Source organism: Coturnix japonica, chromosome 1 (genome assembly GCF_054131305.1).
Source record: "Coturnix japonica strain WE chromosome 1, WE-NBRP24, whole genome shotgun sequence".
Taxonomy (NCBI): domain Eukaryota; kingdom Metazoa; phylum Chordata; class Aves; order Galliformes; family Phasianidae; genus Coturnix; species Coturnix japonica.
The window spans coordinates 116,198,920-116,487,277 of NC_140663.1; the positions used below are offsets into that span (position 1 = coordinate 116,198,920).

The window sequence follows — 288,358 nt, forward strand, 5'->3', positions numbered from 1 at the left end:
AAGGGAAGCATTACTGGACATGGTGCACGCCAGGGGTTAAGACTTGAGGTGGTCAGGGCTGTAGTGACCACGCCCTTCTAGAGTTCCTCATCTCAAGGAATGTGGGCCTGGCAAAAAGCAAAGTCAGGACCCTGAGCTTCAGGAGAGTCAGTCAGCTGCAGGCTGTTCAAAGAATTATTGGACGAGAGCCACTGGAAAACTGTTTTTAGGGGCAAAGGAATGGAAAAGAGATGGTAACTTTCTCAGAAAAACTCAGATCTGGAGCTCTGAGCTCCATCCTGACCACATGGAATCCAGCAGAGGAGGCAGGAAAGCAGCATGGCTGAACCTGCTGGTTACAGGGAGCAACAAGAAGGAAATGGAGAAACAGTGGAAATGGAGAGATGCAGCTTGGTCGCTTTGGTTTCCTTCTCCAGTGGAGTGATAGCATCAGTGGGGAAAGGAAAAGCAACTGACATCACTCAGCCAGACTTTTGCAAGGCCTTCAGTGTTGAGCGAGTTTCCTGATAGCACTCAACATGAACAAATCTACCACTGAGCAATAGTGTGAGCCCCCACTCACAGAATCACAGAATCACAGAATCACAGAATCACAGAATCACAGAATGACTTCTGATGGAGCCCAGGATACCGTTTGCCTTCCGAGCCGCAAGAGCACACTGCTGGCTCATGTTAAGTTTCTCATCCATTAGGACCCCCAGATCCTTCTCTGCTAAGCTGCTCTCAAGGATCATTCCTCCCAGTCTGTACAGATGCCTGGGGTTCTTCCAGTCCAAGTGCAAAACCTTGCACGTTGCCATGTTGAAACTCATTAGGTTCACCCGGGCCCACCTTTCAAGTCTGTCAAGGTCCCTCTTTGATATCTGTAATTGTTGATACAAATAAAATATTAATTAATATCATAATTGTATTAATAATATGAGATCACAAATGACAGGTAAATACAAATTAAGCTTGTTATTATGGATGACATTTTCCCACAAGTCATTTTTAATGGGATAATATAATGCATATTTTTTATAGTCATGTAGAGCACACTGTATGTGTTGTCACTTAATACAGAATTTAGGTACTTTTTATATTGTTAATTTTACATGCCCCCACCTCCCACTTCCAGGCTGTCAAACATGTATGTCACATAGAAGCCAAACAGACTACACAAGCTTGGCTTTCCATTACTTCACATGGATTTAATATAGCTGTAAATCCAGGCAACAGATCCATAAAAATAAAATAAAATATGGTTAAATAAGTGTGCTTAGTTTCATTTATTGTGTATAGCTGTATTAATTTTAAATGCATGTACCGTGACAATGTTCAAAGACTCCTGTGAAAGACAGGACCTTCTCCAGAGAGTTTACGTTCTAAATGTCACAGAAGTAGATGAAAGGTGAGAAAGATGTGACCTATAAATAAATGAAGATGATGATGACTGACACAGTATTATTTATTCAATGTTTGTTGTTGCTACTTTTCCCTAGATAATGTATCATTACAAACTAACTGTAAATAATTAGCAAAAAAAAAAAAAAAACAAACAAAAAAACACCCTGACAGATGAGACTTTAAATGCTGTAATAGATCCTGTCTAGGTCAGTGGAATATTTTGGCAATAAGGACTTTGATAGCACTAATGGAAGTCCACCTGAGCCTCTACTGATGATAATACTACCAGCAGACACACTGATAAATTATAATGGGCACAGCAGCAGCCACTCCAGAAACATCCTTAAAGTGAATTTCCTCTAATGGTTTGGAAGACAAATGGCTCACATTTTATCATTGGATTCCTCCTCTTTCAGAAAATTGCCAATAAACTTCCTGTCCTTAGCTGAAGATTTGGCAGCAGCTTGGACATAACAAATTTAACCCATTCAGTCTGTTTATTTATGTCAGTTATTTCTTCAAGCTCTTCTTAAACCAACTGATCTCATGTGTTTTCATTTCAAAAATTAAGATAATTTGTTTTTAAATGGCTCACTGACTGAAGTGGCATTTCTGAAGAGGTCATACTCCTGTAAAGTTCTTAGTCCGAAATGGTTGTCTGTACAGTATGCACCTAAATTCACAAGGTACTTCTCCTGTTCCCAGTGTGCCTCTGGTTGTGTGTCTGTTCTTCCCAAATGCAAACAGCTGGTACCTAACTGTCTAAACACATCTAGAACACTAGAGGATTAGTCGTGTGCACAAAATGAGTATCACCAAATTTCTGTGGTTTAATGAGCTAACATGCATTGCGTGAGCTTATTGTGTGCTCCATTAGGACTCTGATTTTCTTTCGTATAATCAACAGTTGAAGCTTCCACATTACTCCATCTCTTGTTTGCTCTTGTTCAGCTGCTGACAACCATCCTGACAGCCAGTGTTGCTGAACAAATATTTCTTTTCTCCTGCAGGTTAGTTTAAACTTCTGTTCTCTGTTTATTTAATCTAGTCTGTTGCCTTATATTAAGGGGCTAACAAAATATGCAAACTCTTTTTCTGCTGATTTAATTTCCAAGAATGATGATCTCTGACACGCTAAAGTTGGTTTCGCTGATGTTTGCCTGTAAATGTCTTTAGCTCTTTTAAATAGAAAGTAAAGCACATTATTGGGAATCTATTTGAAAAAGAATGGCCCAACTCTTAGGATGGGCTAACGTTATGCTGATGAATAGATACTTCAGCTGACATGTAGAATTTAACAGTGCCCTCATATGCCGGGATCTGACACCTACATTCTCTAAGTGGCTTCCTGTGCAAATCACTGTCAGAGACATTAATGCTTCCAAAATTGTCCGGTCACTATGTAATTGCTCTTTTTGCTCAAACATTCAGTGAAAGAATTTAAGAAATTCAATCAATGCCCTTGCTAGTCTGAGGAGTATCAAAAACATGTTCTCAAAAGATTGCAGTACAGTAAGGGTTAAATTAGGTAAGATGTACTCTCCACATGCTAAAACTTTACTTTGACAAACAAAAGAAACATAATTATTTTGGCTAGGAAAAGCACAAATTATATAATTCAGTGAGAGAGACATTGAGATATCAGTACCTACTACCAAGGCCATCTTTATGTTGCAAAGAAAAATAATTTCAATATTTCTGATCTTTTAATTGTCTCTTTTTGTAGTCCACAAGCAGGAGATTTTCTAACAATTTCCAAGAATGATTTCAAAAAAATCTTACTTGCCTTTTGAAATTTAGAGATATAGTGTTCTTTTGAAGTTCAGTGGTTTGCAAGAAGTGTCTTGCAGACCACCAATTGTCAAAGGAGTTACCTGCAGAGCTATTATGTTTGGCTTTGAACACTAAGATCCTTAACACTGTGGCTGCAGGTGAAATCTAAGTTGCTGAAGAGAGTTGGCTCTATGAATGAATGAAAGCTGTGTCATTAGCATTAGGTATTTAGGGGCTGCATTTCATTTTTCTTTGCTTTCATTTAATGCTATTTCTATTCTTCCTGTGATGTTCAAGTGAAGTCAAAGACGTACATGTGTACTATTAGGTTGTTTTTTTTTGCTCTATTTCCTGCATGGTGTTAGGCATATTCTTCTCTGTAATCCTTAAGTTATACTATAAATAATTCTTTCTAATATTAAAAAACTTCTCAGTAGTGCTTTAAAACTGGAAAGGTTAGACAGAGACTGTAAAGTCTGACTTCAAGGCACTTAGCGTTTGTATCTAATATAAAATAGAATGGAAGCAGCGATGGATAACTAGCCTCTGGTTAGATCAATCTGTCACATCAATGCAAATTATCAAGGTATCATAGCAAGTCTGTCAAGATCAAATTGAGATTTCCACGGATATGTAGGGCAAACTGAAATTTCAGTGTTCATGTGAACATTACATGGAATTCCTCCAAAAGTATTAAAATGAATAAAAAACAAACCATACAAGTTTTTTTTTGTTGTTTTTTTTGTTTTTTTTTGTTTTTTTTTTAAAATCGATTAATTATACAGCAAAGACTAATTAGACTTACTATTGAAGAAAATACTGTTTTGTTTTTTGCTTGTTCTAGGAGTTTTTTTTTTAATGTTATTAATCCATAGAATACAAGGAACCCATTTGCATTTTATCTGTATACTGTTATACAAGGGTCCATCCTTCAAAGATACAGTTCTAAATGACAACAGGAATGTAGACTATGACTGTGTGACAGTCTAGATTGTCAAGGTTCATCATCATGATAAGTATCATAGAATCATAGAATATCCTGAGTTGGAAGGCTCTCACATGGATCACTGACTCCAGCTCCTGGTTCCACACAGAACTACCCAAAATTCAAACCATATTTCTGAGAGTCTTGTCCAAACTCTTCTTGAAGACTAGTCTTCTAGTATGCTTGGTATTATCACCATTTCCTTGGGGAGAATGTTCCAGTGCCCAGCTACCCTCTGGTGAAGAACCTTTTCCTGACATCCAATTTGACACCTTCCTCGATGCAGCTCCATGCTGTCTTCTTGGGTTCTCTTGCCTCTTGTTGCTACCAAAAAGCAGAGATCAGCACTACCCCATCATGAGGAGCCGTAGGCCACCAAGAGGCCTCCCCTCAGCCTCCTCTGCTCTAGGCTGAAGAAACAAAGGGACCACAATCTTTTCTCACACATCCTCTCAACTCTTCATCATCTTTGTAGACCTCCTTTGGATGTTTTCTAGTAGTCTTATGTTCTAATTTTTTTATATTGTGGTGCCCAAATCTGCACACAGTGCTTGAGTGTGGCCATACCAGTGCACAGCAGAGAAAGCTTCCTTCCTTCGACCAGCTGTCAAGGATGTGACCCCAAGTTATGATTACTCCTTTTGGCTACAATGACCTCAGTTCTTGCACACTTGATAAGATGCTGTGGCTTGCTAGCAAAATTCATAGGTAAAACAAAATTTCAGATGTCCAAATATATTTCAAAGAAATATTTTTCTAATTATGCAAAATGAAACAAACAAACAAAAAAAAAAACTATAAAAAACACATTATTTTCATGATTAACGTATTAATATCTGATGGATATTTTGAAGACTAAAGACACTACACTAAGGGAATGATGCTATTGTGCTGGTGTCAGATATTGATGAGGAGAAAGACTCTTTAGTTAGTTTCAGATCAAAGTACCTCATGAATACAATTAGAGCATATGCAGGAACTGGAATGAGTTTCCAGTTCATTGTCATCAGGGACAACCCTGAAGTTTATTTTGTATGCAATAAAGTTGGGGAAGCACAGATAAGTGAGGTAACTGAAGCAGGGACTTCACACAACAAACAAGGACAAGGGCTGTTTCAAAAGTAATGCCTCCTATTTTATTATGTTGGCCTACAACATATTTCTGCTATGCAATCAATGGCAGCATAGGGGCAGTGTGATAAAACAGCATCTGGAATGGAAGTATATATGAAGCAGAAGTGTGCTGATGAATACCTCCATGTAGGGAAAAAAAAAAAAAGGCACCCATTGATGCAGACATTAATCAACGGTTGCTAAATGTTTATGGAGATCAAACAGTGTATGTGAGCACAGTGAGGCAGTGCGTTTCAGCAGCAGCAGCAGCAGCAGCAGCTCCTCTGGTGCAGATGTTTTATGCGCTCAATAGGCAGGCTCTTGTTCACTGCTGTTGAAAATATATTGCTAACGGTGGTGACTACATTGAAAAACAGGGCTTTGTTAGATGAGAATTTGCTCAATTAGTGTTATTGTGATCTTTGTACCTATTGAAGTTTCTGTGGAAATAAAAGGGAGGCATTACTTTCAGAGCAACCTTTGTAGCTTTCTTTTAAGTGTTCTGTTTTGTGGTTCAAAACAACAAAGGCTAAGCATGTTAGATCTTAGTAGGGATCTCAATAACTGTGATAATGTCAGTTAGAGACCATGACCAAATTTGACTCTTAAATAAATAAAAATGAAACACGCTGTATTAATTTAACTATAACATAAATTTCATATTCCAGTCTAGAGGTTACATTTTAAAGAGCATACTGATAATTGTTGAAGGTTGAGAAAACCTTTGCAAGGATGAATCACAGTCTGTAAAGTATATCTTGTAGGAGACTAAAGAAAAATAATTATTTCAACAGTAAGAAGGTTGGAAGGTTGAGTAATCACGATCTGTAAAGTATATAAGTTGCAAACTGAAGTTAATAACACATGGTTCTTAAATTTAATAGACAAAGCGAAGTCCAGTACTGCAAGATTACGTGTCAAGAGTGTGATTTCAACAGTGACAGTATCTATTTACTGGTAAAATTTATTCAGATGCAGAATCTGAACAGCTTGTTATAGTTCAAGACAGCATTATGTGACATTAAGAAAAGTAGACCTGGTTAAGTACTTAGCCAACATACTGTGAAAGATCTCAGTAGATAATTGTAATGGTCCTTCTATCTTTGACTTTCTGTAAGGAAGTTCAGGGTCCAGAAGCTACTTTCATGCATCCAGATATATTGGGCTTATGGGGTGAAGGGGAAGACATCTAGCCCCTGTGCGCAAAATCCAGCAGTGCCCCATGTCAGAGCATAGCAGCTGCAGCTGCTCCAAAGGGACCCACCACTGCCAGAGCTGTGCCATGAGCAACACTGGGTATACTGTGGGAGAATGTATTTAAGGAAGGGAACACCACTGTGCTACAGCAGTTCTCCCCGTGCAGCCACGAAGGAGCCCATGGGGCAGTGGCGGCTGAGGCCTGCAGGAGGCATGGGCTGTGGGTACCCTGCATAGTGGCCCAGGCTGGAGCTGCAGCCTGTGGACAGGGGCAACGGTGGGGCAGGAGGGCTGGGGGAGCTGCCACTCAGGGGGACTGTGTGGGGCAGTGCCTGAAGGATGGGCCCTGCAGTATGGAGCCATACTAGGGCAGTGCTGGGAGAGTTGCAGCCTGTGGGAAGCCCACAGGAATCAGTTCAGGAAGGACACACGTGTAGCATGGGAAGAGTGTGTCCATAGAGGTGTAGCAAAGATGAAGCATTATGGTGTGGTCACAGCCTCCATTCCCAGTTCCCATGCACCTCTCAGGGGGAGGCAGTAGGAGAGGGTGGAAGGGGAGAGGTCTAGTCTGTTATCAGTAGGCAAAAAACAACAAACCAAACCAAACAAAAACAATCAATCAAACAAACAAACAAACAAATAAACTTTCATAAAACTCCCCATGCTGTCTGTTTTGCCTGTGAAGGTAACTAGTAAATTATCTTTTTGTCCTTATCTCAAGCCACAAGAATTTTCATGGTGTTTTCTCCCCCTCTTCTATTGAGGAGGGAGAGTGCATGAATAGCTGTGTGGTACTTAGTTACCTATAGGTGTGTTTCCCCAGTGGATGGGATCAGCACAAAAGACACAGACACCAAGTTAAAGAAGTGTGTTTATTTTTACTTAAGTTAAAAGCAATGAGACAGTAAGTGAAATGATACAGCAAGAATAAAAGAACAAGGCAATCGACCTAAACATTACTACATGAGGATAGCGATAGTGATTAAGAAAGATACATGACCAATGGCCCTACTTTACCATCATCCATATTTGTAGTCACTGGGGAGTCCTGGTTGCATGAGGATTTGTATCCTGCCAACTGGGAGGTCCCATGCAATGCATTACCTTGTAGTTGAGGTCTGCAAAGGGGTCCAGCTTTTAAATTGTTGAGTAAACAAGTTTACATGACAATTAGGTGGACATATCTGGTTTCATTCTTCCTTTTGGATTCCACCTCAAGTCTGTCCAGGGCTCAAGGAGGAACCAAGGAAGTCTGAGTACTAGTAAGCCTTGATACTATGCTTCTATACAAGAAAAAGTCAGTGCATTCTTATAACGCTTTATCTAAGCTACATGTCTTGCTAATAAGAAGTTTTGACCAAGATACATGTTTTGCTAATGATCAGATACTGATAATATATGTGAAATTCATCTAGAGGTCAACTTTGATTTGAGGCCTATTGTTCAGGTCTTGGTATTTCAAGGCGTTAGACAACAACACTGAGACTGAAGCACTGGCTCTGTTGAAGGGATGTCAGAACCTGTGCCATTATGTTTAAGGTTATGTGTCAGCTGTATTACAAATTTCTGTATTTTGCTATCTAAAAGGAAATATCCAAGTGAAGTGATCTTTATGAATGACTAACCACATTTATAGCTTTTTTTTTTTTTTTTTTTTTTAAAGAGAAAAAACATATTTCGGTTAAAAAACAAACAAAAAAATCCAAGGTAAATGCTATTAGAATGAGCTTGAAGGTCAGGTAGATATCATGATAAATGTCTTATTTTTGGGAAGATATACTAGGTATTAATTGTCATCATACATTACTCTGAAATGATCAAATTGTCCATGCAAGTGGGACTCCTCAGTGTATTCGTGATTTACATGGCATGCAGAACAATCAGCAACACAGTAAGTATTTTATTATGTTAGAAATAAAAACATTTGAATTTGAATTTGAAAATACTGATGTGTTTTTTGTTAATCTGTGGAAATAAAGATCAAATTCTTCCCTTATTACCAAAATACAAGGATGCAATTACCAAAATGTACATAGGAAACATTTATTTTTTGAAATGTAGATAACAGCAGTTTGGAGCTCTTTTCTGTACTCTTGTCCCCTAAACCTTAATGTTTTGCATGTTCGTTTCAAAGTTGTTTTTTTCTTTCTTTTTTTTTCTTTTCTTTTTTTTTTTTTTTTCTCCTCATTTTGCCTAGTGGAATTATTGGATTCATTCTACTTCTGTTTAATTCTGTAGCTATAGTTTGACCTCCAAATTCTTCTGCAATTCTCATTTACTTGAAGTCTTACAAAGAATTATGCTTACTGCCTTTTATCATCTTTATATACATGAAATGAAGTCATCCAGTGACCTGAGTAGAAAATTCTTTGTGGATTTCAATCCACTTAAGGTAAGACTTTGCACTTTGCAGCTAGTGAAAGAATCCATTCCAACCTCATGAAGTGTATTGGGACCATTCGCTTGCTGATTCACCTTTGCATAAGAATGACTGTAGGGAATTGGTATTTTAAATATTTGAGTAAGATATGGAGGGGCTGTTAACCCAATTGTAGAAAGCTCTTCTTTTTCTGTTTCAAGTTTGTGTGCTGAATGTGAATAGTTTGGATTGAGTAGCTATCCAAACAAACAATATTTGAGAGGACTTTTATAAAATGAGTATCCTTACACTTCAAAGCGTCAGGTACACAACACACTATATCTGGTTTTAAAATGTATGTGTAAATTTTACAGTGAGTGGACATGGGAGATCAAATCATGCCTCAGTCTGACTGACACATAGGAGGTTTCTTGGGATGGAACCCAGCAGAGTTTGGCCTCTCTTCAGCCAGACTGTCGTGCACTGTGATTACTTTAGATTTCACATGTTACAAGTAGAATCAAGTTGGATTAACACTAGAATACAATGCCTCCTTGTAAGAAGTGATGATATTACTTAGCAAGTGGTATTCTCTCTGACTGATTGCTCCTGAACTCCTGCTTGGTGTTGGTGTTATACATACGCAGTGGATTGCTGCAGATACCCTCCCAAATAAACCAGAAGTTCCAATTGTACATTTAGCTTTTTGAACAGTTGGTGGAAGAGAAAAGTGCATTCCAGTGTTCTGACCACATGGCTTTTACTCAAAACCTTTGATCATATCCTTGAATAGAATCTAGGAAGAGTTTAGTTTTATTGCTGTGTTTGTGCATATTTAGGACGTAGATGCAAACCTTAGTTTCAAATCTAAAAGATAATCCTTTACTAACTTGTAATAATTGCCTTCTGATATTCTAACACAGGTGGGAGATCATTAGTCAGATTAGCTAGTGCAGACTTCAATATCCTCCAAATTTATCTTGTAAAAAACATCAAAATAAAGACTGTCCTGCAAAATTTGGGACAGATGGCAGTGCAAGATGACATCTTTTCTAAATGTGTCAAAATGTTCACTCAGTCATGCAACATGATTGGTTGCACATTCTGGGTGCGTTATTAAAATAACAAAAGCAGTAAAACTCACTTGCATAAACACCTGCTGCTAGAGTAACTTAAAATAAGTAAGACAAAACATACAATTAATATAAAAACAACTCACTGGCAAAGAACTGTTTAATGTAGCTACTGCAATGCTCAAAATGCTTTAAGTCAGAGAATGACTTAAATTCAAAACATTTAAAAGTTCCCTTTGTAAGCAATGCTGAAGTGATCTTGATATGACACTTCATACAATATAACAAGGAAGTATGTAAGAACAGACACATAACAGGCCCGATGCTACCTATGAAATGGCATCTTTAAATCGGGTAGTATATATTCCTGTACCAGCTGAAACAGGAAAGCATAGAAGTGATGGATAAGTCCACTACCACAGACAGAATTCAAATTTGAGAAAACAAAGCAGTGTCTGCTCTGCTCTGTAAATCTGTTGTGGTGGTGGAAACAAAGCAACTACAACTGATGAACTGCTGATTCTATTTATTATTCCAGCAGCTGAAAATGTCAAAGACAAATCTCGTGAAGTCTAACCTACGTCTTATGACAGGAAGTCCCATTGAGGCATGAGGTAGATTTTTGTTTCTAATGACATGGTATAGATCAGTCACAGCCATGGGATGATGGTTGGACTAGATGATCTTTCCAGTCTTCATGATTCTATGTTTCTATGAAATGATGAAAAAATGTTCAAGACTCCTTTGTTCTGTTCTTTGCCTGGCTGGATAACTCAGCCAGCACTCACCTGGCCTGAGATCAGGGCCTCACACTGAGTAATGTTAACTGCTGTTACTGAACTGATCAAAGGGACATGCTGAGAAGTGAAACAAGGCATATTTGTGGAAGGCCTAAGAACATATTTGATACACCATCCCTAGTCTGAAATTATACACAGGAAACGAACCAGAGATTGTGTTGCAGCGCTGAGCAATAACCACAAGGCCTTTCTCCAGCCCTTACGCTTGACCTTCACAACAACGGTTAGCGAACTCAAATACTGGCATTAAATAAACAATCTCTTTAAGGGGAAATAAATAAATAAATAAATAAATAATGAAAATAAGTGTTTAAAAGGACGGGGTACTGGGCAATGTCTCTGTTGCCTTTTTTTTTTTTAATTATTATTATTATTATTTTATGGGAGGAAGGAAAACAGCAGCAAAAGACTTCAGTGATTGATATGCAATTATACTGTTAGCTCAGTGTAAAATCATACGGGTGAATTCAAGCTAGCATCGGAGACACTGCTGTCTTAAAGGGTTAACCACGGCTGCGCTTGTCGATGGTGAGGCAGTGGAGCGTCGGTCCGCAAGGTGTGACCCCCCCCCCGACATTCTCGCTGCAGCCGCACGGCTCTCGTTCCCCGTCGCCGTGCCCACCTGTTCCGCCCCCGAGCCCGGCCGCCGCCGCTCGGCGCGAGGATGCGATGCTCCTCGCAAGAGGCTGGGGATGGAGATACGGTTTCTGTAGTGATGGGGCTGACTGCGGAGAGCTATTGGCTGCCGGCTTTGTAAATTTCATTCAGTTTGGTCCAATAGCAGGAGGAGTGCGCCTGGTACAGCCTGGACCTCTCTCTCCCGCTCCCTCCCCGCTCGCCTTGCCTTGCAGATCAGCCTCCCCGGCTCGGGCTCTGCATAGGCAATCACAGCCCCTTTTCGCAGACCCAACTCTCCCTCTCGCACCGATTGCAATGAATTTTCGGCCTGAATGTAGGTCGGTGACAGCCAAGAGCACGAGTTTACTGCACATCCAGTGCTGTTTTATTTCCTGTTGATATTTTTAATTTTTCTTCCCCCCCCCACCCCGCCCTCCCTCCCCCAATTCATGGTCACTGCATTCCTTTGGAGAAGCGAATCGCGTTGGATTCCAAAAAGGAGAGCAAGATCCTTGTGTGATAACACCGGCTGCATGACACCCTGAGAGGATTTCCTGAAGGAATCTGGCTGTGTGAAAAAGCCCCTCTGCTTCTGCGGCTCTTCCAGCGTTAAGGTAGGAGTGCTGGGCTTATCTTTTGCGTTTTTATTCTCCTCTCTCTTTTCTTTTTTTTCTGTTGCTTTCCACCCACCCCCCACCCCCCCTCACCCCCCCCCTTATTTTTCCTTTCTTTTTTTTTTTTTTTTTTTTTTTTCAGCGGGGGTGGGGGAGAGGTGTTGCGGTTGGTACTCTGGCAGAGGGCGAGCAGTTTGCTGCAGTCGTTTGTGCTTTTACTTTTCCCATCGTTATAAACCGGTACTTTCTTTCTGCCATCTCCACCATTATGCCGACCGAGATGTCACATATGCACATTTATGCAAATTTTATTTCGTTTTTATCCTCTTCGGTCTCGTCCCCAGTAGTCCCCTTGCACCATCGTTTGTTCGGAGGCATTTTGCTGCAATCAGCTATTTGGAAAGGCTCTGGGGTTCTGTGTGAGATGTTTACAAAGTAGCTCTCTGCCTTACAGCCAAATAAACAGAAGAGTGTGGAGGAGAGAAGGGAAAAAAATATCTGCAGTACAGGGGGAGAGAGAGAGGAAGAGCGAAGCCACAGTTTTCTGCCAGCGCGGAGAGGAGCAAGAGCGGTGCCTCGTGCCCTGTGTGCGCCGTGGTTTGCAGGGGGACACAAAACCAACACGTCGGGTTTTGGTTAACCACTTCCCCCACCGCCGCCACGGCCACAGAAAGAAAAAAGGGGACGGAGGAGGATGGGGGGGAAGAGAGAGGAAGGCGGCCCTTTAGAGATCTTGGCTCGTCTTGGATTAAGCGGTTCACCCGCGGTGGGTTTTTCCTCCTCTTTCTTTAATCTTTTTTTTTTTTTTTTTTTTTTTTTTTTTAAATATATATATTTGTTTCTTTCATCTTCTCTCCCCCCCACCCCCCCTCCATTTCTTTCCTTTTTATACATTTCCCCCCCCCCTCCCCCTTCTTTTTTTTTATTTTCTTCTTTCCTTCTTTCCGGGCTCGGGCAAAATGCCCGCTTTTGTGATGGGCATGAGTTCCCGCACGTGATGGAGCAGGGACTGGCACTGGGAAGAAGCAGTGTGCTCAGCGCGGAGGGGGGGCTGGGGAGAAGGGGGAAGACAAGAAAAAAAAGGGAAAAAAAATAAAAAAAGAGCACGCCCCCCCCATCCCCCGCCCGGCAGTAAATCGGCTTCTCCGCAAAGCCGGGGCGGGGGCGGACGTGGCGGGGGCTGTCGGCGGGAGGCGCCCCCTCCCCGAGGAAAGACCGTCGCCACCCCCAGCGACCCGGGGAGCGGGGGCGGCCCCGCCGCAGCGCCGCTTTTGGCTGCCTGCTCGAGCCACCCGATCCCCCGCACATCCTCTCCCCCACCCCGGGCAGAGTCAGGCGGGTAGGGCGCGGAGGGACCCCTCCGTCCTGCCGTGATTTGTCCAGGGCACGCGTCACGGCGAGCGGGGAGCTCGGCTGGTTGCGGTGCTCGGAGCGGGGAGCGAGAAGTTTGTGGGGACGCGGCGGCGGTGGCGGGGCGCAGCCAGGAGGTGGCGGTGTGGGCCCGCGCCCGCTACCGGGGCCGTCCCGCCGCCCTCGCTGCGGTGCCCGCCGGCTCGTGGGGGCAGAGTGGGAGAGGTGGGGGGAAGAAAGTTCGTCAGGCGGAGCGGGTCGGTGCGGGGCCGCGATCTGATGAAGGTGGGCTGGAGCGTGAGGGAGCGCTTGGGCTCACCTCCAGTGCTGTGAGTGCCTCGGAGGTGGCAGAGAGCAGAGCGGGGAACGATGATGCCGTTTGAGCTGTAGTGTTCGGGTGTTTTGCATCTCTAGGCTGTGTGGGTAGACTGCTGCTGGTCTGGACTGCTGGCATCAGTGCATACGTGTGCTTAGATATTTAATATTTAAAAATAAACCACAAAAATATACAGACATATTTATTATTATTATTATTTTTTGTCATGACTGATAAATGTTGAATACAATGCTTGTAGAATTCCAGACTGACTTCTGGTTTTCAGTGGTTAATAATGTCGACAGCTTATATGCGTATATTTAGAAGCAGGTGACTTAGGGAACAAAGCATAACTGGATGGATTTACAAGCATACCGAAATGGAAATCTCTGGTGTTTTCTTCTCCTAAAACATAAATTTGATGACCCCTTTGTGTATCTCTTATAAATGGAAGAGCTGTAGTCTACATTCCATGGGACAAATAATGTTCATTGATTATTAAATATATAAATTTAACAGTAAAGAAACAAACTAATTTTCTATCACAGCAGGAAAAGAAGTAATTAGTTCAATTAATTTTGATTCCTGCACGAAAACCCAACTTTGCTTTGTAGCAATGAGCTAATTTCATACGTCTTTTTCTTTTGTTTTTCCTTACAAACCATGCTTTTGATATTGCACCAATTAATAGCACCTATAGAGACATCTAAATAAGTGATATGTAGTGAGTATGTGTTTAGGCAGGGCATTTCACGTTTCTTTTGCTAATAGTAATGAGTAGAGGGTAGTATGCACTGCCTTATGAATCATATTCCAATGAATCATTAAAGACAAGAACATGAAAACGTGCCATGCAGTTTCTGGTAACTCAAAACTAGTGAGGCATGTTATTTTCTAAGAACGTTATAAAATAAGACTTAATTTTTGATCTAATTGTTCTTAGCATCTTGAAATTATTACTGTGTCGTGTATCAGTTAAGCTGTTATTTTTCTCTGTTCTTATGCCTGTTTATCATATAAGACACACTTATTGTTAGTATGCTGTCTGCGAGTACAGCCCATTAAGTTACACCAGGTCTTATAACTGAAATTCAGTTTGGCATCCAAAACGCATTGCTCCTCAAGAGGATTCTGATTCATGTCTAGTTTAATTTTTTTTTCCCCCTCTTTGAATTTAGTGGCCTTTAAGCTTGGTCTCTTCTGTAAAGCATACATGCAGAAAGAAAATAAATTTGCTTTCTTCTCCATTTCTGGAGGGAGTGATTACTCACCTGCTGTCTTAAAGTGCAGTGCGGTGCTGTGTCACAGACATCTAGAAATAATACAAATATGTAAATGGAAAAAAAAAATCTGTTGTTTTCTCTTGTTCATGTAAATGTGGTGGTTAGTGATGAAGTTTCAGTTTTTAGAAGGCATAACAATGAAAGCAAATGAAAGCAAGCCTCATAGCTTGAACAATACACACACACTGGATTAAATCGGAAGAGTGGTTAAATTGATAGGCTTACTGAAGATGCTGTGCTATTATCATTTTTTTTTTTCAAAGACCGTCTTTTTAGTTGAACCTATGTTCTTGGGCAGTTTATTCACATAATAAATATTACATTTGATAAAGATCTGGATCTTAATATGCATCCTTTGGCTGAAGATCTTTCATGTGGAGATGAAGGCAAGAGGCAGAAAGAAATGCTGTTTACTGAAGCTTTGTATTACATGTATCATACAGAAACAATGATTTGTTTGACTTATGATTTTTTAACAAAAGACTGATTCAAGGAACATTTACCGACTGCTGCATGGAGGCTTGCACATTTGTTTTTGACAGATTCTCAATACAGCCTCCTCTTGGCCTTTCAAACACGCGTGCTGCTATTTGATGGCTGAATCACACAGTGTAAAGAACAGCTCCACCTGGGTAGGACAGGAATAAGCATCATGCAGTAACCAGCATATAATTTAGTCATTCTGTCACTTGAAGACTTGTCATCAAGGTTCAAGAGCTCTTCAGCATAAGTATAATTGGTTAGTTGTGTGCACTGGGTTATAAATCTGTTGAGTCTTAAAAAACAAACAAACAAACAAGCAAACAAAACCACTAATGAAAACAAAACATAAACATGAGCTGCACAGATCAATGTGAGTCTCATGTCCAACTGCAACCATCCTCTGTCACAGTTCAACTCAGGTGCACTCAAGCAATGTTTGTAAAGCATTTATGCTCTGAGCCATTTCAATCCCCACATCTGACAGGGTTATGTACTCAACTCTGTCACCTTTTAATAGTTCTCTAGTTCTCATTGTATTTGTTATAGTAGTCCCCAGATTGGATTGGGGAAAAAAAAAAGACAAAACACTGAAAACACAGACACACAAGATAAGGCCTTGCTGTCTAGCAGAGGAAAAACAAGCTTTATAGGTAATACGCCTGGAAAATTATTTCAACTGAGATGAGGCACAATGTTAATCAACTTTTCACAACCTGAAATTGATTTAAGGTTAGAGAAGAGAAAATTGAAAAATACAATTTATAGGCAGTTTGTAGTGGTTGGATTCAAAGGGGAGGAAATTATTCTGAAGATATTACATGCCAGCTCATCTCACTTTAAGCCCTGTAAACTAGTGGGGATTTTTTTTTTTCCCTGAATATTTTCATTAAAAATATGATGTATTTGAAGCACGGTTACTTTGTGTTTTGCATGCAAAACTCATTTGAGGATCTGAATAGAAGCAGCCTGTCTTTTCCTGAGATGTGCAGTGAGGCTTTGCCACAAGCATGGCTAATGCAAACCAAATGCATTAGCACATGCTGGAGCGGTCCCCAGCTCGGAATGTTCACATCTGTATGGTAATAATCTAAAAATAAATTGTAGCCTCTGATGTCACAATGTATGATTTGTTCGTTCTGCTGTCTTCTGTGCTGAACCCACACACCACTTAGTGTCATACCATCTATTCTGATAAGTGGGTGCTACTGACTAGCTCCAGTAGAGGGTTAGGACTTTCCATGCTTGTCTTTCTTCTGTTATTTATGGGCTCACTGAGATTCTCAACTTTAATGGAGAAGTTGAGCCTTTCAAGAGAGGTACGCTTCAAAAGTGAATGGCAGTTCTGTTAAGAAAAATATTTGAGACAGTAGCACAGTGGACTGAATGAGATTGCTCCGAAAACAAGAGCAGTATGTAGCTGTCATCGTCCCATTTTTCAAATAATTTCCTTCAAAAGTACTCTTTTCTATTGTTTGCAATGATTGTGACAGACTCATATTAAATTTTGATTCTTTTAATCTAGTAATGAAAGATTTCTGTATAAATTTTTGTTTCTTTTCCTAGATTAACCAAGAGCCAATTATAGTTTCATCTTAATTGGCTGATTTGATTTCATATGTAGACTGAATTAACTCAACTTTATTTACTTTAGATTGAATTTATTTGTATGTATGATGAAAAATAATGTTGATTTTTAATTATACAAATAATTGAGACTAAAGCACTTCCATGTATTCCTGTAACAGATAGCAGATGAAATAGATATGTCTGCAGTTTTGTGTTTTGTTGGTAGTAAACTGCTTTCAAACTGTCTCTCTCAGATTTGCTTTTGTTGAATGTGGTAGGCAAAAATAGTTAACCTGCTGCTTCTCAGTACAAATAAGGTCAGAGAAAAGGCATCTATTTTCTCTTCCAAGGGAAGGAAGTCACTGTCATTTTAATAACTTTACTATAGCCAGATATGGAAGAGGAAATTCATAAACAGGCATTTGTCCCACTGTTGCTTGAAGCTGTCTAATAAATTGATTGCCTTGAAGATACATAATGTTTATTCTCTGGGTCTGTTACAGGTCTAGTAGTGACCTTTAAGGAGCTGAATTTCAAACTTTTGGTACTGTTAATTAGCTCTAAATATTATTTGTTTTGATTTAAATGGAAAAAGATAAAAAGAAAAAAAATGCATTCCGTGAAGGCTGCTCTGAAAGTACTGCCTCCTATGTTATGATGTTGGCCCATGATGTCAGGTATGGCTGTTGGTGGTCCATGTCAGCAGTGGTGATAGCAACAGTGGGTCATCCCCACTGAACATAATACAGCAAAAGTATTTGTGTTTAGAGATATGATTCATGATTTTACCTTTACTGATTTCCTGTAAGAGATTTTCAGATATATTTTTGAATAAACAAAATCAGTACTTTATCTGTATGGGACCATTTAAGACGTAAGCCATGTGCTGTCTAACTTATGATAGATTTTTACTCATTTTCTTTGTGGATATTTCATTTATCATGAACATTAACAGATTTGTGTAGCAGACCTAAGATTAACACAACATTAACAGATTTGTGTTATTAGACCAAGGCTTGTTGGATTTTGTGCAAAGATTTCTGTTGCTTTCAAATGGCTTTTGGACATGTCTTGTGAGTACGTAGCATTTTGTATTTGCATAGAACAGAGGAAGTCATACAGCTTAAAAATTTTCTGTCAACTGTATGTTAAGTTCTGCTCATGAAATTGCCTTATTTAAAGAAAAATAAATAAATAAATAAAAATCAGTATGTTCTGAGAAAGTGTGTAGCTCTGTACCTTATTTGTAATGTTAGTTGCTGGTGCAGATGACTACATGCACAAGAAAAGTATGCTATATAATGCAGGAGTATGTACTACTTCAACTCATGTTCTGTTGGTGATTGCAAAGACAAATGGATGTACAGACTTGTTGTGTTCTGTGATTTCTGCCTGAATTTTGTTTGATTTGTTTTCCAGCAGAAGCTGCGCATTTATTGGTAACAAAACTGATGGAGTACAGAGATCCCATTTGTATACCTTTCCATGGAGAGTTCTCATTAACTGTGTCTGTGAATAAAAGGCAGTTTTTTGCTTTAACTACCTTTGTCATAATATTATATTATTCTGTCTCAATGGATTTTCAGTTGTACTGTTCCTAGATTAAAGATTTCAATGTTATTTTATAGAAAGTTTTGAGGGGAAAAAAACAAACAAACAAAAAAATCCTTCTTGATTTTGGAGGAGGAGTGGTAGAAGAGTTGAAGCTCATGAGAATCATGGATCTATCAACCCGCACTCTCTCAAATTGGTTAATGCTACTGCGTATTAACTATGGACTATTCCTGAATTTCATGGGATGTTTATAAGCAAAAAGATTCAAACAACAATGAAATGCTGTTTGGCAGTCAACAGCCAAGCATCAGCTAGTGAGTTATTCTTGTATGGGATGTTCCCTTCACCCATACTTCAGAGCAGATGGTTCAGTGCAGTACTTGCTTCAAGACAGCATTCATCAAAGCAGAGTATTGCTTCTCAGTCAGACACGTAGCCACTGATTTGCTGGTTGGAGTCTTCCAAGCCAAATATATACTTATCAATAATGTAATTATTGAAATCTCTGACTGCTGCATTTTGTGTCATCTGCATGAAAGCAAAGGTAAGTTCTCAAAGCGCAGTGGAGTGAGGAGAAGTAGAACTGGACAGATGAGCTGTGGTGCCCGAGGCTGTGAACTTGTATTAACACAGCCAGCAGTAGATCTGCTACCTGAGCTAGAATTGTTTGATGTATGTAGTTTCCAGTGTGCAGGTGGAGAACTGGGGCAGCAGATGATGCTGGTCCACTGGCTTTGGCAGATTAAATATTAGCAATTGTTGAAACTGGATGATAATCTTGGATGTGGAGGAGATCTTGTCAGGTAGGAGCTGGCATGTTAATTTCATATTTGTGATAGTACTTTGTTTAGCTGAAGAAGTTATAATGAGCAGACGAATTAGTGGCTTCCATCTAAGCAGATTAACAATTAAGGAAATACTTTCTTTAATTTTACATTTATTATGTCTTGCTTTTTCTCAAGCCCTTGTATCTGAACTGCACTTGAATTTTGGTTTTTGAAGATAAATGTTTAGTGTTTATATCAGTTTGCTGTCATTTTTACTTACAGATGACATTTCAAAAATAGTGCTTTAGGAATCTGATTATGCAGGTCAGCTGGCACACGTTTAATGAACAGAGTGACAGAGTGAATTAGAAGAGCCAGTAAGACTCTTAGCCTACTGAGCTGTGAAAGGCATGCTGCAATGATTTGTCTGCCCTGATCTGGTACAGAGGTGTGATGTTACTGAAATGTAGTGGGTTAATGGTGCAGTCATCTTGTACCAACAAAAGTCTAAAAGGTAAGCAGTGAATGGAGCGGTGACTTCTAAGATGAGGTGATCTTTCTGTCTATGCAAGATGAGGGAGGAATGTTTCCCGTATGATACCTGACCTCCTCTTCTTCTCCTCCCTGCCTCCATCCCTAGCTTGGTTTGTTGTTTATCTTTACCAGAATTATTATGTCCTCAAGATGCCTTTCATAGTTTCATAGAGAGAATAAACATGGAGTATGGTGGGGATAGATTACAAGTTTTAAAGGAAGGATAACATGGACAATTGTCAAAGAAAAAGGAGATAATGGAAGAAGAGGGAATAGCATGAGATAAGAATGGAGTTGCATTTGGAGAAGTCTTGAAACAGGAAACTCACTAAAGGAAGGTTGAAAAGGGAAGACTGATAGGGACAGTAAAGATACTAGAACAGGGAAGGTAGAGTAGTGACAATTCAAATACTGGACTCTGGAGAGCCTTCAGTAGCAGGATATCAGTCAAGACAGGCTTACAAGAGGAACTGATGTTTTTGAAGATGAAAGTTTGGCTTCTATTTGAGGAGGTGCAATATAGCAGAAATAGGTTTACTGTATTGATCAGGGACAAAATTTGATGCTCAGTGTCATCCTACTTTGCATGGATATAGGTTGAACTCTTGAAAGATTTTTTTATTTTTTTTTTACTGAATAAATTGTGAAAATATTTTTGTTCAAACAAAACACATTACATTAAATCTCACTTTTTTTTTTTTTCTTTTTTTCTTTTAATAAAGCAATGTGCAGTGTTATCATCCCCAAGTACATTTCTTTTTAGGAACTTCTTGAGTTTATTACATTTTTATCTACTAATAAATCATATTTGCTGTTTCATTGCAAACATATTTTGCTGTTGTAGGTTTTTGTTTGTTTACTTGCTTGTTTTTCCAGCATGACAAATGTGACTGTTAACCTCCATTTCCTGAGAGAAATTAGTCTTGCAGTGAAGTGCATGTACAATGTGAAGAAATTTACTTTGGATTATATACACACAGGCTTATAAATGTATGTGGGTTTTGATGGTTCTGTCACTGGTATGTGGGGGGAAAATTTTTCTTCATCTTACTCATATAAATCAGTCAAAGATATTAAGGTAATAGTTGATGAAATTTCTGCACATAAGCTGTTGTAGCTTACACTTAAGTTATATTCCGTAGGTACAAATATTCTCTTTGTTCACTTTTTTCAGACAGAACAAATTGGTGTACCTCTTCCAGTCCAAAATGTTCTCTTTTAAAATAGTAGATCTTTGGTGAGACATAAAGCAGCCAGAATATATCAGTTTTCCCTCAGACTGTGCAGAGTACCAACCTTCATTTCATGTCCTTACTAAACAAGCTCACCCTGTGCCCATAATGTGACAAAATGTGTATGAGAGACATTTTTCTTCACTTAATGTCAGCTGTGTATTTGAGCGATCAGAAGTATGACTAAGATCTTATTATCACTGTTTTTACATTGTTTTATACGGTTGCCTTTAGTGGCACCGTGCCTGCTATTTGAGTGTCTGGAAGTACTAATTTAGCGCTTAAAAAAAAAAGTCATACTTCAGGATTGTTTTGTTGTTTTTTTTTTTTTTTTCTTTTACGGCTAACATCTCCTAATTTAATGAATTTGCCAGGTTCCTCTTTTCAACAAAAGATAAATTGTTCTTGGTGGAGCAAATTGTTTACCAGTGAGCCATATACGTTCACCCTACTGAATGTGTGTGAAATGGTCCATCACAAATTCATGTAACTGCAGTAACCTTCATGACAGTGTTACTCTGAAAAGTTAAGACAAGGATAGAAGTGAATGACAGGAGGTGGTGAGATAAAATTCTCTTCTATATTTGTCTCTATTAAATCATTCTTCTTCTTAAGTAGGAGGATTACGTTTTTCAGAATTTAAAGTCAAGTGGGAATGTTTGCAATTCCAAATCCATGTTAACTTTTCTAGTATGCATTCAGATAAGTAGAAGTTTCATTTATAGGAGGATGAAAAATGAAATGGAGGAGGAAAAAAAAATCTCCTACAACCTACTTTATTACCTTATACCAATTTCTTTCTCTGCTTTGACATTCACTAGGATTGATTATTTATAGTACATACTTTCTATGAATAAATAAGCACTGAATTTTGTGTAAGGAGATAGTTTAGAAGTAATTTGCTAGAAAAGACTGATAAAAAGTTAGGCTGAAAAAGAGCTCAGTTTTTGAAGAGCAATATTTTGTCTTTATTTTCAGAAATGAACATTTTTAAGATATAGAAACAGGTTAAAAATGAAAAAAAAAAAGAAAAAAAAAAAAAAAGAAGAAGAATATAGGTTTTGTCTAGACTGTTATGTGCTTTTCAGACTCTTTCATAAATCCTGAGGAATTTTCTTTTATTGAGGGTGAGAGGAGTGGGGAGAGGGAGAGAGATAGGAGCAAATGAATTAATTCCTTGTGTTTTTTTATTTCAACTTGGCTTATATTCTGTAGCAAAGGAAATGGTTTTCAGATATCTAGACTGACAAAAAAAAAAAAAAAGTGAATAAAATAAAAAACAAACAAGCAAACACAAAAATAAACACAGAAACACATACCATTCCTCCCTCAGAAATACTCAATTTTGCAATTCTGTGGTGGGGAGGTGAGGCAGACCAGGAAAACCAGTGGCAGTTGCAAGGAGTCCCTGGAGAGCTTTTTGCCTTGGGCGGATCTTCTCTGTTGCAGCAAGTGGAAAAATGAAAATTAGGAGGATTCTTTTGACATTCACTAATTGCAGCCTTTCAGTACCTACCTAAAGGGGGCCTATAAGTAGGAGGGAAGCCAACTCTTTGAAAGGATATATAACAGCAGGACAAGTGGAAATGATTTTAGGTAGAAGGAGGGAAGATTTAGGTTGGATATCAGGGGAAGTTCTTCACAGAGAAAGTGGTGAGGTGCTGGAACGGGCTGCCCAGAGAGGTTGTGGATGCCCTGGAGGTGTTCAAGGCCAGGTTGGATGGGACTCTGGGCAGCCTGGTCTAGCATTAAATGCCTGTGGTGGTGGGGTTGGAGATTCATAATCCTTGAGTTCCCTTCCAACCCGGGCCATTCTGTGATTCTGTGTTAGTACTCCTTATTCTAAAGCATGTGAAAAATTTAAATAGTTGCTTCCTTTATTTTTTTGATGCTATTAGTACTGATTAGAGTACAATAATCTGTAGGTTCAAGACTTGCAAGATTTATTGCTGGATAATAATAATTAATAAATTAAATGGCCATCAACTACTTTGCAGTGCACTACATTTTCATTTTCTCTATTGTAAGCTGAAATGTACAAAACAAAATACTAGGAAAGATGAAGTTGGGAGGATGGGCAAAAGAGATGCAATTCTGACTCTAGCTATAGAATTTTCCACAGTTACCTACCATAACAAAATTAATAGGATCTGTAACTACAAGATTGTGAGGTGAGCAACATGATACACAGAATGCGGGAAGAGCGAGAGAAAAATAAGTCTGTGCAGTCTCCGGACAGTGCCTCAGTGGCTTAGGGGAAGCTTACAGATCTGCAAATTGGAGGCATTTAAGGTTGTTGAGTGCTAGGGTACATAAGGCCAAATATGCCATAACTTGTATTCAAGAATCAAAACACCCTGTTAGATTACATAAGGCTAAAATCAGAGCTCAGAAAATTAGGATGGTGTAGACATAGCTTTGTTTCCTTTCTCTCCAAAAACAAAACAAACAAACAAACCAAACCAAAACAAAACAAAAAAAGAGGAAAAAAAGTAAAAAAAAAGCAGTGTTAATTCATTTAGTTTACTCCAGACAGTGTCACAGCATAATTATTCGTATAATTAGAACCCATCCTTGTTTTTTCATTGTTCTAAAATACGTAGCAATTTTGTGTTCTGTGACAAGTTGTAGTGTTTCATAATGTATCCTTTGGAAGGAAGGGATTCCTCTCTTCCTAAGACAGTATTTAGCGAGCACTAATTGCCAGAATACATTTGTATTCTGACTTTTTAAATCATCCCAGAATTGCCCAATGCCCACATTACCCAATGCCTCAAGGTATTCCAAAATACAAAATTTAGCCACAGGCAGTAACAACACATGCAGGGATTGCTGTCAGATCTTGGTGCTATTCCCAGAAATGCTCTGTTCCGAAGGCTGTACTTTGAGGAATGATGATGTAGGTTCAAATGGCTAAATTCGTTAGATACTAAGGTAGCACAGCAGGGAGTACAGTTATCCTAGATGCTTTTGGCTTTTGTAATGGCAAAAAAAAAACAAAACAATGCCTACAGAATTTCTGGAGCTGGATACCATCTGAATCAGTCTTCCATACTAAGCCCAATGGTAGCAGAGGTGTTTTTTTGTTTGTTTGTTCAATGTTTTATTTTATTTTATTTTATTTTATTTTATTTTATTTTATTTTATTTTATTTTATTTTATTTTATTTTATTTTATTTTATTTTATTTTATTTTATTTTTCCTTCAGACCTCTGAGCCTGGCTTTTGTTTCTTTTCAAACATAACATAGAAACATAGAAGGAATGTAGATGCTTTTAACAGTCCAAGTAACTACTCTCAGGTCATGAGATCTGTTGTCACATGGCTGGATACATTAGACTTCTTACTCTTAGAGGTTGGCTGTTAGGAACTGAGGAAACTGAGAAATGGCTGTTGTGTGGATTGTGGACTCTTCTGTCATGAAAACAGGAAAAAAAAAAGAAAAAAAAAAAAGAGCAAAAAGCAATCTACTAACCAAATTTATTTTTTTTTTAAAGGGCAGCCTCCGAGTGTCTTAACTTTTATGAAATACATATTAAATATATTGCACAAACTAGGAGAGCTAGGAAGAAATATATTGCTATCACTTGCTATATAAACACTTGCTATCAGTTTTTATAAGTAATGCTTTGATAATGTGAATTCTAGTCCGTGAATATTAATTTGATCTTGGACTGCTAACATATTTTAACAACAGATTATATGTGGTTGTCATTGCTGCTCTAAGGCCTTGCCTGAGATACTCATTTCTAGTGCAATAATTGTGGCAGAGATACCTTACATGCTTTCTTCATCATTGTTTCTGTTTATGTAAAGTTACAGGTCACCTTTTAATATGGTAGACTGCTGTTCTCATGGCAATAGAGTTTTTGGTATTTGACCATCTATGTCTTTTTCAAACACAATTTTCCATGAAGGTGTGGGATTTGTGGATGTTAATATGCTTGAATACCACTGGTAGGCCAGGGTCTTTCCTTAAAAGAAAAGTTCCTTTTTGAACTTTTGATGGCTAGCATGTTTTTCACAATTTTTGATGAGTGTTTTTAGTGGTACCAAGTAGCCCCATTCTTCCATCTATATTTTTCACTCAGTGTTTTTAGTTACATGTGAAAAATATAATCTACATGGTTATGTTGGATATAGTAAAAGAGCTTTTGATGTGTTTGTTATCTACCAGTGCATTCTTTCTGAGACATACTGCTGAAAATATGTGAGGCAGTGTTTCAGTGTCTTCTATTATTCTGAATTTAAAAGATGATTTTATTTATTTATTTATTTATTTATTTATTTTTAATAGTGTCTTTTAGAAATAGTTTCGGTGTTTATGTTTTATGGTGGCTGAGGCTTAGGGGCTTTAACTTTCACCTCTTAGTCATTTGCAGTTTTTGCTAAACAGAAAACAATGAAGGTGACTGTATTTTGGACGTGGCTTAGTGCAATGTTGAACACTTAGAGGACTAAGTTCACAGTGGCGTTGCTGGAAATATCAAAAGGAAAATGCTCATGTAAGTTTCCAGTTTAAATGAATTTCACTTCAGGCACATTAGAAAATTGTTTTTCAAATGAAAACTGTTCAAATTATATACAACTTCGTATGTATGCTTCAGTTCTTCTTTTGTTTAGTGTTTTATTGCCAAACAAAAGATTGAATGTGTCTACTTGATAATTGTCAGTTGCTTTTATGAATGGTGTTGTGGGTTGTTTTGTTTGTTTGTTTGTTTTTGTTTTGTTTTAACAAAAGCAGTGATTAAAAAAAAAAAAGAAGAAAAAAAAAGAAAGAAAGAAATACAAACTCAAATTCTGAAAAAAAAAACCCCCACAACTCTCTGTAGCAGTTCATTTTCTGCAAACATCTGTCACTTGAATGCCAGCTAGGGAGATTTTTTTTTTTTGTGAGGGCATACATTCCAGTTAGATTCTTGAATGAAACAGTAAGCAGAATTTCTTTGTGCGCAGATAATCAGATAGTGACAATTTGTATTTGCATGTTTGAAAGTGGTTACATAACAAGAATCTCATTCAAAGGAAGAGGATCTGTGTTCTCTCTATATACAGTTCTTTCTCAGTGTCTAAACTTCACTTGCAGCTTCAGAGAATATTCACAAAAAAATGTTAGACCTTTCCTAAAATAATGCAAATTTAGGAGTAGTATTGACAAAAACACTACCACGAACAACAACAACAACAACAAACTGAGCAGGTTGGGCTATTGAATTATTATCAGCTAACGATTACAAAGGCATCTGTCACTTTTTCAGATGTGGGTCTCAATTGCACCTTTAGCAGATTGATAGAATAAAAAAGAACTGCAAACTGGAGTGCTTTTCTATGTAACGTAGATAATGTATTAATGGAATACACACTGTATTAAAAAAAAAAAAAAAAGGTTAACTGCATGCAGAGTATCTTTATTGACATACTGAGCTCTGGTCAGAAAGCTTTCTATAAATAGGCAGTTAATTTTGAAATATAACACACAGTATTCATAGTTTGTAGTGCTTGAAAAATATAAGGGTTTTATTGCTGCTGGGTTTGATACCAATACTGTATTTTGAAGTATTAAATTTTCAGAGTTTTGGAAATCAGGCCACTTAGCTGTCTGATGTAAACTCACTTTATTATTAAGCTTCATATTAATATTGATCGTGTGTATATGTTTTTGGAGACTGTGTGTACTCAGAGTAGTGCAACTATAAACAGTGTGTAGGACTGTGCTTCAAGTTACATGCTTAACTAGACTCAATGTACTTACCAGCACTATCTAATTACTACTGTTCAGCCCTGTGGGTTTTGGGCACTTCGATCAAATGAAAAGTTCTCTGACTTTTAGCTTCTGTGACCTGAAGTATTGTCTTTGCACAGTACTACAATATAGTATTTGAAATACCAGCTTGTTCAGAGTCCTCTTGGTTTCTCTATATAACTCTATAGCTAGGGTTTATTGTTAATTCTTACAGCTTCTTGAGGTAAAATTTGCCTTATGTTTTGCATGATGGCAGCAGATTCTCATTTCTGTGAGAGATTTCTAAAGTATGTTTATCTTTAACAATATATTGGAAAATTTGTAATAGTTATTGTCAAAACTATGTTTTTAGATACAAACTGTAATTTTTTTCAGTAGCAACATTTTGTACATTTAGCTATGTCCTGTCAGAATTTCCTCCCAAAATTATTTGGCCAGTACAAGACTGCAGACACATTTGAGACAGCAGTTATGAGATATGGATGCTTAGACTGAATTCTTCAGTTTGCTGATTTCATAAGAAATTTTATTGATTTCAGAAATCTTTAGATCAATCACTTGGCAACTCTGGTCTTTCACTGACTTCTGAAACTGAAGTAGTAACAGGTCAACTTATTTGTAACTTAGTCTTGAATATCTCTGTACTTCCAAGTAACAGTTGGGTAGGGAAAAGCAATGGACTGCTCAGACAGGTAAGTGTAAAGGGGGTGAGGAAACTGGACTCATGACAATCATAAATTTCTTTTGGTTATGACCTGTAATCAACAGCATAAGATATAACTTATTGCTATTCCAGGCACTGACAGCAGTGAGCAAGCAAGTCCTTCTCTGCAATTCCTTACCCATGGAATAGTCCACCCTTCTGACAAGGACTTGAGAAATTTGTAGGGACTATAGTCTCAAAACACATAAGTGACCCAGGCTCTGTGGTGGGGGAGGGGCTCTGATTAGCAGGCATGTCCAACCTGTGGCTCAGGGGCTGCATGCAGTGCTGCCCAGCTTGCTATGCAGCCTGTCTTCTGTCCCTGCCAGCTCTTCCCCACTGAGTGGCCCCAGGCACACATCCATCTCTCAGCAACACTCAGACCATCAGTGCACTATTAATGCTGTGTACAGTGAAACCAGGGCACAATGGGGGCAGTGCTATGCAGTGCTGACTCAGGTGATTGCAAATAATTTGTATGCATTTTGACACATTGGCTGAACACAGTAGTCTGAGCAGTGAAGAATGTGCAGCCATGCTTTTCAGTTTGATAAAGGAGTTTGAGAATATGTCTCATGATTGCAAAAAATATCATCAGTTTATGTTTGTGACACCATTTTCAGTTGATATAAATACATGACCTGTAAGTTTTCAAATGGAATGTAGAGAGTTGCAATCAGATATTCAACTCAAAAATCTGATCATGTTACTTTAACAGACTTTCATAACTCTTCCCTTACCAGAGAAAGATATCCTTCTTCATCACCACAGCTTATTCATGTCATTTCATTTTGGCAGTACATACACTTATGAATAATTGTCAAAGGTGACATACAGACAGAGTAAAATTTCATAAAAAATCTCTGATGAACACCTTGATGAACACATGCTCACTAAGAGCTGCAACCACTGCCATCAAACCAGAGTGATGCATTTGTTTCACAGAAACAGTCACAAATCACATTTGTTTTATGCTCATTTCCTCTTCATTAGTGTATGCATAGGGACAAATGGAAATGTTGAGGCACTCAGAGTCTCCTGAATCTTCTAAAACACAGGCATGAAAAAGTTGCCATCTCAAGGGTGGTCTCTGATCAACTAGACTACATAAAAGTGATTGTGAAGAAACCTAATTTGATGTCACATCCCATCCACAATGACAGTATAGTGTGCTGTCCCACCTGGTGGGTTGTGAGGGAGGTATGTCCTTTCTATTAGTTTTTGAGTGAAAGATTTCCCAGATCTGCAGAGTCATGCAGTTACAGAGCCACTTGGACTTAGCTACTTTAATGACTCAGGGTCTGTAACAAGATTAAACAATCAAACAATTTATTCAGTTTACTTTCCTTGATATTTTACAACAGTGAGAGGTACACAAAATCACAGATCTGACAAATATGATAGCAGTAAAAACCATGCAAAACAGCAAAACTAGGCAAATTCAATAACAGTGAGAATCACACTTAAGACAAGGATTAGTGTGTCTAATTGGTAGTATCCATGGATAAATTAGAGAGAGAGAGAGAGAGAGAGGAAAATGAAGAAAAGAAGGAATCAGACAGATACAAATCTGCCTTAGGATCAAAAGATAGAGTCTTCAGTTCTGTGGTCTGTGGGTAAAGGATCAAATGTAAAATTAATATGCATATTCATCTTTTTATAGAATACTTGATCTGAGGGAGGCTGCACTGCAGGTCAGTTCCCAATCACAGAGAAAGCCTAGTTTATTTTCCTGTCCCCCCAAAAATTCCATCTAATCTGCTCATTCTTTACTTTCTCCTAAGGATAAGCGAATGAGATTTGTCATATTCCTGTCAAGACAGGGTCCCTTTTCTCCTTGTCTACTTGTGCACTTCCACAGGCCTTGTTTCCAGCCACTCAGCATTCAGCATGTGTTAATGTCTGGGGTTTTTCCTCCCCAGATGCAGGACTCTGCACTAACCTTTTAGAATGTAATAAGGTTCCTGATGGATCATTTCTTTAGCCTACTGATGTCCTTCTAGATATCAGCACAATCCTCTGCAGTATTAAATGCCCCTCCCTGCTTTGTGTAATGAAACTTGTTGAGGGTACACACTGCCCCATCATCCAGGTCATTAATGACAACATTGAACAAGATTAGACCCAGTACTGACCCTTGGGGTACAATGCTAGTTACTGTCTTCTAGAATATTGTGTGCCAGCACCAGTCTTACTGATTTAGACATTCATCCAGATTTCCATCCATTTCACTGTCTGCATATCCAGCCCATACTTCATCAGTTTCTCTGCAAGGGTTGTATAGAAGACAGTTCTGGAAACTTTACCAAAGTAGACAATATAACTAGCTCTTCCCTTGAATACCAAACCAGTCTTTTCATCACTGAAGTTTATCAAAATGATCAATTATGACTTCTGCATGAGTTGTCTGATCCTGACTGCCTTCTTGTCCTCCATGTGCTGGAAATGATTTCCAGGATTATCTGCTCCATCAGTTAAATTTTGGATTAAGAAATAATATCTAGATTAATCTATTTAATCAATACTTGAATGCTGTCTGCCACAGTGGCCTCTTTTAAACTCTTCCAAGATGATTGAGTTTGTTGTACTCTTCTCTCCCAGCACTATCCTAAGCTGTCTTTGTGATAACATTGTTCATTCTTTTCATCAATCATTTTGAGAAAAAGAAGGGTGAGAAAGCACATTCCCTATAGTCTAAATGATGTGGATTTTAGTTGCTTCCTCTCAACAAATAGAAAGTCTATTTTAAAAAAGGCAAATGGAACCACTCGCATTACATTTTACAGCATGCTATCAATGCTAAGTCTCAACCAGTCTAAACAGCTTTATGTAACTTACCTGATGGCATTTATGTAGTCTGTGAAGGATGTGTTCATGTCAATCCATATCTTATGATGATAACCCCTACTCCAGTTAAAACTGCTTAGAACTAATAAATTTTTAAATACCTTATGAAGAAGAAGGGGCATGGGATGGAGAAGAAGGGAAAATGTCAACGTAAATGACAGGGGATTATGTATAATGGTCAGAGACTGTGATATAGTGATAACCACCTCTGTATATTTCTTGCAGTTTTGCAAATTCATTTTCATCTGTTTATGTAGATGTTATTATTCTTTCTTCAGTACCTTCACTCCAAGCTGAATTTGTGTAATGAAAAGTGACAGTCTGCTTCAAAATGTCATTAATCTAAACTCTTACTGTAGATGTCCTGAATTAAGGCAGTTGATTTGCAGTGCAATATCTGAGGATGTTTGGGTTTAGAAATATTTAGCAGAAAGTCATTGGTAAATTCTGTTTCTACTCTAAGCCATTATTAAATTTTGAATAGGACTCACCTGCATTTAGCAAGGAACTACTGAAGTAATGTCAATGTTCCTTTACTTCAACAAGCTAATATTAATACTGTATAAATATGTCTCACTTATCTCTATAGCTTGCTTTAGGTTTTATGGCTAAATTCTTGTTCATATTTGCAAGCTATCAGTCTGTGTGCCTATACTTGTAGCTTTCAGGACACCGAGAGGAATGGAATAATAATGCATACATTTTAGGTGGAAGTTTATCTTTGTGCAAAACTGTTAAATAAGATATGAAAATTAATAGTACTTTAAAGCACAAAAGCCTCGATACTCTTCTACATTCAATCTTGGATAGTCCATTATCCCTGTACAGTCTGAACCAAATATGGTTAGAGGACTGTGCTGGATTAGCGTTGGCTGACAACCAAACACCCATTCCAGTTAATTTTCCACAAATTGAATCTGTTTTGTCTGTGATGATAATTGGTAATCAATCTCTCTCTCCTTTATTTCAATCCACAAGTTTTTTCATCCTAATTTCTCCCCCCATCTCTGTGAAGAAGGGGAATGAGCTAGCAGATGGGAGGGAAATTGGCTTCTGGCCAGAGCTAACCCATCACAAAGATTTTCTATTTACTATGTTATATATATCTAAAACAGGAAATAACTTACCAAAATCAGTGGGAACACTTGGACTTGGAAGGCAATTTTTATTCTATTTTATTTTTGATTCCTTGTTTTTAATACTCAACCTTGTGTTATTATTTCACTTAGGTAATCACAAATTTTAGTAAGGTTTGCAAAGAAAATTAACATCACTCATTTCATCAGCTGATGTAATTAAAAATAAATAAATAAAATAAAATAAAAAAATGTTCTGAATGCAGAAAACCGTTCCCTAAGTGACTACATCCAAAGCCACAAATGGATCACTGAACAGAGAGATGGCACCTCTGTCACAGAAAGAGGAGCTAAGTAGGTGGCTCATTCATGTCAAAAGTACTGAAGATATATTATTGCAATAAATAAATATAAACTAAAGACCTTTCTTGGGAAGAGATGGAGACAACAGTAAAATTCATGTTGCTGTGGAATCAGTAATTTTAAGAAGCTGTTGGAGTACTAGCCTAGGCAATCCAGTTTTTAGGTTTATCATGGAGGTTTTACTAAGTTTGAGTAGAGAAACATGGAAAGTTTCAGCAACAGAAGAATGCTATAAAAATGTTGGTGGTGAGTAGTGTTTCCATTCTTGATTGATAGTGTGAATTTATTGTGCTGCATTGTTTGAGATTTTTGTTTTTTAAACTACATAGTTTCCATGGAGTTGGCTGGGGGTAAATGTATCAGAGGTTTAGGATTACGAGAGTTCGACCATTATGCTGTAGGAAATGATGACTATCTTAAAATGGATGTGCTCTGCATTTACTTCACTGCATGGGTCTAGTTAAATTTGATTTTTTTAAAATTTTTTAATTTTTTTTTAATATGTGAGGATTTTACATGCAGTTGTGAATTTGATGTGGTTGTGTCACAGCACCAAAGGGGCTGGTGGCTCTTTGAGGCTCAGGGGCTCAGGAGCTTTAGCATCCCATTCCATCCCATTGGCCCACCAGCAGACTCAGTGAGGAGGGAGCCAGCCTCAGAACCAAGCACCTCTCTGGGGACCAGAGGTGGGCCAGTGGATGAGTCCATGCTGTGGTAGAGCAGGGCTCTTGGGAGGTGTTCACTCTGGAAAGTTATCAGGACTTGGTCTTGGACAGGCAGGTAGGGGCTGAAGATACCCTTGGGGACATGACAGGCCAAAAGATTTTCTCCAAACATTTGCTTCAAACGTGCTGTATAGGTAGGATGGATTCTATAATTTGGTTTAATAACATTTTTATTTCATAGCGTAAATTGAAAGCCCAATTTTAAGATAAGGAAATCTTAGAACTTTTAGAGATATTCTTGCTAGTTGAGACTCTGGTTTATATCAGTTCCAGAAAGCATAGGCTGTGGTATCTCACTTAAAAGTCTGCAGCCAGCTTGTCAAGATTGAATTGGAGTAGCTCCGTTTTCCTTAGTTGGCTTCACTATGCATGCTCTGTCTGCTGAGAAAATGTCTAGATAGTATAGGAATGAAAATTTATGCAGCTACATTTGAAAAAAAATAAGTGCTGGTGTTCAGATTTCAGTCTGTTTGCTGTGTTTAAATTTCTCATACCTTATACTACATTTTTTTTGGAGCAAGAAGGAAAAATAGTTCAGTGGCTTACAACTATACTCTTCAGTGATTGCAAATCATTATTCCTGATACGTAGGAAAAGTTGTGTAAGGTTAAAAAAAATAATCATTTATGAGAAGATTTTAATGTATAAATTTAAATTGAATGAATTTTCATTGCAGTCTTTCAAGCTGTGTACATTTGAAGAGAATTTCTTTGTGAATTACCCATGTTCTTTAAAAAAATCGTATGGGAGAAAGGCAGAGACATTTATCAGAGCTTGCTTATGCACAGAGAGGCATGCATGATTTAATCAAGGGTAATTGCTTTACCAGTAATAACCTGGAATTGACACAAATAGTCAACATTACTTTGAGCATAGCAAGAGCCTTACTGTAATAGCTGTTTAAGCGCCTTTCAGCACATTTCTTGCTGCTACTTTCAGAAACGTAGAAATGATATTAAAAGGCCCAAGGAGACTTAACTATGCTTGAAGTGAGGACTGAATAGATTATCTGAACTCTGTGCCACCGGGTGGATTATTTTGTCTTCTGTTCATCTGGTTCTCTATCCACTACCTCTGAAAGCTGTACCTTGACAGGCTTGAGGGTTATTATGTGGAGCTCTTGCTGTTTCAACTGATCTTTAATTTTCAGTATGTCTCAGCATGATCTTGAAGCTCTGTATGGAATCTATTCCTTCCACCTTGGGCTTGTCCTTAATCTGGGGTTGTTTTTTTCTTTTTTCTTTTTTCTTTTTCTTTTCTTTTCTTTCTTTTTTTTTTTTTTTTTTTTTTCCCTAGATTTTTTCTAGATTTCTCATTTCCCCTCCCTTTCTCCTACCTTATTCCTTTAGCTGTATCTTGTCCTCCTTTTCCTCCTCCTCCTTAATCGCAGGCTTGGCTTTTCTTTTCTCCTTGACATAGGATCAAGCTTTTCTTTTAACACAGGACTGGCACTCTCTCCCTTCTCTTTGACCTTAGACTTAGCCTTTCTTATGTCTTTTATTTTTGTTATATCTTATGCTCTTTCCTGGCATTACCACTTTTTGTCTTGGAGTTCCTCTAAGGGTATTTGTCATTCTGTATACCATTCAGAATTTCTTAACATAGCAAATCACACTCTTCCTCATTATCGGCAATTCTGCTACGTGTATTACTGTCCTGAGCTCAGGCTTCATGAATTTAATTCTTCCTGACTTGCAGTAGCAGTTTGCAGATTCTACAGAAAGCTGATTTTTGTGGGGTTTTTTTGTTTGTTTGTTTTGCTTTGTTTTGTTTTGTTTTTGCTTTAGAAACCAGACCCTGTCTAGCACCATTATTTCAAGCCTGCATTTCATTTATCTATCTAACTATCTATCTATTTATTTATTGGAGCTGTTTTTTGTTCTTTTTTTTTTTTTTTTTGGCTGTTTTTGTTTGTTTGTTTCTTTCTTTTTTGCCCCTAAGCAGTTTTTTTTCCCATATCATTATTCTTTTTAACTGCAGTGTTGATCAATATGTTAATCCAGTGTCAATCAATGGCTGTTTGCAGCCATATTAAAATTATATTTTCATTCTTTAAGCCATAAAATTTTAGTTTATTGATAATGCAAAAATCGTCATATTTCCTAACGAAACATGTATTACACTGTATTCAGATGTTTACCCTTATTCTTCTGGTTAGGATTTTTAAATTTGTTTTATCATACATTATATCTTCATTTTGATCCAGGTAGCTGGCAATTCAAATGCAATGCACGCGAGAAATGAATTTTTATTTTTCCAGTCTTATTAGAAAAGATTAGTACCTAAATACTTTTGAAGGCAAGATTTTTCAAGAAATGTCAGTTCTATTTTGAAAAATATGTACCACTGCAAATTCACGTCACTTGTTCCTAGATGCCATTGTGCTTTACGAAGAGCTTCATTCTTCCTGGAATGCATCCTGTGGCGATGGCCTCATCCTTTCAATTTCTGTGGTATTGCGGTTGGTAGGAGCCTGTTTTCTCTGAGGAGCAGACTCTGATTGCCATTTATGTTAGGCTGTTCTACTGACTTTTGCTGTTCATCTCTGGTCTCTGCTTGGGTTTATCCTGATCTTGCAGACCTTGCACAGATTCATATATTCCTATTCTTTCTTTTTCTTGTAGCTTATCTCTGAAGCCACCCACCTGTTCTGTGGGATATTGTAGTTGCTTGTGGCTGGGGATTCAGTCCTTTCCCTCTGACTTCAGAGGAGTGTCATCCTTTTTCTGCTTTATTTGAGTATACTACCACAAGGAGATCCTTATGGGACAGGCAGAAATCAAGATCAGAGGCACAGGTAGGTTCAAAGGTGTAACTATTTAAAGCTGAAGGAGATAAAGCAGAGGAACGTGAGAAAACTATGATGTTAGGGGGAGAGAGAAAGGGAGAAAGAAGCAACATGAGTTCTATTATATGTTTCTGATCTGCTTGAAGACAAGGAATACAGCTGGAAATATTTAGGGAGACTGTGTAGATGAGACACTTCCACTTTTTCTGATGTGCTACTATTCATTAATGTTGAAAAAACAGCTCCCTGCAGAAGTTTTGTTGTTGTTGTTGTTATTGGCTGATTTCCTCTCTCTGGTCAGAGATAGAATTCCTGCAAAGTCAAAGATCCATTTCTTAGCCTTTTCATTATATGATACTTACATTTGTTTTAAGTGAAGGCAGTAATTTACCACCACTTATTGCTTAGATTGCTTAGTAAGTCAACACTACCTGCATACTATACAAAAGTGGGTGGTTGTGGTTTTTTGTTTTTATTTTTCTTTTGTTGCCGAAAGCCCACAGTCTTTGAATCATGGTCTTCTACCATTTGGGATGCCTATTTTTCCTACTAATATATAAAATAGAATAAAATGTGTAATCATTATAGTGGACACTTTTAAAGATGAATTTAATGTTGCTAAGACTGTGTTTATAATGCTATATTTTGTCACGTTATGAACCTAACTGCCCCTGCCAGAGTTACCGTAGTCCAGCCAGACTAATGAATAGAACTGAACATCAAAGAACAAATAAATAATCCTACTTTGTAACTGGGTATTGTGAAGGCCTGACAGATATCTTGGGGGTGGCTAGATAGAGTTGGTAATCATATAAAACAAACAACAAACAAACAAACAAAAACCACCAAAAAACCAACCCATTTTGTTTGTTTGTTTGTTTGTTTGTTTGTTTGTTTTTGTTTCCCCATGAGATAGAGCTTTTTTTTCTCAGGTATGGACTGAAATAACTGAAAATACACTGACAGAACATCTGCTTTTGTTGTTTTTGAGTTGTGCTTCTTGCATTACTTATAAAATAAATTAATGTTAATATCATTCTAGGAAATGAACCAAATAATTAAACTGAGATAGAGTAAATTTAAAACTAAAATGATTACAGTGCCATCGGATTTAAGATACCTACAGTCTCTGCACTGGAAGTAAGATTAGAAGGACTGCCAAATTCCCTTAAAATTTATATTAGACTTTTTGTAAAAAAAAATCAGTTCTTACAAAACATAGAGAAAAGGTGTCACTTTTTAAAAGGAAGACTTCCATGTTTTATTTTACAACTTTACTACTAGTCTTCTGACATGTACGTATATACTTCCCCAAGAGCATACTAGTAGAAAAGAAGTGCAGTATTTGCAGTTCTCTTTTAAAGAGCAATTGCCTATTATGCAGATAAATTATAAAGGAGAGGAGCAAATGGAAAAGAACAGTAAGAGCAGAATGGTTTAGTGGAAGATACATAGTCTAAACAATAATCTAGTCGTCAGTCTGGCAAGAAGAATGATGTTATCTATAAGCCAGACTGGAGGTGAAAAGGGAAGTACAAAGGTGTAGGGAGTAAACATGGAAAACTTATTTTACAAATACCGTTTTCTTAGTTCTATTTATTCTACAAAGTAGAGACAATAAATGTAATCTCCATCAGCAAAGCTGAGTTGAGCACTGTTCACCTCCTACAGAAAGAAGGAAGCTGTTAAGACTCAAAATAAATAAATAAATAATCCATTTCTGAGATGGGAATCTGTGTGAGCTTTAGTGGATTTTCACTGTCCAGCCATTCTTTAAAGCCTTCCTAATTTCTTATGTCCTAGGTTTATCACCTACTACTCTTGGAGAATTGAAAAGGCTGGCATAATCTACGTGAACAGTAAAATCTCCTATAAAAATGACACTGTCATATGGATAGATTTAAGACATTGCCATAGCTTGGAACAAAGAATGCCCCAAGCTTCAGCATGATTCCTCAAAGGGTGTTTATGAAAATGTACACTGCTGCCAGGTTTTCTGTCCAGCGTCAGTGTCCAGATGGACACTTTCACAGTTTAGTTAGAATGTTTCACACATTTTTTAATCATAAAAAATTGTATTTGATTCACTGTTCCTAAAGTAGTAGTTCCTTTCAGACTGAAAAACATGTATTGACATATCCAACCACAGGTACATACTTCCAGTTTTTAGAGGTAATCACCTTAGTTACATGGGACTGAGAGTTGTGTTTGCAGCTGTATGAAATCAATAGCACTTAATATGAGTATTTTGGCTGTACTAAGTAAAAAAAAAAAAAAAAAATAGAGCAAGAATTATTCTGTGTGATTAAGATTGAAGTGTATGACAGTAGTACTTCATTTACACTTTATTTCGGTCAAAAGTTAAGTACAAAACCTGATATCTTTGAATGATATGAAAACATTCTGATGTGAAAGATGGAATCTTGGTTCTCTGTCCTTAGGATCCTTATTACTAAGAGCTAATAATTGTTTATAGTCACTCTAATTATATTTACATACTAAGAGAGTCTATCTTTGTATTTGTGTATATGTATATATATACTTGTTTATATACTCTGTGAGAATTGTACATCATCAGTTATCTGAAAGTCACGTTTGTCCTACTAACAAATAACAGGTAATTGGACTCTGAAAGCTGTGCAAGTTAGTGAAACATTTGTCATCTTATTGCAGAAGTTTTTGTAATGTGTTAATAAGTACTATACAGTGGAAAAATACATTATGTGAATTTTTCAGAAATGGTAACTTTGTTGGCTTTATTATAAGAATAGTAAGATTACTTGATATTCTCACTCTTTCACCTGTAATTTGTTTTGAAATCATTTAAAGCACTTGTCTGTAGTGATGAAGATAGTGAAAATAAGAATAAATGATATGTATCAACTTGGTGCATTAAGAGAAACAAATAAACAAAAAGCAATCCAAGTAGAATATGTACAGTGGCATAAATGTGGCTATCGTGATTTTTGTGAAGTGAGCTAATGCCGTCTTCAAACAAACACAAATTATTCGCAGTAACTTTTTTTTGCATGTTATGTTTTGAAGTTTAAATTCTAGTGCCTCAGTGTAGTCCTCCCAGAACAGACAATTGGCAAATACTGGTAGATAGTCTGTCTAAATATCTAAATGGATAGATTATTGATAGATAAATTAGCAATTAAAATGTCATTTGCATTATAATCTTCAGTTGTGAATTACCTATTGTTTAAAAAAAAAAAAAAAAAAAAAAAAAAGCCTGATGCATGTATAGTATTTTTCTGGTCTTCATTACTTATGTAGAAAACAAACAAAAAACAATACTTCATTTTTTTTTTCAGATAAGATAGTTAAATCCAGGTAAATTAATAAATTAACTGAAATCCTTGAAGTAAACCATGCTCAAGTGGGAACTAAATATCGAAATCTGATTAAGGATCAGATGAGAAAGTGAATTGTTGCTATTTTTCCATAATACTTTGTACTAAAATCTATAGTATGTAATTTCAGGAAACTGTGACATGATTTAACATTCTCCATTTGAGCATATAAAGCATATGTTTAAATAAATATTTTTATAATAATGATGCAAAAAGTTTTTTGTTTTTTTAATTTATCTTAAGGTTTCCTTAATTTTCTTTCCCTAAAATCCTTCTGTGGTTTAAAGTATTAAAGGACATTTTTCATGAGAGATTCATATGCACAGAAAAATATATATATTTCTAGTAATTGTTATTAAACATTAATAGATTATCATCATAATTTTTTTTCTGATTATTTCTATATATTTAATCTTGAAAATCAATATTGCAGGTTACATCATAAGTGTTGTTTGTTTTTTTTCACTAACTGTAACTAATAAGTCTGTTCTTTTTCCTTCTTTTACTGAAGAGCACTTTATATTTCTTTCTAACAGGGAATGTTTGTGCTGTTACTAAAATGACGACATGCTGCCTCCTTTGGGGGGATTCTGAAGGTTTCTCAAAGATACAACACAGTGGTAAGTACTTAACTTGTAGTCAGAACAATACTGTTCTCTGAAAAATATATTACATAGATGAATAGCAAGTATCCTTTGCTAATGTCCTTAAATTTATTTGAAATATGTGTTAGTAACATATACTTTCAGATAAATTGCTTATGGTTTATCATGTGTTCATACAATAAGATCTGTAATGCAGCCCATTCTAAATTTTAATGCTGTTTGTGTGCTTATTCATGGTAAGCAGGAATTCTGTATATTTTTTCATTTCTGTAAATACAGAACAGTACCAATATTCAGATATTGGATTAAATGTGGCCACTGTGATACTTATAATCAGTCAGGTTTGAGTTAGACAGAGAAGAGATATCTTTTCTCTCACTTTATTTGTAAAATATGAGGTAAGATAATTTAATAGTACACATACACATATATATGCATATGTGTATACATATGTGCACACATATGAACATTCCTACAATATCAAGACGAAATATATAACAAAGATATGGATTAGAAATCTATGCATAGACTTTTTAAAAAAATCAGATTAATCTAACAATCTGTCTTTCATATTAGGTCTGGTTTATTGATTAATAATAAGGAAGGGCATACACAAATGCCTAGAAAAGTTCATCTGATGATCTTCCTTCTCACATTTTATGCTCTGTAGGCTTTGAAGAAGATGAGATGCTTTTCCCTACCATCACCACTGCACCACATGCAGTGGGTCTTAAATTTAGGGAGAAGAAATAAGTGATGTATCTGATATGATAATAGAGCTGTGAATAAGCAATAATTCAGAGTATGACAGGCTGGTTATGAGATGAGGGTACCATTATGCGAATTGTAAAAATCAGACAAAGTGAATAACAGCTTTGTAAACTCTTGTGATTTTTGCATCACTGAACCATGTTTATTCCAATCTGTTGTAATTTAAATGTAATACAATAAAAAAACATTTGATGAATAGGAGCCTGTTTAATAGTTTAGCATCCATGCTGATCATAGTTATAGCTAAACTCTTAGTGGTTATTTTAATAGTGGTACACCTATGCTTGAATACATAGATAAGATTCAATTACCCACTCTCCTTGGAGAACTTGTGATTTAAAAAAAAAAAAAAAAGAAAAAAAAATCAGGAAGAAAGAAAATAATTGATACAGAGAATATAACGCTGATACAAATAAAAGACAGCTGAAGTTAAAGGCAAAATAATCAGTTAATTTATTTGGAACTGACAGTTCATGTTTAAAATTAGCCAGGTCCCAAGAAGGGGCAAAAAGTTTAATAGTCTCAAGATCTATCAGAGTATACTGAGATAAATGACAGAAGGTGGGAAGAGTCTGGAAAGAAATCTGAAGGGTGGTGTGATTGTAGTTTTCAATGTTTTCTCAGCATGTTGTTTGTTTTTGCTAATAATGCAAAGAAGGAAATTTGTGGAGAATCAGAAGAAAGGGAAACAAACAACATTAACACAGTAAGATAAAGCCTACTGATCTCTATATTTTAACCCTCAGACATCAGAAGACATGCCTTTTGAAATTTTCCTTGCTTGTGTGAGGTGATAATTGGACTATGCATAAAATAAACCAAGAGAATAGAAAATAAAGTTTTAAATCTGCTTCAGATTTATTTCAGATCCTCTGATTGCTGGTTTCTTCTAATGTACGTCATCAAAAGCATACATGTTCAATTGCCAGTCCTAAATTACTCATTACAGCCACAACAGAGATATGCTAGTATATGTTAAGGAATTTGATATTTTGTCTTGAAGAAGACTGCATTCTTATGAGATGTTTGTCAGGAAATGAAACAGATCTGAAGTTTTCAGAAGAGAGCACAACCCAAATCAGCTGTAACAGTACATTTGTAGTGGAGAACAGGGAACCAACTGCATAATCAGACAAACTGTAAGAGTGGTGGGAATCATTAACAGTGTTTCAAAAATAATAGTTTTTATGACTTTTGCTTATATGCAAGGAAAATACAGAAAGGAGTCCCCACACCTGGACAACTTTTACTTTTTTCTTGCTATCATTCTTATACAGAACTCCAGCTAAAATTCTTCACCATAATCCTGCAATCAAAATAATCCTCCTCAAGGAGAGAAAAGTGCAGTTAATGTTTAGAATATGCAAGCAAGTGCTTGCTGGCAGTGTCCAATGTAGTAACAAACTCGAAACCAAGCAAATGGTCCTCAGATTTTGATCTTACTTCACAGGTAGAAGCTAGTTTAAATGGCAGAATTTCATTCTAAAATCCTGACCTGACAGCTGACTGTACAGATGGAGCCCTGTGGTAGTCTGTGGGACGCTGTGTAGTTTCTTTGATGTAGCCACATATTGTCAGATTCTTGATCATGTTCTTAGACTCTGATCAAGCCTTTTGCCTTGTATCATTTATGGTAACAAATGTGAAGGAATAATAAAGCCTTCACATTAGAAAGCAGGAATAAATCGCTCCAGCTCTAATCATGAGAGTTTTGGGAAATGGGTCAATTTTTATTTGTCTGAGGAGAGTCAGGGACCAATATAACTCTGTCTCGGATCTCAAGATTCAGTGTTCAAGGTTCATTGAAACCTTTGCTTTTCCTAGTATTGTCACAGTGTATGGCCACAAATGGAAGTACTCAGCTGAACAATATAAACTCTTGTTAAACAGTGCTTTCATTGGATGATTGGTAAATTAAACCTTAGCAAATTATATGTAGCAGTCTCAATAGCTTCATGACATCACTGATGCTGTGGTATAGGAATTTGAAGTGACATATCCATTCTTTCTCTTACTGTGGTATTTATGTGTTTCATTGTGACTGACCTAAGCTATTTAAATGTACACACACTGTAATGATCTCCACTGAAATGTAGATTTCTGAAGAATCCAAGTGATCTAGCTCTATGCAATATGTTGGAACAATCACACATTCCAGAGGATTATATTTATTTCAGATGGCAATACAACCAAATATATTTAACACTTTTGCCTAAAATAATTAGCTCTACATTTTCAATAAATGAATTCACACTTTCCTAGCGATATTTTTTTTTTTAAAGTACAATTTCAACTGTGAAATGTGATTAAAAAATAAAAATCTGACTCAATTACTTTAAAACATTTAAATGTATAAACTTTTCTTATCTAAGTAATGATTCCATAAACACAATTGATTTTTTAGACAATTAATTTGAACTATTTACAACTAATGTGTACTATTTAGAGCACTGTGCAACAGCAATAAAAAAGGACTTAAAATTATGTAATTTCAGTATTATGAAGACTGGATGGCTAACTGTAGTTCATAGAATCATAACAATTTATTTAAGCAAGAGAAAGAAATAGAAAATAATCATACAAAATGCTTTGCATTTGCTGCTCATTTGAGTAATTATAAATGTTTGGTTGTTTTGGTTTTTTTTAAAATTCAGTCATGTTAAATTCAAAGAACTTTAGTATAAATCTTAATATATTTAATTATATATTGATATATTTAAATATATAGTATTTTTATATTTTAATTAATGCTTCAACAGGAAAACGTTTTATCACCGTGACTCATAAAAATTAAATGTACTGTACTGAAGAAGTAGTGATGTTTTGTCAGCTTGTACTGATAATTTTTAACCTACGGAGTAAAAAAATAACCACTTTTTGCTATAAAAGGTAGAATGGTATTTTTTCAAAGTAATGCTCCACTGTAAATAAATCACATACAGTCTTGTCCTTCATGCTGTCTAAGTTCACAACACACTGTGTCTTCATTGTTAACTACACAACTGTCATGTTTTGTTTGGATATCTCAGTATCATGACAAGTGAGACCGTCTTCTACATATTTTGCTAAATACCATTTTAGCTCTAGAACCATCAGCTCTAGTTTCTAGAGTTGAAGGCAATCATACAATGTAATCCTTTTAATACAAGTTTTAATGCAAGTTGTGATAACAAGGGCCACGTTTATTAAACATGTAAAAACCTCAAAGTAAATGGTCTTGTATATACGCGACAGATAATTTTTAACACACATGTAGTACTTTAAGGAACTCAGCATGAGAATTATATCTTTTGGATCTTCCTGGTAGATCAGGCTGCAACTTTAGGAATCCTGCACAAGTCTGTTATACTTCCAGAAGTACTTTAGAAGGCCTCGTTTTTTGTAACTGTTATGTTGTGTCCACCAGACTCATGTAGAAGGGATTCATTCTCAAATACTTCCATTTCCACACAATGGATGTGTCTCTAGACGTTAAGTAAATAGAGTAGATCCCCACTGCATTGCTAGACACATAGCTTGCAGGTAGGCTACCTCATTCAGGCAGCAAAAGAATCTAGAAACAAAACTTACCTAGAACTAAAAGTTTTTCCTACTTTTTAATTCTGAGAACACATGTAAGTGTGAGGCAAACTGCAAGCTAGTCAGTCAAGTTCCTGGACTGCTGGCTGCATGTAGAAGCATATCTTTCTCTCTCTAGGGAAAGCTACTACTCCTCTGGGTTTTTCAGGTATCTAGAATATTAGGTGGGATTTTTGTGGCTCTAAGCCTGACTGTGCTTTATAATACAAAAGAGAGGCCTCTAACATTTTATGTATTTCTAAGGTTAACTAGTAAGAAACATAAAGACCGTTTGGATCCTATTCTGAATATAAATCTTGTGTTAGATAGCCAGGACTTTTTTGGATTTGACCTCGATCATTTTATAGGAAGGAGAGAATTGAAGAAGAATTCTTAAGCCTTCTAGGAGCTGACAAGATGAGATGTAGCTGTTCTGAACTGCTAGGAATGAATTTGAGATTGCTGGTGTCTCAGAAAATTCCGGAGGAGAGGGAAATAGTCTGGGCTTTGTTTTGAGAAACTGACTGGATATTTAATTTAAGTGCCTTTTAAAATGCTAGTATTGTATTGCTAGAGGAAACAATGTGGCATAGTTCTTTAGTGATGAAAAAATACAGAATTATTTCTGTTCTGTGTCAAATGCAAGTAATCCACTACAATTATGTTAATCACTGCCCTGAAAACAAATTGATGCAGCTATTGAGTGGCTAGGGAAGATAATTTATTTCTTTTTCAAATGAAATAAAGAGAATTAAAATGCTTTTGCTATCAGAAAGTCAAACTGCTTGCAGAAATATCTTAGAACCAAAAATCACTGTTTGGTTCTGAAGGTAAATTTGTTTGTTTGTATATGTGAATGTAAAATACATTTAGCCTAAATTGCATGCCAGTTTAGACTCAGTCATGTAGTATTCTTCAGCTGTATACTTTATAGTGGCATTTTGTTTTCATGTTTTGATGACATTCACAAAATGCCTATATGCAGCATTTTTCTGTTGTCTTTAATAGGAAAGCCAAAAATATCTAAAACTTTTTTTTAAAATGATGTTCATTATTAAAAAAAAAAAAAACAAAAAAAAACACCTTTCATGTGCTGTTTTGAATTCCATTATTTGTTCCCAGGGAAAAAAACAAAAAAGAAAACAGAACAGGAGAACAGGAATACAGGATAAATGTTATAGGATAACAGGAATACAGGTTAAATGTTATCTCCTACTTGAAATAAAGTTCAGTATTTCTGAATGTATTTGAAACTACTTGGGTCAAGTCAAATTTAGATTCCATCACTTTTCGGGCACTATATTGTCTGCTTCTGAAGAGATAAAAAACATTCTCTTTTTCACCTGCTTGCAGTTTCACTGATAGTGATGGAGATTCATACATCTGTGCTCAGAACATGAATGTGGATTTGAAGCTTACACAACTGTTTACAGAATGTTAACAAGACCAGTTAGTCTTTAAGGCCATACATTTATATGTATGCAGATGAACTTTTGAAATTCATCTTTAGCATGCAGTGTCATAACAGAAGAGCTCTTGCAAAGAGCATAACTTGGTCTTAATTAGAAAAATTACTGAAGTGTTTCAAGAATTAAAATTCCTTTCTTTCATTGTAGTTATTTCTTATTTAATATTTTCTATCGTAAAATACATTAAACTTTGAACAAAAGCTCTAAAAACAGCCCCTCTTTCTGTATGTCATGTTTCCCTCCAGGAACAGATATATGTGTGCATACACATAAATTAAAATTTAAATTCAAGAAAAAGGTGGAAAGAGCTTATAACATACATATAGAGATATACACATTAGAAAGAGATATAACACAACACTAGGCAAATGAAGTACATCTACTTTGTAATGAATCATCTAAAATGAAATGCCTGTTTTCATAACTAATTTCCAATTAAAGTTACCAGCTATTTTTCACTGCATGCAAAAACACTTGCACTGTATTTATAGATTATTAATTAAAGGACTAAAAAGATGTGGTTTTTTTGTTTATTTAGTTTAGTGTTTCCATGACCAGTTTGATTTTCTGAAACTAATCGGGATGCTGTACAAACTCACTTAATTGCCTTTCTCTCCTTTTACACTGGGGTCCTTTTTGATTGAGTGTATGCATGTTACCAAAATTCTTTGGGGGAATTAAGTTTTCTGTATGTGAAGCTCGTGTTATTCTCATCCAGGTACTTTGTTCTTGCTGATTTTATGGAATTGAATATATAACACTGACAGGAAAAAAAAAGAAGCAAACAAAAAACTGCCAAATTCATTTTGCTTTGGAAATTCAAGCCATTCTTATGAATTATAAGGCCATGATTTTTCATTTGAATTAGTTGATTGGCTTATTTCATTGATAGAGTACAAGTGGCTGATACTCAAGTCTTTTAAGATGGTAATTTACATATTTCAAAAATCAACTGAAATGTTTTGGTTTCCTTACAGAACACATATCTGAGTGTTTTTCTTCATGACTGATAAGCCAGTTGTCAATGAAAAATATAATTTATTGCATATGTCCCAATCTTTTCAGCACATTTGCTTTTAAAGTATGTAAATAGTAGTTTGTCTGGGAAACAGTGTTACATATTTACATCTTTTATTTTGTTTAATTTAATTTTATTTTAATTTTAGTTTTCTGACTGAAAATTTGAGCACTGTCATAGATCACTCAGAGAGACTGAGGAAGATTGAATAACTGTGGTATTCAAAAGCTGGACATGGTCCTAGGGAACCAGCTTTACATGTCACTTGAGCAGAGGGCTTGGACCAGATGGCCTTTAGAAGTTCCTTCCTGCAACAATTCTCTATTTCCATTTAAGAGCAGTTCAGTTCTTCTTCCCATGTGTTTAAAATAACTTTATCTTCCTTCCTTTTTCATTACCTTGAGTATATATAAATATATGGAACAGGTTGGAACAGGTTTGTGGATGCCCCATCCCTGGAGGCGTTCAAGGCCAGGCTGGATGTGGCTCTGGGCAGCCTGGTCTGTTGGTTGTTGACCTTGCACACAGCAAGGGGTTTGAAACCAGATGATGGTTGTTGTCCTTTTCAACCCTGGCCATTCTATGATTCTATGATATATCACCAGCAAAAAAGGTCACAGTATTACAAGTTTGTACAATGGTGATCATTCACTTAAAATGATAGGGGGTGGGTAATTAGAGACCAAGAAACTGTAGTATGCATTTAATTCTAATTAAGGGAATGAAATATAGGTTATTTAACCAAACAAAATAAAAAGTAATTTTTTAAAAAGCTACAGAAATCACTTTATATTTTTAGAATTTTTAGTGAAGTGCTAGTGAACTAGAACTGAGTGCAATGATGTGAGACTACACTACAAAGTTCCACCAATAGCAGAATTGAAACACCTTTTCCCTAAACTCAGAAGCTGTTACAACTGAAAACAAAGGTGTAAGCAAGGAGGTAATGTAGTACACAGAGGCATGAGAAATTCGGATCTGTTGTTCTCAGCATAGATTTTAAATGAATTCAAAAGTAAAATTCATTAAGGTACAGAAAGCTGAAAGACAAAGCTCTGATGAGACTGCAAAAATTTTTAACTTACAAAGCAACAATTTTCAATAGATAAGCTTAATGAGGAAGATGAACATATGAGAAACTCCAGTATGAAAATTGGAGCTGGGGCTGTGCTGTGCAATCAAAGCAGTAATGTTTAGAAAGAAAAAAAGCACACTGTTTTTAAAAGTTTAATTTTTTAATTTATTTTTTTTGCTAACTGTCTTCTCAAGTCATTTCTATTTAAGGTTTGTTTGACACTGAGACTTTTTTATTATTTTTTTTTTTTAAGAGAAAAATTCATTCACCAATTTTGTTTAAATTCTTTCATGCCCAATTTTTACATGCATTTTTTGTAGGTTTTACCTGTAGCTTATTGTTAGTAATGTGCAAGCAGAAAATTAGTAAGTCAGAAAAGATAGAAATAATTCGAGAATGTTTTTGGAAGCGTGAAATGTTTAATTAGTGTGGTCAGAATAGGGCAACAGCACTTCAAACTTTTAGTATTAACAGTGTAGACCTGAAGTGCAGAAATAAAACTATCTTGGTGTCTGAGTTTAAGGGACATAATAGTTACAAACCTGTAATAATTTTAGGATTTCAATATGTCAGGAAATCAGTACCAGAGAAATAATGAATGAAGACTTCTAGATACTCCCATGTATAAGGAAGACAATATTAAATTCCAAAAAAGAAAGTTGTTAGCAAAGTTAGCCTCTCAGCCCTTTGAAAAGCAAACTTCAAGGAGAGTAGCAGCTAAGCAAAAAGAAAAAGTGTATCTGTTTTTCTTTTTCTAAGAATCACTAAAAATACTGCTGACAAATCATATGTGCACTTTCCCACTACTTTAAAAATAAGTCATTATGTAGAGCATTTTGCAAGCTCTTTAGATGACAGATCTCTCCCTCTTGTGCCAAAGAAGGCATTATAGAGGGAATTATTTTGAAGAATAAAAGTGTTAGTCAGATCAGACAGGAATTACTGACATATCTCCAATACGAGGTAGAATAATCTTTTCCTCTGTCAAAGGGATTTAATTGTCTGCCCTGACCTCCATCTGTTCTATTAATTGACTGCATTAGTTTGTGGTAGATATTTTTGGTTGGTATTATGTCTTATTTGTGGGATTTCTTAAGATGATATAATAGTAGCACACAGGAAGCTGTAACTCCTGCCATGTGACAAAGTATGTGTTTTTCAATCCTGACCTAAATCATTTGGCTAAGGGTAGGAAAAATAGATCAGTTCTTCCTAGTTAACTTGACAGCTGCAAATTGTTTTTTATTCTGTACTTTCTGCAATATCATCCAATAGATATAAATAATTAAATTTTAAAAATAAAAATAAAAGAACATCAATTTGCAATTAAAAATCAGTTATACACTGAGTGAACTGTTGAATATACATATTTTATATATATTATATATGTTAAAAGAACATTAGAGAAAAGATAGGCACAAATGAGAGAGAAGAAAAGATCCAGACTCAGAGCAAAGAACAAGCTAGTGCTGTGCTGTGATTTGAGGCTTAAACATGGGACTGAGAATGCTGTGGAGGGAAGAGGACATTTTGCTAAGAGGAAATGTTCAGAAGCATGAGAGACCAGGAATAAGTCCAATCTTGGAAAGACAGTGCAGCATAATATTTTGTCATGAAATTATATTGCCAAGAAAAAGAAGTTCCTCTAATTATGAAATGTACTTGTGTATTTTCTCATCTTCTATTGTCTTTTCTCAGTTGTGATAAGAACTCTATACTGCATATGAACCAACAGTGCAGTTACTGTAAATATTGTATATGCTTCATGGTCAGAAAAATATGACCAATATGAAAAGTCATAAGATTAATCTCTCTGCTGTTTTTTGCAGTAACCATTTAGTTTTGTTTTCATGTAGAAACATGTAGAATATGCTAAAAAGTATGATAATTTGGTATTGAATGGGTCCTCCAGAAAGTCATTCATAGATATCACTCACTGTATGAAAAGGTCACAGGAAACAATTCAGAAAAGAGTTCCTTATGTCTCATTGAGATATAGAAGCGTAATAACCATACATTTTTATTGTAATACTTTTTCCTCAAGACTGTCAGTTTTATGTTATGTTAGTAAAGACTAACATTAGATGTAGATTATGAAAATGAATCTATAACCTTGTTTACTGAAATTTGACTTCAAGGTGAATATCATGCAGTAGGTTGTGTTTGTTTGTTTGTTTGTTTTGTTTCTTTTCTGTTTAAATGGCACACAGTCAGCTTTTGAGAGGAGGATTTGCTTTTGGACGATAAAAAGAATGGAAGATCATGAGAGAAAATAGCTGAAGTTTAGTCTAAATTCTCTATACTGAATTTCTTATCGGTGGATTTTTAATGATATAGAACTATTCAGAGAACAGAAGAAAATCATTAGAAATTCAGAGCAGAATAGCCTCTTCCTGATCTTAGTCATCAGGACTTGGTTCCCATATGAAACCAATAGGAAAATTACAGCTTTTCTCAACATTCTGTGTTATGGTGAAAATTCTGTATATCTTGGTAAGAAGTGGCAGAAGAAATCATCACTCTGTATTTCAGCTGTATTTGAATTTCATAAACTTAACGATAAGGATGTTTTTACCATGGTTGATTTAAACCCATTTTTAATGTTAAATAAATTACAGTAGGAGAGGTTGCTGTCTGAAGTGTATGCTTTTGAATTTGGCTTCTTTTTTGCACCTGAATGAGAAGAACGTGAACTTTGCTGATGAACTTAGTTTAAAGGAAGTATTTTCTCATCATGCTAGGTGAAGCTGGTAACTTTTCAATAATGGGAGTAGCAGTGTGAACAAGGAGAAGAAATAACAATATTTGCTTTCATTGTTGGCTTTCCTTTTCTTCTCTGGTACCAGTTCTACACACTACAAAGCAATAAATATGTTAAAGTTCTGAAATGCCTGTTCTATTCTCTGTTCTATTCACTATGCCTGGAAACTGGCTGAAAGATAATACCACACCTGGAAGTTTACTAACAACAACGCAGTGAATGCTGTGGCAGGGCAGTGCTCTAGCCCCATTTAGCTTATTGCTTACATCTACAGCAGTAGCCTGAGAGTAGACTAAGATCTTCAACAGTAACAGGATTTCTGTATGGTATATCCTGCTTAGCATTTAGGGGTTCAAATTACAGAATAGAAATCCTAACTGTAAGATGTTAAGTCAACTAATGAGAAGATCGTATTTAGTTGTGTATTCAGCATGCACAGGCCATTAAGCACAATGTATAACAGACTCTTCTAGGTGGATTCTTAAGCTCAGTGTTTGCTAGAGAGAGTGGACGGCAAGAGCAGCATGGGAATAGTAGGACCGGTTGTCTTGCTCTGGACTCGGAAGCTTTTTGGTGACCCCATCCTGCATAAAACTTTGTGGAGACATTCAGTATTGAGGTGTGGGCATAGAATTCTTCAGGTTAATGAGTAGTCACTCAACTATCCCATTTCCAGGATGAGTGCATAATTGTGACATTATCATATAAATGAAGGCAGTATCACCACCTAGTAACTGAACTAGGTAATGCAGTGAAAATATAATGCCTGTGTCTTATGCATAATTCAACTCTATGAATGTGTATAATAGAGCAGCAACAGTTTTTCTCCCATGTTTGGGTGAGGGCAAGTTATATGCCCAGATGATTTGAAGTGCTTTTCTCACCGTGTCTTTGGCTATTGCAATGCTTACAATGTTTCTTCTGCTTGTACTGACATGCCAACAGACAGGTATCAAATTCTAATCATTCAATAGTCTCTAGAGATCAAATTGCCTAACAGTCCCTCAGTCACCTTCTCAGTGAGTTCCAGAAAGGGTTTTAGCTTCTTACATCCTTGATAAGAACACACACAGGCTAAATGGAGAAGATGAGCGAGGAATGAGACCTGTGAGTTTCCCTGATTCATTTGTAGACAAAAAATGAGATATTACCTTAAGAATTTTCCTCTTTAGTCATTTGAATGTTCTTAAAAAAGAGAGGTTAGATCTATTCCATTTCAGGAACATGTTTTTATGTGTCATGCAGTGGTAATATGTGATGAACTTTGATATGTAGAAAGGTTTATTTGAACTATAAAGGTCTATTCTGCAATTCTAAGAAAAGCACAATGATTTTTTTTTTTCCTATTTTTATACACTTTTTTTTTTTTTTTTTTTTTTTTACTCCAGATATAACAAATTTTACTCTGCATGAGATTTTGCCTTACAGACATTGAGAGCTGAACATTCTTTTTCAGATCATAATCTTTCTTTTGGAGTAATGCATTTTAATTCCAAAAAACAGAACTTCAGAACTTCAGAAAAGGAATAAGAACAGCCCTTAAAGGTGTGATATTTCTTTTACAAGGTCATATCAGAAGTAAGAACCAATAATTAAGTCAGCAACTATGCTAAGCTGCATTGGTAATATTTTTTTTTTTTATGAGGAGTTCTATTTTCTTATATTCTGCAGCCACAATTAGACAAAGATGGTCAAATAAATACAAATAAATAAATTATATATTGTGATCAATGTCTGTGGTCATATAAAGACTTGGTACTGTCACGATACCTTGCAATCAAAGTTAATTGCTGCTATATATATATATTTTTTTTTCATGACCATATACTTTTTATGACTTCACTTGAACTCTGGTTTATGGCACTTGAATCTGTCAGCTTTAGTTCAGTCATAAGAAACTTAAATTCATATAATGAGTAGTGAAATCTTGATTTGAGTAGAGCACAGCTATAATTTGAAGATAATTAGTAATTTAAAGAGTTGAAACAATTTATGTATTCTTTTTCCTCATTTATTTATGATTTTCATCAATCATCACAAGAAGCAGATAGAATTATGAGAAATGACTAATCATGGATTTTTTTTTTTATTTTTTTTTTTTCCAATTTCCTGCCTGCAGTAGCTGTTAAAAGTACAGTTTTTAATAAGAGACATAAGTGCAACTAACTTAACTGAGCATTTCCTGTTAGTTTTATGTCTTCGTGGGGTTAATGATTTTTTATCATTTTAAGTACAAGGAAAAATAAGGGAAGGCCATATCTGTGATTGTTCAACAACAGCTTTTGGTAGCTACATCCAAGCCCTATTTATTTATTTATTTAAGAATGCTTTAGAAGTGTTTTCCTTCAAAAATTAGTGATGACCATTCTTCTGCTTTCCCTCCACTTGCTTTTCAAGTTGTTTCCATTTCAAAAACAGTATGGAGACTTTCCTCATAATACCATTATTATTTCTGAATGAATATGAGACCTATAAATTCAAAGTAAGACTGTTAGCTGCAGGCAAGAAGCATTAATACAGTATAAATGCATGCCCATTTTCTGAAAAGTAAACAGTGATTGTCTTCTCTAACCTGAGAAGTCTTTTGACATTTTCCAAGCATATCTGAAAGGCTTTCTGGAGAAAGTAAGAGAAATCCGAATGCAGCATGTCCTTTGAAACAATACAAATGTTTTCAAGTTTTTGTACATACACTGTATTGATTTTCAGTCTTTATTTCTATTTTAAAAAGAACATGAATTATCTACTTGTATCCTCAGTTATTGCTAACCATAAGTCTAAGACCAAGATCCATAATAATTTTATATAGCATTTTTTTTAACTCTAAAAAATTGAAATCTTACTTTCATTTAATTTTTAATGTTTTAATCTTCAAGAGAATACTGTGAGTTAATGAGGAATGCATTAGAATATAATATAAAAGTCATTAAAAATCTCTCCAGTTCCTACTACCAGCTGAACTGCTGTGATTGAACAGCTGTTTAATACCACAGAAATAACAGCAATGTACAGCTTGGTTGTACTAACCTCCATTAATAATGTAAATATGTTGTTCAGATGTTGCTTGGTTGAATTCACTTAGGTGAATATCTGTAATATTTTCCAGGTTCTAGGCAACCTACATAAAAAAGATATTGTTGAAATCTATTCTTACTGGGAAAATGTGGTAGAGTATTCAGAAATTGCCTAAAAGATGCATAAATGATCAGAGAATGAAAACTGAGGTACATGGTTAATGTACTAGTTAGTTTAGATAAAACCCTAGAAATTCCAGGAAATCTGTGCAGTCCTCAATCTCCTGTGTCTATATCTATTGTTTGTAATTGTGTTTGTTGTTGTGTTTGTTTGATTTTGTTGCTTGCTTGTTTTTGATACTTACTTTTCATAACCTGCACAATCAGATCACAAAAACTTGCAGTCACTTTAGAATCTGTTGTTTGTCCTTGGAGCAAAGAGGACTTCTAAGCTGCATACTGTAGTTCCCCAGTTACAGATTTAGTTTAGAGCTGCTATAATATTCGTCTGCTCATTGTGGAAAGGTACTAACTGCTCATCCTGGCAACCATCAGGCTAGCTTTGAAGGCCAGAATCATAGACTAATTAAGCATCTCTCAGCATTGCTTGGGCAACAGATTTATGATCAAATTCAAGCAGTGTTTTTAGAGATTGTACAAGTGCATTTCCTTCAAAGGCCATAAGTATTCTATTAGCATCAAAGCACATTTATTTTTTAATAAGACAGTTGTGCACAAATGGATGCAGGTTCAGATGTTTGACTTCTCTGTGTCTGTCAAGTTGCTAGAAGTTGCCATATTGAACTGAAAGTTTTGGTTTGGATTGTTTGAGTAGGTGACACTTCCAACTAGGAGGTGTTTTTTCAAGCAAGTCTGTACATGTTTTTCTAAGTTCCTGAAGATGTTAAAAAAAAAAAAAAAAAAAAAGTGACAGAGCAAATACAATTAACTTCCCTTAATTTAGCTAAAAACTGTTTTATTGATTTATTCCAAATATACATCTAAAATGTCTAGTTTTTTGTTATGCAATCAGATTTTTTTTTTTTTCAGTCCAGAGGTAGGCCCAGAAGTGATATTTACTTCCATAGAGTAATTAAAACGGAAAATATGATTTGAAAAGAAAGTTATCATGCTATTAGTATCAGAATCATAGAATGGCTTGACTTGTATGGGACCTCAGGGATCATCAAGCTTCAACCCTCCTGAAATGAAAGGAAACATGGTTGTTGTTTTTTTACAACTCACCATTTGGTCCAGCAATACTTCGTTAACGAGTGATGTCTCCAAAAGGAATCAGATAATAAATTCAGTTCCATGTCAAAAATATTTACCTTTTCTTATTCTCCTTTCACCCCATTCAGAATAACTGCATATAAACAGAGATTTGATCCAAACACACTTTGTAAATAATAACTATAAAAAGTGTTTATTCATTCATGTTATTTAATAACTGAAGATTTCTACTCTCCTTCATATTGCAATTTTTAACTTTCTCTGTGTTAGTAACATACTCTTGCTAATTTGTCAGTCATTTATTTTCTTTTTCTGGTTCTTGTTTTGGTTTTTCTCTGTCCAGTTTTTATCATTTGTCCCATTGTCTTTCCTTCCACCTTGTCAATTTTCTCAGCACTTAATTCCTTTTTCCTGCAATGGTGCTGCAAGCTTATGCAGTTTAAGCATAAAGAGAACAGTATCTCTTAGTTTAAGGGCTTAGTTGGGTCAAAGGGAGAATCTGCTTTGTGGTGCATGATCAGGAAAGTGTACTAAAGACAGCATCGAAGACAGCATAAGGAAAGCCAGGGAGCACTCCAGGGAATCAGTTGTGGGCACCCGTGGCAGTGGCAGTGGCAGGGCAGTGCCCTGGGCAGCAGGAAACCCTACCACAGCTCACCACCAGGGCTGGGTTGAGGACCTCTTCCCTGCCCAGCAGTCACCAGAGGCAAGGTGAGATATCAGGTCAGAGATTGATCTGAGGACCCAATCCTGGCAGAATCCAGGCTGGGCATGCGACATGGCTTGAGCAGCCCTTGGTTGGACTGAGATGGGGAAGGCCCCAAGCGGGGCTGGGCAGGGCCTGCTTGTGCCAGTGATACCCTTAGGAACGTAAGACATGACGGGGACTGATGACTCCAGAAACAACATTTTTGTTGCCTACTGTCTATCAGTGAAAATATCAATGGAAATGTTTGGTCAACAGAAAAAAATATGTACCTGGTATTTCTCTGGTGTTCAGGTGTTTCACAGGTATTTTATGATATAAAAGCTGAAACAAAGTTGTTAAAGAATGATCAGGGTTTCAAAAGAATGTTTGTTTGGTGCCTTTTTTTTCTGGATGCCTGTCCTTGTCCTAAGGTGCCAAAATAGATAATTCCTAGATATCTCTTGTTAGGTTTTAATTTCAAATAACTGTCAATAACTACTAAACTTGGATTTTTCTGCTTTTGAAAGCTAATTTTTTATCTTCATGACACACGGTCTTGGTACAGAAACTAGTTTTCCAAATATATAATGATTTATATTTTATTTTGTGTTCATCCCATCAAATGTGAAGTACCAGATTTCTATAATAAAGATTTTTCAAGGTGTGAAATTTTTGTCTGTGTTTAAGTTGAAAAAATTAGTTAAAATGAACTCCATTTATGAGCAAAGGGAGAAGAATGTTAATTTATAAATTTCTTCTGTCTAAAGATAAAGGAGCAAACTTACATAGCTATAGTTGTGTAGGTCAAGATTTGATTTCTGAGATTTATCATAATTTTTTCATTTGTTGTTCATTTTTGTTAGATATACATAAAGCAGGTGTGAAAACCAATACTTTAGTGTGTAATTTTAATTAATGGTATTGTCCATTTTCTTTGTATTAAGGTAATTCTGTTACATTCATTGGAAAGTCTGAATTATGTGTAGGTAAGTTGGGTTATGCATTATGCATACTTGCAAAAGATAGCAAATAGAAGTCATGTCATAACAAAGAGACTATTCGGTGCAACAAAACATCTAATGAGCATTTGTTATTTTACTGCAAATCAGATTAAAAAGGAAATGCTTTTATTTAGGGCAGAATATACCATGGAGCTGGCACTTAAATGCAGAATACCCTTCTTAAAAGCATTAACTTTTGAGCTATGGTGTGAAAGCATATAAATAGCCAAAGTGTTTGGTTTGTTTTCTAGCCCTGCTTTCTATTTTCAGTTTTCCTACCTTATATATTTTTGGAAACACGTAGCTAAATGCAGTGGCTAGACTTCATAAAAGATGTATTGGTTTTGTTGGGAAGTATAGTACAAATTTGTTTGTTTATTTTGTACGTACGTGCATTAAAATGTTTGTTGATTTTAGTTGTTTGTTTTCTCTTTACTACAGGCTGAGTGGACTGCACTTAACTGAAAGGAGTCATTTTGCTGGGGAAGTCGAGTAACTGCGGTTCTCTCCTCGCTCTACTGGCTGGGACGTGCTGTGCACTGTCTGGATTAAGTTGACACTCAAGTCTGGGATGGGCCTTGGGGATAAACACTCCCTGGTTTCTTTTGACTTTGGAATTTGTCTATAGCCAATCAACCAAGTCACACATCAGATTTTGTTTTTTCACTGCCTGAGAAAGGTTATGATATTTTCAAATAGTTTTTTTTTTATTAATAATTTTCATTTTCTTTGACTAATTTTTCTACTGGTTGTGGGGAAATAAAAAGAGTAGTCCTGCTGATGTTGATTTAAATAATGTCGAAACCAATGGGACTCCTATGGCTGCCTTTGATCTTCACTCCAGTGTGTGTCATGCTGAATTCCAACTTCCTTCTATGGATAACTGCACTGGCTATAAGATTTACCCTTATTGATGGCCAAGCACAATACCCAGTGGTTACCACAAATTACGGCAAAATACGTGGTTTAAGAACACCTTTGCCCAATGAAATCCTTGGTCCAGTGGAACAGTATCTGGGTGTTCCTTATGCCTCTCCTCCAACTGGGGAAAGGCGATTTCAGCCCCCAGAGCCACCATCATCTTGGACAGGTGTCCGTAATGCCACACAATTTGCTGCCGTCTGCCCACAGTACCTGGATGAGAGGTCACTGCTCAACGACATGCTGCCAGTCTGGTTTACAGCCAATCTGGATACTGTGGTGACATATGTTCAAGATCAGAATGAAGACTGCCTGTATTTGAATATCTACGTGCCCACAGAAGATGGTAAGTACCCTAAGGATGGTGCTCTACCTCACTTACCTACCAATCTGCATGGGATAAGTTGCCAGATCTTTAAAGCATCTTGCTCAGTTTCTTCCAATTAAATCTGTGGAAATGGATCATGTCTTTGAATACTCATCAAAAGGAATAATTTGTAGATTGAACATGTTTGCATGAATTCTCTTTGATTAACCTGTGTAACATCACAATTTCATTTACAGGTAGTAGGCAGGGTGTGTAAGCTTACATCCTAACTAGAGCAGAAAGGGAAAATAAACATTATGCAGGAGTAATATTTTTTCACTGAGTGAATGATACAAATGCTACAGTACATTCATTTTAAAGTATAATATTCCTTTTTTCCCCCTTAGTTTTATTTTAGCACCAGTAAGCCTACAGTTAACTCTTCATGATTTTAGACAATAGAAAAGTGTGTATTTTTTCAGCCTAGGATTTTCACCTTCAAAACTTTTCAATCCAACTTATTTTTCTTCATTCATAAAATGTAAAATTAAGGAAGCATAATTTTATTATACATAGATGAACAGCCTTAAACTTTCATGTTTACTGCATTACTCTCTCAAGAAGATTACTTTAAATCACCTTCATCCACTAAAAGATGAACACAAATAGCAACACAGTCTTTGAATGATTTCATGATCTCAGTCATAAAAATTGAAGTTTTAGCATCCAAATGGTACTGCTTCTTACAAATAAAATAAAATAGATTTTAAAAAAATCAGCTTTCCTCAGGCCTCTAATGAAGTTTATTCTGTATCACAACAAAATTAAAAACATAATCTATTGGCAGTTATATTTAATATTCTGCTAAGAGCCAGTTCTTTCAGTCACTTAAAATGCAGTTACTGGTGCATAACATGGCAGATTTCTCCCAGATATGCAAATCCCCTCACTTTAGCTGAGGGTTTGATTTGCATAACCAATGCATTGTTATTTCTCAGTAACCATACTCTAAATATGCAAATTCTGTACTTTATTTTAATCCTTCTGCCTTGATTGGCTTCTTTGTTCAGAATTTCCAAGCTTTTTGCCAGCAGTAAGTGTACACCTTCTTTTCTTGTTCTCAGAAGCTGAAGAAAAAAAGCTAGAATCTAAAAATAAATGAGTAAGGTTTGGGAATACTGTGAGCTCTGCTACAATACTGCAAAGCTGCTTAAGTGAAAGTTCTCAGAAAGGGAAGGTGTGGTATGTTGCTCTGTCTGCATGAAGGTGTGGGTGTGTACACACTTGTGCATAAATACTTAAAGAGCCACTCAGTTCTTTCACTGTTACATAATCATTTTACTCTTTGAATATTTCCAAAGAGAGGTCCTTCTTAAGTTTCCTTATATTTTGTAGTTTATCCTGCAGCCCTTAGTGGGTTAATGTGATGATTTGTCCTAAGAAAATATTTCAGATAATTTTTTTTTTTATTTGTTTGAAGGAATATCAGCTCAGCTAACACAGTATCATTTTAAAAGCCACTGTAAATAAATTAATGTATTTGTCCAGTCCAGTAATGTGAAATTTCTCCCATTAATTAAGAATGACAGAAAATTGGAAATTGAAAAACATATGCAAATTTATAGGGGAAGAATAATGAGATACTGTGTGTTGAATGACAAACAGCCTATAAAATTCCTTGTATTATGTGTAATAATAAATGAGGTTTGCTATTAGCTTAAATAAAAAGGACTGATAACTGTAATTGTATGCTTTTACAACTTTATGTCCACTTAGCTCCTACTCTCCATTTTAGATTTTTTTTCTGTTTGCATGTAAAACAGGAGGGAAAGGAAATCGGGTTTCCTTTATATAACTTCTCAAAAATTAAATAATAATAATAATAATAAATTTTAAAAAAGCAATAAGAAAATAGAACTGAATAATGGCAGATGAGGTTTGGTGTCGATGATGAGCTGAAGGTAAGATTGTTCCTTTGTAATATGACAAGCATTTTTAACAGGCTCCTACTGAGAACAAGATACTTAAAAATGAATACACAGAAAACACAGTGTTTTAATTGTATGTTGTAAATCTTATCCCTAGTTAAATAAAATACAGTGAAAGTTTTTTGGTGTGGAAAATATGCAACCTTCTCATAAAGATGATTACAAAGAAGTGAAGTATAAATCATGTCTCTCAAGTTAGTGTGTCTCCAATTCACACTAAACATAGCCTTAAGCTGTAGCCCATACAACCTGATTCAACACATTATACTATAAGTTTTAGTTGGCAGAAGTAATTTCTTATGGGTGTAGACCACAGAGTTAGAAGTGAGGTTTCAAAGTGAGTGAGTTACATTCTTTTTTTTTTTTTTTTTTTTTTGTATTCTTTCTCAAATACAGAATTATTATAAAGAAATTTGAAGCAGTCTTGTGTCTACAAGAAAAAGTGGATGAAATCATCCATACATCCACACCTAAGTATTGTTCTGACTATTAATCTGAATTGCTTAAAAATTGTTTTAAAAGCTTCATTAAAAATAATTGATGAACAACTCTAATGAATTAATTGTGGTTACATGCAGTGTTTACTTCAAAGCAGTTCTATGAAATTACTAATCAAAGTGCAACAAACTTTTTTGTTTGCTTGGTTTTGTTTTTTCTGTTTGCCACTATATAGCATGGTCTGGTTCTTATTATTTGTGTTGTCAAAGGGAACCAAATTTTAATCATGTGCTCTGAATGAAGAATTGACGTATAAATGCACTCATTCATTCATGTGATTTCAGAATTGCTTCACTGGAGTTCTGCCAATATAAACTGGTGGAAACAGAAGTTGAATCCAGGCCCTTTAACTGTGTAGATAAGCTTATTTATTTTTAAATAAAATTATTTCAAATAGTAATGATCCAGATTAAAGAAACACACTGATACAAAATTCTGCGGATCCCTAAAATACCTGGAGCATTTAGGTAAATAAATAAAATGTCCACTAAAGATTCTGTATCTTTCTTAATCATGGCCTTTTTTTCCTTTTCATTTTTTTCTTTAAACTATTTTTTTTCTTTTTTTTTACCCATGGAGTCTGGATGTCAAATGTCAGAACTTGAAAATCTTATCAGAATTTCCATATAAAAATGTGTCTGAAAACAACAACAACAAAAAACTTTCCTTTTTAGATTACATATATATTTTTAATTTTAGACAAAAATATAATTTACAGTAGAAATCAAGACATGTACATAACAGACTACTCTGTCAGCATGAACCATGTAGGATTTTCTTTTGTCACAGTTGTTCACTGAGCAAATTGTTTATGCTGACATTTTCTGTAGGGTGACACTTATATTCCAGTGTATTCTGAAAAATTCAATGTGTTTATTTTCCTGTGTAGGAAGGGAAATATTTTATACTGTTGTAATCTATCAAGATATATTTATTTCCTAATAATAAGAATAAATTAAAATACAGTTATTTTAAAGATAATTATAAGCAAAAAACATAAAAAAAATACGTCGTTTGCTTGTCAAATCTATCATCATAAGAAACTGCTCAGAAATGAAACAAAATAACCTCCAGTAAAACTATTATTCTATACAAATAATTTTCCAAACATTTAGTTAGATCTTCTGAATAAATAAAATCACTTTTGTGGAGGTGTGTGTTCTATTCCCTACCTTTTCAGTTACTATCAACAGTAATTTTCCACAAGAATACTTGAATGTCAGTTTAGAGGAGGTCATCTAGGGAAATGATATTGAGGACAGTCTGTTTATTATAACTTCAGTCTGAATATGGGTTTATCTACAGTGGAAATGCTAGATTGAAGAGGACACAGACTGTTAATCGGCTGTGCTTAATCCCTAGCCTTTATCATTTGAATCTGTGGATGCTGAAGGAGATTGCTAACTCCTATCATAACTAGAGAAAATACAGCAAAAAGTAAATAGAAAAGACCTTTAATTTGGATTTCTTTCTTGAAGAATGAAAGACCTGTATTGATGTCAAGATGAAAATAATAATTAAAAAAAAAAACAAAAAAACAAAACAAACATATTTTGTTGCTGTTTTAGTTTTAGTTATTTAAAGAGCTTTTGTTTTCTGTACATGATCAATAGTAAACGTATTTACTGACTTTGATGTATAGGAAGAGGGTTCATTTTATGCAGTGATTTGCTAGTAACCACCATATACGTGTTAGGAATTAATGAATTTATTTAACATCTTCTGAGGTTCTGAGGTATTAAAAATACTCTGTGATCTTCTATCTCATTTACATCACAATAAAAGCAGCTGAAGTGACATCAAAAGGTGGTAGGCAATGATACATACTAAGGCTGAATGAGTAGGGTGCAAATTTTTTATTAGACTGGGAAAATTGGGAAAATTCTTCAGAATTAATGGTATGTCTTGTGTGGGTTTCCAGTAGGAAAACTCTTGAGCAACAGCAAAGAGATCAATAGCATTTATCCTCTGAGCAGTAATGTGAAGGAAGGGCACTTACAACTTTATTTTCTGTTTCTAGTTTCTAGTTAAAGAAGAGGTGTGTTTGGTGGATTTTCTAGCTTGCATGCTGTACCATTTTTTCTCATTAAGCAGACATCTGCTTCACATATAGCTGAGCATTTGCAAACTTCTCTACATCATTTTGGTTGAATTGCATTGTCTGTTTAATTTGATAAGAGTATTTTATGAAAATTATACTGATAAAATTGACTTTCTTTTTGGGAGGAGGGAAAGAGAAAGATAAAGATAGTAAAAAGAAACATGATGAGTCTAATCTTGACATTTACATGATGGTACAAAATTTAAAAAGCCAGCTATTCAGTAGTTTCTTTATTATTATGAGGAATAAGAATCCATGAGTAAAAATATTAAAATAATTTTCAATGCATGTTGTCTTTGTTGATTTATTAGTAGATGATAATAGCAACTTTGGAAACATTCATTTTCCAAATACACTTGAATTTCTGTAATCTTTACCTTCCTAGGTTACATGTAGTCCCCAGTTTCAGTGTATATTTATCTGGTGTTTATCAAATATATATATATATAAATCTTTTTGTGTTTTTTCGCGTATTTCATAAATGTGAGTAGCTACCTAGGAAATTAAATTTAGATTTTATGTAAATATTTTGAAGAAATACAGAATCTGGTGTCTATTGTTTACATGCCTATGGTTTTAATGCTTTCTCAAAATCTTTCTAATGTGCTTTTTAAAATCAGTTATGATGTGTGTAGTTCTTATAGAAAATACAATTTTACCTCTTTTATCTATTTTGGATTCTGTTTAAAGCATAGGAGATTAAATATTTTAAAAAGCATATGTAGGAGATTTTTTTCTTGAACAAATGATAATGTTTGAGCACTTCCATATTACAAATAATATTTTTCTACCAAAACCCAATATAACAACAGTTTATTCTCAGCTTCAAGATTGTCACATTCTGTCAATTTTGATTTATTTTTAAATTCTGCCCTTTCAGACAGTTCTTAATCTTCTTTTGTAAGACACATATTGAGTATCAAAATAACCCTGTTAGTCGAAAAATATTTGAGACATGGTGTCTAAATGTTATAAGGAAAAAGACATATCCTTTTGTAAAATACTGTGTAGCTATCTGAAGTGAGAGGGATTAATGACAGATAAAAATTACAATATGAAATCATATTGCTGGAATTACTATGTATAATCCCGGTTAAATAGAAACATGAACTTTAACAGCAGAGAGAAAGTAGCTCACCATTGTGAAAGATATAGTCCCTGTTGTATCAAAGCACTTCAAGCCAGTTCTTTCACTGCTAGGTTCCAATATGTCCCCTCCTCCTAATCCAGAAATACTGCAGCATCTGTGAGAAAGAAGAAGGCATATGTCTCACTACCCTCTGCCTACTAGGATAAAGCTGTGGGTAATCCAGGCCTTTATTTTACATTCTTGCTTTTAACAGTCACAAATGCCTTCTGACACCAAAGAACAGGACTCTAATCTAGATGAAATAAAGTTCTTAAATCCTTAGAGCTAAACTCAGATTTAGTTGTTGATTTCAGAATGCTGTTCTACCCTCCAAGAGTTGCCCATTCCACAGGCTCTTTACAGGATTGTACCCAAATGGCCTTTTCAGGAACTGATATGCAACAAAGCCTAGAGAGAAAGCTCAGTATTTAGCATGGTGTTCTCCAATCTGAACAGTATTTCTGGCACAGATTCTCAGAGTATCACTACTACTTTGTATTGACAAATGTGCTAGAATGGAGGGAATGTTTTTAAAAATTATATAAATGAATGCTTTTTTCACAAATTGATGTTATCATCATTTTAGTCAAAGAACAAAGCCTTATGGAGTTGCAGAGGCTGTGCCATTTGGCTCAATGACGCAAAAGAAACAGTCTTTAGTCATTTGGGTCATGAGAGATCAGACTTGCAATTTAACTTCATTCTACCCACTTACTCTCACTAGTCTCTGCAGGGTGTTTTCTTTCTCCTTTATTCCTTTCTTTTAAAAAACAAACAAACAAACAAAATGCCCACATTTTCCTTTACATTCCTGCAAAACATTCCTATATATGCTGCTGCTTTTCACTTTTCATCTTCTTGCTTTCTTCCAAAACACAAATCAACCTGACACCGTCTAAAACTGAGGCTCTCTGTTCTAGGCAGTGTAGCGGGTCCCTGGCAGATGTCATGGTAATTAATTGCATTAAAGATGCACTGATTTTAGTAGCATCTAGATTATACTATTTTGATTAGCTTTGGTTTTATTCTGCCTATAGAATGCACTGGAAAAATTAAGGCTTTCTGACGTTATTAATGTTCAGGGTGTTTTTTTGTTTGTTTTTGTTTTTGTTTGTTTTGTTTATTTGTTTTGCATAAGTCTGCTCAGTTTTTGAAAGTTATTTGTATCTTTTTCTTTGGATTTTGATCAGTTTCCCTTATAGCACTGGTTGCAGCTTCAGACAAAACTGGCATTTTCTGAATAGCTCGACTTACTTGCAAGGTTCATGAATCATTCTACATCTATGGAAATGCTAAAAAAAAATTGTCCAATTTCTGACTGGCAGGGATTAGACCTTTTACAGACTTCAGGGATTGTAGAGACTTGGGCTGATTTTCCAGGAGAAGCATGCTTTTACTGAACATTTAAAGGTAGATTGGTAATGTAGAAAGAAAAAAAGAAAACAATGTCATTTTCATAGGTAGTGTGTAAACTAAACTCCTTTTCTGCTCTATAATTATATATCTATAAAATAAGTCAACATCTTTAATTTTATTTTTTTTTCTTTTTAATGCAAATGTCCATCATTGACTTCTCAGAATTCTTGACAAAATTGCTTGCAGCTGAAATACATCTCCTGAACATGATAGCTCATTGCTCAGTCCTTTGGTTTGTCATCCTTTCTAAAGTGAAAGATTATCGCCAGCATTCAAGTCTTCACATCATAACTGCATTTTGCTTATGATTCCAGATAAACTTAATATTCTCAAAATGACAGGCAATTGTAATTAAATATGCTCAGATTTTGTGATGTTTATGTATTAGTTTTTATCCAAATAAGAAAACAAGAATCTTATTTCATTTGTGATATTGTCGTTATCTGAGAGAATACTGCTATAATTATTTACTTAGGAATTATGCCTTTTTTAATACAGAGGTTGCTCCTGGTACGCAAAATGATAAACAATAAGGAATTATAAAACTATGAAAATTAACTGATGCTTACAGTTATCTGTTGGTGCTGATGTGTCAAAAATCCATAATAGAAATGTTTTTATAAAGGAAAAATTGTATTCTAAGGTTCATGCTGTAGGTAAACTTCTTGTAAAGAGTAATTTTGTTTTCAGTGCTAAGCCAACTTTCTACACTGTACGCAGGGAATTTTAGTCACAAACAGAATTTCTGATGCCTTGTTCCAAAATGCTTATTGATGATGGTTTGCTGTTAAATGGATTTTTAATTGATGGGGTGTGACATATTTAATCTAATGGAGAGAAATTACTTTGTGCCAGCTCAAGTAACTATACGATTAATCACTTGTAATGTTTACAAGCCATTATGACTGGAAATCACAGATACATTGTTTGATTTAGTAAAAATAAGGACAAGTTAAATCACAATCCAAATGTATACATCTCGTTCTCTTACAAATAAATTAGAATCAAATTATCTTTTATACGGTGTATTTAGTTTTATTTATATGGCTGCAAATTTTTAGCAATAATTCTGCACTGGTGAGACTGCCCCAATGGTTCTGCTTTGACTAGCTATTCCTGCTTCATTCAGCCAGCAGAGGGAGCACGAGTTAGCAGCAAACTCATTATTTTGAGGGCCTCACAAATGATGCTGGTGAATACAGTACAAAAACATGCAAATAGGTCCTGCTTTATGCCCCTCTAGCAGATAGGAAGGGAGCCTGTCCACATTTGCAGTTCTAAAAATTAGTAACACTTGGACTGTTGGTTCTATTTTTCTGGACTGGAATTCATTTATGGAATAAAACCTTCCCAAACAAAATATACGCTCAGACAAATTTATAACAAACTAATTCATTTTTATTAAATGATAATTTTTAAATGAAAAACATGCTGAGGATGGATGCATGCATTTGTAACCGAACAGCAAAACTATTCTACTTGACTTGAAGTTTTTCCAAGGCCTTGGATGGCAGAAAAAATTGGTTTTGATTAGTCAGCAGAAACATTTTTATTTAAAAAGGAATAATTTTATCTTATTTATCTATACTATTTTATCTGATTTATAGCCACTACAAATTCATTTTTTAATTTTTTTTTTTAGGTTTTTTTTTTTTTTTAATTTCTTTTCACTGAATGCCATTAACTCTCAGTTTTTGGTATTAAATGCAAAATATCAAATGTGCTTTGCATATTTAAATTTCACTGAGGCAAAAATGTTACACAATCTTAAACTTCATCATCACTGTTTAAAGTTTGCACTGTTACTGTGCTTGATTTAATCTATATTAAACCATCCAAAGTGCCAGATTACAAAACTGAGGGTCTCTCCTCCAAAGTAATCTACTTCCAGGCATAATATACTTCCACTGGTAATGTATCTCACTGGTAGCTTTATGTCCCTACTGATTTGAGATGCTTTTCTTATCAGTAATCTTTCTACTTAAATAATGGATCTTTTGCTGTCATTAGAGAATATATGCAGCAGTCTGACTAGTAACTGATAAGTAAGGTGTGCCACTTGAAAGTATGAGTGTATCAGATATTCATCATGATGGCATCTAAAACCATCCATTTTGAGTACTTATTATGCTTTGGCACTAACAATTACCTCAGAATGTATTTAAGTCAAAGGATATGTCACAAGCATCGTGCAGAAGACAGCAGCGTAGTATGGTCTAGTAGTAATATTTTAATAAAAACAGATTGAAGAAACAACTGAATACAAATAAATTCCAGTAATGTGAACTCAAAAAAAAAAAAAAAAAAAAAAAGGAAAATAAGAAAAGCAATTTCTTTTTTACCATGTTCATTTTATTATTTAGTTTCATTATGAGATGATTGTCCATAATACCTTTAGTCCTATTCCCACTATAAAAATGGGTTGAATATGTTGTTTTTTTATTTTTATTTTTATTATTATTTTTTTTTTATGTATGGGTTGAATATGGGTTTTTTTTGTTTTTGTTTGTTTGTTTTTTTTTCCTAAATAGTATTCAGTTTTGTTTGGTTTGGTTTTGGTTTGGTTTGGTTAGTTGATTGGTTGTTTTTACTATTTTCACAGTATGCCACTAAGGAGTTCAAGCCATATTTCTTTTCCTCTAGTCTCACATCTCACCATTCCTTGCAAATGCTTGTTGTTGCCAAGTTCTTTCACAGTCTCTTTGCTCATACTACAAATGAACACCATAAAATAGATGCCACCTCAGTGTCAATTTCCACAGAAGGTGCTATCCAGATATTTTTTATCTGTTGTTTTATTCAAGTTACACCCAGGAAGAAGCAAAAGCTGAGGAAATATCAGCAAAGCTTCTTAAATAATATTTGGAAGGGAGACTGCTCACAAATGTGTAGACCAGAAAGTGAAATAGGAAGTGGGTATGAATGAATCAGATATAAGGGGAAGCCTACTAACTCTTCTCATGTCTTTGTCCCTCTGTACTGGATTACTTCAGTCGGTAACTCCGTCATGCCTAGCTGGCTGCATTTGCTAAGTAGAACACTACATAAGGATCTCACAGTCTATGAAGGTGCATGGGTGCATGGTTTAGTCTTATGTGAGCTTTTTTTTCTTTTGTTTTTCCTTTTTGTCTGAGCATCTGTTGCTAATAACTCTTGTTGACATCAGGAAATGCTTGTCCACTGTTTAAATATACTCAACAAGTATTTGGGATATTGCAAGACTCAAGACAGAGATTATGTTCAGATACTAAAAATATCAGTTACTAAATGAATATAGTGGCCTACAAAAATGCCTACACATCTATAAAGACAGTGAAAGTTCTACATCATTAAATATCCATATTGCTTCAGTTTGAGCAGTCATTTTCTTCTTTCAGCACCTTTGATAATGTGGCCTGTAATTTTAAAGACAATTTTCTCGTATTCTCAAATATTTTAAGATGTTAATAAATGTAAAATATATGGAGCTTTAAAAAATATTTTCTTAAATAAATAGGTTTTACCTCTTTTCAGTGCTGCTTCCACATGGTGTTTCTTAATATTTTATCAGGCTTCTAAATTCATTCTATTTTACCATACATGTTTTTCTAATTATACTAATAATGTTAATAATAGTCAGGATGGCTTAGTATTGTGATTATTTAACAATTTCTTTTTAATCTAATTAAATAGGCTTTGGATTTCCTTCTTTCTCCCTCTTTCTCTGTATGTATAGATTCACTTCATTTTACTTTTTTCTCTTGTGATCTTTTTCTTGGCTTTTCCTCACTACTGCTTTCTTAAATGGTGACAGAATAATTTTTTCTGCATTATAAATAGTCTTACTTTAAAGCACATTGTTCATCCTGAAGCACTTATTGGAAACTTATGTGTTATTTTATTATAAGCAATCTTGTTAGTTTTGTTGTTGTTGTTGTTTGTTCTGTTTTTGTTTGTTTGTTTGTTTGTATTTGTTTTTGTTTTGTTTTCTTGCTAGGCTTTTGTTTTGTTTTGTTTTGCTTTGATACTTTTCTGCAGTACCATATGAACCTGATAGTTTATCTTTTCCATTTTACATACAAGATCATTACAGCTTTCTTTCTGAATACATGGAGGTGAAGCAAAATTTCTTGAATGTTCATTCCAGTATCTATCTATCTGTCTGTCTGTCTATCTATCTATCTAACTATCTATCTATTTATAAATTCCCACTAAATGTCCTGTATTTGTTAAGAGTATGATTGTAATGATTTGATCATCTATTACAGATGCTAATTTTGATATTGTCTTTTTTTTTTTTTTTTTTTTTTTTTTTTTTTTTTTTTTACTTCTTAAGACTTCTTTAATTCAAATAAAAATTTTTATCTTAAGGCCTTTTTTATTTTTTTTTCTAGACCCTATTTTTTTGAAACCATTCCTTTTTGAGAGTAATTGGAACATTATTTTTTCATATTTACATACTTTTGCCCAGAAAAATAAAAAGTAAGAAAGAAAAATAACTAATTTTCTGTTCCTTAGATTTCTGATTTTTTTCTCTATATATATTTCCCTATTGACAAATTCCTGCTTAATTGACTTCTGTAGGAACAAACTTCATTGAAATTGAATTATTTCCTAGGCAAAGAACCAAATATGAATTATCAGCTAGTATAGTGTATTTGAAGTCAGAAGTGGTCAAGTAGCTTAGGAATAAATTAAAGAAGAGATGCTATTAATATGAGTTGTGTAGGTAATAGGTTTTTCTAACAAAGTGTGCCAAGAATGACAGCAAGTCATGTAATAAAATTTAGTAGTTAGAAATTAATTTTGCGGGAAATTATGCTGTTTACACATGTGACATAATGGTTTGGAAAGCTTCTTATCAGACCTCTAATTTTCTTTACTTTCTCTCAAGTCGTAAAGAAATTACTCCAGAGTGCAGTATAAAGTGTTTGCTTTAACATATTTTGCCAGATGGTTATGACCTAGTTTGCATAGCCCTCACAGATTCTTTTGCAATGAGCTATGAACACCCTCCATAGACTAACTAATGGGATACGTACTTGTATGTATGCTTAGCACTTTGAAAACTCCAGAAGCATTTTTTTTTTTTTTTTAAGAACAGAACTTGTTCAGGCCTTTCTCACTGAGGTAAGATAGTGTACACCAGAGGTCAACCTTTCATTTCCTTGTGTCTGTTCAGCAAATGAAAATGGAGCAACTACTTGGTTTATTTACTATTTATATGGTTTATCTCCAATACATAATTCTTCAAAGACATTGTATTCTTTTTGCATGCCTCACATTTTCTTTGTGTAAAATTAAAGATGTCACACATTTCACTGGTTCCCTTTTCTTTAACAATGCATGACGTGATCATGTAGACCCTAACTTGCTTTCTCTGATCATATATCTGTAACCTTGCCTGCAACTTTGATTTGATTTCAAAGCTGATATGTTCCTGTGGTGGATGGGTTTCCTTTTTACTGACAGTCACATTGTTCAATCATCCCCACAGCCAAGAGTGGCAGAAAAGAGCTTAGACGCAAGTGTACTCTTGCAGTATAAGAGTGAGATGAGATTTAAAAAAAAGTGACAATTTTGTTAAAAATAGTGATTATTCTTTTAGTATGTTATTATTGTGAAATTCAGAATAATTGAAGAAAAATTGATTTGGTAGCTGTTTTTAATCTCGGTATCTTTTACGGTACCTATTGTGCTCACATTTTTCAAAATGATGTCAAATTGAAATATAAAGAATAAAGGCTATTTAGAAGCCAGATACAATGCCTCACTGCACCAGATTTAAAGGACTCACTCTGTTTAGTTTACCAGAAAGAAGATTGTGAATAATTTGATTACAGTTCTTAAGTGTGTTCATAGGAAGAAAATAGCAAGCACTAAAGCCCTCTTAAATCCAACAGAAAAGGCATAGCAAGAACCAACGTCTGAGATTTCAAAAGTGAGATGACTTCAAATGGGAAATAATCTCAACTTTGTATGTTTATTTTTAGTTATTTTGTTTTGCTTGGTTGGCTTTATGTTAATCTGAATTAAATTGAAAAATTGTGCTTGGAATGTGTGTCTGTGGTGTGTATTAATATAACGCAAGTCATTGAGCATACAGATTTTCATCAGAGTGAAGTCTTTGAAGAATCTTTGAAGTCCATGAATATATTGAGTTACATATTTACATAATTTTAAAACACATTTAGCATCTTTTTGTTCTATGGTTTAGGAAATACTTGTTAGATGACAAGAATCATCTTCCCATTGTCTGTCCGAATTTATACTTATCAGAATTTTCAGTCAAGCTGCATGTGTGGAACTGACTTTATGAATACAGTTCTGTAGATCCAAGGAGCATTTGTCAGAAAACAGTTGTTGCTCTATGCAGTCACATTCACATTTTGGAAATAACAGAATAATAGACTTACAGAATGGCTTAGTTTGGAAGGGACCTTAAAGTGCAGGTGGTCTGGGGAGTGGATTTTCACTCTCAGCTCTGGACTGGTGCAGCCTCACTTCAAGCACTGTATGCACAGTATGAAAAGGAGACACAACTGTTAGAGAGTGTGCAAAGGAGTCTACAAAGATGGTGAAAGGTGTAAAGGGTGAGATATATGATTAATGACGTTAGAAGAAGCTGCAACAGAGGAATGTCAGTTTGGGTAATAGAAAAACTGACTCATGGGGAACACGATACATGACCAGTCACCAGCCAGATATAACTATTCACTACCATCCTCTGGGTTCGGCCAAACCTAGCAAAACTGTATATCTGTCCAAGCCATGGGCTGCCAGCTTTTCCAGGAGAATACTGTAGGAGATGTCCTGCGTGGTGATTCAAACTGATGACACATGGCATTATTTTGGATTATTTTGGATTATTTTGGGTTATTTTTGATTTAGGTGCTAGTTGGGCTGCACTGACTAACATGGTCATGCTATTTGGGCTGATGGTTGTTACAGTAGAGAAGGTAGAATTCCTGATTTAATTCTCTCTTTCCTCCATTGGTATATTAGTTTGGATCTTTTGTATTCAAACTAGTGATTTGTTGCTGTTTTTTGCCAAATATGTAGCAACATGAAGCACTGCAATTTGTTAGCAGTATAATTACTTGTATGGAGTGATGGAAATAATTCCACGAGGTTTGTTTCTGTATAAAACTAAGCCAAAAATGAAATTGTGAAATAAATCTTACTTGATTTGTACATATATATGCACTTTATGAAAATAATATCAGGAAATGGTCAATATTCATGCAAAACACAGTAAAACTGGCATTGTTAATAAACAGATTGAAGCAAAACTCCTGTAGATGACATTTGTTGTGAGCTAAGCGCAGCAGTATCATACAAGTAGTAACATCACGTATGCAATAGGATTCTCTTGCTTTCTCTTCTAGATCTCCTGTTGAGGCAACAGAGTAAAATATTTAACATAATAATAATAGAATAAAAGTTGTAATTGAAATAGTATAGAAAATCTCACGGAACTGAAATATTTTTCCACACTGAACTCATCAGGCATGTAGTTCCGTTTCAGAAGAAACGGCAAATGATTTGTGGGGATGCATATGGTGTTAGCATATTTTAAATGTTCTGCTTGAATGTTGCAGTTATTTCAAAGGAAACGACTGTTGGTCAAATTTGGATTAAGTGGGGCACTGTTGATTTATAGAAGGCTGCACTGTAGTTGTGTTAGTTCATACTGTGCAGCACCCTTCCCTGTTGAGTTTAAACTCTGGATGTAGAATATGGTATTTCATATATGCCAAAAAGTCTGACATTTCCTTAGAATTCTCAGTATTACAAATGATGAATATTTGAAATCCCATTGCAAGCCCATGCATGAAGATGTAGTTGTAGTAAGCTATAGAGGAAATCTCCATAACAGAAGATGTTATAACTACAAGCATCTGTGTGAAGCTCCAGGCTTGAGCTGGGGATGTCTGTCTCAAGTGTGGGCTTTTCATCACTTTGCAAATCTGTTTCCTAGGTACAGCTCAGTGTAAGAAGTATGTGCGCTTATAATTACAGAGAGAGACTGTGAAGCCAGGATGACTGGCACTGAGAATTATCAAAAGGGCATAGCATCTGGTACTTCAGTTGTCTGAAAATAAAATAGATAAATAAATGGTATATTTCCTCTTGGGGACAGAAAGACAAGCACAAGTTGAACAAAAATTATTTAACTTAAATATTAGAGGTACTTTTCCAGTCACCTTGAATTATTTTAAGTGAGTTCACAATGAAATATATATATATATATTTACATATATTTACATACAGATACATGTGATTCCTTACCTTCCAAAATAATTCTAGGGCAAAGTTGAAACATAGTTTATCAATTTTTGTTCAGAAATCTGAATTATACTGAAAGTTTAGGTTGCTGAACTATGTTTAACTATGTCTAAAAAGTTAATAGTTCTTTTTTTTTTGTTGTTGTTGTTTTTTGGTTTTTCGTGTTTTTTTGTTTGTTTGTTTTGTTTTTGAATGAGGGAAAGAAGGGAACTGATCTACTTTGAGTTTTTCTTGTCCAAATTAACTAGGAAAAAAAATATTTAATGAAATAGTTCAAATGAAAACCTAATTTCTTGTAAATAGCAGTAATTCACTTTAGTGGTTACTGGAAACAGATTTCTTTTCTTTTTTTTTTTTTTTTTTTCCCATTGCTCCTTAAAACTAGTACTACACTTACTTCAGTTGTACATGCATTTTATTATTCAGTTAAATTGTAACAATAATTAAATATTTGTAATGTTGTAATAGAAACAGCTTTTTGTCTACAAACATATTTTTCCCTATGCATACATTATGATTTGATAAAAACAAATTCCTGAATATTCCAAGTAAATGCCAGCAGAAGGATCCAATTATGAGTTGAAGAAATTCAGTTTATTATTATTAATAACCTATTTTAATGATCATAAATATAGGTGTATATCCACAGCCAACTTTGAAATGCTAGATATTTCAGTGAATGAATATAATGCAAATTAGCTCAGTAGAGGAAAAACCTTGGGAAAATGTCTTTAATTAAATTAACTAATGTATCTAAATTGTGCTGTTCTGTATGGGGAAGTGGGGAACACAGTAGATTGCTGCACCCAAACTAAGTGTTGCCTCTGAACGTAGCTAAGTCAGTTAAGAATCTGAAGTAGTTGTTCTGCTTCCAGTTGCAAGTAAGCCTGTTTGATGCTAGTTCATGGCATCCTCATATGTCAGTGACAGTTTCTAAGGGGCTCATTAAAGCTGAAGCCCATGTGTGCTAATGTGATTTTTCGTATTACATTTCAAAGTCTTTTTTCTGTTGGTTTTACCACAGAAATCGGTACTTTCCTAGAATCATAGAATCACCAAGGTTGGAAAAGACCTAAAAGATCATCCAGTCCAATGTTCACCTATTACTAATAGCTCCCACTAAGCCATGTCCCTCAGTACAGCATCCAGTCTTTCCTTGAACACCCCCAGGGTCGGTGACCACCATCTCCCTGGGCAGTCCATTCCAGTTCCTGACCACCCTTTCTGAGAAGTAATACTTCCTAATGTCCAGCTTGAATCTCCCCTACCGTAGCTTGAAACCATTCCCTCTGATCCTATCACTAATGACATGAGAGAAGAGGCTGACCCCCAGCTCACTACAGCCTCCCTTCAGGAAGTTATAGAGAGCGATAAGGTCTCCCCTGAGCCTCCTTTTCTGCAGGCTGAACATTCCCAGCTCCTTCAGCCTCTCCTCATATGGCCTGTGCTCCAGACCCCTCACCAGCTTTGTTGCCCTCCTTTGAACACATTCCAGGGCCTCAATTGCAGTGAGGCACCCAAAAATGGACACAGTAAAGTACTTTGTTGTTGTTGTTGATTTGTTTTTGGTTTTTTTGTTTGTTTGTTTGTTTTTTCTTTCTTTTAGTAATAGATCTTCACTCTGAATTTCTGGATGAATGATAGAAACTGTGTTTATGAGAATTGTAGATGAAAGTTTTATAGCTAAACTGCTGAACTCATAAATCGTGCCCATCACTGGTAGCATAAATTGCTTTCTGAAATAATTTCTTTTCCCCACTGCTCACAGAGGCTCAGTTCTCAGGCCTAAGTTAGGTTTTGAAAGTATAAAGGAATTTTTACAGCTTCTGATATATATGGACTACTGAGGCTTAGTTCTCTTCTTGATTCTCTACTTATTACCTAATACTGTAAAAGTTGACTTCTGTGAATAATTACATTGATTTCTGGCTATTCAAATGGTTTTGTTTTGTTTTGTTTTGTTTTTTTAACATATGAGAATAGAGAAAAAATCCAACTTTTAAGTAGAGAGTAATGGATGTGTGTAGAACACAACAGGGTAATAGAAAAGCTAAAATTGTGAAATCTGGGTCATGGACTAAAGGTTATTCCTACTTGTGACACATAATGAGAATATTGTCCATTTGCTATTTTAATCAGTCTGTTAATTTTCTTTACTAATAGTCATAATTCCTTCTCACAAGATTAATGCTTTGCAGGTTTCCAGTTATTTCTAATAGGTTTTGTAAGGACCTTTGCATAGATTTCTGACTTCTGTTGCTCTCTTTCCACTGCCTCTGAATGTAGTGTAAAGCAAGGAGATGCTTCACTGAACCCTTCTATTCTGAAGTTTACTGGAGGGATTACTTTTATTGTTCCTCTAGAATTTCTTCTGATATCTTATTTGTTTCCTGTTCAGTTCTTGCCTCCAAGGCAATACAACTACTTCACATGATATGACATATTCAGAATATTCAGAATATACAGTTCTGATTTTCATTATTAACCTATCCTGGATTTTCAGAAATAGATCTGATAGCAGTTTTTGGCCCACAACCATTACATTGTTTTCAGTGTGAATTCCTAAGGGAAGATTTAAGGTAATGTTTTACAGTGTGGTTTGAGGCAGCATATCAATGAAGGACAGCAGTTCTGAAGAAGTGGCATTTCACAGAATCACTGAATCTCAGAATCATAGGTGTTGGAATGGACCTCTAGAGATCATTGAGTCCAACCCTCTTACCAACGCAGGTTCCCTACACCAGGTCATTTATGTATTTTTATAACTTTTCAAGGAATAATAATGATCCCATTAGAGATTTCCAATAAACACAGTTCATGTAATTAACTGAGCTATTCATATAGCTCCTATTGGTAGATCTTGCAGTCTGAATACTCTTTCAGTCACATACAGCAACTTTGGAAAGAGACTTTAATTCTGGAACTCTTGAGAGTAAGTTGAATGAACAACATGATGTGATTTGCATGGACTTTTGGGAACATGTTCTCATCTTTAAAAAACTTCTCTGTAATCCAGTGCCTAGAAAATACTTTTTAATGTATATTTATTCGTAGTTTGAATTGAGAAACAGAAGTAAGGAGTTAGAAGCTCAAGATGTACAATTTATTTATCTATTTATTTATTTATTTTTAGGCACTAAGTGTATTCTTTTTTTTCCTCTGAAGCTCCTGAGGTTACAATTTTGTGCTAGCTTCATGCCTTTCATTGTATCATTTCAAGGTTTCCATTTGCTGTATAAGCAGTGGTACTTCCTATGTATGTATGATTTGTCATTCAGAGTTGCTAGAATAAACACTGTAACTGCCCTAACATGTCTTCCAGCAAAGCTCCTCTTATGTATGGGTATGATGGGTGGAAAGTAAAGACTAAGAATCAAATAACGTATTTTCTTCTCTGCTCTCCCTTGATCCTTTTTATGACTTTTGTGGTCTACAAGCAAGGACTCCTTGATACACAATAGAGTCCATCTCAGAAAAGAGAGGATGTTAAATTTTATGAGATGAGGATGAGGGATTTTAATTTAGCAACTTTGTCCTTTTCTAGATCAAGTTCCCAGAGCTGCTGAAGGCCTACTTTCTAGTTAGTGTTGTATTATTACAACAAATTAATACCATAACATAGTATTTATCTTGCTCCATCTGTACAAATAAATAATGATAATTTATGTGGAAAGAGATGTCTGGTAGTCTGTAGCTATTCAGTATTTGTTTTAACCTCATGTATGAAGATGCATTCCTACAAGTGCAATGAACAGTAAGACTCATGTTTAAAACAGGGATTGGAACTTCAGTTTGATACATTGATACTGACAATGTAACAGCTTTTCAGTGTCTATTTTGAGACAGGCATATCTACAGCATACAAAACAATAAATCATATTATGCAAAAAATTTCTGGTGGTGTCAATTCTGCATGAAACTGGAATTTTTAAAGGCCTTATTAAATTCCACATAGCCCTTCTGTTTCTAAACTATTTATATATTTTATTTATTATTTATTTATTATTTAATTTGACATTGGAGATACACGCATGTGACTGTAAACAAGCACGTCTGAAACTGTATATCAGTACAAACAGAACATATTTATGTGACTTCTGCATTGAAAAGTCTACTCTTATACTGTATTTTTAGTCATTATTTCCTTTATTTTTTCCTCCATTACAAATTTGAAATATAATGCCGGAAACTTCATAAGCAAAAACAGCAATGCTTCCTTAGCAGGTCTCATTATTATAACTTAGCCTGCCATGTCCTGAATCTTTTCTGCTTGATGAAGAAAGGACATATTATTTTGAATAAGATGGGAGACAAATCAGGAATAAATTATACCAATTAAAAAGATACACCTGTGCCTTAATATGTGCTTTAGTTCAAGAATTTAATCAGTCAGTGCAGTTTTTCTTTTCTTGAAAGGTCTCATATTATGCAGAAAGGGAGCCTTTTCATCTTACTTAATGTTTGTCAAATTTTGACTTGATTCTGAGTTTCTTTAGAAGAGAGTGAGTATTTACTGGGGTCAGTGACATAAGTAATTTATGCCCAGATTGTGCTTTGAGTGAAAGCTGATGTATAATTAGCATTACCCAAGAAAGAGTCATGAATGCTACAATTCCTTCAAGACAACCTCTAAGCTCAGTCTACTTTTTGCTCCCAACTTGCTACAGGGATTCCGTTATTTTCACAGAGTCACAGAATCACAGAATGACCCGGGTTGGAAGGGACCTCAAGGATCATGTAGTTCCAACCTCCCTGCCTAGCAGGACCATTTTAACACAGTACGAGTGAAAATTGTTTGCTATCCAACTACAGCATCTAAACATTTTATTCTCCATGTAAATCTACCTATATTAATATAATTGCTCAGACTGCATTGCAGTATTTATATTCCTTTATTTTTATTTTTAGCTTTATTTCTTTTTTAGAATGGGTCATTTGAGATGTAACCCTTTGTACTTTTCTTGTTTAGAATAAAACTGATTGTAAATTGCCCTGATTTCAGAAACACCATGTGCCTAACAAACACAAAAAGTTTTCTGAAGTGCCAGAACCATTCCAGAAATGTGTTTGTCTTTTTACTTCAGTCATAGTAAATTACTTGGGCTGTATTGCAAGCGGTTTCCAGACATTTCACTTGTGTTTTTTAAAGATGCACTAAAGAATATGGGTACTTGATCTATGTTGATATAGTATGTCATTAAAGTAGAAGGACTAGGGACAACATGAACAGAAATCAGATATTTTTCTTTTGAAGCTCAGAATCAGAGATTTTGGGAATCAATTGTATTAAGTGCAGAGAGGCATGTCATTCTTTGGCATCTACTCTTATCAGTTGTAGCTTCTGCTTCCTTATAACAAAATGCTTTCTGATTCTGTTCTTAGAGATTGAATTAATGTTTATCTTTCTCCAGCAAAATATTAATCCGTCCTTCTCTGCTAATGACTTCTCACCTGCTTAAATATTTCAAGCAACTGAATAAATTCCCTATTGCAGCTGTGCCAGCAAAGTCACTGTCACACTCCAAGATAGCAATTGCTGCTTCTGCTAGACAAGCTACTCAGATGACTGTCTCTTAGATCTTTTCAATCGCAGTGTTTTAGCTTAATCAATTTCAAGAATTATTCTGTGCTAATCTGACACATTTTTATCTGAGATGAACACTGAAAAAATCCCAAGTACAACTGAATTATCTTCCAACAAGAGGACTGAAATAAATAGGTGAGAGAAGACACAGAAATGACAAGATTCAGTCCCCAAATAGTAAACTTCCTTAACTCATAGAATCTCAGAAAGATTTGAGTTGTGAAGGACCTTAAAGACCATCTAGTTCTAACCCCCCACCATGAACAGGACATGTACCAGTAGACCAGTTTGCTTGAAGCATCAGTCTACATTACACCAGTCAACCTGGCCTTGAACATTTCAAGGGATGGGGGATCCATAGCTTCTCTGGGCATCTTGAAAAATTCCTTCCAAATGTCTTACCTAACTTTACACTCTTTAGTTTAAAATCATTACTCCTTGTCTTATTGCTAAACTTCCTGATAAAGAGGCCTTCTGTGTCTTTTTTCTATATCCCATTTAAGTAGTGGGAGTCTGCTGTAAGCAGACACTGCCTATTCATGTTCAGCTTTTCATCCACAAGTACCCTCAGGTCCTTCTCCATAGGGTTACTCTCAATCCACTCATCGCTCAGCCTGCATTTGTGTTTGGGATTGCTCCAACCAAGATGCAGGACATTGCACTTGGCTTGAGCCCACCTTTCAAGCCTGTCCAGGTCTCTCTGGATGGAATCCCTTACCTCCAATGTGTTGACCTCACCACTCAGCTTGGTATTGACAGCAAATTTGAGGACAGTGTGCTGTTTCTGTCACAAATAGCAGTTAAGATGTTAAACAATATCTACCAAATCCATGTCTCTCCAACTTACAGACAGGGATGTTGAGTGGGACAGTGTCACATGCTTTGCATGAGACCAGGTAGATAATGTCATTTGCTCTTGCCTTACTCACCAACTCTGTAATCCCATTGTGGAAAACATCCAAATTTGTCTGAGATGATTTGCCTTTAGTAAAGCCATAGTGGCTATCACTATTCACCTTTCTGTTCTCTGTGTTTTACCATAGCTGCCAGGAGGATCTGCTGTAAGGCTTATCTGTCCTTACTTATCTGGATCTTTGTTTTTTCCTCGTTTTAAAATGGAGGCTGTTTTCCCCTTTCCAGTCACTGGGATCTGTGAACCGCTGTGACTACTCACATACAATCAGTAGTGGCTTAACAAGTTAATCTGCCATTTCTCTCAGAACCCTACAGCACTGTAGATCCACAGTGTACCACTTTTTTTCAAGGTAGGTGTAATAGGAGAAATATTACCTTGAGCTAAGCCATGGAGAAATGCAGTGTATTCAGTAGACATGACATACTTTGTACTCATATTTAGTGACAGAGGAACATACTAAAAAGGAAGAGTATACTGACACATAGACAGAAACTTCTTTTCAGGTTATTTGAATCCTGTGTTACAGGTGATTTTTCCATCTATACTTATATATTAAGGAGCGTGGAAATTAATAAAGTAGTGGATGCTTTTGTAAATATGCTGTTCATCTCACTCCTGTGTTTAAGGATCTAAAAAACCTGTTTCCCAAATCATAGCCAGGAAAAGAATAGCAGAAAATAAAAAACTGTGGTCAGTGACAGGGAAACACAACAACTACATTAAAATATCTATCACATTTCCTAAGAGAAGATGTCTAGAAAAATTGCTCATAACTAAATAGAGATGCTGCTGCTCAAGCATAATAGGAATAACAGGTTTTGGCATTGGGACTAGACTGAATGGCAGAGTGAAATGAAACAAAGACTTGCTTTTTTTGGTATCCTTATTAATATTTATGCTAATGATTGCTGTGTATGTGCTATATTTGTTCTAATCAGATTTGCTACTTCCAGCTTTGTGATTAACCTGCTGGGCAGCAGGTCTACCCTTAAACTCAATATTACTGCTCCAGATTCCATGGGTACACTAGCACTGAGACTGTTTTGATGCTGTCAGAAGCCTGCTACTGCTTGGAAATAATAGTTTTTTCACCTAAAGCCAAAGCCTGGTGTTGTATTACAAGAGCATTGCACCACTGACACACAGGAAAATACTTTTTTGATAAAACTCACACTAAGGTTCTATTTAACACATAAAATTAAAAACAAAACAAAAAGATAACTACAAAAGTAGTACTTTGTACTTAAAGAGGAAACATTCACAATAAGAGTGAAACATCTGACATTTCCCTCAATTTACTTGCTTCTGCGTTTTCTGCATAATATGTAGATTGCTACAGGATTAGTGCAGCCTTAGTGCAGCCTTGGAAGCTACAAGATACAGATACAAAATAGCACTGTTTGATAGAGCAAATTCTCAGCTACAAAACCCTATTTTTAAGAATAGTCACCATTAAGAATAGTCACCATTTAAGAATAGTCACTATTAGCTATGCATTTTCACCAGCAATGAACAAGAGCCTGCATGACATGCTTTTAAAAATCTGTGCCAGTGGAGGTGACCCACTATTAATGTCACTGCAGAGGAAACACATCACCTCACTTTGCTCACATCCACTGTTTGGTCTCCATAAACATTCAGCAAGCATTGGTTAATGTCAGTGGGTGTCGTTTTTTCCACACTGAGGAATTCAGGACACTCATTCGACTCATCCTTACTTCCATGTCAAATAAGGTTTTGTCAGACTGTCTCTCTGCTGCCATCTGTCACAAAGCAACAACATGTAATGGCATAGAGATTCAAGCTCTGCTGCCATGCAGCTAATATCTGCTGCTTATGTTGTGAGCCAATGTAATGAAACAGGTGACATTACTTTTAGAGCAGCCCTAATATATTAATGTGAATGACTATTCATATTGTAGTCTGATCAGGCTTATCTGCATGCTCTAAACAATTCCTCTTTTATTTAAGAAATATTTTACTTCCATTTTAAAATAGGGAACACCCAGAAATACTATAAAAATAAGAAAAATATAGCTTAACCAAATGCCATCTAGCACAACCTCTCTTGGCCATGGTGATCATGTGGAGAGGTCGAAAAACTGTTGACTGAATGCGATGTGTGCATTGCATTGCGACGGGTTATATCACTAATCGTAACATGATGTAACCCAACGCAGCATGATGTAAGCGTCGTGAAACGTTGGAGATTTAGAGAAACATCAGCATTGCCTTTGTCCCTTTCCAGGAGCTATTCTTCTTCCAGAAATTAATAACTTTTCTCCACTGACAAGTCTGTGAATGCTCTTACCATATCATTATCGTACATATCAACAGTTCTCTTTCTAATTATGGAGAATGCAGTCTTGATCCTTAAGAGGCAGGTGTTTTATTTTTTTATTTTTTTTGTGTCTTTCATGTAGGTACAATGATTCTATCAGACAGCAGAAATTTCTGATGAAAGGAATACTTTTTAAAAAATCATGTTTTGTTTAAAAATATTTTGTAGAATTGAAAAGTGGAAAAGTATTGGGCCAGTGGAAAGGATTGCATAACTAGTATTGTATCTAGGGATCTGAATTTTTAGGCTGTGGGACACATTTTGAGAAAGCTAGTTCTCACAGGGGACTGATGAGGTCCATCTGTTAAAGGAGGGGAAGAGAATGTTCAGCTGCAGGGTCTAGGCTAAAATTTCTGAAGAAGGGATACCTCAATTCAACTGGCTGTTACCGATTTGATTCTGGTGCCAGTAATAGATGTCCTGAGCTGAGAAAAGAATTAGAGGTCAGTGGGAGAGCATATGAAAAACAGCACAGAGGAATTCCCACCACTTCATCTAAAAAAAACATTTTGTTAGTCCAGGTGGAGAATTATGAATGGTGTTCCTCATGGTACTGGATATTGGGTATTTTGATGGTGGGCAGGAGCACTGGAACAGATTCTTCAGAGAAGTTACAGGTGTGTCATCCTTGGGGACAGGTTGGATGGGACTTTGTGTAATCTGGTCTAGTGGCACGTGTCTCTACCCATGACAGGGATCTTGGAACTAGATGGTCTTTGAAGTCCCTTCCAACTCAAACAATTTTATGATTTTTGTTGTTGTTGTTGTGAATTTCAACCCACAGAGTTGAAATACATCTTTATTATTGCCAGTTGTATGTAAGACGGTTGCCAGTCCTAAATTTAGAGAAGCCATTTCATGTGTGGACCAGAAACAGTAGTAGGTACTGTCTCCAGTCCTAGTATCAGTCCAGCACCTGCTTCTAGATTCACTGCTGTAGCACCTTGAATAACTGTGTTGCTGTGAAAATGAAATTACATTAGGTTGCGTTTGGACTTGATGATCTTTAAGGTCTTTTACAATATCAGCAATTCTATGATTCTGCGATTCCATGCTGCCACTAAATCTAAAGTTAAAACTTGTACAAAACCACTCCAGTATTTTTTATGCTGTTCTCCTCTCTCAAACTGTCTGTGCACTCACACACACCAGAGTAAGAAATCCTGATGGTGTAGAAGACTTCTGACACATCTAACCGTTACTGCAGTTTTCTTCCCAGGTAGATGATGGTTGATTTATTCTTTGAAAAACAAAATCCATGATTTCTGCTTTTTATGCTTCATGGTTTTTTGTTGTTTTTTTTTTTTTTTTGAACATAAGTCAGTCTCACTTATTTAAAAAATAATTTAAAAAATGGCCAGTCATAACCTGTCTTCCATGGAGTACTTGGTGTCATTAAATGATACAACATGCTTGAAATTTAATACAAATTGTTTTTGTATTTCTTTGTGTTATGTCTTTATTGCTTTTTAAAATAATCTTCTTTTGTACTGAAGTGGAATAAATGTTATACATACTAAGTTTGCAGAATTGTTATTTTAAGTCACACCACATAAATGAGTAGTAGTGATATCCCTTTCGTTTTTCCATTCTGTAGGTCTAATTAATTTAAATTTATATTAATATGAAATCCATTTGCTTTTCAACAGTTCAGAGTACTGATGCAAGAGTTTCTATTTTGTTATGTTCTGTGTGAAAATAAAACTTGATGTGAATGTATTGTTCCTGGTAAGACCTGCTATAACTCACTATTGTACATTCACATACAAAATTACTGATGAATAGAATTACTTTATATTATGCTTTGACATTCAGATGGCTATTCTTGGCTATTTTTTTTTTTTTACAGTTCTTGTTGCTATGACTGGAGTGTTGTGTAAGTTTTACTTTGAAAGTTGTGGATAAGCTGGAACATAGAAATTGTATAGCTAGCTCAAGTTGTTTTCATTTTTAAACATCTGTAGTATAGGTACCTGCATCTCTGTGCTGAGCTTGCTTTTTTTATTTTTATTTATTTATTTATTTTAAAAGAGAAAGAGAAAAAAAAAGCACACTTACTTTGCATTTTATCTGAGGCAAACATTCTTTCTCTGCACTGAATGCAGAGAATGTCCATGGTAAATAGGTCATATTCCATAGGCATTTAGATGTAAGTCTGACTTCATTTCAAAAAGTAATATCTCACTCACCTATCTTTTCAACCTCTCTTTAAAGATATTCGCATTCTTTCTAGTCGTGACTTTCCTAGCTTCTGGTGCTGGAAAGTACCATAATTCATCCTTTGCTTCCAGATCATTAACAAAATGTTTAACAACAGAGAAATTCAGGGAATTTTTCAGTATATCATTAATCTTTTGCTAGATTAAGAAGTGATCTTTGGTTACAGTTTAATATAGTCCATGTAACTTCTTTTGAAATCACAACTTTACTACAGCCTCTTTCCCTGTGAATTGTTATGTTCTTAATATTTTCCTATGAAAAGGGGTTTATCAAAGACTTTTTAAAAATCCAGATATATTTTACCAACAGGTTTCCAATATCAAATATTCTATAGAGATGCTTAGTGATTTCTAGCAGGTTGAAGAGATATGTTTTTTTTTTTTTTTTTTTTTTTTTTCTGTGTGTGTGTGTTTGTGTTTGTGTGTATTTTAATTTAGAGACAACTGCACATTATTTTCTATCAGTGCATTTAAATGCTTTATGATGCTTTCAATTGTTTTTTTCCTTAGGCTATAATAACTTTGATTTTCTTAATTTTAATACAAATTATTATCTATTTTCTGTTCCTACTGATCTATTGATCTATTATATAGTGGCTTATTTTAATTAGCTACTAAAATGTGTTATTTTGGTTGTATGTTTGTTTGTTTTCCTGACAGATCAACAATTTTATTCTTAAAAACTTTAGGAGAATACAATAATGTTTTATTCTTAATATAACTAAGCATGTATCTGCTAACATTTTCTCTTCTGACAGTTCAGTTTCTCAAAATGTAACTTACTTCAATTTGCTTAAATTAATCTTAAATTAGCTTAATAAGATAAATTAAGATAATCCTATTGTTTCTTATTAAAATCTATATTAAGGGAAAAAAAAAATGAAGAACAAAGTTAAATTTACAAATACAAAATTACAGAAACTTAAATAACATTAAATTACTACTAAATTGCCAAAGATGGGCAATAACTGAAAACAGTATGAGATATATTTTAATAGTCTAAGGTAGTAGAGTACCTATTATCCGTAGCAAAGCATGAAACTAAAGTTGAATTAAATTGGGGGGGGGGGGGGGGGGGGGGGAAAGAAAAAAAAAAAAAAGAAGGAAAAAAACAACAACAACAACAACAACAAAATAAAATAAAATAAAACTGTGAAGACAAGGAGCAAAGACTTGCATCAGTTTAGGAAGCTGCCCAGTGTGAAGAAAGTATGGTGCTAGAGGATGCAGTAACATAAAAGGAAATGAAGAAAGAGCTGAAAGAACTTATCAGATGATGTCACCTTCTTGGTATGGAAATCTGCTTTTGAGAATTTTTGGAAAATTACCAATCATTTTAGTGGTCTGTTTTGTACCATACTATTTATATTAATAGATTTATAACTTATTTTCAAAGACAGGACTGAATCAGAACTTAGAAGATGTTTCTGGAATTGCTGCTTTTCAGTAAAGAAATTCATTATAAGGGAAAAGAGATACCTTGTAGAGATCTGTGAACAGGTATTAAAATTAAATGTGTTAAAGGCAATATGAAACAGAGAATGGTAGTGCACTTTGATCACTAGATATATTATTATATTATCAGACTTAAAATGTGGGTTACAGAAAAGCTTTAATTAAATGCCAAACTCTAGATACAACTTCTGCAGAATGTCCCATCATACAGTTGTTGTAGAAATAATTAAACATATTCCAAAACTAATGTGTCATAGATTTTAGAAAATGTGCAAAATGAAAGCATGCCCATCAGAGATATTCTGAGAAGCTTCTGTTAATCTATATTTAAACATTATTCTAATGCATGAGAATCTATTACAGAATTTACATTGAAAATACACCAAATACAAAATTTTCACATATAAAATATTTCAGCCATTCAGACATTCACAGTTACTCTTATTTCTGTGGGAAAGCAGTAACTGAATTTTCCTCCTTTCTCTTATTCTAATTTCCATGTCCAGTTTTATAGCAGTTTGCTGGAGATACTGGTGGTGGTATCTGAAAAGCAAAACATGAAGCAGTGGAAGTGCTCAGCATTTTCCTGTGCTGCTAAAAAGTGCAAGCAAGTAAAAATCAGCATGGAGGACATGGCAAATGTTAGACACACACACACACATATATATACGTAAACACATGCTAATGAAGCATAGTCTGTGTCAGTGGAATTTATGTCTAGAAAGAAGGTTTTGTTGATTTCAAGAGAAAAGTAATACTTAGAGGGATTTGATAAGTTGTTTTTCTTTCTTTCACTATTTTGAAGTGTGATACCTTGTTCTTTTTGCTGTCAGTGGCAGGTAAGCTGTTTTTAGTGCAAGGTGTGTTTATTTCTATAATTGCATATTAGTACTGATGTGAGTGACAGCAACAAACAAATACAGGCAGGTATAGTTTGAACTGCTGTGCCAGTTTTATCTTTAGATGCTCTTACTAACTCACTTTGTCGGTGACTTTCTACACTTCTATACTTCAATCCAGTATCCTTGTTTTCTTTGAAGACATGGTATGTTTTAAATTGTAAATCACACTGATTGTGATGAGAAGCATTTAAATCTCTCTTGCAACCGAATACAGAAGCAGTACTAAGTTCTAATTTTCCCTTTATCATCTGAAGTATGTTAGACAGTAGAAAATACCAGTATATGTATAATGACATTCCTTAAGGAAACCAAAAGAAGGAAAGCTTGATATGCTCTTTTTTATAAGAACTATTAATTTATATTCATCCAAAGAATCATAGAGTCATAGAAACAGCAATGTTGGAAAAAATCTCCAAGGTCATCCAGTCCAACTGTCCAGCTGCTAGTCCCTCGATACAACATGCAAAGGTTTCTTAAACACCTCCAGGGATGGTGACTCAGACTCCTCCTTTGGCAGCCCATTCCAGTGCCTGACCACACTTTCAGAGAGTAAATTTTTCCTGACATCCAACCTGATTTTCCCTTGGCACAACTTTAGGCTATTCCCACTCATCCTATCACTAGTTACATAGAAGAAGAGGCCAACCTCTGCCTCTCCACAGCTTCCTTTCATGTAGTTGTGGAGAGTTACAAGGTCTCCCCCAGTCTTCTCAGAACTAAACAATCCTAGTTCCCTCAGCCATGCATCATAAGACTTAGGCTCCAGTCTCCTCACCAGCTTCATTGCCCTTCTCTGAAGGGCCTTGATGACTTTCTTGTAGTGAGATGTCCAAAAACTGAAAACGGCACTTGAGGTGCAGCTTCATCTGTACTGAGTACAAGGGGATGTTCACCTTCCTGCTCCCGCTGGCAACATTACTTTTGATACAAGCCAGGATGTCATTGGCCTTTTTGGCTACCTGGGCACACTACTGCCTCAAGTTCATCCGAGTGTCAATCAACACCCTAAGACCCTTTTCTTCCACACAGTCTTCCAGACATTCCCCCCAAATCTGTATCATTGCAGCAAGAAACATAAGGAAGATTTGAAGTAATTTGCCATTATTACATACAATTATACCAAATTACATTCGGGACTTTTAATTTTTATGCTTTTAGTCTCATAATTTTTTCACATAATGATAATATACAAGCTACTGTGCTTCCTTTCCAAATTTTAAGTAAAACAAAAAAACCAGCGTTGGAAGTACTTGGCTTTATTTCTGCAATTTAACATAATAGAGTGGAAAATTAAACTGACATATGTATTTTTATTAATTTTGGTCAGTACACAAGAGGATATTCTATTCCTTTAGGACAGTTACATAACCCAGAAATTTACTATGGATCAAAACAGCTAATTGATATTATTAGGTTATAGAGAACAGATTGATTAGATACTAGTGAGATCTACATTATGCTGTTGAAGTTTGAAAGCTTATGTCGCTCTTCAAGTCAACTGCTTTGATGACAGCATAATATAGTTATTTTGCATATCTGAATTAAAACAATCCTTCAGTCTTAAATTTTACAAACAGATAAAGTTTTGTAACTTTATCAGGTATTCAGAAGATAGGCTTTGAAGTAGGCAGAATGCAAATAACATGATTTGCTGTCCTTTCTGTGAGCACTTCCTTTGTATTCATTCCTCTTCTCTAATAATTTTCTGTGAAAATATCCCAGTATTTCAGCAAGAGCAGAAAAGTTTTACCAGAAACAATGTGTTTTGAAGCCATAATTAGTATGAATTGATGTATGCTTTAAAATTGTTTTTAATATAACAAAAGTAAAAATCCAATGACAAATTTATGCTTGAAATCCTACAATGTCTTAACCCTCAGTAATGCTGTATATAGTAACTTTGCATGCCACAATCTTAAACTTCACAAACAATAACATGGATGTAAAAGACATTTTAGTTCTATTTCTGTAATTGTTAGTTTATGTCTAGGTCTTCTCATTTTGTAGGATGTTAGTAAGACTAGGAAGGCATCTACTCCTTGTTACGCTCTGATACAATCTCATGATACTTAGATCAAATTGCACTTTTTATAAGTGGCCAAATGAAGATCAAATCCTCGAAGAGGCTTCCAAATTCTGTAGGAAGAAAAAAAAATATATAAATAAAATAGAATGCAAAGCTTTCTTCTTTAAATGTATTGTTTCAATATGTTTTATTTCAAAGTTCTGCCAGACATTGTTTCCCTTCATATTTTCTCACAGCTCTAGGAGGACAGTAATTTTTATTATGGCAAAGTTACATATGTTTTCAGTACTGAGTAACAATGAATAAATTGTTTAAATGTTTTCCTTTCCAATTTTTCACACCTATTTTCATCAACTATTCAGCTCTAGTGGAAATTTTTTCTACATGTGAAGTATTTTTGGAAGGTGTTAGAATAATTAAATATATATATTTCAAGCTCAAAAACTCTAAATTATATCCACTTTAGGCATAGCTTCCCAAGAATTTTTGAGAATATATTCTATACCATATTAATTTTGATTTATGTATCCTTTATTGACATCTTAGTAGTTACATAGCATATTTGTTTAGTTGGTTTGATTGTGATAATTCCAGTAGGATTTAATTCATTATTGTATTCAGATGCAGACATCATAGAAATCTGAGGTAGTACACGAGGCACCACATTATGTACTGTAAAAAGAACTCTAAATGTAGTTTAGCATGTATTTCTTTTGGATATCTTATACAGATTTTCTGCTTTTTTGTAACTAACGTATACATGATTCCCAGAATAAAACCTAAGATGTTTGAGATCTAGTACACACCAAAATTAGAAGTGAATATGGTGTCAAAACTCTGTTGTGTATTACAATGGCATATAATTCCATTCTCATAAGATCCTGTGAAATAACAAACATAATTATTTTCTGAACTCTCCAGGGGTAGCTGCAAACTGAGCTTGTGCTCAAACTGAAGAATTAGAATAGCTGCATCAAGATAGATGTTCTTAAGACCTGACTATTCATCTCACAGCTTCTGGTGGTGTCTATACCCAAAAGGAGCGTTTACACTTCACCACCAGCAGCTGATAAATGCAAGAGTATGTAACTAGAGTTCAGTTGTGTGCAGAGATAATGCAATATTTACTTTTGGTTAATAAAACTGGTTGCTAATTCAATTTTTATAACACATCCATTCACATTTAATTTATATGGAACAAAAGAGTACCTTTTTATCTCATACTTTTTAACCTATAAGTGATATTATGTTATTCCAACATGACTGAATTATTTCTTCAGAGTCTAGTTACCTACATTAGCTAGAATGTGGTTTCTTCTAACCTTGGGAAGTTAGATTAATAGCAAATGTTAATTTGTGCCTTCAAATTTAGAGCTGCTATGCATTCTTGGAAATGGACTGTGGTATAATCATCAAGCTAACAACATTTTGCACCTCTACAGCTAATTACATTCTATCCACATTTTACACCTGCTTACTTGCCACTGTGGTATATTGCATATACTTTTGGACAGAATTTTCAATGAGATTTATATATTCTACAGGGACTTTATCGCTTGTGATCTTTATTACAGGCTAAGACTTTATGTTTTTGGTCTTCAGACAGGACTGAAGCCAGCTTAATCACAGTCCATAATAGTCAGCAGAACTGCTCATATGCTGAAAACTATGGATGTTCTTAAGAATTTTGGCAGCTTAAAGCCAGCACATTAACAGAAACGGAAAGGGTGCATATTGAATGATTTCAATAAATGGAAATGATTGTTAGATTTTAGGTTTTGTGATTCAAGAAACTAGCATGTAGGTATCTATTCTGAATTGCAAAATGGCTTCACTGGAGAGAGAGGTGTGATTGGTGAGAGCAAATGCTACGCTGTAACATAGCAATATTGCACGCAACATTTTTACATTCACACCTCATGATGTGCACCAATTTAGCAGTGAAATGTAAGCTGTTTGAGGTCGCTGTCACACTTTCATACAAACTGTACCTCCTGATGCTTGTACAGGAAAATAATAATAATAATAATAATAATAAAATTTAAAAAATGGTAGTGCTTCTGTCTGAATTAATTTAAATAACTATATGGTACATTTATATTTTTTAATAGGTGCTTCATTATTTAGTCAGTAAGCACGGCAGGCTCAGTCCAGACCTCAGTCAGAGTAGCAGTGGAAGCACAAGAAACACTCTCGTTATCTTTTGGAGGTCACTGAAGGGATAAGCAGGCTGCACAAAGCCTTCTTTCTTCTCAGCCATTACAGACAGTTTTGTACTGTATTTAGAAGACTTTAAGTTCTAGATGTGATGTAATTGTGTAACAAATGAGGATAAAGATCCATAAAATATATATTACTGAACATATGTAGCTAACTCATTTCTATGCCAGTTATTAATTTTCTAAAATAAAAGAGAATTCCATATTAATAATTATCAGAAAAAGCAATAACCTTTAAATGTGATTTACTATAGTTTTTTAAAAGCTTATTTTCAGTATTTTTTATTCAAAAATTTTTTGATAATTGTGGATTAAAATAAATCTCTTACAAATTTTAAGTGTTTCTTTATATGCCATAATGAATTATTCATGAAAATCTGATGGAAAAGAACTAGGCATAGAAATTTATTAGCACTGAATGAAAGATGAAACTGATTAGTTTCATCATCTTTTTCAGAATGAATAAATACAATTTAAATAAATGCAAATATTTTCAGAATAACAAGTAGCTTTCTGTAGTGTTTCTGTTAGTAAGTATAATAAATATCAAAAATAAATGCCAGTTTTAAACTATATCATACACATATTTTTAGTAATCTTAAAAGTAATGGCTCACTTCCCTAACATGAAATTTACATCAGAAACTCCGGAAACTTTGACAGATGAAAAAAAAATTGCAATTTATATGGAATAAGTGTAAATAGGAATCAGCTGCTAAGATGAATTCAGAACAGTAATGTCAGAGTGCAGGCAAGAGAGAACATTTTGTAGCAACCAATTCTTAAATGATAACTGTATTTATTAAGTTCATTTTCATCTAAACCAATGATCAGGACCCCATTTGATTTGTACAGATAGTTTGAAGATCTTCTCTATAGTGGAATCTGCATAAATATAGCTTTTTTTAATTTTTATTTTTTTTATTTTTTTATTTTTTTTTCATTAAGAGGTATCCAGTTTAACTCACTTATGTGGAATAAACTTGTAAGGAAAACAACTGCCATACCAATCAGTAATCAGTCAGAACTGGTTGCTATCACTGAATATATAAACAATTATTTATGCAACATTCCTACTTTTCAAAAGCGCTCACCTCCTTTTGTGGAATGTTTTGGAATGGCATAATTGCTCCTAGTGACAGTTATTATATTCAGCTGCCCTGCATTAACTTGTTGGAAGATACAGCCACAGTAAAGCATGTCAATCTTAGTTATGGCCTAATTTAATGCAGTTATTGTTATCCAAGGAAACGGCTTGTGGCAAACACATAATTTAGGACATAGAGGAATCATTATTTCTGTCTTTCTTTATGAGGAACAATACAGAGAGTACTGTAATTTGTTAAATATTACGACTTTCATCCTGCTTTCATTCTCTATACCATACATGGAACAGTCAAAGAGCAGAAAGATGCAAACAATCTGTCTGAAACAAAGGCATATATAATCATGATGTTGAAAACTGTACGTAATGTACAAAGCTGAGTTTATTAGAATTTCATATTTTTATGCAAACCTTTTACAATCTGTGAATTTTTATCCTTTTATGCAGAAGTCTCTATGGAGATTTGTTATTTGTTCTCTAAAATTACATTTGAAAGAAGCATGTGAGACAGCATTTTCTTTCTATCTTTTTTTTTTTTTTTCTTTTTTTGTAATCTTCACTAATGCATGAAATGCAAAACTGTAAGGAGTTTTGCTACAATTTCTGTCTATTCAATTTTAAACACAACACAAAATTGTTATTTAATTATCTTTTTCTTGAAAGTAATCATTTCTTGTATGAATAGCTGCAGCTACACACTTGCTGAGGTCTGAAATTCTAGTGATTTTTTTTTTTTTTCTTTTTTTCACATACTGCAGCTGGAGCCATTAAGAAAGTTCTGTAGAGGAGCACAAATTCAGTATTATTTATTTATATTTTTTGTTATACTAGAATGTGGGAGTTATATATTCCTTAACCTTCTGATCTAAGAAAATAAAAAATTTCCTAGTTGCTATGATTGTTGACAATTAGTACAACACTTTAAATTTTAAAATGAGAAATAAATAGACAGATCTTCATTTCACTATAGCATCCTGGAGGTCCATAGTGTAAACTGTTGTTCCTTCTGGAATTCTGCTAACTACATACCGTTTTTTAATATATGTATACATACATACTTTTCAAATATATACATACATTTATAAATGTTCATACACATTGCCAGTATTCAGTAAATAGATCAAAATTAAATGACATTCAAATATAAGTATTATGCATATATCTCTTCAAATAAAATCAACAGTCTTTAAAATAGGGATACATTAAGAGCTGGGTGCCTTTCTTTGAGATCTTTCCTAGGATACGTGATCCACAGACAGATTCTAAAATGGTTTGACAAGCTGTGATTCTCAATAATCTTCTTTCTCCACTTTTATTTTAAATGTCTACATGCCTCTTCTGATCTTTTTTCAGCTGCCAAATGAAAGCTTCTTGGTATGATTACGATAGAAGCTGAAGAGTTTTGGCCATAGCTGCAAGCCAAGGACTTAAGGCTTGTACACAAAGTGAAAATCAAGATAAAGGCAAAAAATCAGTCTTATGAGAAACACAGAAAATAGAGTTCTGCTTTCTTATTGCCCCCTTGAGACAGTAATGAACTGTTGACTTGAGCTGACTGTAAAACTGTGATGGCTCTCCTGGGATGGGAAACCAAGGGCTTTAGAAGTCTGTTGAAAGAGCTGCGTAAATAAGACGTATCACATATCACTGAAAGAATGACAATTAAGTCCTGTATTCATCTAGATTGAGCTGGGGCTTTCCAGAAGGTTGGGTATGTTCTGAGTGAAATTAGGAGGTTCAATTAGTATTATTCTTACTAGTATTATTCACAATGTGCTTTGTGATTTCTGAAAACTGATTTATTTCCCAAAATTACATGGTGTTGAAAGGTTACCATTTGATAGGTGGAGCAATTACATTTAAAATGCAAAAAAAAAAAAAAAATTGGCTTCAACTAATGCTGTAGCTATTTTTCTGCTGTCATTAGTCTTCAGAACGGGTACCTGAAATGCAAGCACTGATAAACTACATGCATAGGACCTCGAATGCATTCCACACATATGATATATACCTGAGAGGAGAAAGATTTAGCACAAATTGCAAATACATTTAGGAAAATCTATGGCACCAGAATTCTGAATTAGATTCTTATTCACAATAAAAGGAAGTGTGAGACAGAGAACTTTTGTCTGAATGAGTAGTGTGACTTCTTCATTTTCAGTAGAGATATATGTAGCATCCATAATTAATCTGATAACACAGGATTAACTTTCATTCATTGATAAGTGAAATTAAGTAATTTTTTAAGTTCAATTAGCACAGAATTTCAGAATGAAATACTTTAAAAGAGAGACCGTTTCTGAATTAAAGCTTCAAAGTGCATTCCATAAAACGCTTTTTAAGGAGAAATAAAGTGACCCAAATGAAACGCTGCACAGTTGCTGCTAGACAGTACTTTGGAAGTGGCTCAGATTTGCAAAAATATGTGCGTGTACCATCAAATTATCCCCCTCAAACAAACAAACAAACAAAAACAAAACAAAACAAACGAAACAACCATAAGAAACTAGCTTAGCAAATTTCCTTAAAAAATATATTTGCTGCACTTCAGTGAGAAATTATGCCATGCCTTTTAGTTTCACTCAGAAAAAAAAAAAAAAAAAAAAAAGAAATGGAACTGTAGGATAAATGACAAAAGATCACTCAATGTTTTAATGTGCCGCTTTCATACAAATATAATCTTCTGTGGATGTATCTAGGTATCACATCAGTATCTCCATATCTGAACAGGGAAACTTTTGAAACCTAGTCCTTACTGCACTAGATCATCACTAGTAAGTATCTGCATTGTTCTGTACTCTACTGCTGTTTCCAGGATTAATGCTAGGATTTATCATTTATATTTTATGTGGGAAATATTCATTAAACAGATAAATAGTTGTTAATCTGCATAAGAGCCAATTCTATATATCAGTCATAATGTTCATTTATTGTGTGGTAATCCAGAGGCTAAAACTGCTGCAGTGATATTTATATTTATATAGGGGAAAGAAATACAACCACAGCACCTCCACTCAAGTGAAGTCTCAAGGAGGAGGGCTTTCTAGTCTGTGCGGCAAGTACTAAATACAGTTCATCTTGGTGTACTGACTTTTCATCATGGGAAAATCTGTGTCACATTCCCATTCTGTCACTTTTGACTGGGGACACAAGAGCAGTTTTACACTAATCATGCGTAGCAAGTCTTATTCATTTATTTAGTTGTTTTTTTTGGGGTTTTTTTTTTTTTTTTTTTTTTTGGTTTTTTTTTTCCCCCTCATAACAGAAGTTAACAGTTTCTTACAGAAGCTTCAAGATAAATTATTTGACATTTTAAACAAGAATGAGAAAACTTACGTGGAAAATTCTAAATTTTTCCTACCTGTATGAGACAGTAAAGTTCTTCAAGCTTATCTTTTCAGAAGGTCAATATAATTTTTCAAAACCTATACTAAGTATCTTATGTGTTTTTGCTAATTCTGAAATAATTCCAACAGTAACTCTTTTGTTCTCTTCAAGAAGATTCATACTGACATGGCTAGTATGTGAGTACTGGCTAGTTTTCACAAAATACGATGTGGTGGTAACACAGAAGCCTGTTTTTAGGTCATATAGATTAACATATAGATAAACTCATTTAATCAGATCTCAAACAGAATTAAAATAGTCCTCACACACAACATCCCGGACAAGAACTTATTTTTAAAAATATACTTCAGTTAATAACAGAAAAATGAAAGTGTTTTCCAAAATAGGTAAGAGAAACAACATTCCCACTCAATATTCTGTACTTAAATACATTCCAGTTTTATATTAAGCTGTTCCAAAAGTTGTTAAATCCCTGATAACTGCTTTAAAACCACAGAAAATTAAAAAAAAAAAAAAAAAAAAAAAAAAAAGTTCCAAATATTGCGAATAACCACAGAATCATGGAATCATAGGGGTTGGAAGGGATCTCCAGAGAATAAGGATTGAGTCCAACCCCTCTGCCAAACTAGGTTCCCTACATCAGGTCATACAGGTAGGTGTACAGGCGGGTCTTGAATATCTCCACAGAACTCTACAACCCCCTGGTCAGCCTGTTCCAGTGCTCCATCACCCTCACCATAAAGAAGTGACACACACTCATGCAGAACTTCCTATGCTCCAGTTTCTATCCATTTCCCTTTGTCCTGTCTCCACACACTGCTGAAAAGGGTCTGGCTTCACCACTTTGCCCCCCACATCTTAGGTATTTATAGACCTGGATCAGGTCCTTTCTGTCTTTTCTCAAGGCTAAACAGTCCCAGTTCAATTAGCCTTTCTTCATCAGGGAGATGCTCCAGGCCCTTCACCATCTATGTGGCCATCCGCTGGACTCTTTCCAAGAGAACCCTATCTTTTTTTGTACTGGGAAGCCCAGAACTGGACTCAATACTCCAGATGAGGCCTTAGCAGGTCAGAGTAGAGGGGGAGGATCACCTCCCTCGACCTACTGGCCACGCTTTTTTTAATGAACCTCAGAATTCCATTGGCCTTTTTGGCCACGAGGGCACACTGCTGGCTCATGGCCAACCTGATGTCAAACAGTACACCCAGGTCCCTCTCTGCAGAGCTCAATAATCCTATAATGCATATTTATGTTGGATGATATTTGTGTCTCATCAAATCAAGCAGCACTGTGTGTTGACACTTCCTAATGTCTCATTAAATTCTTATTACACTTGTGTTTTTCTTTCTGAAGAACACTGAACCAGAATCACTTCAGCCAAACAGACTGGAGAGAAAATAATTGCAACATCTCACTGACATGTATTGACAATCTTAGGGAAGATAGTATGTGAACCAAATTTTTTTGAGATGTATGCACTTTTTTTCACCCAATTTCAAAGATGTATAACTGTCTTAATAATGACATAGTTTTTGTCTACTGGCACTATATATATGGGAAGATGTTGGTTTTGTCAGTTTTTAATTTTATGTTTGACGTATGATGATTATACTCTCTTTCATCAAACTATTTCGCTGAGACAACTGGGTGACATCAACACATGTGTTAAGTGCTTGTAGTATTGTGTCTAGTGGTGTATGAAAAAGAATTTCTTTTTATTTATTTATTTATTTTTAACATGATTCAAAATACTCAAAATAGCAGTAAAAAAAAAGCGATTGGTTAGAGAACATCTATATTTCACTGATAGAATATTTCACCTAGTTAATTAAACATTGAGTACATATAATTGAACATACACATTTACTATGTATACAGTAAATTCTGTGCAACTAAACTGAAGATACAGGAGATGGAGTTTCAGTTTCTGCTTCTTGTACTTAACTGATTCTCATTTTAAACTGAAGAGCAAAAGGAAGAAATAAAATAATAATCTTCACTAAATATAAAGTCCTCCACCCATCTGCCCTGCTGAGATGATTACACTGCTTGTGATACTGGAAGAGACTAAATTTTTGGTTCAGCTTTGTTAACTTTACAGATAAAATCATAATAAAATAAATTCTGCTCATTCTAAGAAAATAATTCCTAAAAAATACTTGAAAATTTTGTATTGGAATGCCTGGAGGTATTTAACAATAAAATGTAAGTTAAAAGGCTAAGAATCATTAATAGGCATACAGAAGGCTGTCCGTCTGTGTTCAGCCAAATCAGTAAAACATCTGCTTTGGCTTACGTAGCAAAGGGAGAGTGTCAAAAGACCTACCACTATATAGAAATCTAAAGTTCATAGTTTAAATATTATTTTGTAGCATTGTTGCATATGTGCCATATTTGTACAGTGCGCAAACTTGAAGTTAATCAAGTTTATTGTTGCTTTTCAGTCCAGCTTAAAAATAGACCCTAAAAAAGACAATTAAAAAAAAAAAAAAAAGTTGTTAGAATGTTGACTTAGACCACTTTGTTTGCCTAGCAGCCATATTTGATTTCTGAACAAATGTAGAAATAGATCTTCTGATTCATATTTCACTGTTGCATAACATTTTGCATTAAGGAGGAACACTTGAACACTTGTTGGCAGAGCATAATGAGACATAGTATGGAAAGCTTAGCATCATTTCTTAGTCAGAAAACAGATAAATTGACCAAGGATTAGGGTGAGGAAAGCTGTTAGGCTTATTTCATCTTCCTTCCATAAACACAGGCTACAGTATGTGTGGATATATGTATGTGTGCTGTGGAATAGGTGTTTATATGCCTCAGCAGTACATTGTGAAAGTATAGAAAATAAAGATTAAAATTTATTATTTACATTTATTTTTAAAAATGATAAGTACAAATTCTATCTCATGGTAAGTACCTGTTTTCCATTAATTTCTATGTTTTTCTAATGAGTTTGAGTAGCATAATACAAACAAGGGCTACTTTTGGAAAAAAAAAAAATTGTCTGAGATTTCACTCAATTTTGTGTTTCTCCTTTGATTTCAGTTTTCTCTTTTGAATATCTTTTTGCTCACATGAGAAGAAAAACTAAATTTCTTGGAAGTCTATTATGTTTTTTCTTGGTCCTTTCCAATTGTGTAAGATTTAATGATAATTTTATTTCTATTGGTTTCATTTAAAACTTAGGTTAATTCCTAATAAATCCTCATAAGAATGAATAAAACATGAAGTATTTGAAGATAGTGACTGAAGCCATTACCTTACTTTACTTCTTCAAGGCAACAGATCATGATGAAATCAGTTTCATTTCTTATGTAGAAACCATACTTTTGTGAAGTTTTTAATATACTTTTTTAGTTTATATTCTTTTTTAATTGCACATTAATTTTGCTTTTTTTTTACAGCAATCACTTTTAACTGAAGTAACTGCATTGTCACAGACTGATACTTTTTTTTTCAAATATTTTCAATTTGTTCTTCTTGACATTTTATGTTTATGTGCAGTTTGCATCTTTTTTTTTGTTTTTCAAATTCAAATGTAACAGATTTTGATATTTTGTTACATTTTTTCTGTTTTTGTACTAGTTGTTTTTTTTATTTTTATTTTTGAGAACCTGCTGTTTTTGAATTCTCTTTTTTCCCTTTATTCTCCTCCTCACTATGATCCCAGGAGCCAACACAAAGAAAAGCGCAGATGATATAACCAGTAATGATCGTGGTGAAGATGAAGGTATTTTTTGTTTTTTCAAAGCTCAACCCTGATGCATGAACATGAAATTTTACATTTTTATTATAATAATATTATTGTTATTGTTATTACTGTTATTTCAACATGATTTTTAGTCCCTTATTTGCAGAAACACACTTCTGTGTGCTTTTTTATTTTCTTCTTTAGAGATAACATCCATTGTTTTTCATTTTAAAATCCAAATTAACATTTAGATGACTGAAATTCCCCTGTAACATAAGTGTAAAGTTAATTCTTAGACATGTGTGAAATGAGTAACGATAATACTATTGAAAAACACATACTTCCTCCCACGTATACTTTATTTCGTGAGAAAATTGAATTTAAAAACATGCATGTGCTCTTCTTCCTGTTACATATTTTGTAAATCCACCTGTTTGAATTTCATGAAAAAGACTCTATTTCATTTCCACTGTTCCCCCAGTGCGCTTACTGTACATTGAATGTAGTTGAATTGCCCTTCATCTTTGGTATTTTAATTCATTTATTTTTTTCACAGGATGTGGTTTATTTCTAGGATATAAAAGTAAAAGAAGCCATTGATGTTTCTTTATTGTTGTTTCTGTTTTTGTTTTTTTTCCCCTGTAATCAGCTAGCCTCTGAGATACATTCATTCAGACTCTGACCACATTCCCACTGAAATCAATGACAATCTTTTTCATTGTCTTCTTTCTGAGTTGAGTTGGATTTCCTGAAAGGAAATGTTAAAAGTTCACACTGAATTACCCCAAATATGTTTTACAAGGAAATACTTTTTTCTTGCCTTGGCACAGGAAAGGCAAGATGCCTTGAGACAGTAGGAAGTCATGAAATTTTCCACTGTTCTCACCATCCTTTTCATTTATGTTACACTGGCATTTTAGTATACATTTTGTACTTAACCAAATTAAGAAAAATATTTTAAAATTAAATAAGCAGATAACTGCCTTGGAAACTCTGTTGTTTTGTTTTTGCAGCAATGTGTCTCTTTCTCTCTTTCTTGTCCATTCCAAAATGCCTTTATAGTTTTCTTTAATCTGAAGTTCAAGAGTGTTTGAAAATTTTCCCCCCTTTGTTCCCTTTAAAATCATGCATACAATGTTGACATTACTTTTTAATTTCTGTGGGGTTTTTTTGAGTGTTCAGCTCAATTTTAGCTACTCTATCCATGTGTGAAATACCACAGTAAAAATCTCTGGTTTTCATTTCACAGTGGTTGTCCCCTACTGTACAACTTTCATTTCAGAATTAAACTATTTGTTGTAGCACAAAAATACTCTACAGAATTCCTCTGTTAATGTCTGAATTTTGTTCTATTTCTGTTTATAAATTTGTCTCCAAATATGCTTTTTTCAAAATGACAGTGTCATCTTTTGCTATAACAAATTCTATGGGCAATTTTTAAACAAAAGATAAATAGCAAGTGAAAACAAAATTGCTCTTAAAAATGTTAGATATTTGACTATGAACAAATAATTCTTTGAGATTTCTTCAAAAGTTATGAAGTGTTTGTATCCAGCTTAGGATCCAAAGAAATACATACAGTTTAGAACTAAATACATAAAATGCTTGAAGCTCATTTCCCTTATGTCGAAGTTAATCATGATCCAATTGAAGGGAAAGAAGAAATCTCTCATTGATTTCAGCGATGATTCAACCCTGAGGAAGTACTTTGCAATAAGAAGGGATAGAATGTAGTAAATAACACCACAAGCCTTTTGCTTATTACTTTAATTTTCTAAGAGCTAAGCCGTCACAGGGAGAAAAAAAAAAAAAAAGGAAAAAGAAAAAAAAGAAAAAAGAAACAAACAAACAAACAAAAAACTTCTCATCTATTTTGCTATGAATGCTGCAAAGAGAGAAATATCTACATATCTACTATTACATATTTGATTGCATTACAAGACCTAGTTAATGTTTTCATCCCTCTAATATTTGCAAAAATTACACAAATCTTATCGCAAAGGATTTGTTGCCAAGATGCAACATAAAAAAGGCAACATGTAAAATATATATCTTCCTTGTGACCAGAAGGCATATTCTATGAGAAGCCTTAAATTCTAACAGCTATGTAGGTGTACAGTTGGCCATAACAGCCAATTATAACTTTAGTTATTTGCATGACCCATAGAAATATGACCAATCACAGTTTACCTTGTAATACTTGCAAATTTGTCCACCAGATACACAGTATTATATATGTGCTCATTGCTGCTCACATTTTTGGTAACTGAGAGTTAATCCTAAAAAATCTGAGGGAGCTGAGAGCCTTGGAAGGCTTTCAAAGTCACTTCTCTTTCCTCTCTGCATTTAGCTCAGCTTTTTCTTCCTCCTAATTTTTTTCCACTCTTCAGTACAACCATCAAAAATAATTCAGAAGAGAATTCAGTTGCTTTTGTTTGTTTTTAAATGCTGACCATATAGTCAGAGACATTACTTTCCGATGTGTTTTGTATTGTATGATTGAAAGAAGTGCTCCTACTCCACTTGCAGATATAGTGAATTGTTTATAAAAAGCGTATAGTTAATTCTAACAGCAACTTGCTGAATACCATTTGACTTTTTAAGGTACGTTATTCCCACAGTTTGGTGAGAATGTAAATTCCTAACTTAGGCAGTTGGATCAGGGGTCTTACAATTTCGTTATTAGAGAGATGAATATAGTGCAAAATGCATAAAGTATTGATTAGTGCATTCAGAAGTATAAAAATAGTGCTGTCAATTTAGTTTACTTTATTTTAGAAAGTAAGACCCAACTGTTTATCTACATGAAATCTATAAGAAAATTTTCTCTGTCTACAAAAGATTATCCATATGATTCATGACCAAAAATATAAGGATATTCTTTAATGCTTAGCTGTCAAAAATGTCATTTCACGATTTACATTAAAGAAAATCTGAGCCATGAATTCAATTAAATTCTCATCTTAGGCTATTTTAAAAAATAAAAATAGATAGTTTGCTGTGTTTATCAGAACAACTTGATTTTCTGATACTATCTGTTACTGAATTACAGGAAATTTAATTTCAACAAATATGTCTCACTGACAAATGGGAAAGTATGAATCATTATTGTCATTTTGTTATTAAATGTACAAATATTTCTAAATTGAAATAGAACTGAATTGGAATATTAAAAAAAAAAAGTCAATTTCTGTAAATTAAAAAGTTTTTAAGGGGCTTCTGAAAGCATTTAATATAAAATGTCATTTGAAGAAAGAAATATGAAAGCTGTAAAAGTACTGGGCTTGTACAATGATCCTGAACTGTTTAAAATAGCTGATTAAAGTGGTGATGATTGTATGGAAAACATGAGAAAGAACTAAGAATAATTTTATCGTTTTTATTAAATACTAATGCCACATTTCATTATTTTTTTATTACTTTATTATGTTTTCATTACTTGAATTTTTTCAGACATTCATGATCAGAACAGCAAGAAACCAGTTATGGTCTACATTCATGGCGGATCTTACATGGAGGGTACTGGCAACATGATTGATGGGAGCATTCTCGCAAGTTATGGAAATGTCATTGTTGTCACCCTCAATTACAGGCTGGGGGTATTAGGTGAGTGAATCTTTTTTTTCATCACAAGACATATATTGAAAGATTTAGAGGATATGCTTATTAAATGTTCAGGTACATTTCATTGCTAATTAAACATATTGTTTAATCATACATGCTTGAACCTTAAAACAGAACATTCCTGATGGTGGTTAGTTTGACAGTGTTACATTCATACTGAATACTTTTTAATGTTTTCTGGAAACTAGACTAAGTTACATCTTCCCCATTTTCTTGTCAACTGTCTTCACCATAAACAACAACTTACTTGCTTTTTGTGACCTTGGTGATAGTTTAAATTTATCACTGCATCACATTTGCTCTTTTTTCAATTGTGTAAGGTGTTTTGTTTGTTTGTTTGTTTGTTTGTTTTTAATTGAAATGTTGCCAATTCATTAAAAATAAAATAAAATAAAATAAAATAAAATAAAATAAAATAAAATAAAGTATTTGTAAGTTTCAGATCAGTTCCTAGTAGTAGGGAAATTTTACCATTTACCTGTACTGGTTATTTTTGTGGGTCTATACATGTCCTTAGGGGTATATATAGGTAAGTCTAGATGTAACATAAAAAAACTATGCCAAACAGGCCATACACTGTAGTGGAATTACATTGCAAATAAAATGGAGTAAAGAAGTTTATTTCTAAGTTTGAGGAACTCCATATAAATAATTTATACTTTTCAGAAAATAATACTTATGTCTTTCAAAGACACCAAGAAAATCATTTTCATGACATTTTAAATATTCCTGTCAGTATTGTATTGAATGACAAAATACCCTTCTATCCAGAACAGAATGCCACAAATATTAACCTTCTACTTTCTCCATGATTTCAGCTCCTATACAGACATTAATACAAAACATGTACCAGATTTTCTCCAAATTAAGATATATTTAATGAAGCTTCATTTCTTCTTGACAATAATATCAGACATAGGAACAATTTTATAATTTCAATGAAAAAGCGTGCAGATTTTTGTTTCTTTTGTTTTCTTTTGTAAGCTCATATTTCCATCAATTTAGATTAAAAAATAAAAATATAAAAAAAAATTATGTGTTTTTAAGATGACATTTTAAATCTTTTCTTTAAAGCTGATCAAAGTTTCTGGTCTCCAACATTTCGAAAAATAAATAAATAAATAAATAAATAAATATCCTGAATTATCTATTAAGACTTTTAATGTGGTTAAGTAATAGTCTATCTCATCAGAGCAATGACAGCTATTTTGTTTAGTTTTTACCCCTATTTTGACTCCTATTTAAATAAAAAAGAACATTTATTCAAAGTTAAAGGTAGATTTAAATGCAAAGCCAGGAATTAAAAACATACGTTTTGATGTATTTATATATATTAAATGTTGACGTTCATAAGTATATCAAAAACAAGCAAACAATATACTTTTTATGTGTATGTACATAATCATCATTAAACTGGATTTGTGGTTGTTACTAAATGTTAGCCTAGGAGCCTGGTGATAGTTATCCATCTGCAGAAAATGTTTATTGAAAGGTTCTCCTTAGAGCTTTTATTGTTGTTTCTTAAAATTAAAGGAAGCATATAGATGACTGTGTGTTGTTTAAGCTATTTGGCTGTCCAAAAGTATGTATCAGTACTAAGGAAAAGGAAGTTTTCAGTATTTTCATTTATATATTATGTGAATTTATACTGAAGACTAAAGAAAGAAAGAGTGGCAGACAGTTATTGTGGTGTTTAGGAAAAAAACATACCAATATGGTAGAGATTTGTTCATGTAAGAAACTGATTTTAAATTCCCTACAGGACCACAATGTTAAATTTGGTATTAAATATATATTGCTTCTCAATGTTAGTAAATGTAAATTTTTTGTACACTCAAGAATATATTCAATTATGTTTGCATTATTAAAGTAGAAGATATTCAGAATATGCATATGTCACTTAACTCAGAGAAACTGTGAGAATATCTCTTTGTTGTGTTTTTTCTTTCTGTTTTTGTGAAATGTAAATGAGATTCTTAAGAATATATTTGATTCTGCCTAGAGATTGGAAGATATTTGCTGAATTCCATGTTATTTCATAAGGACAGAGAAAATACAGAAAAAAACAAAGTGAAGAAGCCTAAGGAAATTAAATAATATATTTATTCATAATATTCAAAATTCATAATAGTCAAAATTCATAATATTTTAAGTTATACAATTCTTAACGTGTACATTCTTAAGGTTGGCAGTATTCATATCCAGTTCTTCTAGGCTGAACTGTCTTCTTTTCAAATGGTTTATTTATTGGTCTAAGTTTGTTTCAATCCATTTTCATTTCTGAGTTTTAACACAGGAGGACACATGCAAAACTGATTCAAATGTCATAACTTTGTAATTCTATTTATATTATCATTTCCTATGATGGAGGAATTTGTACTGAACAGGGCAGACAGAATAACGAGTAACTGAAGTCTCTGTATGTATATCTTTTCTTTTATTTGGAATATTTGCACCTGAGTGTACGCAGCTACTGAGTATTATTATTTTTGTAATATACAATCATAGAATCACAAATATTGGAAAAGACTTCCAAGATTATCCATTCCATTTGTCCATCTGTCACCGATATTTCCCATTTAAACCATGTCCCTCAGTGCATCATCTGTTGGATGCCTTCAGGGATGATGACTCTGCCACCTTCCTGGGCAGCCTGTTCCAGTGCCTGAGCACTCTTTTGCAGAAGAAAGCCTGTGTTGTGTCATTAACAGAAGTAGATGGAAAATTGACTAGATGACCCCTGTAAAATATTAGCCAGACAAATCTCACTTTGAGATCCTGGGACTATATCATCAACAGAGAACTGGAAGACTGTTATGTAACAGTGATTACATGTTTAAGAAATCAGTGTTTTGAAAATTCATCTTCCTAGAAGAGGAAAAGCAAAAGAGGAAAAACAAATTGTTAAGGACACTTGCCACTTGCTTCACTTGTCTGTCCTTCAGAGACACACAGTGTCTGGCCTTTAGAAATAGATAGTTAGTCATTATATTTTATTAATTTATTTATTTGTTTATTTATTTATTGGTCAGGATAATAGACAATGAACTTTGTGGGCTTTTTTTTTTTTTTTTTTTTTTTTTTTTTAAATGCATCTGAATATAAAATAATTTTGATTAAAATTAATGGATTCTGTGTTTAGTGTATATCCTGTAAAAGTCTGTGAGAAGAATTGCTGTGATGGCATGTTTGTGTCTTACACAACACTTTAGTATCTGGAGGCATCCTGCCTCTGCCCCACTTAGAAAAAGGAACAAAAATAAAGCCACAAACCCCGGCATTATATCTATACAGTTACATTCAGAAGTGGTGTTACAAACTTTGGCAAGAAAATATCAAACAATTGTCAGAAAAGTTAACATGCTTAAATATGATATTAGTATTCAAGTATTAACTACAACAGGCAAAATCTAAGCTGAATTCTAGGGATATGAATCATATACTTTGGAATCCATAGTTAAATGAAACATCTCACATAGTAAATGAGACATATTCAGTGTTCAAAATTATAAAACTTATTTTAGCATTGCAGTGTCCACTTGCATTTTTGTATTTTCTTCCTCTTAGGATTCTAAATCATACTAATAGAAATAGCCTGTCTCCTATCTCTTTCCCTTTCTTGCTATAAACATCCATTTTAAGTGCTGTCTTAAAAGACTGGACTTCCTTTTAGCAAAAGTTTTTTCCACTTGCAATTATAATCCACTATAAGTGATCATAATAGGCAGTGTACATAAATCAGAGTATAATTCTCAAGGAGTCTCTACATAATTTGTAGAGAACTTTATCTTTCTTCATCGCGTCTCTCATTTGTGAGTTAGAACATCAATGCACCGAAACACTGTGTGTTGTAAATGAACTGCTTTGGATTTGACTGACTAGAGGTACATCTTTGGACTACAAAATGAATCATGAAATGAGTCTTAAGTTTTCAATTCTTCAAAGAGCTATTATGGTTTAGGTGAGCGGAATACGAGTGAAAACTTACTGAGAGGTTTGTGAGGTTTCAGAGATAAGTCTTGAGTAAAGTACTTTCTTTGTAGAAATTTGGAAGAAGTTTTTCTAGGTAACGTGAATAAAGTAAAGAATTATTGACTATTAACATGCCTAACCTTCAAGTTAAAACATTTTTTTTAGTACTTTTATATATTGTTAGTTTGTGAAAAATATATGCTGGAATTTGTGCAGAGGTATTCAAAGGATGTAAGTAGTATACAGCCTCAATTTCACTTAGAACAGAGCCAGATCCCTTTATATTCACAGAGTGCACATTATTACACAATATATCAGTTTTTATCTTCAACGGTGTAGTTGCTGCATGGTGGCTTCTTTATGTTTGCAATTTTAGTTTTTTTCTAAATTCAGACATCTACTTCCCTGTCTCCAGACATCCCTTCTTTTATCTCCTGTGTTTGTAACCCCACTAATACAGGAAATGTAATGGTGATCTGTTGGCAGAAAGGGACAGAGATAGATCAGGACTCACAGGAATAACCCCAGAGTCTGAGTGTACTGAATAAATCAGAGTTCAATGCTTACACAAGAAGGGAATTTCACTTAAGCTCAATTTAGCTTATAGTGAATGTAAGTATTGCTGCCATCAACGTGTGCATTGCTACATTGCCTCACCTACATCTTTCAGTTTCATGCAGATGATTTCCTGATTATTTTAGTCCCTGGCCTGTCTTGTTAATTGTCCAATAATTGTATCAGCTAATGTCAGTTACCATAGCCGATCTTCTGCTTAAGTAAAACTAGCTCCAAGCAATGATGGATAAATATTATTTCCATTAATATCAACACATGATTTGCAATATATTTATTTTTACACTTATTTTATTTTATTATTTAAAGTCTACTGTTGAATCATTCAATTGAATTTGCGCAAATATTGCTGAGAAACTCCATCCAGATCCCATGACTCATAACATCAGAAGCAATTATGTGTTACAGTATCATTATAAACTATATGTTCACTCGTTTAGTTTCTAACATGAAATAAATTTCTTAAAGAGAATTCATGGCAGCACAGTGATTGTCTCCTGATCTGAAATTGTCTAAGAACTAAAAAGCTCATTTGATAACATTGTTGACATGGCATGAGTATCTGAATTTGTGAATTATCCTCACCTGGTCTGATGGCGAACATTCTGTTTCATGCTTTCTTTTATGGATTTTCTAATAAAATCCTTTTCCAGTTTTTAGGCATCCTGTAGAAAAGTCATGCTTTTATAAAATCTAAAGGACATTTTGTTTTAATCTTCTGGACAATAGAATTATTTTGGAGTATAATTTCACTTTATTTTGAATTCTTAACCAATTCTTAATCAAGGACATACTAGCACTACATGTAGAGATGCTGTGAAGTAGGTTATTGGTAGTTTACATACCCTAGTGTTGCATATATTTGACAGTATGGCAGTCATCATTTAAACATTTCTAGCAACATCAAGATAAGTGCTTCTCTATCAAGATTAGTGTAAAACAGATTTATCATTTGAAATCTATTAAAAAGTGATTTGTTTTTCATAGTATATATCCATTTTGTTATAAATTTATGTGGTGGTTTTTTAATTATTATTTTTTTGTTTTTGTTTTTTGTTTTTTCTTTCTGTCAGTGTGAGATTTGTTTTTCAAATGTTGTGCTTTTAGGTCATCCATCTATCTTTTTCCATGAATTTATAACTCCTTTGCTGAAACAGTCTTTTTACGCTTTTCAGGCAATAGTTATTCTGTACTTGCAATTTGCCTCCCACTAAGGTTAGAATAAATGACTCTTAGTCAGGTACAAAGGACCAACAGAAAACGCTTTGTGAATTGGTAAGGTTTTTTTTTGGTGGTTTTTTTTTTTGGGGGGGGGGGGAGGGAATAAAAAAAAATTGCAGAATTTGTAGGCAGAAAATGTGTGAAACATTATACTTTAGAAGAAAAAAATCTAGATTGTCAATAGCATTTTTTACAGACTGGAGCCACATTTAAATGTAGATTCAGTTGATTAGCACTGATTGGAGCTTTTACCTCAGCTTAAGAAGAGCTCACACATACTGATAAAATAGACTGAGCCTATTAAACCCCTGGAGTGTAGCCTGGAACACACTGTTTTGTTGTTTTTGTTTGTTTGTTTGTTTGTTTGTTTGTTTTGTTTTTGGTTTTTTTGCACTGAACTCGTGATTTTATGATTTTACACTACCACTATAAAATTCAGAGACTGATTTAATGACATTGATAACCGGCTGTCTTGGTTTCAACGGAGCAGTTTAACCAGTGTTTTGATTGCTGTGATTGAAGCACACCCAAGGCCAGGCCAGGCCACTTGGCAGGGAAAAGCCACTGCCTTTATAGTGAGGCAGCAGGGAATGAGGAGAAGCCAGAACAGGGCAGCCTAAATTAGGTCTAGGGTTCCATACAATGTGACACTTTGCAGAAGACCATAAAGATATTGAAATAGGCTGAGATCCAGCAACTCTCATTATAAAATTATAGTTGATTATTAAAAGAAGTTAAAGTTGAAGAGAAGATTATATTTCCTTTGACAGCTTATATAACACATATAACACTGAGTCATGAAAACAAAACAGAATGCAACAAAACAAATAAACCATAGCTTTTGCTATAAAATGTTCAATTTCATCTTTGTTGTTGGCAAATCTAGTTAAACTTGGAGTTTTAGCTTCTCTTCTTACAACAAAAGAATTTCACTATAAATTCTAAGGATAGACAAAAAGTTATATCGGTTGCTCATGTTTCCAAGGATGTGCAAGACTGAACTGCAATTTCTCTCAAAAATTTAATTTTGCAGAAAGGAAAGATTTTATAAATTATTCAGCTGTTAATTTCTGTTTCATACTTATTTTAGCCTGTGATGGCTAACAGCCAGTTTTGCAGGGAAAAATAATGTGGCTGGCATTAGAACTTATTGACCATACTTCTGTTCTTTTCCTTCTCTGTGCTACTAGCATGACTTTATTTAATGTGATTAAACATTGCAGGTTTGGGAAGTCTAAAAGAGGTTGGAAGCCACAATGAAGTACAGACTGTAGTTCATACCATAATGCCTACAGAGCTGAACTTGCCTTTGAAAGTGACAAGTTGCTCAAAGCAACTTGGATGAAGACCCATTTTTGGATGTATTTTCTGAGAACTTACTGGCAGCTGTCCATTTCTTATGAAGGCTTTTATTGAAATCAGATGCTGCTTAGGGTTACTTGTTATGTTCGTTTGTGTGTATCTTGTGAACAGTAATAAATTCTCTTACAATAGAATAAATTAAATCTATTTTTTTACCTTCAAGGAGTTGTAATGTCGACACCAAAAAAAAAAAAAAAAAAAAAGGAAAAGCAACAACAAAAGTAGTGCAAATGAAAATGCGGGAAATCTAAAACTGCTGATCTGTGTAACAATTCTTTGAGTGGAAAGGCAGGATTTTTTCATTGCTTCCTTTTTTTCTATTCATGTTATGGAGAACTAGTCAGAACATTATACATTATTTATAATGTTAAAATATATGGGTTAGATTCACTGGTGAGATAAATCATGTGACTACTGGATAGTGCCCAAAATGTCAGTTTCTCACAGAATCACAGAATCACACTTAGAATGACCTGGGTTGGAAGGGACCTCAAGGATCACGAAGCTCCAACCCCCCTGCCTGGCAGGGCCAACAAACTTCCACATTTACTAGATCAGGTTGCCCAGCGCCCCATCCAACCAGGTCTTGAACACCTCCAAGGACGGGGCATCCACAACCTCCCTGGGCAGCCTGTTCCAGCACCTCACCACTCCCCTAGCAAAGAACTTTTCCCTAACATCCAACCTAAATCTTCCTTCTTTCAACATAAAACCGTATCCCCTTGTCCTGCTATTACTGGCCCTTTCAAAGAGTTTACTCACCTCCTGGTTATAGGCTCCCTTCAGGTACTGAAAGGCTGCAATGAGGTCACCCCACAGCCTTCTTTTCTCCTGGCTGAACAAGCCCAGTTCCCTCAACCTGTCTTCATAGCAGAGGTGCTCCAGTCCCCTGATAATCTTCGTGGCCCTCCTCTGAACCCTTTCCAACAGCTCTATGTCTTGTACTGAGAGCTCCATACCTGGACACAGTACTCCAGATGGGGCCTCATAAGAGCAGAGTAGACAGGGACAGTCATCTCCCTATCCCTGCTGGCCACCCCTCTTCTGATGGAGCCCAGGATACCATTTGCTATCCGAGCTGCAAGAGCACACTGCTGGCTCATGTTAAGTTTCTCATCCATCAGAACCCCCAGGTCCTTCTCTGCTCCCAAGGACTACTCCTCCCAGTATGTAAAGATGCCTTGGGTTTTTCTGGCCCAAGTGCAAAACCTTGCACTGTGCCATGTTGAACCTCATTAGGTTCACCTGGGCCCACCTTTCAAGCCTGTCAAGGTCCCTCTGAATGGCATCCCTTCCTTCCCCCCTGTCAGCTGCGCCACTCGGCTTGGTGTCATCAGCTTAGTGTCTCACTTTTATTATCTTTTTAGAATTTGTTATGCAGTGTACCTGAGCTATCTTGTCAGTGAAGCTTTACACTTGATTTCATGTTTGTCAAAGGCATTGAAAGGTTTGGAACACTTTTATGTAGTAGCACAAGCATAAGGAAGAAATAAAAGTCTCTTGGTATTTTAAGATACTGTATTGACATAGATGTAAAATATTTTCGGAGTGCTTTATTTTACATTCTTAGACTTTTAAAACCAATTAAGAACATCAGGCTGAAATTCAGTAATAATGTAGTAATAAATGCATTGCTTGTATTGTACATAATTAAGGAAAAATGAAAATGGCTGAAGTTTTAGGAGAAATTTACTAGTCAACTCAAAGAGATCCAGATTCCAATGTATTTAGTTCCTGTATCTCACAAGAAGCCACTAACATCTTTTTAAAAAAAATACTTGCATTGTCTCCTCAAAACTGTTAATTGCACACTCTTAATAATGATACAAAGATTCTATTTGATCAGAAGAAACACGGACTAAACTCTTCATTTTTATATGAGATCCTCCACAACTTACAGAGTTTTGCAACACTTTTTGCACAAATTAAATGGGTAGAAGTGTTACTCTATCTGACTGTCCTTTGTGTAAGTGCTTGATAGCAAAAGTAGAAAGTGGACAAGTAACAAATCAGACTGCTTAGCAGAGGAGGCAGGGAAATAATGTGCAATGGTTAAAATTGCACATCTTCATCAGCCAATGAGATGTACTGTTGGAACAAAAATTCATTTTATCTTCCACTGACTTGCACTGAAGAACTACAATATTTTTCTTGCTTTAAGTCAAGCCTGAAGTCTCTTACATTAGCTACTATATGAAGATACAGCATAAAGAAGTAAATAAATGATCCCTGTGTATTTTTGGGACTTCCATTTCGGAAATGACAATGTAGTTTCCCCTTGAATAGTTCCTAAGTCCTATATAAGGCATATGAGAGTACTGAATGAATAAAGAGTACCTCAGTGATGGATGTTAAGCAGGTTCTTCTGTATATATCTTCAGGTAAAGGTTAGCAACTGAAACAGATAATCAATTTCCATCTTTTCATTTCTACCTTATAATTGAAAATTATGATTACCATTTAGAGAATTGAAATAATTTTTATTTTTGGCATTCATTTTTGCCAGGTCTCCTGTGGTAACACTGGTTCACTTAGAGCTTAGATCAATTAGAAGAATATAGCTATGCAAGATGCAATAAAAATAGTGTAGGAACAGAGGGAATGCTTGTAACAGGCAAAAAAAATAAATAAATCAATTTTTATTTGTTTCTTGTTTCCCAAGACATCTATGTAAAATACTAAGTAGGATCTTTTACATTTAAATAAATTCAAAACCAGTCTCTCTAAGTATGCTGCATATTGCTTTTTGTCTTCATTTCTTCAAGAAATTTTAAAACAATATTTAATATTTATTCAAGTATGTGATTCAGGGTTTGATAAAATATCATAAATATGCTTTTTCACATTTCACTTCTTCTCTGTCTATAACAATTAATGTTTTATTGTAAATATTTGTGCTCAGTGAAAATGGTGCTTTAATATTTGCCATATTTGCTAAGTAGCTACCTAATTCTCACTAGCTCCCAATCTTCTCTATTTTTTTTAAATTTTTTTTTGTTTTTTTTTTTAATTCTTTAGAAAAGAGGAGGAATTAAACACTCATTATGACTTAGACTCTCAATTATTTTTTCAGCAAGGACTTGGATTAGGCCTTGATGAATACATAAGGAATTCAGTTCTGAATATCTTTGAATAAAGGATAACTTGCAGATGTTGTACTCCTAGAATAGAACAAGCTATGAGTCATACAGTCCTAATTACATCTTTTTTCCTTTGCACTTGAGAGGAATTATATTGCTTCTTTGATGACTTCTCGAGAAGGCAGAAGTTTTCTCTTTTCTTCTACTCTGGGTTACATGTAGATAAGTGGAAAAATGTATTTGTTCATAGTAGAAGAGTGATAGTAAGCAAATACATTTTCCCCATGCAGTCATTACCAAGATCTGTGAGCACAGCTATCCAACTTCCATCTAAGTTTCTGGGAAAATAACCATTTTACTTATGATTTTATTCAATGCTAGCGCTGTCCATGTCTGCGACTACTGCTCATACCTAGTAATGCCACAAAAAATATTAAAGTATGCAGGATAAAGAGTGCCCCTTCTGTTATACTGGAGGCTAAGAATGGTCAGTATAACACCTGTCAGATTGGCTGACTAAGGTCCAGAATATTCTGTATGGCTTTGCTTTCATGTCGCATAATGCAAGTATAATACAACTCAAGCTTGCAACCTTACCAGTTAATTCTGTTTGCATATACTTGTGGTTTCTGCTGCACCAGACTCAGCCATTTTTTCTCTCTTTTTTTTTTTTTTTTTTTTTTTTGGTTGGTTGGTTGGTTGGTTTGTTTTGTTTTGTTTTTTCAGAAATGGTTTCAGAAATGCAACACTTCTTTATTTATTTTAAATGAAAGATATTTAAATTACTTTTCTTGGTGCACAGATTTTTTTGCTGGTTGTCAGAAGTACAGCGTTGGTTATTTTATCAAGAAAAAAATAAAAGTGTCTGAATGAATATCCTACAGACTCTCATTTATTGGATTCTTCTTGTGATTGTATTCAAGGCTCAGTTGAACTGCAAGCAAATTGTACTGACATCTTTGTAGTTCCTACTGAAGCCAGATAGTCATAACTTTATCTAATATGAGAGAACCAAGACTTGCTTATCTAGGAGTGTTATTTCTAAGACCCCTTCATAAGGATATTTACTGAAAAACTTGTGGGAATACGAGAAAAGCTGTTCAGAGCAGCAGCTGTGGAGCACGACAAACAGCAAAAATTCTCTTCAGAATGTCAATGTTATACCTCCCTTTTTTAAGGACATTTATATAGGATATGCATAAGGAAAACACTTATGGAAAATTTGCTAGAAATCTACATCAGTATTTTGAAAGATGAAACAAATATAAAGATGAATAAAATTATGTAGAAGTTAAATTGCTATTTCTGTTTCATAACTACATTCAATACACTCAGTAACCCATGGGGCAATTTTTTCTCATTCATAATGAAGTCTTGCAGTTTAAATCAATACAACTTCTGCCTTTCAGTATATGGCACCTAGTTTTCACCTTCAGATTGTCTTTCCTTACAGGTAATATCTTTCTATACTGTAGAAAATATTTTCCTTTCATTTTAACAACTCAACTCTATAATTTTCAAAGAAAACAATAGGGAGCAAATCAGTCAAAGATTTATCTCAGCCTCATAATCAGTTACATATATAGCTGACTCAGCAAACAACAAATGCCATCATCTGTCAAAAGACACCACTTAAAGGAATTATATGTGCACAGAAAACAATCTGACACCTTCCCTTTATTTTAAAAATTAAACTTATTTAATGTTGCATATAAGGAAAGTGAAAGTGAATTTAAAAATTCTGAGGAAAATACTTGGTTAGCCTCTTGCATCACTGATGACGGGCATTGGTTAAATAGAGTAATTGAAGCAGGAAATTTCACCAGAAAGTTACTGTAGTCAAGAATATGATAATAGAAGTTACATTCTACTCAACATGCAGTTAACATGTCACAGTTTAAACGAAAAATACACCTGTGTCCGTGACAGGGGGCCGTGGGCCCCGCAGGGGCCCTCGGCCAAAAGGAAAAAGTTAATTAGGAAAAGAAAACAGCGGCAACGATCTAAGGAGGCACACTTATTTACTAAATACTATATCGAAATACAGGATAACACAATATAATACAATATAATTGAAAATTGAGCTAACGAATCAAGCAAAATAGGAGACAGAATGAGTCCCGAAACTGATAGGCCTACTGTAAACTCTAGGTGAAATGGTGAAGGCTCCCACACACTCCCCTGAACGCCAGAACTCGAAAGACGTCAGTCTAGCCTGCGACAGAGATAATATAGCGTCCAGGTCCCGTGACCCATCTCTCTGACTGTGTTGTTATCTGGGAGATGTAGTCTTCTTCTGTAAGTTGCAGATTCAGTAAAATTATTCATGCTTTATATGATGTTATGATGTGGAATACTGATAGTAAAATTACAAAATTATTAAACCATGACAGCAAGTTAGGATTTTTTTTTTCAGTTGTAAGAAAAACTTCAGGATGTGCTTGAGCTATACCAGTACTCAAAGAGCCACTTCAATCTCAGTGTACTATAGTCTTATATTAGATACAATTGTTTGTCATATTTCCTGATTTTGTTTGTTGATGTGTTTTTGTTTGTTTGAAGCATGACAATCAAATGCAGGTGACACTGTGGAAGTGATACTGACTTGCAGTTGTTAAATAAATAAAGTTGCCTGTTATCAGCTGCTTGTACTTCAGCAGTAGGGACATTGAACAAGATCTTTAAAAAATGCATAAAAATGTATTGGTTTAAGGTGGAGATTTTTCCAAGTGTTTTTTCATCCTGGATACATCCATTATTTTAAATGTATGCAGTACTACAAGCACAGTTCTTTCAGAAAGACAATATAGTTTTTACGTCTACATCTTCCTAGGCTTTCTGCCCAAAAACTTGGCTACCTTTTCTCACATAACACTGTTAGTCTTTGCTCTGAATGCATCATAGAATAACAAGAACACTCAGCGGCCTCTTGCTTTATATTCACTCTTTCTGTCTTCTCAATGTGATGTTCATGTTAACTTAAGCAACCTTGATATTTTTCACATTTTGATATTTCAATAAATGTTGATAGTTCGATAGTTCAATAAATGTTGGCATTATTTCATAAGTGTTGGCATTTTGATTCTACACAATTTTTACAATTGCTTTATTAGCAGATGTTGCTAAATTTTTCTGAAAATGGAAAATATTTGGAATGACATTATGCTATTTTACTAATGAATCTCAGAATTAATGAATGGATTAATTCAGCCGTGATCTGTATGTACTCCATCACCTTGCTGCACTCTTCTCTGTATCCTCAGAGGTGGAGACTTGGAGAGGCTGACAGAGGAACATTTTTGGTATATGTGCCTTCCTGTGGTGGACTGATTCTTCCAGCTCACCCCAACACATCTGTGTGAAGTAGGTCTAGCGATGTGACAAGAATCAAGTTAATTGCTGGTAACCAAGGGACTGTCAATGTGGTCAGAGGTGCCTCTGCACCTCTGGAATGAAGGAAGGACTTTGGAGCTCTTTTCACATCTCTTTGAAGCCAGAGATGGATGTCTGCTGATGAGAGACCTTTATAGTCTCCCAGAAGTTGAAGACAATGTGGGCCAATGTAGTTCACAGTGTAGCCAATGTTTCTCAACCCTGATCTAAGTAAGCATTCAGTAATATTGCATAATGTCATAATACATAATTTACTAAATACTTTGCACAAAAATGGAAAAATATTATATCTGTTCACTTAATAAAATAATGTGTGAAGTTGTTTGAAGCTTTAATTGCCTTACCTCTCTGCTGGCGTTTAATAGAAAAAAATGTTGATTAATATGCTCAGTCAAGTTATTAGTGACTGTAAATTATTATTCAGTGTCAGAAAAAGAAATTTTTGGATTACTCAAAAAGCAGCAGTGCTATCAGCAGCAAGATTTCAGATAAGGAACTGTAAATAAAAATACGTCTAGGCATGTTAGTCAATAGTCTGGAATATTTGCAAAATATACAATACCGGTTTTGGAAGGACTGTCAGCACTTGAGCTTGTAAGAATTATCAGTAAGCCAGAGCTTGATGAAAAACTGATTTTTCAGCTTTCTTTCGTGCCTTTTTGAGCTACAGTTTGGGAGTATAACCCAAAACTCTGAACATTATAAAATTTTTTTTTTTTTTTACCTGTTGATTATTGATTATGTGGTGGAATATATTAAGCAGCCACTGATAAAATTTACTCAAAAAAAAAAAAAAAAAAGAAAAAAAGGAAAAAAAAAAAAGAAAAAGAAAAAGAAAAAGAAAAAGAAAAAGAAAAAGAAAAAGAAAAAGAAAGAGAAAAAGAAAAAGAAAAAGGAAAAGAAAAAGAAAAAGAAAAAGAAAAAGAAAAAGAAAAAGAAAAAGAAAAAGAAAAAGAAAAAGAAAAAGAAAAAGAAAAAGAAAAAGAAAAAGAAAAAGAAAAAAATCAATTATTCTAAATCAATAAAGTTTTCATCTTTTTATTTTTATTCTGTTAAAAAGATCCACAGATAAACTTATGTGCAAAATGGGTTTATTTAATTCAATAGGAAGCTAGTTTAAAATATTTTTTAATTTTTGTCAGGAAAAGAAAATATATTCTTTTAATTTAATACAAATTTTTATACATATATTAATCCATCTCTGTCCCACTTCCTTAATTACTGAATAAAAAATGAAAAATTTGCCAGACCCTAAATGATTCTTACAAGAATCTGAGAAATATGTTTATATGTGTTTACAAAATCAGTAAAAATTGTGATTGACAGACTTTCAAATAACATTTCTAAGCATGGTTTTTAAATTTAAAAGTAGACAGTTTGTAAGAAATTGAAGGTGTGACATAGTTAATATCTACCAATGTGTTAAAGCATGTCTGGAGAACTGAAAGCAAAAGAACATTTGACATATCTCTGCTGCTCCTCTATTTGTTGCATCACTTAAGTAGTTATGTTCTAGAATAGGAAACTACTGTCTAGCAGAAGGTATGTTTTGCATAAACAGTTAATATTAAAATACTGGAAATTTTAAAATATGGAAATCTTAATGACCAAAACAGAGCAATACTAGTGAAGAACCTATTAACAGGCATTTCTTTCTGTACTCTTTTGACACTTTGACATTTGACACTTTTCTTTGGCTATGGAAGCGATAAAGTCAAAAGTCAAATAATAGCAACTGCTATAAGAATTTTCTTTCTTACATGGACAGTTGTCTAGGTACTGATTTTTTGTGTGTGTGTTTGTGTGTGTGTGTGTGTGTCCTATCAAGTAAGAGATATTATGACTAAATTAACATGTTAAATATGAAAAAATAATGGCATTAACAATTTATTATACTGTAAAGCTAATATATTAGTGCATATTATCAAGTAGTCACTATGAAGAATCAACTAAACCTTTGACTATGCAGGGAATTTTTAACACTATTTACTATTTATCTTAGGGGAAAAGGTCTGGTTTTTCCACTGAAATACAACAGCGATTGTATTCTTTCAACATACGCTAATTTTATTCTATATTTTCTTTTCTTTAATCTTCACTTTCAATTAAAATTCACAGCTTCTGATTGATTTTATCTGAATTTTTTTGATGCTAGTTGAGGTTTTTTTCATTTTGAAGTTTAAAACAAATATGAAAGTGATCTATTGGATATTTTTAAGACAATATGTATAAATAATTAGTATATCTAAAAACTATCATATCAAAACTTTTGTAACCCCAATTTTTTAGAACTGTAGTCCTTTGATACAGAAGTGAAGTGGGTACATTGGAATACTTCTTACCTCTCTCTCAGATCAAGAAAAATGGTGCATTTACCAGTTGCAATGTAAAAAGAAAACAAAATTTTAAAAGTGTTATTGGTTCATGTCATTGTTATTCTTTTACTAAATTCATAACATTATAGCATTTGTGCCACATAAAGCAGTAAAATTTTACCTGTTGATGTAAAAATAGCAACAACAACAAAAAGTTTCCTCAGGCTAACTGATTTCATCCTGGTTATAATATGTTTCTTTGTTCTTTCTGGTAAGCTCAGAATGACATCCAATTTCTTTTTTATTTGTATTTATTTATTTATTGTAATGTATAATCACTGGGCTTTTCTTCAATAAAACCTGAAGACTTTAGAGATGAAGATTATGTTTGACATGTTTTGAAGGCCTGATTGCACATTGTGCCATAACCATTTTTTGAAGTACATTTTCTGTATGTTCTGCCTGACCAGTTATGTTCACAGGCTCCCATAGAAAGAAAAAGATAAAAACCAAAATGGAAAGAAGCAAAACTAAGTTCAAAGATCAGAGAAAATGCTCAAGTGGCAGATGAAAGAAAAAGAAAATACAGCCAAATTTCAGTAATTATCTCAGTAATTATCCTGTAGAATTTGGAATGGTGATGAAGTTTAATAAAAAAGGATCTCCAATTATTATAGTAGATATTGCTTATATTATTTTAAAATACAGCGGGGTTTTGTTTGTTTGTTTGTTTGTTTTTTGTTTTTGTTTGTTGTTGTTGTTTGTTTGTTTTTTATATGAACTCTTTTAGCTGATTTAGTTAATAAGGGGGCAAATTGACTCTTAACTGCATTTTTGTAATTGCTAAATTATCTGAATCTTCAATGCTACAATGTCTGAGTTGCAATAAATATTGAATGATACTACAAGTGTATATTTAAGGAAATATTTGTGCACTGAGATAGATTTACGTGTTCTATGGCTATCACTAAACTGGATGTGAGCTTATCTGATAAAACCTATGGCTGTATGATTGTCAAGATTATGTCAAGAAAACATACTAACCTGGAATACTTAGAATGATCTAAGAAAAAAAAATAATAATAATATGCCAATTAAATACATAGACATTTTTTACTCTCGAAAAAAAACATCTTTCGTTAAAGGGAAAGATAAAAACAACAGTGCATTATACAAGCATATACATTTAAGATTTTCATATGGAGGTATAATCTAATCAAAGTCTGTGACAGAAATAAAACAAACAAAAAAATTATTTGCTTCTGAAGAGTATCATTTGGTGTATTGTGCCGTATATTAGCTTCTGTTCTGAATTTTGTCTCACTTAAATATTAAAACAAATTCAAAGGAATTTTTGTGCCATTTACCATTTTCAGTAAAGGAGTAAGCACTTCAGTGCTAGAGCTGCAAGAGAGAACAGAAAATAAGCAAAAACTAATATAAGCATATTTATTAAAAAAAATAAATCTGACTATTTGAAGTGGAAAAAATGTTAAGTGCATAAAAGAAAAGAAAGGTAATTAAAGTGAAGATACTTAAGAGAAGCAGTTGATATGCATGCCTTTATATGTGCTAAGAATTATTGTAATAATTCAGGCAAATCTATAGTATGAACTGGAAAGAAAAGCAGGGATATCCAGTCTCCTCAGCCAAAGCTAGAATTTGTTTTCTTAAATAGGAATAAGCAGTACAGTTAACATATGCTTGTTCATAAATATTTTTTTGATAATATTTAAGTGAATTACATTTGAATATCTTGAAAAGAAATGCCTTTTTCACAGGCTGATTTGCTTTATGAAATTCTTGTCTAATGTTTATTGATTGTTGCTCATTTTATTCTAAAATCTAATCCATCCTTCAAACAAGAAAGACTATACAAAAAAAAAAAAGAAGAAAGAAAGAAAGAAAGAAAGAAAGAAAGAAAGAAAGAAAGAAAGAAAGAAAGAAAGAAAGAAAGAAAGAAAGAAAGAAAAATTGCCAATGATTGCACATTATATACACACAAAAGGAAATGTTCAAGCATCTTCTTCAGTCCTATGTATATTTATTTGTATGTTGCAGCTCAGTGAGAAATGATATGACATATATGTTTCTTATATATTTACCTTTCATTTAGTTAGAAAACTTTATTTATTCTTTTTATCTTACCCTGTACGGTGTGCTTTCTTGTGTTTATATGTTCCACATCCATAACCATGTGAACTGATCTGTACGGCATCTGAAAGAAGGAAGGATTGGTCATATACTACCCCTAGAAGAGTAATAGAATTGAATCCAGAAGATAATTGACTTGCTAATAATACTTAATGGCGCTTCATCTTCTAAAATTAAGGAGACCATGAATATGAATGAAGTATGTCTGAGGACTGAGGTTTCAGGTCTGAAATTAGGAGCAATGTTAAATAAAGGGTCTTCTGCATAAAAGGGAGTCTTCACTTCCAGGATAAAAAGTATATCAGTTGAATGATAAGTATTCAGAAAATCTTTACAATATGCTTTTTTGTTTTGTTTTTTCATTTGTTTCTTTGCTTGTTTTGTTTTTCATTTTAATTTCTCTGTGAATGTAAGTTTCCTTTGGGAAGTCTTCGTTTTCCAATGGAGTTAAACAGTATCCAGATAAAATTAAAAATCTATAGAAAGTATTCTTAACACATATTGGCCTTTCCTTTAGCATATTTATACTACTAAGCACGTCTGACAGACCATCAGAATTCATACTGAACATACTTTTTGCTACATATGACCTTCAGCAGCTTTCTTTCCACGAACTGAAGGAATAGCAACGAGGGTGTGAAGTAGAATCATAGCCTCAACAAGCTCAGTGTATACTCAGAAAGAGAAACAGATTCCTTCATTGCAGGAAATCATCATTTGAGTAAGTGACCACAAATCTCACAAATACAAAAGTAAAACAAGCAAAGAGTATGTTCTTAGTATAAGTACTTAACCTCAGTTGCCTGAATTAAATCAAACACCTTCCTACTGAAGAAAAACAAACAAATAAATAAATAAATAAATAAAAATCCTACTTTTTTAATAATTATTTTTAAATTAATATTTATATTTGTTGTTCCTCCAGATCAAGAAAGAGGTGGGAAAAATAGGGTGTAAACAACTTGGTGAGAGGCACTGGCAACATTTACAAAGACTTACAAGTTTCTGATGTAACCATGGTGGGCATAAGCTCAGAAAAAAAAAAAGAAGAAAAGAAAAAAAAAAAAAAAAAAAAAAAAAGAGCAACGTGAAAACAGTAGGAGTATAATTAGAAGATTATAAAATAATATGTAAGTAAGTAACCGAAAACTACCATACAAACATTGAAGACTGGTTCCAATCTTGGCTTAACTTTACTCAGATTTTGACTTTTAAATTATTTTAAATTCTGGAATATTTCAAGAATCCTACATAAAATAAATTGAATGAGGAATAAAACAAGAAAATCACATAAAGATGTGTGCCATAGAAATACATATAGATTGGTAGATATTCTCTTTGAGAATCTCTGGCTGATGTGAGTATATCTAGACTTTAGAAAGTACAGTTACATGCCTGCTACACAAAGATCCAGCACAGACCAACTTAGGATAAGGAACTGGGGACCTAAAACTAAAGAAGAAACCTTGAAGGCTAGACAGGGTCAGGATTATATCTAGCTTCTTTTGACCTGATAGCCATGGTAGATGATAATCTAGTCGTTACTGTACCGAAAATAAAAGAGTGAAAATGGTGTCTTATGCCTTAGTATTGTAGGAAATACAACCAGTATTTCTATGCTAAGATGGATTTGAATCTCACTTCTTCCTTCTTCCACACTACTGTAGAGTTGGATTTGCTCATCTTTTTCTGTGCTGTTCTTGAAATTTTGCATTCTCAGCCACATTTTTCTCAGTATCTATATATATACTATCCAAGTATATAGTATGTCTTAATGGACAGGGCAGTCATATGAAAACCAGGCATCTCCACTTTGTTTGACTAGTTCTTCAGCACCTTCAGTCGTTTACTTTCAGCCTCAAATTTTAGTGAGTAGTATTGTATTGTTTCCCCTATTCTGTGGATACTATCTAGATACAGGTAGACTAGATCGCCCTTCAATATCTATGAAAAGTGCCTAAATGAGAAATCAAATTTAAAAGCAAAAACAAGAACAATAAAAGAGATTGCACTTCTTGTCTTTGAAACTGAATTTCAACCAGACTGAGTAGAAATTGGTTACTAAGTTACATGTCTGTGGAAGTAACAGAATGTTCACACATAATTTTAGTACCAAAAATGACAGTGACACTGAAACAAATATTTCAATGTTTTTTAAAACTGAAGTCTTCCCAGGTTGGCAGTAAATGTCTACAGAATGTTTTGTGGAGTCTAAACTAATGTCTCGTAAAAGATGATTCAGTGTTTTGAATCTACTTTCATTTAGTATATGTATTTGTGTGTGTGTACATATATGCAAATATACTTTTTATGAACAGAAACTCCAGGATTAGTTTTAACACATAAGTTTTGCAGTGCTGCCATTCCTACAGTAAAGAGGTATGCATAGCACAATAAAACTATTAGTGAAGTGTACATGCCTCTACTGGTGGCTATGCAAACATATTTAGAATGATTCAAAAGCAATTGAATTTCTAGAACAATGTCATTTTCTGCTTCTGCTCCACCCATAAACTTTTCCTTAGATGAACACTGTTACTTTCAGTTTGTAAATAAAATTAAATATGAGCCTTAAAAGTTTCTGGCCATCTTTTTGATAGCAGATGTGTAGCAAAGTGAACTTTCATATTCCAACAATTGTTTAAGTTTAATAAAAAATATATATTTGAAACTTCTTTGTGAAGCAAAATAATACCTTTTAATTCCTTCCTAATTCAAGGAATTCCTTTATATTAATAAAGGAACACGAAAGTAGTAAGAATGATATAAACTGAAAATACTTGTGTCAGAAATATTTTCCAGAATTGATAATTACAGTAGATAAAGCAGTTTGGATTAGAAGAGTGACTAACATTTTTTAAAAAATAAATTTTAAATTTTGCTAAATGAAACACAAAAAATATTTGTATGCTTGCAAGGTACACTGGTTGAAAAAAAATTTTTTTTTTTTTTTTTTGGCACTGTCACTACTCAGTAATGACAACCAAAACTATAAATAAATGTTCAAGAAACTGTAACAACTTTGAAAATTCCTACTCTGTAAGCTTTCAAAAGACTTGAGATATTTGGAGGTTTACAGTATATGTACAATGGGATTTAAAACACTGTTTGTTATTACAGGATAATGGACAAGACAAAGGTAAGGCCTGAAAATGATTCAGAATCATTTGTTGTGGGAATGATCCTGGAAACCAGTAGTTTATGGGAATATAGGAAGGAGGTGCTCTTTCTTTCCTTATAGTAAAAGTTAATGAGAGCAGCATCCCAGACGGAAGTTATCCATTGTTAGTGGGTTGTCAGGGATCATCATTTCTGTTTTGAATGTTTCAGTGAGTAATTTTTATTGTTAGGAAATCATGTCAAATTGAAATAGAAAATGTGCCAAAGATCTAATGATGTAAAGCTGTTGAACAAACTTCATAAGTTATGTTAGAGCAAAGTTATAATTCTGTCCTTGGCAACCTAGCAAGTTCCAATGAAAGGGGATTTTCAAGAATGCATAATTTTATTATACAACAGTTATCCAGCATCTTCAGCAAGCCTTCTCATCATGTATTATTAATTCCTGAGTTGGCTAAAGGGACAGTGTAACAATATGGGGGCAAAATTGGCATTAATGTACGTGAAATGCCAAATAGAAGTGGTGTAGTAACATACAAATTTGTATTCCTTACAGTGCAAGACATGCCAAATGAAAGGAATCCTGACACAGTCCCCAGAGGGGACAATGTACATAATAGATTATAAGAACACTGCATCTCAATTCAGAAACATGGAGAAGAACTGACAGCACTAACAATTTTGACAGTGGAAATAGACACCCATTTTTTGGTGTCTAAACCTTAGGATAAAGATCTGTCTCCCTAGCTCCTAAATGAAGAGAATATAAAGGATTTGTCAGAATTGGGTGACTGAGTCACCATTTCCGTCAGCATAACTAAATCCAGGACAAAGCAAGACATAAATACGTGAATATATATTCCTCCTCCCACAAAGTTGACAATTTACATTATTATGTAACAAGTAAGCATTATACCAGAGAAAGAGAATATTGAAAAATATTGCAAAATTCCATGTAGTTTGAATGCACCAATTTGAAAAGAGTTTATTTTTCAGTTGACCCCACTAGCAATAATGTCTTATTCACATAATGATCTTGTAGACTCTTGGATCCACTGCAATAAAACCAATGAATAAGACTCTTTGTTTGGCAGAAGAGAATATCTTCATTGTAATTGAAAGGTTCTGGAAAAATAACTGACGTCAATAAAACAAATTAATAAAATGATTTATGTGTGATATAATTTTCCTATTTTGCCATTAGCGTGTAGTAATTTTCATTTTGTAATCAAGATGTTACATATTTGACTTCTTTGTAATATTAGATATTCAACTATAAACAACCTCATAAACAGTTTTGTGTAAAAAGTTGCTTGACTGGTGTGTTCTGCTGTGCTTGACTGGTGTGTTCTAGCACGTACACGCATCTAGAAGACTGTCCTTTACAATAGAGTGAAAATATATAGAATGTAATCACAATAATTTTCAAAATCAAAATTTAACAATTTTGAGGATAAATCTCAGTATATGTGTCTGTATAAAAGTAAATAATCACATTCATCGAAATGTATACATAGTTTCAAGATAATTAATTTTAACCCAGTTTTCTATGCAATATACCCAGGAAAAAGTTATGTAAGTGCATGATACTTATAGACAGAGTAAGTAAATTATACTTCAATAATGATGAGATTTAAAGCCTCACTGCCTCTTAAATTGTTTAAATTAGAAGCAGCGTTGCTATGCAAATTTCTTAAGATACTAAGTATTCCTGTGTCTGAAAACAAGTAGGAAAAAAATTGAAAAAGCATTAGTGCTCCTTTCAGCGATCATATGCAAACGACATATCAACAAATTTTTGAAATTTCCTGATATAGAAGACATCCTCATCTTTGTTTACAAGTATAGAACATGTTTCAGAACCAACCATCTGAACCACCAGTCTTTTACCAATATTGTCCAATGACAGTATGATTTACAGGAGCAAAGCAACTGTTTTTAAAGGGTGTGAGCATTCTGAATGTGATATCTCATTAGGCATACTTCTAAAGACTGAAATTAAGCACTTTTATAGCTGAGTATTGTATTTCTTCATGTATTCCACCTGATTGTGCATGTTGCCTGCCCAGTTTTTATGTCCATGTTTAATGTGCATGTTTTAAGTACTTTAAGTTCTAGGTAGGACTATAATCCAAAGGATCAATCACTTGAGTCCTTAGAACATTTTCAATTCATTCTTTTTTCTGGCTGTAGTTAATCTTCCTCAGCAGGTTTAAGCCTTTTGAATTTTTGTTTGTTCAGGTTGGTGTCAATAGGAAAACAATTTTTTTTAAAAAATACTTCTTGCCCAGAATATTCAGTAGCCTTATTCCTGAAGCATTCTTCTAGATTGTATGAAGTGTATGTTTCAGTTCCTCTCAGGCAGAACCAAGAATCAACAAGAGAGAAATTTTCTTAATTTTCTGCAACCTCAGCTTCCACTGATATCTTAAATATGTCCAGTGAGATTTATCGAATGGATTGTAGAGGATGAGTCAAAAGGATGGAATCCAGTCTACTGAACAGCAGTACTGAGTCTGTTAAATTTCAAGGGGACTGTCTAAGCAAGGCAAGTTAAATGACTTGCATTTTCCTGGGAATAAAGGATGAGACAAAAATCTAAACCTCATAATGTGTTCACTCTCTGCTAAAGATTTCCTTCTCTATATATGTGTGTTCTTTTGTATGTTTGTTTGGCTGCTAGAAGGTGGGGATTTTTGGTTGGTTAGTTCATTTTTGTGGTGTGGGGTTTTTTGTTTTTTGGAGTTTTGGGGTTTTTTTTGTTTTTTGGTATTTTTTGGTAAGACATTATTTTTAACTCCACTTTTTCTGAACATAGAGGACACATTGTGTGGTTTTACAATCCACACATTATTTACACATATTTGAAAAGAACTCTGACTCAACTATTGCCACCAAACTCTACCCCAGTTAACCTCTACACACTAGATTTATTTTCTGCATTAGTACTGCATTTTGTTGGCACCAACATACTGAACTTCTCATTGGATTTTTCCTTATGATACTGCAAAAAGAGCAACATTCTTTGCCAAAGTAAAATCAAACAGCTACAGTGATGTAGCTGAAGTGTAACACATTTTTCAGCTGGTAATTTGGTGAGATTTTTAGACATTTGTACCAGATTTATTAAGGAATGGAAAGTTGTTCCTTCTTTTGCTTTATGAGAATGCTGAACTAAAACCTCAGTATCCTTGATAATTATATTTGTCACTAATCTAACAAATAAAGTGGCGGCATTCTCTCTTGAATCCATGAAGTATACCTGCTTGAAGTATTCAGCAAAATACTGTTTTCTACCAGACTGATTGCTCAGTGTTTCTGTTCATCATCACAACCGCTGAAGACTTCTCTTTTATTCCAAAATGTGTATGTATATGTATATGTATATGTATATGTATATGTATATGTATATGTATATGTATATGTATATGTATATGTATATGTATATGTATATGTATATGTATATGTATATGTATATGTATATGTATATGTATATGTATATGTATATGTATATGTATATGTATATGTATATGTATATGTATATGTATATGTATATGTATATGTAGGGATGTTCTAACACAAAGTTATATGAAATATATCCCTTTAAATAAGTCAAAGTTTAAAATTCCCTTAGACATAAAATAGGAGTCTATTAAGTTGCAGAGAAAATGTTTTTGCTCCTCAGTTAAAATAAATACATTAAGTGCTATGAAAAAGAAAAGTTCAACTTGCACTTTATTTTTTTCATGTGCATTCCATTTTAGTTGCTCAAATTTGTTGAACTCTTGAATGGCCTTGGTATTTGGTACACTCATGATTATTGTTCCACTCAGGTTTTGTACTGTGTGGTTACTCACAAGCATGTTGAATATTTTACTTTTAAAATTAATTGAGGAGAAGGAATGACATAAATATGTGACACTAGCTCTGAGGCTACACTCGGGTAGGCTTATTTACAGGCATCTTCTGTGGAAGCACTGAGGGAGAGCTGGCTGCTTTCCTGTCCATTTGTCCATTGTCTAGATGATTAAGTAATTCATTTAGAACTGAAAATTGACTCTTTCATTCAGTCTTTCTTCTTTTTCTTTTCCAGTGAAAGTTGTTCTGTGCTGTGACATGAAAGAATGGTAGTATTAGAATAACCTGTAAAACTAATATTTCACTTCAATTTTGTTTTCTTCACTTTTGGAAAATGTCATATACGCACATCTTCATATTTGTGTCTTAGTGCATGGAACGCCTTCCTGAATTTCTTAAAATATTTTGAGTGTCAAAGTATGCATGTACTAATTACCATCCTTTCCTGGGAATAATGAGAGAGAAAGAGTAGAGTGGGAGAGAGAGAGGACACATCAGAGCTCATTTAAAGCTATACAATACTTATTGCATAAAAGCTATATATGAAGTATTCAACCTGTGGATGACCTGAATATCTTAATATAATGCATGAAATACATTTTATCTAAGAGATAAGAACTAATATATCATGCTGTATTTTTGTCATTCTGTTATTATTTCAATATTTCTTTGTAGTTTTCATCTTTTTCTTCTCTTTAAGTACTTTTTAATTTGGGATTTTCTTACCAGTATTTGTTTGAAAGAAAGAAAGGAAAATCTACAATCTCATTTATTTGGCTGTAAGACTTTTTTTCGTAGTTCTCATACTGAGGAGGTCTCTGTAAAAGGAATGTTTGGCTGTCCTTCTCTTCAGTTCTCATAGATATAGCTTCTGCTGGAGAAGCTTCTAATTTGCTTCCAATGAATTTTCAATGTATTCTCAGTATATTAATAAGTAAATCTTTGCTTTTCAATTGTTTGAAAAACATTGCTTCCAGTACAGTTAATTCAATGAAGCTTTCACATATTTCAAAAAGCAACAAAGATACTCCTTTGAAAACATATTACCTAGAAATAGAGATGAAGAAAAATAATTGAATGTAAAAGAAACAGAAAATACAATCTTTTTTTTTTTGCATTTGTAACAGGAAAAGCTGCTTAATTTATGAACCATTTAATCACTTTATTTTTTCTAACTGTTAAAAGTTTTGTTTTTTTTTTTAGAGTTAACACAAATAATTCATTATTAAATGGATTTTATTTTACAAACAGTGAGGTCCACAGTAAAAGGGAATGACATACTTTTTAATGTATCACATTTGCATACATTTATTCAGACAGATACTAATAAATCTGTATTCTACACAATTAAAGCTGGAAGTAAAGTCAAAATGCAAACATACAACTTATTCTACTCAATTAAAATATTAGAAGTTGGATCTGAAAAACATATTTGCTTACCAACATCGCTCTCACTAGTCTGTTTTACTTTCTCAATGATCTGTAACTAATTTTTTTCATGTATGTAGATTAGGTTCCAGCAAAGAATAAAAGGAAGGTAAAGTATAACAAACATGACATATATCACTATCTAATCTCTCCTTTTCATACCAAAATGGTCTCATACTGTAAACTGCAGTCTTTTGCAAACTGCCTTCAAACAGCATACTGAATTTCATTCATTATTTTGTCAGAGTCTTTTAATACATCTTTTACTATCAGAACACTGCATTCAGGGAACTGGATTAATGCCTTGCTTTTGTAATCTGTGCTGAAAAAATGCACAATAATGTTTCATTTTATGGAAATAATCAAAATTGAAATGATACTTTTACTTGTAATCTGCAATGAATATTTTACTATAGCTGAGCATTTTCTTTCAGGATTTCGGTATCCAGACAATGTAGAATGCATTGATAACATTTAACTGTTAGAAGGAATGATTTGCCAAAACAAATTTTGCTTGAGTATGAACAAAATAACTGACCTTAAAGACCACTAAAAGACTAGAAATGGAATAGACATATGGAAATGCCATTAATGTTAAGTATAAATATTATTTTTCTGTATTATAATTTTGGATTTGAACTAGAAATATGTGTATTGTCGTACACACACACATATATATGTATATATGTATGTATGTATGCGTGTATATACATATATATATGTCAGACACCAATTTATCATACTTCCCCTCTGTTGCCACCAGTCACACAGCTACAAAATGTAGTGGAAGACTGGTGGAAAGGTGTGGCTTTTACTGGTCTTTCACCAACATCCACCTCTGATGTTGTGGGCCATGATAATAAAGAGGCATTACTATTGGAGCAATGCACTATCATTGATATATAAGTTTAAAAAAAAAAAAATTAAAAAATTCTTAAACTATTTTTTTAAGAGTGAGGAAAAAAAAGCTAAAACAAACAGGATATGTGGCCTTGTTTTTGTGAAATAAATGCATCACCATGGTTTTCTGGCTGTAATTGCAGCTCTCAGTGAGCTCTCAAGGTATTCATCGCAGATCTTTGATGAAATTCTGCTTTTCTTGTACTTCACCATTGACAATTGTTCACAAACATGAATATTGCCAAAAAGCAATGACACGAATGAGGTATTGTTATAAAGTGAAGGATATATTTCTCTTGTATGGCAGGATCACCTGTCTGTGGCGATACCTTAACTGTTACTTTTTCCAAGCAAGGGCAAAGTCTTTTGCACCTCATTGTATGTGCAAAGCCTTGAGTATAATTTAAGGAGGAAGTTGAGGGGCAGGAGGAGAAGCACACTGTCACACGTGGTCCTTAAATTTGCTTTTCACTTTGTTAAACAAGCTACCATTTGGATCAGTCATTTGTCCTGTACTACAGATGAGCTTGCAAATGGAGATGGATTTCTCACATCATTTAGCTTTAGAAAAAGGGGAAAGAAGTAACCTCTTCTCTTCTCTTCTCTTCTCTTCTCTTCTCTTCTCTTCTCTTCTCTTCTCTTCTCTTCTCTTCTCTTCTCTTCTCTTCTCTTCTCTTCTCTTCTCTTCTCTTCTCTTCTCTTCTCTTCTCTTCTCTTCTCTTCTCTTCTCTTCTTTCTCTTCTCCAAAGTGGATCACAGTCTAGTTTTGTCTAGATAAAACCTAGTGTTATGAGTTATTGTGAATGTTAGATTTACAGCTACAAGGATTTGCATTTGGAAAGTGGTTCCTATATATCTGATATACCATCATATTTTGCAAATGTTTATGCATGTGACTGAGTCCATTGATCTCAGAAGGCTTAGTCATGTGTGCAAAGATATTTATGTGACAAGTATTTGTAAGAATAGGATTTAAGGAAGTTTTCTTCCTAAAAACAATGCCTTATAATAGTTGTGCTAATCTAGAAGGGTTAGGGTAATTCTTCATCTGAACATTAAATGTTGCTTAACACAGCAGCCCCGTGAATCTGTTTGTTCTGATGTCTGTTTTGCTTTCTTTGCATTGCACTGAAAATGCCCTTGTTAGAAACATTGTGAGACATTTAATGAATAGGTAAATGCCTGTAATTACCACTATGAGCTTCTCAGGTTAAAACGTACAGTAGATAAGTGTGATATTGTTTTAAAATTCAGTAACTATGTAATGTGGGCCTGTCAAAGAGTAGAGTAAGGACACTGAAATTCTGAAATGTGAACTTTCATCTGTTTAACAAATTACTGGATGGAATCCCCGGGGATTCCTGTGGTACAGGAATGGAGCAGAGCTGACAGCTTTTTAAGGAGACCTTTCTGAAAGCATGAAAATTATCCATCTCCCAGCATAAGAAATCAAGGGGAGGAGGCAGGAAACTGGCATAACTGAGCAAAGACCTGTTGGGATGAGAGACAAGTACAGGCAGTGGAAAGAAAGATGGAATGGCCTGAGAAGAATGTAGGAATGCTGTCCATGAATACAGAGATTATGGGATCACAAAAGCAAAGGCAGAGATGGAACTGAACCTGGTGAGGGATATGAAAAATAACAAGAAGAGATTCTAGAAGTACATTAGTCAGAAGAGACAGGCAAATCTATACACTGGATGTCATATGTCTTTGCATCCTGTTGGGAGCTTTGTTATTTTGTAAGAACATTGGTTCAAAGGCTTTGTGTCACAAACAAATAGTTCTTGTAAGTCATCATCTTAATTTTGATCTCAAAGTAACATATAAACAAATTGTCTCTATATAATGCCATACCAACAGCAAATGACAACAAAAAACTCACCAACTCACATAAAAAAACATTCACAATATATCCAGGACTTTAAATGTTCCACTGATTGCTAGGCAAATGCCAATTACCATTAGCAGCTTCAGCACTATTCATGTATTATGTATGCATTAACCATGCTAAAGAAAAATCATCTCTATTCCAAAGACATGAATCTAAATGCTCAGCAATTCTACTTAAAATACATATGTATATCTCTAGAGTAAGCAATACTTCTGGACAGAATGCTTTATATGTTTGCAGGGATGTTGGTACCCTTGAGTTACTTGCTTAGGTGGTCAATTCAGGAAATTTCTTTATGAACACTTTAGATGTCCAATTCTATAATTAGGGACTATTTTACCATATATATATATGGTAACACTTTATTTTTCTTTATATATATATAAATATGTATATATATATATAAAGAAAAATAAAGTGTTACCTGCTCTGAGGGCAGCTTTTGGGCTTCTCCTGAGACACTGCAATCATTGTACAAGATGGCACTGGAAGCCTTCCTCTTGGGAACCAGTCTGACTTGCACATGGGAGCAGGCAGTATATAGAAACTGCATTGTATTTGTAATATTCACCTAAGTAAGTTTTGGGAAATGTAATTTATAGACTCAGCCTCAGTGGGCATATTCTGAGGGATAGTAGACATTTCTGGGAAACTGGGATAACTATTTACACCATCTGAAAAAAAAATCACAGCTTCAGGAGGTGAAGAGGCAGAAGGAAGACAGGAAGGGAATGTTATGGGATCTGAGTAATTTTTATTTTGATTACATTTGTGTTATATTTAAATTCCCATGAGAAAACAAAACCAAATCAAACCTAAGCAAGAACAGTGGAAAGAGTAAGGTTTGCAATCTTCTGACAGTTCAGTGTTTAGTTTTTGCTATATCTCCTTTCCTGGAAATACAGGTAATGCAAATAGTTGAATACAGTATAGTGTAGAGTGAAGTGGAGTGAAATAGAATGGCATTAATGGAATAGCATAGGACAGGATAGCATTGGGAAGGGAAGGGAAAGGAAGGGAAGGGAAGGGAAGGGAAGGGAAGGGAAGGGAAGGGAAGGGAAGGGAAGGGAAGGGAAGGGAAGGGAAGGGAAGGGAAGGGAAGGGAAGGGAAGGGAAGGGAAGGGAAGGGAAGGGAAGGGAAGGGAAGGGAAGGGAAGGGAAGGGAAGGGAAGGGAAGGGAAGGGAAGGGAAGGGAAGGGAAGGGAAGGGAAGGGAAGGGAAAGCAGTGGGAGGGTGGGCAGGGGAAGGGAAGGGAGGAGTGGACAAGGAGAAGAGATGGGAATTAGAAGGGCAGGGAAAGGAAGATAAAATATCCATTTGATCTTGTGGTGCCGAGAACTACACACAGTGCAAGTGAGGCTGTACCAATGCTTAATACAGTGGGAGAATTATCACTTTTGACCAACTGTTTGTGAGGTGTTTAATGCACCCCAGAATGTGGTTTACTCCTTGCCTGTGATAGCACACTGCTGGCACATTCTGAGCTGCTGTAACCAGCACCTCAGTTCCTTTTCTGCTGAACTGGTCTCCAATCACTCATTTCCCAGTCTGTACCTGTGTTAGGCATTACTCCATCCTGATTACACACCTGGCATTTTCCTTTGTTGTACTTCATACCCAAAGATCCAGCCTGTTTGCACCCCATTGCATGGCTTCTTCTCATCTCTCCAGGCAGTCAACAGAACCTCCCAGTTTAAGGCCAGTAACAAACCTGCTGAAAATCCATTCCTGTGTTGCATCCAGATCCTCGAATAAAATGTTCAATAGAACTGTCCCTAGAATTGATCCCTGAGGAGCACCTCTAGTGAAAATCCTCTAGCTATATGTAGCCCCCTTCACTGCAACCCTCTAACCTCTACTATTGAGACCCGGTTTAGTGTGAACGTATTTTTTCCTGTTTGTTGATACTTAGAGAACAATAAATATTTATATATTGTAGTTAAATTTATATAAATACTTAAAACCTCAAGTGACGTGCTGGACATCAAATGTACTAAAAACATATACAAAGCAATAAAGTACAATTCAAATTAAAACCCAGAAATAGAAATACAATTTCTGCATAATAGCAGTAAGAAACTGTGCAGTTCTGCAAACACATATTTGACATAATGTATTTTTTTCAACATTTTAGTGAATAAGCACAATAACTAAGAATATTATCTACTACCATACTTTGAATTTAAAAGAAAGACCATGAAATCCTTCTAAGTTATTGGTATCTTCAGTAAGAACATTGTTACTGTCACACTATCACACTATGATATGGTGATAACGAAAAATTAAAAAAAAATAAAGAAAGAAAAGGAAAAGAAATTAGCAGGGTAAAGAATAAAATCACTTCTTTTTTAAAGTTTATTTTATATTTATCATTTTATTAACATAATGCTTTACATAATAGACTGGAGGGAAAAATTACAATGATTGCTCTTAAAGTAATGCCTTCTACTTAATTCTGTCATCTCATAATGTCAGAGGCAGATGTTGGTGGTATGGCAGTAGAAGGTGTACCTTTCTACCAGTATTTCATTACATTTTCTTGCTGTATGTCAGATGACAGCAGAGGGCCAGTGCGACAAAATGGTGTCTGACATGGAAGTACAGATGAAGCAAAGGTGTGTCAATATATTCCTCCAAATGGAAGGGAAAAAAAAAAAAAAAAAAGAAAAAGAAAAAAAGAAAAAAGAAAAAAAAGAAAAAAAAAGCACACTGAGGTGGTTGGTGGTGTGTTTCAGCATGAAAGACAAGTGGTGTTCCTGATGCCCATGTGTAGCATGGTCTCAGTCTCAGTCAGCTCCTTTGTAAACTGGTGGATTACAACCAGGGAACTTGGTGTGGAGCTGATTATCAGCTTCAGTGTGTTTGAAATGAAACTGACAGTGTTGGAGTATAACAAAGTTTGCACCAGTTGTGTTCCATGAATCCTCACATAGGAATAAAAAGAACATTGTATACAAGTTTGTGAAGACCTACTGAACACATATGAGGCTGAAGGTTTCAGTTTCTTGGGTCATTACCAGTGACTAGAGTAATGTTACTGCTAGAAACCAGAGTCAAAACAGCAGTCCATGGGAGTGGTGATGTGAATTCTCTGTTGAAAAAAGAGTTCAAGTTGCAGCCCTCAGCTGGTAAAGTGAAGTAAATTGTCTTTTGGGGTAGAAAAGCAGGGATTCTTCTTGATTTCCTGGAATCTGGATAAACAAACTATCAACTCTATACGCTACTTCATAGGTCTGACTAAGATGAAGGATTATTCTTCCAGATCAGAGAAGACATCCTTTCTCTTGCAACACAGTAATGCTAGGCTCCATTTCAGTTCTGAATGCCTTGGAACACATTGACAGTCTTGCCTGGACTATCCTACTCAACCCACCATATAGTCTGGATTTGGCACCTTTTGACTTCCTTGTATTTGGATTGATGGAAAATGGACTTGTGAAATCCTGGAATCAACAGATATGAATAAGCTTTCTGCAGAAATTTTGTGCAGAAATGAGCACAAAGAGCTTAGCCAGAACAGGAGAATGTGAACATGTAGTTTTCAATACCAGTTTCTAAAGATGCTATTATTTCTGCTATATTCATTTATTAAAAACAAATAGAAAATTAACATTTTTCTAAGAAAAACTGAACATTCCCTAACCATTTTTTCCCCTCCAAAATTATATATGTTTCATAAAATTTCCTAACATCTGACATGAATCTGTAAATCTGGGAGCAACTTTGGATCTTTGATATATTGTATTCATTCTTTCAGGTACTTCTGTCTCAGTCTTTTGCTGTCAAAGAGCCTGAAACCATCAGAATTCAGAAAATAAATATGTTTATTTTTTATAACTCAGTTGTAACTCTGCTTTTCAGAAACATTTTCAGCCATAATAATTTCAGAAGACCTGACTATATCTGACCTGAACAACTAGCATAAAGTCTGCAGATGGTCATACTACCTCTTACAAAATACTTCCTTATTTCCTTTTGGTGCTAATAGATTTATTTCATAGCCATTTATGTCTGATACTGTCGGGTAATAATTATGATATTCTCCAAACTATTTTGTTAGATTTTGAGCCCTAATACCTCTTATTTAGTTTGTTTTACAGAGACCTGAGTTAGCATTAACATCTTGATCACTGCTCATAATCAAAATCAACAAAAGCTCTCACCACTACTGTTTAATAGTTTGGGAAGTAAAGTGCTCTTTCTGATTCATTGCATGCCCTTAAAAGCTGGAAAGAAGTCTGGATTTATTTTGCAAAAATAAGACTCAGGTGGAAGACTTTGATTGTCATGCTTCATTTTTATAAAATAAGTAGTAGGACAAATTGGGATGTAAAATACCATAATTTTGAGAAATGTTAACTGTTCTCACAGTGTTGCCTAACTCCAGCATACAGGAGCAGTCGTTCAAATTACCCCTCTGTGCTGTGTTGCTTCCTAAGAGGAATCTCTGTAATTTCTATCTTTCTGCTAGTTTCTGTAGAGAACTGTATGTGATCAACTCTTTCTCTGCTTTTACACCATCACTTTTTACACCATCACTTTGCTGTATTGGAAGATGAGTCCAATGTGCTTTTGTGAATGCTCTCCACACTGGATGAATCCTTAGGAATCAGTTCCACTAAACCCCTTCTTGTGTCATTGTGATGACAGACTTTTCCAGTAGCACCTGAGAACAGAAGAACAACTTTATTTGTTTATTTGTATTTTAATTTGTCCTGTAGGATTTCTTTTTCTACCTTTTCTTTCTCTCTACCCAATAACTATAGAATTATTCATAAAGAGTAATCTTCTTTTGCAAAAGTTTGCTTATGTGAGTGGGATCCTCCTGCTACTCATATCTTTGTCTGAGAAGAAAAATTCTCAATACCATTGTGAATATTCCTGGCAATTCATTAGGGATTTGTCTTATTTGGCTTCTAGAATGTGTCGTTTTACATAACAGCAATGTGCTGCTCTTTTGCATGCAGTGGATGTCAAGAATTTCCAGAGGTCTCACAGAAATCAGCAAAACTGAACATGTATTGAGGGAAAAAGAAGGAACTTAAGTAATATTTGGAGATATCTATAAATGCCAAAATACATACTGGAGCCAGTTCTGATTTAACTTCTTGATTCAAGCAGTTCTATGTTTCTCATTCAGTATCATCAAAATCATCATATGGATACATAGATAAAAACAATGTAATAATTAAAACAAGCACACTGAATAAAGTGTTTTATAATGAGTTTCATTGAAAAGATGTTTGAAACTAAAAGATGATCATTGCTTGTAATTATCCCTTATAATGATTTACTGTTATAGAGTATATAATACAAATTCAGTTCTCAAAAAGTATTTTTAATCTTAAAGAAGTAAATACTTCTACTGCAAAGGAGCCAAATTCCTTGCTTAATATTGAACTAAATTCCTTCAACAATAAGAAAAAAGTACAAGTACAAATATGCTATTGGTGAAAATCCCACATTACCTGCAAGATTAAATTAAACAAATCTAATTGGAATTTCCTTTTCTAAATTATGAACGTAATCACTGAAAATCTAATTCCTCTCAAAGGCACAGAGAAATTATATTGGGAAGATGTTATATAAAACTTAAGAGAAGGAATTTTCTGTGATACCTATGAATATGATGACAAACGTAGCATGAACTCAGCTACCAGTAGGTTACTTTTATATTAAAATGTCCTAAATTTACATGTTCTTTCACCTGATTTTTAATGTTGAACTTTGTCTCACCTATTACTACAACTTTGATAAACATAAAACCATAAAAACATCAAAGAAACAAATAATTTAATATAAAGATAAAAGCATTTGCAATGCACCAATGTGTAAACCAAATGTCCTCCAAGATCAAGTGTCATAGAGCAGTTCACTTAACAAGTTATTTCCTCTCTATTTTCTTTTTATGGTTATAATTATACTTGTGCATTTTATGATTATATATTTATGATATGCTACTATACTATACTAATCATACTATATGTATGATTGAGAGTATGCCTAAGTGGATATCATGTAAAATCCTCTATGCTTAATTCAAAGAGCTGCAAATCTCAGTGAAGGAAATGCATTTTTTCTCAGTCATTACATACAATAGTCAAGATGTTAAAAAAAAAAAATAAATAAAAAATTTGACCTGTTAAGATAATGTGATATGGAAAGACTGATCATGACTTTCCAAATTTAGTAAAGCTTTACTGAAAACTTATGGAAACATTTATTAAAACAAGGAAGTGACTTCCTGTTTCCACTGATTTGTTCATACCATGTTGTTATGGTACGTGTTGAAAGGGATCTGAAAGATCATCTAGTTCCAACCCCCTACCATGCACAGGGATGCCAAACACTACATCACATACTAGATCAGGTTGCCCAGAGCCCTATTCAACTTGTCCTTTTTTATCTCCATTGATAGGTCATCTGTAGCTTCTGTGGTAGGCCTGTACCACAACCTCGCCACCCTCTGAGTCAAGGGTCTCCCCCTAATATTTGATCTAATCTTTTAGTTTAACACAATTCAGTGCCAGGCTCATTACCCATTGTTACTGAGGAACCCTCATTAGTCCTCTCTGCTAAACAATGTGCTTAAATTCAACAAGTCTGAATCTCGATTATAGACTGGATAGATGGGCCAAAGTTAACAACATGAGTTTCAATAGGGCCATGTTTTGGGATCTGCATTTGATCACAACAACCCGAGGCAACCCTACAGGCTTGGGGAGGTGTGGCTAGAAAGCTGCCTGAAAGGGACCTTGGTGTGCTGATGGACAATCAGCTGAATATGAGCCAGCAGTGTGCCCAGGTGGCCAAGAAGGCCAATGGCATCCTGGCTTGTATCAGGAATGGTGTGGTAAGCAGGACTAGGGAAGTCATCCTGCCCCTGTACTCAGCATTGGCGAGGCCTCACCTTGGGTACTGTGTTCAGTTTTGGGCACCTCAGAACAGAAAGGACACGGAGGTACTGGTGCAGGTCCAGAGAAGAGCAATAAGGCTTGTGAAGGGCTTGGAAAATCATCCCCATAAGGAGAGGCTGAGGGAGCTGGGGTTGTTTAGTCTGGGGAAAAGGAGGCTGAGGGGAGACCTTATTGCTGTCTTCCAATACCTGGATGGTGCTTACAGTGGGCAAGTCTCTTCTTACTAGTGACAGGTGACAGGACGAGGGGGAATGGCCTCTAGTTTTGCCAAGGTAAGTTTAATTTGGACATTAGGAAACATTTCTTTACAGAAAGGGTAGTTAAACACTGGAATAGGCTCCCCAGGGAGGTGGTTGAGTCACCGTCACTGGATGTGTGTTTAAGAGATGTTTGGATGTGGTGCTTAGAGATATGATTTAGCAGAGGGTTGTTAGGCTGTGGCTGGACTTGATGATCTTTTCCAACCTGAGTAATTCTATGATTCTATGATCCTAAGTCACCATGTCTGACTTGAGGTCTATCTTCTAAATCCATTTTTTTTTTTTTTTTTATGTTGAGGAAGTGCCTCAGTTTAGGAACAAAGCAATTTATTACTTTCATAGGGTATTGTTTGGCAGATAATGACATAACAGATACAGGTATTCCTTTGTTGTTTCTCTGGGGATACTCTAGCATTATCAAAACTATATTTAACTTTGTGCACGTGTTGGGGTTACTGTGGCTTTGGAAGTGATGTGAAATTTTATACCTCTTTTTTTTTTTTTTTTTTTTTTTTCCTACTCCAGAAAAGAAAAAAGAAAGTGGATTTGCATATAGGATTTTTTTCCTATCATCAGAAATCATAGTATATATTTTGAGTGTACTGCTAGAATTGCCGGAAACCTGTTTATGTAACTCCTGAAAGATTACATGATCTGATTAAAGTCTTCTTAAGCTGAATTTTGGATAGTATCTGGAGACAGAAGTGCATGAACACTTTTTATCTTTATAAAAATATCATTTTAGCCATTTCTGAAACTCCTTAGTATATCACTGATAGAGCAGAGTTCCCATGTTAACATGTAGGAGTAATGTGAGGGATGCTGGCTGTGTTGCTCTTATCAGTGGCTTCAGGTACTGGGGTGCTTCCTTGGAGCCCTGTCCCTCAACAGAAGAATGAAGTTTAAATGTTATCATACCCTAGTAAACATATGTATAGCTGCAACATCATAGTGATAGCACAGTATCTAACTTTGCAATACAGACGTCTAAGACATACTTACACACCTACCAGTACTGTGGAAATTAAGTACATTCAGATGTAATATCCTTGAATACAACAATCTTGGTAGCTACAACAATAGATCTCATTACCTCTGCAGTCCCTTTTAGCTATGTCAAATGCAGAGAACTTTAATCAGTTTATCAAGCATATTAAAAAGGAACAAAACCTTGAAGACCAGGAAATGTATATTTATTTATTTATGTATATATGTTCCCACCCCCACCTCCTCAGAATTTATTAAAAACCAGTGCCAAGGGAAATTCTGTTTTAGCATATTCCAGTATCCTCCAGCGTAAAAAATGAATAAGAATTAATACTTTTCTATTTAGTCTTCTAATTTAGTATATTCAGTTTTTGTTTAAATTGAACATTTTGTCTGCTTCCATTTACTGGGTTATTTGGCAGACACCTTAGATACTTCAGGAGATGTTAGAAATTTTATTTTTAAGGACCACTTAAGTACCAAAATCTAGTGATCAATTAATGATTAATTGTTTTCTTTTCTTTTTTTTTTTTTTTTTTTATTCTTTCCCTGATAATGGCATTATTAGAGCAACAGTTTGAACTTAATAAATAAATAATAAAAAATAATATAGCAGTATTCTTATGTTATCCTCTCTCTCACCTATTCTTTTGTACTATATGTATGTGGTAATTCTTTTGTCTTCATAATAGAACTAATTTGAAAGAATCCAGCAAGACAGAATCATAACAAGCTGTCTTTGTGGATAAGCCCGAGTTAGCATATTGTTTTAAAGACATTGCTGTTCCTTATGTATTAACACAATCTACTAATTCATATGGAAACTGGTAAATGACTTGTCTTCACTGCAGTTTTCCTTTTACTCATCACATCTGGAGTTAAAATTCAAATTAGCCTTATCTGGAGCCATATAGGATGGGTAACCTTAGCAGATAGAAATTTATTTCTGTGACCTCGACTTTAGAGGAGCAGGCCATACCTAAATACCTAAGAGACAGTGTTGCTGAATATTAGGGGGGGGGAGTCTTTTATACCTAGCAAAACATCCTACCTCTAGACTCTGTTGGGGAGGCTTGGGCAAGAATAACAAATATATATAACAATTCCCTCAAAATAGTTCTCTAACTTCAGACTGTTTCTTTCTCAGGGACTTCCCATACTAGCTATGGTTTCAGTTAATGAATTGAATGAAATCCTGATGGATTGCATTTCATCTTTGAAGATTTTAACATTTATATTCAGCAGATGCACTTTTACATTGATGCAGGGAAAGGAAAAAAAAAAAAAAGAAAGAAAAAAGAAAAAGGCTATTAGAAAATTGGAGTTTGCTTTATATTTGTCATTTGTGCTTCACTTTCAAAATTCCCTCCTCTGGCATTTCACAAACGAAACTAATGAAAATGAAAATGAAAATGAAAATGAAAAAGACATGCTTATGCTTCCAAGCATAGTCTCTTTTATCTTATTGACATTTCTTATGTCAGTTTTGTGATCAGAAATACAAATTAATCTTCCTTCTGAGAAGTTTGGAGACACAAACAAATTGGAGCAGGATACACAGTTCTGTGCAGCAGTTAGTGAGAAGGCATGAAGACAGAAGAAATTTGAAAAGTTTAGAACTAATCAAAGAAATAGATCAAAATGCACTAACTTGTTTATTTTGTATTTTTTTACTGGTGATTACTTTCTCTCTATGATATTTTGGCTGTTCAGTGCATCTTCTTGAGATTGGCATAAGCTTTTATGTAGGAGCAACATCATCAGCTAAGAAATTTAATATTTTAGTTTTAAGAAAATATGTAAAGTGCAAAAGGGGAAAAATATTAATTTGCTGTGAAGACTGTCTCGTTTTAAGATGCACTTGTGACATTTCTTTTATTAGCTAATAAATACTGTGACAGAATGAAGTTTAATTTTTCATTAATTCTCCATCAAGTATGCTAGAGTTCAAATAAACTAGTTAGCTTTCTCATATGTGCTTTCCTTTACATCTTAAAAAGTTGTTGTTTGCCAGTACTGAATTACCTTTGTGAATTTTGATACTGTGTTGAAGCAGAAAGAAAATGTGGCTTTCATACCCTAGATCCTGTCTTTTCCCACTGGGATATTTTATACTTATTGCAGTACACATTTATAACATAAAATTCTGTATTAAGAATTACTAGAGTTACTAAAATTGTTGTTTTTTTGGTACACAGAGTCAACCTGCACAAAATCATAACAAAGCAATCTTTTCAATTTCTAGTTTTACTAGCTTCCTTATCTTCCTCTTAGCTTTCTAACAACATATGGTCTATTACAGCCTGACAGGGGCTACAGAAAATGATATATGCAACTATATGGTTGTGTTTGTCAAATATAATACAGTAAGATGGGAATAAAATAACCTTAGAGCAGCTCATGTTTAATCTGAGAAAGTAAAAGATGGGAAGTAATATTTACTTTATTTGAAAAATATCACATTATACAAGTGTTCTTGATAGTTATTAGCACTGTTCATTTCATGAGTGCTTTGTTATGGAAGCTTGCCTTTGCAGCTGGTGTTGACACTGAAATTCAAATGTCATTGGTAACTGATGTGTAAGGGATGAGTAAGGAATGAAGAGAAAAAATTTAAACACCGTTCAGTAGCTCAGTGCCTAATGTCTTGTTCCATTGCATAGAATGGAAAAGAAAATAAAAATTATAAATGAACAAAGAAAGAAAATAATTAAAAAAAAAAACAGGGAAGAAAAAATGAAAGAAAAAAAAAGAGAGAGAGAGAGAGAAGAAAAGAAATTAAGAAAAAAAAAAAAATCAATGGAGGAGCACTCGTAGTCAAAATTTAGGCTTTCAGCCAGCCATCAAATTGATTTGATATGGATTAGGTCCAGGGACCAAATACGAAGATGAAGAATGGACTTTCCCTGCAATGATATAATCCTGAGTAATAGCGCCTGGGAAATAGAAAAGGAAAGTCGTCATAATGTTTTATTTTTGGACTGACTAAAAAGTACAATAAATCATTTCATAGGAATAAATAAATGCAAATTGCTGAAGGATTTTGATTGTTTTGGAGATCACATTTATCTATGAAGCTCTCAAAACATAACTCGTTATATTTAATTTCCTGATGTTTCTTTCTTTATCTTACCTAAGTGTGTATTTTTCTGTTCTTTTAAAGTGAATTTTGTACTCATGGCAATAGCACACCCAGTCATTGCAGAGCAAATGGCAACAATGTTAGTCAAATGTCCTCGAATGGAAACAAATTAACATTTCTGGTGCTTCAATCCAGGAATGCTGTGAAGTCAGAGGAGTAGTCATCCACTGTTTTTGCAGAAGGCAAAACAGAGTCTGCCTTTTTGCCAGGCTGTCCTGAGCTATGGGAGCTACCAGTACTAGATTGACTTAATTCTCTAAGGCTCATTTCACCTAAACTTGCCTAAAATGTTGGTCTCAGTGTAAGCTGATCATCTACAGTTGTCTGCTCAGATAGAAAATTACTTTTGTGGGAATTTTATGCATTCAAATTCAGGTGTGTAAAAATCTGAAGCTGTTTCTGGAGAATGTTTTGTTTAGTTTTTCCCATACTATTTGTAAGAATAGTACTAGTAATATTAGATTAGACACAAAGTTTTTGGGTAGCTAAAGTTAACAGTGATCTACAAACTCTTTTGTACATTATTTGATCTGAGTGCTACATAGCATAGGGATGTCAGTTATGATTGTTTCTTTGACGTACTCATACTATTGTCTTCAAACTATCTATTTTATGTCCATAAACCACTGTATAACTTTCAGTTTGTAAATTTTAATGCCAAAATTTTAGAATCCATTAAATTCCAATATCATATTTATTGTAAATGAAATATTTTACAAAAATGTTCATATATCTGGACAAGATCCACCACTGAAAGGTGACTTCACATTATCTTGCTCCAACAAACAAACAAACAGACATGTGACTGAAAATCTTATCATTTTGATCCTGTGCATGTCAATGCTTGCACTGTAATTCAGTTCATTGGCACACTTTCACACAAAACTTCAGGGTCATCAACAATTCTTTTTCTTTCTTTGCACTTTTCTAAAATTTCATGCCTGTTTTGTACTTCTCTCCAGACTGACTGTTCTTTGTTTCCAAAGACACTTAATCCCTGGTTGCTGCTCAGTTCAGCTGGTAGCGTTCTTGCCCTCTGGCATGTTCAATCAGTTTGGAACAATTAACCCCTAAAAATGTTTGGGACATTTCACTCACACGTGTGTTGCTCTCACATTCCTCTTTCTCAGTTATTTTGGCATTTTGCAGTAAGAGATTCATGCAGATGCCCTTCTCAATCATTGTATCATTATTTATAGGCAAACAGGTTTATAAAGACAAGAACTGCATATTGCAGCCAATGTGTTTCTGGTTCATTACATGGATAGGAAAAAATGTTATTTGGTGTCTATATTCAGCACTTGCCATCATTTTTTTTTGTTGCATTAGGATAGTGAGAAGGGCTTCCATGTTCTACTAAAGTCCCAATCCATGGATCAGCAGAGAACTGTTGAAACAAACAAACAAAAATATTAATTTGTCTAACATCATATCTGCACTGACTGCAGTTTTACTCAGTCACATTTTAGGTCATTTGGAAAGGATTCAAAATCACGAAGATCTACGAGCTTTATCTTGAGCTGAAACATGTTTAGGCTCTGAATATTAATTGCTATGCTGCTTTAAAGGTTACAACAGTCACTTTCTCACAGGGAGGTCATAGTTCTGAATTAATAAAAGCTTAATTAGAGAATATTATAGAAAATTGAAGTAAACTGCAACAAACAAAGTCAGCAAGTGGGTTAGTCTTTCTTTTACAGTCTTAAAAAGATAATAAAGGCATGTGAAAAAGAAGATAGTTTTTAAATATGTGTATATATAGTTAGATTAGTAGCTTGTTTGTTTCTTTTTCCTCTTTGGTATGCAAGAGAAAGATGTTCATGCTGTTCTGCCTCCTCTGTTTCTCACTATTAAAGGTTTCTGTTGTTTTATATGAAGACTATATCAAATGCTATTTTATGATAGTAAACCTGTATAAAATGTGTTTGTTTGTTTTGTTTTGTTTTGGTTTGGTTTTTTTAGAGAAATAAAGAACAAGTGAAACATTTATTGATATTAAATACCAATTAAAATTGCAAATTAAATATGATTATTTTATATGAAAGGTAATAATTTTCATTAATTCATGGCTGATCTTACATATATAAATTTATGTCACCATAATGTAGTCTATATGATGCTATAAATTTAGTTTAGTCCTTTATGTTCCATTACTTCTAAATATTGAGGCTGGATTTGCATCTCATTTTAGAAACTTTATCATAGGAAACTTTATGGAAATGAACCTGTGAATTTTCAACATGTACTACAACCAGTACAAAGAAATCTGTTTCCATTTGCCAATATTTTTGTGTACCTTAAGCACTTTTTTCCTTGGAGTCTTGGGTCTCCTTCCCTGACAGGCTAGAAAGTGTCAGCATGGCATGCTGTAGTATATCAAGGTTGCAGATCTCAGTTCAAACTTCTCCAGGACTTTAGATCTCCTGAGTCTTAACGCCTCGTTGTAGCTAATTATCTGAAATAATCTCTTGTAAACACTAGTGGGTGAGTCCCATGTTTTGCCTTGACAAGTAGCTGTCAGTGGAGCCTAAATCAGTAATGCCCATCCGAAAACATGCATTAGATGTAAGGTATTTTTTATGGACTTCTTATGGTCTTCCAGTTTTCTGACAGTGAAAGGTCTGTGGGAGTTAAAGACTGTAATTGTAAGTACATGACTTGATGTGGTAATTGTGATGTAATACAAGATCTAGACTGTGAATGATAGGCAGTGTGGCTAATGTTTCACATTAGTTCGTTTCAGAAAAACAAATTAATCTTGGTCCTAGTCTCTGGGTCATTACATTCTAAGCAGGAAGACAGGCAGCAAATGTGTCATTCTTTATTTCTAAAATCTGATAACTACAGTACAGGAACAAAAAACAACAGCAGAGTTTTTCCTAAAGTTTCCAAGGAAAGAAACAAAGCCTGATTAGTTCAGATAAAATCTCCCTAGTAATGGCTGAATTGTTAACAGTTTACTTGCTGTTTTCCTAATAAGTACCCTTTGAAAAAATTGAGTGTGATTTTTTTTTTCTGTTGTTGTTTCCTGTTCATTTTACTATTTTCTTCATTCTTTTCTATTTCTGACCATGTCCATCCTTATCAAAAGTAGAGTAATTTGTAGAGCTATGTAGATCAGGAAAATGCTGATCCTGATTAAGAAGCATTTAAATGAATGTGTTAGTGGAAGATTTGGTGTATGATTTACTGTTGTGTGTTGTCTTTAAAAACAATTTCCTAAGCTTTTGTACCTTAATCACATACAGCTATTAAATGTTTAATATCTTCAGGCTGTATATTTTCACTGATACAATGTTTTTTTTTAATAATGATAATAATGATAATAATAATAATAATAATAATAATAATAATAATAATAATAATAATTTTGCACAAATAAAACTTTTTCAATCAAGCAAAACAAATCAAAATCAAACAGCATACAGAATGATTACTACTGCCAGCACTGGAGACATTTAACTAAGACCATAACCTTTAAAATAAGGGGAAAAAAAAAGAATAGCCCAGAAGGTGAAAATATGAGAGTATGTGTTGTGAATGCATGGATATCCTGCAGCTAACTCTGTGTCTGGTGAACTAAAATTATCCCTTTTTGCCTTATAGGTTTTTTAAGTACTGGAGACCAAGCTGCAAAAGGCAATTATGGATTGCTTGACCAAATCCAGGCTTTGCGTTGGATTGAAGAAAATATTGGATCTTTTGGAGGAGACCCAAAAAGAGTTACTATTTTTGGATCTGGGGCAGGAGCTTCTTGTGTCAGTCTTCTGACACTCTCTCACTATTCAGAAGGTAAGGATCTTCTGAACAAAGCATAGTAGTGCAATATTGGAGAAATGATTATTTTGTAATCTTTTGTAAAACAAAACAAAATAAAACAGTATATATATATATGGATACATACATAACCATATAAAGTAGACAGAATTATACTACATCTGTAATTTTTGTAAAATACCCAGTATTGATTGTTCTGGATTTGTATTAGGTAATATAAACACATATATTTAGATTCTTTCCTTACTGAATTGCAACATAGCTCAAACTTACTAAAAAAAATTATATAACCCCCCATAGTTATTATGGGATACACAGAGTTTTTTAAGTTTTTGGCTGAATTTCTACCCTGCCAAAAAACAAAACAAAACAAAACAAAACAAATTAAAAAAAAAAAAAACAGAAAAATACAAAGAATGTATAGAACCAGTACCATATATATAATTTGCTCTGAATGCAGTGCTAGCATAATAAAATATGAGGAATTATTTTCAGTATAGTCCTCATAGATACCACTTGGTCACACGAACACTGCAAGGTACATTAGAAGACAAAAAAATGCTGTGGTTTCACACTGGTGGGAAACGATGTTCCAGTCTCACACTCCTCAAAGGATGACAGGTAGAAGATGTGATGAAAAAGGTTGATGTGTTGAGATAAGGATGGGGATATCACTCACCAATTCTCAGGCATCTCAGACTTGGCATAAGTAGACTAATGCAATTTATTCTATTTTGCTAATAACAGATGAGAGAAGTTAGAAATTAAAACAAACAAACAAAAAAAACTTCTCCTCATCCACCTTATTCTGTCTCCTCCCTCTGAGCAGCACAGGAGGATGAGGAAATGAGGAATGGAGACTGCAGTCATTTCATAATGCTTCATCTTTGCTGCCTCCCCATGGCCACTCTCAGTCCCTGATCCACATGGATCCCTCCCACAAGCTGCCATTCCCAAACTGATAACCTTGTCAAAAAAACTCAATACAAATAAACATCTATCATATTCATAACTCCATGCTACTCCTATTGTATAGACATATATGGAAGAAGGCTCAGCCCTAGGAATCCATTGTCGAAGGATTGCTGGTAAACACATCCCATTTGGAAGCACATATAATTAATTATTTCTGTCAGTTTTGGGTAGTGACACAGTAACATACAGTGAGTAACAACTGAGTAATCCCTGCCAAAAACAATCAGATGGAACAACAGAAAGCCTAACCAGTGACATCACAGAAATTTTGTGATACGCGCCGTAAGTTATCATCACAAAGGGTTATTGGTCACAGTCATTTTTCCTTGTGAATGCCTCAAGGTCTTCAAATACTTTTGTAGCTCTTGCTGTCTTTGTTATTTCAAGCGTTTGACTGTAGAAATCTTCTGTAGAAGAGGCCCAAGCATTTTAATTTTAGTATACAATTGGTCTTTTTACTGACTTTGCCAGGAAAAAGGAGGTGAGGAAGATCTTCCAGTAAGCTCTTCTACAAAGTTGCTTTTCAGTGTGTTATAGTCACAAAGAAGCTCTTCAGTCCTAGTCTCTAGTCTGCTCTGTATATTAATACATCTAAAACAACCAAACTGTTTATTTTTTAATTATATTCTTCCAAAACATTATAATTCACCACACAGATAATACTTACACTATACACAAACATACCTGTATATATACATATATTGTTTATGTACATATACTTCAAGGTGGTAATGAAAAATGATGTCAGAGGAGAGGGCTCAAGCCTATTAAATTGATTTTAGCAGAGCAGATTTTTTTTGTATTATGTGATGCATGGCTTCTGTGAAAGAAATGAGAGCGTGTAATTTTCATTTGACCTTTAAACTACTGAAGAGTGCATTTATGAGAGTCATTGACATGGCAAAGAGGATATGATTGCTTGTTGCTGCCACTCCTTCACAGAATTTTTTTACAGGACTACCACTGTGCTAAAATCAGGGGACTTCCATTAAAGAAAAAGAAAACTGCAGTACAAGCATGAGTTTTATTCTTGAAACAATGATCTGAAACCTTAATTCTTTCTGTATGTGAGCAATAAGAACAAGAGAGATTTAAATTAATAGCCTATTACAAACACTGTAAAAAGGAAATGGTGAGAAAATTATACACAAACTGAACTGAAATATAGGAATATGTGTTCTTTAGTCAAAAGCATTCCTTGCTTAGTGAAAGCTGCTTTTAATTTTATTTTATTTTTTAATATAATTTGATTTGCATTTAAACAATTTGCACCTGCAGGTTTGTTCCAAAAGGCAATCATACAGAGTGGAACAGCCTTGTCCAGCTGGGCAGTGAACTACCAGCCTGCCAAGTATACTCGGATATTGGCAGATAAAGTCGGCTGCGACATGCTGGATACCACTGATTTGGTTGAATGCCTTCGGAATAAGAACTACAAAGAACTCATTCAACAGACCATCACTCCAGCCACGTACCACATTGCCTTTGGGCCTGTGATAGATGGAGATGTGATTCCAGATGACCCTCAGATTCTCATGGAGCAAGGCGAATTCCTTAACTATGATATAATGCTGGGTGTGAATCAAGGGGAAGGTTTAAAATTTGTGGATGGCATTGTAGACAATGAAGATGGTGTTTCTCCCAATGATTTTGACTTCTCTGTCTCCAATTTTGTGGACAATCTATATGGTTATCCAGAAGGGAAAGATACACTCCGAGAAACCATTAAGTTCATGTACACGGACTGGGCAGACAAGGAAAACCCTGAAACAAGACGAAAGACCCTGGTAGCGCTTTTTACTGACCACCAGTGGGTTGCTCCTGCTGTTGCCACTGCTGATCTGCATGCCCAGTATGGATCTCCAACGTATTTCTATGCATTTTATCACCACTGCCAAAGTGAAATGAAACCAAGCTGGGCTGATTCAGCTCATGGTGATGAAGTCCCTTATGTGTTCGGCATTCCTATGATTGGCCCAACAGAACTGTTCAACTGCAACTTTTCCAAGAATGATGTCATGCTCAGTGCAGTAGTTATGACATACTGGACAAACTTTGCCAAAACTGGGTGAGTTTGACCTCTAGCATTCCTTCTTGTTGATAACACACTCCTAAAATAGCCGAATTTCCATAGCAGCAGCTCCATGCCTGTATTGTGACTTACGATTATAGCACTGTTTAGTATGTGTGAGGCACTATGTAAGTGGGGCTTATTCATATTTAATAGACTTTTAATTAGTGTTTTCCCACAAACTATTTTCTTTCAGTAGCCCAGTGAGAAGAATAATGCACTGTATTTTTGATTTAAAAATAGGGCAATTATTAAGAAAAAGCCTCTCTTAGAGAAAAAGCAGCTCACCAAGTTACTGAAAAATCAGAGGAAATGTATTCTACTAAAAGAAAGAACTGTTGGGCAGATATTGCTTATATCTTAGAAAAGTAAGTAAGTTGTTTTCCTTTTATTGACCTGCATAGGAATGGGAGCTCAGAGAAAAAGAATCAGAAAGGCAGACACTGGAAAGATTTTTTTCCCCTCTGTGGGCTTCAGTGGACATAATGAATAGTGGGCTGGGATGAAGAAAAGACTCAGATATAAATTTTGCTTTAAGAAGTTTAAAAATTCAAATTAATTCTGCTTGCAAAACAATATATCAATATTTTGCAGAAAAAGAATTGCAAACATTAAAAAAAAAAAAAAAAAGCCTGTCAAAGTGGCTTAATATGTAAGAGCTATTAATAATTTCTCTGTTTTCTATACCATTCATGAATATATTAATATGTTATTGTGGCATTTTACTTGTACAGCAAGTATCTTTGTTGTTAACCTTGAGTCTTTCTTTAGTACTGAACAAAGATACTTGTGGAACAATGGTGCGGTAAATCTTTCCAGTGAATGGTTAGTGGCAAGATTGGACTCCAGAAACTGAAGCTTCACTGCAGTGCAGTGAATAGTATTCAGCATTATAAGAAAAATTCAGAGATTCCCATTGTAAGACATACAGCTCCTAGAAGTTTTTAACATATCCAGGTGATGTTCAAATCAAAGACATTCTGCAATCATAACAAGAACCTTGATTACTAATTGAGTAAGAAAAAATCCAATGTCTCAGGTCAATTTACATAGCAAAATTAAACTTTCACTTTATTGCATTTTAGTCAAGCAGGTACTTCTGAATGCAGAAATCCCATAGCACTGGAGCAAGAGCAAATGAACTGTTAAAAATTTAGGCATCTTTGGAAAAAATCAGATATCAATTGGATGACTGGTGTAGACAAACTGGTGAAAGCTTGGTTTATGGACAAATAATGCCAAGTGTTGACTGTAGTGCACATCAAAGAAGAGTATTTTACCATGATTTACTTTTGTATGGACTGAGTGTTACATGTACATGGAGGTCATGAGTTTCTTGCAAATATGCGTGACTGGAATTATTATGGAGGTCTCCACATTCTCACTGTTAGTAGCAATTCTTTATGATTATTCCCTGTACAATAACTTGCATCTAAACATTTTAAAGAAGTTTCTTTCAGCCCCAACTTTCACTGTTACTAATAGTTGCAACCAGCTTGCAGCTGTTTCTACTTGAAAGCTAATTTCAGCAAGCTACACTTACCATCACCCAGTTATGAACCCACATCTTAGCCTTTCCAAACCTGGTTTCTAGCTTAGCTTAGAAATAGGGAAGCAATTTGTTACAGAGCAGGTGTGAGAAACTAGATTTGGGGTATAAAAATTACATGAATATATGGCTTTTGAATCCACTGTGTGGAAAATTATATGTAAGAGCTTCTTAAGAGGTGCACTTAAAGCTTCAGTCCGCTGTCAGTAGTACTATCCCAACAGATTGTAATTTTATATGCACACGTTCTGTTAGCTAGGGCCATGTTGTACTCCTCGCAGATACATCAGCAGAGGGAGTGTGGATGATGTGAAGGGATGTGTGCCAGCCCTTAATGGATACTTTGAAAGTGACACTCTTGTGAAGAAGGATTTACAGTTTCACAAAGTGGATATGAAACTATATTCACAGAGACATTTATCAGGTTTCTAAAAATCACACTCTTTTAAGTAGTCAAAGTATGCTGCATCTTTGTCCACACATTCATTACTTCTCAAGTCGGTGTCGGAAAAGATATAGGCCTAAAGAACAAATAATGAATTTCTGTGTAATTCAGAGGAATACTCCTAAATTATTTTACTTTCACGGATTCTGAAGCAAAAAGTTAACTTAGTTAACTTTTATTTATTAAGGATATATAAGGAGTTTTTAAGGATATCTATTCAGTTTGGCATTTTAAAGGAATATATAATTAAACTTAGGAAGCATAAATTTATTTTCAAACCAGTTCTCTGTGTACTACTTTATAGAATCTTGCATTTCTTTTGATGTTTTTCTCTGAAGGAATAACTGTTTACATTAGCAAGTCTGTTGGTCAGATGAAACAGAGTACATTGCTTTCCTCGATAGTTAATAGCTGATTGTAAGTATGGCAACAGTGGGACCAGGTAAAAGTGAGGGAAGGAGATAGATGTGGGCAAAACCAGGACTGTGCACCATTGTTTCAGGGAGGAGTAGCAACATCATTATTATTATTGAAATACCTTGAAAATTCAGGGAATGCATGAAGAAACTCTACAGAGTTTTTTGTTTGTTTGTTTTTGTGTCTATTAAAGAAGTCTGCTTAAGGAAAATAAATTATCAATAGGCCTTTCAGTGGCTTGGAAGTAGACTCACTGTGTAACTGTCAAGACATTTTGCTCTCTGATGAACTGAAAAAAATGACACAAAAAATGAAATGCATTAATGTAACAATTCCATTATGGTGACTAATAGTATATGCTCTTGCAAAATTAGAAAAATGGCATTTTGACATGCTATTTGGAATTCTGGATAAGGAAAAATTTCCTACCATTTCTCAACATTCTTCTAGTGTCATAATTACCAGATATGAAATAGAGTTCCCTCATTTGCCCTACAGGTAATCTAGTAATTCTTCTTGTGATCAGAAATTCATGCCAGCATTTACTTCATAGCACTTGAGAAAAAAAAAAAAAAAAAAAGAACAACAAACAAAAAAAACCCCAATGCTTTGACTGTACATTTGTAGCCCATAAGGTTAGAATTTAATGTCAATAAACTGCAACGTATTGAACTGAGCAAAACATGACAGATTGAAATTGCAGAAAAGAAAGTGATAGGTAATGTCAGATGATGTTGCATATTAATAAAAAAAGTAAGATAAGACAGGAAAGATTGTCATGTATATTGCAGACAAGTTCATGCATTTCATGAAGGGAACATTTTTGGAGGTAGAATCTGTTTAATCTGAATTATATAAATTATGAAAATAAATCATCAGAGGGAAAAAAAGATCTACTATAAACACTATTTTTGTTCTAGCAATAAAATAAATGAAGAAAAACAAACAAACAAAAAAATCCTAACAATAAAAAATATTCCTCCATATCAACCAGTGAAATTGGGACCCAAGCTGTGCACTGTGAGATTTGTTAGATGAGGAAGTATAGAACTGAAAAAGTATTCAGATTATATTATCATCATAATTAAAGCATGTTTTTAAAGGGAAATCTTCTCATTTATACTGTAACTATACACTGGAGCCACATGAGAGTCCAGAAACAACAAAGTGATGTGAGAGGCTAAAAATAAAGAAGTTGTAGTTAATGTAGCAGATCAACAGTTTTTCAAACAGCTAATTGGATAGGAGAAAAAGCAGTATCTACATAAGTCACTCCAAAAGTAATGCCTCGTGTTTATTTCCATTGAAACTACAACAGATGCAAACAGTGCATTAACACTAGCAAATTCTCAGCTACAAAACACTTGTTTTCAATATAGTCACCACTATGAGATGCTGTTCATTTTGTAGCGTGACAGTTCTTCTTGGCTTGCCTTTCACACTGCTATTACCGTGGCTGAAATGTACCACCCACTGCCTCAGTGTGTTTACATTCACTGTTTGGTCTCCAGAAACATTCAGTAAGCATCAATGAGTGTCAATGGCTACCATTTTTTCTGCGCGAAGACATTCATTGACACGCCATGTCAGAAGCTATTTTGTCAGACTGCTCTTCTGCTGCCATCTGTCAAACCGCAACAGAATACAATACTGTTGCAAACTCTGTTGTGAACCTCTGCTGCCATACGACCACTGTCTACTACTGATATCATGAGCTAATATGATAAAATAAAAGACATTACTTTTGGAGCAGGCTTCATACATCTATATTTTGTGGCTGTCCACAGTACTGGAAATGTTTTTTTATTAGGATACTGAAAAAATATTTATAAGATAAACTGTTCAACATCACCAGGAAATGAGTTACCATGTCATAATTTATAACCTTATAATTTTAAGAAATATCATCAGTGAGCATAGAAGGAGGGATAAATTAAAAAAAAATAAAAAAAAAATAAAAAATCTTATTTATATATGCAGGGTGATCGTGGTAACTTATCTTCCTGTCTATTAGAACCTTTATCTAGAACTACATTTAGTCATTTCATTTTCTTATGAAAAAAGTTATTTAGGCGCCTATCCTCCAAGTTCAGTTACACAGTATTTAGACCACCTACTCAGTTATTGATTAACCCTAGAACTGATGCCAACAATACAGTTTTGATACTCACAGACAATAAGTTCTGTTTAGGACTGACTGCCTTTCCTATTGTTCGTTTTATTGGGGTGTTTCATGCTTACACATGACCATGTAAACAAATTCCAATATATAAGACTAGTCTCGTGTATCTGTAATTTTCCATCTTGTGTTTGGAGGAGTCAGTACAAATCAGTATTCCTAATAGACAAAGTTAAAAAGGAGACCTGGAGTTAACAAATACAAGAGCAAAAAAAGGAAAGGAAGTTTAATATTTATATATTCATAGTCTGTTTCTAGAGGAAGAATGTTAATTTCAGAAAGTTACTTGCAAAAATCATTATCTGCTGTCATTTGTATACAGACACTACAAAAAAAAAAGTCTGGACATTTTGGTAATTTCTGTTTTCATAAAGGTAAACTTAATTTTACCTTCAGCGAGTCCTGGATTCTTCTTTCCTCTTTCATGGATTAAGAACAAAGTGCAGTTAGCTGCATGGATTAAGAACAAAGTGCACTTAGCTGAACTGTTGAGCTTCTTCTTCACCTCTACCATGTATGAAGTGCAACTCATTTACATGAGCTAGTTTAATTTATGTCTTATGTAGGATCCTTTCGAGATTCTGTGAGTCTGAGAGACAGTTCTGAATTTAAACAGTAAGAGGGGAGAACATTAAGGGGATTATTGCTGAAACTATTCCAGGATTTTGAGTTTCTGAAAGAGAAATGCATTGCATGTTAATAATCATGGGTTTTTTTTGTTTTTTTGTTTTGTTTTGTTTTCTTTAGAATTCATGTTGAGCCCAAATGCATTGTGGCAGATATATTGTGCTGGACAAATATCTTCCCTTTAGCATTTGCCAAATCCTTCAGTGTGCTCTTTGAAAATAGAAGGAATACTTTCATTTCCTTCTTAAATGCATGCTACAATCCCTCAAAGTATCAGTGTATTAGTGTATTAGAATCAAATGCCTCAGTACTTGGAAACTGATTTTTTTTTTTTTTTCCTGGCTTCAACCACAGTGAATAATTACTAATAAATTACTATTTTCAGAATTTACAGAATTCATATAATAAAGCAAATAATAAAAAACAGTTACCATTCTTGAACTCTTAGTTTATATCCTATTGAGATGTGAAATACTTTATCAAGAACGATATGGAAAAAAAAAATAAAATCAAACCCACAAACATAAATGAAACAAAGTACTAAAATTATGTAGAAAATGAATATTTCTTTATCTTGAAAATGGAAAAAGTGTTTCAGATAAACAGAGGAATGTAAGAATCATAAGATTATTAAAGCCAAATTACTAGTCCATTTTGAGGATGGTTAAAGAGTAGATCTTTATGAACAGCAAAGGAATACTAAATTTGGCAATCATGCCCATGAGCATATGGAAACAGAAATGAAAAAAAAAAAAAATAAATAAAAAAATTTCTTTAAAATATGTAACAGTAGTTCTTCCTATTCCCATAACATCCATAACAGTATATTGGAAGAAAAGGAAAACATTAGAATCATTTTCAATGGAAATAAACTAATGCATGTGGGAATGGAAAGGAGAATGGAAAGTTTTCAGAGCAGTGCAAAGAAAATCAATTATACGCTCTCAGTAAAATATATCACAAAATCTCTGAAAATATGCTTTACTGCTAGAGAGGATTAAAGCTAATGTAGATCATAATAGTAAACTATTAGATTTATTTTAAACTCTATTGGTTCACACCCAATGAAAGTTATATTTATCCAAATAATGTTCACCAAAATTCTATGTGTATGTTAACTTCATTTAAATACCTATTGTGCTACAGACTTGTCTTGATTTTGAATCTTTGATTTTTTTGAAAGAAAAAAAAATGAGAAAAAAGATAGAAGTAACATAAATGCAGTTAAATATTTGGCTTAACTAAAGTTCAGTACAATAACAAAAAGATAATTAAAAAAAAAAAATTGAATCCAAATGTTTAATTGCAATTGTTTTCAAACACTGCTACTTAGTTAACTAATGTAAAATTTTTCAGCCAATATTGGTCTTATCCTTAGAAGGTAGGATAAAACTAAGGTTCCATAATACGTACATAGTTCCTTGTGCATTGAACACTTATTTAATTCAAAATGCAAATTATGGAATGATTTCTGACAGATAAATAGTTCAAAGGCTTTATCCCAAAGTAGATATCAGAACAAATGGATATTAATAGCTTGGTAAAGGAACACAGGGACAGGTTGTATCCAATTACCTGTATTAGCCCTGATAGTCTGTGTTTCGAAGTTTTTGTGTAACACACATCATTATGAATTTTCACACACATATATTTTCAACATTTTCATAGAGGTTAGGTGCCTAATTACAACAGTGGATGTGGTGGTATAGTAATTTAGAATACTGATGTCAAATCTCAAGAAGAGCTGAACCCTGAACCTAAACCTCTACTAACTCTGGGAGAAGATAATTAATACTTCTATAAGACTTTACAATGTGCAACTGCCTCACAATACTCCAGATGAGCTTTTGATAACTGAAATACATCCTTTTTTTGTTTTCATTCAAGGAAGTATTGTTGAGTCAGAGATACACTGTACAGTAAGTACTTAGACTTTTGTTTATATAATAAAATGCATTATAAATGTTGGGAAGTTTGACTAGCTTCCATTTTTGGGTTAAGTGCAGGACTAACCCTTAACCAAGTGGCAGAGTTTTGTTGTTGTTGCTGCTGCTGCACTAAAATGACTATAACATTGCTTTTTATTTTTGTAGAGATCCAAACCAGCCTGTTCCACAAGACACAAAGTTCATCCATACAAAACCCAACCGCTTTGAAGAAGTAGCCTGGTCCAAATACAATCCTAAAGATCAGCTTTATCTGCATATTGGCCTGAAACCTCGAGTTCGTGATCACTACCGAGCAACAAAAGTTGCTTTCTGGTTGGAGCTTGTGCCACACCTTCACAATCTGAATGAAATTTTTCAATATGTTTCCACAACAACTAAAGTACCCCCTCCTGACATGACATCATTTCCTTATGTTACTCGACGCTCTCCTGGTAAATTGTGGCCAGCCACCAAACGCCCAGCAATGACGCCTGCCAACAATCCCAAACATTCAAAAGACACTCACAAAACAGCTCCTGAGGATACAACAGTTCTGATAGAAAACAAACGAGATTACTCCACAGAGCTGAGTGTCACCATTGCTGTGGGAGCATCATTGCTGTTCCTCAATATTTTAGCTTTTGCTGCATTGTATTACAAGAAGGACAAGCGGCGTCATGAGACTCACAGGCGCCCTAGCCCCCAGAGGAACACAACCAATGATATCGCACACATACAAAATGAAGAGATCATGTCATTACAGATGAAACAGCTGGAACATGACCATGAGTGTGAATCGCTGCAGGCCCACGACACCCTGAGACTAACCTGTCCACCTGACTACACGCTTACTTTGAGAAGGTCTCCAGACGACATTCCACTCATGACTCCCAACACCATAACCATGATCCCAAATACATTAACAGGAATGCAGCCTTTGCATACTTTCAACACCTTCAGTGGAGGACAAAACAGTACGAATTTGCCCCATGGACATTCAACCACTAGGGTATAGCTCAGCCCTTCCCCCTCACAAGCCACCTGGAAGAAAGAAAGGAAGAAAAAAAAAAAAACAACAAAACAAAACAAACAAACAAACAAAAAAACCAAGAAGAAGAGGATAAAGTTATAATACCATTCATTGAACATCTTGTCCAAATATTAAATAAAAACAAGTAAAAGAGAAGGAAAGTCATTATTTTCTTACTGTTCCTTCCCAAAGAAACTCTGATGTTAAAGATCAAGTATAAACCCTGTGAAATGTGAAAAGTGTACATTGCTGTTACAATTCTGCTTTAAGATCTCAAACCCTTTAATTGAAAGTTGAGGCCAGAATAAGTCACTTAAAACGATGTTTTGAGCATAACAAGCAAACAGACTCTTCTGGAACACAGAGCCAGAGACTGTACAGATGTTCTGGTTTTGGCTTTTTTTTTTTTTTTTTTTTTTTTTTTTAATATTTTTTTTTTGTTTAGTTGGTTTTTGGTTTCTTTTTAATAAATAAAATTTAAAAAAATATATCTTTATGTGCCATATGATGAATGGCCCTTGGTAAAACAAAGACATCATCACGGGCTTTTACCCAGCATATGAAGCTGTAATCCAGATGGGGGAAATAGAATTTTATTATTAATAGCAAAAATGGAAAAAAAAAAATAAAAAAAAAATAGAGAAGGACTGACTATGCAGTAAAATACGTATAGTTCTGTGCATAGAGGTGACTTGCCAGCCTGAACTATATTTAAAGAAACTTTGTAAAAATGTACATAGATGTGCGTTTAAAAACAACTACAAAAAAGAAGAAGCTTTTATTGATGTTTTCAGTTTGAAAAGAGCTTTTAGAAAGATTGTGCATTCGGTTGTGACCTATGTGTATATACATTAGTCATATCACCTCTGTTTCCTCCAAGGCCAAGGGAGGATTTTCTTCTTAATTACTAGCTGTAAACAAAAAACATGCGGTTTTTCTAACATTTCATTTATATGAGGCCATGATGTCATGCAGAGGATGAAGTTGTCTGTGTGACCTGCATATTTTCTCTTACAGGTTACACTTGTGCATGTTAAAGTATTCATAGGAGACTGCTGTTCTTTTCTGAAACCTTTTATTTTTTATTTTTTTTTAATTTTTATAATTTAATTTTGTGTTTGCTTTTGTTAAATTGCAACACAGCAATGGATATGAAAATGGAAAATAATACAAAACAAACAACAACAACAACAACAAAAAACAACAATTAGTATCATAAGCTTGTTGAACTGAACCAAGAGAGATATCCAGTAATTTGTGTTCAAAGAGTCCAGTTTGTTGTTCTTGGTTATTGAGATAAATTATAAATTATGAGTTATGATAAATTATGAGTTTTTGCCCCCACAGCAGCAACAAAAAAAAAAAAAAAAATCTGTTTATATAAGCCTTTTAAGAGCAAAACTATATCCACCAGCAGTTGCAAAGGAATCTCAGCTGAGAAAATACCTCCTCAGCTTTGATAAACAAAAGAAAAAGTGAAATTTGAAAGTTGGGAAAATGATGGTTTGGTTGGCTGGTTGTTTCTTTAAAATAATCAGAAACTGTTCAGAAATAAACAGCATTTAAAAACTTCTCTGCCCACTATTCTGTTTTGCACTTGAGGAAAGAATCTTCCTGTCGGAAAACACTTTACTGCTTTATTAGACAGCAGTGCCATTGCTAGTGAAAATTATGGAAACAGAAGCAGAGATGTGATCAGATGTTCTGCATCTGAATGTGATTTCAAATTCCAGATAACACCATTGTCAGGAAAGGCAAAACTCTTCACTGTTTATTCCCTTCTGCCCTTCCTTCTCCAGGAAGAGCCTTGCAGTGCTATCAAACAAGGAACTTAGTAATTTGATTCGAACAACTGATTTGAATGTGAAAAGCCAAAAATAATTTCTCACAGATGAAGACTGCTTTGTATTTTGTCTTAGAAATTTAATGTGTCATCAAGAGATCGTAACCAAAGATATTTGAACAAAATTGGTCTGCACTTGAACATGGTTATCCCAGAAGTTTTTTGTATTATAAATTCGTGACTAAGCTGCATCAATACCATATGTCCCATAGTAATCTAACACAGGATGCCTTGTACCTCTTTTTGTTTTCTATTTTTATTTTATTTTATTTTATTATTTAAATAAGACATCTTGGAATAGTCCTTCTGGTGAATAAAGGTGACAAAGTGATTCACTGAAGTCAATACAACTCCTTGTTTTAGCATGTAGTAAAGCAAATTCTGAAAAAAAAGAAATAAAAGGAAAGTTAATTATATGACAAAAATGCAACATGTGGCTGATATAATCCCTTATCTTTGATAAATGTACTTTTACCTGACCTGAATGCTCAGGTTGGAATGTGATGAAGCAACAAGCCCAAAGTAAAAGTCGTAGCAAGTGGAAAACCACCTTTTTCACTGATCCATCACATAATGTTGATTGATGCTGACTCATTGACCAGTCAATTGCCACCACCTATGTGATGCCTCAACAGAGATGCAGAAGTTCATAACTATTAAAATAATAATTAAAAAAAAGAAAAAAAAAAAAAAAAAAAAAAAAAGAAAAAGAAAAAAAGAAAAAAAAGAAAAAAGCTTTAAAAAAAAAGAAATAAGGTATTGATGCTTGGCATCATAATCAGTTGGATATGTTTGTAATGTGAATTACAGTATTTGTTTAGTACTTCCAATTGTCTTCTGCTAGCAATATGTACAGTACTGTGTCAGGCTTGTGACATTTGGGTAAAAAAAAAAAGTTCCTGTAAGTGAATGATTTTAGCTTTTAAAAGTAATTGCAATCAAGTTGATTTAATAATTCAATACATCTGGACTAATGTATGATTTATAGAGGGAACAGATTTATAGGGTCTTAATAGAATTCTATAACAATAATTACAAAATATTCTTTGAAAACTGTAAAAGAAAAACAAAAGTACTTTCCCAGGCTTATGTTCTTGACCTTATGAGGCACGCAGGGTTTAATGGTTTCTTCTGTTATTGTTTTGCGATCTTTTGTTTTTTTGCCTTAAGTAATGATAGAAGATATATATGGCTGGACACATATGTATAAACTTTTCAGCAGCATTTTTAATAATAAATATCACAGTATTTTCTAATGCTTTGTGCAAAGAACTACGTGTTCATCCTTTTTTTTAATAGAAAGTCTTTCAGAAGTACATTTTCTGCCCCATCTCCACTTCATTATCTAATGTAAATGATGCCTTGATACACAATACATGGATATTAAAATACAGAGGTTGCACCATTAAGTTAGCATTGAGTTTTCATGGCTTTTCGAGTTCTACAAAACTACGACTAAAAGGAAATACGATGAGGGCATAAACTCCTTATATTTATTATCTGTATGCACTGCAAATCCCATTGAAGCAATGGTTTAATTGTTCTTTTAGTATTTTCTGTAGCACTGAAAAAGAGCTTAGGTAAGCAGCTTCCCATAATAATGTGTAACATAGCAGCTGAAAAATATATCTTCCAAATTAAGGTTCAAAATGATTTAGAAGATCTAATACATCCAACCTCCACAAATAGATATACTTTCACTTCATATTTAAAATTTAGATAAACAACAAGTTTTGCTAGAAAAATACGTAGGAGTAGCAATATAAGTTACTCATATATGTTCAGAGAATTTACATATATTGCAGATATGTCAATATCATTCATCCTTCAAAGTTGAGTAAGCATATATAAGTTGTTTTTTTTTTATGCTATTAAATTAAATTTGTGAATCAGGTTTCCCTTCACTGGACAGGTACATAGACATTTTAGTAATTTTGCCTGGGTATTGTTTGCTTTCTGTCATTATTCTGTTGAATAGAGGTACTAATAATAAGGTTTGATGAATTATTAAAAAGTATTTGCAAAAAGCAAATTCTGAATGATTCATATCAGATTTTTGATATGAAAACCAAGCTTCTGAGATAGAAACATATTATGTGCCTACTGACCTAATCAAACAGCTTGAATTTTGAATATTCAATTTGTATATAAAGCTTTTGCAAATAAACTGCAGATTTAGAATTTTTCAGCAAATATGTTTAATTACAGGTAAACTGAAATTTCACAGCTTGCTTAGAGATAATTCATACACAAGAAAAGAGGCTATAATTGTGTCATTTCTGTAAACTGTTCACCTTAAATTGCTGGGTGAACTCAATAACCTTTTTGGCAGTTATGGATTTCACATTAAAAAAAGGGTTTGGAAGTTTGTTCTTGCTAACTAATTATTGTGTTGTTTTCTTTTTTTTGCTATCTGAGATATAAATCTGCAGATTAGTATGCTTCTATTTGTGCTAAGGAGTACAACAACTAAATGGTATTTTATATTACACAAAAATCATACAAGAGAATACCATAATAATTTTGTGCTTGTCTCATATTTATAGATACACATCTGTATTATTTAATTAGTGTTAACTATTTTTCATATTTTCATCTACAGCTCTTTGACATCATAAATCTCATCAGCCTGAATCTCCACAGGCCATAAGCAGCTGGTAAAACTGGAATATTATGCATTTAACATTATAAAATTTAAAAATATTTCTCATCACCTCAAAATAAGTAAGATACTGACCTTTTATGGAGGAAAATGAAAAATAATGGAGAGGTTTGGAAATGCTTAAATAACTTTCTTGAGGTGTAGCATAACAAACAACATATCATTCAAACCATTTTCTTTGTTTTCAGCTATGGCCACCAAGGCTCTCACTGTTATTTATGTTTTTGGAAGTTATGCTTTCAGTTCTTTATGATCCTCTCAGACTAGTTTATCCAAATTTTACTGTGGTAATGAAACCCAGCTCACTCAGGAGTGATATATGTAGGTTCCTCCAAAAGTAATGCCTCCACCATTTGCTATGTGTTTTCTCCAGCAATTTAAAATCTGGGCAGCCATTTGGAACATGTCTTGTCCTTCATATCACTGTCACCATTGCTGAAATGTGCACCTCACTGTGCTCACATCCATTATTTGGTCTCCACAAACATTTGGCAATTGTCAACATATACCAGTGGCCAATTCATGGTGGAATTCAGTTCCATTCAGTTCCTTCCCTTCATCCACAGTTCCAAGCAGGCATTTTTTTTTGTCAGACTGCCCCTCTACTGCCATAATACCAACATTTTTCTCTGACATCGTGGGCCAACATAAAAAAATAGGAAGCATTACTTTTGGATCCACCCTCACTGCTGCAATCCAGTCACAAAATCCAGATCAAAGAGTTCTGTCAAAAGCCAAATAAACTGCAGAGGTAATTAATGAGAATATATGTTAATATTGCAAAAACTGAAATGTAGAATAAACATGTAATAAATTATCTACATTTGCTGTTTTTCAGTTGAAAGTTGACAAGTGTTTACAATATGCACATTTTCCCAACTTATTTTTCTGCCCCTTCCCTGCAAAAAAAAAAAAAAAAAAAAAAAAGCAAGATTTTTCCAGCCAGTATTTGTCATTTCTTGAATATCCACTTACGTAAATGAGAAACAAAACAGATGACATCTTTTTGTTTCCTGCCCTCAGACACTGAAAGCATTTTTTTTTTCTTTCTTTTTTTTTTTTTTTCTTTTTCCCCCACTCCTATCTTACTTCTCATCAGGAATTATAGTTTATCCAGATGCTTCAGGGTAATCCTGAAATTCCCAAATTCCTGGTTTAATAGTAAAGGAAATCCAGACCTAGATCAGACATATATTTACTTGGACTAGGAAGTAGTTTTCTTTCTCCCCCACAGCCAAACTATGGCACAAAAACATTATGAACTTTAACTATGCTTTACTTTAAAGCAATATCTAATTTCAAGAGACCACTTTCACCACTTGTGGTTTCTCATGTCATGCTTTTTATTGTACCTAACTCATAGTAAGTACATGCATTATCCTGTATATCTTATCTCTTTTTCATTTATTTTCCTGAGAGCTAAAGATGAATTTCTATGTTTTGTGTGGTTGTTTTTTGTTTGTTTGCTTGTTTGTTTTCTTTCTTGCTTGCTTGCGTGGTTTTTTTTGTTTTGTTTTTTTGTTTGTTTGTTTTTTTTCCTGTCACAACAGTTCTGTTTGACCTCAGATGTGTTCTATTCTGTGTTGTATGATTGAGGGAGCATTTTTCATCTGTCATTTTCCTTGTAATGTTTTTACTGCTCAAAATGTTCTCCTGAAGGAATATCTACATAACAGTATTTACATAACAATTTGTAATCTTGGAGTCTTCATCTCTCTGCTGCCTGCACTTTGTATCAGTCCAACCATTGTCATTTGACACGGTGCTTTTCTTAGTGGGGAGTGTCAGCTTGGAGCCAGGTTCTCTTGTTACACTGCTATCATTCACTGTCAGTATTTGTTTCTTTTCTCTTTTGGTTTTAAATCAAAGATGAGCTAAATTAGTCCACTGCAATATTGCAAACCAAGTTTTCTCAAATATTAAAATATTATTCTTAACTCTTGTTTAGGTACAAGATTTAAACAACACGGTATCATCAAAACAATAACAAAAACAATATAAAATATTTGCATTTCTTAAACCTTTTACAAAAGGTCTCCCATCAGAGCAAACTAATAGATGCCTGTCACAGATAGCCTTTAAGGACAGGAATTCATGGTATATTTGAGTACTAACTCCCATCTGATGAAGATACTTCTTTCTAATATCTATGGAAATAAATACAATTACCATTTTCTTGCTTAAAGATTATACTACATTGTATCAAAAATGTTTAAACAAGAGCTAAGTTAAAGCTCTCAGAAACTTTAAATACCGGGGGTCACACTCTAGTATTCTGCACTTGTGGTTATTTTGCAAAAGCAGCAAGTTGAACTTGATAGAGAGTAGTCGCGCTGAGTGCTGTCTACTATCCAGTCACTGTATATCCCACTTCAGAAGACAGAATAGAATTTGCATGTTTTAGGCATAGAACACTGAGAAAACATTTTTAATGGAATTAGTGCTTTCAAACAGTAAACAGTAGTAAAGAAACTGAAGGGAGAAGGGTTTAAAATAAATAGGAATTAAATGTGCATGGTTCCTAAATGAATTTGACAGGCAGAAATACAAAATGATATGATACTCTGAGATATCAACTTAAAACAACATGACAGATTTCTATGCAGATTGGTCAACAGAAAAAAAAACGAAAAAAAAAAACCAACAAATTCTCAAAGGATGGGTTTGTACACGGACTAGTCAAATCAACTAAGTAGAGATAATTAGTTTATAATGGGATTTTGAAAAAAGGCATTGTGTTATAACGTGACATCATGTGGGTCAAGATTTGAATATAATCTACAGTACTCGTCTGGGTATTGAGAAATGCAAAATTAGATCCCAAGATGTGCTACTTTTGCCAGAAAATGCAGCTATGGTAGAAAATATAGAAAAGTGAAAAGTGCACTTATGTCTGTAAATGACTAAAGAAACTTTCAAATCATTTAATTCCAAGAAAAGTGAGGTGCCAAACTTGATAAAAAGGGAATAATAAAAATAGAAAGCAGGCACAGTTCCCATATGGAGAACATAGAGGTTAACAGATAGGGATTATGCTCAAAATCTGCTTTTGTGATACAGAGGGGTGGAAAAGAAAGGTCCCTAGAACATGCTGTGTTCTAGTAACCACTGGCTCTTAAGACATCAAAAATAATATTTCTTAGAGTTGCTCAGATCTTGGGGTCTAAACACAGATCAGGTGAATATGCATATAGTTAAAATATTTTGTTTGATTTGCAACAGCTCTACAAATTACTGCTTCAATAAACAGTAAGTAAGTACAAAGATACTTTTTTTTTTTTTTTTTTTTTTTTTTCCCTGAGTCTATGGATATGAAGTAATATATGCCAAGGACACATGGAATAACTGCCTGCAGCTCTCAGACCTTCAGCACTCAACTAAAGACAACCAACCAGAGACTCTAATTGCTGGAGGTTTGGGTAGCTGACAGCTCTACCAGCCATCAGATATTCATCAGCTCCTGCTACCACACTATCTAGAACATGTGTGTAAAGTATTTTCTTGTGGAAGACAGTCTGTTGCTATTGAAAACTGTCATCTATCTAGGGACCAGTACAGATTAAAACATGATTATAAACTGATAACTGTGCTGGCATAGCCAGTTTACAAACAACTTTCTTGGCACTCAGCAGTTTACTAAGACATGAACAATAAGAAATGCAAAAATGTTTTCAACAAGGATCTTGTGAAAGAAATACCAACTACAAAACAGTAAATGCAGACAATTTTGGTTAATGAAATCATCACAGTTTAAAGGAATTCAGCTATTTCTTCAAACTCTCCTGAATCTAGAAGTCAAATTTATTAAAATGAAACCTGCATGTAATCCTGGGAGAGCAGATAAGCACAACAAGTTCCATCTTGTGGATATATACTAAACTAAGGATAGTTCTCTGTTTGTACTCGAGATGTTCCCTCATCTTTATCTATCCCCTGGAATTATTTGGTTTTGATATCACCTAGCATAGTTTAGTAGTCTACACATATGATCTTGTAGAAATCTACTGTCATCTCTGCTCTTCCTGAAATTACAGAAATTAACCACATTCAGATTTTCCTTATGTTGCCTTAGTAAGAAATGAGAATGACACTCTCCACTTAATTTCACAGGAACAGCAGCAACAGATCTAAAGCAGATGACTGTTATTATTATTTTTTCTTAATCTGTTAATAATCAACTTAAGGCATACTAGTACTTTTCTCCACTGGATGGGATTTGAAAATTTTAATTTTTGTTTATTTTTTTGTGTGGGATAATATAGAAGCTTATAAAACAAATGTGAGCTAATTCAAAAAAGTAAACCAAAACAGTTCTTAAATGAAAAAAAATACAAATTTAAAAATTTAAAAAAGATAAAATGAACAAAACAGTATTGATTTATTTCTGAGACATTTATATATACATCAGTTTTAGCAATCAGTTTCAGAGCAGTTCTGTACTGTAAAATTCAAAGCATGAGAACACAGAAGTCATTTTATATCATATCACATTTGAAAAAATGTAAGTACGCTTTCTAGACAAGAGACCTAGAAGTCTACTTATTTAGACACCTGGGATTTCTACATCTACCGGTGTGTACAGATATGATTATGACATATAGATTTATATGGTTATTATTCACTTCTTGGCTGCCAGTTTTCAATGTCAGATTATACAACTTACTTTCAACTATTTATTGACACAGAATGTGCAAGATACCAATGCATTTCAGTGGTATTTTGGAACACATAGTATTAAACTTGTTTTTTGTTTTTGTTTTTTTCCTCAGAAATAATGTACACTTGTTTTCCCACAGATTCACACAAAAATGTAAAAAATGTAAATAAGGAGTAGCTGGCAATGTAACTTGTCTTTTCTTCACTAATTTGTTGAATATGAGTCCTCAGCTATCATAATTCTGTTGCAGAATCTAGTTCTCATTCATCCCTCAGAAAAAGAGAATGAATATCATTCACATGTGAAAAGTGTTATGGATAAAAGTGTGAGTAAAAGTGAGTGATCCAGAATGGACAAACCTGAGTCAGGAGAATGGCAAGAGCTACAGAAGAAAAGGGGCTGTTAGCGACAGACACTTGGCAGATAGGGAAATGAACTGATCCTGTATTAACTGAACAGAGGGAATACTAAGGGAAAAAAAAAAAAAAAAAAAAAAGAAAGAAAGAAAGGATACACCAGAAAAGAGGAAGAGAGAAGAAACAGGAAGCACAGAATGAGCGTAGTTGTTCAGAAAACTACACAGAGTGAGAAGTAATTCTGTACTGCTAAGGTGCGTTTATGTTAGCATTTTCACTTGGATCAGGAGCATATTGTAAAAGAAAAACTCCCCATTCCCATTTGTCAGATCTTCCTCACAAGGTAAACTTTGGTTCACATTAAAAGCAATCTTGGGGCAGAGTTGGGCTTCATTTCTATGAAGATATCTACTAAGCCAGATGATCTAGGACTGCACCCCATCTCCAAGCAAATCTCTCAGATCTATGGATGCAAAACAAATGCTCTGACACTTCCACACAGCCCTGGCATCAGTTCTTGTCCCTCCTGGATTTTACAGGCTAGAAATTTACACATATGGCTTTGGGGTATAAAATGATGGACATTTCCCACCCTGTTAAGGCTAATTCATCTTGCTAAGTTCAGTTCATGGTTCACTGCCTCTGATTTCAACCACAAAATTCTTCCTAAACTGTAAAGTCTTAAAGCCACTTGCAAAACATGTACTTGTCTTGAAATTCTGATCAACTGTATTAAAAATGAAAGCAGTTCCCACTGTTGACTTTAGACATATTGGAAAAGGGGTACTAGTTTTCCTTTTTTAATTTAAATATAGTAGATACAAAATTGATAGTAGGTCTAATTCAATTTGTTACCTACTTTTATAACACTAAATCTTCTGTTAAACATGTTAGTAGCAAAATACTTCCTCATTTTATTTTATATTCTATGTTCCTGACTCTAATGTAAGAATGCCAGGCACTCAAGGATGACGTGAGTGGGCATACACAAGAAAATGCTGCTAGTACTACTAATCTTCAGTATTGCAAAACTTTTTTCAAAATTAATGCCAAATTTTACTGTTGTCCAATGGCATTATCAAATCTAGACACTGCCATATTTCTTGTATTTTGTCCCTCACTTTGGTAATACTTTTTCTTATGAGATTTTGGGGATAATAATTCTGAATGTCAGTGTTAGGCTGTATAATTCCTCCCTGCTTACATCTTGTGATTAAATATTACAGGCAGAAACCACATATTTTTCACTAGAGTGTGCAAAAAGAATGGATAGATATACGTTATGGTTTATTTTCTATTTCAGACACAGTGAGTATTCTAGCGTTAAACCTGGTCTCTTTATCACTCTAGTTTTTCATATTTCAGTTATAAGCCCTGTTATTAAATAAGAAATATACACAGAACAGCATATTTTTTTCTTAGTTCCCTTATAATTCTGGAATCAGATCAAAAACTCCTAAGTTTGCTTGTAATCTACTATAAAATCTATATTTTAAAACCTTGTAATTTAAAAGAATGTAAAAACATACATTTTCAAAATATAAATTAACTTGCATCAGACTCATTAAAAAAAACCAAAACTTAAAAATCCTAAAAAATTATGAATAAAAAAAAGTTATAAAAGGGATCCTATCCTTGTAGACAATACAACTTGTGTCTATTGCTGAGTATAGCATATTACTGAGTATACTAGCCTAAGCACATCACTTCTACAGTCTTTAAAAGTACTTATCAACATTGTTCTTTACCATGAGTAAAATATTGTTTGATTAAATTTAAATTTGTATAAATGATAATTCAAATCCCATTCTATTTCACTTCTCCTCTTTTCATCTATCAACTTATAATATAAATCACTTATTTAAAATTTTAAAAGCTCTCAAGATTTCTCAGGAACATGAAACCTTTAGAACAAATACTAGATTTAAAAGCACGTATATTTTTAAAGAATCTAAGAAAAACAGCTGTTTAGATAATATTTTTATTGTTTGCAAATGAAATTTTACTAATTAAAAAAACAAACAAAATAAACAAACAAACAACAAAAAAACCAAAACCAAATACCTGACAAAAGGTAATTTTATCAGAGTGTACTGCATTAAAAACTAAGTTGCTGCATTTCTAGTGCTGTTTTAATTGATGGAGTTAGAATATTAGAAGACCTCAAATAAGCAAAATGTCCCATTTTTCATTTTATCAATCCTACTTCATCGTGAAAAATTTAAGATCAGAAGGACTAAAAATGCAGTTTGCATAAAGTAATTTCAAGTCAAGAAACAAAACAAAAAAAGGATATCCTGAAGTCTGAGGAAAATGTTTTATTTTCTTTATGGGTCAGTGCAATTATACAAAGTTGATAATTACTTTACTCTGAATATATGAATTTCACATGCCTAATATTCATTACAGAATTTTAGTCAGATTTATTTTCTGAAATCTGATTTCAAGCTTGCTTGAATTAAAAAAATAATACAGTAATAGGAAAGAAATCAAGACAGGAATCAGAAAAGGCTGTGGGGAAAAATAAAAATAAAAATTAAGGAAAAAAAAAAGCTTTGATTTTAATTTCAGGAAATATTTGAAGATCATGAAGAACTGAAGTATCTGGCATAAAATTGAAATCATTCAAGTTATTTTATTTGGGCAAGGGAGATTTGACCTTCGAATGGCTAGCTGTTTCTGTCACGGAGCCTTTTTTCTGTCTGAAGTCCTTTGAATGTTTATGTCATATCTTGTCTGTAGCCCACATTATTCATAGTAGAAGCAAGATAAAAATATCTATAGTATGATAGTGATATTAGAAGAAAATGAGCCCATTTACTTATCTATAAGTCATACCAAGAATATCCAAATATCTGTATCTGGATGTCAAAGCATTCTTTTAAAGTCCACTTCTCATAATTCCTCCATAATGCCCTATCACAACATGTTAATCTAAAATGATCAAAGCTAATTACCTTTTAATTATTATAAAATGGAAGCATATACATATAAATATACTTCAAAATAGAGAGTGAAAACTGAATATTTGTAAATTCAAAAATGTGGTTTGCAAACTGGAAGTAGAAAAGCAATCTCAACAACAATAACAAAAAGCTTTTATTTTTGTTGAAGCATTTGGATAATGCAGGTATTCCTTAATTCTTTCTATTTATTAAGGGATGTCTTCCAGGACACTTAAATATTTATATACTTTGTGTCAAAATGATTTGCAGATTTAGAAATTACAGGTATTATAAGGAAAGTCTTAGTGGTTTAGAAAGTTCCTCTTGCTCTTTGCTTTCACTAGTATTCTGCTTCCCAGTTTATAAGTGATTGGTATGATTGCACCAAGGCAAGGAGTCTTCAGGTATTCAGGAAAAATGATGTAGCATTCAGCAGCTCTAGACTGCTCCATCATGGTTCAACTGCAAACATCCTTATCTATATATGAAGTTTCTCTGATTTCTGTTCTATGTATCCTAGTTAAACCTAGCAAATAATAATAATAATAATTATATTTATATATATATATATATAACAAAACAAACAAAACAAAACAAAAACAAAACAAAACAAAACAGAGGGACAGAGAATCAAGAAGGCTGCTGTAGTTCTGTCTATCTACAGTCATGCAACTATCAAGGAGTGGAAAGGTGTAAGAAAACAGTAAAACCCAAAGGGAAGATACACTTAAGGTGAAGGTAGAAGCAGAATAGAAATAGCATTGTATTAGGAGAAAGAGAAGAACAGAAAAGAAGAGTGGCTATGCTGTGGAATGTGAAGAGCCAGAGGTAAAACTGTTGGAGAAACTGTGAGAGAAAGACTGGGTGTTCAGGTAAATAATTAACTTTCAATAATCATAATTGAGTTGCTAATGTCAGAAGCTCTAACATTTTTTGTCAGACTACTGTAAAAATATATGTGTTTAAATTCATACTTGCAGAAGGTTAAAAAAACACACACTTATGCCTAGCTCTGATTGGAACCTGCACCACTAAACCCATGTGAGTGGGATGAGAACTACACCAAAATTTGGACTTCTTCATGGCATTTCAGTGTTAGTAGTTTTCAGTGGCATCAAGGATAACATGTGATTCAGAAAGACACGGACATGGAGAAGAGCCTGAAAGATGATCTCATTGCTCTCTGCAATTTGCTGAGTAGGAGAAATGGAGAAGGACGTTCTGGTCTCTTCTCTGTGCTAACTGATGTCGGAACATGTGGAAATGACATATAGATGTACCAGGGGAGGCTAAGTTTGGGCATAAGGAAAAATCCCTTTCCTTGTGAGAGTAGCCAAATTCTAGAACAGATTTCCTGGAGAGGTGGTTGCTATCCTAAGGCTGTCACTGTTTGAGGCATTTTGATATTGTCTTTAATAATCTCTTTTTCTTTAGCCATGAAATGATCTGGCACTCGGACTAGATAGTTTTTGATGGTCCCTCCCAACTGAATCATTCTGATTGTAATCATGGGCTGTCTATAGCTAGCATTTCTGAAATATCTCTGAAGCATTTGTATTGAAAATTCATAATAAAAAGGAAACTGCTATCAGGGCAGAGTGTAAAGGCATAAAAGGACTACGCCAGAAAGACTGAGTAGATGAAGGGACAAGGTGAATGACTGCAGTCAGAAGTAGAAAGAGTACTTTTTGTCCATGCCAGAAAATAGATACTGCATTCTGTTCAGTTTTTCTTCTAAACATACATAAGAATAATATGTCTTAATCATCACGCGGAGTGCACCATGATAATGTCCAATACTTACTTGAAAAGCAACTATTCTAATGTACACTTATGACTTTTTATTTGGAATTCTGAATGCTCACTATCCTGCCACCACTCTCTCAGGGGGTCTTCTAAATGGGTCTACAATCACTCCTTTGCCTAGTGCCAGACCATGATCTGTGAAAGCAGATCTATCCTCTCCTGAGCAATTCTGGGAGATGAGTTGATGGACCTGCGCATTTGCAAGCACAGATTTTGTTTCAGTTACTTAGACAAGCATTCTCCAGCAGCAGAAGATCTAACAGATGGTAGATTAGTGGTAATTTATCATTATACAAGCCAGAAAGGATAGAATGAAGAGTAACAGCCTCAAGTGTGAAGAGGCACCTTATGCTACAAAGACATGCCAAGAACCCAGTGGTGGTCTGTCAGGGGTTCTCCTGGCTATGGTCCACAGTTGAAAAATGACCCTCTTATCTCCTTAGGACAATGAAAGTCATAGCTCCTTAAACTGGACTACTTTGACAATATCTTAAATATTTTCTTTCCCTTACCCCCACCCATTTATTCTTTTATTATTATTATGTTTAAATACATCAGAATTAGAGTTACTTATGTGAAAAGATTGCAAACATTCACATTGAAATTCATTCTTGAAGATATATATGGAAAATGTTTGTTCACTCATCTGTCATAATAGGTTTCCTCATACAAAGTCAGATGAGCAAACAAAATTTAGACCTGAAGGAGTTATGTACCCATTTGTGACATTGGAAAGCACTGTGTGTGTTTCTGTAAAGGTCTAATTAGTAGTCTTTTTATCACTGATATATAAATTAGGCTAAATCTGTTCCCTCTAAGAGCAATGGTAAGTTTTCAATTATGTTCAACACTGATCAAGATATTAATGCTCTCTTAAAAATAAGAAAAATGTGTAACAGTTCCATTGTCCTTTGTAAAATGAGACCATTTAAATGTGTTTTTCCTCTCTACTAGAAAAAGAAAAAAAAATAATGCTGGTTTTGTATTAATAATATATTTTAATTTTAGCTTATTCATTATAAGAAATTTACAAATACTTTTACAATATATTTGTAGGATTTAGCTTCTTCTGACTGAATCATATTTGCCCATCTTTTTTTTTTCCTCTCACTTTTTTTTCTTATTTTTCCTTTTTTTTAAAATCAAAAATATCACCAGAATTAGTACTCACACACTAAATTTCAAATTTTAAATCACTACTGAAGACTGAAGAGAATATTGACCATTATGAAACAACATTCAGTATCGCTAGCGCTTTACTGGATTAAATAATAAAGAAATAACACATTCAGAAAAGAAAATGAAGCCCCGGGAAAAAGAAGATATTCAGATTATTTCACTCATATTAAAGAATAATTTATTCCAGTGTTAGGATAAATTATCTTTTGTTATCTCATCACAAAATTCTCCTTTATATGGGAAATATCATAGATACATATATATTTATAATCCTTATTATTATTATTATTATTATTTTTAAATTCATATTAGATTGGGATAAGTCAAGAGAGAGAAATAACAAAAATCACAAGATTTTAAATGTAATCTTAGATATTAATATATGCCTGCTTCTGTCAATGTGTACATTTCACAAATAAGAACCAATTAATATAATAGTGTACAAATGTCTGTAACAATTTCCTACTCTATTTAAAAAGATGAGGGAAGGGGAATGAAAAGTGATTGAATTTTTATTATACTAGAATTTTTTCACTGAACTGTATTCATATTGAAATTTTCAGTATATTTTTCCAAAAATAAAACAATAAAACTTGTTTTTCTTTGAAAAAAAATATGAAAAAAGAGTGACTTATTTATTTTATTACTAATATTTTGTAAAATCAGTTTTATGTGTTCTAAAACAGCATAAGAGTAATGAAGGGCAGAAGACAAATGAAATCTCAGTTTTCATAGTTCATTTGTGGATTATGCACAACAATGCTCATTTAGTCCAAAAAATTAAAAAACATGGATAAAAAAGTAAAATATAATCCAATAGGTATAGAGTTATACAAATTGAAAATATGACATTACACTGTGTCTCAGCTTACACACAAGAACAGTCTTTAAAGCTTCAGTGCTTCTCAGGATAAAGGGAGAGTAAAGGGAAAACAGCATAGAGTATTTGGATTATCTCATCACATTTCAGTTGAAAAAAATATAGTATTTTTAAAATTTAAAATTGGCAATAGAATTATCACATATGATCTGACATTAATCTAAGAGGCGATTCAAAGTGAGAAAGGTAAGAATTTGCTTAATTCTATAATAATTATGGAACTGTCAAAGAAGTAAATACTTTTGTGTTTCCTGCACGATGCAGGTGAATTGTTTAGAGCACTAACTGTTCCACACTAACTTGTGTAAGATTTCAACTCATCTTTCTTATTTCACAGAAGAGGTTCAAGTGTGGGTTTGTTTTGATAAGGACATTTGCACCAAATGGCATTTAATCCAGAAGCAAAACAAAAGAAGCAAAGAAACTAAGTGTACGCAGTAGGTGAAACAGTGTATTTTCTAAAGTTGATTTTGAAATAGAATTAACTACTCAACTGAATTGAGTGGATCTTTTTCTATTCATCGCATATAAAGCTTTCCCCTAGTTTTTCTACAGAGATAAATGTTTTTATTTTTTACCTTTTTCCACTCTAGTGTATATATATGTGTTTGTGTATATATATATACACAGTCTTTCTATTGATGAAAATAATGTTTTGAAGACAGAATATAAACATATTATTGAAAATGCCAGTTCCCACAGTACTGTATTTCTCAAATTATTATTTTTTTTTTTTCCATTTTCATAACTTCTTCAGTGTTAACTTACAAATAATTAAGGATACTCAGGACTATTTTTGTTGGTTTCCTATAAATATATTATTGACAAAATAAGTCTTAACAGATATATTTGCTGCATTTTTGTCTTCCATCTAGAAGTAGTGCTGGAATCTCTGCTTGTTATCTTCTCACAGACTATTCCTCTGTGCTATGAAGGGCATCTGAATTATGCACAATTATTATTTTACTCTTTTACTCTTTTTTTTTTTTTTTTTCTTCTTCTTCTTCTTGATTGGTCTATTTTAGTACTATTCACACTGTTTAAAGTAGGTCATGTCAGGAGCAAAACTTAACATCTCCTGCCTGAGCCCTTCGGTTTCTTTGTGTTTGCCTTAGAGTTATGTTGCTGACAAAATCTAAATCGGTTGCAGGAAACAAACAAGTGATCTTGACATTTATCATATAGAGTTAAAGAAGAAAAAAAAAGAAAAAACAAAATAACAACAACAAAAAAAGTGACTTACAAAGTGTTTTGAAATTATCAATTCCTGGCTTCCTTCATGCTTTTGAAAGGGAAAAAAAAAAAAAAAAAAAGACTGTCTTTACTTCCATGCCATCATGCTTTTTAAAAGAACACAGAGAAAGTCTATTAATGAACATCAGTCATAACATTTTAATTGTTCCTACAGAAATTTCATTTGGCTTGTTTTCATCCTAATTTGTACTTAATCTTTGCTAGAAGTGAAGAGAACAAACAAGATTATTTCCTTCTGCTAAATAACTGCACTACTGCACTGTATTTTTTTCATAGATGCTACCCTGTTCCTGAGGGGAAAACAAAAGAGAAAAGGGTGAACATTAAGGAGAAAATTAATTTTAGTGTATTGTCCTTCAGTTTGCATCCATCAATTTTCTCAGTAATGGTCATGTACCACATGACAATAGAAGCTTGGCAGATCAGTTTTGATGGTAATGATAAGAAGATCCATAACAGCTTCCTGCGCTCAGATGAGTAATGCTATTAATTCTGTAACTCATCATTGCTCATAATCAAGCAGGACAAAAAGTTTCACAACCATAATGTCATCATTTGCCCATAGATGAAAAACAGTCATTTTATATAATGAGTATGTTATGTTATGTTATTTTTCTTCTCTGTCAGCCCTTCACTCAGCTCCTTAGTTCTCTCTGAAGAAGACCTTAAGACAATCCTTTTATTTCAGCCTTGCATGTCTAGATCTTGGCTTCCATCAGTGAAAATAATGACTGAACAGATTCAATCAGATCAATTAAGCACGCAGAAGCATAGAACAGCCTGGATTGGAAGAGATCTCAAAGATCACTTAGTTCCAACCTCCCTGCGTTGGACAGGGTTGTCAGCCACTAAATCAGGCAATAGGTCAGTTACCCAGGTCTCCATCCAAATTGGTCTTGAGCACCTCTAGGGATGGGTCATCCTAAGCTTCCCTTTCCAGCACCGCACTACCCCTTCAGTGAAAAATTTGCACCCAGTGTCCAACCTAAATCTTCTCTTTCAGTTTAAAATCATCTTCCTGAAGAAATCTTTCCTTTTTAAGTACTGATGAAAATCTAAATTATCAAGAAAACAAATGTAATTTTTTGGAAGTATGTTGGTGTTACAGCTCTGTAAATGAAATTTTGATAAATTTTACAGATATTATGTGCACATTTGTGTATTTGTCTTAGAATGTTTTTCTTGATGTTTGTTGTTTTCTAAAATAATATCATGTACAACATTTTTTTAAAAAAATCAATTATTTGGAAACACATACACTATATACAACAATACAAAATATTCCATAGAATCTGAATTGTCTAATTTTGGAATTTAAACAGAGCTGCTTCTGTTGAACTCCTTAGGAAAGGACTGAGAGTTCTAAAACACATGTACACATTATCCTTCAATTATAAGTAACCAATAAAAAAGTCATATGTAATTTGAAAGATAATCAAAATTTCACATCAAAATATTCAATAAATAGAACAAAAATCAGTTTGTCAGAAACTCCAAGGAGTTCAGACTACATTATTTCGTATATATATATACACATATATATATATAAAGAAATAATAAGATATATATATAAGAAATAATAAGAATATATATATATATATGATTGCATATATATATATATACACACTAATATATATACACACATATATATACATGCTAATATATAATATGTATATATACATATTAGCATATTGCCAAAATACAGATCATGACTACATCAATGGCATTTAGTTCCGCCTTATAGGATTTAAAAGACTAACAGCAGATCTTATATCAGTAGTAGTATTTTTGGTCATTTCCCTTGTACATGATTATTTATGATCCTTCTACTTGTCAGTGCAGTTTCTTATAATTTGTCATTATTCATTGATGAATGATGTATGTAAAAGCAAACTAAAGCAGTGCTGATTATCTGCTGCTGAACTACACCACTATAAGTTACCAGCATAGTATAATACCAGCTTCACTGCTGTTGCTGACAGTGAAATAAGCAGGCACTGTATTGAAACTGGTGAAGTAAATACCTTCCACCAAGTAGAGACTTGAGACAAACTTTTGCTGTCTATTGAAAGTTATCCTCAAGGCTCAGTGTATAATAATTAAAACTGATAAAAAGTATTGTGAACAAAATGAATAAATGCCTGCCCCTCGAGCTCTCTCTCACCTTATTGAGGACTAACTGTAGTCCTTCTAAGACTTGGAGTAGGAACTGACAGAGAATGTGGTTTTGTCCTATCTCCAAAATCTAGAAAATTTATTCAATATTTATTTGTTTTGCTGTTGTAATTTGTTTGCGTGCTTATATTTTGAAGATACAATTTCACAGCAGTCAACGGTTTACGGGCTGGTTTGGTCAAGTTCCATGGCTAGTGGGGTAGAGGGATTTCGCAAAATCCATGCCTCCAGAGAAGGGAAAATGGGGACGCCAAAATAATTAGAAAAAAAAACAGTGGCAATGATCTGAGGAGAAGCAAACTAATCTACTAAATTTGGTAGTGGGATGCAAGATAATTAGAATTGAAGCCAATAAATCAGATATAATGAGATAGTATCTGAAAGCTGTAGGCCTTACAGTAATTGTGCAGTCAGGATGGGCAGCAGCAAAAGAGAAGAGTGACTAAGAGAAAAGCCGAAGGAAAGTGAGAGAATGCCAGTGACCCGCCACCACCTTATATGCGTTCCTCCTGTGTATGAATGATATCAGCACAGTGAACAGACTTCTGGGGAACGTAGTTTCTTCTCTTTGCTGTGTGGAACTGGGGCATTAACAATTTAATTTACAGTACACTATCTGATGTGATGATATGGAATACCAATGATCATAAAACCATGACAACAGCAAATTAATTTCTATTTAGTAGTTAAACATACTGTGTATCATCCTTGTTACTAACCTTTGTATGAGAAAGACTGGTCTAACATATCAGCAGCATGCTGGAACAGCAAAACTTCTCCTACAGAACCACTGCTTTTGGATTATTTGTACTTGACACTAATTTTCTTCTTGTTTTCCTCTTTAATTTTCTTTATGTATGTTAGGGATGCAATTTGTCTTCAAAACATGTTCCAAAATGATCTCCTATTCTGTCTTGATTCATACTTGCTATTTTGTCCAGATTTACATGTGACCAGGTATTGGATGAGGAATAGGAGAAAAGAAATGACTGACAGTCTTTCCAGCCTGTTTCTACCCCAGAGAACTGTTCCTGCCACATTTGACTAGTCAAGTTTGCAGAAACATGAATTTCTGTGTCACATTCTTTATTCCCCAGCAGACAGGTAATGAGGTGAAGTCACAATCTGAGAGTCAATAGCAACGTGTCAATTAGCTTTGAGATGAGAACACAGGGAAGGCTGTGTTTTCAATAATAATACTGAAAAATGTGTAGAAAACAGCTGTGTGGATGAGAAGAGCTTTCAGATATACTATCAGCAAGGATGATGAGCAACTTTTCTAAAAGCGTATTTTATAAATTCAGGGAATGGAGCCCTGGGGCAGAGCTGTGATTTTCTGATTGTACTTTTGCCAAATTGCAACTATTTGAGAATAGAGATTTTTTTTCAGGCAAACTTTTCTTGTGCTTTTCTCACACTGATTTATTCTCTTTCATCTTCCTGTTCCAATAAGCAGGTTCCCTCTAAATATTAATTAAATTTTCTCGTACAGAAAACAATCTCTTTTGCTTTGTGATTGTTAAAGATCATGCAACTGCTCTAGAAGCATGGAAATAATGCAAGTAAGTGTGTATGGGGAAAGAAAAAAAAAATGAAGGAGAAAATGGAAAAAGCACAGTTCATATTGATTAAACATGAAAGATCCAGACAGAAGTAAAATATAGGGAAAATCACAGCTAACAAGAACATTTTCCCCCCAGATCCCAGGGAAAGGTCTAGAAAGCTATTTTGTGGACAGCAAAAATCAGTGTTTTCTATTCTCCTAACAAAATGAAAAAATATAATAAAATGAAAAAAAAAAAAAATGTATTGTGTAATTATAAGCAGCCAGTGTCTTTTCAGCTGTGTGGTTGTTCTTTATCCAGAAAGCATGAGGATTTTTGGTAAATGTTGTTTTATGTGTGCCACTCTCATGCACCCAGAGATGTATTTAGTTTCAAAAGATATTAAGCATTATATTAAGAAATATAATCCCCAGCATCATACACTAAAATGTGAAATCTTATTTTGTACTGCATCGTGGATGTAATCATAATATAAATTCTATTCTGTGTCTATTTTTTTGCTGGTGTTTTTTTTTTTTTTTTTTTTTTTTTTAATAATTCCCAACTGAAATACTTTATTATTTAAATTCCACTTCACATTCTTTCTCCACTTGGTTCTGCTTTTTTCATCTAATTAACATTTCACATATCATAACTTCTTTTATAGGTTTGAGTAATTTAGTCCTATTAGCACTTCAAAAATCAGAGCTGTGAGTAGTTTGCTTAATTGTATGAGTAGTTCTTTTGCCATTACATAAAGAACTCATACATACTAAGTGGTCTTTAACCTTTTAAAATTTCATGTGGAGATTATATTATGAAAGATTTATTTTTTTTTTTTACTAATTGCTTTTAAAATGATTTGAAAATAATAATAAGTAAAAAATAACATATTTTAGTACTTACTTTTATCAGAGATTTGCTTTCAATCAATATGCCACAGTTCCCTTAAAGTTATATTACTTCACCTAAAGCATGCACTCTGAAAAAAAATAGCCATCTATCAGAATCTTACCTTGAAAAAGAAAGAACGTCTCTAAGAATGTACCAATTTAATTCATAATTTTGGCAGTATACTTTTATCCCCCAGGAAAATTTTTTGCTAAATCTCTAACCTAAATCTGTAAAACAAGTTACAGGTACTGCTTTGTCTTCTCTTAGAGTCATAACATTGTAGCTGACTGATTTTAATTTTACAAGAATATCATCCAAAGATCCTGGGTATCCAGATACAAGCTTCTTGTGCTTTCCTTGTTCAAAGGAGTAATATGAGGGAAGCTACAAAGTAAAAAGAACTAAAAGTGAAAGTCATAAAGAAGTTCTACTCCCCTAAAAGATGAGGGAGTGGAAGAGGAAGAAAAAGAACAGAGAACAGGAAGGGGACCAGGAGGACAAGCTAGAATTAAATTCTTTAATTCAACTACAACCCAAAATGTTTATCATGTTCAGACTACTGCTGAATGAAAACCAGATTGTGGATGCATGTAGGTACATCCTGGCATAATCAATAGAACTACTTCTTCAGGCTTTTTGTTTGTTTGTTTGTTTTCCAAATTCCTTTCTAATGACACTGGTCCACAAACAGCTGCTGTTCAAGGTCCAGCTGGAGTACAAACCACTGTCTCTTCTGTCATCTTCTGTTCTCCTGGGTTGTTCCACTTCTTTATTGCTATATAACCTGTTCATCATTCACTGTGTTAGAACCTGAGTTATCACTACTTAGAGCCTGATATATTAAATAAAAAATTCTGCTGGTTTGCTTTTAAAATTGCAGAGTGAATCAGAACATCTTCAGTAGGGCAGCCATGTGTTCAGGAGAAGAATTTAGGAGGGAAGTGACTACAGTGGAAGAAAGAAAAAACCCTTTTTGCCTCACACCATGTGATTTCCAATAAAGAAAAAGACCTCTACATCCCAACTTGTGAAAGTAACTTAAGATAAAAAGTGTGAGTGGTACATTCTTGTATTAATTACTTATTAGGGGGGAAAAAAAAAAATTCAAAGTGATTTTGATTTGGTTTTGTTTTTACACTTTGAAAATAATTAAATAAAAAGTAAAATGTTTACTTCTCCCTCTAGAGAAGGAGAGTTTTATTTAGGACAAATGCATATTTTGACATTTGATTGTTCTGAGGAGAATGAAAAGGAAAAGAAAAAAAACATAGAGATGTTTTGAGTCATGTCTCATTTTTCTCTTTCAAATCTCATTAGAAAAATTCACTAGCACACACAAAGAATCAGTTTTTTGTACAGCTCTTCTTAGGAATCCAAGTCCCACTGAGTTTCAATGAGTCTTTGTGTTTGATAGCATCCCACTGAAGTCAGTGAGTGCAGGATGAATCCTTTTATCCCTTATACACTTTATAAATGTATGAGTCACACACTACACAGCCAGGGAAGTGTGGCTATCAGCCAGATTTGTCAGGACTGAAGCCAACACTGCTTTGTTGATATGTTCATAGGAAGAGCCATAAAAGAATGCAAATTAGTCTTTGCCCTTTGTTGAAACGAAAAATACTGCTTAATGTTTTTAGATGCCTCAGTACCAGACAATCACCTTCAGAACACTGCCACATTCTTATTTCCCAGACTATACTTTTTAATGAATGTAAAAATACGTCAGAAAATCTTACTTAATTCTTACTATTGTCTTTATCAGTTCAAAAAAGACACTCATCCTTCTCTTTTTATGACTGTTTTGACGTACATATCTATATGGTTCCCTTCTTGTTTCTTTACTGTTTTAATGATAACATTTAACAGTTCTTGAAAAATAAAATGCACATAAAATAAAACTATTAAGTTTGACATTTATGATCATACTTCAGACAGAATTTAATCATACTTACAGGTGCTTACAGTGATCTTGAAAGTATTTCTAAAGACAAGTAAAACTGTATCATAGCTGCTCATCTACTTCAAGATATACTAATCCTCTACTTGTTCTTATAGAATTTTAAATAAAAATCAATAGAATTTGGGCTACAATCAAAATGTAGAATTTTTTGCACTGCAAATAGTGCTACTATAGATGTCTTTATCAATAACAAAAGCACCAAAAACCCCACAGCATTTATGATATTAGGATTATATATTTGAGATAAATAATTTAACAGGAATATGTTCTGCTTGTAAAAGCTTCAGTTTCCATGTAACATATTTCAGCAAATCAATATGGGAGGAATGCTTGCTTTTAATGTGTATCCTCATTGCCATGGAGCATTTTTCTTGACTGTTCATTCAAAAATGAGCCTTTTATTGACAGAGAAGTATTATGTTCAGTGTATAGAATTAATCCAGCTCTGAGCTGGATTAACTGGCCCACAGATTCTTTGGACAGACCACCAGAGCGCACAGGACAATCTGTATAATGGGACTTTCACAAATTATTTCCAGTCCAGATATATTCTCTTGTCTCTTCATACTTATGATCTACAAAAGGGAGGACTTGAAGCCTGCTGGCAAGTTAGTAACATCTTTGCCAAGAATCACAAGCACCAAATAATGACTAATTTACATGGGTATCTTGTTTTTGTATTTCAAATGGCCTGTTTCTCAAAACTAATAATTATTATATATCCCTTCCAGTTCTACAGGACAGCCAGATCACAAACTTTTGGAAGGAAATATGACATTAATTCCTTAAAACTAACTAAAGACAAACAAAATTACAATTAAGTGATTTGAGGAAGTTCAAAATTTCCCCTCTGTTTGCTGCCTGGTTTTATACCGTGGATAGTGGCACATACTTGAACACAAGTTTCAAAGTTTTGCAGGTAGACACTGTGGCTATGCAATCAGGACCTTACAATCTTAAAGCTAACCTTCCACTCTGTCTTCATAAAATAAGGAAATTGGGATTAAATGAATTCCGGTTTGTGAATTAGCTAGGACAGTACTTCATTCTTTATCAATACACTTTTCTCTCAGATGCATTGAATCCTTAAGGAGGCTCAGAGGAGGATCACCATGCCTGACACAATAGTGAGAGAGCTAGACACTGAGTGACAACCCTCCCCTGTCATAGGTAAATTAATATTGTCATCGTTTATATACACTAATTTACCCTTGCTACTTGAAAAATTCTTTTTAAGTAATAGACATATAAAAACACATTTATAAAGATGCTTCTGGCAGCCAGATTCTCACCAGACACATGCTGAAAGAACACAAATATGCGGTCCTTGAAGTAGTGCATCTTTAACCCTGTTTTTTTCATGAACTAATATGTCCAAATGGTTAATATTTGTTCTGAGTGGACATTTTGATATCCCATAGAGAAGCAAAAAATAAAAGTTGTGTATGCTGATACAGAAGTGAGATTGAGAAAATATTTCAATATTAATCTGTTACTAATTAAGAAAATACACCATTGCTGTTACTTTTTGATTAGAGCTCAGGCTTGCTAGTGGCTTAGCATCAGTGGAAGGCAGGAATAAAGAAAAAAATCCTTTTTTCTCCTACTTATTCTTCTGTAAGTCTGTAGGTCTTCCTGTAAGTGTGATTAAGATCTTTAAAAAAGTGTGCAAAGTTTCAAAGTGAGTTAACTGAGAAAATGTAAAACTTACTAAATTGCAACACTATTTTCTGTTTGGCATGTTGGTTGTTGGAAAGGATTCTATTAAATCTAAGAGAGGATTGCTGGTAGAAAGAAGAACTAATGGAAAGCATCTGCATTTAGTCAGTTTTCTTTAGTATTTCTTGGCACCGTGATAATAAATGACTCCATTAGAATGGAAGCAGGTTGTATGCATTCTCTTGTCTGTATTCCAAATTCACATGCACAGGTGGTTTTCTTCTACTGCTTTTTCATTAAGATTACCTGACAACACAAGAAAACAAATCTTGAACTAGAAGTGAGTTATGTTTGTAGCTAAATTGTTTGCTTGCAGCAAAACAATGTATAAAATGTGTGTGATTCTTACCACTTACATTCCTTGTCCATTTTAGCCTAGAGTAATTTTAGAAGTGTAAGTAAAACCATGTCAGTCAGGCTTATTGAGGTAGATGTGAAACAGAAGTCATTTGAGGAAAGAATACAAAATACTTGTTACAAGCATCATATCTATCTGCTTTTCCAAAGAAGAGTCCATTTTAAAGTGATTCTAAAGGTATTACATTCAAAATATAACTTGTGTTAAAAAAAAAAAAAAAAAAAAAAAAAAAAAAGAGAGAAAGAGAAGGCAGGTAGAAGAAACACTGAAACACTGATGGGGGATTCTAGTTGTCTCATTAGAAAAGTCTTAATACATTTCCAAGAAAACAGTTTAGCTAAAGAGCTTCATATGGTTCTAATAATTAAACCAAATGCAGAGGGAAGATATTTTCCTAATAAGAACTTGAACCTTTCTGCTTTTACAAATGAGAGTGTTTCTGGATGAAGATCTGCAATAATCATAGAGTCATAGAACTCTATGGAATGGTTTGGTTGGAAGGGACTTAATCTAACTCAAAATTTCTATACAGATCATGTCTGTACAGATCTAAATGGAAAATACACTGTTATGTCTTAGAATTTTTATTGCCCTGATTGCCTAGTCTGAAGAAGTAGTTGACAGGCGCTTTATAATTCCTGTTTACATACCCAAATTCCATAAAAACCTTGAAATCCAGCTGTAAAGCATGTGGAGAGGCAAGGAATCTGGAAGTAGCTGTGATATTTACTTTTGTGCTCTGGAAGTTGTGGCTCATATGTATTTCCATGGAAGCTATAATGGATACAAAGAGCACAATAGCAGTGCTTGATAGAATAAATTCTCAGCTATAAAACAATGTTTTCCAGCACAGTCACCACTATTAGCTACACATTTTCAATAGTAAGGAACAAGAACCCGCATGCTGCACTCATAAACATCTGCACCTTTGGAGGTAACCCACAGTTGCTGTTGCCACTGTTGAAATGTGCCACCCACCACTGCGCTGTCCTTACACTCACTGTTTCATCTCCTCAGACATTCATCAAGCACTGACGAACGTCAGTGGGTATAATTTCTTTCTTTTTTTTTTTTTTTTTCCTGCATGGAAGAATTGCATGTCTTTGCTTTCTCTGCAGTTCCATGTCAGACACTATTTTGTCATACCGCCCCTCCATTGCCACCTGTCACATGGCAACAACATGTAATGTAGTAGGGGTTCAATATCTACTGCCATACAACCAACATCCGCCTCTGATGCCTCAAGCCAACGTAATAAATAGATGACGATACTTTCAGAGCAGTCCTTGTACCTATAGTTATAGCCGTTAGCCCTCATCCCAGTATTTCTGTGATTTTTTATTTTTATTTTTAAATAACAACAAAAAATATGTCAACAAAAACATCAAAAAGCACAATAATAGAAATACTTTTTAAATGAATGCAAGAAAGAAGGAAAAATATCTGAATATATAGACCTCTTCCAAAATGTAATTTAACAAACTGTAATCAAGCACTCTGGGCCTAATATCAGCTGCATAATACACTTATTATATTTAAACAAGAGAGGAATAAATAAATTAATACATTAAATAAAACAGATATTTTGAGAAGAGTGTTGTAACTAAATAGTGCAGTCCTTCCTCAGAGTTTGGAAGAAAGAAGTAATCAGTAATAAACAGTATTTTTTCTTTATCTAATCCTCATCTGTGTTAAGAAACATAGGAAAACCAAACCAAAACAAAACAATAAATGAATCAAACTACATATAACTGCTCTTTTGGTTAATCCAGTGGTGTGTTTAATATCTTGCATTTTCATTATTTGCAGTGGGTCAAGGAGGACTGACAGCTAACCAGTCAGCATAAAGAAACACCTCTGCTGCTTTACTGAAAACTTGTAGATAAGACAAAGTCTCATGTATGGCTTTGCATATCTAAACAGAATATTTTAACATCTATTAATTTTAGGAAGTTTGATGATCTTTTCTACTTTGACTTACATTACAGATAAACATATTAACTAAAATAAACTTTCTCTTTCTTCTATCATGTATTCCTCTCTATTTGTGCCTTTCTCTCTCCCTCTCTTTTTTTTTTTTTTTTCTTTTTTTTTTCTTTCAGTTTAAATCTTATCGCTTATGTAGCAATGTTTCTGTGTATTGTGTGTACTAAGGAAAAAATCTGAAACATATTGATACATGCACCATTCAGTGCATGTAAATGCTGTCACTGCGGTATTGTCTGTAGACTAATAATAACAACAATAATAATTATGATAATAATAATGTGCAACTTCTATATCAACAAAATAGCAAATAGTTAGTCACTATTTCATGTCGCCACAGTGTTAAGCTCTTCTTTCCCACAGTAGTAGATTTGGTTTTGAGAATTTCACTGATGTTTATGAGTGTTCCAGCAATTAAAGTATCATTGAACCACAGAATTGAAGAATTGAAGAATGGAAGAAACCTCTGTGGATCATCTTATCCAGCTCATCTGCTAAAAGGACCATCTCATCCAACCCACATCCTGTAACATATTTCCTAGAGCAGGTTACTCATGAAAGTGTCCAGGTTGGTTTTTAATTTTTTTTCAGCAGTTTGGGGAATGTGTTTTGTGTTTGGATCTCAAAGGAACACACATGCATCTACTGTACTACTAATAAAAAATCTGGTCAACACTTGAGCGGCATCTGAGGACAGCTTTGAACACGTAAGTCAAGCAGAAACCTTCAAATTGGTGGATAAATAGTTTCCCATGTTTAAAATCCTATTGATACCAAGGAAAGTGACTTTTTATTAGATGAATGGGGCAACAAAGTCCTTAATGATGAGAAAGCACTCTTCTTGAACAAGACAGCTATAATTTAATAGAAGCAATTGGCATAAAGCCTTTTAATTACAAGAACACAATATGTTGTTTCACATTACTTTGTGCAGTTAAAAAAAAAAAAAAGAACAACAGTACGGTAAGACCCTTTAGGCAATTATTATCAATGCGTCTAGAAATAAATTATAGTATCTCTTAAGAAATTAATTATTTGAATTTTTCTCTTAGATGAAAAATTGCCATCAGTATTTAAGAACTTATCCAATATACAAATCAATCTGTGTTATTTTAAACAACTTGAAAGGACATCTTATTTTCTAGAAGCAATTGTGTTGGTATATAATTTTGCCCCCTCTCAGTGTGGCAACTCTGATGTATTGAATTGGTAAATTAATGCTCCAAGGGAAAAAGCACATAATAAACCCCTTTGAAACAACTGGAGTGGAACTGAATAATTTCTAGTTTTAGTTACATTAATGAGACCTTAAAGGGACAGTGTAACTAAGATTAACAAAGATCTTATAACAGTGATGATTTACCATATCAATTTGGAAAATCTTTTTTATAACTCTCAAATGCATGGCATCATTTTCTTGTGATCAACAGACTTCTGATTTTTATCATTTTGTATCAAAGGCAGAACATAATTTGATTCATGACAAGGGACTTCATCTGGATCAGAGGAAATAAAAATTAAAAACTAATTCACTAACAGTTGTTTTGAACATAAAGACTTGATTCCTATCATGTGAAAAAGCAAAATATTCTGCTATGGAAGCCTATATATCATAAAATTTGGAGTAAAAGTATTTCAGTGTAAGAACCATTGTTTCACAGTTGGCTTGAAGTGTCCCCACTACCCTCATCTGAAAGGACAAATTTGGCCTCAGTTTTGTTTCACAGAATAGCTTCTTCTTTTCAGGTGAATATTTTGATTTTAGAACATGCATTGTATATTGTCCAAAGCATGTTGTGATGCTTTTCAAGGGAAGAACAGTCAGCTGTTGCTTATGCTAATGTTTTATGTATGATTTTAGGACAAACTTGAAAAAACACTAGATTAGTCTAATATAGGTTGATAGTAAAAGTCACATTCTGTACTATTTATTTTATTTTTTTTTAATGGAATACATAAAGGCAAACTTTGTAAGCCCTCTACTTCCCTTCTTTGCCTTTTAGGGAAATGATAAATACTGTCCATTAGTCACTAAGATCCACTTCTATACTACAGCCTGTCTTCTCCATCCCTGACAGCCTCAGTCTTCTTTATTCAGTCTGTTTTTAAATTAAGTCAAGATCAGCTATGAGATATGGTTTAGTGGTTTGCTGTAGCTACAGTAATGGGAGGATGACTGGACTAGGTAATCTTGTAGGTCTGCATGAACTGCATGATCTTGTAGGTACTGCATGAATAGCACCCAAGTGTAAAAAGGTCCGTCTGCAAGATGAATTGGGAATAGATAAGTTAACACTTTTTACTTTTTAAAAACATTTTTATTTCCCAAATTATTGAGTAGTTTTCTTTTTGTTGTTGTTTTTAAGAATGTGTAAATAGAACTATTCAAGTTTCTTTCAGTCTGTGTCTTTATAAACAAAATTATATTGCAGATTGATTTTATTCCTACTAGAAAAGCTTTTCTAAGTATACAGCATTTTTGTCACAAAATTTTAATTTCCTATCAGATCATTCCATATTATAATACACTGTGTTCTCTTAGAGTTCTCTTAGTTCTCTTAATGAATAAGGTTCTGCATGCAGAATCCTTTTACTGAAATATCTTTATCGTGGTTAACTTCAATTTGAACTTCCATACCAAGAGGTATCCTTGGTTCTTAGATTTTATGTAGGTTGCTCCAAAAGTAATGTCTCATATTTGTTTCCATGGAAACAAGAGCTACAAAGAACATTATAACACATAGTGCTTACATACACTCTTTAGTCTCCCTAAACATTCAGCAAGTATCGATGAATCCCAATATGTACAACCTTTTTCTGAATGGAAGAATTCAATTCCATGTATTTGATTCATCCACTCTTTTGTGTCAGATACCATTTTTTTCATACATCTCTTCTGCTGCCATGTGTAGCACAGCAACAAAATGTGATGGAATACTAGTGGGAAGGTTCAACCTCTACAATACCACCAATATCCGTCTCCATCATTGTTGGTCAACATAATAAAATAGGAGATACTACTTTAAGAGAAGCACTCATTCTTGGGAAGGTTAGTTATTGAAATTTTCAATTGTTCATTGATTGTGTATCAGATTTTCCAATACATTATCACAATTTCCTAGGAATTTTAGTAGTTGAACCATTATTATTTCTTTTTCACAAGTTTTCAATAAAAAGAAGTGACAAAATTGTCACAACTGGCACTCCGTTTGTATTTTATTGGTGTCTTTTTTTTTTTTTTGTCTTCTCTGTTAAAAGGACATAAGAAATGTTAATATTTGAATGTTTATGTGTTATTACATAGTATTTCATAACTCCTTAATATATATTCAGCTTTTACCTTTGAAAGCTCAACTCATTTATCTCCTGCTTTAATTATTCTTTTTCTTCAAAATGCATTTCATGTGCTAAAAATGTAAAACTAATTTAACTAATTTTAAGAAATCTTATACTTCTCTGAAGTCAACAATTTTCTGGCATGCTATCTTTGTGACAAAAAGATACATAGCTGCATACAAAGCTCACTATAATTATTCATCTTAAAACAAAACATCAACAACATCTAGATGTCTTTTCTGTCAGAACCCTTAAGAAATGCAAAACTATGCAATAAGAAAAGCAGAAAAAAAACCTGAGCAAAACATATGAACATAGACAAAGCAAAAAGAAATCCTTATGCAAACAGGTACCTTAATACTCTAGAACTAAATGATTTTGTCATATGGTAGGGTCTGTGGTAAATGTAGTAGGCTGGCATATGAACATTTTCTACTTCACATGTCTCACATTTACAAAGAGAAAAATGAAAATAAATGAAATAATCTTGAAGTCACAGGAGTTAAAGCCTATTATATAACCAAATAAATAGGTTAAAAAAAAAATTAAATGTTCTTTTAAGGTATCTGTTCCACTGAGTTCCTGAGACAGTTATGCTAGAAAATTAATATTTTTGTAATCATAAAGTACAAAGCAGACAAATGAAGCTGTTTAGAAGCAAAAAATTGTTTATAAATATCTCTGGTGTATAATAAATCATCAAAACAAATAGATGAGGAATGTCAGAAGTGAAAGTGAAGGGTATGATTAAGATTGATATCTGTACAGTTAAAACAAATTAATTGGTAATTTTAGTACCTCTTAAAATAAGGTTTCAGAATAGCTTTTGATAAAAATTAAGAACCACCAGTTACATAGGCCAGCTTAAAAAAGGAGTTTTTAAAAGAAGGCATATTTTCTCACTTTATGATAAACTTGGGAGACAAATTCTTTATGAAATTTAGAATTTCATTAACAAGTTCAGATTCATTACATTTAGTTATGACAAGCAGTATAGTTACAGTAAATAAAAAATGAAAAAAATGAAAAAAGTGTACATAAACATAAACAATTCAGAAAGTTCATGATCTTGATCTTAAACTTTTTAAAGCTTTAGATAATGTCTATTTTGTCAAGATGCATTGGAAAATAATATTTTATGTCATCAAACAAAGAAGGGTTTGCCATCTTAAAAAAAGAAGTACAAAATGATCGCTAGTCATTATTTTGGTCAACGAAAAATTCCTCTAGCGTTGTTACAGAAAATATCCAACCATAAATCATTGTCTCAAATTTCTCTGCAGCATCTCCATGACCTCATTCTCCACTTCCTCACTTTGACTTTTCAGTCATATTACCTTTTGTTCTCATTATCATATTACCAATCAGCTGCATTACCTGACATCCTTTTCTAACTCTTTAATTATAAATCAAATGCATAGTCCCTCTTTTATCCTTTTCACTTAGACTTAGTTTCTGTATCTGGCAGAGGCCATTTCATCACATAATGATTAATATAGAAAGGGTTGTTGAAGTACTAAAATAGATTATGTTCAGTAAGAGAGAGCCTTAGGGAATTTTTGTTCCCTACGTTCAGTTGAGATTTTATTATTATTATTATTATTATTATTAGGCATAAAATATAGCTAGATTTATGTATTTTCACTTGCAACAGACATTCCACATATCATTTCTGAAATCTATGCCACTATTTTGAAGGACTAGGTAAATTTCCTACCGCTAATGCTCCTAATATTGCTGCTGATCACACAGATCAGGATATGAAGCCAGAAACCACCATGCATCCTGAAGATGTAGGTCATCCCTTCAGTCTTCGGTGAAAAATAATAGGAATAAAAGACAAGTCGGGAACATGTGTAAAAGGATGTATTGAGATTAGTTGCCCAGGGCTGGCTGAGATATCCCAGAAAATCCAATGTAGAAATCTGTAATACAAATACTAAGATTGTCATGAAATACTTGTAAATATCTCTGTGTGTATACAAATTGGTGAAGTGCACCATATTGCAAAGTTGTCTGAATAAGCACCTTTCAATGGTCCATAAAGTAGACTAATTATTCAGTCTTCACAGCAAAGCCAAACTTTTCAGATTTAGGTAAGAAAAACAAAGAAAAACAAAAGATAAACCCTTCTAGAATTAGAAGCACATTTTACTTAAAAGGAGTGGGAGTTGATACATGTTGAATTGTCACTGAATAATAAGTTGTATTGAGTGCAAAAGCGGAAACTTAGGGGGAAAAAATAATTAATTAAAAAGATTTTTCTTCCTTACTACCCATAATTCCCAGTTAGTGAGTTTCAACAAATACTTTCAACAAAATACTTTTACTCCTCAGGATCTAATTACCAGGCAGGATGCAAAATGGAAATATTCTCCACTTGTTCTTTAAGAAACCTGAAATACATGAAAGCCTGACTTAGTATTGTGATGACAAACTCAGCTTCAGTGTAATCTGTTCTTTCACTCTGGTATGGCTCAAAATACACTGAAATGTACTAAATAACCCTTACAGCAAACAAACAAACAAAAAAAAAAAAAAAAAAAGGAAAGAGCTTTAGAAAGTATTTATGTGTATTGTCACATAAAAATGTCTCAGAATTCTTTTTATGGTGGTTTTTGATTATTTCATCTCACATGCATTTTCAGATTCCTTTACTGAAACTGTGTGTTTTTAGATTCTCTGAACAAAGACTTTTTAAAAACAGATTCTTGTTTACATGTTCTTAACGCAAGGACACTCTTTGGAATCCACTCCAAAATAAACCTTCAAGGAATTACAGAATGATAGAATTACCTAGGTTGGAAAAGATGTTCAAGATCCTCTAGTTCAGCTGTTCAACTAACACTAATATTTCCCGAGTAAACCATGTTCCTTAGTGTAACGCATAAGTGTTTCTTGAATACCTCTAGGCATGGTGATTCAACCAACTCCCTGGGCAGGCTGTTCCAGTGCCTGACCATTCTTTTGGAGAAGAAATTCTTCCTAATATCCAATCTGAACCTCCCCGGGTGCAACCTGAGGCCATTCTCCCTTTTTCTGTCACTAGTTATATTGGAGAGAAGGCTGATTCCTACCTCTCCACAACCTTCTTTAAGGTAGTTGTAGTGCATGCTAAGATCTGAGCCTCCTCCAGACTAAACAATCCCAATTGCCTCAGCCACTCCTCATATGACTCCTGACCCCTCACCAGCTTTGTTGCCCTTCTCTGAATTTGCTCCAGGGCCTCAATGTCTTCCTTGCAGTGAGGCACCCCAAACCGAACAGAGTTCTTGAGATGTGGCCTCACCAGAACTGAGTATAAAAGGATGATCACCTCTCTGCTATGCTGTCAAAACTATTTCCGATACAAGCCAGGATGCCATTGGCCTTCTTGGCCACCTGGACACACTGCTGGCTCATGTTTAGCTCAGCGACTAACACTCTCCAGTCCTTTTCTTCCACACAGTCTTCCAGCCACTGCAGTTCAAGCCGATAGAGTTGTCTGGGGTTATTGTGGCAAAGTGCAGGACCCAGCACTTGGTCTTGTTGACCTTCATCCCACTGGCCTCAGCTAAACAATAAAGCCTGTCCAGATTCCTCTGAAAGGCCGTCCTACTCCCAGGCAGATCCACGCTTCCCCCCATCTTAGTATTATCTGCAAGCTTACTGAGTGTGCACTCAATCCCCTTATCCAGGTCAATAAAGATATTTAACAGGATGGGCACCAAGACTGACTGAACAGTACTTCTGATTGGTCACCAGCTGGATTTAACTCCATTACTCACCACTCTATGGGGCTGGCCTTCCAAACTTTTCTACATCTATGTATGAATCTCAAGGAAAATGTATAAGGCATGGTTGACTGTAGTCCTAACATTTTATAGTATTTATTTCCATTGAAATCAGTGCTATATTTTCCTTCATTTTCCTTACTGCATGTCTCCCTCTCAATCTCTCTCTCCACCCCTTTCCCTCCCCCTCGCACCCCCCCCACTCCCCCCCTTCCTTTTTTTTTAATGTATTTTTTAGTGCTATAACTTTGTCAGTAGCTTGGAGAATACTTTTATCCAGTCTTAAATCTAAGACATAAAATTGATCTGCTAGCACTTTTTACTTGTCTCTCTGCCAAATGTCAAATGGTTTTCTATCTGACTTGAGGCCATCTTTGGCCTACTGTACTTTCAAAAATCTCAAACTGTTAGACTTCTTATCACTACCTTCAGATACAAGTTCAATGCCTGACATATTTTATTTATCCATTTTATCATTGAACTTATTTCTAATAATGTTTTTTTGTAGTCACAAAAATAAATCCTTTCACTCTTTGATATTTATGCTCTTTAAATAACTGTACATTCATCAACTAAATAATAATATATACAAGAACTTTTCCCATCTACACTCTTATTACTTAGTATTATTGCTATTAAAATGTGAATATTTTCAAAGAAATCCAACTCACACGAGATAACTTTGAAGGAAAATAACATTTCAACATGTGTGACAATATGAGTACAAGCTGAAATACATATGGATAGTCTTCTAGGTATTTGTATATTATGGTGTGGAAATGTGAGTAAATGTGTTGAAATATGGTTGGCAAGATGAAGTAATGCTTTACAGGTAAAATTAATGAAATGTGATGTGTTGAACTTGGGTCAGGGAAATCCAAGAATGTGCACATACTGTGAGAAGAATTCACTGATAACAGCCATGCAGAGAAAGATTCTGAGATCCTGATGGATGAAAAGCTGGACATGAGCTATCAGTGTGTGTTTTCATCCTAGAAGAACAGAAATATCTTGGACTGCATCAGAAGAGGAATGGGCAGCAGGGAGAGAGAAATTTTCCCACTCTATTCTGCCCCTGTGAGGTCCTTTTTGGAGTACTGTGTCCAGGCCTGAGGCCCCCATTACAGGAAGGATGTGCAGCTGCTGGAGTTGATTCAGAGGAGGACCCCAGTGTTGATCAGAGAGCAGGATTACTTCTCCTATGAAGACAAGCTGAGGGGGATGGGCTTATTCAGCCTGGACAAAATGAAGGCTCTGGGGACGCCTCATTGCAGCCTTCCAGTATGTACAGGACGCTGATAATGAGGTGGAAAATCAGCTTTTTACACAGGTAGACAGTGATAGGAGAAAGGAAAAAGGTTTTAAACTAAATGGAGTGAAATTTAGGTTAAATGTCAGGGGGAAATTTTTCACAGAGATCATGGGAATGTGCTGGAACAGGTTTCCCAGAGAGGCTGTGGATGCCCCTGGAGATCTTCAAGGCCAGGTTGGATGGGGCAGCCTGATTTAGTGCCTGTCTTAGTGGGTGACAATCCTGGTGGTATAGCAAGGGGTTGGAATTATATGATTTTTGAGGTCCCTTCCAGCCCAAGCCATTCTTTGATCAAGCCTTCTTAACTATATGACTTCAATGTAATATAGATGGCATAATGAAGATATGTGTATTGATAGTGGGTATTCTCTGACCCTTTTGTACTGTGCTGTTACTGACCAAGGGTCTTAAAGAGAAGTGCAAATGGCACTGAAAATTCTGTGAAACTCCATATTTTGAAATAAAAGTATACATGGACCCACAGTCTTCATCACTGTTCAGGCTTGGACATCCTAACATGCAACATATCTAACATCTTAGTTCTATTTGTGCTGTCTTCTCCTTTTAATACAGAGTGATAGACTAGGAGCACAAACAAGACTAGTAGTTCACAACACAGATGTTGTCACACAGGAAACTGTTAGAACTACAACAAGCTGTACATATAGTTTGTGGACCAAAATTGGACAATTTACCTTAAAATGTGCAACAAAAACTGACTTATCTTGCATTGATTTGGTGGAATTACTGGCATTATTTGCATTTTGAAGAAATATGAGATACAAAGACATAATTAATCAAAAGGAGCCGGTTTTAATTTCTATGCAAGCATTGAAGTATAACACTATAGGATTATAGAAGATGATTTGCAATTATATCTCTGGATCAGAATTTTACTCAAAAGAGAATGCAAATGTCATTTAGTATGAATTGCTACAATATTGCAGTTCTAAACTGAAACGTTAGCACAAGTAGGTGAGAACACTGCATCTATTTTCTGGTGCATAGAACCACTGTTGAGAAAACATGCAAAGATTAAATGAATTATGCCTAGCAAACAAAATCATTGCTCTGCACCAAAAAGGTTTACTTACAATAATGTAAGCCAGCAGACTGTGCACAGCAGAACTAACAAGTTAAATAAGTCAGACATAATGATGGAGTTATATGCTTCCCAGAGAAAGCTAAGGTACTACAATAGTCTATTGAAAAATCCTGTTCAGTGAATAAGACTGAAAGCATGGATAGGATATTGACACTGGTAAGAAAGAAACCAACATCATTCAGTAACATAGAAAATGTAACAGTTTCATTAACATGTTGGTAATTCAACTCTATCTTAAATACTGCATCAAATATTTTAAAGGGATATTTTAGAACTAAATATTTGGATTATAAATTAAGTTTCTATTGGTGAGGAAAATGAAGTAAAGGACTTTATTCTGTGAAATGTTGGAAAGGCCTAGATTTTTTGATTTAGAAAAGGGATGATGGAGAGTAAATGTGACAGTTTAACATTAAAGTAAGGCTAACAGAACTGCATGATCAATTGTGGAGAATCTTTTAATCTGATGTTAAATATAATCATGTTTTATTTGATTTCAATCCTGGCTCATATAACATTTATATCATTTAATAATTGAAAATAAAATCTGGGACTGACACTGTAGAGGAAAAAAAAAAAAAAAAAAAAGCACGTGTGAATCTGTACAAGAGAATGTGGATAAATGCATCTTTCACTTGGATTCTTGTTATAGATAGCTGTACAGGACAAAGTGATGATCCACATAATCTCTATTTATGTCTTTTTGTAAGAAATATATACTAACAAACTGACATGGCTAAGAATCTTCATGGTAAATTTCTTATGTAAGTTACTGTAAAATTGTGTAAAGACTTGATTAAAAAAACCCACTCTCTTAAATTAAAGATTGACCAAAGTAGATGTTACCTCCGACAGCCACTGTATCCAAGGCTGCAATTCCAGGGACTAGCGATCTGCATTCAGTAGGGCCATAGCATCATAACACCAATATGATGGAGAAGCAAGTAGCCTTTTTTAAGGCACTACAATTCATTAATACACATCCCACTACATCTACGCTCCTTAAGCATGCATCACACATCAATCACTGAGCAAGGGAGATCCTATCCTGTTACAACCCGATACCTTGTTAATGCCTAATACAACATTTCTCCCTCCCTGTGCTCAGCAAAGCCTTGCAATCGCAACCTGCACCCTTCTATAAACTCTCACGCAACCTGTGATACTCCGTCCATTGGTCTATAGTCTTTTCCATCATTGGTCTCAGGCAGTTTTGCAAGCATCCTATAAAGCAGATCAAAATACATACAAAGATTGCAAGTCCTATAGAGAGAACCTTGAGCAGTTGTATTAACCATGAGCCCATTCCCCCAAATAGTCCATCAAGCCAGTTCCTGAAGGGAGCACTCTCATCCTTAATCTTCTACGTATGTCCCCACATCCACTGCAGCTGTTTTTGGATAGACATGCTGTGATTGAAAGTAGCCAAGTCAGCTGCATGGGAAACACGGCCCTTGTTGTTGTGAGGATATTTGTTGTTGCAGGCCAACAGCCACAACTATTGCCACCACCAACCCCTCGTTGGTCAGAGGAGCCACTTTGATCTTGTCCAAGACATACTGAATGATCTCCCCTGGGGTACTATGTGTACCTGGAGCAGCCAGTAATAATGCCTTAACGTTATAATGTGATTTCTGTCACAGTCACTAATCACCAGCCCTTGGGCTGATCTCGGGAGATCAGACCCTTCTGCAGAGGCTAAAAGCTAGTCTGCAAAGTTTTGAAAGGATTCATTCGGGCCCTGGGAAATATCTGCCCACAGATCGGGTAGTTTAGTCTTATGCGCGAGTTTCTTGAACGCCTCCATCATAGACTTTACTAAATCTTTCTGTTTGATGAGGAATCAAAAAATGAACTCAATATTATCTGTTTGTAACACATCAAGGAAGTGGGTCAGCATGTTTGTGTAAGAAGGCACCTACAGAGGAACCTGGATAGACTGGATTGATGGGCCAAAGCTAACTGTATGAATTTCAGTAGGGCCAAGTGTTCGTCCTTCATTTTGGTCACAACAACCCCAGGCAACCTACAGGCTTGGGGAAAAGTGGCTGGAAATCTGCCTGATGGAAAGTTGGTGTGCTGATGGGCAGTGACCAAGAAGTCCAGTGGCATCCTGGCTTGTATGAGGAATGGTGTGGTGAGCAGGACTAGGGAAGTCATCCTGTCCCTGTACTCGGCATTAGTGAGGCCACACCGGGAATACTGTGTTCAGTTTTGGGCACCTCAGTATAAAAGGAACATAGAGGTGCTGAAGCAGGTCCAAAGAAAGGAAACAAGGCTTGTGAAGGGCTTGGAGAACATGCCCTGTGAGGAGTGACTGAAGGAACTGGGGCTGTTTAGTCTGGGGAAGAGGAGGCTGAGGGGAGACTTTACTGCTCTCTTTAAATATCTGAAAGGTGATTGCAGCGAGAGCGGGGTTGATCTCTTCTTACTGATGACAGGTGACAGGACGAGGCGAAATGGCCTCAAGTTGTGCTAGGGTAAGCTTAGGTTGAATATCAGGAAAAATTTATTTACAGAATAGACTGGAATAGTCTCCCTAGGGAGGTGGTTGAGTTTGGATGTGGTGCTCAGGAACATGATTTAGTGGAGGGGTCTTAGGGTAATATGGTTAGGTTGTGGTTGGACTTGATGGTCTTTAAGATTTTTTCTAACCTGAGCAATTCTGTGATTATGTGATTCAGTTTTTTGTTTATTTGTTTGTTTGTTTGTTTCCCCACATGATGTCTTTGATTAACTTCTGCCCAGGGAGATGGTGGGGTCTCCTTCTCTGGAGATATTTAAGAACCACCTGGATGCCTACCTGTGTGACATGGTGTAGGGAGCCTGCTTTGGCAGGGGGGTTGGACTCGATGATCTCTAGAGGTCCCTTCCAACCCCTACAATTCTGTGATTCTGTGATTCTGTAACAGAAATTTGATCCAGGAATACTGTAATGGAAGGGACTGCTTTTCTTAGACTATGAGAATTATACAGTAGGATATAAATTGTAAGCACACCACCTAACCTCCTATTCCTCACTGTTTCTCTGGGCCAACAGATAAGTCCCTCCAACAGCCACAGTACAGTAAAAATTTATACCCAGGCCCTTAGACATACAACACACTTAAAGTATTTATATACAAAATTTCTGATGGAAGCAGTATGCAGAGAATCTTCTCATTTAAGAGCATCTGGTCAAGGTCCTTTTGACTACTGAGGTCCTTGAGTATGGATTCAAAACTATTTTCAGTACAAAAGGGGATAATAAGGAAGAAGCCATGAACACAAAAGTACATACAGAGGTACAAACCTGACCGGGGGATGACAACACGGGGAGTGATGAAGACAAACCTGATATGATGCACTACTTAATACTTGGAATGGGGAAATGTTTATTTGCCAGTAAGACTTCCTGGCTTGTCATATTTGGATGATAAGGAAAGGGAAGGGGGCAAATATGTAAAACTTGAACAATTAGTATTAACATAAACAAGCACAAGAAACCAACCTGGTGAGTTACTTTAATTGATGGGCAATCAAGAAACTGCTAGGAAAATTTGCAGCTGGAAAGGATGTGTAACTGATGGTCCAGTATGTTGGAGAGCTTCAGTTGGGGTTGTGAGAACAGATGAAACAACAAGCAGGGCAAAAAAAGTGGGGAGATCTGAGGAAGAGCAGACAGAAAGGGATGTAATAGGCTGCAATAGGGATCGTTCATATGTAAAACAAGGCTGGTCAGCACACTTCTCTGACCTAGCTCAGCTCCTAATCATGGCAGTTTGTACTGTCTTTTTATTTTTGTTTATATCACTCTGAATAACAACACTCTCTATCCTCTGTTTATGTTTTATGTGAGATCTGTGTGTAGGTGCTGTTAATAGCAGCATCTTGTCTGTACAGTCTGTTTGGCCATCTGCAACAGTGTCCTTTTTGCATCTGCCTATTTGTCTCTGGGACACAAACTCAGCTTTACTACCGACTGAACCTGCAAAATGGAAGGCAACAGCTTCTTCTCCCAGCCTGGGCAGAGATGCTTGTCTCCTGGGCACTGGGGTGGGCAGGGTGGCTGGAGGAGGCAGAAAGCCTTCTTTTAAATGCCATAGAGGAAAATATTCAGAAAATTCATATTTCTTATCTCTTATTAGAATAAGAAAAGCTTCTTAAAGCTTTTATATTTTATTGACTCGGGTCTGTAGCATTTTGTCTGTGAATCTTTGCCTATCCCTTATGTGGATATCACCTTAAGGTGACAAAAATTGACACAATATTAACATAGCATTCAGATTTTATTTCTTGTCCCATCAAGAATTTATCTTCCTCTTAAAATGTACTGTCTGATACATTCTAAGCTTCCTATAGCAACTGATCAATTCATTTTTATATGCAATTGCATTTACTCATACTCTTTTAGGAGTATGTGCTTGAGAATTTGTGCTTATCCTCACTGTGATAGCTTTCAAAAGTACTGGAAAGAAATAGCTCGATCTCACCCACTTCAGAAAGACAATGTGACAGTTGTTGAGTCAGGGCTTTGTTATAATCTCCAGCTAGTTGCAGTCTAATAATGTGAAGAAAAATCCTTTCCCTCTGTTTGATATCTGTACCACTTATAGGACAACATTTACAGTCCAGAAACAAGCCAAAACTGATTGCATTCCATGTCCTAACAAAAGAGTAAATTCTTGAGTTACAATATTCATGGGAAAAGACAGATGAAAAAAAAAAAAAAAAAAAAAAAAAAAGTGTATGAATGCAGCATTTATATACAAGGATACTTGAGTGGAATGTTTATACTTGCTTACATGAAATTGAGACCTGTATTAGTTATTTTCTTCCTTCTTCTGAGTGGCCAGCCCCTATTACAGTACTGCCAAGTTGCATCCTATTCATAAACTGAGCTATATTCAGCTCTTGTTTATTGATCCATTTGGAAAGGTCATTATTCAGCAAGTCCTAGGTGTCCAGTGACTCATATAAGTACTTCATTGAAGCGTTCCTCTGTTTTTATTTTGAAGCGTGTTTTCTCTACATATTTTTCACATGCCCTCCCTAGAGGGCACAACCTGTCAATATGTCATACTGCTGCTGGATTTCCTGGTTCACCCCAGCCAAATACTTCTGCGCAGTTTCATAGCAGGGATCTCATTGTATTCAGAAAGCTGTATTCCCATGTATTTTATGGGGACTCTAGTCCAACTTTTGTTCTTTCATTTCACAAAACTGTTTTTCATGCCTCTCAGGCAGGATCATTCCTTCCTACTAGAAGTGCTTTCAGCAGTTGATGTTAACAAACTCTGCTTTTCTCTGCAATGGCCACAGGAATATAATGAGCTTCTGGCACTGTGTATTGACACCATATACTCTGCAAAGGCAGTTACAGCTACTTACCCACGAAAACAACACTATTATGCCTGAGATTTCGTCTCTTAAATAATCTAATCAGGTTAACGAAGGAAATAAGTCTGATTTGCAGTGTAACACTGATATAATGTGGGCCAGAACAAAAGCATATTGTTCATAAGCACTATTTAAACACTATTTAGAATATTAAATAAGACCACGCCCAAATTTCTCTGAACAGAACGTCTTACTTTCAAGTAATGCATATGCTGAAATCATTAATACATTTTTTTTTTAATTTATAGTGCTGTAATACATATAACTAAATGAAAAATGACAGCAATTGAAAATATTTGGATAAATGACTTTTTTTTTAAACTAAAGATGAATTTACAAATGAACATGAAAAAAAATCAGAGTTTACAAGATATTTTAATGTAATTCATCACAGAAAATGATAGACGGTTTGTAAGGGTAGAGTTGAATTGATTCAATCAGTAAGTAGCATAATAGTGTAGGTGCTTCTGAAAAAAACTTTTCAAAATATATTTTTTGTATGTGTATTGAAATATGTGAAGAAAATGTAGAAAGAAAAAGAGGTTTGGCATTTTTAATTCTGTGCTTGCCAGCATTCTGTTCTAAATTTGTGTCTGTCAGTTTTTTGTTTGCTTTACATTTTGCTTCAGCTCTGTATCTCCCTTTCTTTTTCTACCTCCAAACTATCTTAGAAAAATCTTCCTCTGAGCCCTGAAATCCATAGAAAGTTATGCTGGTCTTCTTTTAATTCACAGAGAGGGTGAAAAAGACTATTTACCAGTAACTATTAATAAGATATATGTTATTCTGTATCCTCTGCCATATTTACTTTTCCACAGCCCCTTCTTTACGTACTAATAGCTTCCCAAGGGGGTGGGACAGTAATATGTATTTTCAGTTCACTTTCATTTTTTTCTTTCAGTTAGTTTTCCAAGTCTTTCTATTAAGTAACTGTTTCAAAACTTCATTGACTGCATAATGAGCAATTGACTTTCTACCACAGTTATTCATACTGTGCATGTGTAGTAAATGTTTAAGCTGAATACTGATAGTCATAGCATAGCTATTGACCACCATACTAAACTAGGAAGTCTATTTCACAGCAGGAAAAAGTAATTAGAGAGAACTGTTTGAAGGTGCCTCTTTGTGAGATGGGATTTTGTTTTGTTTTGTATTACTTTTTCCTTGCAATTAGATTAAGAGTTATAGACATACATGTAAAATAGTAAATCCTTTTCTATTATACATGAATGACAATGCAGGACAACTGAGTCAAAGATAAAATACATGATTTTCTTACTTAGTATTGTATTTACAAGATGTAAAAAAACTACAGAGTAGCAAATGATAAAAATATCTTGCTTCATTCCTGTAGTTGCCTTAAAGAAAGTTATGCTTTCTTTCTTTATCCCTTGGTAATATCACATCCATCTGCCTGTAGTTTCTCTATGTTAAGCTCATTTGAAACCACCTATGAAAACTAAGATGTATAAAGAAACGAAAGGATACATACAGCACTTCTCTTCCTGTCTTTGCTTCCTTAAATCTGTCTACTTTAGTCAGTTTAAGCTGAGGAAATCTTCATTTCTTTCAGGGTGTGTAGCTCATATACAGTTCTGTCCCTACATATCACACTTAAGTGCTGTCAACCTGGGAAAAATATATATCAGTTATCTGAACTAACTCATTTTGCTGGTTATACTGTTACATTAAACATCCTCACTTATGTAGGTACAGAAGTGAAACGATTATTTGCAATATATTTATTCTTTCCTCTACTTTTTTTTATTGAGCATTTTGGTGAGCCAAAGCAAATGACTGGTGAGATTCTAGCATTAAGAATAGCATTCAGGATGAATTTTCCAGTGCAATCCTTATCATGTCAGAATAAAGGTTAAGCTTTTCATTCCTTCCTGAGCTATTTATGCTCTTTTAGAAGATCCATACTGATACATTTCATCCATATTTTATTCAGAATCAGATTTCTTTTCAAACACCTGGAGTATACGAAATATACAGAAATGGCTTAGATTTTCTTTTGAATATTGATTTTATCTCTTATTTCATATCTTACATGGAAAATCTTTTCATCTATTTTCAAGGGTATTCTAGGACTATAGCACTGCTCAGGGAGAAGATCAAGTTAAGGAGCCCACTCACGCCTCTGTAAAAGTATTAAGAATATATATATATATGCATATATATACACATAGATATATATATGTATGTATGTATGTATGTATATCATCATAGTCTCGTGCAGGTTGGAAGGGACCTTAGGGATCATCGAGTCCAACCCCCCGGGATTTGAGCCTCCTGTGTAGCAGAGCGGCACTTCTACCACTTGCGCCACAGTGGGGATTTGAACCCAGGGCCTCCGGTGGTGCAACGCGGCATTCCTACCACTTGCGCCACCGGGGCACACATGTATGTACATGTATCAAAGACATCTGTATGTAAGATGGTCATGGCACTGAGGTTGTCAGGGCTTGAGATGCATTTGGACAATTATCTCAAGAATCTCTGTGGTTTGCTTCTGACCTGAGAGGTTCTATGAATTTATGATTGGAATGGGGTGCCCTGGAAAAATGTTGAGTTCCCATTCCTGGAAGTACTTAAGTGACATGTGGAGTAGTTAGCAATGGCACTCAGTATGCCAGGTTGATGACTGGACATGATAATTTTGAAAGTCTTTTCTAATCTAGGTGATTTTATGATTGTATAGCAATGTGGGACTTTAAGTGCATTTGAGCATTCAGATATATATGTGTAAATAAATATGCACATGCACATTGCATGTGCATGCACATCATATATCAGATGAGGTCTAGACTGGACATAAGAAGGATCTTGTTCTCTCAGAGAGTGGTCAGGCACTGGAATAGCCTGCCCAGGGTGGTGGTGGAGTTGCCATCCCTGGCAGTGTTCAAGAAGAGTCTGGATAGGGAACTAGGACATATAGTTTAGTGGTTTTCCGTAGATATGGTAAAGGGAGGACAGTTGTACTACATGATCTTGTAGGTCCTTTCCAACCTTGTGATTCTATGATTCTATGATCACATGGTTTCATTCTAGACCTATTTTAAAATATCACTAAATTAATTTTTATAGATTTCTTGTATGTTCCTACAGGCCAAGCATTCATGTGTGTATGAATATTTTGAAATAGAATCCCTGGTTTAAAAACAGTGCATGTTATCTGATGTATATTACTGTCTACTCATGTATTAACTACGTTCAACTGAGATTGTAGGAAACTGTTTCTTAGATTATTATAATTATTTTTCTACTGTTTGATAGAAAAATACAACTGTTAACTGTAATGCCCTGCTAAAGCCTACTGTGGACTCTTGGTTAATTTGTGAAATGTCATCTGAATTATAGTTTACAACAGATACAGATACTGAACAACTGTATTACTGTTGAAGATGGTAAGATTTTTATTATAATAAAAATGGATATAATAATAATGGATAATAAAGATGGCTACCAGACTGAAGAATATACTAGGTTTTCAGAAATACGAACACTTTTGTATATGTTGAAAGCTTATATATGAGGTGATCATATAAACAGAAAACCTTTGAGTAGGAAAATATTATGGAAAACATTTCAAGTAATTCTGATACATTTTTCAGTTTTCTATTATTTAATTGAAGTAACTTATGTTTCTATTTTCTCATAGCATGCATGAATATTTTGAGGGTAAGGAATTTTTTGGCTCACAGCCCTCACTGAATATCAGTCAGAACCATTTTATCACCAAATACAATTCTGGACAACAGAACATTTGAGACATTAATATAAATTAGTTGCAGCTTTAGCAATAAATATTAATTGGTAAAGTCCCATCCATCACTATTTTTTCCATGATAAAAACATTTTCCTTTGAAATAATGAATTTCTAAGAAACTCAAGCCATTGTTTTTAATCATTTAAAGACTTTAGCCTGATCTTCCACTTCCCTGTGGGAGACGCTTCTCCATTAATCAATGAGCAAATTGAATGTCTATTTCATAGTCTTGGAAGATCTTCAGTTTTACTTAAGTACCTTTGGAACTTCCTAGGCAAGTCTTATAAAGTTAGAATTTGGCATCAAATGATGATCAGAGACCCTGCAATTCCTCCATCCATGACATTAGAATGAAGGAAAAGTTCACTTGAGTAGTGAAGAGGAAAATTCACACAATATTCTAAAAATAAATGAGAAGTCATAAGAGGAAAAATATGTGATAAAATTGAAGATTAGAAAATGAGGAAAGGTCATTCAATTTCCTTCTTAATTTTGTATCTGAATGTTTTATCATGGTATATTAGTAATGCCAAGGAGAAAGAAATAGCTGCTTTCTTTGCAGCACTGACAATGGAGTGGAACAGAATACGATTTGTGTGTGGCAAACTACTTATGTGAAGCATTTGATCCTTGAACCTTTCAGGATTAAACACAAAATACTGATAGTAAAAAACCTGAAAGAAAGTCCACTGTGTAAAGGACAGAACTGTTTTTCTTTTGTTGTCTCAAAGCTTGCTTCATGAGGCCTTTCTGATGATAAGACTGGCGACTGCTAACTATCTAGGAGGGTGAATGGTGGGTGTTGTTGTGTCACAGTACCTCTGCTTATGATTGCAAAGATAAGCAGAAGCCGGATGAGCACTCTTTCTCAGGGGTGCTGCTCGAAGGAGTGGACCACTGCAGAAGGCGATAACGCTTGTGTCCGGCAACAGAGACCCCCTCTTCCTTCCTTGCTGGATCATCTGTGGCCAGGAATGTCACAAAAGCTGGCCTGTTTGTTCAGAAGTTTGGTATTTCCCCCAAAAATGCTGAGCTGCAATTCTCAGACTTTGAAGAGGAAAATTCCCGCCGAAACGGGGGATAAAAGACCCTCGCTAAACTGGGGATTTTGGAGACAAACTCCCAAAGACACCTTTGACGGAGAATTCCCTGAGGGGAAAACTTTGTCGGAAGAACCCCGGGACCGGCTTACTGCGGAGCTCCCTGGCTGTCTCCCATCCCCTGCGGTGATCAGACGAGTTCCTGAGATCATCGGACCTACCGTGTACCTCGCTGGACCCACGGTGGTGACTATATCTCTTTTGCTATCTGCAAAGACTCCTTGCTTATATTTCCTACTTTCCCTATCGCCTACCTTCCCTTCCCCATCTCCCTAAAAACGGCTAGGACTTTAATAAACTGGTTGGACCAACATTTGAACCGTTGCTTCTTAATCTCACGCCGGGTATACACATATTAAAGAACCTTGCCTCCCTCCTACAAATTGGAGCGAGACATTTTTATTGGCGTAGTCGGCAGGTTGCCCGCCGTGAGAGTGTTGTCCTTCCAAAAACTCGAAAATTTTTCTGTATGTACCTCCTGGAGTTGCAAGGACCGATAATTTTGGTAACTTAGATGTGAGCACCTCTCCAGGAAAACCGCTCCATATTCGGAAACTTTACTGCTTAAGTGTTTACCTCCCGGGGACGTATGAATTAATTTTGACTATTTGCTCTTGTTTTATACGTGTGTGCCTCCTCGGGAAGACTATTTCGCATTTTTGTGGTTTAAGTAACTTGTAACGTATTTTGGAATTTGAAAGTTTTGTGTGTGCGCCTCTTGGGGAAGTGAGGAAGTAATTTTTTGACGTTTGTGCCTCTCCAAGAAGTTTATTCCTTTCTGAGAAATCTAGAAGTGTTTTGTAACTTGTGTGGCTTTAAGCTTGAAGTTTTTCTGGCCTGACAGGGTAGCCAGGAGCGATTTAGGTGTTTACACTTTCTTTTTAAGTGTTGATTGGACTTCTTGGTCTTTTGTGTAAGGGAGGAATGATTGTAGCATTTGCATTTGTTTGATAGGTCCGTACTTCCCTGGGGAGGGGTAAGGACTTAATTGTGCCTTCTCTTCCCTTAGTGTGTATCTTTTAGGGTATCGAGAAATGAGTGAAAGTATTGTCACAATGAAAAGTGAAAATGTGCTATTTGACCTTTTAGAAAAGCATGGTGCTCGGCCCTCTTTATCAGGGGTGGATTGGGCACGACAAAACTGGTATAACTTGCAGAGTGTTTCCGACCGTATTAGTGTTCTGCAAGGGAATGCTCGTACCCGAGCCGGGAAAGGAAAATCGTTTATTTGTGCGGTACTCGGTGCTGCTTTAAAAGCTGCCGTGGAGTTCCGAGATGAAAAGCATTCGGCAGAAACCCAAACCATACAAGCATTACAGGAATCAGTTAAAGTAATGCAAGAATTGGTAAAAACTCTGCAGAATCAAATAGTGAACCTTGAGGAACAATTACAAAGAGAGCAACATAATACAGTTTTATTGCAAACGGCTTTTAAGGAACTATTAACATATAAGATTACTAGCAATACTGCTGTCCATAATTTGCCTCAAGAAAAAACTTTTCCTCAGAAGGAACTACAAGGAATAAAGGAAGGGCTTGACAAATTAGAGGACTCGCCAACCCAATTGCGTCCTTTGATAAAAACCGAATATACGTTTGATAACGGTGAGGATCTGAACCCTCAAATGAATGTTAAAGAAATTCCTTTTTCTGCCACTGAATTAGCAAAACTGAAAAAGGATTTTAGCCGCTCTCCAAAGGAATCGGAAACAGAATATGTATGGAGAGTCAGCTTAACTGGTGGAGACCAAATACTGTTAACTGAAAAGGAAGCTGAAGGTTATTGGGGGCCTGGAGTATTTTTAACTACTGGTAACAACCGTGCTCCCTGGTCCCTAACACAAAGGGCTGCCTATTGGGCAGGTGGTCTTAACCCTTTAGAAAGGGGAGACCCTCTTGCCATTAATGGGACAGCTGATCAATTGGTTGAAAGTGTTCAAAAAGCTGCTTGTCTGCAAATGATGTATGATAGAAAGCTGCAGACACATCATGGATCACCTATGATGATGCCTGTGGATCCTGAAAGGATGACTCCTTTAATCAGGGGGCTTCCAGAATCACTGAAACCTATAGGTATACAACTACAAGGAAAAATACAAGCTATGCCTCAGGAAGAAAGAACCCTAGCAGCATTAAAAGGAACTGGCACCTCAGGCCATTTGCAGTCGGGGTATAAAGTATGGACATGGGGGGAGGTTGCCCAAGAGTTGATTAATTATGAAAGGAAATATGGGCCTGTGGCCTCTTCCAGTATATCTGAGCCAGGGGAAGTAAGGCTCGCAGCAACCACCCTTGCTCCTAGGCCACCTAGTCCAAAGCTCAGTGGAACTGGAAGGGTCTCACTGCCAGTAAGAACGGGTAGGCGAAATATTGATCATAAACGTAATCGTCTCTGGACACTGGGCTGGCAAAAGGGTGTTCCACGAGATTTGATGAATGGATGAATGGATTACCCACAGTCAGGTTAGAGAAATTAGTTAACTTGTGGCCAGAACAAAAGCTCAAGGAAAGCTGATGCTTTCGCCCCCTCCCCCAGATGAGAGGGAGGTGGGGGGGGGGAAGGCAGTGAAGGGTGGATGTTTGTTAACATCTTCTGTCCCAAGGCCTCCCCACTCCTGCCAATTGCCCCTGTGAGTCATGATCCAGTTGCTGATAAGCTAGGGAAACACTTATCTCTCTGACCAGCCTGTGTCCACTGACTCAGCTAACATGAGGCCAGTTTCCCTAACCTTAATGAAATCCCTTAACAAATATCCTTAGAAGGCTAAGGACACCCCGAAAAAGGAATGTAAAATATACTCCTCGATGGATTGTTCTCTCATTTTTTAATTGTATTAACAAAGCCCCAAAAGGGCAAGTTGTTGTCTTGTTTTATTTTTCAGAAGATCCCCGTGGGACCTTTACTGAACACAGAATGACTGATAGCTGACTTTAACCATTTGTGCTTTGTGACAGAAAAATTGAAGATGTGATCGTGCTAGAATTCTGAATATAACTCGTTGTTACATATTTTGGTTGCAATAGTATTATGTTTTTGTTTGTTGTTGTGGATTGTGATCGATATCAGTCCTTGGATCTGTTAAAACTTCACAATTTGGTTCAGAGTTTTTTCAGGTTATCCTGGCTTTCTGGTACTTTCTGCACAGTGATAACCATTCCTTCTGATCCCTTCTTTTACCCCTTTTTTGTCAAACTGATTATGGTTTGCATGTAACTCCTCCATAGTGTTTCCAAATTCCTGACAAATTGGGAAATGAGCCAAGGAACCCATCTAATATCTGTCAGATGTGGTCACAAAAAACAAATCTACTATAAAGCACTTTGCACTGATGTTTTTCAGTGTCACATCAGTCCAGGAGTTCCATACAAAACATGGTTGTTGAAGAGATGTGTATGTTTCTGGAATTATCCCTCTTATGGTTTATACTATGGTGTATCCTACACACACACTGTCCTGTGAAAAGTTCAGTAGTCTATAACAGTATTTTAACTTCCCAAACTAGCATTTATATCTCTCAGCAATTGAACTGCTTTGGAAATGCTCAAGTGGAAAGCAGCTGACACAAATACCCCTATTTATTTGTTTTACTTGTTTATTTGATACTATTAGTTATTGTAACTGTCTTTGTGATTGTTAAATGTTTATGGTATATATAAGCATGGATTGCTAAAGGAAAGTTATATGGTATTAAGGGTGTTAATTTCTATTTTAAAGAGATCTGATATAGTGGTTTCTTTGGTGGTTTGCTAAAATACATGCCTGTATACTGAATGTAATTATGACCTTACGAGTAACCTTATGTTTAATGTGTTATCAATCAAGGTTTTGATTGAATGATGATGATTGTTAACATTTAATTCCCCCATATCACCTATTCCTCTTTTCCCTTATGCTTACTTTTTTTTCTTTCCTCACCACCGTGAATGGTCATTTGTGCATCAGTTTCAAGCAACCTTTGAGCCACGGGGTGGTGTAAAGGACAGAACTGTTTTTCTTTTGTTGTCTCAAAGCTTGCTTCATGAGGCCTTTCTGATGATAAGACTGGCGACTGCTAACTATCTAGGAGGGTGAATGGTGGGTGTTGTTGTGTCACAGTACCTCTGCTTATGATTGCAAAGATAAGCAGAAGCCGGATGAGCACTCTTTCTCAGGGGTGCTGCTCGAAGGAGTGGACCACTGCAGAAGGCGATAACGCTTGTGTCCGGCAACAGAGACCCCCTCTTCCTTCCTTGCTGGATCATCTGTGGCCAGGAATGTCACAAAAGCTGGCCTGTTTGTTCAGAAGTTTGGTATTTCCCCCAAAAATGCTGAGCTGCAATTCTCAGACTTTGAAGAGGAAAATTCCCGCCGAAACGGGGGATAAAAGACCCTCGCTAAACTGGGGATTTTGGAGACAAACTCCCAAAGACACCTTTGACGGAGAATTCCCTGAGGGGAAAACTTTGTCGGAAGAACCCCGGGACCGGCTTACTGCGGAGCTCCCTGGCTGTCTCCCATCCCCTGCGGTGATCAGACGAGTTCCTGAGATCATCGGACCTACCGTGTACCTCGCTGGACCCACGGTGGTGACTATATCTCTTTTGCTATCTGCAAAGACTCCTTGCTTATATTTCCTACTTTCCCTATCGCCTACCTTCCCTTCCCCATCTCCCTAAAAACGGCTAGGACTTTAATAAACTGGTTGGACCAACATTTGAACCGTTGCTTCTTAATCTCACGCCGGGTATACACATATTAAAGAACCTTGCCTCCCTCCTACAAATTGGAGCGAGACACACTGTAATAAATATACAATTATGAGGAAAAAGAAGAGTTCCACAGCTTTTTACCTCAGAGTATTGATGTGCTTAACACAGAGATAAATACTGCTCTGTTTCTATTATGTGCTAGCCGTATACTGATTAAGTATAGAGAAGGAAAATTGGTTGCATAGAGCAGTGCTCCTCAAGTTTGGCTTAAAGACTTACCTAGATAAGGTGTGCTCAAAGTCTGTCATTCAAAGTCTGAATCTGTTGTAATATTTTTTATGACAACAGTACTACTACACAGCATAATAAATGGGGCTGGAATTAAAATGACATTTAAGATGATCTGTAGATATAGACAAAATTAACAACAATGCAATGTCCACATTTTAAAATGTTATGTTCACTCATTCATCAACAGATACTTACAGAACTTTACTGAATTTTGCTCCCTGTTGATCTAAGTGGTAGCTTTTGTTCTGTGTAGACAGCTGGCTACCTATTCTTTGCCAAGACATGATATGAGATGCAGCATTAAGATTCTTAAATATATTCCATCTAAAATGACATGTGATAATATTCAGTCATAAAAAGTATAATATTTAGTACACATATATATTCTTTGAATGTATATGTCTATATGTATATATGAAACTATATATATGCAAATTGAACTAAAGTAAAAAAACAGTTATAGTCTGCACATTGCCATGTAACTGTTTTGATATATCTCAATTTGAACAGGTTTTATTCATTTGCTAAAAATCTATGGATAGCATGAACATCATTTTTCATTGTGCCTGCTTGGAATCATTAACTATTACTACAGTACCTGAGAATAGGATTAGTATTCAGGTACTGAGGAAACACAAAACTACATTGCACATCCACTGAGTGTTGTCAAAGTTTGTAAAACTTCAGATGTTATGGGACAAAAGCATATTGTTTATATAAATAGCTTAAACACTATATCAACAGTGCATAATTGATCTAATAATTTGAGTTAGCAAATTAAGCTTATTTGTCTTCCCACTGAGTGTAGCCATTCAGCTTAACATTTTAAGTTGGGTGTTTAATGTTAGTATATGCTTTTCCTGTAGTCAGTGGCAGCCACTCATCTCTTCTAAAATAGATGTTCAAGATAAGCTGAGTGTATCACTCTTCTTGTAAGCTGAAAAGAAAACCAGGTGACAATAGAACTTAATTAATTTTTTTGACCAGCTAAAGTCAGATTCAGTTAATCATACCCTACAGATAGAGCGCTGATAAACAAATAAAATAAATGCAACTCACTGATTCAGAAAAAGACTGGACATATCAAATTAAAATATGCACCTGGCAGATGAATATCTGTGGCACCAACTTTATTTTTCAAATCATGTTGCAGAGAAAGAGAAAGAAAAAATCATGCACCATATCACTTTTTTTTTTTTTTTTTTTAAGTTCTTATTGATATAGAAGTGAAAGGATTGTAGAGCACTTATTCTATATAGGCTGACAGCTTAAGCAAGATGAAGTGTTTAAAGCACTCATTGCCTCTATGCTGATGAACAAATTATTCAGTTACTTCACTGATAAAAAGCCTGCCTTGTTTCTGCATTCTAGTCATGAGGGATATGGGGAAAACTGAGATGCTCAATAACTTCTTTGCCTCAGTCTTCACAGGCAAGGACTCTAGTCTCACCACTCAAGTTGCAGAAAGCAAAGTTAAGAGTTGGGAGAAGGAAGATCTGCCCACTGTAAATGAAGATCAGGTTTGAGACAATCTAAAGAACCTGAAGGTGCAAAAGTCCATGGTACCCAACAAGATCCACCCATGGGTGTCATGGTTTTATGATCATCAGTATTTTACATTATCATATCATGTAGTGTACTGGGAATTAAAGTGTTAATGCCCCAGGTCCACACAGAAAAGAGAAGAAATTACATTCCCCAGAAGACTGATCGCTGTGCTGATATCATTCTCGCACAGGGGGAATGCATATAAGGCGGTGTTGGGTCATCTGACATTTTCTTGCTTCCCTTCAGCTTTTCTCTTTGCTGCTCTTCTCCTTCACTGCTGCCCGTCTGACTGTGCAATTACTGTAAGGCCTACAGCTCTCAGATACTCTCTCATTATACCTGATTTATTGCCTTCAACTCTAATTATTTTGCAATCCGATACCATATTTAGTAAATTAGTTTGTTTCTCCTCAGATTGTTGCCGCTGTTTTTTTCTAATTATTTTGGGATTCCCTGTTTCCCTTCTCCAGAGGCATGGGTTTTGCGAAATCCCTCTGCTCCACTAGTCACGGAACCAGTCCAAACCAGCCTGTAAACCATTAACAATGGGTCCTGAGGGAACTGGCAAGCCACAATCCATCATATTTGATGGATATTGATGTAGCAGTTTCATGAAGTTGCCATTGATTGGAAAGGGGGAAACATAACCCCCATTTTCAAGAAGGGAAAAGAAGAAGATCCAAGGAACTACTGGTCCGTCATTCTCACCTCTGTGCCTGGCAAGATCGTGGAGCATATCTCCTGATGGCTCTACTGAGACACACAGAAAATAAAGATGAGGTGATTGGCTTTACTAAGAGCAAATTGTGTTTGAATAAGTTGGTGGCCTTTTATGATGGAGTTACAGCATCAGTGGATAACGGAAGTGGATTTATGCAGAGTGTTTAACACAGTCCCACACAACATCATGATCATCAAATTGGATTTGATGGATGGACCACTCACCAAATAAGGAATTGGCTGGATGTACACACTGAGAAAGTTGCAGTCAAGGGCTTAGTGTTCAAAAAGGAGACTGGCGATAAGTGATGTTCCTCAGGGATCATTGTAGGGACAGGTGTTATTTAACACCTTTTTAGGTTATGTGGATAGTTGACTGCATCCTCAGTAGGTTTGTAGACAACACCAAGTTGAGTGGTGCAGCTGATGTGTTAGAGGAAAGGGATGCTAGATGGGACCTGGATAAACTTGGTAGCCCATGCCATTCTCATGAAGTTCAACAAGGCCAAGTGCAAAGTCCTGAACCTGAGTCAGGGAAATCCTAAGCATAAACACAGACTGGGAGGACAACAGCTTGAAAGAAGCCCTGAGGAAAAGGATTAGGGAGTGTCAGTTAATGAAAGATCCAACATAAGCCAGCAATGTGCACTTGTGGCCCAGAAGGACAACTGTATCCTGGGATACATCAAAAAAAGCATGACCAGCAGGTTGGGGGAGGTGATTCTGACCCTCTACTCCACTCTTATGAGACCCTACCCACAGTACTGTGTTCAGTTCTGAGGCCCTCAACACAAGAAAGATATGGAGCTGTTGGAGAGTCCTGAGAAGGACCATGAAGATGATCAGAGCTCTGGAGCACCTACCCTGCAGGGATAGGCTGAAGGAGTTGAGGCCCTTCAGTCTGGAGAAGAGAAGGCTCTGGGGGGACTGTGTAGTGCCTTTCCAGTATCTGAGAGGGGCTGACAGAAAAGCTGCAGAGAGACTATAAGGGCATGTCAAGACAGGATAAGAGAAATGTCTTTAAACTGGAAGAGAGTAGGTTTAGAGTAGATATTAGCAAGAAATTCTTTACTGTGAGTGTGGTGAGGCACTGAAACAGGTAGCCCAGCAAAGCTGTGAATGCACCCTCCCTGGAGGTGTTCCAGGCCAGGATGGAGCTTTGAGCAGCCTGGTCTAAAAGGAGGTGCCCCGTGCCTATAGCAGTGGTGATGGAACTAGAGGATTTTAAAGGCCTTTCCCAGTACAAACCATTCTGTGATTCTGATTATTTCAGTGGTAAAAACTGGCTTCTGGCAGTTTCAGAAATCTTGGTATAGCAGCATATACTTTAATTCCCTTGCACATGATTTCCAAAGACTTGCACTGCATAACCCTTAAATAGCATTAAAGAAATAGCCTTGTAGAGAACAACATTTTATAATTCATCAGTGCTTGTATTAATAGTCACTTATTTCATCTTTGTGGTAAGAGAGATGATACAAAGCCTTTTTTCACCTCTTTCTAATGGCAAATTTCCTTTAGAAAGAAGCCTTGTGTGCATAAGATGACAATTATATTGTCACAAAACAAGTGATGGTAGGATTCCTTGTTTATAAAAGCTAGAGATCAACAAGATTGCTGTAATTCTTTAGAATCTTTCAGTTTTGGTATCTGTTAGATCTTCTAAAAAGCTAGCCTTATCAGATTGCTCACATAAATGTTTTCTTGAATTATATGAATTCCTATTTGTGAATCTACCTTCATATCATATAGTCAATCTGCTATGACCTGGACCTTAACACTTTGATGCAATCATGGTGAGTGAAACAAATAAAATAAACCGACTACTTATATGATCCTGTCACTTTTTTTTCTGAGACACATTGTTTCTGTGGTTTCCGCTTTCATGTATTACTATTGTGACTTACCTAATTGCGTATTTTATTTTGGCTTTCCTGGGGCACTTGCTGATTCTTCTGCATTAACTGAGTCTTTGATACATGTTTTAAATTGTTAAGATTTTTTTTATGAAAACAAATATTTCTTGACAGTTAGTTCCTCTTTCCCTCCTTAATACAGTATAATCTACATTTATGCATGTACTCAAGAGTAGTCATTCAGCAAAACCATAATTTATTTGTAGTTTAAATATTTTCTGTCACTACCTCTTTTCTTTTCAGAATGATACAAAAAGAAAAGATGGATTATAGGAAATAGGATATAGTCTTTTATTTTCTACTAAAGTTTGTTAATTTTATTTTTCATCGTGCTTTCCAACATTTAGATTTGAGTAGTTTTATATCATTCAATTTTATTTTATTTTAAATGTTTTTATTTGTCTTAAGAGAACCTATGAGAAGAATTAGACCCTTTGTATTACTATTGTAAAATAATTAGCCTTCCAAAATAATTGTAAAAAATGAACTTTTATAAGACATCGTTAGTTCAGTGCACAGCACAATATGCCAATGAATACAACATCTTTAAAAATGTCTGCTACAGCTTACACTGTCATTTTAAAATCTGATTTTCAATTCTACCTCTGCCATAGGATTTTAAAGGTATATTAAAGAGTAACAGAAAGTATATGATCTGTGGGTATCATAAATAAAGAAAAAGATATGATTGTATTTGTAAGGATAGATTTTTGTAATAACAGTGTAGGAGATTCAGTCAACTCTAATACAAAAAGGGCAAGGTAGAAAATTTTAAAGGAATCTTATCTGTGTTAAACATCACATCCCTCCTCCCTAAATTCATATAATAGCTATTCATATAATAGCCAAGTAACTTAGACATTATTTTATATTTTTTGACAGATGACATAAGAATAGTAAAACCTTTCATCTTTAAATATGTTTGAAATGGTAGAGAAGAAAATATTAGGAAGAAGGGTGCCATATATATTAAATATATATTGCAATAGTAAAAACTGTGCATATCTATCTATATATATTTGTTCTTTTTTTAATAAAAAAAACCTAGCTATAGCTGATGATATTAAGCTGGATGATCTGGAAAACAAAGATACATCAAACAATTTGTGTTCTGTAACTTTTGGTAACCTCACACTCTTGTAGTAAATTTGGGAGAAAATGCCAGAGAAATACACAAAGCCTGGTAACTTCACTGTGGCACTGTAGGTATAGCAATGATCTAAGAGGATTTATGAACAACAGTGACTTCAAAGTTTTTTGCGAACAGTCTAGCAGAAAACAAAAAACAAAACAAAACAAAACAAAACAAAAACTCACACAAAAAAAGGAAAAGTAGTTGAATAAAGAGCCCTTCTGTGTGGGGTAAGAACATGTCAGTCACAGTACAATAGGCTGAGCCCACAGTGGAGTTGTTACACCATAGGGGCCTGGATCTTGACTGAAGGTACGTGGAGGTTTATAGCCAACTAACCTTCACAACAGCAGTCTCTCACACCCTCTCCTCAAAGGATGGGGAGAAAAAAAAAAAAAAAAGAAGAAGAAAAACAACAACAACAACAACAACAACAACAAAAAACAAAACAACACCGTTTGTGAGTGAAGTGCAATGTAATTAAAGGAAAACAGAAAGTGAAAAACAAGTGAAGATTGTATAGAAGTAAAAAAAGAGAAAACAATTATTTTTTACTTTCCATTAGTAAGCCATTTCGAATCATGTTTTGGGAAGTAATCTCAGTAAGCAGTCAGGACAGACCATTATATAACAAGTTCAGCTCTTCTTCCCCTTTCCCCCCCTTTGATTGCTGAGCACGACATCAGATGTCATGGAATATCGCTTTTAGCACTGTAGTTCAGCTGCCCTGGTGATGTTCCCTCCCCACTTCTTGCTCTCCCCTTGCCTGCTGGCTTTCAAAGGTGGGGTAGATGCTGTGCAACAGACAGAACCTCAGTATGATATCAGCACTGTCCTATCTGCAAATACAGAACACAACAGCATAGGGGCTGCTGTGGGGAAAGTTTACTCCACCCCTGCCAGACCCAGTATAAAGGAGTGTCCATTCTCTAAGGTCCATGTGGTGTCAGATGGATATGTTGGCCAAGCACATTTGTACTCTAGAGATTCTAAATTGTTGATCTCTACAGGAAAAGAAAAGAAAAAGAAAAAGGAAAAAAAAAAAGAAAAATAAAAAAATAAAAGGTAAGAAAGACAAGACCACTGAAAAAATGAGAGAAATAACTAGGAAATGCAATGAGATTATGTTATTATCTTTTCAAATTTTATATCTACCATTCATATGTACAATCACTTACCTACAACTCTAAATTCATATTCCTTCTCTTCCTCTTCTGTACTATTTCATCTGAACTACTAACAGCCTGACTGCAACTATTATGTTCTCATTTTTACCCTGGAGAATTTCCATTGATTCCATGCAGTTTCTTTTGATTTATATCAGGATGAGGAAGATGAAATTCAATTAATTTGTTTTCCGTTATAAAAGAATGAGGAAAACTTCACAATAGCCTTTTGACATAGTCTATTCCATTATGCCTTCAGGAAATGATTGCAGTTAAAGAAAAGTATCTCTCATTCAATTTTTTAATGTCTAGTTTAACCTTTCCAGACACATTAACCTTTGTATTACTATTAGTATTTCAACCTTATTATTCATAAAATTCTTTTTCTCAAAATATTTGATATTAAACACATTTTAATGCTTCCATGACTTGAAAATTCTTATTAACTTACTCTTCCACATTCCTGACCCTATAAGAGGAGGTGATCTCCATTAGTGGGCTTGTGCTTATCTTACTCAGTTCTGACATGCAGAATTGCATTTTGCCTAATTGCTTGCCAAAATTCATCAACTGGCTAACTGATTTGAAGCTCTGTATGTTAGTGATAGCTACCATGGTTGGCTGAATAAATCCCATGATGGAAAAGAGCTTTAATTCCAATATTGTTGTTGGTTTGTTTGACTGTTTCTGTTGGACAGTTAGTAAATATTACTCATTGTATGTACCAGGAATAATAAGCAAATAAATCTTTGTTCTAATAAAAGAAGAAATAATTTATCTTCATATCTGAAATAATGTATATATATATATATCTAAAGAAATTACCTGAGCCTAATAGATCACGGAGATACAGTCCTGAAAAAGAGCAAGTACTGTTTCCAGCCCTCTACTAAATAATTTGCGGAAAGTGATGCACAGTTGATTAACTTGGTGGAATATGCTGTGAAATTACATACATCTTGAGGTCTTGGATCATTCATCTTTTTAGAGCTGATTCCACATTTCTGATAACATTTGACAGCTGTCCTTTCATACAGCAGGGTAATTAAATGGCATTGTTGTGAATCTTCTCCAGACTGACCTCCTATATTCAGCTTCTTTCATACACTTAAGTGACTGAAGTCTAATCATAGCACACACACACAGATCCAGGGACGTAGAAGGATAAGTGATAAAAGGCATAGAGCCTTTTATAAGATGCAAATAAAACACATTTAGGAATAGAGGAAAGATTATTATGGAATCATGTAAGTATCGCAACAGGAATAGAGTACTGTATTTTACAGTATAAAGCTCTTCACTATATTCTCCACAGGTGTATGCATCTCTCAGGACTGATGCAAAAATTAATATTAAAAAAAAATAAAGGTAGTGTGCTACACTATCATCATAAATGGTTCCATTTGCAGAAGACTTAAAAGCTGAGAAAACTCTGCACAAACAAGGTTTCATATTTTAAGAATGAAAGTTATAAATTAACTATTTTACTTCCAGGAATGAAAAGACACGGTATAAAATTTATCTACTGAGTGTATCTTTTAGCTAATAAATCAAACATTATTTATTATTTGCTTGTTTTCTACTCTGTTACAGTTTTATGATTTCAATTATTGGTATTCCACAACATGACATCATGTATTGCACTGGGAGGTGAAGATTTAATGCTACAGTTCCGGGTGCCTGCCCCAGAAGAGGAGAACTACATACTACATCTCCCAAAGTACTATGTATTTCCATTTTCTGGTCAAGGGGAAAGATAAATACTTTCCACAAAACATTGTCCCTCCCCTTTTTGATCTCAGCAGTGTGTGAGCTCCCAAGACCACCTCACCTCAGCATCAGAATGAGACCTTTGGCTTTCTGGAACTCTCATATTATTTGATTTTATTAGCTTCAATTCTAATGATACTGTGTTATATTGTATTATATTGTATTATTGCGTATTATTTTGCTTTCCGATATCTTATTTAATAACTGTTTCGTTTTTAGGCCCATCTCTTTATCTTTTCCCCTTTTTCCCTTCTTCCTTTTCATGGGGCAGGGGTCCATTTGGCCCTGCTAGCCACAGAACTGGACCAAACCAGCCAGTATACCACTGATATTAGTCATAGTTATGAAAATCAAATACATCATCATTATTTGTAATGTTTAACAACAACAACAAAATAATAAGTATGTCTAGGAAATTGGTGAGTTCTGCATGGATATTTATTTGTTTTCTCAAAAATGCTTAGCCAATTGCAATCTAAATATGAACTTCATTCATATAAATATTTAGTACAACCTAACAATTATCCTTCAATTATTTGGGATAGAATATTAAAAATATAAAATAATACACATAGAAGACATTCCAGATATAATTATTTTTGTTACTCTAGTTTCACTGACTTTCTATAGACTCATGTTACTAAAATATTGCAATAGAATTTTGTAATCGTTTCTTCTGTTCTTCTCAACTGAATCTTCAGTGCATTTCCTAACTGCTTTATTCTTGCAGTATTGTTGTTGTTATTGGTGCTTTTTTGTATTTTTATTTGGCAATAGTATACCATGCATTTTGTTATCTAACTTGGTTCACTTGCCCAGCTGGGAAAACCCAGTTGTCAGTCAATAATTTCTGAAATGTGAGTAGTTGAAAATGTTTATATTTTTTCAGTGAGGTTTTTAAAAAATCATTTAAAAAAAGAAAGAGATTAGATCAAAGAAACATAGAACAAAAAGAAATAAATGCAATCAGTTAATCTTGAATTTTTTTCTTTAGCTAGGTAGTGATAACATAGGTGTTTTTTGTTGTTGTTGTAGGTGATGGTGTTTTTTCTCCTTGTTTTCTTTTTCTTTTTCTTTTTTTTAATTTTAAAATATGTTTCTTTATTAAAATCTCTAAAGAAAAGACTGAACCCTCTTTAAAGAAAAGCTTCTTAAAATCCTTGACAATGTGAAGCCTTAAAACACTATATTCTCTAAATAGTAAACAAGTTATTCTAATGATTTCCAATTAAACAAACAAGTGAAGAACAAAGAACAAAGAAAAACCAAATCTACTGATAATTTACGATCGCAGAAGGATGTCTATATATCATCAAAAGAAATGTTTTTCCTTACGGTCTGTCTCTCTAAAATATTTAATGAAACACAAAAGTAAAAATGAGTGGGTTTTGTCATTGGAAATTTCAGCATGAGTTCCCTAAAAGAGCAAAGTACTTAGTTCATGAAACTAAGTACTAATTGGATACTCTCATCAAATAGTCATTTTGGGGTGTTTCAAATTTTCAGCTTACTGTGATAGAAGGCAGCAGCATTATCTTACAAGCAGTTTTGAAGAGTGATGTCAATGATTTATAAAATCAAATTTAAGAGTTTGCTTTTCCTGAATTTACATCATATTGAATGTTAATCTCCTGTTAGGAAAAATTGTCCTAAACTGTTTAGATACATGAGCAGTAGACATTAGACAGTATTTTTAGTTTTGCTTCCCTTTTTTTCCACTGGAAAAAATTTTTGACTATTACTTTTAATTGAACTGGGTTTGAATTATTCACTGTATTTTTACATTCTTATAGAATAACAGCATATATTACAATAAACTTTTCTTTGCACCAAGTTACTCAAAATCAAGTGCAAAGCTATTCAGCATTATACATAATGACACTTCCACACAGAGGGGACTATGATAATTCAGAAAATGGGAAAGCCTGCTAAACATAAGTTTGCTTTGATTTTTTTTCTTCTCTTTTCTTAGTAGGAATATGTTCTCTGTTTTAATTTCTATGCCTGTAGCAATATTTCCATCAATTCTTTGTTGTTTGAAAAGTTCTCATAAACTTCATGCAAATGTCTACGTGGGCAGTTCTTGAAAGCCAAGCTACTTAACAAAGTGAGCTTTTATCAAAGCATTAAGCTGTTAATAAATGAAGAATGTTTATCCTCAGAAGAGCTTCAAAGAGTGTTTTGATGAAGATGAGCATTCTTTCTCTTTTGCAGCTGTCCTTGCTTGTGGAGGAGAGCTGGCAGGCCAGACAGCAGTGCTGCCAAAGAAGTAGGAGGAGGTGGGCAGGCTTTCAGTGCAGGTGTTCCTTTAGAGCGTGCTGTTTGATTACATCCTAAACTGTATCTGTGAAAGTAAGGCTGCTTTGTTCTTTTATGTATGCCCTATGCTATTTTTAACCATGATAATTAAATAATAATTTTAAAAAATAGAAAAAAAGGTGCACATTTTAGACCTATGATAGAATCATAAAAAATTTCTTTCTTATTAGTAATGTTGCTAGGATCAGTCTTTTGTGTAACACATAAGCAGCAATACTAAATGAAAAGATTCACATATAACCAAAATTAAAAGTAGTGAACTAAAAGATATTTTTTTTCTTCTTTTTGATAATTTTGTCATAGAGGTCTAGTTTAATAGCTCAATAGTTGAATAGTTAGTTTAAGAAGCTTTTTAGCACTGGGGTGTTAATTACAGGCTAAGTGGTTTAAGCAGAAGTTGAACTGCTGTGCTGCTTTCTGTGCCTGCTCTTTCAGACTTCATTACAAATAGAGCTCCTGAACCATTTCTCTCTCCCTCTTAGTTTAGTGTTAGTGTATTTTCTTTGCTTATGATTAATATCTTTGCCCTTTGTACATGTAATGTATATATGTATTTCAATCCGATTGAAATTGCAAGGCAAGTCCTTGGGGAAAAAACAAACAAACAAACAAACTAGAAATTATTCCATTTGTTACTGATATCTTTGATGCATACAGGACAAAGACACCTGAATATACCACCCATATGGACTACAGATCCATAATAAATCCAACCATCAATAACATCTTCATCATCAGCTGCCCTGATAAACAAGATCAGAACAGTATGTGATGTAACCTAAAACATAGTAGTGAGAGGATTACAGCCTCTTACAATATGTATCTGGAGATGTAACTGGAGATGTAACTTTTTAGCTCTATTTTTCTTACTGAAGAGCCAAAATGTTTGAAATGAATGCAAACCTGTCATGCCTCTTTAGGTGTATATTGCTTTGCTATGAAGAGAGAGATGGGAGCCATAAAACAGGTATTGGCCTTCCTTCTACCTACCTTTTTTGTCTTCCAAAAGGGAGACATATATTTCTGTATAATAGTTGCATGGAAAAGGAATTCCAGTATTCATACTACTTAAAAGTAACTTACTTTTCAATTTATTGTTAAATATGAAAGCTAAGGAGCAAATCATGTGTTATGATCTTCTTTAATTTTTATTTTTTTGTCCAACATGATGTATTCTATTCTTCCTGTAAAGAGATACTCTACATAAAATGCTTGAAATGAAACCATAGGACACGACAAATTAAATACACAAAGTTAAAGGTAAAAGCTATCATTTTTCTGACAGCAGATGTAAACAAGGTGACCAAGATTGTTATCTAAGCTACCATCAGGAGATATAGCAGTACATTTTCCAGTGTCTAAGACAATAAGACTAGGGTGTTGTGAAGAAAGATGTTCTACTCTTGTAAAAGGAGCAAGCAGTCTTTACCTTCAGGACTAAAAGTCAGATGTCACAGTCACCTGTAGGGCAGTAACCTGACAACTACAGCTCTAGGTGAGTATACTAGCTGCAAGGGGATGGTGCATGTACTTTGTAAACTTCTCAATGTTTTTGATCAGAAAAGAACCCTCATATCTGAATTACCTGTGCATTTACTCTAACAAACAGTTTTCTTTACTAGTGACCATTAAAGTATGTTTAAAACAATGAAGCTTCTTTGGCAGAAAAGACAGCAAAAGGTCGTCCATAAAATATTGGTGTCTGTCAGCAAACGAATGTTTACTTAGAAGAAAAAGTCAAGAGTAAATATTTCATCAATTCATATTATGTCAGTCAGGTCATTTTATTAGTTGTAAAGATCCTCTTTTCCACCTGCAGTCAATTCATTCAACCTTTGTCCTTCTCTTGACATCACCTTCCAATCATATCTGTTTTTTTCCCTGCTTTTAATTTTTAGGGCACTTTCATATCTTTTAACATTTTATTGCCAAAAACAGTTCCATTATTATATTACAATAGCCAGAAAACAGAATGAGTGTATTTTCTCTAATGTGAAACCAAAGGGAGTGAAGGTAAAAAGGCCCTTCGCTGTTATTTTTCTGACATTCTTTAGGTGTTTTTGTTTGTTTGTTTGTTTGTTTTTTTGTTTTGTTTTTAACCAGAAAGCATGATTTTCTATTTTATATGCTCTAAGTTATTTGTCAAAAAGATAACTCTCCTTAGAAGGTACTGATGAAGAAAGAGATATCTTATTCAGATATCATATTTAGACATCATATTCAGTAGCTAGTACTCCTAGTTAAAACTCTTTTTGAAACTGACTAAATACAGGAATATTATATGCCAAGGTCATTGATTATAACTATATTTATGGGGAACAGAATTACAGTAACAGAAGGAACTTGAACAGAGCAAATAAATACCATTGTCTGAAATTTGAAATTAGACAATTTTAGACGGGAACTGAGCACACATTACTTTAAAAAGAAGAAAATGAACCGTTATACAAGCAATATTTTAATACAATGAATTATGATTACATTAAGATTTAAAATTAATCAGAAGTTAGAAGACTTTCATTTCCAGAATTAGGACTGCGGGAATAATTATTTTTCCAGTTTGATAAAAGTCTACTTGATTTGAAAAATCCCATTTACCTGCTTAAAGAGAAGACCAACAGAAAAGTTATTTTTCTTTCTCTTTTCAGTATAATCGTGGTAAAAGGGAAAGCAGCGGCTAGTTTTAACTGCTTGTCATAGATTTAATTTTAAACCAACTCTGAAAATCAGTATTTACAGTCATTGTTTTGAAACTGTGTGAAAGAAAAACTGTTTTTCTTTTTTGTCTCAAAGCTTGCTTCATGTTGTCTTTCTGGTGATAAGACTCTGACTGACAATTGCTAATTATCCAGGGCGGTGAATGGTGGGTGTCACCATGCCACAGCATCTCTGCTTATGATTGTAAAGATAAGCAGAAGCAGGACAAGCAGTCTTTTTCAGGGGTGATGCTTGAAGGAGCTGACCGCAAAAGGCAATAATGCTTGTGTCTGGTAACAAAGGCACCACTCCCTGCTGGCTCATCTGTTGGACCTGGAATGTCACACTAAATTGAGAGAAAAGAAGAAAACCCACAGAAATGGGGGATAAAAGGCCCTCACTAAACTAGGTACTTTGGAGACAAACTCCCAAAGACACCTTTGGTGGAGAATTCCCTGAGGGGAAAACTTCTTCGAAAGAAATCCCCCGAGGTGTGCTTGCTGAAGAGCTTCCTGGCTTTCTCCCATTCCCCACGGTGATCAGACGAGTTCCTGAGATCTATTGACCTACTGTGTACCTCGCAGGACTCACGATGGTCTCTACAGAGACTCCTTGCTTACATTTCCTATCTTTCCTATTGCTCATCTTTCCTTCCCCATCTCTCTAAATGGCTAGGACTTGTAATAGACTGGTTGGACCAACATTTGAACTGTTGTTTCTTAATCTCATGCCATGTATATTTCAAAGAGCCTCCCCTCCCTTGTCTAGAGTGGCAGTAGTAATGGGAAGGTGGATTTTACTTAAATTATAGTTCTTAACTATAACCTTAAATTCAGATATTACTTGTTGAAGAAGTCATGTTTAATACCAATCTTTTTTTTGACAGAGTACCTACATAAGTATTCTTTCAGAAGTGTAGTAAGAAAAAAAGGGATGCATAAAAACATGTAATACTACTTCCAGTGTGTTTAATCACAAAAGGACCACTTTATTTCTTTTCTTTTTTCGTATCATCTCGATGCACAGATTTCCTTAAAGTATTACAAGATTTTACTTAAAGATAAAAAAGGAAAGATTCTGTATATCTAGTATGGACCTAAGGAAGAACTGATAATCTCCTGACAAATAGCTGAGTATATTTTGTCTTCCAGCATGCAATACAGTGGATGGTTTTATAATGTGCAGAGCAGTGCAGTACAGAAATATCAATAACATATCCACAGAATCACCAAGGTTGGAAAAGACCTACAAGATAATCTAGTCCAACCATCCACAGATCACCAATAGTTCTCACTAGACCAAGTCCCTCAACACAGCGTCCAAATGTTCCTTGAACACCTTTAGGGTTTGTGACTCCACCACCTCTCTGGGCAGTCCATTCCATTGCCTGACCACTCTTTCTGAGAAGCAGTATTTCCTAACGTCCAGCCTAAATCTCCCCTGGTGCAGCTTGAAGCCATTCCCTCTAGTTCTGTCACCAGTTACACTAGAGAAGAGGCCGACCCCCAGCTCACTACAACCTCCCTTCAGGTTGTTATAGAGAGGAATAAGGTCTCCCCTGAGCCTCCTCCAGACTGAACAACCCCAGCTCCTTCAGCTACTCCTCATAATGTCTGCTTCGGATCCCTCACCAGCTTTGTTGCCGTTCTTCAAACACGCTCCAGGACCTCAATGTCTTTCTTGCAGTGAGGGGCCCAAAACTGGACACATATTCATGTCCTGCCTCAAAATATGGTGCTCTACCTTGTGCAGAGTTCGCAAGGGTTTTTCTCCAAACAGTATCTCTGGATCTTTGCTTTTTCATTTACACTCTGAATGACTATCATAGAGGCAAATGCCAGTATTATATTGAAAGCAGTCATGACTGATCTGAATTGCAGCTAACAAACCAATCTAAAATACTAAAATGCCAATTGAATATATTTTTTATATTCATGCACTATGAATTGATTTTATAGAATCATAGGATCATGGATTAGCTTGGGTAGAAAATGCCTTAATGATAATTTAGTGTCAACTCTCCTGCCATAAGCAGGGTTGCCACTCCCTAGATCAGGCTGCCCAAGACCCCACCCAACCTGGTCTTAAAGGTGCCTACAGTTGGGAAATCCACAGCTTTTCCGGGAAACCAGTTCCAGTTCCTCTTCACTCTCAGAGTACAGAATTTCTGCCTAACATCCTCCTCTTTTAGTTTAAATATTTTCTCCTTGTCTTATCACTATCATAATGTGTTAAAAATCAGTCTCCATCCTGCTCATAAGCTCCCTTCAAGTACTGGAAGGCTGTAATTTGGTTCCCCAGAGCCTTCTCTTCTCAAAGCTATGCAAGCCCATTTCCCTCAATTTTTCTTCATAGGAGAGGTGTTCCTGCCCTCTGATCATCTTTGTCTGAAACCTCTCCAACAGCTCCAGATCCTTCTTGTGCTGAGGGACTATCCCTAAAGGGTGGCAAGCTCTGTTTAATTCCTATGTCCCTACAAACAATTTCCCATTCGATCCTAGACAATTATTCCTTAAACAGCCTTAACTTCACTCCACTGAAGTTTGGGGTACAGACTCTGCTCTTCACCAGGCCTGTATTTCTCAAGATCATGAGCTCAACCAGGTCGTGGTCACTAAAGCCCAGACTGCCTTCAATCTTAACCCCTTTAATGATCTCCTATGCATTGGTGAGCATTGGGTCCAGTAGTATTTCATCTTTGGTTGATCTCTTCAGTACTTGGACCAGGTAGTGAAGTTACGTCTGATGGACTCCAGAATTCTCCTGGATTGCTTGCAGCCTACTGTTGCTTTCCCGTCAGACATCTGGGTGGTTCAAATCCCCCACCTGGATGAAAGCCTGTGAATATAATGCATCTTTAGCTGAAGCAAGAAGGCCTAGGCAACAGAGTACCCTTGATCAGGCCTTGAGAACCAGATGTCCTTTATTGATCCTATCTTTAATAAGCTCTTTAACAGATGATGGCAGTTTCTCAGAGGCAGCTCTTTGCAATCTATTCACTTGTTAACACAGAGAGCAACTCCCCTGCCCCCCCCTACCTTGCCTGTTCCTCCTAAACGGTTTTTAACCCTCAGTCATAGTATTCCAGTTATATGATTTATTCCATCGTGTTTCCACAACAGCAATCAGCTCACTGTTTTCTAAATGCATCATGTTTTCTGTCTTCTCTGGCTTATTTCCCATATTGCATGTATGTCCAGTATTAATACATAATAAAACATACATAATACAACATAGAAGCACAGGAGCTGTGTAAGGTACAGATATTGCAGGACATGCATTGTTACATTTTAAATTACCAGTTTAAGCTATTTTATTTGTACAAATGTCAGCAAAGAGTAAAAATCAGCAGTAAAAATCTGTTAATCTTGAAACAATTAATTAGGATAAAAGTCTAAACTCACTAAATAAAACTCTCTCCCACCCTCTGTGCAGAGGGACTGCAGAAGAGCTGGAAATCACTAAGTGCCATTTAAACTCTGATTTAACGGTTTAGGTAGCATTTTAGTGATGATTAAATTTTATGCTAGTTGTATGGAGGTGGGTAAAATGACTTAATTAACAAAGGTCAAGAAGAGAAAAGCATTCTAGTTTCCATTGCAAAGTGGAAAGATGGAACAGAAATCCACTCTCTCCACCCCTCAAAGTAATCCCTGACTTATTTTCAACAAAGGCTTTTATTCACCGTAGGCAGCAAAGAAAAGCAATTGCCAAACAACAATTGTCAGCATAGCAGTAGAAGAATAGCAGTTCTACTCTAAATAGGGAATAAACACCTCTAAATCACTGGAAGGATCCAATCTTAATGAACAACAATCCAATCTTAATGAACAACATATTCGATAAGATTCTTCTGCTTTTTTTCTGGACAGTTTTGGTTTTTAATCATTATTATTAACTAAAAATCAATCAACTGAAATTTGGTATTAATGTATCTTCCAGTTTTTTGTTGTTGTTGTTTTATTTTTTGTTTGTTTTTCCTGCATCTGATAGTTCTTCTGACTTATGGTTACATGTTTGTAATCTAATTGAAAGTGAGAGATTGATTGATTGATTCTCTCCAGAAGAAAATATGAAATAAAGACAGAAATATTTAGCTCTTTCTTTTTGGTAAGAAACGTAAACTAACATGAAAATAGTTAGCATTGCCATATGAACACAGTCCTTAGCATTGCAGTCTACCAAGAGAGAAAGGGAGAAAAATAGAACTGATTAATTCAGAATGTTATACCAATATTTAAGTAGATATAATGGATGCATTTAATGCCCCCTCCCACACAAAACAAAAATAAAAAACAAGCAACAGTCCTTTCTTCTCTACTATTCATGCTGCTGCATATTTCTATGTCATAAATTTAGAAAAAATATAATCTTGTGATTTCTTTCTGTTTTCCCTATCAGAAAAGAAACAATCAGTCCATTACTAGCCTGGAATCATCCCCTCCATTTAGTTACTGAATGATCTCAATACATGTCCTGGCTTGTTCCTCTTCAATTTAATTTTATTTGATTACATTAAATTTTTCATACCTGAAACTTTCAAAGTAAAAAGACACTAAAATATATATTTGGCTTGTTCTATCTAGGTCAGCTGTGCTAGTGTCTGAATTGATATCAGTCCTTTCTGACTTGGAAACTAACATGATAAGACAGAATTGATGTTTTTTTTTTCTGACAGATTTCAGCACTGCTCACATGTTGCTCACATGCTATACATGTGAAAATGAAGGCATAGATAACAAAGGAGCTTTTTGTAGAGAACAACAACCGAGGGACCTCACCTGATCCTAGCAGGCTTCTGCAAATATTCATCTCAGGTTGTTGATGCCTGGCAGAGAGTTCAGTGTTGGATACCTGTTTTCAGACAGTTTAGAAATAAGCTGGGAGACAATTTTGCCTTGTCTAGTCCTTGATTTCTGGCAGTGAATGCTTGTTATCTTCTTGGAATAACAGTACAGACTATTGAATAACTGACCAGCAGAATTCTCTAAGGTCTGCAGGTGAGGCAGCTCGGGCTAGATAAATTACACTCATAAGCCTAGACTTTAATTTAACAGAACCACATATGTGAGAACATATTTAAACAGAAATAAGTGAAGAGGAGGTGTAACACCATGGATTATGTTCAAAGTTCCAGTGAAAACATGTACAAATTAAATGTACACCATGCTATTATGACTTAAGTTGCCAGATAAATAGTTGGGCAAGTGAGCTAAATTCAGTTGCTTCCAAACAGGCTGCAGCTGGGAGACCATGACTACCCAAGATACACATGCAGATCTCTCATTGGAGACCTATGATCTTCTGAAGAAGCACCAGAGGCCAAGAAAGTAAGCATCTTGGACAAACTGAATGAAAGCAAGCACTTATATTTAAGGTGTTTCGATCCTGCTTCTTACTCTGAAGTTAAAATTATCCAGAAGCCAAAATAAAAATACAAGCCATTCCTTCCTTGAATTAATTTGAACATTTACCTAACAGCAGTTTTTAAAGGTGACATAAGGGTTGTTTTTTTCTTTTATCATCTTCCTCCTGTTCCCTCCTTCCTCTAGTCCCCTTTCAGTAAGCTTTCAGAAAATCCTCAGATCTAAACACCTTTACAAAGATGCATGCTTTATGAGTTGTTCAGGCTTTGTCTAGGCAATCAGACTAGTAAGATAATTCACTCAAGGCCTGTTCTGTGACAGGTGAAAGAGCAGCCCTCACATCCTCAGAGCTAATCTTTTCATGGAATGAGTGCCTCATCTATATCACCTATGGTGAGTAACCTCTGGTATATGCTGTCCTTCACCCCTCACTAAGGCATTGTTTGAGAGTGAGTTGTTTAGCATAGTCAGAGAGACAGCAAGAAGCTTTCTGATAAATAAGCACTAGAGCTAGAGGAGCGTTACTGCCTGAGGTTGTGCTCAGTATGCAACACTAGACATAGTCTCAAAGTAAAATACTGCACTATTAGCTCTGCTTCTCTCAACTTCCACTTCTGTTGAGTTTACTCAATGAAACTTCCCATCCTAAAATTGACTAGCTTTGCAAGGTTATCCACATATATATCCTTTTTTTTTTTTTTTGCTTTCATAGACAAACTGGAAGATGACTGCCAGACAATAATGCAAGGAAGACCTGAGGGTCACGAGCATTGGGATGGGTGACAGTTCAACAAGTGACAAGGGAGTAACATCTGAAACTGCTGGGAAGGCACTATGCAACCAGTCACAGAAACATGAATTAGAATTTGGCTATACAATCCCACTAAGATGGTAGAAAGACACTGTTACATGACTTCTTGGCAGCATGTGGAGGCTGAGGAGCAGGGGGAGTGTTTATGTACTAATGCCCAGGAGATGCCTAGAGGCTGCCTCTGAGCCTGCTGAGCATGAGAGCTGCTTTCTGTCTAACTGGCTGAAGTCTGCCTTTTTATAACACCACTAATTCCAATATATGTAATTTGATTTATTTCCAAAAAGACAATTTTTTCTTCTCTAGCAATACTTGAAAATAAATCATGATATCAGTATAAACATATATTTTTTATAACTCCCTAGCAGTGTCCATTTATGTGATTACAAGTACAAAACAAGGACGCTTTCTGCTTCTCTATTATGACAGAGTTATTTCTTTCCATTTTTAAACACTGTTATGCTGAAAACCACAATGCTTAACATTTCAATGCAATATTTTTTTTTTTCATCTTGAAAAGGTACATTTTATCATTTTCAGTTTTAATTAAATTACTGCTCCAAATTACAAGGGGTTTGTCACATGAGTGGAAGGATCTACACGTAATGCTGTATAGCTACATGCTTCTTAATAGGGATCTTCCAGTGTGCCAAAGTCTACTTGGAAAGCAATTGGATCAAAAAAGAAAACAAATCCAGAAACCTGCAGAGATATAATCATGTTCTGGTTCTTTTCTAAACAAAGCAATTGGGAATTTCATATGACATTTCAAGACCCAACCAATTGGTACTTCTGATTAGTGATGTATAAAATTCAGAACTCACGTACGGCCTTTGGTCCCAGTTGTGTAGAATTTACAGGTGCACAATTGCACCATGGTTTCACATCAGTGGAGCATGCTTTCACTTATAGCTGAAAGAGCAGCTAAAATAACAGTCTGGTTTTAAATAGATTTGCCAGACAGATCAGTCAATTATTTCTACCTTTGAGATAAACTACATTTATACAAAGCTTAAATAACAAATATGTCTACTTCAGCAGCTGTCCTAGTATCCTGCTACAAGGATTAAATATAAAAACACTTGTTAAGTTTTAATCAAAGTTTCAAATAGCAAGCTCATAGCATACTCTCTTGTTGCTATTTCAAATGGAAATCATTAACACTTACTACACTTACTTCTTCATGCCTCTTGCTTTCACAATTATTGAAGATCTTTACCTACTTCCAGGTTGAAACTTAACAATCAATGAAGAATTATCCTCCCCCCCCCCCATCACGGGCACAGATTGATCTAGATAACTCCATTATCTACATAACACATATATAAATTTAACTTCAGAGAGGATAGCTTGCATAGAAAAAACAACCAAATGGAAAATAATTTTATTTTATTTGAAAACATTTTATTATTATTTTGCCCTTATTAACTTTACTGCTTGGAGTAATGAAAAATACATGACATTCTCATTTGAATATTTTTTCCCGCTGATTTTTCCTACCTGAAGTCAGTTGCATACCATGTCCTCATCTCAGAGGACAAAGAGGAGCAATTTGACTACTTAAGTGGCACTTAAATCATCAGATACTGATGTCTCAATGCAGACACACACAGAAGTAGAAACATACACACTCCTTTACTGCTGTCAGTAATAATCACCTAGTAAAGTAAATGAGCAATCAAAAAAAATCTGTTTTTATTATATACACGCATGCACAATGGCTGTGTGTTTCAAACTAACAAACAGTATATCCAGTAATATTGATGTCATGACTTTTGTGAGTTGTTTGTATAGATATAACTGAGACTTCATATATAGTCTTTGCTTTGGACTATCATTCCATAAATGCCGTATTCTCATGATCAAAGGTTAATAAAGAGAGAAAGCAAACCAAAGTTGAAGTCTTCTGAACTACCAAAAGCAGGCTTTTGGATTTATGTTTTCTTCCATCCCCTCCAGACAAAACATATAAACAAACAAACAAACACAGTTACTTTTATCTGGGTGAGAGATATTCTGTGGTGAATCATCTGCAAAGCTGACCAAATTCAGTGTAATGAGCAGGTTAGAAGTACAGCAGTACAGGAATAAAAGCATTTGCTGTGCTGCTGATGTTTCACTGATTTGGTTGCACTAGGTTTTGGTGATAACTATTTAACTCAGAAGCAAAAACACTTTAATAGAGTGGTACAGAAAAGGTGTTCTTTAGAATAAGGCTTTTCCATCACAAAGACATTTTTGGAAGTGTTGATTTTACAAAGCAAAGCAATACAATTTTTTTTGTTGAGTAAAAGTAAATGTGTGACAGAATACTATTGCTACATTTATGAACTGTTGTAGTCAGAGAAAGAAATGAGTTACAGTTCAGTCAGTCAAGTTGCTTTTTTCTTTTTATTTTCTTTTACTCTAATTTAAGCTGTTAAATGTTTTAATTACAAAAAAACTAATTTCAAAAAAGAATGGATTTTTCTTACTTAAAAGTCAGTCAGCTTTGAATAAAGACAAAATTTGGCAACAACTGATTTTGAACTAAATGTGTATTTATTTTTTTAATTCATTCTTTACTGAGATTTAACAATGGAGGACTTTTCTTTTTTTTTTTTTTTCCCCTCATTGATATGTTCATTTCATTTTGATTCTAAGCATATATAAGTACACATTTAACCTTATGACTAAACTATATGTTTCAAGGCTAAAACCTAAGGTCTTCAAGTAGAAGTCATGGAAATGGGTATTAAACACTCCTGTCACATGCTGATATGATAGCATTCTTGCAGTCACTCAGAATAGAGGACTTCAGTGTCACTGGTTAGCTGTATAGCTATCCCTACTTTACTCTTTACTGCATTTAAGGAACATGAGAGGAAACAGTTGAGGTGCATGCTGATCTTAATTTCACAGCTGCACTAGGAAAAACTAAGTTTATTATCTGGAGGAGAAAAGGGAGACTATGTCTGTGCTGGATACCTGCAGCAACCTCTTTAACTACCATACGTTGTTGTTCCATGCACCTGCTGCTGTCAAGGCCATCTGTCATCAAGGCACCAGAAGAGATCCACAGTCAACTGATGAGTTAGAAAAATGAAGTGCATAAATAATGAAGACCTTGGAAATTAAAATCCTGAAATGGTAGTATTCTCTTTACCACTGGATAGGGAACAAGACATTTCTACCTTATGCAGATACATGAAGAAAGAATATGAGAAATATGGTGATCAGTCATACTGGATAGAAGGCTACTTTGGCTCACAGCAGCTTGATTACAAGTAGTAAAAGGTAGTACAGTGTGTCTGAAACTTTACATTTTCAAACGTGTTTTGCAAAATACTTTACCATTTGAAACTGCTATTTAAGCTTGGTGTTGCTGGTGGCTATGTCGTCACATTGCATTACTCCCAAATGAAGGCTAACAAGTCATGAAAATGTAGAAAACCAGGAAACATGGTTACTGTTAAAATACAATGCATTTCTTACTGTATCTCATTTTACACTATTTTAATGCTTTTAAAGCAAATACTTTAAGTAAAAATATGAATATATATAATTTATCTTTCCCTTTTCATAAAAAAAAAAAATGTTTCTGGTGTGGCATAGATAAACAAATATTATAATTTAAAACATAATAAGTTATTGTAGGAAGAAAATCCACGACAGCTTAGATAAATGTCTGTGCTCCTCTGTGATAAAGGGAAGGAAATGTTACATATGCATGTTTGTCTGAGTGACTCTTTTCTCTCAGTACTTTGTGTTTGGCCTGGAGAGAAAACTAGATGTTTCCACATATTGTGGACAGAAGTTTAGTATACTTTAATGTAAAAATATATTTAAAATTAGATTTGTACAGTTGTATGCAACAAAACCTGAGTGAGATTTAGAATTTCAGAAGCCTGCACTCCCTTACTCTTGTGACTCTTATATTTCTAACTGCATGTTGTCTGAAAAACAAGAAGTGAGAATGTCAACTGGGATAGGATTTAATTACAGATACAGTTACTTCATAGGAGTTGTTCTGAAGAAATATTTAGAAGATACAGGAAGTAACCCATCAACAAGTGTGCTGAAAAGCCCCCATGGGGCTCTGCTTCTTTGGTTTGGGGCAGTTTTTAAGCTAAGTTTTGTACTTAATCCCCATCTAATTTACATTTAATTTACATGCTTAGTACTGTTGATCCTGCTTCCAGTTCTTGGACACAGCCTCATGAACCTAACCAATGCCCTGTCACCATGACCTTACCAAGTGGGCACTGAATTCTGTGCTGGCCCTGGTATAATCATCAGTCCATCATCTGGCCCTGATCCTCTGCTAGAGGCTGTGGGACTAGGTCCTGGCCAGGGACAGTCTATTATGACTGCTCCTGGCAGGTTATGTATTTCTCAAAGTTCCAATTATTTAGTTCCATTATTAAAAACGCTGGGACTGATAAAGTAAAAGCAATGGAAATTTTGTGTTTTGTAGTCTCAGAAAAGAGGAAAAAAATATCATTACATTTCAGGTGTTAGAATTAAATACCTGATTTGTCTGAGGTGAACATAATCTGTAGAAAACTGAAGTAATGTAAGCTGAGGCTAGAAATGTGCAACGGAAGTAATATAACATTTTTTCTCCACAGTTTTCAAGCTAAAGAAATTTCCAACCATGAAAACAACAACAAAAAATTTGTACTCTTAGCCTGACAGTATTAAGTTAAATTGTGCTTCACTGAGTATTTAGGTCACTTTTACTGATATTCTAATAGTTTACTTATTATTTGATCTTGTTTCAGTCACTCTGCTACCCCAACAGCCTTCAGTCTTCAGTCGTTCATGTCATATATTCACTCATACGGTCTGGAGTATTTCCTTGTAAATTGTCTCTGTGTCTGTGGAGACTTGGATGATTTCTTTTAGTGGCTTTGCCAAAATATCCATTTTTTTTTATGACTTTTCATGACAGTTAAAGGAGCTTTAGAAAAGTGTGTCAGTAAGCTCTTAAACTAAATGGGTCTTTAATGGTTTTAAATTCTCTGGATTGCAGATTATAGTTCTGCTTCTTTTGGTTATTTCATAATGGCTGATTTCCTTCAAAGAAATGATGGCAAGCGAAAGACAGACAAGAATTCAACAACAGTTTATTCTAATCAATGAAGTTTTGAAGTATGTACTATGATAAGGGGAAAAAACAATCAACCATGATTTTAAACAAGAGCTCTAAAAGTTAACCATTACGTGTGCCTGCTTTGTAATGGATTCAGCTTTGGGGATGCCTGAAGGTGTTTTACCTTTCAAAGAGGATAATTCTTACATGGATATACATGGAAATGAAATGAATTAACTGAAGTGGAAAAACTGGGAGGAAATTGTGTCAAAATAGCTTTGCTTAAAATGTAGAAATACTCAATTTTTGACACACATGCTCTCATGAAGGACAGGGTAACTATATGATTTAAGACAAAAATACTATCTTTTAGATAGTTTAATCGAATGTGGTATAGAGTTTAATGGAATATATATAAAAACTATCTCAAATAATAAAAAAAAAAGCACAACAAAACAGATCTTCTGAAAGCAATTGTAACCAAATAATTAATTGAAATCTACCTATTGTAATTTTGATCCATATCAAAATTTAATCATTTCAAATAACAGAGGAACTTTCATTGTGTGCATGCATCTGCATCTACATCTACATGCACATCTACAACATATATCTATTAGTATACACATAAATACCAAAATATGCATGTAAAGTTGAATGGACTGTAGCCTATGTGGATTATGTGTCACATGTAATCTAGTACCAGCAAAAGAAAATTCAGCACAAGTTCATTTACAAGTTTCATGAATTTTCTCATCAACAATAGTATGATTTCACTAGGATCAGAAATTAGCAATACTAGCATAGGTTAATTTACTCTGTATTTACTATCCTAATAGTTATTCTCTATTAATTTATTTCCCTGCTTTGTTTCCCACATTTGAAGTAGAATTCTAGTCTTCAGGGTTAATGGTCTAAAATTAAACAAAACTATTGAAGTCAGTGGAAGCAGACATTATTTGAGATCTTGTCCTTATGGGCAGCTTTTAAAATAACATTTAAAAATACATATTTTCTAAGGTTACCTTTCTTATCTGCCCATCCAGAAATTCAGTCTCCTCTTCAGTGAGATAAAGGGAGAAAATAGATTCAGAAAGTCTCATAAAAATTTATGCAGTGTTGCCAAGTTGGGATTCAGATAACATTTTTTAAAATTATTGCTGCATGCATATTCATCTATTTCTGACCTTTACTTTAGCTAAGGGGCTGACACATGGGTCTGATAGTATACTGGTTTAGTTTACATTATTGTGTTATATTCCTTTACACACGTGAGTGTAACTGTAGTCTCATCTTGGTAACTTTCTAGCATCAGGCAGAATTCAGCCCTTAGCAACCAGAAGCTAATTTGACACAGTATTCACTGAAGATTAAAATGCCAGTTCCAGGTTTAGTGCAAAACAGTTCTCTTTCAGTTCAGTTGCAGTGTAAATATATGGCTTATATATCCATTTACAGAATCATAAAATCATAAAATGGTTTGAGTTGGAAGATCATTTAGTTCCAACTATAGGCCAGGCACCTCCCTCTAGACCAGATTGTTCAAAGCCCCATCCTGCCAGGTCTTGAATGCTTCCAGGGAAGGGGCATCCACAACCTCACTGGGCAAGCTGTTTGAGTGCCATGCCATCCTTGAAGTAAAGAATTTCTTCCTAATATCTAGTCTAAATCTACCCTCTTTCAGTTTAAAGACATTTCCTCTCATTCTGTTGTTACCCATATTAAAAAAAAAACAAAAAACTGCTATATTGTAGGTCCCCTTTAGGTATTGGAAGGCATATTCTGAATAGGAAAACATTCATATAGTAAAACATTTAAACATTTCTGCTCACATTCAATGTGTATTCTAAAAGCAATGCATTTCTAAGAGTTAGTTTGATCTCATTATGCTGTACAAACCATGAAGCACTATGCAAAATATTATTCTCAAGATTTATTTCCTTTGAAAATTCAGCAAACTCTGAACTGGTCAAATTGCTGTAAGTTCCTGTATTTTATCTCACAGTAGTGCACCAAAAATGAAGAAGTGAGACATCATCCTTATGATTAGCCTGGAAACATCTGGACAGTAGAGCATTGCTTGAAAAGTAGTAAATAATTAAATTTGCAATTCTGTTTCTATTTCTCCATTCTGTACTTCATGGAAAAATCTTTGGTACTCTTGTTATGATTCACTCTGACTTACACACCACAATATTATCTCTTAGTCCCATATGTTTTCCTATTTCAAACTTCATCCTCTAATCTACAGCCTGCTAAAAACTTCCAAATTTGAAATCACCCGAGTTTCCAGCTCCTTTTTATTTATACGCACATAAATAACTGACAAAACATCCCACAGCATCCTAGCATTCTAAACTATCAGGAGTTTTGCTAATTATTACTTCAGAAGCTAGAAAAACCACAAAGAAGCCAGTAACTGAAAGCCACTGCATGTCCTTGTATCACTGCTTAGCTGCTGGTTCTGGATTCTCTTCTGTTTCCTTGGAAACAAATACTGGGCAAGTGAAAACAAGGTAAGGGTTTTAAAATTCTGACTCTAAAAACTGTTGCTATATTTGCTATATCTTATCCTGAGAAGCAAGAATGAAAATACACTGCATACTACTACTTTATGGTAAATCATTCCTATTGCTACTTCAGTGTGGATGGATAGTGGAGAGGTTGTTTGTTCCTCCTATTGCCGAGGTTGCTTTTATCCTTCCAAAATATAAACATATGATTAAAGAGAAATAAAAATGGCTTGGAAATGGGCCAAAGGCCACAGCAAAGAATAAGACCTATCTGTCACATTCAGATGCTGCATGAGCAATACAATTACCGCCGTGGAACGACAGCCTACAGGCTCTTGGAAGTGCTAATTTCTGACATAATAAATTGAACAAGATTTCAGTTGTATCCTTACAGAAACATGATAACACTGTTAAAACACCTACAACTCTTCTAACACAGGAGAAATGGAGATGCCTATTTATGTTCTGCATATGTATCTGAAATATACATATATATGTATATATATGTACATATACATATCTGAATCTTGTTTCAGCAGGTTTAGAACAGCTCTGGAAAACTGACCAAACAGAAATTTTTAGTATTTTTAGTATAGATCCATCAGAAATACTATGACAGCAACATTTCTGGCAGTAGATTTAGTCTTGGCCGGAACTAAAAAGATTTTTATTAATATTAATATATATTTTTGTGTGTGTGTGTTAAAACATGAACAAGTTGAAGGTCAGTGCTGCAGGAAAAGGATTATTCTTTTTTGTTACAGATTTGTGTGTGTCAAGTTTAAGATAAGAGATGCTCATCTGATTGACCTTTCAGTTAAATAGGATTTTTTTAGAAGGATGTAAAAGAGAATCACCTCTTTGCTCTCTAGCAAAGTTGGTTTAAATCTCAAGGGCAATGTTTGGCAGTACAACACAGTCATTTTCATTGAATCTCTCTTAGTGACAATTGCAAACTTTGAGAAATCTTATTGTTTACACAGAATATAAATTGCTGCTACGTAAGTGTTGCGATGCCTGCACAACTCAAAACAAAATCCATTGTGTGTTCAAGATTTTTGAGCTTCCAGACAGTCACTTTCTTAACTGCAAGCTTTCATTCAATAATGTCTGCTTTTCTTTTATACTTCCTGGAAAAATATGCTTTTTGGTTATAGGTAAAACTAGGGAACTAGTGGAAGAAATACAAAAGGTTGAGTTAAGAGATAACTATTCAGAAATATGAACCACAGATGTTGCATACAGGCTGTTTACATTCCAGTGAGAATCTTTCAGGCCGTCAATAACCAGAAAAATGCATCTGAAAATGATTTTTTTCTCATCCTCCTGCTTCATACTTACTCCAAGCCAAGCTTTGTAGTACACATCATCTTTGGATCACTTTTGCTCTGATTTAAGCTGTTGCAAGATGACTTTTACCATCACAGACCCCTTTTTCTATACTTGTTTGCTCATTTATTTGATTGCTTTTGTACTATAAATCTTTTAGGTTGTGTTGGTTTTTTCTTTCTTTATAAAGGCACTGGAGTGCTAAAAAATCTCAGTGTTCTTACTAAGTTGTTTCAGTGTATCCATTTCAGTGTTTCTCAATACTTGAAGCAGGACTTAAAGATGTAAAAAGAAATAGCATAGTAAAAATGTTTGTATTAAAAGATGTGACTCTGTAAGATCTCTATGAGACTGTGAATCAGAACTTTGCTTATGGTATGCAAATTAGAAAAGTTATCTGGCTTTCATTAGAGCCTTATCTCACTCACTGTTATACCCAATATTTTCATGATCAAGCAAGTCGAAGAACCCTAGGTAAGTGGGATTTAATATCATTCTCTGAATAAATTGTACAAAGAGTTAGGAAGGTATGCTACACCAAAACTTCCTTCTTTGAGTCGAAAGAACACCAAACATATATCTATTGTGGTAGCAATGGTAATAGGAGGATGGTTGGACTAGATGATCTTGCAGGTCCTTCCCAACCTTGTGATTCTATGATTCTATACCTACAACTTCTCCATCAGAGTTTAGAGAAAGGGACTGCCCCTTTACTCTTACACTCTGCTGTTTCAGAAATAATGCTGCATTAAGAGTAGTTTATCTCTACTTCAGAATTTACCCTCCCTGCAAAGAAACAGCATGAAATATGTTAATAGTAAAGTTTTGGAAGTCAACCTGTAAGCGTATAGATTCAATTGTCTTCATGAATCAACATGCTCATTTCCAGTGTTCAGTTTCTCTATTCCCCTTCTGAAAGAACATTTCTATATACTTTAAGACAAAAAAACTTGAATGACTTGGAATCACAGAACCATCAAATCACAGAATTGTAGTGGCAGAAGGAACCTTTAGAGATCATCAAGTCCAACCCCTCTGCAAATCAGGCCCCCTACAGCAGACTGCACAAGTAGGCATCCAGGTGGGTACTGAATATCTCCAGAGAAGGAGAATCCACAGCCTCCCTCCCTAGGCAGCCTCTTCCCTGGCTCCGTCACCCTCACTGTGAAAAAGTTCCTTCGCATATTGGTGCAGAACTTCTTGTGCTCCAGTTTATGGCTGTTTCCCCTTCTCCTGTCCCCACAGACCACTGAAAAGAGGTTGGCCATGTCACTTTGACTCCCACACTTAAGACATTTATAAACATTATTAATCACTTCTGAGTCTTCTTTTATCAAGGTTGAACAGACCCAGTTCACTCAGCGTTTGCTCACAGGAGAGATACTCCCAGCCCTTTAACATCTTTGTGGCTCTCCACTAAACTCTCTCCAGGAGAATCATCTTACCCATTCTTCTTGGTTGATTCTTGATGGCTAAGTATAACCCTTCATGGTATCTTGATATACAGACTTGGTATACAGACTCAGCTAAACATGTTTTCAGTTCTGGTAAAAGAGACCTTCCATCAAGAAATGATTTACCTCATAGGAAAGCAGGCCACTAAACTAGGTACTGTATTATTTTAATGACAAAAATGTGTGGTTTACATTTCTCATCAGAATCTAGTAGGACCTAAAAGTATATGAGCTTCAAATGGCAAACAACAACATGTAGTAACTAATGGAGAAAGTTACAACAGCCAAATAGAAGAGCAATGATACAATTCCATTAAAATGTGAGAATTTATAACACGAAACCAAATATTCTTCTCCTATTATTCTCATGAATACAAAAGCATTAATCAAGTGTTTGATAGCTTCAGGCACAACTACTGTGATAATGTTCTTCTTAAGACATAGAAACTGTATTGATATCACACAAACTTCAGATCTGGGCATGTTTATCTGATCTAGAATTAACTTCAAAAGTAAAGGATGATTGATTAAATAGCACCGAGGCATAATAGCTTAAAGTACACTTGTCATATTCAATGCAAATTCTGGAAGCAACAAATAGATACTTGTCAAAACTTGTCATTTGTATGCTGTTGCATGATGATAAAATGTACTGTGTTTTAGGTGTCTCTTGTCAAGGGGATGTAATTAACTGTGGCTACATTTAGGTAGTGTTTTTGCTGAGAAGATCAACAGCTCCGATTGCCTCTGCAGGGAGTGCATTTGTTTAGAAAGATTCTTAGCTTTTCTGAAACTGTCATCTAGTTCTCTCCAGGGGTTTCAAAGCAATCATCCCCCTACTCCAAGGAACTAGTAACAAAACCAAAGCATAACATACAAAAAAATTAACAGCTTCACAAACTCACTGAAACATACATAGCATTTTGATCTTGAAAAATAATATATATATATACCCTATGTTAAAAACAGTTTAGTCCCAAGCTTTGTTTGTGAACAGCCATTCTCTAGCTGCAACAGAATGAATAATCTTCAATAAAAATACATGGTGCCTTGGTGAAATCTAACCCATTAGCAGTAAATACATTTTTCCGTGGTCTATACTGATAACATGTCTAATGAATAAAATAATCTTTACATCTCCTTAGAATATACTTAAAAGTCATGAAGTAATCTGTCAAATTAAGGTGAAAACTATACAAAAGACTTCAAATTCTTTTAATGACAAAACAACAATTTGTCTGTATAATGCTGCTTCTGACACCACATCTCTGTACCTTTCTTAAGCTGGAACTCAAAGGATACTCACAGGATACTCAGTATTTAACAGGTCCCACTATTTTCAGCAACCCCCAAATCTGTCTCTAAGTGAAATTAGTGTACAGTGTAGCTGTACTGAGTTTTACACATATGTGAAATACTTCTTCCTTGCAGGCTTTCCCTCAGTTAATGAGAATGCCAAGTGATGGAGTTCAGTATTTAGAAAAGCAAATTTTCAGGTGTTTTTTTTTTTTTTTTTTTTTTTTTTTTCCTTTCCAAACCTGGTATGTCTGCATTATCTCTTCAAAGCAGAACTTTTTAAGGCTACATCCAATGCTGTCAAGAACAACCCAGACTTCCCTCATTTAAAATAAATAAATAAATGTTTTTTTTTAGGTTGGAAGGGACCTTGAGCTCATTGAGTCCAGGCAGGGACACCTATGACTGGTTACCCAGTCCAGGTAACTGTTGAAGCTCAGCAATGAGGGAGACTCCACAGCCCCTCTGAGCAACATGAACAAGTGCTCGATCTGTCACAGTAAAGAAGTGTTTCCTGATGTTCAGACACATCTGTATTTCAGTTTGTGCCACCTCTCCTGTCCCTGGGTACCAAATAATGGAGCCCAGGTCTGTTCTCTTTGCACCTTCTGTTTAGTCAAAAAAAAAATCTTCTCTTCTCTAGGCTAAACAGTCTCAGCTTTCCCTCTGAACCTTCTCTAATTTTCTATTATTACTACATATTATTAAATTTCAGAACACATTTTTCTATATTTTTAAATGAACTACCTTAGCTACTTTGCTAAGAAGTTCTGGAAGTGTAAAGTTCTTCCTCAAGCATCTTCTCATTGACTTCCTTTAAAAGAACAGACTTTCATTTAACCATAGGAGTTGAAGGCATTTTACAGTAGGCTATAAAACCATTAGCATTTCTTGTAAGATTATAATAGCTTCCCAGCAGAAATCTTGTTTATTAATAGAGTATGTAGTCAAACTGCAATTTACAAGTCACTCTCGGTCACAGCAACTTGCTCTGGAGCTAATATAGTTTGCATCAAAAGATGAAAAACATAGTTACATGTGTCTGCAGTTTAATATTTTGATTATATGCTACATATTATAAAGATGTCATTTACCTGGACATGAGCAAGGCCTTTGACATGGTCCCCCATCACATCCTCATCTCCAAATTGGAGGGAAGTGGATTTGATGGGTGGACAACTAGACGGATAAGCAATTGGTTGAAAGGCTGCAGACAGAGGGTGGTGGTCAATGGCTCTATGTCCAGGTGGAAGCTGGTAACGAGCGGTGTCCCTCAAGGGTCTGTCTTGGGACCGGTGCTCTTTAACGTCTTTATTAATGACATCGATGAGGGAATGGAGTATGACCTCAGCAAGTTTGCTGATGACACCAAACTGAGTGGTACGATCAATATGGTGGAGGGAACGGATGCCATTCAGAGGGATCTCGACAGGCTGGAAAGCTGGGCTTGGGTGAACCTAATGAGGTTCAACATAGCAAAGTGCAAGGTTTTGCACTTGGGCTGGAAGAACCCCAGGCACCTGTACAGGCTGGGAGGAATGGTCCTTGAGACCAGCTCGGCAGAGAAGGACCTGGGGGTCCTGATGGACGAAAGACTCAACATGAGCCAGCAGTGCGCTCTGGCAGCCCGGAAAGCAAATGGGATCCTAGGCTCCATCAGGAGAGGAGTGGTCAGCAGGGATAGGGAGGTGATTGTCCCTCTCTACTCTGCTCTTGTGATGCCCCATCTGTGTACTGTGTCCAGGTGTGGAACCCTGAGTACAAAAAAGACATGGAGATTTTGGAAAGGGTCCAAAGGAGGGCCACGAAGATGATCAGGGGGCTGGAGCACCTCCCCTATGAGGACAGGCTGAGGGAGTTGGGTTTGTTCAGCCTAGAGAAGAGAAGGTTGCGGGGTGACCTCATTGCAGCCTTTCAATACCTGAAGGGAACTTACTCCCAGGAGGGGAGTAAACTCTTTGAAAGGGCTGACAATAGCAGAACACGGGGAAATGGTTTTAAGTTAAAACAGGGAAGATTTAGGTTGGATGTTAGGGGGAAGATCTTCAATAGGAGAGTGGTTAGGCCCTGGAACAGGCTGCCCAGGGAGGTTGTGGATGCCCCGTCCTTGGAGGTGTTCAAGACCAGGTTGGACAGGGCCCTGGGCAACCTGATCTAGTAAATGTGTTTGTTTGGTGGCCCTGCTAGAAAGAGGGGTTGGAACTACATGATCCTTGAGGTCCCTTCCAACCCAGGTCATTATGTGATTCTGTGATTCTATATGAATGCTAAGGAGGTAATGCTTTAATTAATTTCCAGCATTTTGGAATATTTATTCATATTCATATTTATTCATTTGATTTCCTAATTAACTATGACAAGGATAAAATAATGGTATGTTTCCAGCAGCATCTTATATACCAGTTTTTAATAATATAAGGTTTCCACCTTTCCAGCACACCATACTAATCTGGCTATTATACTCTAAAACAAAAAGAAGGAGAACAAAGACAAAGGCTGCAGGACATTTAGAATAGGAGGTCAAACTAGATAGCCTCAATAAGTCAATGTTGCTCACTGTTCGTTTTGCAAGTCCAAAATCTTTAGTTGAGAAAGCATACCTTTGATCATCTTATTTGTAAAACTAAACTCTCATGTGTGATCTTGGATTGTTGTTGTAACACTTTGAAACTGTTTTTGTGGACTGACTTAATTTTTCTAGGTAAGTCTATTATTAACAAAATATGGACTCTACTTTTGTTGTTGTTGTGGTTATTGTTGTTATGTCAGAACAAAAAAAAATGACTTATCAAATCGATGCATTATTACAGAAGAAATTTATAGACAAAGCAGTGTTATTTAAAAAAATGGAGTACTACCAAATGTATATCTAGAAATTAATCTCATTAATGCCATTCTGAAAGTAATGCTTCATATTTGTTTCCACGGAAACTAGAACAGATACAAAGAGCACAATAACACAGTTCGATACAGCAAATTCTCAGCTACTGTTTTTCAATGTAGACAACACCACTAGCTATGTATTTTTATAGCTATGGGTTTTTTTTTAGTTATTTATTTTTGTAACTATGTGTTTTTGCCAGCAATGATCAAGTGCTGCATGCCACAGTCATAAAAATCCGCACCAGCTGCACATAGCCATCTGGAATTGGTATGTCTTTCACATCACTGATACCACTGCAGAAGTGCACTAACCACCACCTCACTGTGCTCTCATCCGCTCTTTGTTCTCAATAAACATTCAGCAAGCTCCAGTGATTGTCAGTCATGGAGGAATTCAATTCCACACCTTTACTTAATCTACACTTCCATGACAGATGCCATATTGTCAGACTCCGCTCCGTCTGTTACACAGCACCAACACATAAAGGCATACTGGTGGGAAGGTTCAACCTCTATTGTCATGCCATCAACATCTGCCTCAAATTTTATGGGCCAACATAATAAAATAGGAGGCATTATTTTTGGAGCACACTCTGTATAATTTGCTTGTTTTATACACACGTACACATGCATGTATATATATTCTATATCATATATCAGATAGCATACTGACAGAGCATATGCCTCTTTTTCTGAAGATCTTAGTCTAGAACATTTACTAAAAATACGTTTAACTCCAGAGATTATAATGTAGGAATGATAAAATGTAAAAGAAAGAAGTTATGTCATTTGGGTTTTTTTTTCTGTCTTTTCTTGTGTTTTTAGTGTTATTTTTTCATTTCTTTATTTTGTTTTGTTTTGTTTTGTTTTTGGCTGAGAGAATACACTTCACTGAGATCTGCTGATAAAGAGCAGAAACACCTACATTCACAGGAACCCAAAAGTAACAATTAAAATGCTGTCATATGCTGCAATATTTTGTGGACTACTGCTTAGAATCCAAGAATTAATTTGCTGTCTTATGAATTAATGAATTAAATTTAAGCAGCAATAGTGCACAAATTTTTAATAGACTCCCTTACCTGAAGAATTAAACAGGAAACACACTAGATTTTGTCATAATTTTGTTAGCAGATCAACTGTTAATATCTTTTTGTTGCTTTTTTTATTTTTATTTTTTATTATTATTTTTGTAAGGTACCCATCCTCTATTTTTGTGTTGAAATGAGTTTAAAGCTATAATGAGAATGCACAAAAGGGAAAAAAAAAAAATAAAATGTGTTGTTTTCAGGCTTGATGGATAGAAACAGTAACTGCAAACCAAGAACTAGACTATGGCTCAGATGTGATCTGTGCTTTTAGGATTTTTCCATCAGTAATACTTTGTGACATTTTCCAAAGAGTAGTCCTGCCACAGCAATGCTCATTTCCTGTCAAGCACGTGCAAATCTTAAATGAACACGAAATACAGCAGTCTACCCAGAGGAGTTTTTCACCTTGAAATAAAATTTTATTAGTGTCACATTACTGAAAGATCACAATTTCCTGTGTTTGCTGCGAACTGAACCAAAGCCACTGATCACAGAAATAAATCAGACATGTACATGAACAAAAGCTAAGTGACACCATTTGAGCTGTGTGACAGTATTTCATTTTATTCACAAATTGGGTCATTCCACTAACTGGAAAAGAGGGCACTGGTTGTCTTTCCATGGCTCCTTTTCGATTCTGTCATAACAGACAGAAAAGTTATTGCCCTCCTGGGCTGTAGTTTAGCACTTTCTTGGATCTTGCAGGGTTACTAATGCAATTGCTCTTGAATGCATTTCAGTCAGAATCATTCAGAGTATCTAGTGTCTAAATGATTTAAGCTAGCCCATTTTCTTCTGTCTGCAATAGATTAGAGAACAACTGGATATACATTTTCATATATACACCTCACATGACATTTTAAGAAATTAGTAATAGCAATTCCTTAATTTAGGAAAACTTGAATCAAAGGAGAATTTGGGTACACACGTGCTCAAGCCATTACAAATACATCAAAGCAAACTGTTCCACATCTCTGTAGTCTTTCTTTACTTTGTGGGATAGAGCACAAATATAAGAAAAAGTGAGGAAAAAAAACTATGACTAAAAATTTACACAGGTATCTCAAAATGAGTGAACACTGTAAATTCATTTAATTTGCCAAGGGCTATGCTGCTGTTTGGCTCAACATAATGTGTACAAGTATTGCATGCAAATTACATTGATAACTATTTGAACAGAAAAGAATATAGGGAATGATTAAAACACTAGGTCCTAAGGATTAACAAATCTGCTTTAGATTAAAAAAAAAAACTACCAACAACAAAAAACGCACCACCAAAGCTATTACTGCAAAGTGATTTTATAGTTCTGACTGAAGAATAAACCAATGTTCTCCAGAAAACAGAAGGGCTGCTCTTGTAGAACTCCTCCTGAGTCCACAACAGTAAAATCAACCAGACTATCTACATTATTCAAGCTGGGACATTTTATTCTTATCCATTATCTCATCTGTATTACAAGATCTGATTATAAACATCACCATCAACAAAGCAGCTGTGTTTTATTTGATGGCTGTAGTAAAGTTTATTGCCATCACATGTCCTGTATTTATGCTGTTCTTCAAAATATAACTGAATGACAATATAGATATCTATGTTGTGTATTGAAGTATGCATCATACAGCAGGATACACTAAAAGCTCCATCTAGAGTAAAATGTTGAAAGTAGACTGAATTAAAGAATCCAGATGGATATGTAGAGTATCTGGAAGACGTGAGGAGCAGCAGTGCCGTGCAGCCCAGAAGAGGCCCATGGAAGAGCAGTTCACCCCCTTTAGCCCATGGGCACCATGCAGAGCAGATCTCCCCATGCAGTCATGACGGAGTTCAAGGGGCAGTGGTGGCTGAAGTCTGGAAGAGGCATGGCCTGTGGGTAGCCCCGCAGGAGCAGCCTGGGCCAGAACTGAAACCCATGGAGAGGGGCAGCAGTGGGGCAGGAGGGCTGGGGGAACTGCACCTTTGGGGACACTGTGGGGCAGTGCCTAAAGGGTGGTCCCCACAGTACGGAGCTGTGTTGGAGCAGTGCTGGGAGAGCTGCAGCCTGTGACTGTGTCCCCCCTCCATTGTCCTGTGCACCTCCAGTCCCTTCACTGAGGGAACAGAGAAAACAAGTGGGAAAATCAGAAGGCTTTGATACCATGCTTGCATGTATACTCAACAACAGCAAAAATGGTGGTGTATTATCATAGAATCATAGAAAGGCTTGAGTTGGAAGGGATCTTAAAGATCACCTAGTTCCAACACCATGAGCAGGGCTGCCAACCACTACATCAGGCTGCCCAGTATCACATCCAGTAATGTGATATGAATGCCTTTAAGGCTGGGTCATCCACAACTTCCCTGGGCATCCAGCATGTCACCACCCTGTCAGAGAAAAATTCACCCCTGACAGCTAATCTAAATCTCTACTAAGAATTCTAGACAGAAATCCAAAACTCAGCACTGTACATATCTCAATCAGATCCTGTAACAGTTATTATTGGAGCTCCCTGGAAGAAGGGAAAGAAAACAGTGTTATAGCATACAGTCCTATTTAAGTCATTTAATCTGCCATATATAGAGTCACCTGGGCTAATTAAAAGAAAACACAAGTGAAACTCAGGAGAATATGCTTGTTTACTACTGGACTCATTGTCATTTCTTCTGTATTTAAACATGATATGTAAAAAAATGTTGTCATCCAGTACAACGGTATTTTTACACTGCTGTTAAGAATTTTGAATTCCAAAGAAAAGAAGAGGCAAGGTACACTGATAGATCTGGAAAAAATAAAAATAAAATAAAACAAAACAAACAAAAAACCTCTGGAAAACAAACAACAACAACAACAACAAACCTTTTTGGTGAGATATACTTGGTATACCCTATCATGTTTCCCAGTTTATCTAATGACTTGAGAAGTTTACTGACAGTAGAGCAACACAGTGGCCAATAACATGCACAACTTTGCTTTGCTGATAACGGCAGGTGTCAAGGGAAGCAAAAATTATGAGTTTTCAAAGTGGCCTGGGTTAGCAAACTAATTTGCCAACATACTAATTTAATGGCTTACAAGAAACTGTTTCTCTGAAAAGAACATGGCATGCATGTCCAAATGATTTCTATTCAAATTTCTGCCCTGGCAGAACTCCACTGTTCAGATCATCACAAGAGACTGGAACTGCGAAAGTCTGGCTTCTTTCTTCTGTGGAATGCTTGGCAAGGATCAACAAATGATACAAAAAGGAAGGATGAAGTAAATCAGGAAAGAAACAGGAAATGTAAATGAATGCCATGAATAGGATAAATGTATTATAGGGTAATTTATGGCACTTGATATTAAGTCAAAATTATCTTGTAGCTCATATTTTTTCCCTTGGTAATATTTATTCCACATGTCAACTTATTTATACTGAACAATAGTATCCCCTCTGAGTTTTTATTTTGCTGGATAAAACAATCCAAGGTTTTAAAAATCCTCCCATAAAGAAGGCTGTCCATGCTCTTGATCATGCTGGCAGCTTTTCTCTGTATTTGTTTTAAACTGTATTAATTTTCTTTTATTGTAAACTGTGCATAGTATTCCCAGTGAGAACTTATGCATTTTAACCATCTCTACTGTATATATTGTATGGCTTGGATATCCAATAGTCATTTGTCTCTTTTTCATAATCCTATTCTTCTAATCAGTTACAACAGACAAAGAACTGCTTCCTGTTGTTAATCACTTTGAAGATTCAAGAAGTTTGCATTCTTAATCCCTTCATTTTTGAGTTGCCAAAGACTACTCTTTCTATTGGTTCCACTGTCAGGATCAAATAGCTTTTCTGCATAATATGCTAAATCTGATCTGTTCTTTTTTTAATGCATCAATGCATTATTTTCAATAAAGTGATGAGGGAAATGAACAGTCAAAAACAAAAACATCTTAAATGTGAATCACAGAATTATTCAGGTTGGAAAAGACCTCAAAGTTTATCTAGTCCAACCTCAACCTAACCATAGCACCTGAACTCTAACAAGACCCTGCTAAATACCTCTTCTTTAAAAGTGGGTTTGGAAATCATTATATGGGATTCCAGAAAACATAAAAATGCTAGTTCAGAATACAGAATACTAATCTGTATATAGGTTTGGAGTTTGTAAAGAGGAAGCAACAGAGAAATTTCCCATCTTTCAATCTGCCTTCTTCATCCCCAGAGAGAGAGCAATTTATAAAACACAAGAACATGTGTATTGTACTGATCAGTCCTATAGCTGGCAAGTGTGCAGTGGTTTTCTGTTCTCAACCCCTCAGGTTTCACTTCAGTCTTTAATAATTATTGGCTTAAGCCCTAGAGCCACAAATTTAATTTTAAACCATTATATTTATCCATTAGTTTCAACCACCTTTCTTGTTACATAGTATTAACTCAAATGGCAAGCAGCTGAAAAGTGAATGCCTTTAACACTATGTATCAGCCCTTCCTGGCCAGGATATCATGCAGTTTCCAATACTGCTAAAACCTTGTTGAATATTTTCAGTATAAGCATTATTTTCTATATTCAGTAAAAAGAATAGTTCCAGGAACTGGAAGGATTCCAAAACAGTAAGTTGAAAAGGGTATAACATTTTTATGGCATTATCTGAAAGAGCATAAAGACAATCTGCATTCCTACCAAAGTTGTGCTGTAAGTAGGCCACAAAGCCAGCTGAGATTGCATTATTTCTGCCTCACCAGTTAGCACCTTTTGATGAGAAAGCAGATATGATTTATGGTGGAACGGAGGATGACAGAGCCCAGCTGGAAACATTCATACTACAGGAGTTGAAATGCAAAAAAAAAACTGGGTTAGTGTTGAAATGTAAAGTGTAATCTAGGTCATAAAAATGTAGAGAAGTAATTCATTCTCACAACACTGCCAGTCAAGGACTCTAAAATAATGATGTTTTATTTTTTATTTTTATTTGATTAGATATATATATATATATATATTTCCCCCGTAAGAGTATTCCTCCTTCTTCTTCCTATCGCATAGATTAAATGCAAACTAAACTACTGAAAACAAAAATCTATTGCTGCCTGAAGGCTGTTTAATGACCTATGATAAACAATTACTAGCTCTGTTACAGGTGAGAATGGACAGGTTTCCACATACCTAACCTTCACATTTGGTATTTATAGCCAAGCCTGTTGTTTAGATTAAAAAAAAAAAAACAAAAAAACAAAAACAACAACAAGAAAACATATTCATGTTAGTCTAACATTTACTAAACTTATTTATATAAAAACAACAGTATTTTGATTTAATGATGCAAATCATACTTAGAAAATCTTTTTGTTTTTCAAAGATGTTATAAGCTGTCATGGTGACAATGGACTGATGCACAATTTTCTGCAAGAAATTAATTTGTAAGCTCTTTTTCTGTTATTTGCTGCCTTTCGATGAATAAAATAAAACTACTAGACTATTTAGAATGAATTCTGAGCATAATCTGAGAGTTTTCTATTTATACATTAGTAGTCTTGCCTGTAGGCTCTGACACTCTCTGCCTTGGCTGTCCAGCTCCTTGTGAATGTCCTGGATAAAAGAGAACTGCAGAATATTAATCTGTGAAGACAAAAAATCAATATTTCCACTTGTGCATAACTGCAGAATTCTACTTACCTCATTTGGAACTAAAAAGTGTGATTAGGGGTTTTTGTTGCAAAGTTATGAGAAAGGAACTCTAGCTATGGTCTTTCATGGGCTGTAACACTTCTACACATGATCAAGTTATGTGACCTGTCTATAGTGGGCCGAAAATATAAAAATAGCAGATTTTGATAATTCAAAATTAATTTATTAATTTAGTAATTGATAATTCACTGTACATAGAAATAATTGCATAGAGGAAAGTATGTGCATAATATTTTCTCAGATACATATTATCTTTTACAGAAAGGTTTATAACTATGGAAACTTATCAAACTTATTTTAAATATCTACTTCAGCTTATGATAATGGTCTCAATAGCAAATGCTTATCTTTTCTAAGGAATAGTACAGCACTGAGATTCCCAAGTATTTGGATAATACTTTCAGACATATGGTCTGATTTTTGGGTGGTCTGGGTAGAGGCAGAAGTTGGACTCTGTGATCCTTATATGTCTCTTCCATCTTGGGGTATTATATGATTCTTCGATTGTTATTTGCTTGAGCATACAAAGTGGATTGCAGTTGTTTCATCAGCATAGTCTTCAGATTTAAAACCTACAGAGAGCCTTGTAAGAGAAAAAAATGTAACTAAATATATTAATCTTTTTATTTATTGTTCCATGTACTCTGTGGCCTGATGGGTAACAGTCAGGAAAAAAAAAAAAAAAAAAAAAAAAAAAAGCATTGCTTCTAAACATATGTACAATTTTAATTTAACTGCTGCTATGGCTCTCCATCATCTCCATCATATTTGAGAAGTCGTGGCTGTCAGGTGAGGTCCACTCCCATATACAAGAAGGGGAGCAGGGAGGACCCAGGGAACTACAGGCCGGTGAGTCTCACCTCTGTGCCTGGGAAGATTATGGAACAGATCCTCCTGGACAACATGCTTGATCACATAAAGAATGACTATGTGATCCGAGACAGCCAGCATAGCTTCACCAGGGGAAGGTCATGCTTAACTAATCTTGTGCCCTTGTATGATGGAGTGACGGCATTTGTGGATGAAGGGAAGGCGACTGATGTCATTTACCTGGACCTGAGCAAGGCCTTTGACATGGTCCCCCATCACATCCTCATCTCCAAACTGGAGGGAAGTGGATTTGATGGGTGGACAACTATAGATGGACAAGCAATTGGTTGAAAGGCTGCAGACAGAGTGTGGTGGTCAATGGCTCTATGTCCAGGTGGAAGCTGGTAACGAGCAGCGTCCCTCAAGGGTCTGTCTTGGGACCGGTGCTCTTTAACATCTTTATTAATGATATCAATGAGGGAATGGAGTACGACCTCAGCAAGTTTGCTGATGACACCAAACTGAGTGGTGCGGTCAATACGGTGGAGGGAACGGATGCCATTCAGAGGGATCTCGACAGGCTGGAAAGCTGGGCTTGGGTGAACCTAATGAGGTTCAACATAGCAAAGTGCAAGGTTTTGCATTTGGGCTGGAAGAACCCCAGGCACCTGTACAGGCTGGGAGGAGTGGTCCTTGAGAGCAGCTCGGCAGAGAAGGACCTGGGGGTCCTGATGGACGAAAGACTCAACATGAGCCAGCAGTGCGCTCTGGCAGCCCAGAAAGCAAATGGGATCCTAGGCTCCATCAGGAGAGGAGTGGTCAGCAGGGATAGGGAGGTGATTGTCCCTCTCTACTCTGCTCTTGTGAGGCCCCATCTGGAGTACTGTGTCCAGGTGTGGAACCCTCAGTACAAAAAAGACATGGAGATTTTGGAAAGGGTCCAGAGGAGGGCCACGAAGATGATCAGGTGGCTGGAGCACCTGGCTGGAGCACCTCCCCTATGAGGACAGGCTGAGGGAGTTGGGTTTGTTCAGCCCAGAGAAGAGAAGGTTGCAGGGTGACCTCATTGCAGCCTTTCAATACCTGAAGGGAACTTACTCCCAGGAGGGGAGTAAACTCTTTGAAAGGGCTGACAATAGCAGAACATGGGGAAATGGTTTTAAGTTAAAACAGGGAAGATTTAGGTTGGATGTTAGGGGGAAGATCTTCACTAGGAGAGTGGTTAGGCCCTGGAACAGGCTGCCCAGGGAGGTTGTGGATGCCCCGTCCCTGGAGGTGTTCAAGACCAGGTTGGACAGGGCCCTGGTCAACCTGATCTAGTAAATGTGTATGTTTGGTGGCCCTGCTAGAAAGGGGGACTGGAACTACATGATCCTTGAGATCCCTTCCAACCCAGGTCATTCTGTGATTCTGTGATTCTGTGATGGTAATGATTATTCTACTTCCAAAATGGCATCTGTCTGTTCCCATAGCTATATGACATATTTCACTCCTACTCAAGTTCTTACATTTTCTCAAATTTTTGCTTTGAAATTGAGTTTATTGCTAACATCAGTTTATGCTTTTCTTAGTTTTTCATTTTGTACTTACATTGAAACAAGTCTTAGTTTAATAGGGTAAAGAAAATATATTGCATCTTTGATGCTATAAGAAATGAGAATTAAATAACAGGCTCAAATGCAGGCAACCAGCAGAGTGATGCTGTTTCATAATAATGTATTCAAGAGAATGAAATTCTGTCAGTGACCTGCATGTCTAGTCTTGCTTTTTCAAAGATACTACAGAAAGAGAGTGAGAATTTTACTGCACTAAACTCTGAGGGGGGAAAGATCCATTTTATAAAACATCACTGTAAACTTTCAGATCAAATCTTGACCTACCACTGGTTACCACTATGAGGAAATGATAGGCTAAGATAAGTAGCTGTTGAAATATAAGCTTCCCATTTCACTCTTCTGTTTCTCATTGCAACATGCATTCCTTCAGTTCTCCAAAATAAGCACAGCATGTCTTCCCCACACAGTGATATGCTGCATTTTTTGTGAATTCTAAGTCTTACACTCTTCACTATTCTTTTTCCTTAAAAAAGAAAAGAAAAAAATCAACATAACAACCATAAGGAAATCTATAATTAGCTAGGAAGTTAAATGTTTCTGGTGCTATCAGTGAGTTTTCAGAGAGCTGGTGATTTTGATGAGCTAGCAAGTAATCTCAAATTCGAAGCTTCCATAAGGATACTTTCAACAAATTCTAGCAGTAGGAAGACTATTACTGATTTCAGTAACATACGTGTAGTATAGTAACTTCTGAGAGAGAATACCATAAACATTTTAAGATTAACTTCCTAAATCTTTTCAGGTGATTTCCATTCAAGAAATAAATCGAAGAAAGCTAAAAGAGTTATCTCTGTCCTTCTCCTACTTCTTCAGTTCCATACCTTTTAATTCATTTATGAAATATATTGAATCTAAGTAGCATGTTATGGTTGCATTTTCAGATGACCGACATTTCTTGTAGACCTACATCTATCATAGCCCAGGTCTGACACATGTATACCCTAATGCAATGTGGTAGTTCTGCTCTCCCATACCTGTTTCCCCATGGTTCTTTCAAAAATGGTTTCTAAAAGGAATTCTCCTGACCCTGGAAATTAGCAGCGAAAGAAATTACCATTTATTATGTCATTGCTTTATCTTTGTACTGACACCACTAAATTGTCAGCTCTAACAGAGAATAAAAAATTAATTTGCATACAACTTTTCCTTAAAATAGAAAACTGGGACAATGTTTCAAGTTTTTGTGAAGTAAAAACTGTTTTTCATTGGTTTACAGAAGTCTATTTTGTCACATATTAACTTATGGAAAATGAGATTTAAATATTTTACATACTGAATAAAACCTTCCCAGCTAGCTTTATTTGGTGTTGTTTGAAGAATAATACTGTCTGTACTGAAGTATACTCACCATAGCATCCTCTAATTAGGAAAATAGAAGGACAGAGACAAGTGTAAAAATAGTGTAATAAAATTAGTAAAGACAATTAAGATAAGAAAAAAAATTGTGCAAATATTATAAATGCAAAATAAGTATGGTGGAGATAACAGAGGAACAGTAAGGAAGCAACTAAAATAAGTGAAGAAATCAGTGTACAAGAAAGTTTCAGAAAAGTGCAAAGCAGTAAATAAAAATGCAGAAAAAAAAACAACTTAAAAATGGAATATCATATATGAGTCAAGGGAAAAAATGGCAAATAAATGCACATGTTATGAAAAATCAATAATGCGTATAAAAATAGAGCACAAGTAGAATAGGAAATGAGTAGATCAGGAGGAATAAAAAAGGAAGAGAGGGAGGATAGTGATACAGTAATGGTATGCAAAGGATATGATGACAGCTCTCTGTGCTGAAGGAGATCAAAAAGAGTGTGTGTGGTGCTTTCCCCAGCATCTGTAGGAGACTTTGGGATACACATTTAAAATTCAGTTTTAAACCAAAAATGACAGTTTTGATATAGGAACCACGCATACTTCTTGCTTGTTCAAAAAAATATGATTCACTGGATGTAGCATATAGCATACGAAACAGCATTTACAAATGGTTATGCCAAATTTCACTTCTTTCCCTCCTCCAATCACATTTATTATTACTGCTGAAAACTTGACTATTGAACAGTATCTTCTACAACCCTCTTCTGGGGTGGAAAGGTGGGTGAGAATAGTAATTTTTCCTATATATTCTGTAGCATATGGAACATTTTTACAAGGAAGTGACAGGCCTCCTCTTCCTAATTCTCAGAAATCCCAGCCATTCCCAGCAACCTGTTCACCTGTTTGCTCCTGAAGTCACACCCCCACCATCTGCTCAGCTATCATTACCTGGCAAGACCTGCCACCCTTTCTTGTGTACCCACAAGTACATCCCAAGAGCTGCTTTTCCTTTGTGCTGGCCACCATTTTAGAACACAGTACTGCTATTTAATGGCAGGGATATAGAAGATGATTACTGATTGAAACAATATTTGTTATAAAATTCACCCTGAGTTCACAAGACATAGATTAAGTCCAAACAGCCTAATGGGACTCAACCTCTTTAAAAGGCAACTATCCATGCTTATAAAAGTAATGTTCATAAGTGTAAATACATAAACAGTTATCTGCAAATTTTAATCAGGAAGAAGCTCGATTGTCTTTTTCAAATATCTTCAGTACCTATCAGCTGCACTTTCCACGTGGGCTAAAAGTTAAAGACTTTGTTAGTTTTTAGTATTACTGGTTTTTAGTATTTCTTTGAATAAAACGTTGCTTGACAGAATATAAATAAAAGAAGTGGTGGTCTCATATGTCAAGTACTGACTGATTTGCTGTAAAATTTCCTCAGTGTAATGCTTTTGCTGTGACTAAAATTAATGAATAGAACAGTTGATGAGCAGAAAAGATTTCAGCACAACACTTCCTTAAAAATTTGTTAATTAATTTTATCCCAAATCTGAACTACCTATAAAAAAGGAATCCACAAACAGCTTCAGTGCTTCAGCCAAGACTTTTTATACTAGTTTCACTGTGATATGTCTGTGTAATTTGCAATTTTCTTCAGAGTGATGCAATAATGGACACAAATTGCTAATTACACTGTTTAAAAAACAATGTTAGTATTCTGTATTTCCATAAGAGTGCTGACACTACTGGCCACATTGTTAGGTAATAATGCTGCTGATCAGCAGAAACTGTTGCTAAGACTCTGAAATTTGATTTTACAGTAACATTTGAGGAAGAATGGTAGGAGTAAACTCCAAAGTTTAATGTGTATTAATAATAAGTATTACACATTACCAAGGCAAAGCTGGAAACTGACCAAACATTTTTTATTTTTTTTTAATTAATTCACTTAAGATAATTCAGTACTGATACACCAGAAATCTGAACTAGTCTGCATTTTGTATCTTGATATACTTACAGGAATGGCATGTAACAATAAATAACATATTGACCTTTTTGTTACTGTAGTTTATGTATTTTGCTTTGTTTTGTTTTGAACAGCATAGTTAACTTTAATTGGGACTTTAAGTTTCAGATTGAAAGCTGAATCATAATTAAAATGAAATTGTATTGAATGCAGAAGAGGACTGAATGCAGCTGTTCTGCTTGAAAACATTTTAAATGGAAATTTATGTAACTAAGTAAAATCAGGTCTTCTGTAAATATGTTGACTTGTACGATGATCAGAATGTCTAACAGACTCTTGGAGAAAAAGGCAAACCTTTTCAGTTAAATGTATCCTATTGCTGAATTTAATGCTTTTATGCAGATTTTATTTAAAGAAAATCATCGTGTCTCTCAGGAGGAAGCTGTTTAAAGTGATAAAAAAGTGGAATCAAGATTTGTTGTTGACTGCCAGTAAAATGCACAGCACATGTCATCGATCTCACATATAAATAACTTTCATCAACTAAATGTATGTCTTTAGCCCTTTGATGCCAAAAACAAATAAACAAGCTAATAAATAAGGGTATCTGAGAGTTTTAAGTGTAACATAGTAATTCAGAGCTTTAAAGAACCACAGTGAAGTAACAAATACATTTCTGAAATGTGAAAAATTGGAGAAATTGAGATGACTGCAGCTGTTTTTGAATGACTGGGTAGCACCTACAGCTACTAGCTGACAATTTCAATCAAGGAGGCACTCTACTTAGTTTGGTTTTTTGTTTGTTTGTTTGTTTGTTTTTGTCTTGTTTTGTTTTCATGTTATGTAGGCTAATGTTAAGAGGCAGTCATGTGTAATTACATGACTTAACTTAGAGAGAAAATGAATCTGTTTTAAAAGTCAAGGTTTAGAGTAAGGCCAGTGGATTTTCTGACTAAACTGTTGGCCTTCACTGATGGAGTGAGTGATGGCAGCGGTAGACAAAGGAAGGGCAACTGATGTCATGTACCTGGATATGTGAAAAGCTCTTGACATGGTCTCATACCGCATCCTTATCTATAAATTGGAGATATATGAATTCAGTGGATAAGGAATTGGTGAATGGTAACAGCTAGAGAGTTGTTGTCCATGTCTCTATATCCAAGTTGAAGGCTGGTGATGAGTGGTATCACCCATGAGTCCATCTTGGGACCAGCGCTCTTCAGCATTGCTTTTTGATGATAAACTGGGAGATTGTGTGTACTCTCAGCAAGCCTGCTGATGATGCCAAGCTGAATGGTGCATTTGACACAATAAAAGGAAGGAATCCCAACAAGGGGGACACAGATGAGCTCAAAAAGTAGGCATCTAATGAAGTTAAGCAAGTTGCACTTGGACTGGGACAGTCTCAGATGTGAGTAGAGACTGGGAGAAGAACTTATGGGGAGCAGCACTGTGTAGAAGGACTAGTGGTCCTGATGGACAAAAAGCTGGACATGAGCCAGCAGTGTGCTCTTGAAGCCCAGAAGGCCAACAGTATCCTGGGCTGCCAGCAGGGAGAGGGGAGGTCTCTGTCCCCCTCTTCTCTGCCCCTGTAAAGCCCGATCTGTAGCTCTGTGTCCAAGCCTAGGTACGTGATATCTGTGGAGCTGTTGGAGCAGGTTCAGAGGAACACTGCAAAGATGATCAAAGGGATGTAGAACCTCTCCTATGAAGAAAGGCTGGGGGAGTTGTGTTCTGTTGGTAAAAGAGAAGGCTATGGAAATACCTTATTGCAGCCATCAAATACTACAAGGAAGCTTACAAGCAGGAAGGAGGACAACTTTCTACATGGCCTCATTGTGATAGGACAAGAGGGAATGGCTTAAAATGAAAAGAGGGAAGATTTAGGTTAGATATTAGGATGACATTTTTTTACTCAGAGGGTGGTGAGGCACCAGCATAGGCTGTCCAGAGAGGTTGTGAGTGCCCAACTCCCACAGACATTCACGGTGAGGTTGGACAGGGCCCTGGGAAGCCTGATGTGGTGTCTGGCAACCCTGCCTATGGCAGGCATTTGGAAATAGACGATCTTTAAAGTTCCTCTCCAACCTAAGCCATTCTGTGTTTCTATGAAGTGCTTTTGAACTGCACTGTTGGAAGTAATTCAACACAATGTAAAACTTTGTTCCTTAGCACCTTCAGAATGCCTATGAGTTATATCTTTGTTTTCTTAAAGCTGAAACCTGAGTTTTGTAGAATAGTTTGTATGGAAATAAACCACTCCAGCCTATTGGGAATATTGTTGTTCTGGGGCTGAGATGTGTCAATATAGTTCTGTCTGTGAATAAAATTGATGCTTAGCTTTTTCCTCCTTTTAGATTGCATTAGCAAGGTGTTGATTAAACTATGATGAGATCTGCTGTTGCAATTAACACTAAATGAGATTTGTTAATTGGCTTCTTTCGACACAGAATAAGGTTTTTCTTATGCTACCTTCTGTGCTCCTTGTGAATTAATAGAGTAAGAACAGTGAAAATTGACTACAGACGGAATGACACTTCAAAATTCAGTCTGATTGTGACAGCTACAGCTGACATTAGAATTTAAATGAAGCAGAGGGAAAAAGATGTCCTACATGATTTTTAAAGCAGTGGTTACCCAAAATGGGATTAAGTATAACTTGTAATTTATTTAATTAATATTGATATATTCTATGGAGAAAAACAAAACAGCAGCAACAACAGCAAGCAAAGAACATAAACAAATGAAATGATGCCTGATCTCTCCAGGACATGAATTCACAAGAAGAAATTTTCTTCTTGTTGGTGGAGATTCTTTTCTTTTCCTTTCCTTTCTTTTCTTTTCTTTTCTTTTCTTTTCTTTTCTTTTCTTTTCTTTTCTTTTCTTTTCTTTTCTTTTCTTTTCTTTTCTTTTCTTTTCTTTTCTTTTCTTTTCTTTTCTTTTCTTTTCTTTTCTTTTCTTTTCTTTTCTTTTCTTTTCTTTTCTTTTCTTTTCTTTTCTTTTCTTTTCTCTTCTTTTCTTTTCTCTTCTTTTCTTTTCTCTTCTTTTCTCTTCTTTTCTTTTCTCTTCTTTTCTTTTCTTTTCTTTTCTTTTCTTTTCTTTTCTTTTCTTTTCTTTTCTTTTCTTTTCTTTTCTTTTCTTTTCTTTTCTTTTCTTTTCTTTTCTTTTCTTTTCTTTTCTTTTCTTTTCTTTTCTTTTCTTTTCTTTTCTTTTCTTTTCTTTTCTTTTCTTTTCTTTTCTCTTCTTTTCTCTTCTTTTCTTTTCTCTTTTTTTTTTTCTTTGTATGTGTGTGTGCATGTGTGTGTGTGTCTTTAGTATTTCAATACAATGTTAAAAAATAAAAGAACTGCAAAAATTATAGGAAGAATATAGATCTAACTAATTTTAATCTTGGTAGAAAGAGAAGTCACTTTCATCAAAAAACAAATAAGAAAAAAAAAACATTTGCAGAATGTGGTATCTGGAACAACTGGTACTCTGTCTTAAAATTTGTATGATACTGTATTTTCCCCGATGAATCATAGACACTAAGATTAAACAAGGTAACAGACTTAAAAGCTCTGAAACCTTGCGTTAGGGCAACTGGTCTGCAGACTTGAATCTTACTTAATATACTGACTTAATATAGTGCCATTTTGTATTCAGATTACATTTCTTACAGCTAATTATCTACTTATCCTTAGATATTAAAGAAATAAACTGAACTAATGGTACGAAATAAAGTTATGATGTCAGAACACTTCTGGGTGATGTTCTAATCTTCTAATCTCTTTACTGATGGGTATCATTGATACTGGTTCCTTAATACTCATTCCCATTTAACCATCCAATGTCTGTATCACTGATATTCGGATGATTTGACAGCACAGCAATACAGTCTTAGAATAGATACTATGTGGGCTTCAATTCCACTGAGGCCAGGGAGTGAGTTTTCATTCTGATTTTCTAAAACTAGTTAAAGAGAGCTAAAGTGAAAAAATGTGGATTGGTTAAACACTGTAAATCCAAACTGAATTCTAACTACTGCTGTAGAAGTCTATTCCCTGTCAGAGATTCCCAAAATATTTTAGGGTGTTTCTCACAGTGTGCCTGAGTAACTGAATCACTCTCCTACAGCTGCTATGTTTGAAATATAAAATAGACATGACTGGTGTTCTGAGGTGACTCAGATATTCATACATGTACTGAGAATGCTCCAGAGAAGTCAGAAAAAAAAAAAAAAAAACAACCAAAAAACCACCTTAACATTAAGTTGTCAGATTCAGACAACTTTAGTTGTCTTGCATGTAGTTGTCTACATGTGAGAGAGGATGATTAAACTACTGCAGGTCTAGGGAAAAAACTGTTCAACTAGCCAAGTGCACGTGTAGCTTTCTATTCTAACAGCTCTGTTCAGGGCAGTTTCCACATGAAAATAGCTAGAGGTGAGAAGAAAAAACTCCTTCAGGAAGTAGTAGAACAATGAACATTTGCTCAGCTAGCATCATCTCTGAAAAGAATATTTGGGATCACAACTCACAACAGTCTTTGCTGCTTAGAGTGTTTTCAGCTGAGTTCTCTTTAAGGCTAGTTTTACAGAAGTAGAGAGGTATATCACTTCCTAATTACTACTATGGCAATAGTAATTGTTTTACTGAACTGAGTAAAAAGAAGATACATTTAGAACTCTTTCCTACAGTTATTTCATTGTGTCCTGAAAATAGCACTCTTCAAAAATAAGTGTGGTAAAAACACTGAGTTTGTTGCTTTGAGCAATAGAAAACTGAAGGAAAGCAACCTAGAAAATCAAGAACATGAGCAGATAAAGAAATAATCTATCATGCAAATAACATCATAGAAAATTCCACCAATAAATATCTTAATGAAAAAGAAGTTAACTGTGAAATGTCTGTGTATAAGGAGAAAGAACAGTAATGTATATAATATAAATATAAATATATTTAAATAAAACAATGTTAAACCAGTTTTAATAGGACAACAAAGCTAATTAGAATGCAGTAGCAATAGCATTTGCTGCATAGCAATGGCCTCAGATATGTTTAAGCTTTTTTTTTTTTAATGAAAGTTAGCTTAGAGCAACCTCAACTGATTAAATATATATATATCAGTTTATCTAAGAACACTGTTGTTATCTCATTGTGCATCACTTTTCGCATACCTGCCTAAAACTCTTCATCTTTCTTTGCCTAGGCATCAGCGAAGAAAAATACTACCAGCGAAAACCGAGACAATTTGAATTAGATGCAAGATTTTGCTATCATCTGGCTTTCAAATTTGAAGCTAATAAAACAAAGCTGGAATGAGTTAGAAGAAGAAATAGCAGTGCAATTTAGGAGGAGAAAAAATCAAAGTAAAAATAGCACTTTGCAGTACTGTGAGAAGCAAAGGAGAGAAGGTGAAGAAAAGGCATAAGTAAAACTGAAAGCTATGAGAGCTGCTCTGAAAGTAATACCTCTTGTCATGAAAAAAACAACTGAAGTAATTGGTTGAACTTTCTTATAAGTATGCACACCATCAGAATATTTGGGGGAGATGTTGATTTTCAATTTGTTCATCTCTGATATTGAATAAATAATAAGACTGAGAAAAGTGAAATATATGAGGGCGGCTCCAAAAGTAATGCCTCCTACTTTATGATGTTGGCCCACTATATGGGGCCAATAGTATTCTATTGCAAGTCATTTTCATGCAACTTATAGCAGCAGAGTGGCAATCTGACAAAATGGCATCTGACACAGAAATGTCTGTGAAGCATAGTACTGTAATTGAGCTCCTCTATGTAGAAAAAATGGCACCCACTGACTTTCACTGATGCTTTCTGAACATTTTTGGAGATAAAACTGTGGATGTGAGCAGAGTAAAGTGGTGTGCAGTATATTTAGGAAGTGGTGACAGTGACATGAAGACAAGCCATGTTCCAGATGACCCTGTACAGCTGTCAGACCAGAAAATTAAGATGGTCTTGATAAGTTCATCCATGCAAATCATCAGGTTATGACCAAGGAACTCTGTATGGGGAAGAGTATTGGCTTCAGTGTGTTGGAAATTATGCTGACAGTGCTGGAATATTGTGAAGTTTGTGCCAAGAACACTCACACGGTAACAGAAAGAACAAAATATGCAATTTTGTCAGGACTTATGGAACCAGTACAAGTCCAAAGGGACCATTTCCTGGATCACATCATTACCAGTGACAAGATGTGTTATCTCCACTACAAGCCAGAATCAGAACAGCAGTGCATGGAGTGGCAATACCAAAGAAAAAGTTTGAGACTGCAGTTCACAGATGGTAAAGAGATGTGCAGTGTATTCTGAAATAGGAAAGACATTGATTCTTCTAGATTTCCTGGAACCCCTACAAAACATCAAGTCTGACTACTATATTGTGAAACTGACTAAGCTGAAGGTTTGAACTTCTAGTCAGGCAAGAGAAGGAGCCAGCCCTTTTCTTTCAATGCCAGGCCTCACACCAGTTTGAAAACAGTCAAGCACATTGCCAGTCTTGGCTGGACTGTCCTACCACACCATGTTGTCTGGTTTTAGCCCCTTCTGAATTCCATCTGACCAGGCTGATGAAAGATGAACTGTGTGGGAAACATTTTCCCAGCAACAGTATCATCGTAGCAGCTATGAATTATTGAGTCACCTACTCTGGTGCAATTTTTTACCAGTGCAGTACGCAAGCTCTTGTTATTAGCTGGCAAAAATGAATAGCTGAATGTGGTGACTATGTTGAAAAACAGTTTATTGTAGGTGAGAATCTTCTCTATCAAACTGTGTTATTGTGCTCTTGTATTTTCTGCTGTTTCAATGGAAATAAATAGGAAGCATTACCTTCAGAACTACCTATCTAGATTGATATTTCCAATTGTTATATATTAGAAAATAATTTTATAAATGATATAAAGACCAAGTTTCACTTCTTGCTTGCTGTTTAAAGTGAGCTTCTGATCACCTCAGCCTGACTCTTTTAGTGATTCTTGACTAATAGTGAGTAATACTTTATTTATGCAAAACTGTGGACTGAGAGCATGAACAAGTACTCCCAACTGTGTGTATGTTAGAGGCAGTCACATTGGATTATATAAATAATTTATTTTGTTTAGTATTATGTATGTTAGCCATCCTTTATGTTTCCTAGGAAGATGAGAAAAGATTCTACAAGGTGAAAATTATGTATTATCTGCCCAGACAGGGAAGCTTGTTCTTTTACCAAAGCAATAAATGGTTATACTTAAACACAAAATACAGAATATCAAAACAAGACTTTACACAATGTTGTTAAATTCTTAAAGGGCACTGAAGTAGCTATGTGGAAACATGCTGAAAAGCAATTGGAATATTTCTTGAAGCTGAATATGCTACACATTCTTTGTTTTATGGAAACTGATTTTATTTAAACATACCAATTGAAGAATGAAGAGAGCATTAAATGCTATAAACTCTTTGAAATTGACTGAGTTTAGGATACTGCAGGTTTTTGTTTTTTTTTTCTGGAACATAGACTAAAGTATTGTCAGTGGTACAGGAAAGAAATCTATCATATTTTATTCCCAATGACATAATGTATGCATATATTAATGAAAGAGAAAATGGCTTGGGGAAGAAATATGTTTCAGTTTTTAAAATTATCACATAGCATTGAAATTATGAAAGAGTAGTGAGAAAAAGGAGGTGTAATATTGACAAGGAGGAGCACAGCTGTCAGATGAAACTGAGGTGTTGGGATGGGACATCAGCTTCTGGGAGGTAGTATGCTAAATTCATGGAATGAAGATGTTTAAATTTTATGAAAACAAATGACTGCTACTATGAAATTCAAGATGTCACAAATGTTTTTCTTGTCAATGAAAAAATAATCTTATTTTTTATTGTCCTATTGCCATATATCAGGATTGAAGCGGAAGTTTCAAGTCTTCAGGGTCATTTATATTGCTTTTCACCATTCCGAGGATATACTAAACACCTAGGTCCTTCTCTCCAGAGCTCCCTTCCACATGTCCAAAGGTTTTCTAGTACGTTCCTAGCTACCCAATAGTGTTTTCTAATACATAAATGTCCAAAGGTTTCCTGAGTTGCATTTTTCATTAGAAAAATTTCATATGAAATTTTAGTGTTTGAAAAATTTAGACTATTTTCACTCACGACTGTCATGTTTCCAACAATGAAATATTTGCTTTTACAGTTACCTGAAAGCAGAGAAGTATTTATTAGTCCATGGTCAAAAGTCTTTTAAAACTTTTTTCTTTCAGAGAGGGGAATACTTTGATGTCTTAGCAAGAGTTTCTCCTTTGATAGATCTGAGATTAAACTCATGCTACTTTTTAAGTCCATCAAGTATTTATGTGTGTTGTCAACAGGTCAAAGAAGGGTAGAGAACTATCCTCAGTCCTGTACTCTATCTTTGCATTTCAAGTTATAGAGTGGAGACTCACATCATCTGAAGGTAAAGCTATGTTCCACTCCTTTGATCAGCTACTTAAGAGATAAAACATTTTCAGTCTGTGATCATTCTATTCTATAGTTATCCTTTAAAATAATTGTAATTGTTTATTGCAGGCAGAAATCTCCCAAAAGTAAGGATGAGGATGGGAGAAACAATTTTTCTTAATGACCTTGGAGACAACTACAGCAAATAGAATTGACTTTCTGTGGCAAGGTTTTGGTAGCAGGTTAGGAAGCTGCAGGGGTGGTCTCTGTGAGAAAAGGCTCTCTGGTCATCTGGTATCTGATATAAGAAGAGCGAACTCTAGCTGCTCTAAACTGGAGCCATACTAACCAGAGCCAAGATATGAACAATGCCGCTTGTGCTTCTGAGATGGTATACTGAAGAAATGGAAAAACAGCAGCTGGGAGAGAGGAGTGAAAAAATTCAGATAGAAACATCCCTAGCCAGTGGAGCAGGAGGTAATCCAGGCTGGAGCAGCAGCTCATTGCAGCCCTGGAGAGGCCTGTAGTGGAGCAAACCATCCACCTACAGATCACAGAATCATAGAAAGGCCTGGGTTGAAAAGGACCTCAAATATAATCTAGTTTCAACCCCTTTCCCATGGGCAGGGTCAACAACCACTAGACCAGGCTACCCAGTGCCACATGCATGCTGGCCTTAAATGTCTGCAGCTATGGGACATCCACAACCTCCTTGGGAAACCTTTTCAGAGGGTGTCACCACCCCCTAAGTGAAAAATTACCTCCAACATATATCTCCCTTGTCTTAGATCTTAGATCTCCCCATGTGACCATAAAGGAGTGCACGGGGTACAGCCTGTGGGTACCCTCACATGAGCAGTCTAGTTCAGAGATGCAGCCCATGGAGAGGGGCAGTGTTGTGGGGCAGGAGGGCTAGGGGAGCTGCTGCCCCAGGGGACTGTGTGGGACAGTGTGTGAAGGGTGGGCCCTGCAGTACAGAACCATGCTGGGGCAGTGCTGGGAGAGCTGCAGCCTGTGGGAAGCCCATACATATTCAGTGTATTTTTTCTTGTTAGTCAACCAATTCTGTATTTCCTGATAGTATTTCAGTTTCTATATCTATAATACTTTTGATAATAATTCTGGTTGTATCTGTAAAGAAAAATTTTGCTTGGTACAGTTTAGAACAATTCACTACTTTATTTATTTATTTATTTATTTATTTATTTATTTTCTCCTACCTATTTCAAATTATTTTGTGGTGGTTTGGATTTCTGTTGTTAAAATTAAAATATTTTCAAAAGGAAATCTGAGATTATATTGTATGACTGATTATACTTTATTTGTACTCTCTAAAAGCCCTTTCTGAGGCAATAGTGAAGTTTCTGCAGTAGCACTTAGAAAAACATTCTCACCTGGAGATTTATCTCATTAAATACAAAATGTATAAAAGACTCAGGTGCTAAGTATGTATTCATAGCCCAAATATGTAAAAATTTTCAGAAGAATCTGTTGCACAGTATAGATTCCCTTCAAGTTTTATTTCATGATAAATTCTGTTACATAGATTATCTACTGTGAAACTGTTCACTGCTTTACAAACTTAAGTCATGAAATTCTATTTCATATTCAAATGGAATCTAAGTAGCTGAATTCTGACTGTAAACTTTAAAAAAAAACAATATTTATTTTCTCACATTTATGCATTTTTATTTGGTGATGCATTTCATTTTAAAGCCCTGAGCTTTCTGAAGTCTAACACTTTACCTTACAGGCATGCACTTAAACATTCATACTGTTTTAAAATTGATAAATTTTGTAGACTTCCTGGTAAATGCCTTTTTACCACATAGTTGTATGCACTGCATATCCTCCTGTCTACTGCTGGTATCAACACACAAAGACAAAAGAAGTTCTGGCAGTTGTCCTGGATTCTGAAAGGAACAGATAACTGCCAACCAAAGCCAATGTCAATGCTTCCATGACTTAGGTAATTTTTTCCCATACTCTATGGCAAAACATTTTAGTTGCATAAATTTACATAAAAATAAGACAAATAATTCATCCCATGAAATAAATTTCCTGAAGAAGATGATAACAGAAAAATATTTGGATATTAAAGAACTATCCCTGGAGGAAAAAGAATCCATTTGATCCATTAATAATGAGAAACTTCTCTTTGATCCTTTCTGATCCTGTTACATCAGAGAAAGCCATGAAAGACAACATCTTGTTGTGAAATATGTCAGGTTTTGCCAGAACAGCAACAAAAGCAGTTATATTTATAATCTTGAAAAGAAAAATGTTAGGAAATATTTTAAAGAGATTGAGTATCAGGTCAAAATAATAGTTTTCAGTGCCTTCTGTCTCCCATAATTTAAATCACATAGATTAAAAGGTCATACAAAGTAAAAATATTCTTATATAAAAATATGATAAGTTTTCTTTTTTTTTTTTAAATATTCACACTAAAAGCAATATATATATATATATATATATTTTAGGAAAGGAAAATTAAAGGTTGACTGAGCAGTATGATATTTTATGAGCTGTAGGTAATATGTCACTTGCACGGCAGAACTGATCCAAATATTCTATCTATATTTGTTGGGATAAAATAAAATCCAGCTCTGCTAGTGAAGACTTCATTGCCAACGACATGTTTTGATTTTTCATCAGATTGTTGAGGGAAGGATATCTGTCCTCTGGATTAGTAAAAACTCACTACTGGTCTTGCAACCATGGGACAGGAATATATTATGCCAATACACCCATTCTACAGATCCAAGATCATCTCCAGAAAAGAAACAGATAAGGACAGAAGGACTTTAATCTCAGTAAGTGTTGTGAGGAAGATGAATTGGATATAGTTAACAGATAGCATCATTAGTTAGCTAAATGATTTACTGTAATATTTTTCATTTAATAAAGTCTCATTAGAAATGTTAAAATCACAACTTCTGAGATTTAAATTGTTTTTAAACTGCTAGTTGCTACAAAAAATATAATTTTTATTACTTTTGTATTAATGAGAGATAAAAGCAAAATGTCAAGCTACTGCATATTTTTTATTGATGAAATGTCTGATCACTTATCACTGGGTTGATTGTTTGTTAGATAAGGAACTGGCTGCAATATTGTACCCAGAGAAGGGTGATCTATGGCCCAGTGTGCAGATGAAGATCAGTGATGACCCTCAAGGGTCAGTAGTGGGACTGATGCTCTTCAACATTTTCAATAGTGACATCAACAGTGGGGTCGAGTGTACGTTCAGCAGTTTCAAGAATGACACCAAGCTGTGTGTGATGTGGTCAAAACACACAGGGGACAGTCTTGAGCAGTGGGCTTGGGAGAACATCATGAGGTTCAACAAAACCAAATGCAGGGTGATTCACCTAGGTCATGGCAACTGCTGCCATCAATACAAGTTGAGGTATGAAATAATAGAGCACAGCTACACCAAAAAGCATTTGGATGTATAGATGGATGGTAAGATGGATGTGAGCTAGCACTGTGCCAATGCAGACTAGAAAGCCAACTGAGTCCTGGGCTGCAACAAAACAAGTGTGGTCAGCAGGTCAAGGGATATTATTCTGCCGCTCCACCCTGCACTGGTGAGACCTCACCTGCATCTAGATGTGAAGTCCACTGTACATGGATCTGTTGGAGCACATTCATTTAAGGGTCACAAAAGTGATCCAAGGAATGGAACCCGTTGAGGACAGGCTGAAAGAGCAGGAACTTATCAGCCTGGAGAAACCTGTAGCAGCCTTTCATAGGGGGCTATATAAACAGGATGTATTCTTCATCAGGGTCTGTTGTGATAGGACAAGAGGAAATGGTTTCAAACTAAAAGAGGGGAAGATTTATACTAGGTATATAACAAAATATTTTTAAGATTAGTTTAGTGAAGTTCTGTAACATGTTTCTCAGAGAAGTGGTGGATGCTCTGTCCTTGGAGATACTCAAGGTCAGGCTGGATGGGGCTTTGAACAACTTGATCTAGCTGTAGATGTCCCTGCTCATTGCAGGAAAACTGGACTAGATGACCTTTAAAAGTTCCATCCAACTCAATTCTATGATCCTATGAATTCTCCACTAGTCAACAAAACTGGCTGTCAGTTCAGCACAGAATATTACAATGACTAAGATCACATGGAGCAGCAATTCTGTCTCAAGGAAGGTGACAGTGGTTGCACATTGTGTGACAGATACTATGGATGTTTTCAGCAAGATCTGGTAATTCATACTAAATGAATGGAGAAAGGGTACAGAAAGCAGCTTCAGGAATCTGTGGAACAAATATTTGAAACTGAGCTGTCAGTGTTAAAGACAGTCCTGGAGGGAATCCTGCCTTAAATTACTAGAAGGACTGTTCTGCTTTCCCCGCAACTATGGATTTTGTATCTGCACTATTATTCACACCCTTCCAAGTACAGTCTTCAAGAGATTTTGAGTTCCTCTGTTCTTAATGTCTGAGTAGTAGCACAACTTCATATTTAAATATTAAGCAGACAGGTTTTTAGGGAGGTGGTAAAGCAAAGCATTCCTAATCTGTTCTCAGGGAAGATACATACAGGAAAACTAAAATTTATTCTCTTGCCATTTTAGCAGCTTCTTTCAGTGAGTTTGAATGAATAATGATATGATGTGTTTTGATACTGCTGCTCATATTTCACTTATCCTACTGAGAATTATGAGGTCCAAAGGAAATGAGAACATGATATTCTTTATTAACAAGGTGCATTCAGAGGAAATAGATTAGTGATTTGACATGGTAACGGCTGATCAAATCAGTTATTATTCCTGCTGAACAGTTAACTATCTGACAAAGTTGTGACTCAAACAAAAATCTGTGCCTTGCTGGAATTAAGGGCAGTTTTCACCCCCCTGCAAGCAGTTTTTTCTTGCATATACAAGCAATTGATTCATAGTTTAATGCGCAGAAAAAACACTGGATGATGTCAGTACAGTACTAAAGTATAAATTCGAAACTTTGGAGTCTTTCTTCAGTTGATGTTATCATTCTATAGAGATACTAACCAAAACTCGATAATATACTTTCAGAATTTCTGGTAGCTGTAATTGTTAGCTATGTAGAGTCATGATACTAGGCCAGCAGTTAAAGATATATTAAGTTCTGTAAGAACTAGTTAAAGTACCTGTCCCAGAGATATTTTCACTGCTACCTTGTCATGCATTAGCTGAAACATGCATTAGTACAAAACCTTCCCAAAAGTTGAGATTAAAAACAAATAATAAGAAAGCTTTGGTGATTTTGCAGCATTTTCATTTAAACACTTATTCCTGATTACTGCTAACAGTAGTTATAGTTTCACAATCTCTGATATATTACTCAGCTCTTAATGTTAAGAAGGAACAATCTGTGCAAAAGATTAAGCTGGGATTTCATTATGGTCCAGCTTTGAAACGTACATTCATTGTACAGAACCACTCTAGGCATATGGAGTTAGGAATCAGTTCACATTATTCTCACTACAGGATCATGCTCTTATTAAAGTCATTAGCATTGATGATCTTCTTTCCTCTCCTCCCTTCCCTACCTGCTCTTTTTTCACTGAAGACATTTTGATACACAGCTGACAGATCATCATTAAGAACAAAGCAGCCATCAAAATCAGTGACTTATTGTAAAAGGGAAAGAAAAAGAAGTACAAATCAACTGAAATTAGTATCTAAATGTTAAATGGTTTTACAAAATTTTCACCCCAATTAAAAAATTTTTGAAAACACCTTTCAGGTTTGGGTAGAGAATATATATATCACTTCCACTCTCTGTGTAATTTACACTACAGCATTCTGAATAACAAGTCCAGGTTTAGACTGGCATAGACAATGTGTTTTCCAATCTGCTCTTTATTACTTGCTGCATCTGAATCACCTTTCAGGATACTTACAAGGTCGGATGGTGATAAAAAAAATAACTGGTGAGAAGAATAAAAATGTAACAAAGCCTCCATGCAATAAAGAAGCATGTAACTACCAAATGGAATTGAACAAGATGAAGAACTTGCTACTGAAAAGTATTGGGCAAATGTTCCCAGGGAAAGTAGCATTGTCTTGCATATTTGTGGAATGGATAATTCCATTAGAGTACAAAACTGAATCAGCTGTAGACCTTAATGTTTTAATTGAATTACATAACAGTAGTATCAGAATATAATATTCAAAGGAAAAAAAATAAAAATAAAATTACTCAGTATAATCTCTGTCCAAAGTAAAGATAACTGGAAATCAAAAGATCGAGTACCAGGTAATAAGTAACCTTTTTTTTTTTTTTTTTTTTTTTTTTTCCTCCCAAGTTAACTATATCAAATAAAAATAACCTAAAATAAGTAAAATCTGTAATAGTAGTGAAATAAGATAATATTGGTACTTTTCCAAATGGAAAAACTTTATAATGTGGTAGTGTTCTCTGGAAGAAGCAGAGATCTTTAGTCCGTCAGCTAGGGAGACATAATTTTTAAGGTTGGAAGAAGTGAATGTTCAAGCAAATCTCACCTATTTGTAATAACTACCTGATGTGGGAATAGGAAAAAAAAAAAAAAAAAAGAAAGGGAACCAATGATGCCCAAGGATAAGAGACAATGTGCAAGAACTGAGATGGAAGAAATTCCATTTCCAGAAGAACTTAGACATGCTTCAAAATTGGACCCACATGAACCTAATGGGATTCAACAAGACCAAGTAAAAGTTGTTACACTTGTGTCAGATATCAAATCCCAGATATGCATGCAGACTAGGAAAAAAAATCTTTACCCCTTTCTGAGGATCAGGACTCATCGAACACTCCAAAGGTGACCAGCCCTTAAATGAGGTTAGAGAGGGGTGGACGTTAGCTCAGACCTTTCTGGTTGCTACTTTCACCTGTGCTCCTAGAACTGGCTACACCCCTTCACAAGGTGTTTACACACTGGTTCAGGCCATGAATTCTCAGTTCCCATACTACTAATTAGTCTTCCATTGATACATAGTAGAAATGAAGTGCTAATAATTAATACATGCAGAACTGAGATATTTTTGCATTAATTTATTAAAGAACTGTATAGCATAAGAAGGTGATGACAGTGCCTTTAAATGGGATACAGGCACTATGAAGCATAACAAATAATATAGAAGGAAAATTGGCTAGAGCTAATTTCCATCAGCTAGGGACACTCAAAAGAAGTGCAGTCTCCATCCAGATAGATGCTATTCCTTTGGCTGCTAACCCTTACATAAAGATGAGGAGGGGTGGATCCAGGCTCCACCTTTTCCAGTCACTCAGGTTCATTGCTTCCACTTCAACACCCTGGGTTAGCCATGCTTTCTCTACTGGTGCTCAGCCAGTCACCTGGTAATTCCACTGCAAGAACTAAAAAGACATTTCAATAGAAGTTTGTTTGAGATTCCAAGAAATATTTCTTTGCATTCCTACTCTCTTTATTCCTGATAAGTGATGCTTACTTTTAATTCTGTGTTTTTCAATTTGCTTTGTTTTTTGTTAGGTGAAAATTTTGGATCTGGTGGTGTACTAGGTCACCAAACATTGTGTTCAAATAATATGTTCAAATATGTTCTGAACTCAGCTTATTTATTTTTGCACCTTTGACCATTTATCCCTAAAATGAGAAAGTTCTATTTCATAATCATACACAAGTTCTGTAATTCTGAAGTAAGATGAATTAAAGCCAAACCTAAGTTTGAATATTTAGAAAACAAACATTTGAAAAGGATATTTTTATTATTGTCAGTTGCAAGTTTTGGACCTTTTCATGAAACAACTTATAAATTGAAATAAATTATATGAGACCATTCTTGGCAAGACTTCTGTAAATCGCATAATTTAAGTGTTCTGTGAGATCAGGTCATTTTTTAGCAGAGTTTTAAATTTGGCAAGGCATTAATTTATTTTGTGTTTTGAAGTATGAAATACATCATTCTTGGTTGTTTTGTTTGTTCTTTCCAGTTATTGAAAAGCAAAATTTTCATGTCTGTAATTTTTTATAAACTGCAATATTTTTTAACTAGGATGGCAGATGTTATTTTTTTTTTGCAACTCAGTATCCCATTTTGAATGCCAATATTATATCCCTCCATTACATTTCAAAGAAAATGATTATTTTTCCTTGCAGTGATCATCAGGAAGATTTATGTTTACCCTAAACAGCATAGAAGAGACAGTCCATTATCATAGTATTGAAAGAATGCTGGCCAAGCATTCAGCTTAAAATTATTTAATGAGTTTATATATGTACATATATATATATAACTATTTATTATTTTTTATAAGCAGATACCTCTGGCAAAGTTATGAAAATATTTATTCAGTTCATTATTCTTATTTCACACAGAGTCAGAATCTTCTGAGTGGTGCTCAGTGACAGAATGAGAAACAATGAGCTAAAAAAAAAAAAAAAAAGGTATGCAGTAAATTCTAGTTAAATATGAGATAAAAAGCCCTGCTGTGAAGGTGGTCCAGCAGAAGCCTGGACTAGACAGACCATCAGAGGTGCCTTCCAATCTCAGCCAATCTGTAAGTCTGTAATTCTGTTATAAAACATTTTCATTCATACATCAATTATATTGTAGCAGATATGATACTATTACTTCACTGCCTTCAGCTATCTAAAATTAAGCTGAATTTGAGATAGCATCTCCTCTTACCAACTGAAAGACACAGACACTTCTGTAGGCATGTAAGACAGGTAGGAAAGGTTACATAAATTGTTCAATTTTAACCTGAAATTGATTGTGCTCCAGCAGGGACACTTGCTCCCTTTTGTTGTTATTATTGCTGTATTTACAGTAAGTGATACCTCTGAAATAGTTCATAAAAGGAAGCTGTCATTTTCTATGAAGGAAATATAAAGCTACAAAAGAGGGAACTGAAGGGAGATCTCACAGTAGACTAAGGCTTCCTCATGACTGGAAGCAGAGGGGGAGTGGAGGGCCAGTTACCTTTCTCAGGTAATCAGTCACAGAATCTGAGCAACAGCATGAAGCTACAATACAAATGCTTCAGGCTGAGTGTCAGGAAAAGTTCTTCTCTGAGTGTGTGTTCAGGCACTGGAACTGGCTCCCCAGGGAAGCTTTCATGGCACTAAGCTTGATGGAGTTCAAGAAGCATTTGGACAATTTTCATAGGCATATAGTCTGATTTTTTAGATTGTCCTTTGTAGATCCAGGAGTTGGATTTGGTGATTTTCTGAGTGAAAGGCCACCCTTTACAGATAATAATAATAACAAAAAAAAAAAGCAGATGAAAAGACTGTAAAGCCAATATTTCTTCAAGTCATCTGGAAAGATGCAAATCAAATCATTAAAAGAACTAAAGTCCCAAACTTGGCAATTTCCACCTGGTGGAAAAAAAATAAAATAAAATAAAATAAAATAATTGGTAAAAGCACAGATAAATGCTAACAGAACTAGAATAACCATATGAGGGACCCTTGCAATAAAATTTTAACAGTACCTCATCCAATATTCACAATTAATTGTTACTCAAAGATAGATAAAATACATTCAATGTAAATTCATGGGGAAAACATATATATATATATATATATATATATATATATATATATATATATTGAGCAATATCAAAATATAAAGCTCATAAATATACCATGCTTTTATATTTTGAAAACATGTTAATACTTTGCTTCCATTCTCAGTTTTTCAGTACAAAGTTCTGTTCTTAAAATGTCTGAAAAAAGAATTCATAGAACACACTGTCATCACTTCCAGAACATGATTTTGTCACTTACTCTCTTTTTGTTTGGGAATTATAAATATTATGTTGTTTATGATGAATAACATTTATGAATACAGCTGAAATATTACATGTATTTTGTTCCAGAAATTGTATTTTATTTGGAACCGAAGTAATATGAAACACAAATCATGAAGAGCAGAAGGATGATTTTCAAATAAAATATTTTGATAACAGGCTGAACAAGAAATACGCTATTGTTTTTTTTTTTTCTGTTGCAAAGTCAAGTCGCTCAATCCCCTTCGTTGATATTCACTTCAATTAGTTAATAGATTTACGCACCGTCCAGGGACAGAACTTAAGTATGTTGGTGATTCACAGACTTGAGTGAATTTACTCTCCTAGTTCCTTATCTAAAAAAATCAGTATACTATCTTCTCTACCTGCAAGAAGTAGATATATTTTAATAATCTCGGTCTGTCACAGACTGCTGGTCTGGGGACTGTATTCATATATTTCACTGTGTGATGTTTAGAGAAGGTCTGCTCCAAAACTATGTGAATATTTAGTACAACTGATCACTCTATTTCAAGGCAAATTATAGCATGATGTACCTCAACTATAATTGTTTTATCTTGAGTCTGAACATCCCTAGCCTTTAGCTGTGCATACAAGCATACTTCTCAGAATACTTTTTAGTACTATCTTTTTCATGTGTAAAATCTTCACTATCCTGAAGGAAAAAAAAAAATAATAATAATTAAAAAAATAAAAAAAAAAATAAAAAAAAGCAATGTTTCTCAAGCATGCTTTTCAGGCTAAAGTGATACAATTCAATGAGTTTCTCTGTTCACGCTGGAGCACTGCTTGAACTACTGTGACTCATGGAACTTTAAATATTCCTTGTCTTCTCTGAGAACAATTCAAGGCCATCAGATAATGTGGCAGCTATTCATTTTGCAACAAAGCACAGGGCTCAGTAGCAGAGATGGAAGATTTAACAGAAGAAACACTCCTAACATTCTTTAGAAGTACTAGCAGATCACTGCTGATATTTCCCTGAAATTAATGTGCTCTCTTTCTTTATTCATTATTCACTCCTTTCCTTTCAATTGAAATCAGATGGGGTAGCGTGTGTGGGGAAATTATAAAAAGAAAAGACAGTCTTCCTTTGGTAGGTCTTACTTCATCACTGACAGACTGACTCAAGTCTTTGTGTTATAAAGTCTGATATTTCCAGTTGATTTTTACTGTATCCCTTTTAGGAATCCTTTTAGTTCTAAACTTTCAAGTAAAATTTCCTTTTGCAATGAATTCTAAAATAGTATATTTGATTTGTTTTGTATCTCTCTCTCTCTCTCTCTCTTTTTTTTTTTTTTAAATTTTATATTTAGGAAGTTAGGAGTATTTTAGGAGTATTTTGTAAGATAAAAGGATGATATATTTTAAAATATAATCCTTTTAAATTTAAATATTGCGTACATATATTCTTCTTTGATTTAGTCTTTAAATATCCCTCTAGAAATCTTTTATAACAACAGAGACTCTGCTGTGTTATTTGACCAGGTTTCTGTCTAATGTAGTATATTAAGAACAGACAGCTCTCTTAATTATGATCAGTATAGTATGAAGCATATGAAGGTTAGTTATGGATGTAGAAAATAATGAAAACAAGGTGATTAGAAGTGATTCCTTTGTAGGTGGGTAATGAGTAATTTAGCATAAAAAGATGTTTTCTGTTTGACTAGTTAACTGCTTTATATCTTAAAGAATAGTCCTACTTTTCTTAAAAACAAAGAAACAAAAAAAAACAAAACCAAAAACAAAACAACAACAACAAAACAAAACAAAAAAAAAACACAGACAAAAACCAGCTGTAAAAAATACTTTTTACCTTAAAAAGTGAGTTTAATTATCTTTAAAACCTTCATACTTCTTTGCCTCAACAGTGCCTTCTGGCAATGATAACTGCTAATTAATTATGTATTTTGAAATAGACCTACTTCTTTTATCTATTTCTGAGCATGGCTGTCCTCAAATAAATTGTACTACAGGAATCAAGATCTGAGTCTCCTTTCTCTTCTAACTTCTTCATATTGTTTGTTGCATTTTCACTGAACACAAAAGATGTAATGCAGTGGGAAAGTAATCCCCAATCCAACAGTGACAAAAGCATAAATTACTGTCTTGGTCAGAAATGGAAACAAAGACAAAATAAGATTTTGTTGTGGGAAATCCAAATACAGTAACAGCTTTTATTATTATCTCTATCAAAATGCAGCAAGGAATCTATGGGGAATTTTACATTACTTACCTTACTAACAAGAATTCCCTTTGATACAAACCTCATTTTCTCACATATTTCCATTGTCCTGAACCAATTATCTTTATCTTGTGTGAACGTGATACAGGAGACCTCATTTTACTCCTTCATTAAAAGTGTAGAAGAACCTGATATCTACTCTATCAATCGCCTTTCATCATAAAAGAGTACTGACAAACAATAGCCTCATGTCATGGAATCACTGTAGCTCTGGAGTTACAGACACTGAAGAAATTATCTTCTAGATCTTCTATATTTAAATAGATAAATAAATAAAATGTGAAATGAAATAAAACTTTTGCTGCACAGTAATCTTTCTAGTTAATGCTCTTATTGAACATTAATTTTAAAACAACAGAAAAAGTTTCTATTTAAATGGTACATAAATAAGACTGAATTAATAATTCATTAAAAACTGAATAGTACTGTGCAAGTACAGGAATAGCTGGGATATCACAAAGAGTAAGGAGAGAGGAATATGAAGATTTGAAGCAGCATGGAGCAACATGTCAACACATCAAAGCATAGCAGTTTTTTGGTTTGTTTTTTTTGGTTGCTGCTGTTGTTTTCCCCAGGCCTAGAAGTATTTAATTAACACCCCATGCAAATGACATTGTTTGAAGTCATAGCACCAATAAAATCAATGGCAAAGTTGTTAGTGCCATTGTGAGCTGCAGAGTTTCTCTACTGAGTCCTCTAGGAGTTGTTCTAAATTAAACTTTTCTTCATATTCCTATTATTATTAATTAAATTTCTTGATGAAGACTTGAAAGAATATTCTTTATCATTCACTACAAATGAAAGAAATTTAGGCAGACAGACCATAAGGACATGTGGAAGTTGACAGCATCTGTTTCAATAAAGCTATCTGATCAAGAACCTCTTCAGTGCAAATGAAAGTACAGGGAGAAGGGATAAACAAGAGGATGCAGAGATATGAATCTGACAGACATGGGACAGAAGAGCCATGCCAGGTGCTGAAGAAGACAAAAAGTCCCCTGACTCTTCATGATGGCCATTAGAAAAAATCAGGCATAGCTCTGGAGAGGGCCAGCCTGGACTTTGTAAGTAAGAAACAAAAGCACAGGGATTTCAAATGGTTGAAAAGCATCAGCAGAACCATACAAAACACAGGAGGGAGTGTTCAGGTGGCAGAGCTGGGAGAAGCAGTGGAGAAACAGGCAGATGGGTTACATTTCTTGGCTGTGTGCAGGTATGGCCAGTCTGCATATTTACCTGATTCTGCCCTGAGCTTTGTCCTTGCATCCTGATCTAATCTATTTCCTTATTAAATCTTGTTGCATCTTTCCCTGTACTATCTCCCTCTACCTGCTGTGAGGCTGCTGTAGGGACAGAGTCCTAGATGCTCAGGGGTCTGAGTGGGTTTGGGGCCAGAGGCTGGAGTCAGACAAGAGTGAGGAGCCCCAGGATGGCAGTGGCAGCAACTGGAGCTGGTGGGATCTCAGACACTCATTAGAAGTGGGTGGGAGTCAAAGGCATAGATACTTGGATAGGAGAAACGTGCATCCACAAACTGCCTATGTGGTAAGTGTAAGGTTCTGCACTGAGAGCTGAAGCAGGGCTGCATTCACAGTCCATATGCCTGGTGATTACTGCTCAGTGCAATTGCCTGAGTTTCTCCAAACCTAATAGTAGAGATAGGAACCAGGCAGAGAAAAGGGATATACCAGTATTCAGAGTGACCTATCAATATGAGGTGTTCCTTAAATATAGCTCATTGTTATCCTTCTATAAAAAGGAAGTGTACACCCGTGCTTTCATTTTTGGACTTTTATATATTCCTATTTCAACTACATTGTAATGAAAAACATTGTTAGAACTCAGGAAAGACATTCACATGCAGCACGCCTTCACGTATTTTGAAAAAATATCCTCAGTTCAAGGCTGTTTTGAAAGACTTTTGAAAAATCACTATATTGTGATGAATATGAAATACATAGTAGAAAGGTAAGTGACTCACCTGAAAAATATGACCATAAACAAGTAGAGATTACACATGTAGACTATGGTACAGGATGTGCCTGTTACTATTTCCCATAGATGATGCTTTAAAAAGCTAGCCATTCACTCATATGACCTTGCTGAGACTGAATAACAGAAGAAAAAAATCAGATACCTTACATTAAGAGTACATCGATCAAGAAACATGACAAGTTTGACATTTAAAATGTGAGTGATGTGACAGTTACACAAGATACATCTTACAGCTACGTCAGTGGATTTACACATTTGCAAGAAGTCTGAATTATGTCTTCATAAGCAGGTGGCATTTTCAATGTGCAACTCTTCTAAAGCTATCATTCTCAAGACAAAAAAGATAAACTTTCACTGCTGAAAGGTTTTATATCAAGTTCTGTTTCAAACAGGTAAAGATCTGAAAAAAAACATGCAAGGGGTCATATCTGGGTAAACATACATCAAGATGTTTACTGTTCTAAACTATGAAGAATGTACTTTATCAATAGGGTTTTTTTTTTATTGTTGTTACTGCTATTTTTATGTCAGCAATTTTAGAAATCAAGATATTACTGATGTTTAAGGAGGTGTTTGTTTGTTTGTTTGGAAAAGATTTTGTTTGTTATTATAAAATGCTGTCAAATTAAAAGGAAAATATTCCACAGATCAAGGATAAATCCAAAAGTAAAAATTTCTAATTCCTGTAATATACATAAGAGACTGAAATAGACCTTGACATAGCTTAAAAATTCAAATATCACATTTTTACTCAAACACATGCTCAGAGCTAACTCCAGAAATACCTAAACACTACATGTACAGTACCTATGAGTAGAGGAATTCTATAAGTTAAAGTAATTCTATCCTACAGCCAGCTCGGTGTATATCTGTTCCTCAAAATAAACAGATGAGATTATAATTGACTTCACAAACACGTTAACTGAAATGTCATATATTTATGGTTCTCTCATGAATGCTCTCTATGAAACTGAGTGAACTAAAGAGTCTGAAAAGTGAAAGCAGAAGAGGCTTATAATTACTGTTAATTAAAATCTACTGAAATCCATTCAGAATTACAGAAGAGTGGGAGAAGGAACTGAAAAGAATCTCAAAATGGCTTTAATTGATGTGGACCTTAAAGATTACCTAATTCTAATATAAATGTATAGCCATCGTTGATAATGATATCTCAATTAAGAATTCAGTATTTTAGAAAGATATAGGGAGAATCTAAGATGCATAAGCCCTGAAAAAAATGTTTTAATATGAACATGTAAACAGTGCCAATTTTCATGTGAGAATAGTTAGCAGAATTTATACTGAAATTACCGTACTACAATTGCATCAAAACAGAGAACGTAGTTCAGCTGTGGAAGAAGTTAAGACATAATGTCTTTTCTGAAAGTAGTGACACATGAAATAGCAGTTCACTAGCCATTAATTTTATTCATTATGGGGAGCTGAAAATTACACTGTGACAGTAAGATATAAATGAAGATTATTCATAAAGCTGGCTTTTGAGAACATACACATCTTGAAAAAAAGGTGTGGGCAGAGAAGGGTGGGTATATACAGGAGGGAGTCCTGTACTGTCCCCCTGTACTCGGCATTGGTGTGGCCGCATCTTGAGTACTGTGTTCACTTTTGGGCCCCTCACTGCAAGAAAGACATTGAGGCCCTGGAACATGTTCAGAGGAGGGCTACAAAGCTGGTGAGGGGTCTGGAGCACAGGCCTTATGAGGAGCGGCTGAGGGAGCTGGGATTGTTCAGCCTGGAGAAGAGGTTCAGGGGAGACCTTATAGCTCTCTATAATTTCCCGAAGGGAGGTTGTAGTGAGCTGGGGGTTGGCCTCTTCTCTCGTGTAATCAGTGATAGAACTAGAGGGAATGGTTTTAAGCTGTGCCAGGGGAGGTTCAGGCTGGACATTAGGAAATATTACTTCTCAGAAAGGGTGGTCAGGCATTGGAATGCACTGCCCAGGGAGGTGGTAGAGTCACCAACCATGGGAGTGTTCAAGAAACGTTTGGATGTTGTGTTGAAGGATATGATTTAGTTGGGAAGTATTGGTAATGGTTGGACTAGATGATCTTCTAGGTCTTTTCCAACCTTGATAATTCTTTGATTCTGTGATTCTGTGAGCCATGGATGTGCATGTCTGTTAGTCCATAGTGAAATACTGTCAAATACTTTGAAATTTTGAAAGAGTGGCATACAGAAACAGGTGAGTAGGGGAAGGGGTAAAACATTTTATGTGGGTTTCCTAAAGAAAGATCATGCTAGATTCGAGAAGGAAATTTATTTCCTAGATAATAATGAAGCAATATTTTCAAACTTCAAATTTGGCTTTACATAGGAAATGTTAAGTGATGGTTGTGAATTGAAGGACTGGTTCAGGAATGTAAAATGCATAGAACTATCTAAAATAAGAAACTGGAAATAACTGTGATTTGAGTTGAAGCAATATGACTTTAAAAGAAAAAAACTACTGAAATTTTTCAAGTTCTATTTGAAGATGCAACTTGTCTAATATTTTATAGCACTGATTTAAGATTAACACTGAGGTGTTAATTTTCTTTGGAAAATATTTTCAAAATAGAGGTAGATTGAAATGTTCTGCAGAAATACCACAATGACCTTATAGACTGAAATCATACATTATGGTTTATATACATTGCTGTACTCTGTGAAAGCACTGTGGTTTAAACTGGTGTCCCCTGGTGGCACAAGTGGTAGGAATGCCACGTTGCAACACTGGAGGCCCTGGATTCGAATCCCCCCTGTGGCACAAGTGGTAGAAGTGCCACTCTGCTACACAGAGACGCAAATCCCAGGGGTTGGACTTGATGATCTCTAAGGTCCCTTCCAACCTGCACGAGACTATGATACTATGATGAGACTATGAAACTCATAGAAGAGGTATTTGGAGACTGCTTTTTCCTTTTTCAGTCAAAAATCTCTGAAGTGTGTATCTTCATCTATCTGAGGCATGCATACCTGTCAGCATCAAGTGCTCATGTTTACTTCATTTACATCTATGTATAAAACTTTTAATTACAGTCATCTGAAGCTGGGATTTATGTCCTTGCTGTATTTTGCAACAAAATTCTAGTATATGCAAAGTGGACAGAAAAATTGAGAGAGAGCAGATGTGTGTTTGCCTCTCCATGCATATTATGTTTGATGAACAGTGACTTATTCACAACATTTCTCTGGTGCTCAGCATTGAAGTGAATAATCTTTGCTCTTGTGTCAGATATGAAGTCTCCTAAAATAACCATTTATTAAGTAAACATATTTGTTTACTCATCAGCTCTTTCTCCACCTATCAAATTATATCCTGAATATAAATATAATGAGGGTAATTAAAAAAAGATAAATACCAATTTCACAGTAGACTAATATAACTTCTAGTGGCTTCCCTGGTGCTTTCTATGCAATAATATAGGGTTTATGAAGTCTATCAAACATTTTTATTGATCATATCAGTGAATTGGATGTTGCTTTCCACATTTATGGAACATCAGTGAAGTGATATGTTCTGCAGTTTATCTGTGAAATTACCTCTAGTTTAGGTATTATTCTATTGTTTTTCTACTATAAATCCAGATTTCCATGAGCAGATAAAACTGAAACTTATTTTTCATAAAGATAATATGATACATATCGTATCTAAGACACACAATATAATGTTTATATTTTTCATTTTTCTTCATTAAAAAGTCAAGTTTATGGATTCTGTTAGAGTGAAAAAAATATTTTTTTGCACTTGACAAGACACACTCTATCTGCATGTGAGCTAAAGAGTTAGGGTAGACTTTCTTGCCTTATAAACCCATGAGGTCACTTAACTTTAGAATAATGCCCCAGCTTAATTTTAGTTCAAAAATTTTATGCAAATTAAATCTATGATTTAATTACATCATAATAATGATGATAAAAAAAGAGTTGATAAAGCAATTTAATACAAGGACATTACTGCTGGAGACAGAATATAGACGTAGATAGAGCAAGTTCTGACTCATGATTTTATATGCTTATTACTAATGTTTTCTACTTAACTTTAAAATGTTGTGTTGTTTCCAAAACCTTCAACAGTTCAAGTTTTGTATAACTTTGAAAACAATAACAGTGCAGTAGCAAATACAGACAGGTGAGTATGCAGATGATGCCAATCAGCATAGTGTAGCTAAAACTCTAATGGCATAAACAGTGGCATCCAGTGCACCCTCAACAAGTTTGCAAATGACACCAAAATGACTGGTGCAATTGATGCAACAGAAGGACGAGATGTCATTCAAGAGGAGAAATTGCTGACGTTCCATCTCTGGAAATGCTAGTTGTAACCTATTGTAATGAAAAATGTCTTGGCCATAGCAGGGCAATTGAACTAGAATATCTTAAGGTTCCTTCCAATCCAAATTCTTTTATGATTCTATAATTCTATAATTCCACATCCTGCTAAAACCAACTGTTGGCCTAAAAAGGTGATGAAATCATAATTCCTGGCAACAAATTTAAGACAAGTTAGAAGTGTATATCTTTGTTTTGAGTTGAACTGCTTTTCAAATGTGCAGAGGTGTATGTGTGAAATAAGAGTAAAGTGAATTTGTTATCTGAAAATATTTTATAAATTGAGGGTGTTTTTATAAGAGCTCAAGAGCTAATTTTATATATCTAATTGCATTTGTTCCCAATATCTAGGGCTTTTAAAAAATCTTTTAAAAAGCTTTCAGTAATAACTGTCATTCCTTCCTACTTTTATTTCCTAACAACTTGAGAATATCTGTCATTGTCGACCATCCCTAGTAGGGCAAATTTTGTGAAAACCAGGATAGCAATAAAACATGGCTAAATTACTTGTCTCTATGCACCCAAAAGAGATATTTTTTTAATGAGTGATACTTTACTGATTTCTATTTGAGGAATGCAGATAGATTCAAAAGCAAATCTCTACCTAAGAAAATACACAATCTGATGCACCAAATATACTCTGTGAGAGAGTTGAAACTACTCAAAAGAATAAATATAATTCTCCATGCATTAGGTATAGGACACTTTTAGTAACAAAAAAGGGAATAAGTGGATAAAATGTGCATAATAACCTAAAGTTACCTTTTGTTGTTGTTGTTGTTGTTGTTGTTGTTGTTGTTATTGCCACCATCCAAGCCATCTACTTTCATCATAGGTTTTCATTACTGTGTCAGCAGATCAGCTAACCTGTTATAGTTACTATACACTGGTCTGGTATAATTAATTATATCTCCCCTTCTTTCTTACATCCTCACAGCAAAATAATTTAATGATGTCTTTTTTCAAAAAGTTATAACCTGCGTTTTTGTCAGTGATAAATTTCATATAAATGCTACTGTCAAATAACACAGGAATCAATAGTAATTTAATTGCAGATATGTCATATCCAAAAGGTATATGTTTATTAAAAAAAAACAACAAACCAACCAAAAAACAAGGTGGGGTGAGATATGCCTTTTGAGATCTTCCTCCTTGATTAAAAGAAGACTGTAATAAACAAATGGTCTAAATTCACATTGTTTATTTATTTATTTATTTATTTATTTCTGACAGGAATTAAAGTTTGGGAACATAACAAGTGGAGACCCCTTTTCCACTAACTTCCTATACGTCAAATAAGGGTGCTTGTAGGAGAATAAACATCTCTTGTAATGAAAATAATTTTGTTATGGAAGTCTGTTGTTTAAACAACAAATAATTTAAACTGTCCTATTTTAAATTAAAAACTGACTGCTTAAAAAATATTAAACTAAACTATATCATTAAATGTCTCTCCAGAATTTGAGTAGATTATCTATTATCCAGTCAGTATGAAAACAAATTTCACTTTTTAAAAATGTTTTGCTTATATGAGTTTCCTAGTCATAATTTCACACAATCACGTTGAATGTATTCTTTTAAAGTAAAATGTTTTCTGTCCTTTCTTGGTATTACATAAGAAGATAAAACATGATTGTAAAATGTTATGTTTGCATTTCATCAGCTTATTAACACAACAGTTGGTAGTGAATACATATGCTGAATATATAGCCTGTTTTAGTTTTCTTTTTTTTTTTTTTTTTTTTCTTCCTGGACTCCTAAATAACAATCATCTTTAATTTATTTTACCCACCATCTGTGTGATATTGCAGTGGAGTACTGCAATGAACCTTGGATTCTAGTATGTGAAATATCCTGATGAATATTATATTTTTAATCAGAATACTCAGCTGTACAAACATAGGGCTGAATATTACAGCATTGTTGGTATTATTAGCATAATAAATAGTCAAGGTTGTGGCATTTGAAATCCAAAATAGACTCAATTATATATCATAATTATTAATTTAAGTGAAATACAATATTTTCATTATATAAGATTAACAATAAGCCACTCTTTTAAGTTATTTATGAATTTAAAGCAAGCAAGCAAGCAAACAAACAAACAAAACAACAACAACAAAAACCATATCCCAGAGAGTGTCCTGGAAAACTGTACTTCTGATCCTCAGTTTCTAAGTTGCTATGCAAACTTTATTTTGAATATAGTTATACAGGATTAGAATTTCCTCACTAATTAATGTTGCATTAGTAGCCTAGAGAAGTCCCCATTAAATACCATAGCATACCCAGATAAATCTACATCTAGCTATTTTTACAGTAGCTTCACACTTTAATTGCAGAATAACATAATTTTTACCTCAAGATTCCATCTCTTGTTTCAGAGTAGCCATTCAGTATCTTTTTCCGTTGTGGTACGACAAGCATTAAAAAGATGCTCAGTCTTCAGGGCCAAGAAGACAAAACACTTATTTTAACCAAGGTGAAAGACAAAAGCACATTTACTTCTTAAATATCTGTACATAACTAACTATAATAAATAAATAAATAAATAAATTCAGAAGTAATGCAAGGTAAAACTGTTCCTAGTCTCTCATTTGCAAAGCAAGCTACAGACCCTTAATGCACTTTCTCATCCCCCCACTCAGTGCATATTTCAGCAAGTAATTGTTTTTACAGAATCTTCCATGTTACAGACAGGTCTTTTTTCTCGGTGTTCCAGTGGTAAGATCTTACTACTCATCTGTCTTTCTCACTTGTATGGCAGAGCTTCTACAGAAAGATACTGAGAATGAGAAAAAAAAAAAAAACATCCAGCATTTCAGTTCTGTTGAGCATTCAGCTGATATTTTTGTTGCCAGATAAAGCTATTTTGTATGAATTTCCATTCAACTTCTTCAGATCTGTACAAAAATAGAATTGCTAGAGTTTTTGTGTGAAGAATTAATCTTCCTAAATTTAAGAATAATTCTCTTCAGCATTAGAAAACTGAGATTTTATTTTGAGTTTTGTATGTTGGTTAGATGAGAGCAGAATTCCTGGACGATAATAAAAAACACATTATGTCTTAGCAGCATGATGACCATCTGTCATTAAATCATATATTTTTCTATTATTAAATGTTAAAATGAAAAACTTTATAGTTTTGTTAGTCGCTTTTTTGTTTGTTTGTTTGTTTGTTTGTTGAATGTGCACACCATTTATATTTCACAATGTCAGGCTGAATTATTCTAATAAAAACTTAAAAGACAATGTACACACTGTACAAATGATTATTGGGATTAAAACTATCACATTTTTTAAAATCATCTAAAGTAAACAGAAGGGAAATTTGGTATTTTAATAGGAAATGTAGGTAATCATCAGTACCAGAAGCACTGCTACCTAAAATGTATGTTCCTCTAGTTAAGTCACAAAATACACTTTTTTTTTTTTTTTTTTTTTTAAATTTATCATGGGATTTGGTGTCTTGGGTTAATTTCACTCTTTTCTGATGAAAAGGGAGAGAAGAAGCATCTGAGAATGAAAATTGTGTGAAGTCCAATGGTACGAATGGGTACTGTAAGCATTAAAAGAGAAGAAAATAAATGAGGTTATAAAGAAATATGATGATGCTTAAATAACATGACAGAACAAAACAAGGACAGAAGAGGGCAATGTTTCCAGAAATAAAATTACATAGGGTAAGATTTTATTATCTAGCCTTTATTTTTTTTTATTTTTTTTTACCAGTGTGAAACCTTTCAGAATGGAAGAGCTACTGCTAAAATAAATTTGAACCCAAGGTTAAAAAAATGATAAAAAATCAAAACCAAGATGAACAACAGATAACATACTCTTGGGATCAGTGATGTTTAAAATCTTCATCAGTGACATCAACAGTATGATCAAATTCACCCTCAGCAAGTTTGCAGTTGTGTGATGAGGTTGGTATGCCTGAGGAAAGTGGTGCCAGACTTGAGAAGTGAGCTCTAGTGAACTTCATGAGGTTCAACAAAGCTGAATGCAAGGTCCTGCACCTGGATCATGACAAATGCCAATTATCAATACAAGCTGGAGGATGCAAAGATTGAGCACAACCCTGCCCAAGAGGACTTGAATGTACTGGTGGCTGGGAATCTGGACATGAGCCAGCAATGTTCCCTCGCAGCCTAGAAATCCAACCACATCCCAGGCTACATCAATATAAATGTGGCCAGAAGGTCAAGGCAAGTGATTCTGCGCCTCTACTCTGTTCTGCTGAGGCCTCATCTAGTGTGCCATGTCCAAATGGATATTTTAACATCCACATTTGTAACAACTAAGTAATAGGGAATAGAGAATGATAAGTCTCCCTTCCACTTAAAAGCTCCCTTCAATTACTGAAAGGCCCTAATTATGTATTTCCAGAGTCCTCTCTAAGTTAAATAAGCCCAACTCCCTCAATCTTTTTTAAAGGAGAATTGGACCAGCCCTCTAATCATCTTCATGGCCTTCCTCAGGACCTGCTTCACTGGTTCCTGGGGGTCCCAGGCCTGACTACCAGTACTTCAGATGGGACCTTACAAGGGCAGAGTAGACAGGGACAATCACTTCCCTCACTCTGCTGGTCACCCATATTTTGATGCAGCCCAGTATACCCTTGGCTTTCTGGGCCACAAGTGTGCACTGCTGACTCATATTCAGCTTTTCATCCATTGGGATTCCCAAACCTTTCTTTGCAAGGTTTCTCTCAAGGAGTTCTTCTCCTAGTCAGTA

The 288,358-nt window shown here is 34.9% G+C and overlaps 1 protein-coding gene across 6 annotated transcripts; it reads left to right on the forward strand.

Moving 5' to 3' along the window:
- Window positions 1–11,523: 11,523 nt before the first annotated feature.
- NLGN4X (neuroligin 4 X-linked) lies at window positions 11,524–160,531 on the forward strand. 6 transcript variants are annotated; one of them, XM_085550948.1, is made up of 9 exons: window positions 11,524–11,918; window positions 35,085–35,257; window positions 39,141–39,224; window positions 56,239–57,064; window positions 98,214–98,273; window positions 101,688–101,840; window positions 146,041–146,226; window positions 148,465–149,254; window positions 156,568–159,005. In XM_085550948.1, exons 4-9 carry the CDS (start codon window positions 56,593–56,595, stop codon window positions 157,415–157,417), a joined length of 2,511 nt encoding a protein of 836 aa, XP_085407074.1. In that variant the 5' UTR covers window positions 11,524–11,918; window positions 35,085–35,257; window positions 39,141–39,224; window positions 56,239–56,592; the 3' UTR covers window positions 157,418–159,005. The 6 variants fall into 6 exon arrangements, with proteins under 6 accessions (XP_085407074.1, XP_085407091.1, XP_085407072.1 ...); XM_085550965.1 differs by lacking the exon at window positions 98,214–98,273 and having other exon boundaries at window positions 156,568–160,531; XM_085550946.1 differs by lacking the exon at window positions 35,085–35,257.
- The last annotated feature ends 127,827 nt before the right edge of the window (window positions 160,532–288,358 follow it).

Excerpts from the sequence above, each read along its gene's own strand:
- NLGN4X (XM_085550948.1), top strand. The coding sequence starts at position 56,593 with ATGTCGAAACCAATGGGACTCCTATGGCTGCCTTTGATCTTCACTCCA. Across the intron at positions 146,227-148,464 it reads ACTCTCTCACTATTCAGAAG|GTTTGTTCCAAAAGGCAATC; the intron begins GTAAGGATCTTC and ends TTGCACCTGCAG. Across the intron at positions 149,255-156,567 it reads ACAAACTTTGCCAAAACTGG|AGATCCAAACCAGCCTGTTC; the intron begins GTGAGTTTGACC and ends TTATTTTTGTAG.